The following is a 288,358-nucleotide window of genomic DNA, read 5'->3' on the forward strand; positions in this document are numbered from 1 at the left end:
AAAGTATTGAAAGATGCTACCCACTAAATCCATTACCTCTACAATCTAGTCAGTAAAATGGTATTTTTTCTATAGCTTGATGTCAGGACCTTCTTTATTTTTAAACTTCTCTACAATATCAACACCTAATTCATAACAAAAATGTCCATTTTACAAGAGCCGTAACAGCAGAAGGGCAGGCTTTGGATGAGTGCAGATTTACACAGTGAAAGCAAACAGGTTTCCCCAAAGAAAGCTTGGTCATATGGCCGGCAGCTGTAACGGAGCAGTGTCCGTATGCAATCTGAAAAGTACTAATGACAACCATATCTTGTGCTCCCCATTTCAATGACAAGTAAACGATAGCTTAAGAGAAAAAAAAAAGAAAAAAGAAAAAAGAAAAAAAAATAGAAGGTAATGCTTCTTTTTAAAGATTTTTTTTTTTTTTTAAATGTGGAAATATAGGTGGGAAAAAAGATGAAAAATGAAAGGCATAATATTTCAAGTAGGAAAAAAGAAGCTTTTGTACAGTCATACTTCCCAGATGTGCAGGGCAAATTTCAGTCTAGAATTACTAGAGACAATGAAAAGGAAACAATAACAAATGTGTAGCCCAAAGGAGACATGATCCTCATTCCTTCCATGGTCCCTTTCAGCCTGCAGCTGAAGCAGAGGGCATGAGGAGGTTTGTCCCCTGCAGGCAGGTAAAGCCAGAAAGCACGAGAGAGAAAGGCACCACAGGTTAGCACTTAAGTGAACTCAGTGCAGGCTTTCCCAGCAGAGATTTTGCAGTCTGAACCAACACTACCACATTGAGATATTTCCCCCATCTCCCCTATTGAGACACTCCCAGCTTCAATCATTAAAGAAAAAGCAGCAATCCATCCCAGTCACGCATAGAAGAAAGGATAGAAGTTGTGAGGACTGAACAAATAATTAGAAGCAATAAGGAATGGCTATGAACATCCAGAGATTCCCCTGGAACAAGAAAGAAGTGACAAGAGCTACCAGCTGGAAGAGGAGGCAGAGTGAGTGATGACAGGACCTAAAATGGCTCACAGTTGCTTCTGGGCTGCAGCAGCTACTTTTTGCTATATTTAAAGAGTCAGTGGCCAGCACAGTCTTTGGGGAAAACACTCTTCTCACCGAGACACTCCTGTGTAAGAGGATGTCGCTATTCATCAGGGAAGTAGGCCTTGCGAATGTATTTGAAGAGAAAGGGCTGCTGCTATATAATAATATATCCAGTGATGAACCCCAGCAGATTTAGCTTGTCAAACTTTTTTGAAAAACTTCCTCCAAGCAACACAGTCTGAAGGAACAGCTCCTAAATTCTGGATGCAGAGAGCTACAGAGATTATGTTGTCATGCATCGCCTTGGCACCTCCCATTCCTGTCCTGTGCCAGTCCCAGGAGGTTAATAGCTGTCACTCAACACCTCTCTGTGCCCCACAACACTCTCTGGCAAGGTCCTGATCTCTACCCAGGACCTAAGACTACTACCACTGCCCCAAGGTTGCTCCAAGACAGTACAGATTTTGGCTCTGGAGTCAGTCCCTCCTGGCAGATGCTATCAGAAACACCAAGTGGAACTTCCCAACAGTGCTCAAGGCTGTTTCCTTATTTTCCATGATAAACAAAAGTCACATAATATGTAGATGTGTCTAGGGCACACTCATTTCTGCTGGGGAGATGTGGGACCAAGAAATACAAACATAACAGGGCACCTCTTTGGTTAGGATATGCCCCAACAAGACTTGTTTTTGGTAGTTCCCTATTCCCTCTATTACTTTTGATGGCATTACTATTTCTCCTCCTAACCAACATTTAAGGCCATAACAGCAGGGGAAAAAAATGAGAACTGCAGCCCTCAGATCTCAAGTAGTGATGAGGAAGTGAAGTGCAGGGTGAATGCTGTTTGCTATAATCCTTAGTTGCTCTAAACCCACAGAAGTTCAAAGATTCAGGTTGTGACCTGTTCTGCTCAGATTTTGACTTGGGATGTCATGATGAAGAAGTGTGAAGGGCTTCAGTTTGACAGCAATGAAATTTCAGGAGCATTTCTTATGAAGCTTGTGATCAAGATGGAAAAAACCTCAATATTTTGGCCCTGTTCCCAAGAGGAACTGGATAAATTAAGGCCTGCTTCAGTTGTGGATATAACCCTTCACCAAAACCACAGGATTTGACTCAAAATCTGCCTGCTTGAAATTCAGGCAGCTAGAACTCAAAGACTTTCAAAAGGAAGGTCCAGGCACAACAAAGGAAATCCTAAATTAGTTGAACCCAGGAAAAAAACACCTCAGCCACAAGCTCAGAGCCCATTCTGTGCTGTTAAAGGGCTCTATGCTGCTGACCTCCCGGCGAAAACGTGGAATTGTCCCATTATTGCACAGAACCTGGGTGGGGTGAAAGAAATGATCATGGCAGGCTGCTTACTTTCCAGAGCCCAGGCTGTGGGCAGGTGAAAGGAGCAGTGCAGCGGGATAAGCCTACAGATGCCCAGGCACCAGCAGTAAGCAGCCCTGTGGAGCTCAGAAGCTGACCCACTTCCCAAAGTGGGGTCTGTAGTACAGACAGGACATATCCTCATTACCCTGAACTCCATAAATCAGCTGTGAGTTTGCTCAGAGTCTTGCTCATCAGGCGTGGCTGGGCTTTAAAAAAAAAAAAAAAAAAAAAAAAGCGCTTGCTGCAGCTTTGTTAAAATGTACTTTGGAAGCAGTTTAGGAGAGGGCATGTGGCTGCCCTTATGGCCCCCTCGGGATGCCACGCTTGTGGGAAGTGCAGCAATGCTGGAAGACGTCTGCAGAGCTCTAAATCTGCTGCAAACACCCTGCTGGGTCACGGCCAGGTGAGAGCTAGGACCAAGGTATGGAGTGGGAGGCCTCTCTGGCAGCTGGGCAAGGCATCCCCGCATTTTACCTCAAACAGATAGCCCTTCCACCAAGCACATCCCACCCTCTAATGATAATGCCTAAACCAAACAACTCTCCCCTGCAAGGCTGAAAGTGGGGATCTGTTGTGAGTTGTCATTTTGCCCTGTGGGGCCGTTGCTGGCTGCAATGAGGGATGTGCTGCCCCAGACCTGGTGCCTGCACTTCAAGCACACCCCAGGCTCTCTTTTCAGAGCTGCAGATGCAAGAGGGATGAAAATGAAAGCTCAGCCTGCGTGATTTCATTTGGATTCATTCTGCCTGTTTCCACTTGGAACCATGTCTAATTTTAACTGTATCCATAATAATGTTTAGGGTTTATTTTCTTTTTTAAAATAGCAGGGCTCCTAGCTCCAGCCTTGGCTGTGTTGGAGTTGATGTACAAGTACACCAATGTATTTATGTCTTTGCAGACACGGGTGAAAAGGCCAAATACAGCTGGCTGAAACTCTCACCCAAAGTGAATGCGATGTTTCAGTGACACAATGACTTTGGCAAAGGGAAATCTAACAGCCTGATGCATTTTTTAAAAACTTTTTTTAAAGGCTGTCATCCTACCAAAGTTTGATCAGAGAGGAATATGCAGAGCAACAGCAATTCTTTAAGGGTACACAAAATTTGAGTATGCTGAGATCTCTGCGGCCAGCAGACAGTATCACTAAACAAACAAGCATGAGGGAACATCCCTTCTGGGGAAAGGATTAGGATAGTCCACCCCCACAAAACCCATAAGGCTGCAAACTTGGACCTGCAGCAACTGGCTGGTTATAAAGCCCATCTCCTTGGATTGTGCTAAACACAAATCTGGAGGAGAAACTATTCTAATCCATGTGCACAAGAAAGTACAAAGAGCTCTGCATTCCTCTTAGTGACCTATACGAAGACTTACAGAAACTCTGTTAGTACAACTTCCAGAAATTATATAAAGTGAGTCACAATCCCCAGTAAGAGACACTATCTGTTTCTTCACAAACCACAATTAGCTAAAGATGATTTACTAACATACTAACCATCCACCACACAAATATGGCCTATCTGATTTCCTAAATTTTGTCACATCTGTCACCTCTTGTCTTGTAGGCCCGTGTCTCTAGGACAAGGGACATGTGTCTTCATTCTGTATTTTTGCAGCACTGCATAGTTTGTGTCTGCACCTGGGATGCCTAAGCACTGCAGTATTGTTATTGCATAGTGTTAAAAATATTGTTATTGAACAACATAAGCATAGAGATACTGTGCCATGTCCTCCCTGCACCCACTGCTAAGACAATTTGAAGTCCTCATGCCTTAAACTTGTGTGTTATGATCCAGTGAATGGCTTATAATATTCTACACAAACCAAGAATGGTCTTGGGCTGAGTTCTCATGCCCTTCCACACTTGGAAAATTCAGTCTTGAGATGTGATTCTTCCATATGTACGTGTTGTATAGTGTTTTCTCTTAAGTTTAAGACTTCAGCAACTTTTCTACATGCCATAGGTGCTCCTGCTAGTGTTCAACACACACTCCTTACTGATCCAGGTCTGAGCCAACAGGCATTATCTATCATATGGATTGGCCTGTGCTTATCTATAGCTTATATTATCTGGACAAAAACCAAATGATATACATCATGTATATATAACAGTTTTTTAAAGGAAATAGTAGGAAATCAGTATTTTTAACAGGACCTTCTTCTCTGTCATGCCTGCTGGAGAGCTAGTTATGAACATTGTTTTTCTTGTTTCATTAGAGGACAGCGTGAGGCCATGGTAAGTTATCCACGGCTGGACTGCATTAAGCAGTGGATTTAATCATGTTTCAGATTAAAGTTTTACTGGAAATATGGGCTGTGAGAAGTGCTGAGGATTGACAGTGATCTGCTGATCCAAATGTTTTGGAAATGAAATGGGGCAAAACCAATCTAATGTAAAGAATAGCTGTCCCTTAAGCTAGAACTGTATGCTCTGGTAGGACTGGGGCCACCTTTCCATTTTGTATCTCCATTGTGCCCAATCCACGAAGCTGATCTATGGCTGCTTCTTCAGTGCAATTAACAGGAGTAGCATCAAGCTGATCCAAGTGAATGCACTCAGCACAAAATATTCACAGAAGCATTTATCATGACATGATGTCCTCTTCATTCATATGCGGAATATATGACTGCATGAAACATGAAATTCCAAGCCACCCAATGCATTCAGGTCCTTTTCTGATCCAGACAAAATAAATGGCTTGGGCACAAAATTTGTAGCCAAGGAAAAAGACAAACATCCCTTTAAAAGGGAATTTCATTTCAACAAACCTGGACAAAGGAACTGCACCCTTCCTGCAGGGGAATTACAGAACTTCTACAGTTCCTATGACACCACCGGCTGCATTTGCACCTACTGCTAATACAGGAGCCTGGAGGACCAGAGACCAGCCAGAACTGAATTTAAATTAGCTCTGCAAAATTTTTCCAAACTGATTTTGGAGGATAGGCTCTAACCTTGTTTACACAAGTATTAATTGAGAAACTCTGTATGCTACCTACTTTAGGAGATTGCTGAAAAGAAGAAGTCAGCACAGGAAGGACACTACTCCTACATTGGAGTAGGTATGCACTGCTGATATGGACATGGTCTTGGAGGTATTCCAGGGTGGATGGATATTGCCTGTAGGCAGGAGCAGTGAGCAATGGTACTGAAGACCAAGCTGCAGAGCATGGAGCTGTGTCCCTATGAGCGGTATCAGATGGCCAAGCACACACCAGAAAGCCCCTCCCCATCTGGTATGAGCCTCCCTTTAGAAGATGGATTATTGCGAATTATGGAAAGTTTTCCTAATATGGGCAAGTGGTCAGAAAGAGGATAAATCAGCCTCTCTTCTGCCAATGGCAGAGGCCCTGGTTCAGCACGGTCCCGCGGTACTTGTTAAAGTTCATGGCTGAACAGGGACTGTAGGTAGGTTTTGGGCTAATCTTTGCTGCCCTGAGGCAGATGGCTAAAAACCTTTCTGAATTTCAAAAAGTGAAAGATTAATACACTAAACCCTTCACCCTGCAGTTCTGCTCTACAGAAAACAAGAAAGTACCAGTACTTGCCCAAAGCAAGTTTTGCTGTCTGTAGCTCATTTTCTTAGGCACACAGAAGTACTCCTTGCCGCTCTCCCCATTCATTTCCTAGCTCCCCTTTGAAATCTGAAGAGAATTCACTCACTCCACTGTGCCAAGTTTTTACAGGAAACAGTACAACTAATAAAAAACAAATAATTTGCACTGTTCCTAACATCCCATTAGAGTAGGCTTCTCCCCTCTGCCTTTCTGGTCCAGTAGAGACATCAGAGCACATACCATGGTTAAAAAACAGACAAACAAACAAGCAAAAAGAAAACCACAGAACAAAAAACTTTGCAGACTCACTTGGGTTGTTCCCATTTTCCAGAGGCAATACAGAATAGGTTATGATTTTTTTTCAGGTCGTGCTGTTTATCAGTGTGACAGTGGGGGGAAAAGCCAAAACTGTCACTTCGCTGTTTTCTGTCCCACCACGGCAAACACCAAATCACCCAATAGTTTTTCTGCTTTCACCAGTAACAGAGTCCTTTTTGAAGTATATTGAAAATACTTGCTAGATAAGCTGTTTTCATTAGAGGGTCATGGAATTTTGTAATATTCCATGCATCAGTTGGTATCCCTAACCCAAGGATTTTCTGGCTTTGGCATCACCAGCACTAACTTATTATTTCAGACCTTATTTCTTGATATTTGGAAAAGCTTATTTATGAGACTTGCCTTGAATGTATTGTCTTTATTCTCTACTTGGTTACAGTCCCAGTGAATAGCATTTTCCAGTGCCTACCAAAGCATGAAGGGGCCAATATGACAGTTAATTCAATAAGCTCAAAAATCCCACATATATTCCACTGAAGAGTAAACTCACATAAATTGTATTTGAATTTTCACTGTATTTTGAAATACATATATGTAGATATATTTATTTTATATTAAAAAGTTCTGAGTTGATCAAATTGTTACATATTTCTTTCTGGGTAAGTGGTAGTGAGTAGAGATTTCTGACAGTTGTATATTAGATGCAGGTGGCTCTGTGAATGCTATTCCTGTCTGATACACTACATTAACCATAACCTGCAATTTCTTCCAAAAGAACTGGAATGAATTAAATTGTTTAATAAAACGTTACTTACCTGGATAAACTCATTTCTAGTTTGCATTTAAGTTCCCTTAATGCATCTTTCCAGATTGTTACTCGTAACATAAAAACTACAAGTGCTTACTTAAAAAACCAAACATCAAGTGTAATCCTGGTAATTGTCCAAGATTTTTTTTAACACTGGATGTTCATATATTTCTTGCCTTGTTGTATTCTGAATTCACGTAGCATGAACTGATAACTTCACTCCCACTTTAATGCTAAATTCAAGGCTCAGACACACAATCTTCTGCATAATTTACTGTTCAATGCCCCTCTTTTAAGCCTGCCTGTATATATGGGTTAAATTACTAAAGACATCAAGAGGCTTGAGGGTGGATGTATTTGGGTTTGAGTTTTTTTTCTTGTTGGTGTTGCTCAGTTCAAAGCAAGTCCACGGGGCAAAGTAAAATGCAGCATCAAGAACCTATACCTTAACAAGAGCTCTCATTGAAAGAAAGGTTTTATCACAAAAGCAGTGCAAAGCAGTAAAATTTTATCATCAATACAAATAAAAAAAAAACGTTCTTTCACTTTGTATGATTTTTAATACAATGAACTCAAAAAGCTTTTCTATTTCAAAACTCATTTTAAGTGCCAGAATAAAGCACGCTGGGGAGAAGATAACAGCTTTATCTTGTTTTCACAGTTAAAGCAAACCATAAAGTTCTTTATAACTGAGAGGGGCTGTGATGCAAAATGCAGCCCCATGACTCTGAACATTATTTATATCCATAAGCAGATTAAACATTAAAATCTCTCTCAGTACCACTGACCAGAAGAGCACTGTCATTGTTAGAAAACACATGCACTGGTTACCTTATAATCAAATTTTCACTGCCCTTTCTGACAGGTTTTTAAGTTACTTAAGGGATCTATTTATATGTGGAAGCATCAACATCATGCAGTAAATCCAACCACAACTCAGTCACATATTTTATTAAGTTTAAGTTCAGTGAAAGTGCAGAGTAAACTAGGGCCCTATGTCTCTCAGTTACATCTGATTTGCGGTTGCTATAAAAAGGCCCACATGCCGCTCTTTCAGATGTGTTTTGGATTGAAAATAGGATTAATGTGCTAAAGTGTGATTAGAATGGTTAAACACGATTAATTGGAACAGACTTGTATTGCCAAGGGAGCTCCGCTGTTACTGGCCAGCCTCCAGTTTACCAAGTGAACAAAGCAGGCCAACTGTCCAAGTTTTTCCATGTCTTTGCTTATGTGCCTTTTCCTTTGCATTTTCTCATAGCCAGCTTGTCTCAGAGCAGATTAAATACAGCTGAGAATGTTGGTCTAGGTCTGCAGCGAGCATCCTCGGGGAATAAGCAGGAACCTCAGGCCCAGACTTGGCTTCTCCAGTGCTGGTTGAAAACTGCCATGCACCTAGGGCAAGGGTCCAGGTGGATCGACTGGGGAGTGGGAGTAATTTGGGGTTTTTAAAATGATCTATTAAACCCCTGAACTTTAATCAAGCTGCTACTACACTGACAGCTGTGATTTACTCACACATGGCTGCAAGGGGTAAAGGGGGCAAGGACTAAGGAGTGTAGGCACTTGTCCTGAGCTTTCACATGTGTGTGTCCGCCACATTTGTGCACCAATGTGTTTTTGCAGGAGGCAACTTTGTACGCATCTGTGCTGCAGAAAATCTATTCTTTTTGTTATTAGATATTTGACGTTCTGCACTAGCTACCCTCCCCCGCTTCTTCCAAGTGCAGATTAAGGATTTAAAGCTTAGGTAATCAAAGCTTTAAACTGATCCTGCCTGGAGAAGTCAGAATGGTTTAGTATATTGTTCTAAAAACAGAAATACCTCAGTGGTTTGTTGCACGCAGATATTAAAGTATGCACAAATTAAACTCAGGAGTGCAGACATTTCGAGATAAATTCCTGGCTATAAGCAACTCAAATCTTCGTAGCAATTAAAACCATGTTTGATTTTTTTTTTTTTTAATAACACCAGGCGCAACTCAAATCACAATGGAATTGCCTTTCACAATAACTAAGTCACTGTAGGGCTTGGAGAGTAACGCTGTTCTCTCTGGAAACAGGCTTGGAAAATGCACAAGCAAACATAAGATCTCCAAGGCTGCATGCACATGCACACACAGCAATCTCAGTATTTAGTAGCCTTCTTTAAAAGCTGCCTAACCACTGGGAACAAAAGGGAACCATAGATTTAGCTGCTGAAGCTTTATGTCCTGAGGCAGTTATTACTGTTAGAGAATAAATGGAAGATAAATTTGGGAATGTTTCTTGCTATACCGTAGCTCATTTATGTGATTGTACATAAATTATCCTTTCTCTGAACAATGGGAAGACAAACTGCATGCGCTACCCTTGCTCATAAGTCAAAGATTTGTCGTGGAACCAACAAAGCACCACCTCCCCTTGGGGATGCAGTGACAACCCTTTCACTTGCTTTCTACTAGCTTTGCCTTACCACCTTCTCTGTTCCACATACAACTTCTCAAAACAGTCTTGTGAATCCCGTGTTTACAGACAAGGAACATCTCAGCTCAGACATATTAGCTTCCAGTCAGGCTTTGCTATGAAGCCCATTGTATTGGGTAGATTATAGTGCTTTGGGTGCCTAATGGGCGTCCTGCTTTCCCTCATGAAAGGTGCTTGACACACCACAGTACACCAGAACAAAGGAGAAAGTACACAAGCCAGTCCACAAGCTCTCCAGCTACCCTTCAGGTAGATGCAGCAACCCTCCTGAGAGCTATGAAGGAAGCACTGCTAACAGCAGCTTCTTGTACACTCTGATTTTAAGCATTTTCTGAACAAGTGAAAAATATTAAGACTTTTGAATAGAAAGAAGCTCATTGCCATTACAAATTAGCTCCTGTTCCAGAAGAAAACAATGGCAACTGCTTACATTTGATGCCTTATAAACTCTATAGTCATCTGGGTGCTCTTGAAAACAGTACCTTACTATCTCACAACTTACAAGGAATGACTCACCCATATGAGGATATTCTCAGTGTTTCCAGTAGTTAGTAGTGCTGAAACATTAAAGCCTTCTTGGCAAGCTAGGATACTACTCTTTACTTCTACCACAACATATCTCCATATCCATCACAACTGCTACATATCTTGTGACCCATCTTTTAACATCCATTTTGCCAAATCAGAGCACAGGTGTAGTTGTTTTAGCTGATGAAGACACCATTCAGCTAGCTCCTTTAGTCAACACAGGTTAGCTCAACATATTTTGTAAAGAGAGCTCTGGAAGAGGACTTTTTCTAACTTGTTATCTGCATGCTTCCATTGAAGGGATGACTTAGTACAGATAATGTCATCAGAGTTGTCACACAGAGGGTCCCCCAATGACTGGAGTGGTATGAATGTGTGGATGCTCTACCTCAGTCAGAGAAAATATTTCAAAGCAATACCTAGAGAGCTACTGTATTTTCACTCAACAGAAAACAAAATGGAATGCTAGTGTTTACATCTTTGATGTGGTGCAAAGCAGAAATATTAATTACTTTTTAAACTACTATTGTACCTTGCTAAAATAAGTTTTAAGAGAGGAAATCCCATTGTCAGGTAGGTTGTATGCAATCCTTCATTGTGCTCAAATGTTGAATGTGGCATTTGCAAAGCCATTACACTATAGGAGTATCTATATTGGGTCCAAAGGTCCAGGTAGACCAGTGTTTGTCTTTAACAGCAGTTACATTTTTCATAGCTAAAAATATTAGAAAGTTCCCTTTTTAACTGAAAACTGATGTTTCAGTTTGTCGTGGAATACACAGGGAAAGCATGAGGTACAGCCCTACACCACCACCCCCTATTGGAAGTTGCCAGTGTTGAGAAGGAGAAAGCAGCAGCTGCATGTTCTGTAGTGCCAGGAGAGCACAGCACGACTGCCTGCACATTGTGTGCCTTAATTATGCACTGGGGATCTTGCCTTAAGGGAGGTTTTGATTTTGCTTTTTTGTCAGATATGATCAGTACTTAGTGGATATTCAGGTACACATGAGACCACTTCCAGGTCTATGTAGAACACAACTGTAAATCTATGCGACAGGGCTGTTTACTTTGGTGCTTGTGTATGCCTTACTCAGCCCTTGCCATCCAATCTATCATCTCCTTATCAAATGTGAGGGATGACAGCTGAGAACTTGAAGCTGAAGAGTCAGCTTTTCCTCAGGAGGCACAGAGCAGTGACAAGTAAATGGGATGGAGCTGCAGGAGCATGGATGAGAGAAGAATGGGGCCCAGGCTGTCTATAGCTCAGCAGCATGGCCATTGCATGAGTAGGGCACCTGAGTCTTTGCATGGCCGTGGAGTTTTGTGTGAACAGTGTTGTTGCTTAAATTCACTTAGCTGCATATCTGTAAAGCTGGGGGTATCAGTGTGACTTTGTGTGGTGTGGTGAGAATAAATGCACAGAAGATGTTGAATTATTATTACTGTAGTGCAAGTAGACTGACTGTATCACATTTTTCCTACTAGCAGTTCCCCAAAATAATACCCTGACATTTATAATCCACTTTCCTGAGCTCTTCTTTTACATGAGTGCAGCCCCACAAAATCCTTGCAGCTGAGCTCCATTCCCTGCACTTTTACAAACAGCAAGGGAAAGTGAGAGTTGGAACAGACACATCAAGGCCTGGATCTGACAAGGCACTGAGTGTTCCAGCCCTCTCCCAGAAAAGCACAAGCACTGGCTGTGTTGAAGCCTGTGAGCCCTTCCTTTGATTTCCATACCATGTCTACGTGTTCCCTTGCGCATGGGCCAGAGCGCTCAGCACCTCATGGGGCGGTGCACTGCCTGTGCTGCCCAAACTGTGTGACTGGGCAGAGTTGTGGTACCATGGGAATATGTTCTCCTGATTACTAAACAGGATGGCTGAGAATTTAAAGGGTGAGAGTCTGCTCCAGGTTTTGCACAAAGCCCTGTGCATGCTGGCGGAAAAATTTGGAGAGCTCAGTGACTGCTGCCTAAATACATATTCAGAGCAAAATTTTTTTCTGCATGCACCTGGTTTGCATGAATGCCATGCTTGTGTGTGCAAGGGAGGCATGTGCATGGCTGAAAACAGGCATCTGAATAAAAGTGACCGTTAATTATATATGGCACGGCAGGGGAAAATGTCCAGCTTCACAAGTACAGGTGTAGATAACCTTCTTCAGCTCCAAAGTCGGCCAGATGTAAGACAGTCATGTCTGAATTTGATATCTCCAGTTAACTGCAGCAAACATTTATGAGGCCTTTCAACTCGAGAGCAATGATCATACCCTTAAGCAACGCAGAAGAAATATATTATGCTGATCCTTTAATGTTTCTGCGTGGTCCTTCTCAATAGTCCCATTAAATCCTCCTTGTTTTGGCTGAACTGCACTCAGTGGGTCCTTGACATGTGCAGAGCACAGAGCAGAGCTGAGGAGGAGAGCCAACCCCATACCGACATCGAGCAGGATTGGGCCCTTGAGCAGGGGCCGAGCACAACAAACAGCACTCAGCAGCTTTTTATACATCTTTATCTCCTCTGCCATGAGCTGCAGCACTGTGCACAGATTTATGGGAATTCTTTCCATGTTCACAACTTATAAGTATTAATAGCCAGTCCAAGTTGGAAAATAATACACCATTCCTAACTCTATTAACTGCAGAAAATCTGGCTTTGGTTAAAATAAGATCCCCTTTAGCAATGCCCAATATACAATAAAATATATAAAATAAGCCAGGCTGCATCTTATCTGAGATACAGTAACAGTAATGTTTTTGCCTGAGGCACTGCAAAATTCAGGCTTAAGAACTCAGAATGATAGTACATAGATATCATTGTAAAGTTATCATTTTCACCCTGAGTGTTTACTTTGAAGTCTTCTTTATCTAATACCGATTACAGACAGGCAAATTCAGCGTGCCCACAAATCTACATTGAGACATTAAAGTTACAGAGAACTTATTAAAAAAAAAAAAAGGGTTTTTTAGACTTCTGTTTTTGTCACTGGTCTGTAAGAAAAGAAACATCATTAAGATTTCTTCGACTGTGCTACAAAAGCTGCTCTGAATTTCCCAACCATGCAGCCTCATCCTGTTACCAGAGTTTTTAAAACTGCTTGCCTCTAAGGGAAGACTAAACCCTCCTCTCTTTCCTGTGACAGAACTTCTGTTATGTCCAGAGGAAGGTTTTTGTTGAATTTAGGCTTCTGTGTTCAGACTAAAATCTTCTAAAACATGTAAATTCCAGATGTACCACTTTTCATCAGAAGTCTGGTACCTGAATACCTAGGTCTGGGCCATACAGATACACCAAATATATACCAGGGTGTTAGGATATCCAGTATCTTTCAGGGTTAAATGAAGAAGGAAGTGTTCAGGGGTTAGTCAATGAATCTTTGAGTTGAAAATTCTTTGGATGAGCCCAGCCTCATTGGAGCTTTAACAGTGTGACTGTCATCCTGCCCTGTTCTGGCAGAAGAGGTTGTTGCATATCTGCCATAACATTGGTCATCTACAGTCAGCTGCCATATCTGTGCTGCTGCAGTCTGCTGGAGAATGCAAATCCCTCGCGTTATTTACTGAGAGCAGCCTCTGGCCCTAGTGTTCTGGTTAGCCTGATCTCCTGTTAACTGAGGGTTAGAACAGGCTGTCATCTCAAGTGTCACGTTGATCCCCTTCACCAATTCCTCTTCCTGTTAGCACACTTTAGCCCTTTTTCTTCCCCGAGATCCCTCAGCATGGCTCTTGAGAACAGTGCTGGGGCACTTGTCAGCCAGGAGGTAGATCACAGACCATGTGTAAAATCTTGCTCTTTAGAAGAGCATTAGAGAAGATGCCCATAGAAGCAATGGTTACCCCATCCCTGGAGGCATTCAAGGCCAGGTTGGATGGGGTCCTGAGCCCTGTTCTGGTGGGTTGCAGCCAGTCTGTGGGAGGGGGGTGGGAATTCAGTGGTCTTTGAGGTCCCTTCCAACCTAAGCTATTCTATGATTCTTTGATTAGCCCACTTAACTAAGCATCAAATCAGGGCTGAGAGGGGACATCCATTCCTTGACCCAACACAGGGTCCCAGAGCCAACTGTGGGAAGAGCTGGATGCAGTCAGTGCCCTGGGGTAACCTGGCAAGGGATACATCAGGACCCTGGGTGTTTTTTTTTGGTATTTTTTTTCAACTGATCATCATCCTGAGCATGAGACCTAGGTATTTCCATCTCATCATCTGTAAAATGGAGACCACGAAAAGTAACTGTTTTTCTATGTTGTGTGAGATCTACAGATGAAAAAAACCCCTCTTGTTAGATTGTTCGCAGTGGTACCCAGTAGGAAAATCTGTGAATTAGTTTTATTCCATCATTAACTATAATTACTGTTTTCTCAATTTTTACATCCTTGCAATTCATTCAGTCATTCAAATCTTCACTTTCTTGCATACCTTTTTGGCTTGGTTTACTCTGTAGACTCCATGCCAGTTTAAGGAACTCAGAACTAAGGTTGTCCATAATTTTCTTTTATCTTAGGGTGTGGATGAAACCCTTCACAGAAGAAAACAAGCTAGTAATGATGGACAGCATCTTGTGGGTCCTTCTGCACCTACTAATGTTAGATTCGGTAATGTTAGTTTGGTTACATTTTTGTTAAAGACATTGCAATACTAGCTGGCTCAGTATTGCTATTTTTTTTTCTTCAGTACATTTGTTTGAGCAGAGAGTCAGAAAATTATCTATTTGGCAAGCAAACTCTTTTATTCGTTTATTTACTTATTTGTTTAACATCTCTGTCTGAGTTGCCAATCCTGCAAGCTTACACTAACTGAAAATTAAAGTCAGTGGAAATGTTTCACATGCATACCAGAAAGCAAACTCATGTTCAGAATGAGATTTGGACAAAGTTATCTCACCCTGATCATGACCTCATGAATTTGGCAGCTCCTTTGGCTTCCACCCTTCAGAGTAGCTTGAACTCTTTGGTGGATCAGTGTCTTAATCGCTGATGTGCTCTTTATTGTAATAGAGGGGAAAATCTCAATAATTTTGTAGGATTTTGCAAGCAAGTGTCAAATCATATGCTCATTAAACTGATGAACTCTGCAACTGCTGTTGATTTTTTTTTTCAGCTAGGGTCTGCTCTTTATCTGGTGAGTTTCTGATTTTTGACACTGTAAGTGCAGTGAGTGAGGAATTGCTTAAGATCCCCATGGATTCTGTGAGAAGGACTTTTACCCCAAAAACAATTTCTTTGCCAGATTTAAGAGATCTGAAATGCACAGGATCCACTCTTTTGGTTAAACTAAGTCCATATGAAACACCAGTCATGTCTCTGGCTCTGGAAGGAAGATGTCAGATTTGCACAAGTTTGCACAGGGAAGCAGGAGCTTGGAGTCCCCGCACTGTTCTTCCAGTGATGCTGGGCTTTTCTGCTGGCCCAAAACTTCCAGATTTAATCAGAAGCATGAGACATCCTGGAGTGTGCTCAGACACAGCTCACTTTTCTGATGTGAAGCCTGGAAGAGTGAAAGCCCTTGGGATGCTTGCTTCCTTTCCTATTTTTGTACTTAGTGTATGAGGGCAGATAAATAAACTTAAACTGAAGCTCAAGTTCTGATGGGCAAAATTCCCTTTACATGTTATATTGCTCCAGTTTCTTTGTCTGTCCTTCTTTCCAGGGCTCCTTTCTTTTCTATCCATTCCTTTCAGCCATGGCTGCCTCATACAAGAAGTGGCTTGGAAAACAGAGTGTTTTTCTGCAAGGCAAATGCTAGCTTTCTGGTGAATGCAGTAAGATTTTGGTTGACATTGCCTCACAGACACTCATCAGTCAAAAAAGTCAGGAGAGCCTCTGCCAGTGCTTGCATTGCAAAGGGAGGTAAAATCCCTCTCACCGCCATGCCAGTCTCCAAGCCCTAACAGGGCTGCAGGTGCCACAGTTGCACAGCTCAACACCCAGGGATATAATTTAACCAAGCCAGTGAGAGAACCAACAGAAAGATGGTTCCATTACAAATAGCGATGTGTGGGGAAGCAGGCTGATGCAGAGCTGCTGGCAGTGCTGGGTTTGGATCAGCCCCTTCTGCTCTTGAAGCATTTTGAGACAGAAACAAAAGGCTAAAAAAATGAGAATCCATTTGGGTGGGGGATGTTCTCAGTTTTATTTTCCATTATAGTTTTTGTCTATTAAAGAGGTTTGGCCAAGCTCACTGCTTTCTGAGCAGGAGCAGTCGTGTTGAGGGGAAAGATATTGTGAGAAGTCTGAAAAAAAATGAAAAATACATTCTTTCATAACAAATTAAACTAAACTAAACTAAAGCCCTGAACTAAAGGGCTTGCCCAGGTTTCAAGCACAACTGACAGAAATTTGTAAAATACATGAAAACCAGAAAAAGAAGGAACTTGATTTTATCATCTGCATGGGAGAAAAGAGCTTCTCAGAAGTTTGGATTTCTGACTTATCTTAGGTTTTGAAAAGCTTAAAAGAATCTTTTCACAAAAAGTGCTTAGGTTGGCATTTCCTCCAAACAGCAACAGCCTCTCAACCAAATTAAGTTTTAAAGAGTGTCTTTAATTGTGACTGTTATTGTCGTTATAGAAGTCCAACACATTTCCTATCAAAAATAGCTTTGGTCAATTCAGTTTGAGCCCAGTGACTGTATCTGCAAAGTGCCTGAGGGGCAGATCAGATTTGGGAATGCTCCAGCATAGATTATCCTGAGCTCTGTGCTGCAGGAATGCTGCATGTTCACAGGAAGATGTATTTTGTAGACAACATGTTTTAAAGTTGATTCTTTCACCCTTGTTCAATCTGTTCTTATCTTTACAAGCGCAGATGTTTGCTGCCTTAATTTTAGGGTCCAAATAAACAATACATAACCTGCATGCTAACATTGCTGAGGTGAACCAGAATTATTCTCTTGCATAGGAATTAAATCTCTAGAGAAACTGTAAAAAAAAGTAGTACTAGAAATACCCAATCTCCTTAAGCATGGCTGGTTTTAGTTATTTATTTGCTGTAAATGTAGTTAGCTGATTAAGAGTAAGATTTATTCTGATTAAAGCATTTACCCCAGTATTGGCAGAAAGAAAATGTACTGCGTCAGGAAAATATAAATGTCAAACATGTACTTAGGTATACAAAATGCAGTGGATATAAAAAAGATGATGTTTTCACAGATCATGTGCTTAAAAATCAGGAAGGTTAAAGAGGACTTCGTTGTTATTTTAGAGCTGCCATACCTGGGGAAGAAGTGTGGCTGAGGTGGAAATGTGCTCCTGCGCCTGCAGGAAGAACACCAACCACTGAAAAGGAGCACAGGTATGTAAAAAATAGATGAATTTGGCCCAAGAACCATAAAGAAGAATTTTATATAATATTGCTCTAGTGCCAGAGTTACTGCTTATCTTTTTGGATGCACATTTGCAGTTTACTTAGACAAAGACTGTAACTATGGGCACTCTTCTCTTTGTAGCTTTGCATTAGACTCATTAGACTCACTTTAAAAGCTGCTATGTGTCGCAGGCCCCAATTCTTATCTGGGCTGAATTCCATCCTCCTTGAAGGTAAGGCAGAAGAAGCACTTTACCTGCACAAATGCAGTGGGTGCATTGAAGTGAAATTATAATAACATATAACCTACATCTTCCATCCACATATGCCTGCTGGAACTAAGAGAGTAATGCCAGTGTTTAGCCACAGGTATTTAGTTTCACTGGGACAACTGAGGGCACCTGGGACTTGAGCTCAAGGGCATCAGAAGTGACAGAGGTCCCCGTGTGCCATTACAGAGTGGCAGCTGGAAGCCACCTGCATTCAGGCACCTGAGTGTATCCTGTGAAAACAGAAGATTTAAGCAGAAATTCATTTACAAACCCATGAAGCTCAGGCTTCAGAACAGAAACATGAGGGGGCCTATGACCCCTGGAGTTATATATTCTGAAGACCAGATCCTATACTGTGTGCGCCCAGCAATTTCAGGCCGCGTCCTCAAACAGCCTCAGCCTCTCTGGCTGCGGTCAGCATTGAGGCTGGTCACTCAGCACCTGAAGAAGTGTTGCAGGATGAGGCCATTAGCCTGTATTTACATTACCTGGTAATGCCATCAAATGTTCTACTTGTAGCCATTAGCAATCCATCTGTCCTGCTTTTCCTCTCCCTGAGGAAGCGCTCTACGAAACCCGTCTTAAGAATTTCTGTTTTTTCATTACTGTCATAGTCTCCCCAGTTTATCTTGGTCTTTCATTAAAACGGCAAACCACAGATAGAATTTCAGTCCAGCAGCCTGTTTGCAAGAAACTGACCATTCAGGAACAGGAACACATCCCCTTCATGCTCTTTAAAAATTCATTTAACGTGAGTCATTGCGTTATTCTTTGCTTAAAGCGTGTTTCACCTACACTAATAATTTAACTTTCAGTTATAAATTCAGACACAAAAGTGGTTCAGCTCTCCAAATGCTAATATTCATAAAATATTACATTATCGCTTTCCAAAGGTCAGATTTTTTTCTCCCCCTTAATTAGGATTCAAGACTTCCAACAATAACTTGTCGCAGCAGATGTATAGCTCTTTTATGTTTACTAATTCACATACCTGGTTTTTCACTTTGCAAAGAGGAAAAAGGAAATGGTTTTAAGTGGGATAAGTACATTTCTTTCTAAACAAAATAAAAAAAGGAAGTTCTAACTATGAAGGAAGGAGAAGTAATTGGTGACCTGATTCAGTAAAAATTTATACACAACTGTAAGTCCATTACTTTAAGAAAGCTTATGAGTCAGTTCCTAGACGAGCCCCATTGGAGCGAAAGGATATCAGCACCCATCTTTCATGCCTGGACATGCAGGTAAGAGTTGCTCATTAATAGAGCTCCACTCTCACAGGGGATTTACTCACACCTAAAATGACACTACAGTGTCAATATCATGACCTTCAAGCTATTTTTCATGTTCTAGCAACAGTCACTGTCATTGTGCAACTGAATAAAATAAAGAGCAAGACATTATTATGAAAACGCACCCTACCTGAAAGGAAATAACTATGTCTGGAATAAGAGAAGTGTGTTAAATCAGCCAACCTATCTGAAGGAGCAAAGATAAATACAGTGGGTGGTATTGCCTCCTGTATTTTGCTGCATCCATATACAAAATTCTCGTGTCAGAGAAGCACTATCCTTTGGGTTCCTCAACAAGAACCATTCAAAGAAGGACATGAGCAAAGTTTATAATTATGTTGTTGTGAAAAAATGGTTGTTGAAAAAAAGAATGCTGTAGTATGTAAACAAGGATAAGAGCAAGCAATCCAAAAACAAGGTGATGTCTTACCACGAGGAATTTTCCTTGATGCTATTCCCATTTTTCTGATTTGATGTGTGGGTGTTTCTGGAATTCCCTCTCACCTGTCTGTACAGCATTTTGGTGTGATTACATCCCTGTGGAACTTGGGGAGGGTCTGGGTTGGTCCACCAGCTCTGTCAGAAGCTGCCAGTGTAACCATGAGCACATGGCATCATTCCTCTTGCATCTCACTGAACCATTCAGAGGACAGATGTATTCTCTTGGTGCTGCCTCACTGGAGTGAGGGGTGAAACGCTGCCTGTGAAGCTGTATCAAAACAGGGCACTTTACAGCCCTGTGTAAACCAACCCTGGCCTCAATTTACTTTCATACATCAGCCAAAAATGGGGCCAGTGCTGATGCAAGTCGGAGCTGAGTCACCTCTTCATAAATTCTTAGATATGTGGTTTAGGTGCTTTAATCCTTCCTCATAACTCAGTTCTCCTGGATTACCCATCACTTTGACATCTCCTCCTTGAAGCCATTCCAGTTTATCTAGATACTTTCTGGTAATTGAGAGCCCAGCAATGAATGTAATTTTGTTTCTCAATATATTTTCTAAATCCTAATTCAAAGCATTATGGTTTTATGCGTGCATATATAGTCTATTATGTATTACAATATATCATACTATATATAATGCGAAGAATTTGCCTTCATGTCAGTGATACCAATTTTATTGGGAGAGAAATATTAGCAGGATTTGATTTTGAGTCACCAGCTGTTTTTTCTTTAAGGATATTTCATTCTTATTAGTGTCCCAGTGAACTTAGTTTACATTTTAGCCGTTAAGACTTAACAAAACACTAGGATGATTCATACAAGCATAAAAATATATTAGTCTCTATTTTTCTGAAGTCTTTCCAGAATGGTTTGAATTTACTGGACAGATTTCAGGCTTCTATCACAAAAATCCAAAACTGAACTAAACCTTCTCATAGCTCAGATTTCTCAAAGCTGTCAATGCCCATTTCTCCTATCAAAACCCACTTGCTGCTGAGTTTGGGCAGAGGATGAACACCAATAACAGGCATAGAGCAACCTGAAATATCTAATGCCCATACAAATACTTCCACTTCAGATCCCAGGCAAAGGCAGCCAGTGATATTAACAAGAGATTTTCAATTGATGTCAGTGGGCATTGGCTCTTCTACATACAAGAGTGGTCACACTCAGTCTACTAGTCTGTCCCAAAGTTATTCACCATACTGAATATCTTCCTCACTTCTTCCAAAAGAGAGAGCCACAGGATCTCATCTTTACCTGTTGCAGTGATCCTGATTATGGTTAATGGCATAAATCGACTTCAGTCACTTAGTTTCTGGGATTATTTTTTAGCATTTTATTTGTGATCATTCAAATGGTACAGGGACTGTACTGTCTTTTACCAGGTGAGATGTCAGCAAGTTCCGTTCTCTCATAGTCCATCCTCAGCTGTAGAGCAGGGGCTCTGCACCTCTTAAGATGGGCAAAAAACAGGGGCAAAACCCTGGAGGGCACTTTGGTCACTGAAGCTGAAAGGCAGATACAGTTTCTGGGCTCTGGAGAAAGGGTCAAGAGCCAGAATAGGTCTGGGACCATCTCACCAGAGGGAGCATGCAGCTGGTGACCTGGAGTTGGTACCTGCTGTGCTTTGGGGGTACAGTGTTAGCAAGGAACGAATTGAAACTGTTCACTGCTAAGCAGACCCACAGTTTGGCTGTGTTGTCCAACACAACAAAAACAAGAGCAACTTGTTATACAAACCTGGAAAATGACTTTGGAAAGTTAACGATGTGTTTTATTTTATTTTCCAATTAGCTGGGAAAAAAAATATCTCTGTTGTCCTGTGCTTTGTGAAACAGCCCACCTAGAGGCTGGAAGGTAACACTAGACACTGATTTTGCACTGGTGTAAATGGCTACAGAGAGTAGTAGAAAATCACTGTGTACCAGAAAAGCATAATAGACTTCACTATGCCATTAAATAACCATGGTTGTGGGAGGGGAGTCATAGCACTTCAGAACCCCATGCAGCACTGGATCGGATTAAGTACAATTATCAAGGATGAAAACCTTTATCTCTACCAGAGATAACAGATACTGCTGATAACCTCCAGGAGATGAATCACTGCTGGACATATATTTTGAATGGAGGTTCTAAAAATTCAAGTGATAGCATTGAAAAATGTATTTTTCCTTTGTAAACTACACAGCTAAATACTGTTGCAGCCCACTCTGAAATTATTATGCTAAAGGCATGAAATAGGAAAACATGAGGGCTTTTGAACAGTGAGAATTTGCACAGGGAATCAAAGAGGTTTCAAGTTCACTTAGTGCAGATGTTTCTATAATTGAGACACACTAGAAAAATGCAGTAATGCACAAATCAGTCTTGCCTACAGTTATCTGAACCATAAAAAAATGTCCATAGTCAGGATATAATTCCCTACTAAATCCTACAGGATAGTTTTTTTAAAAGGAAAAAAGAAAAATAACAGGCTTTTTTTTCCTATTAAACTCCCTAGGACTTTTTCAGTAGGGAAATCCACAGGGAGCACAAACAAATGTCAAATCTGCTGACCAATTCACCCCATCACCCCCTTTCATACACTCACCCACAGATATTAAGGACCTGATTTTTAATGAGGCCAGCTAAGTGCAGCTGGTGACCTGAAAGATTTATTTGGGTCCTGATCTTACTCCCATTTAAACCAGTAAGACTTCCTTTGGAATGGCTCAATCTCCCTTTATTGCATGTGCCCACTCAACCACTCACCCCAAGCACAAATTCCTGCATGCAAGGGTAGGAATTGCACCTACGCATACGGTGCTGATCCAAAACGTGCAGCCATTTCACAGGTGGAAGTAAAACAAGAGGTGTATCTGGCTTTTCACTTCTCAAAACTGTAACACTTGAAGCACGGATACCAATGAAAGGAAAGAAAACGTCCAGGATAAGTCTGAAGCAATGTGAAAATAATAATTAAATCCTCACCTTTATAAACATAATTCGCCACTTTTACATACCCACAATATATATAAAGAGAACTGATGTTAACTCCCTATCCAAAATGGACAGAGACCAGCTGTGCCCTGCTGTAACATCCTCCAGGACAGATGCCTTTCCCTGAAGCACCCAGCCAGCCAGCCTTCCACTGCAGGCTGCTGCAGCCTGTTTGCTCCCCAGGAACCCTACAGGCATACAGCCTCTTACTGCTGCATGGAATTTTAACAAGGATCTCCCGACCCCAAATCTAGAGTTTAATTAAGATTGGTTTAATTAAGATTAATCAGATGTCGGCTCCCAGATGTATCCATTTACTGTGCGTTGCTCATCTAAAAAAACAACAAATGCTTTTTTTTTTTTTTTTTTTTTAAGCCTTAAATCTATGATTGCCTTGATGGGTCAAAATAATTATACAAACAAACAAGAAGGAAATTGTGTCGCTCTGTACCTTTATCTCAGCCCAGCAGGAGGAGGATGGATAAGCATGAATAACAAATTATCTAGCACTGGATTCCACTAACCAACCCCAGGTCTGGGCTGGGTTAGCATGAAGCAATTCTAAGCTTTTCACAGTGCTGGTTTAGGGCTCGGACAGAGGACCCTACCCCCTAATTAAGAACCTGAAACAAATTGAAAACAGCTGTGAATAATTAGACAATTTAAGTGCTGTTAAGAAGGAATAATTTTTGTAGCTATTGTAATAAATCTTACGCTGTCTGAACCCATACATTTTATGTGAACTTTTTTCTGCTAGTAGGTTAGTGCATTACTCATAAAAGAAACAGTATCCCTTTTGTTTTGATTGGGTCTGTTTAATAACAAAAGAGCATATCACTATAAGTGGAAGTGTGATGACAAAGAGAATAGCCTTTACTTTCCTTAATTTTCAGTCGTTGTGGTTCAGATCCCATGTCAAATTCCTGGCTCGTGGGCTCGGTGAAAAAAAAAAGAATTCTTGATTTTCACTGTAAATAATACCTACGTCCAAGCTACTTAACATTTTTCAGATTTCTCTGGAAAAATACATGTCAGGAAAATACTTAAAAATTTAACAAGTGACCCTTTAGCCTTATGGTAACAGATAAGTTCTTGATGTATTAACTAAAACTTCAGGAAATCTATTTTTCCCTGAAATTTTTCACTTTTTTTTTAATCTTCCCACTTGTCTGGAGCTCAGTTAGAGTGTTTCACAGAGAATAATTTACAAAAGAAAAACTTTCATTAAGCTCTGCCAGACTATTCAGGGCTTTTTTCAGTAACTCATATCCGGTTCTATTAGAAATTAGCTCCAAAAAACACCTAAATACGTATTTAATTTTCACATTACATATTGTTTTGTTTTGTGTTTTTTTTTTTTTTTTTCTGAAAGCAGTGTGTCTGCTCACACACTTAATGATAACACCATTCTCAAGTCCTTGTAGGATAAGCCCTTTTCTTGGGTAATGGCATTACCTGCAAACAGGATATGGAAAGAAGTCAATTGTTTATAAGCATGCTTTGGCTTCTCTATGCTCTTTTAAATAAAACTACACTCCCTTGTCATTTTGCTGAGGTTAAACCACAGATTCTGACCACCCAACTTTTAGAGGATTCATAAGATGATATTCTGCAATGTTTGCAGCTCAGCTGCAGAAATGCAGCTGCAAGGAAATACCTGCAGATGCACAGTACCTGGTTCTGTGCTAGAGTGGTCTAGATTTAAGTTCAAAAAAAGAAAAACAAACATTGCACAAAATGGGCCTTATGAAAAGGTCTCAGAGGGGTGAGTTTTTCAGTCTTTCTTTCCTCTAGCTCATAAAGCTGCAACTCAGCCTCAGCTGTAGGCCCTATGACACCTCTTGCTGTTCTGCATCCATGCCAGTTGCTCCTGTATCTGCAGCTCTCCTATCCTTGACAATATTTAGCCAAGACCTCATGGTCCATTTCAAGCCTGAATACCCTTTATAAACCTTATCTCCCAGGTACCTAATGTATATGACCACATCAAGACACTGCTATGTTTCAAGAAAGGAAAAGGAAAAAAAAGAAGAGGAAAAAAATGTTTAGTTCCTAATAATGCTTTAAAGATTGGTGGCATAAATGCACGATCCATGTTTTCCACCCTTCATTCATTCATTCATCTTCATATGCATGCCTAAAGTTCTTTTTCTGAGAACATAGGCTCAGTGTCCTCCTTAGGAAAGAAATGCACAGCAATTATACAGAATTTATGAGCAATTCTACCAGAGCACACTGGTGGACATGTTCAGCAGAGAAACTAATTACAGTTCCCAAAAGTTTTAGTATCAATACAAGGGCAAGGTGACAGGAGAGAGATTGTGGATAGTATAGAAATGTTTCTATGGCTTCCTTTAAAAGAAATAGAAATGAAAGCAATCTAATACTTACTGAGGCTTGGTGAGAATATCTCCATTACATAGAAGCCTAGTAGACAAGTGTAGGGACAAGCTGCAGCAGTGGTGATTTGGGACACTGACAGCCAGGAGGCAATTAATATACTGTTCCTCACCAGAAAGAAGCACAAGCGACGTCAGTGGAGGCCCATCTGTCTACTCACATGTAGTTCTCACTTATCCATCAGACTGTTGTCCTCTCTGGAGGACTTGTGCCTAAGGAAAAGTCCCATTTTGGCCTAGAATACAGCTGGAAGATACACTGACCATAATTGTTCAATACTTCAACCTCTCATCCTTTAGCAATCAATTTAGACAGAAGCTGTGCCTTTTGGTTGCAACCATGCCCAGAAGTTGCTGTTATCCACAGGGACAAGTTCTGAGCAGGTCAATGCAAATCCTTAGGGTCCTATGGATAGGTAGAGTTGGAGGCAGATCCAAACCAGCCACTTTGGTTCTCGTTGGTCTTGATGGAGTTGTGTCAGGGGAAAGAGCAGGTTTGTCCACCAAAGGAAATGCCCGTGTGACTGTTCACCAGCAGCCATCACTGCTTCTCAGCTTCTCTTGCCATAACACAAGTGAACAATTCCACTCTCTCTATTTGGCTACAAGTCTCAGTTGGTGAAGTTCTTGTAAGACTTCTAAGACACCTTACCAGCTTTGATTGCAAGCTGCTACAGACTTTGCTAACTACTTTGTTTCAAAATAAAATAAACACATTTTATACAATTGAAAGCCCCCCCAAAACAAACAAACAAAAAAACCAACCCGAAAACAAACAAACAAAAACAAACAAAAAGCCTCACTCTCTCCTCCTCCCCTTGAAGTCAATTTCTCAGTGCTTCTCCTGCATGCATTATGCTGTGCTCCACGCACAAGCTTTTTTTTTTTTTGGTTTTTTTTTTTTTTTTTAAAACTCTGGTGTTTATAATTCCAATTGGTGTAAAATTTCCTGATGGTTAACACATCCCGCTACAGACACTCTTGAATGAATGACTCATTCCCAAATAATTGACTAGCTTTGTAATTTGGGAAGTAAAAATCACATTTATGAGTCCCTGTGGGAAGGGCCTATAATATTGTGCATAAAAAGTAGATAAATCATAAAACCTGTGTTGTTGGGTTTTTTTTTTTTTCTTTTGTAAAAGCTTCCATTAGCCTTTGTGAGCACATTAAAGCAATGCCCTCTAAACGTGTGCAGCTGCTTTAAATCACTGGCGCACTTTAAAATCAAGTCTTTTTATATCTTGATGTTAAAATTACATGTTGGTTACTGTAACTCTGTCTTGTTTTTTGTGGGACATCCTTGGATCAGATCTGCTTCTGGAGAGACCTCTCCCTATACGCAAAGCTTTCTAATCCATGGAAGAACCAGCAGCGGAGATGTTTTTGCTACCAGGCTCAGTGCTGTTTATTATGCCAACAAGGCAGGCAAACAAAAAGGACCAGTCACTGCCAGCACAATCAGGACCCCATCCTCACTTAGCAAATGGGTGCATTTTAGACTGAGGTTTCAAACAAGTGTGCAATGTGATTCTAATGGGATTTGACAAGGGTATTTGATGGCTGCAAGGCAAATCTATTATTATCCACAAAACATCTAGTTACAAATCTAACAACCCCCCCCCTGCAAAGGTGGCACTGAAACTGTGCAATATTGAAACTCACGAATGAAACTCTCTTGTCACCTGCCTTGTCTTTGCAGTATGAAAGTCCCATGTACCTTCATGCCAGCAAGGCCTTTTCCCACAATTTCAGAGTGCTGTAAATTAGTTTAGTATGCTTGAAAGAACCTGTAATTGTAACTGCTCTTGTTGACACATCATCTTGATGCCACACAGAGCACGACTGGGACCATATCCTTTCGTTTTGCAGCTATAGTGCATTTCAAGTGCTTGACAGGTCCAGTGCTAAGATGTTCTGAATTAGATTTGAATTACAACCACTAAATGCCCTTGTCAAAGCTTGTTATGCCTGAAACTAGCCATATACATTTAACTGACTATTCCTATGGAAGGTATACTGCTTAAACAAAGACATACTCCAAAGTTTCATACAGAATTGTCAAAATATAATTGAGTTAAAAAAACAACTAAAAGCATAAGAAGAGCAATCTTTACTGCCTTTTTCTCCCTTCTCCTTCTTTGAAATAAATCCAAAGAACAATTTAGTGGAATCTTAGCATAAAATAAAAAGAGTACATGCAGTTCCCACAGAGACATTGAAATGTATACGAATGCCAGATTCAGCTACGTGAGTTGATCCTAGTGTCAGGAAAGGGCATAGCAAATCTTCATGGATCTTGCCCTCTGAAAAAGGTTTAGTATCACATTGCTTGCATTGGAGAGTATCCGATGCTGCAAGGAATACAGTGAACTAAAGCTAAAGTATCTAAGAGTCATGATCAGGCCCAGAGCCCAAATTTGTGCTTCACCAACAAAGGGAATCATAACACTGATACACACGTGTGTATGCAGATACGTCTATTCCCACTTGCAATATATAAGGCATATATGCAATGATTATACAGTTTAGGCACACAAAACAGAAACTTCTTCCTATCTTGCTAACTTCTTTGAAGAAGCAAGGGATATTTCCGTAACGTGAACCTACAAAAGACTGCACAGTACAGAAGAGGAGGAGCAAGATAACACATCCCTTGAAAAGACAAATATGGGTATACTTTCATATGTGACACTGCACCATGGACTTCTCTTCCCCCAAATGCTTTTGCATGAGTGAAACAAAACATCTTAGGCAAATACCTGCTGCTTAACTACAAATTTCCCAATCAAATTTGAATAGTAACATAATGTTGGAAGTTGTCCAGACTGGAGGACCAGTATACGCTATAGTAAGCCCCTGGGTTTGCATTCCTCATCTGAACATAGAAAACATGGCCCTTGGTGCCTTTCTTCCCTTATGATGGGAATGGTGAGTGCAGGAGATTATAAGAGAGTGTTATGAACCTTCTCTGGTGGGGACACAAACTTGGCAGAGGCATATATTCAGAAGGATGCCATATCTACCCATGTAGCCTCAACATCGGTCCTCAGTTTCCAAAATAAGAATAATGGTGCTTCCTCTGTTTGCCTTGGCTTGTATGCATAGGTGGTAATTTCTCTGGGGGAAGAGACAGTTCCTCCCCGGGAAGGGCACGCAGCACCCAGCATGACAGCTGTTTCATCTGGAGCCTCTAAAATGTACTGTAAGACAAACAGAGAATAATCCTGCCCTACAGATGGACAAACACTAGACAAAGACCAGGGCAGCTGCAGTAGGGCAGTGTTCCCATCTTCAGTGGTGTAGCCATATAAACAGATTGGGAGTGTGCAAGAAAGAGCTCTCCCATCTGAAGCTGCCCTAGGCATTACCTCAAAAGATGAATTCTCCAACAACAACAACAAAAAAAACATTTCTAACCTCATTCCAAGAGCAAAATGTGGCCTGAACCGGTCAAAACCTGCTGACAGCCTTAAACAGCATGAGAAACCTGTTTCATGATGGCAGTTGGTTATTTTAAAACTGAGCTGAAAGATTAATGGTGAGATTTTCAAAAAATGTAGGCTCCCAATGACAGGAACCGACAATTTGCTCATGCAATTTCCCATCGCTATGCGTGCAATAGGGAGAAATGGGTGGGCAAAATGACACATGGCTATTCTGTACTGATGCTTTTTCTGGAAACCTTAGCCCCTAAAAGTCAATAAGCAAATAAGCAGAACATTTAAATGAAAGGCAGAAAGGCTTAGGCTGAAAGATACATTGATATTCTTTGTTAATTTTTTATTCAATTAAGAGGCACACGATGATTATTTTTAGCAGTGTCCCCCTGATACAATTCAGATGTAAATCACATTTCTGTAGTCAGCTGCTGCTGTTTAAGCAGAAATATTTTGACACAATAATTACAGGCTTGAAACTATGCTTTACATTAGTGTATAAAACACTCATTAAATTAAAATTCTTCCATGAAATCATGAAAATAAACAGTCTGTCTGAACTAGCATCAACAAATTCACAGGATGCTTCTGCGTTTTCTCAGGGCTGGCCTTCAAGTGAATGCATTACAAGGCCCTTATTTAACTGTGAAGTGTTAAAGGTTCACATTCTTTTGAAGGTCCTATTCTGCTTATTTTTAAAATTATTGCTTTAATTGTTTTTACAACTTGTAAGATTTTAAAGCTATTAAGCCTCAAAGTTGTGGGAAAAATTTAAATGCTGATTATTACAACTTGCATAAGTTCATGAGATGGTGGTGGCAATGCATTTTTTTTTTTTTTTCCAGAAGTGGGTTAAATAAAAGAGTTCCATTGCACCACATGTGGCATGTCACATTGTTCTGTTATGGCTGAGAAGAAGGGTACACAAAGCATACACGTCGCCTTTTGGGACAGAAAAGGAACTCAGGATGGCAATGGTGTTGGAGACCGTTCTTGCCTTTCCCTTGTTCCCCACCCTCTTGCTGCTTTTCCAGCCTGCTCCCATTCATCACAGCACTGACAGTCATGCAGACGACTGTCTATGCCTGGTGCTGGCAGAAGTTTTCAGCAGGAGAAAAAGACCATCCCGATGAGGTCCACCCATGCCACAAAAGAGGGAGAGAGAACTCTTGCCCTAGTCTTGTCCTGCTAACACAAAGATTCATTTCTCAGGTCTCTTCTGTTTTACTGCATCCCCCAGGGATAAGAAATTCCTCCTGGCTAATATTTCAGGTGCCCCACGCCAATATCTCCACCATCCACAGCCCTACTGGGGGCTTCAACCCTTCCCATTCATACAAGAGGCTGTTGCTTCCAGCCATACATTCTCATTAGAGGGACGCAATGATGTGCAGCAGCAACAACGTTGGTCTCCCACCACCCACCTGAACAAATCCTGCTGCCTGGGACTGTGGCTAAGACTCCTGAGTCTTCCCCTGCATACCCCAGGCTCACAAGTAATTCCATGTGCATCGGCATACTAATTCCTATAAGCTCTCACTGGGTTTTGTTTGTTTTCTTTTCATCTGTACAGTATCAGTGATCTTTACAGGATATCAAGAGAGCATGGCTGTGCCAGACTTGGGAGTGAACGGCGTGGGATTGTCAATATGCAGATGATGTAATCACAGTGGTCTGAAACATTTTTGCTACATCTCTATTCCACTGAAATCCACAATTATGGTTGACTTTTCTTAGACTGAAGACATTCCAGAAAGATAGACTGCAATGGTAATTGCACCGTTTTATCTCAGTACGAATCTTCGGTCTTATGAAATTACAGTCAACATGTTATTTTCTCCATTTGTGCATGAAGCATATATACAACGGCGGTCGCAGCAATGTATATTTAGTCTTAACTTGTCAGAACCATCAGCTAAAAAAAAATATTCAAATCTTCCAACCGTTTTATTAACCAGGATTATGCACAAGAAAGCCTGCTTCAGAGTGTAAGCTTTCATACACATTGTAATTTAATAGTAAAGATTTAATGCTACAGTTGTCTTTCTTCAGCAGCCACATGGATGTTTTTTTGTCCAGTATTACTGGTATTATGGTTCTCTCTCCCACAGGATGAGATTTTCCACATTAGATAGCAATACCCTTCTTTTCAGAGCCTAGGTACTGTAGTCCAGAGAATTCAATTACAGTTCCCCTTGAGGTCAAAGGGAAGAAAAACTTCAATTTTTTATTAATTCACATTAGCATGAAAGCTCTGGGGAATGCTGAATGCAGTTTGTGAAATCCCACTAATAACTGAGTAGATGCTATTCTTTTATTTTTGTTCCAGATCATTCCACAAAGTATTTTTAGTTCTGAAATCAGATAATTGGTAGATAAAGTTCTTACTTAACATGCTTATTCAGACAATTTATTGTGATTCTTTATCAATAGCTTTCATGAGAATTCACTCAGATTTTGAGAAAGTTAAGTACTGAAAAATTTATTGCTGAAATAGGGAAGAAAAGCCAGAAAAAAAGAACCATCTATTTTAGTTAATGTAGGCTTCTATGGGAGGAGAAAGAATTAAAAACAAACAAAAAGAACAAAAAGCCCACAAAATGCCTTTTCTCTAGGAAAAACATTTTTTTCCCCGCACAAAAATATTTCTAATGAGCAATTACAAATACCTAATGCTAATTTTATGGAACATATTATATATCAAAGCCTCTGTTAAGATTAACATCAGGTAGGTGCACGCTCCTAAGAAGTTATAGTTTACTTTCCACTCATATTCTTTAGTATCTGCTTGGCAGTCATTTTTCCTGGAAATATCGCTGTTAGCTAAGCTGCTCTCTGCAGCATTCACAGAAGACAAACACAGCTGAAGTGAACTCAGGACTTGGCTCAGTAAAAATATTTTGCTAGAAGTTATTTTCTGGGTCCATCACTTATTAAAGAGGTTACACATATAATATGTAATTTTGGGACAGGCAAACGGTGACACTTCAGCATAAGGGCAAATGTGAATTCCAAGGGCAGAATGACATAAAACCTTACAGCTAAACCCCATGATGGCAACATATGCAGACTTAGAAAACACTTTCTGTGACCAAAGCCCAAATAAATCAGACGGCTCTGAAGTATGCGTGTTTATACAAATGGATGTTTTGGTGAATTTTAGGCACTTCAGATATGAACCTTACATTTCAGAGCTGCGTGACCTCCCTTCTTTGGGAGAGGATTTAAATAGCTGATCCTACCTCTTCAGGCAGAGGTTCTAAAATAGTTTTGAGTAACAGAAGGCCACAAGGAGACTCTGTACTCTTCATTTTCCACTAGCTGCTCTGCCTTCCATTTTTCTACGCCATGCCTGCAGCAGGTCTTGGGATACTCAGGAAACAAAGAGCTACTTGTGGTTGAAGACAAGTCACTGATCACCAGAAGCTAACATCCAGCCCCATCTCTTTCAAGAAAGGCAGCTTAACACTCATTCTGCATTCAGATTCAGCTACCTTGTGTACCTTCTCCTCACCCAGAAACAACACCATTTCCTGTATCCTACAGTAGGCTGATCTTTTTTGTCCTCTTACCTGATTAACAGTAATGGAAACAACTGAATTCCTCAATGTCCAGAGCCAACAGGTGACCACCACCACCATAGACTTCATGTTCTTGCCCATAAGTACCTCACTTGTAGAAGTATAAGCACTTGTGGCTTCCCCACAGACAAATGGCCCTTCAGGAAGTGTTAAAGCCTCCCCTACTTCCTGCACATCCTTCCACCACCAGAGCATTTACAGGAAGATTTATCTCTGTTATCTTCTCACACAGTAGTTAAAAGAAAGAACAGAACTATTTCTTCCTCATTATAAACATCCTAAATTACTACAGCTGCTACAGAGAAGCAGGTGGGTCATCACTGATAGCTGGTTCTGCTTTGCATCCATCCAGGCAGCCAGCTCAAGAGGCCTATAGCCAAGGTAGACAAAATAGGGAAGTATTACCATTCTTTCAGCAAAACAGTTTTCTGTAGTGAATGGATTCTATGTTTTTGGACTTGAGGAAGTTGCATTTCCTGAACTTCTTGAGGAACTTACTCTGAACTTCAGCACTATGGTCTCCAGCCCTGGAGCTGGTAGAAGCCACAAACAGAAGCAGTCAAGCAGACCACCAGTCTCACCACCAAGGCAAAGACTGAAAATACATAACCTGCTCACTGGTTATTACTTACACAACTTGTATCAGACTTAAGTGTCTCAAATTCCAACATTTTTCCTGAAAACAAGAGGTGCATCTCTGGGAAGCCCCCAGGTCCCCCTCCCACAGAAATGGGATCTGCTGCATGGGTCTCTCAGCAGCTACCTAAAGTTCTTCTCTTCGCCATCTCCCACTCGCACATCCCTCGGCATACTTGAAGCCTCTGATCATGTTATTGTTTCCAGGGGAAAAATGTTACTTGGTCTTTGCACAGCTCTCTGTGCTTTCCCTTACATCTCTTCTCCTCACATTCTCAACTTCTCAGTATGTTAGGAGAACTATATAAGCAGCACTTCAAATGGTTTTGAAGCTTCCTCTAGCAAAACCATAAAATCTGTACAGGCAAAATATGTGTCTATGTCTGCCCCAGATTCCCAATCTGTTTCCTTTAAATCCAATAAAATTTGTATCATAGAGCTTAAGGGCAGAGGGCTTCATACGATTGAAACTGATTCAGTAAATGCAAAACATAAAAATAAAGTATTGGTATTTGATATTCCTATATTTCAATATTGCTTTGATATTCCACTATGAAACTTAAACTGTTGGGGTTTTATGCATTCTTTTTCCCTCACCTCTTTGATTTCTCCCACTTTTTCCTTTGAATTTGGTCTCTTTAATCACTGGACCGTGGATCAGAAATACTTGCAACTTGTTTGTGGAAGGCCAGAGCCTAAAGCAGCAGCTTATTTAGAGAGTTATTTCACCATCTGTTCTCTCTTTTTCTATTACATGACCAGTTTTACAAGAAGATTCATTTTATGAAGCACTCATTCTATCTGCAATGCATCATCTTGTTTTATTCCCGTGCTCATACAAATACTCATCTATTTTTCTCTTTGTGCACCGTACCTATTTGTGCTACAGTACAAGGAGAGAACACATTCCCCAACAGGCAACATTCTCCATTGAATTTTACTCATACCATATGTAATTCAATGCAGCCAGATCAGGATTTTCCAAAATTGTATGGTAGATCCAAAGATCTGATGAATGAAAGGAGTTGTTGTGATCATCTAGCCTGACTTCTGACAAAACAAAGGCCATAATTTAACAAAGAACATGAAATTATTCCCGAACCAAACCAATATCTTCTGAATGGAGAAGTTAACATAGATCTCCAGGTTGGACAGTCCTCTACAGCCTCGGAGAAGGTGTTCCAACAGTCAGATGACTGACTTCTTTTTGTGAAAGAAGATTCCATTTTCGCCACTGATTTTTATACCCTTTGCAGTGAGAAAACTGAGAACTATCTGATATTAAAAATCTCCTCACTGTGATTGATACTGAATATGAAACGGGCCATCCCTTTTTGCAGCATTAAGCTGTTGGAGTGGTTCCTCTGTCACCTGGAACCATGGCCACAGTTTCCATGTGATAAAATACATGGGTTTTATTTCTTTTACTTTTTTACTATAAAACAGGTTTTGAACCTCTTAAACACCCGCACATTGTTTCAGAACACAATCTAGCCATGCTCTTCTATTAGAGTGATAAGAAGTGATGCTGCACTCTCCACACTGTGTTGAGGAGGCTCGTTTAGCTTCAAGGTGAGTCACTTAATTTCAGCCTGTATCACAGTAACATGAGTTCTGTTGTCTGAATACGAGCATAGATGGCAACCTGAATAGATCTCTCACTTCTGATCACAACAAACACCTCCCCTGGCAAAGAGGATGTAGTGTAGATTACATAAAAAAATAAAATAGATCCCACAAAATTGGAGACAGTTGGAATAGTTTATGAGTCTCTTTCCAGCCCTATTTTCCAGAGTTTAAATACATAAAATTCACATGATTAGATAATTAATGCTGATTTACCTGCCATCACCTGCATTCAGTGAGTGAGGCATTCTCCTACTGCTTCCTCAGTCTCTTACTAAAACAGGCATTTTGAGAAAGACCCTTTCTTTTCTGTTCTCCAAAATCTGAGGTTGTATTTATTGCCATCTTATTTCAAGTCAAACCTCTCACATCCCTCATTTATTTAATGTTACCAATTATTGTCAGTGCTGCTAAGAGTACCACCTTGACTATCACTTCCTCTTCTTCGAAGGTGAGAGGATGTATCTCCTTCTTTATCCTGTTTGGTGGATGTCAGAATTTTTCAGAGTTTGATCAGATACACAGTTAATCTCAGAAATTTACTTTCCATGTAAATGCAGACATTGTACAACGGAGGTTTGAAAGGGAATTTGTCCAGAGCATCCTTTTAACAGCCCAATAGCTGACATTTGATTATTTGGAAGATGCTCTGGATAATTCAGCCCATTCTGTGGCCCTGCTGTCATTTTTAAGTCATATCATGCCTGTTTCTTAGCACAAATTGCTTAATATATCCACCCATTTTAAGACAGCAAAAAAAAAAAAAAAAAAAAAAATCAGTCTGACAAGCATTCATTATTCTGAAATCACATATTAAACAGAGCAACATTTGCAAAAGTACCACAACTATTAAGGGAGAAGAACTTACAGGAGGTATAACCTTACTGTGCAGTGGGTAACAGAAGCATTAATAGGCAAAACCTAAGTGGAAACAGTTGACAAAATAAATTAAAGCACAGCTCTCCCCTGAAAAGTGACTAAAAATGGCATCCTGGGGTCCCATGTTTATTATGTGTTACCGACTCCAGATCAGATTTGTTCAGTATACAAATAAGGGGTGAAACTCTAGCTGGGCTGAATTCAACTGGAGTTTTACAGAGAACTTCAGTGGGGCCAGGATTTCATTTTAACAGACTCTTTCTTCCTTTCTGAGCAGCACTGGGGATTTTACTTGGAGGATCACAAGACTGGTTGAAATGTAAAACAGAAAAATCCTAAAAAATTTCAAAATTGCTTCCATTTTGTGGAGTTGAAAATACGCCAGTTTTTCACTTCTGCTTTGTATCACTAAGGATTTTGCATACAACGTTTTCAATCAATGTTCTTATCAGGGATATCACTGACATGTTTATTAGTGTTCTTTTCTGCCATTGGAAAAATGCAAAATAGAAATGGTCTTATTGGCATTGAATTTGATAATTCTCATCATTAAAAATGTTGATAGAAAATAAGAAGACAAATCAGGGAATGTGAAGAAGTCCAGTTTTCTCCAACAGTCTCCAACCTAAGCAGAAGCAAATGATCCACAGAGAGGAAGGGAGAAACTTTCTGTAACAGGGAAGCTGGGCTCCTCTATGGGTGCTCAGGTGACTCCTTGCCCATAGTGTGTGGCTGCAGCTTGGAGTATCCCCAAGGGAAGGACAATGCACTGTGCTTCCCCCCTCCTTGTGCAGATGGGTTGCAGAGTAGGGCTGGGGAAGGAAGTTTGTTTTGCCATTTCCCATGCTGTACTCCTGCAGTTAAAAAGAGACCCCAGACTCCAGAGCTGTCAATCTGGCACTTTTCACTAGCACTTTAAAACAATTTCAAAATCTATTAAAAAAATTAGATCCCAATCCTGCTATATGGGAGCAGACAACAGCAAGAGCTGTATCAGGGGCTTTGATGGAGGCAAGGCTGGCTGCAGAGAGCGAGCATGCTGCAGATATTGCATTTTATTTTTGATAGCACAGGACCTCTGTGCTTCTGTCATGTCTAAGCTGTCTGTTTCCATCAGGGAAAGGCCTTATGAGTACAAAACACATGGGCAGCCTTTCGGCCCTGTTTCAAATTTCTGCAGCACAATAAATCCGTTTGTTTTTATTTCTTCTTTCTGTAAACATTTCTCCATCTAACATAGTAACTGCTGTTTATACAGCGCAGTAAAAACACAGGTCAGAGCACAATAAGATTATGGTCTTACTTCAATATGTCCAATCCATAATAAAATAAAACCTTACAAAATATCTAGAGGAACGGTTTGGGGTCCTCTTCATATTAATGTACGACGTATGGGAGGGTTGTATTGGGGTATAATATTTTCCACAGCTGTCAGGACTTATTTAAAAGGCAATATCCTTTTTCTGGGATTTTATTTAGGTTCTGTTTATACCATGTGTAGGATTGTTAATCCCATGATGTATGACTCAGTGGTGTATGATTACTTGAAGGCAATATGCACAAAATGAGCTAAATTTTTTGGGACAGATCCTGGAGATCTGACATACTGGGCTCACCGTAGCAGAGAGGGTCTGACAAGGAGGAAACAGAAAGTTAGCTGCAAACTGCTTTGCCCAAGGGAGCACATCCTCTCCAGCACATTTCCCACTCCTTGGCTTCAACAGCCTCTCCTGTAGGGACAGAATGGACAGAGGGTTGGATGCTTTGGTCTTGAATTCTCTTTCATGCTTCACCTTGTTACATCTTCCCTTATGGGGCAAGAAAGAACATTTAGCCTTCCACATGGGCTCTGCTCCACTGGGGCATGCCTGGAGAGGCATTTAAAAGATATGAAACATGGGTTCATTTCATGAATCTCATGAATGTGCTGAGATCTGCTTCCATCAGCTGTGAGTCCTCCCATATGGAAAACAGAGGCATACCTAAACTGCAAGAGATGAACTTGTCTCACATGCAACTTCGTCAGGGATGTATTTGGCCCAATATATGTATTCATTTTTGCCAAATATAGGGTTCTTTCCAAGTGAATGGAAATGGAAGAAAACCATGAAAATGTTGTTAAAAAAAGACATCATTCTGTTGTTAAGTCACTATGTTTGGCAACTAGATTCTTCAGTTAAAGAATCTGCAGGGACACTATCAACTTCTGTGCCTACAAACGCTGGGTACTTCTGGAAACAAATCAGGTATGGAAAGATGAAACTTGTTTGGGAAACAACAGGCCAGAGTTCCATATGTATTTAAATACCTGGAGAAGCAGAGAGGCTCCTATAGGTATTTTGAAATGTGCTCCCACATCATGGCAGTGTAAGTGGGAGGGGATGGAAGAGGTCAGTCATAGAAGTAAGCTGCCAGTATATAACAGCTGAGATCTGTTTAATGAGATGTCATTTTAAGGAACAGTATACCAAGTTCTTGAAGGATAGGAAGGAGAGCAAGTTTTTCTTGAAGCACAAGACCTTGAATGCTGAGTGCATCACCAGGAAGCACCAATGTGAAACCATGAAACCTCTGAAACCTTGGCTTGTCCAGTCCCACAGTTAACTTGAACCACATTTTTCAGCCAAGACAAAGAAACAACAGCAAAGGAGGGAGAGAATGAGAGAGAGAGCAGATGCGAAGGACTCATAAACCTTGAGAAATATCAGAGAAGTGTCTTTGTGGGATGGTGTGACCAGGATGCTCAGCTGTGTTACCTCAGCATGGAAAAGTTGGGATGAATGTGTCCTGTTTCAGAGAAGATAGATGGCATGGAGACACCTTTAAATCACATAGATTCAGAGATATTTATGCATTTCTAGATAGAGATAGGAAACCTGACTAGGAGAGAAGATTTGGAAGACATCTGATTCTGCATGGTGGGGGTAGGTTGTAATTTGCACACAGAATGAAAATCAATGTTCAAATTTTGCTCTTATCTACACCAGCCAACTCTGCTCAAGGCTGTAGCAGCCGTATGTGCAGCTTTGGCAACATATAACATAGCTGAGGACAGGAACTGTACAAAGCCAGGGGGTGATGATAACTCACCAGACTGCAGGGCACTAGTCAGTGGCAACTTGGAGGGCATGTGCTGCCTGCAGACATAGGCTATCTTCCTCCTTTATTCCTAGGCATTATGCTGTATTAAAATAAATGTTTTTTAAATGAAACATTACTTTTCCCAGGTCAAAGAATTTGCTGGAAAATCACAGGAAGGCAACGTGCTTCCAAAGTGAGGGCAAAAGGTAATTGGATTCATCTTCCCTGTGAAACAGCAGCACTGTGGCCTCTTTAAATCAAGAGAATGACTTAAAAATTTCCTGCAAGATTGATTTACTTAAAAATGCAGGGCAACTACTGCCTTCTCTCCTGTTCTTCAGTTCTCAATGATTAGCTTACTTCCACTTCTTTCAAGATTTCTTTGTCATTGTGACAGCTAAAACTGTCCATTTCTTAATTCAGAGAGGAAGGAACATTTTTTGTTTAGTTTAGGTTTTTTTTGTTGTTGTTGTTGTTTTTTTCCTGCCCACAAAGTGGGGTATTATGCAATGTACTGAACATCATGATACTTGGTAGTTTCTGGCATAGTGTCTCCATTAATGTACAGCCACAGTTAGGAAAAAATTGAGAAATCTTAGGTTCACCTCATAATCTGACAGACCTATCCCATTTATCATTTCTATGGGCCAAATCTTGGATATTTATTAGCTATGGATACGATCCTTGTTTATTTTTCAGTGCAGATAAAAGACCTTGTCACGGAGCAAGACCTTCTGCTGCATGCTGTACAAACCTTCCTTTAAATTCAGGGAAAAGAACATTTACTTAGTGTTCTCTAAGAAAACCCCAGCTCACTCTGCTCATGCTTAGAGTAAGCTAAAACCAATAGCCTGTAGTAGCACAGTATTTTCTCTATGCTAATCTACTTTTGTAATAACTTTTAGAGCTGCACTAATTTCTGGTCAGTACAAGCCAAAGTAAAGAAACATTGCATTTGTTCAGAGCAAAGTTAAAGTTATTCAGAGAAGCAGCAGCCCAGGAGCATATGAAGGCAAGCTCCACAAGAGGCTGCAGAAACTGCTAATGTAGGTGCAGGGTGCAGGACATTGTGCTGCAGCTTAATCCTTTATGCTTAAAAGAGGCTGAAGCCAGAGAGGTCTCTGGTGAAATTCACAGAAATCAATAGGTGTTTTATCTAATCTTTCTGTAAGCACTATTTGATGGAGGGAAAGTCACAGTACTGTGCAGTGTTTTTTACCGTGAGCACCCACAACACTTGGGAGTTCATCCTGCCTCCTGCAAATCCCATGGCTTCTGCAAAGAAACACTTCTGCTCCACAGCGCCCTTCCCACTCTTCTCTGGAACTGATTTACCTCTGAAGAGGAACTTTCCTGGAGAGCTGGTGGTTGGACACAGCACACAACCACATTTTAGGCCTAAACAGAAGAGATAGTTTTTGATTTTCTTCAATGTGCCTCAAAGAAAAATAATTAAATTCTCATGTTTGCATTTTTTGAGGAAAAGAGGATCTATGGCAAGTGTGGCATGCAAGGCTATGAGCTTTCCTCTAATTCTCATTATTTGTGACAAGCTCTGGTTGCATGTAAATAACTCCTGTGCACCATAACCCTATTATCCAGTAGTGTCTTTTTCTTGCCTTTCTGTATCACTGTCAAGTTTAGTTACATGCTCTCTTGCTCTTTAGTTAACACCCTTCCAGACATACTATCTTCCTTCTCTATAATTATCAAGCCATTGTAAAGCTAAATTGGCAGACACTGTATGGTAATTCTGGCACTTTTAGTCTAATTGGGGATAACCACATTGAGGAAGATGGTCAGTGACAAATGTACATTTTTTTTCCTCTGAAAGATAATAGGTAGCTACTTCAATCACTTTTTTGACAGTTCAACATTTGTCTATATTTTTGAATATACATTTCTATAAGAAAATGCTATTACCAATACACCACACAAGCATCTCCTGTCCATAAATTTATTTCTTTACTATGAGTAAGCTTTACTGTTCAAGACAGTGCAGATAACTTTCTGCATTAATATCAGTAGCACACCCAGCAGGAAATGTGAAGGAGGAATAAGCCCTGCTGTATGGCCCGTGGCTGCCTAGGGACTCACCAAAGAGTGTAAGGGACAAACCAGAAAAACCACGGACAATTTCTGGGATCCGGAGGAACATGCGATATGAACTGTATAAAAAAATCCAGGGCTGCTGCCCTGAGTTTAAAGGGCTTTTTCGAAATATTTGAAAAATATTTCTTCTCACTCATAACATGCTAGTCCTGGAAGCCACATCTTTACATGTGTGTCCATGCCCCCTGGTAGAACCTGGGCAGTACCACCAGGGCAGGCTGCTCCACACAGCCTGCTCACACCACCAGCAGTGAGGCTGCCTTCTCGCTACTTCCTAATTAATTCCCTTAACCAACAATAAAAGCTTTGGGAAGCTTTCATTGGAATCATGGATTCTTTTCTACTGTTTTGGAGTTTCCATGCAAGCCCAGTGCTCGGGGGTGCCAGTGCAGAAATCTAAACTGACCTACTCAGAGCCAAGCCACCAGAGATCTCAATGGGTCTGTCAGAAGAGATTTCAGATCTTCCAGACACTGGCTCTGACAATGAAGACTAACAGCAAGCAAAGGATCTTCTGCACCTCCCAAGGTTCTCTTTTCTTCAGGACAGCTTAGAAACTCTTTTGTACTGTGGCAAGTTTCTACAGGAACCCAAAGTGCTCTTGATGAGCTACTCTTTCATTTCATTGTTGTGTTCATATCTAGGCATGAATAAAAAGACACAAATCTTCTAAGCCGAGGGTTTCATCCACACATTTGTACCTATCTTAAAAATGCTGCTTACTCCACCTCCAAATTTCTGTATAATCCATCCATCCATTACGCCCAATAGCAAATATTTTGCCTTGTCAACTCCTTGTAAATAGAGGGTGTCAAATACGTGGCTAGCTCATTGGACACAGCTAGGGAAATAGTTTAATCTTCCCAGTGGACTAATTAAAGAAATCATCCCAACTAGCTGGTTGACTCCAGCCAGACACCTAATCAGCATGCCTGGAAACGGGACGCTTGCGATGCACAGGGAAGGGAAGGGAATAGAAGGGAAAGGAAGGAGAAGGACAAGCAGGACATGTAGTCATATGTAGAGAATTCATGTCTCTGGCAACTGTGTTCCCAAGGACCCAACTGTGGCACTTGGTCTGTGAAAAGTGGTCCTAAATGCCGGAACGATTTTTAGAAGTTTATAATGGACTCTCCTGGTAAGTGCCTCGGGAAAGGCAAATCCTTCAGTTCAAGTGGGATTAGTGGGACTGCATTCATTTTATGCTCAACTGACAGAATAGCAAATATGTTTGGGGTAGTAAGCTTACAGCTACTGTGTAAAGCCGGGAACCTTGCCTACTCAAATGAGAAAAAAAATGTTATCCATGAAGGCAAGAACTACATTTTGGAAGTATTTTTCTGGTATTGTTCAAGAACTATTTTACTGCATTGTATCCCATGTGCCTGTTACAAACTGAGCAAAAGGGATCTAACAACCCAGAGACTGGAGATTCCTCTTTTACCAATTTTACTGAATTTTTTTTCCCTAATAAGTTTTTCTCACTTTAATCCTCCCTAAAGTAAAATATCTCCAAAGCCAAACCATGTGTTGTGACAATATTTTAATGAGATAACAAGCATGGAATTTAATTAAAAAGTTTGGTTTAGTCCTTCAATGCACAAGCTTGCAGTCCTTGAACATTTCATGAACTAAAAGGCTCTTTAGAAAACCCTGGTAGAGGAAAGAATGAAGATCAGTAAAGCTGAGAAGTACAATGGTACTGCAGTTCTTTTTGCTTTCTGCAGTCCTTTAAATGGAGACAGGATGACTTTAAACAACAGTGAGAGACAATATAATTATTTATAATATAATTATTTATTGTGTCTCTGATGACAAAGCAGATATTTCTATTTTTCTAACGTGCTCTCTTGTAGAGGTTAAGACTTTACAGTGTTTCTGTTATGTGCTTTAATTAAGCCAAAGTAAAAGTCCCAGCATATCCAATATAAACTTTTGGTCTGGAAAAATTATGGCAGCCATCGAAGGAAACAAGAAATTCAGTGCAGTGAAGCACTTGTGCACTAATTAGTGTCCAACAGCTCAAGAAACTGCATCAGAGATCCAACAAAGGTATTGAGCCTACAACTAAAAGGACACAAGAAGTTCTTTTCCTTATGTTCAGCTCCTTGGACGTGTGTTCATGGTGAGACTTGAGAGGCTGAGGTCAATTGGATCAGGGAGTTGGTCTAGCTGAGAACTAATCCTAAGGGAAGGGACAGGAAAGTCCAACACAAGGAGCATGTCTCTGGGATAAGGAGGAGAGGCTGGCTGGTTGTGAAACGACACCTAGGTATATGGAAAATAACATTTTAAACATCTGATCTATGATTATTTAATGCTGTGCACCAGCAGAATATCCTGTTAGCGGAGAATAAATTCACTCCAAAGTTCTCCAGTCTCAGTCCACCAGAAAATTTGTGTTTTTAAGTTCCCAAAGACCTAAACATAAGCATGTTTCTTCAAAGGGTGAAGTCTGCTTGGAATTTATAATATGTGTTCTTGTATTCTGGGTTCTGATATTTATTTTAACTTTCTGGAGAACCAGAAGAAAAAGGTTCATTTATCAAATGATTTGGTGCATTTCAGCAGGAGAAAGCTGCTTCCATAGGGGTGTCTGTCTGCTGCTGTTAGAAGGAGAAGGGCAGCAGGTCTCAAAACCCAGGGAGTTTTCTATTTATACTAGAGGTCTCAATTAGGTCAGTGTACCTCGTTTACTGAAACAGGCTGCAATGAGATTTCCAAGCCGACATTACAAAAACGTTGTAGCAGAAAGAAAAATTATCTGACTTGCGAATTGAAATGAGGCTTTTGATGGCTGCAGAACTAGAATACATCCTATTCATCAGTGACATTCAGATGGGCCACTGTGTAAAACACATGTCAACATCACTGCTTAGACATCTGCCAGAGGAAGGCCAGCAAGCCTCACAGGAGAGGACATTCTTCAATCAGCAGGGCTCATAGCGTTCCCCATGGAAGCTGCTCCATTACAAGCAGCTTTGTTTCCTCTACAAAAAGTGTGGTGGAAACATCTCATTTCTATTTAGCTAATCGGACGACCATTTCTATGCAAACTGGAGTGTGGGATAAAATGCTCAGAACAAGGTCTCTAAGAAGTTGTAAGTTTTCTTGGACAGATTTTAATTTTAGACCTTTGAGACTTGTTACTGTCCAGCCAGAGCTTACTAGCACTTTGGGAGTGCCAGTTTCCTTAGTGTTTGAAGTGACAGCTACATGAACTGTGACATTTTAAAAGCATGATGTCTGCTAGCCGTGTCTCAAAAGTTGTGTGTGTTTGTTAAGTCCATAAATCCTACATGCTCACTTGTTGTGTTACCATTTTAAATTCAGATTCCAACTTTTGCTTCTTTTTGCCAAAAAAGTAAGTATATGTCAGTGTTTAATATTTCACTGTAAATTTATTATAGCTGGAAGAACTCGTGTAGTGTAACACTCTGAGACAGAGGGGGTGTCTATACTACACCCAAATGTGTGACTGAAACTTAAGCAGACAGCTGAGCTAGCTTTCATCTGGCTCGCTCGGTGCTGATAACAGAGCAGTCATGGCAACAGAAGGCTGAACAAGCTCAGCAAGAGCTGTGCAACTTGCCATGGTCTCCAGGTGCTGAGGTAGCTGATTTGGAGTTAGGTTGAAGGGCCTTCATGAACTGCAGATGTAAGCTTCTGTCCAAAATATTTCCAAGCCACAGGTTGGCATAATGTGGGAAGTACATACAGAAAATAAAACAGTGTACAACCTCAGCAGCCAAGACAAGCCAGTCAGAGAGACAGAAAAGTAAGCAAGATGCACTTCTGGGAAGATGCACTTCAATGTGGCCATAGTTTCATTCTTGTGAAAAATGTAGAAATGTTTTTTATTTTTCCAGTGGAAAGAAAGAACCCCTGAGGAGTTCTCCTTGGAGCTGTTCTCCTTAAGCAGTCTCAAAATTATTAAGGAAAGAGATCCCAGGTTCATTGCAGTTTGTCCTCTGAAAGTACCAGTTTTGTGTTTCACAGTGGTACAACAGACAGATGTGATCTTCAAGTTATAACACACCACAGCGCTTGCTGATCCGCTGTGTAAATGTGTGGTGCATCCCTGTTTGCAAATACCCAGTGCTGTTCTGGTTGTCCAGTCTCTACTAGGATATGGTAGATCTGCAAAAGGGAAAGGTAATAAGCATAGTGGAGCACAGTCAAAGCCAAGGATGCATTGAACTTTCGTAGGTGGAGACACTTAGTGGGAAAGTTGCCTTGATTGGAAAGAAATGAAAATGGATGAAAAGTGTGCTAGAGGTAGAGACAGCAAGGAAATATGATAGAAGTGTTTAAATTTACAGGCGCTACAGATAAAAAGCTCAGATCTGTAGCAAGGACAAGGAGAAAAGGAAGCCAAACTTACTGCTTTGAAGACAGTGCAAAACAGAGATAATATTCCCCAGCATCAGTGTTTCTTGCTGAGCCCATAGAGGAAGAGGTGTTTTAAGGTCTTCTTTGGAAGAGGGAAGTAAGGGAGCACCCAAAGGCTTGGAGATGACTTGGGATCTTCTGAGAAGCTGGGAGGAGATCAAAGATTTGAGATGCCCCTTGAGACATACAATTGGTGGGAATGGCTGCTCACTATTGCCCACTTCATTGGAGCTGAGGGAGCAGGTAAATGAAGCTCAGAATAACCAAAAGGAGACATCTTCCCACCCAAGGTGTAATTATGATACTGGAAATCACTGTTACAGCATATAATGAAGGCTACAATCTAAAGAGGGTTCCAAAACAAATTAAACACTTTAGTAGCTATTAAGCCCTGTGGTTGGATGCAGGACTAGGAGTCTACAAGACAGCAAGTACCAGAATCAGATGGTCTGCAAGGAAAGATGACTATGCTTACTCTATTGCTTATATTCCTCCCTCATGCACCTACAGACCATGACAAATCTTGGCCTTTCAGCCAGACCTGTTCTAACAGCTTAATGTCACAACCCTTTATGGTTCACTCCCTGAGCAGTCTGGATTCACTCATATGTATTTTTTCATTTCTAGCAAAAAACTTGCCAGTGAGATGAAGTGACAGTGAACTACTCAAACGATGACAATCTATGAGACTCACAGACCTGGGATGAAACAAGATGTTTTTAAACCAGTTGACCCTGGAACACAGTAGTAACCAGATTAAGTGCGGCTCCATTTGCTCTAGAATACATATGCAATACTGACTATTTAATAGGAAACATCTTTGCCAGGGTGGATCAGACCAGTGCTCTATCCCTGCCTAGAATCATCAGTATCCTAGTATCATCAGCAGCTATTCTTAAAGGCTTCAGTGGAAGGCACAATATATCCTGTAACAGACCACTAGGAAATAATTTATCCAGAAGAAAACCGTCTCCTTAACTCATTTTGGTTAAGATGTCCACCCTACTTTGAAGGCTGATACCTTTTCCACTTTGGACCACTAATTCATATAAATTCCAAACCCTGCAGAGTGGTTGGCCTCAGTAATACTTCCTGGCAGAAAGTTCCACAGGTTAATTATGTGTTAATTATTTCCCAAGTTCCTTTAAAAAAAAAAACAACTGCATTCAACTGAAAGAAAATCCTCACCTCCCATTGGTTTCAGTAGACTCAGGGGCTCTCAAACCTTGGCAGTTGGGGGTGGCATTGACAAGGTGGTAAAGAATCCAGCTACGCATGTAGTTTGTGTTAAATGGAGCATACGCCAGCTGCCCCCATGTTTGATAGCGATCTGAGAGCTGCAGAGATTTAAGGCTCCCCACAGTGATCCATCACAACTCGAGACACAAACAGAGCTGGGATGTGCAGCTCCCCATGGAGCATTCTTCCACAGCAACAAAGAAGCCATTGTTTGGGTGGGTGGGTGAGTATAATGGATGGGGAGAGGGAGAATGGGAGCAAGCCGCAGCACAGAGCCATATCCGTCAGGAGTATTAAGTAAGCTTCTGTCTCACTACCAAAGTAAATTTCTAAATGCTTGCTGTATCTGATGTGAATGTGCTGAGGCCATGTTTTGCTCCGTGCCCGTGCATTGGCTGGGTTTCACTCCATTTCTTTTAACCCAATTATCCTCTCGAGAGCAGCAGCTCTCCATCCACCATCATCCCTTTCTGCTGCATCCTTCGTGCTAGGGCCATATGGCTGCAAAGAGACATCGGCTCAGAGTAATCTGATGTTGGGAGAGGAGCTGCCCTCTGCCATGCTCCCACATGATGGGAGGAACAGGGTGGAAGCACATGGCTGGTTGTCCCACAGCAGCTTACAGTCAGGGGAAGCATAGGTTGGGGTCAGCTGTTACCCCACCTTCAAAGGTCTTGTCTTCACCCACACGCTGATGCTGGTACTCCTTATGCAGTAGGTCAGATGAGGGAACTGATCCAGTGGAAAGCTAATGTGAATGAAAATCAGAAAAATACTCAAATAAATTTTATGGTGGGAATAGTTCTCCCATCTGTTTCAACAGTCTGTGAACACTGCTGCTGGTACCAGGGAAATGCAGGAACATGGTAATAGGGAGCAAAGGGAATAGCAGAAAAACAAGGTTTGGTGTCAATCTACACGGAAGTTATCTTGTAGGAACTGAAAAGTCAAAACTTCTTCCATCTTTTGGTCCATATATTTGGAAAACAAAACATTCTTCCAGCACTGCCTGGGTTTGCACAGGATGTTGTGCACAGATGCCAGTCATTTGACGAGGCTGAGTGCTCCCCCAGCACACTCTGCCTTGCTCCCACACATAATTTCTGGCTGAAGGACAGGATGCAAGGGGGAACGTGAGCCCCAATACTGATAAAGGGAGACTTGCAAAGAAAAGGAAAACAAACAGTACAAGAGTGTTCAGGTACATGAAAGGGTGAGATGAACTAGAAGCAGACCTGTCTTCCAGTGCACACAAGCTTTATCTCCAAAGCTCTGAAACATCATCCATTCGCTATGTTTCTTCCTCAGAGTCAGTAGCCAAAACACATGGTGCCAAAACACAGCACTTTATGGACAAGAGTCACTCACTCTGGTCAGAGCAGCCAGACAGACGCGTTGACCCTGCCAGACAGGATGGACGTTTTTTTGCAGTCTGGAACACCAAAGCTATTAGCAGTGCTTAATGTCACTAGCATTTCAGTCTTATCTTAATGGATAGGAGGGTCCTACTTTTAGAATGAATCAAGAATCTCAGAAGATCAGCTCACACGACAGTTTCCTTGAGCATTCAGATTACACTGCTTTGTTTTTAAATTCAGAGAGCACAATTTCTAAATGAAACCAATGAACAGGTCATTTAGGACATAATTTTCACAGGTCACAGAATGCTTGATGGATGTGACTGAAATGGTGCTAGCATCCAAACTCTTGTCTTCTGACCCAGTAGCCATTTCCTTCCATATTTCCAGATGTAGAGTATTTTTTCCATAGTCTTAGTGCTATGTTAAGAAGGGCAGTTCAAGGACAAGGATATCTGCCTGTACACTTACCAGTTCTACTTTCCTATGGAAAGAAGCAAGGACAAATTGACTCATTCCAACTTCAAAGACAAGGAGACAAAATCTGAAAATCTCTGTACATATGTAAATGTTTTTGGTTGGTTTGGGTTTTTTTTAGAAAACTAAAAAATGGCATCTAAATACTTGGGGGAAACCAGTCATTAAGGACATTATAAGTAAGCACTCCTGTTGCACCTTGGCATTAGTAGTGATATTTTTTCTTTGTATGTTTTTTCTTTAGAATCTTCTGAGTGGTAGAAAAATGGATATAAATAAAGAAATAGAAATTGTACAACATTCAAGCAGACTGTAATAATGTTAAATACCATTTTAAAGTCCCTAAACTACTTTAAAAACAACACAAAATAGGCTGATTTATAACCTACTCTGCACTTGAAGGGTGGAGTCCAGTAGGAGTATTTGCCTTTGGATATGCTAGTAAAATAACAAACCTATATTAATTCAACCTTTAACATAACTTCTAACATTTTGAGTGTATCTGTCTGTTAACAGCATAGCAAAACAGTCAAAAGAGACTTTGTTTTAAAAAGGAATCAAAAGATGAAGGCACTGCTAGGACAGAAGTCAGTTATTCATTATAACGCTTTTTGCAGCAGGTGTTTCATGTCAGTAGCTGTGGAGCTGGTTGTTTGCTTTGCTTTGTCATCAGATGCCATGATATGCAACCCACGGAAGAGGATCCATGCTCAAGATTAAATCAGTAAATCTTTTTACTCTGGGGAAGTGGAATGAAGTATAAATACCCCAGTGATGCAAAAAAGTATGCTTTGGTCTAGATTTGTTGGCACACTGGCAGATCAGCATCATCAACTACATTCCTACTTTGACTTGCTTACCCCATTGTCATCAACTAATGAGGATTAAGCAGGAAAGAAACTATCTTCAAAGCCATTAAAATTAATAAGCATGTTTGCATTGAAAAAACTGCATTGCAAGGAAAAAAATGCATTGCAAGGAACAATCACCACTGGGACAAGGGTGAGGACTTACCTCATGTCAGCAGCTCATGGGTTTTGCTGCCCCTCAGGAAGATGTGGCTTTGGGCTATAGAATGGCCTAGTGAAGTCCCTGCCAAACTCAGCTGATGGAATCACGGTGTAACAGGCTGGCTCAAAATTGCTAACAGCTTGGTGGACTGTTCACAGCCAGCAGACCATTACAAGGGCTGAGCTGAGATGTCTCTTATGGAAAGCATTATAGAGTAAATCACTGGGCCCCATCTTCTCTGTGAACAGAGAATGTTAAATGAACAGAGGTTCCCTTTTTTACAAGAGTGAAGAATGTAGCCCCCCTGCTTTGAACACACAAAATGTGCCAAAACTGTCACCTCTGAGGGCTGAATGATCAAGGCTTGGTCTTTGCATCCAAAATGATTCTTTCTGCAAGTTCTTGAGCACAGGTAAAGTAAAATAAAGTAGTTGAAGCATTCCAATCCATACTTAAAGGAAAATTAAATAATAATAACATAAAAAGACACACTTACATCAAGGAAAAGGATTGCGCTTCATTCTTGGTGCCTAAATCTTCCTCACTGAGAAGTTTGGCTTTTGCCTGTTTGGTATGTAGTTGCAAAGGTATGATGGGACTTCAATCCATAGGGTGGGGGCGGCACCAACACATGCCAGCTTGCACAAGACGTGGAATAGGAGGGAAACACTGCCCTGTGGTGTTCCAGAATCGTGCAGAGCCATAATGCTTGTGGACCCACTGTTTGTACTCATTCATGGGTAGATAACAGCATCCACAGATGTCAATGGGGGCTTTTTATTCTGCATCTTGTTTTACAAACATAAGCGATGAAACCCTCCACTACGTAACTTCAAACACAACAGTCCAAGGGCATACATACATATGAATAAAAAATGAAATTTCATATCATAGCAAAAGGGCTGACTTACATGCCTGTTCTAAAAAGAACTTGTTAAACATTCTTCATTGTCCATGGGCAGAATATTTACATTTAGGGTTGAAAAAGGCTGCTACCACCATGCTTTTGCTTTGCATCATTGTACATAGAAGCAGCTCTCCACCTCACCACCATTCTTTCAGTCAGCTTTCTGCTATTACATCCACATTAAAATCAGGCACCCTAGCTAACTAGCTTGGACATTAGTGACAAAAGTTTCAGGCTGAGGACTTCAAGGAAGTCCATGAACTGTATGCTGTTTTTCCATCCATGGTTCCATAGTTTTTGGAGATTCAGCATTACTGCTGTCCTGGCCCTTCCTTGGGAAGGAGGTGTTTTTTTTCAGTGTGCCCCATGTACACAAAGCTCAGACATAAACCCTAGAAGTGTTATTTTTTCCCATTTGTCATGCTTTTTAATACTATCTTTGGTTTCTTGAAGTGTGACAAGATTTCATATTACAAAGTCTCTCCTCCCTCCTTCTGAATGGTTAGAAAAGGACTCACACACAGTTGAGCAAGGACATCACACTCCAGCCCAGCTGTAGAATCAGATGAGATAGGTAGGCATTCACAATGCCTACCAAAGCTCTGAACTTTCCTGAGAAAAAGTGTACTTTAATAAATGCTTATATCATTTTCTGAATGAAGTGTTGGACAAACTCCAAAATTCTCTCCTTTTAATGAGGAAAGCTTCTAATTATGTGGTAACTCATCTTTGATTTAGGATAACAGTCAGAGCTTTATAAAACTCAACTAGGAAGTTTCAAAGGTACTTTGAGATCTTGAGATAATAGCACACAGAATGTGCATGGATTAATTATTTTAAATTCTTCAGGCCAGTGATTCCTCACCTGGGCACTTCGAAACAGTAGTTTAGGGAGATGGGTTGCAAGTCAAGAGGAAGTGAAACTGCCAAATTAGTGCTCTCAAGAAGAAACCATGATACAAACCCAGAAGTTACACTGGAAGTTAGGTCAAGAACGTGGTAGGGAAACTAGAACACAGGTCCATCATTTTTTCTAGTTCCAGAATGGCTTGAAAAGCACACTTAGTACTGATAAATATGTTTCCACTCATGGCTAAAAATGTACTCCCCCAGACCTGCTTTTCTTTTGAGCTCTCCCTCAAGAACAACAACAGAAAGTTCTGTCTGGGCCAGCAATCTACTCAATTGGATTTTACCTCAACGTGTGTGAAGTGATTGGAGCAAGGTTTTAAAAAAACGTTTCGCCCAAAAAAGCCTAAACAGACTCAAACTTACATTCACCGTGGGTATACATAATCAGAATAATAATAATAAACCTTTGGGACATACCGTGAACTTTGTAATCAGATTGGTTACAAACTTTACTGAGGGGAAAACTTCTCAGCAGGTGGTTGCAATCCTTCTAGAAGGGACTGGGGCTGGATCAGCAGCACCTTGTGGGTTTGTGCCCATCTCTTATTGTATTTGCACTGTGATAACCTAAGCACAAAACCTTTGTTTCTTGATTACTCCATTAAAAAGCCAGATTTCATGTTTAAGATGCCATGCCTAATCAAAGGGCTTTTCCTGTAGTTCATGTTTTCTACTTTTATCAATGGCAAAAGACTGTTGAATTCAAATTTCAATGAAATACTTCCTAGTTCTTCCTGGATGCGGGACTTTTTTCTTTGCCCTAAGAAGTGTGTTCGATTTCTCAGTTACATGTTCTGGAAAAAGTTTTTTATGGGGCAGTTTACAAAATAAAATATCAACTGCCCCCCTTCCCCAAAGGGTTTTCATTTGTCAAATATAATTTATGCCCACATAAGATTCATTCCTAAAAATAAATACTGAAACCTCAGAGAAAGCCCTTGTGCAGGATTCATAAAGGAAAAAAGTGCTGTGTGAATGGGAGCAGCGGCTTGCTCCGGGTCTGGCCCCGCCAGTATCCTCAGCAAGCAGAGGAACAGAGCAGGATTTTTACGGGCCTCTATTGTGTCTGTTGAACTGTTGCTCTGTCTTTAGCAAAATCTCAAGCAACAGAAATCTTCTATTAAAACCACCTGCGTGGCTTTGTCAGCTGAGTGCCGTGCTGTCAAGCAACTGAGCTTCTTAAGCCAATACAAGTCATTAAGGAGAAGGTGAATTAGAGATTTAGACGTTGCCGATAGTAACTATCCATGATCAATTGATATCTTCCTCTGATAAGGCGGTGCTCGGCGGCCGCCCCCTCCTCGGCCTCGTCCTCAGCCCGCGACCACTGGATCTAATTATGGGTGAGGAACACCAGGCCCTCGTCAGCGCTGAAAGGCCATCAGTAGGCCTATCCATTAATAACTCTCCTGTGCGCTGTACATTGTAATTGTCAGACTGCAATTTACAGTAATCCTCCAATGCAAAAACTTAAATAGCTGCAGCTGATTTGAAATTCATACAACCAGTTGAAAGAGAGAAAAACAAGATGCACGGGTTAAAAGGCCAAATTGTGCAAGTGTGTGCGCTGAGTGACAGACATTTTAGTACTAGCCTGGGACCATATTTTAAAAGGTCACTGAAAACTTTTGGCTTGGGCCCTCTGACAAACAATGAACTTTCCATATATTTATTTGCCATCTCTTTGTTTTTACAGCAAGCAGAATAAATGAGTTAAATGACGTTGTGCGGGTCTGCACATTGTCAGCACAGGTTATAAGTCATTATTAAACTCCATCAAATCAGACCAAACCCGGTCTAGGCAATGAGACTAAAAGTTATTTGCATTCCTTCTGTCATAAAAAATCATATCCCCTTACCCAAGACTTTCGTTTCTTTATTAAATGCAGCCACAAGAGTATTTCAGGTCTGGCAATGTGAGCTCAGGAAAACCTACTCTGTATAACTCAGTGTAACAGCTTAGAACCGATTCCACTAAAATGTCCCAGCTGAGTGTATCTGGGCACTCAATCAAGACACACATATTACTTTTAAATAAGATTAGCTTTTATATTTTGCTGCTTAAGTTAAAACTTTTCATGTCATTCTCTCATTTTATGTAAACTCCAACATAATTCTGTTTTAGAGAATACTTCAAATTAAAACGCTCGACTTGAACGTGTCTAGCAAAACCTGCCTAATGGCACAGCAAGCTGCTTGGTGACACTAAAACACTTTTAAACAAGATGAATTTTCCCTGCGTTGCCCTGGCTTTGTAATTACTGCCGCCGAGCAGCATACGCCTTCAGTTACAATGGCAAAAGCAGCGGCTCTCGCTCTGAAACTTATTTGACAAATAACTTACAAGTGACCTGCAACATCTGTTTAAAAAATTGTCCTTCGGTATCTGCCTCAAGTTGAGTTGAGCATTAATTATGAAATGCAAATATATCATCTGGGGCCGAGGGCGGCTTATGCACACACACGAGTCACGACGCGGGGTGTTGGGACCATACTTCTGGCACAAGACAAGCAGGGATGAGATGTGCTGGCCAGTCTCACCTCCTGCTGCTGGGTCAGCACGGATGGGCAGTGATGCCCAACGCCTTCAGCCACCCCAGGTACATCAGCACCATGCATTCAGAGGGTGCCAGCAGCCCGCAGGGAGTTGTGCAAGTCACTGCAAACACCTATGCTAGTGTGTGAGGGGCTCTGCACCCCATGGAGCTCAGTGATAGGCATTAATAAAACTAGTGACAACTGAGTTTACGCTCACAAAATCCTACAGTGATTGAGAAGTTGTGTTCTTCACCCTTGAGGCTTTAAAACTTCCACCTGGCCGCATCTCTTCAGTGCTTGGTGTAAAGTCAGCTTGGGATGAAGTTCAACTCGTAGCACAAAAGCAGATGGAGCAGTGAAATGGAGTGCTTCGCTCTTCCCCAGAAAAGGGGAATGTTTTTTCAAGGTCTTATAAGTCTTTTACGTGCGGGTCGGTAAAAAACAAATAAGAAATTCCAACCCAATGTAATCCCGAATTACATTATTTTGGATCTGATTAAAAAACTATCCAGAAAGGTTTGATTCAAATAGCATGTGCAGTACAGGTCTCCCTTCACATCCATAAATATTAATAGCGTAACTATGGAGTATAAAGTTTTAGAGAACAATTTCATGATTGCACTCAAAATAAACTGCTTTAAGCCTGTATGGAAGCACATGTAAAATATAGTCGGACAATATCAAAACTATTGATTTCTGTTGCTCTAAAAGATATTTGCTTCTAGGAGATCAAAGCCAGATCCAAAAGCTTATTTCTGCATATCTCCTTTCTCTGCACTGCTTTTTCATTTACCTTGTTATGTATGAAAGCAAGCAGCAACTGGGCTCAGCCTCTCAGTGATAGCATTTCTGCAGCTAATTGTAGCATACTGGAGTTCAGCAAGGAATATTATTAAACTGTCCTATAACTCACATTTAGTGTGAAAACCTGGGACTTGAAAAACACCTGCCCAAACAATTCATAAACACACTGCACAGCAAATACCTATGGTAATTCACTGGATTTACAACCGTCATATTATATTAAACATACAGTATCAAAATTTATCACCCATTACGTGGATTCCTGTTTTAATAATATCTCATACTTGTACCGTAGCACCTCTCCCCCAGGATCCTGAAGCACTTTAAAATTGTGCGTACAGGAATTGCTTCATGTGCTGTGGAAGTACAGCTGCCTCTGGAGTAGAGGGGGGGTTAGCAGAAGAGGAATCCTGTGCACACCACTTATAAACACTGACAGCCTAGAGGGATGCTTGGGGATGGGGAGTGGAGAAAATTACACTGGGGCCTCTGGAGCCCAGTATAAAGTCCCAGCAGGTGAGAGGAGTGCAGGCAGTTGGGCCAGGATGTGTGCTGGTGCAGGGCATACTTGTAGTCAGTTACCAGTCCTGAATGCAAGCCCAGCTCTAGCCTGCAGCTCAAAGGAGGCCCCAGCCCTCACCTCGCCTGTACCCTAGGTCTCTGTGATCCACTCTACCCCACCAACTTCCCACTTCCAGTATTGCCGTGCTGAATCCCCCTGTCCTTAGCAGACAACATCAGGTGCACTTCCAGGAAAGCAAGGAGACCTCTGTGGTGGGCAGATAAGTGAAACTGTCCCAAAATAATACATTTTTAGAGAAAAATTAGGTAGATTCATGGATTTCTAGCTAGGCTATTGACCCAATTAGCACATGACCATTGAAGACTGCTGTTACCTACTGTGCTGAAAGATGCTGATGTTCTTCAGTTGATTTTAATCACAGCTTCACACTTGTCATCATTACCAAAGCAATCTCCTGTGACCTGGTCTTAATACAGCTTTTCAGAACCTCTCTTATGATAGCAAGGAACCAACTTCTGAGTGTTGGGTTAGACAAGATGTTCAGTCATCTATTAAAAAACTTAAAGCTGGCACCTGAGCCATCAATATCAGATGTTGTCCTGCCTGTGGACTTCAGCAATACAAGTGAAAACACTGAGCTCCAATAGCTTCTCCATGGTTTGAGATGCACTGTCTCAGTGAGGGCTCAGGGTAGGGAAGTTGTTTCAAAAGAGACAGGTCATGCTGCCTTAGGGGATGAGGAAATGCAGCTTGTGAGGTGAGCAGCAATAAGGTGAAGAACATCAGGGTGGTGAGCCAAGTGGTACAGGCTGTCCAGAGAAGCTATAGGCGCCCTCTCCCTGGGGAAGTTCCAGGTCAGGCTGGATGGGACCCTGGGTAGTCTGATCTGGTGGCTAGTAACACTGCTTACAGCAGGGGGTTGGAACTGGCTGGGCTTTATGGTCCCTTCCAACCTAAGCCATTCTCTGATTTTAAGGTTATACATCTGGCACTAGAAGATAGCAACTAGACTACCTCTAACAGCAAAAGCAGTTTCCCACCCATCAAACATGGCATCCTCTTTGCCTGCTGATGAGTCCCAGCTGGCATTTTAACTGCTACTCAAACTGTGTCTTTTCTGGTAGTATTGCAGACAGACCACAGCTCTCCTCACCAAAGAGCTGATTTGGCTGCAGGATGGTTTTCACTGCTGTAGGTATGATGCATAGTCTGCACAGGGCTAATGTGTAAACCATCACAAGCTCTGAAATGCCCTGAGTGTTCCCTCCTCCTGAACAGGATTTGTTTGGAACCCCAGTGGACTAACTTCAGGGATACTGGAAGCTTAAGGCATCTTAGTAGTGGCCAAGTCTAATCAACTTCTGCGTTGTCTGGTGGCTAAGCTCAACCTCTGCTTCTTGGAAGGCTCTATTTCAGCTGGCCTCCACTTCCCAGTCCCTTCTGTATGTCCCGCTCATGCCTTTAAACTGGATGCTAGAACAAGCAAATATTTGCTCTGCCCATTTCCACTACTGTTCAGCCCTCCTCCACCCCTTCCTGGGAAGCTGATTTATGAGCCAAGCTGCCTAGCTCAGTTCCCTTCCCTCTCTGTATCTAACCTGTTTCTGAACTGTGGCATTTCTCCCGTATTGTCTCCAGCCTACAGCTGTCTCTATTTCTTGATACGTCTTGGGCTTTGCTGCAGGTCCACACCCCTCCTTGTCTCAGTCAGCGCAGTTCCTGGGATCTCCTGACATGCACAAACGTGTCATATCCTATGCAAAAATCAACTGCTTATGCATCTAGTCCAGATTATGTACTGTTTAGTTTAGTTCCTGCAGCTGATGTGCCATGTTGCAATGTGTTTAACTGCTGCACTAAATAAACCTTCACCTTAGCAAAACTGCCCATAAACCAGCATTTCTTGTTAATAAACTGTCTATAGAGATTGCTGGTATCACTATTCTACACTAATTTGGTGACTTGCAACTAAATGTTAAGTAAAGTGAGGGGTACTCTTGTAATGCTTCACTCAGCTCTGCGAGGTGGGCCAGTAAGGTCTGAATTCCCCTTCTCTGCTTTTCTGTACCTGCTAAGGCCTCAGTCCCTTATGAGCACCAAGGATGCCATACTGAAACATTTTTGGCTGATAAATCCCATAGAAACATTTAAAGCCCGGCAAAGGTGTTTGCTTCAGGAAAGAACGGTTAAATGGTTACTCTGCCTTCCAAGTGCAGATACCATCTCCACTACCACAACCTTGAATACTGCTGTTGGAGGCAGAGTCCAGGGAACTTCTGTCCTTGATTTAGGGGAGCTTTTTGCTGGCCCAGCCCCACAGAGCAGCCAGTTGCCCAGACAATGAGTACAGCTGTCCGTGCCACACTCATTTGTATAACGAGGGCTCTTTTTGCCTAGAGCTAAGAGAAAGGTGCTGAGAGTTACTGGCAGGAATGTAATTCCCTGCTATTCCAGCTAGATTCGCCTTGAAGACGGTAATTTCTAAACCAGTGACTCACTGGGTCATGCTACAGCGAGAACAAAGGAGCAGTTGCCATCATATATGGCTGCATTTCTCAATTTTCACTTGAAATTCAGTGTTTCTATTTCTTATACCTGAAGGACTTTTGTGTAAAGTTCAAATACACACAAATTACAGAGCCCAAGTGGATATCTTCCCCGTGACTTCAGTTGAAGTTGGACAGGAACCCAAAACTACAGGAAATTTTCAAGTTAACAGAAGAAAATTACTTCAATTTAAGAGTTAGCATGGGGCTTCCAATAAAATATATAAAAAAGTAAAGTAATTTTGAAAGAAGACTATAAGCCAGGTAAGTGGAAGATGGTTAAGCTGCAAAGTAAATGATACTGTTTTCATAACATATGGAAGCCCCTTGGTTATTTTACTTACCAAAATGAAAGTTATTCACATCCTACGATAAGGAAAGACATAATAATAGTTATGAGAAAAATAAAGCACACTTACATGTCATTACTACCTCTGTCTGCTGACAGAGAGATTTCCTCTATGGAACAGATTCTGCACCTGGACTCCAGCAGAAGGGCTAAGGGAAGCACAGCCAGGCCCCAGAGCTCCTCCTCAGTACTTCTGCGCTCAAAGTTATGATTGGCTTTGTTACTACCTCTTCTTAGGGCAAGCATATTCATAATGTGATTCAGTTTTCAAATTCCCTTTCCTGAATAGTCTTACTTAGGAAAAGTAGCAGTTAACGAAACATGTATCTTAGCTCTAATTATGTAATTATGGAACAGTTATTCCTGTAAGGATTATGAGAAACCAGTATTTGTAAATTCTTCTTCAGGTAATATAGAGGCAATCTCTTTTCCCTTCCTATGGACTAGCCACTGAGTTTTGTCAGGATAAAAAGGGGGTAACTATCCTGAAAATGTATACCTGAATCTTAACACTAATAAAGAAGTTATTCCTTTTATTCATGGCTTTTATATTGCTTTGCAGATCAAGAAAACAGATTTATCACTAAGTCAAGCCTGATGTTCCACCAGGTGGACAGTAGAAGTGGTCCTGGGAGTGTTGGTTGGCGCTTGGCTAAACATGAGGCAGCAGTGTGCTCGGGTGGACAAGAAGGCCAATAGCACTCTGGCTGGATCAGAAATAGTGCTGCCAGCAGGAGCAGGGAAGCGATAACCCCTCTGTACTTAGCAGTGGTGAGATCACACCTCGAGTATTGTGTTCAGTTTTGGACCTCTCACTACAAGAAAGACATTGAGGCCCTGGAGCGTGTCCAGAGAAGGGCAATGAAGCTGGTGAGGGGTCTGGAGCACAAACCTTATGAGGAGCGGCTGAGGGAGCTGGGATTGCTTAGTCTGGAAGGAACTCAGGGAAGACCTTATGGCTCTCTACACCTCCCTGAAAGGAGGTTGTGATGAGGTGGGGGTCAACCTTTTCTCCCACATAACTAGTGACAGGACTAGAGGGAATGGCCTCAAGTTGTGGCAGGGGAAATTCAGGTTGGATTTTATGAAAAATTTATTTTCTGAAAATAACTACTCAGTCAGGCACTGGAGCAGGCTGCCCAGGGAGGTAGCTGAGTAACTGTACCTGGATGTGTTCAAGAAATGTTTAGATGTTGTACTTAGGGAAACGGTTTGGTGTGGAAATATTGATAGTAGGTAGACAGGGGACTGCTCTTGAAGCTCTTTTCCAACCTTGGTACTTCCATGATGAGCATCGCCCTTGGCACCAGTCATCACAGTCATTCTGCATTGATGGATCACTTTCATTGAGATGAGTGTAGATGGTCCCTCCAGCCTTCCTCTCCCACAATGAACAGGAAGACAATGCCATCAGCATTAAAAAAAAAAAAAAGAAAAAAGAAAAAACAAGGCCCATTTTTCTGTCAGATACCTTGGGAAAGTTTTGCAGTTTGACCCAGCTACTGGCACTTAGAGGTGAGGGCTTACATAACTTAGTGGAACTTGAAGGGCCTTACCTATCAATGCTGGGGAATGGGAAAATAGCTGGAAAGCCCTAAGAGGTCCACAGGGTTCCTTAGGATCCTTAGCTGAGAACTGCTTGCTTCATTACAAAAGGTTACCCACTGCCAAACAACACTGGTGCACCTGTCAGAATATTCCAGATTTTTTCCATATACAGGATAAGTGGAATACTTGAAGGAAAAGAAGAAAACAATTTTAATTAATTTTGAGACTATTAGCACAAATGATCACTTCACTCTTAAAACATGCTGAATTGTGCAAGCTTGCATTCTGAAGCCCTATGCTTTGGAGCCTCCTAGCTCCAGCAGCAGTTTTGCAGATATAATCATCAACACAGAGACCAAACAGTAGCACATACACCATCATTTTTAACCTGAGCATCCCTGAAGGGTCTTCACATAGATATGAAGACAGTTCATTCATCAGAGGAAGATGACAGACTTGTATTTAAACAAGGTCAAGAAATAATGTTTTCACTTTTTTTTTTTTTTTTTAATTTTAGATTGAGACAAAAAAAAATTTCTGTTAACTCTAGAAGATTCATGAAAAGATTAAAGGAAGTAAAAACAAAAAGAAAAGACAATACAAGGTGAACAGACCATAACTTTATTGGAGATATACTCAGCTACAATTATTACAAAAAACTATTAAAGGTAATTGTGATCCATAAGGTGCAGATTGCAAATTTCTGCAGCAAGATTACAGTATGAATGAATTACATTTTATGTCCCTTAAAGACAGCTGCAGCATGTGATGGTAAATATTTTATTGTCCATCAAATTATATTTGTTATTCATTCTACTTGATTTTAACCATCTTTTCAGTCAAACTATTTACAATAAAAATGCCTGCAATTCCCAATTATTGTCCACAAACATTTTTCTCTCTAACTTGCTGCTGCAGTATATTCTGAGTGCATCTACAAAGCAATTAAAGTAGTCTGTGGTTGCCATTCAAATAAAAGAGGGAAAAAACCCAAGGAGTTTATTGGATAAAATTTATTTTTAAGAAATGTAGTTAGCTTTGATAAAAGTTAATTTTAACTGCTAGTGGAGTATACTACAATGACCTCTAGATATTTGCTAACATAATTCAGATTGAGTTACAAAGTTACAGCTGATATTTAGATTACATTTCATGGTCACAAACTGTAGTGTTTTTAGTTTTAAACCTAGTAGGAAGGTAAAGAAATCAGCTTCTTGAAAATCAGAGCATTTGGAAAAGGATCAATGTCAGTAAGTACCAAAAATCAAAATCCTTCTCACTTCACTCATATAAAAAATACAGAGATTTCCAAAAGAATGTTTTTGCAGAGAATCCCACCTAAAGCATATAAACCCAGAATACTGTCAGACAGAAGCAAGTGTAGCATCACAGCAGATCTCAACACTATTTATCACTTTCAGATTATGGATGCTGCTGTGACTTGGGAAACAAAGATCTCATTTTCTATACAGATAAATGCATGTAGCATAGTTATCTCATATGCAGTAACATAACCCCCCCATTTTCCAGTTTATAGTTCTGTATTTACTTACAAGGAGAAGAATCCAAACTCTACTATATATATATATATATATATCATACATCATCCCTGGGCCAACACTGTATTTCTCCCCAGCACTGCAACCAGTCTGAATTCTTCCCTAAGTTCTGTACTCTGCAGTCACAACACATTCTACAACGAGACTAAAAATTAACAGGCTTTTTCTGTACGGACTTTAGCAGCATCAAGCTGAACAAACACTTCAGAAGTCGCTACTGGACACTCGATATTCAGACAGAGCAGAGATTTAATTGAGGTTGACCAAATTCTAAGGACCGTCTTCTTGCAGAAACTACGCTATATGCATAATATGTTGGTTTGTTCAGAGATAATTACCGGAGTGTCAGAGGTCATTCTAATTTTAATTACTTCACATAACAGTAAAATGATGTAGTAAAAAAAAAACAATAGCTTTAAAATACAACCAAGAGTTGTCACACTCCTTCGTCGTATTTACCCACATACAGTAAAAATGCCACAGACATTGCAAATGACCTATTTAAGTTGTGCAAGTAAATGACACATTGCAGGCATATAATTATCTTTTTCAAATTCAGTAAATCAGAACAGCAGCAAGGCCAAACCACATTTTTCCTCTCTGTTAAGCATTTTTTCCTTGAAATGAGGTAAAGCATGGTACCAAGTGCAATGCTTATTTGTGCTACATGAACAGAACAGCGCAAAAAAAAAAAAGCCATAAAAATAAAAACGCAGCATAGTTAGGAGGACTGTTTAAAGTACAGTATAACAGGACTTAGATAAAAAACAAAACAAAACAAAAAAACAAGGTTCATGCCAGCTAACCCCCACACTATTTTTAAGATGAGCCTGTGTGGCCGTGTGGTTGCTTTTGAAGATGGGTTGCAACAGTCTGCGTACACTTGTGCTTACAGCATGTCAAGTGATCTCCATCCCAACCTTCAAATGATCAGATTTAGGTCTTTAATAGCATACACTGTCCGATATCAAAATCATATCAACTGAAGGGTAAAACACACAGATGTATAACATGGAAACTACTATGATTTTTCTATCTCAAAGGATATAAAATATTTCAATGAGGTCACACTGGAAAACATTACGGCATTTAAAACTCATTTAAAAACGCATCAGCAGCAGAAACTACTTTATAGTCAGCCACTACACATTTCAGATTTCCAATTCATAGGCTTTGTTTAGTAACAAAGTGATCATTAAACTTTCTGAAATACAGAGCAAACTTGGTTCAGTTTCTTTGCAGAGACACTCTGTACCACATTACTGCTAACAATCACCTGAAACCCCTGAGAATCTATAACCTTGAAACAGTCAGTAAGAAATCGTAAGCATTCAAAGCCTAACCTTAATTCTTTTGTAACTCAGATAAAACTACTTAACGCTTCATAGATGGTCTGATGAATCTGATGAGAAATGCAGAATTGCCAACTTCCACGATCATGTATTTTCTCTAAGAAAATTTACTCCTAGCCTAAAGGAAGAGCTATAACTTAAATTGGTAATCCATTTTCTTCTATAAAAAGGCTACCTCAAAGCAATTCACCTTTGAAAATTTAGACTGCTCCATCTCATTTACATCTTTTTTTTTTTATACACACCAAGACTTGCGGGTCTTGTAATTTCATGTTACATTTTCATTACTGAAGTAACAAAGAAATGCAAGAACTGTTTTGCAAGCTACTATTTTAACTCTCATTCTGCTTCCTATAATAATGTTCTTTTCAAATGTAAGAATATTCCTTCTTGCAGAATTCAGAAAAAAAAAAGACTGAGATAGAAAATACATGAACTTTTGAAAACTGTATTTCAGAAAAGCTTAATGCCTACCCCTTGCCACTAAGGCTTTTTTCTTTTGTTGTTAAGAAAGCAAGAGCTGACAGCTTTTGTTTTGTTTTAGTGTGCATTTTGTGAGGAAAGGAATAGGGTTTAAAAGCAGGAAATACAGTATTTATCTGTAATTTAATACATAAGACACAGCATCAAGTTCAAACTATTGTGCTGGAAAATGTTAAAACACCTTGCTCTGCTTTCTCAAACTTCAAGCATAATTAACAGGGCAAAATTGCAGCAAACCTCTACTGATATTGGTGGGAATACGAGACCCACAGCTTTTTAAAAAGGTAAATTAAGAGGTATTATAGTTACAGTGCAAAAATTAAATTTTCAAGCATAATATATAAACATAGCACCAAAACAGAAAAAACAATGCATGCAAAAAAAGAAGAAAAAAAGAAAAGAAAAAAAGAACTGAGGTATTTAAGTGAAGAGTGCCTACATAAATCTAATTAAAGAAGTATAGGCAAAGCCTAAAAAATAAATGTATGATTTTCCCCCCTCCCCCAGTAGATCAAAACATCAATGAGCTAGTTTCTCTAAATTAAGGACCTAAATCACAGATGTATCAAAAGTACGGCAGTTATCTCAAACATCAACTTTCACGTTATTTAACAGCACAGCTTTGGTAGGTGAAATATGCATGCAACTCTGAAAAGTACAGTAAGAAATTTACGTGGAAACATTTCTAAGTGTAAAGGTGCTCTGTTTGTTAAATATGTAACCAATTGACTATAAAATCTGCAGCATATTTTAGGTGTGATATGTCTAAGGTTATTTTGTTAGAATGACAGCTTGCACTGTACAATTATTCATTACTGTTTCCAGTACTGGAACTATCTAGCTTGCAGGTTTGTGTAAAACTGGAATTTTAGCCAAAGACCATATTTTGCTTATGGTATAAAAAAATCTGTAGACTAACCACCTCCTCAGAATTGTTAAAAATAACCTAATTACATATATATGAATACGATTTCTATTATTATCCTGTAATAACTCACAGCTATAGTAATGAGTTGTACTGTAAATATAGAGCTGTATCATTGTAAAATGCATAATAAAATGACGGGAATGTAAAATAGTTTGTTCCAAAAAAGATCAGAAATTAAAGGTTATTAATGAGGGTTTATTTATTTTTAAGGCAAGAACCTTTTTTTTTTTTTTTTTTTTTTTTTTTTTAATGCAAGACTATGTGGCATAAGGAAATTGAAGTCTCATTCTACCAGTATGCCAGCCATTTCAATTAAAATCTGTCCCTAACAAATAAGTGCAATAATGATTGGGAATGCCATCTTAATGTAAAAAGATGACATGTAGGAGAAAAAAAAACAAACGAGAATACTGGCACACTTATTCTTTCTTATACCCAATCATCCAGTACAGTTTATCAACTGCTTTATGACTGGCACTAGTGCACAGATTGAAGAATTTCAAGATTACTATATATACATCTAGCAACTGCAATAGGCATAAGCTCCCTGGCCTTCTAACACTAAGCAAAGCTGTACTGACAATAAAAGTAAACCAAAAAGACCTGACAACAATTATTCTGAACACTTGCTAAATGTCATCATTAAAGCACTCTTGTGATTAAACAAAGCAGAAGTGAGGAAAGAAGACAAGATTGTGTTTGCGCAAAAAACTATAACTACAATTAGTTCCAAAATTTTATACATGTTAAATGTTTTGTTATCTATTCTGTTATCAAACAAACTTTAAATTCTGTCTTCCAATTTGTTCCTCTCAACATCAACATTTTAAAAAATTTGCTTTATTCATATGCGTTTTTCCCCATTTTATTTATTTTAAGAGGAGTCTCAGCTGTTTGGGACCTGAGGTTGATTTGCTTTGAGGCTTCGTAGTGCTCTTCTTGCAGCTGCAGATTTGGCAATCCTGTAGCTTCTGCCAACACCTTTAAACTTTCCCTTTCCTACAACTTCCACAGTTACTCTGACCTTTCCATCGTAAGTTCTTTCTGCAGGACTGCAAAAATATACACAGTAATTACTTACTTACTGTCTAAGCACGTTAATGTGAAATACAAGATTGATATTCTCTTTTCTACAGCAGTAAAAGCAGTGAAGTTAAACAGAAATCACTACTTTTTTCAGACAACTATACAAAAACGAATACAAAAATAACCTTAACTTTTTGGTGCAAAAGGAATTAAAAATCATTCATGACTTTTAAAAAAAATTCTCTGTAGTTCATAAGTACATCTTCAGAATATTTTAGGATGGTGTGTTCTGAAGAAAGTGTTGTCTTACCTAAATTTGGCCGTCTCTGGCTCCATCTCAAGCAGCTCTCGCACTGGGGAACGGGGCACATTAGCAGAAAATTTTTCTATTAAAAAGTAAAAAATAAAAATAAAAATTGACCTTTGTTCTCTTCAAAGCAGATGGCACTTTATTATTTATTTCAGAATGCTGACTATACCTATTAATGGCCTCATCATTGGATAGTACACTTGCCAAACCATTTCCAAAGACATTCCACTATCCATATAAATGGCACCAGCAAGGGACTCAAATATATCCCCCATGGCCTTTGGTACTTCAATGTCTTCCTCCTTTTCTTCATCTTCTTCAGATCTTCTGAGCTGTTTGCAATTAAAAAAAAAAAAAAACAAAAAAAACAAGGTGGGGGAAAAGAGAGAGGCAGAGGGTGAGAAAAGAGAGACATTTGCTTCTTTTAAAATAAAACAATGATATTCAGAAATGCAAGTTCTGTTATATCCTACCCTGAGCTGCTTCCTTTATGCTTATTTTCATTGACAGCTTTCCACAGTGAAATTATCCTTTTATCCCCCAATGAAACCAAGTTGCTGGATATATCATTTTTCAAATGTGGAAAAAAAAACGTCCCCAAACACCATTGCTTAGAGGACTTAACATGCTTTGTGCATTCCTCCTGTAATAATTCTGTAGCATGTCACCATGGGTCTGTTTTTTCCAATAAGAAACAGACTCGGTTCTATCAATCAATAGTCAAAAGCTACTCATAACAAAGGAAGACTTCATACATTAAAGACCTCCTAGAAGGAGGCTTTAAAATCTCTAAGTCAAGCCTGTGGATGAAAGTCAGATGCACCATTTCTTACTTCGTTTACCCAGAAGACCATGCATAAAAGCAGCATTAGTAAAGTAATCTGCCATTAACTGATAACCATCAACATTAGACTGAGCTAACAGGTATGCTTAGGTATTTTTTAAACATAGCAGGCAGTGGTTTTTTTACTACTGCACTAATTTAAGCCCAAATTATTATTAAAACTAAACTTATGGCTTCTATCTTGCAGATCTTGAGTTAACCCACTCCTTAATTACAAATATTTCAAATATATATAATTTGTATTCACTTTAGTGCAAGTAAAGTAATACAAGACAAAGGAATGTTTTGGAATATTACTGTCCTAATGAGAAATATATTTTTGTCTTTTCCTCAGCAGGCAGCCCCTCTTTCTGGTTTAAGATGCAATTCAGATCTCTTAACAGTCACTACAATGCTTCATAAGCTAGTCCCTTCTAAAACATTTCTCCCTAAAATAAATCAAACAATAAGTCAAACCTGATGCGTACATCCACTGAAATGGAACTATGATGATTAAAAAAAATAATGAACTGTGTTCTGAAGAGTGTATTTCTTATCAAGTTCAAACTAAAACACTTTAGAATTATGCAGTACTTAAATAGTAGAAGGAGAGAGAAATTAAGATCAATAAGGCAAGGAGCAACAGATGTTTCAGGAGTGAGAATTTAAAAAAGCAAAGCAGATGATGTGGAGACACACATGGAAACCAGTATAGCTGGCATGGACTGCAGAAACAAAGACTCTGTGCATTAACTGTGATGAAATAAGAGTTTCAGTAATTCAGTGCCAGACCAAGATAGGGAGCAGGCATGGGGAGAGTGAAACAAGAATTTTATTTGAAACAGCTATCTCACAATTTGGTTGCAACTTGGATCGAAGTTTCTAGACCATCTTTTTGCACACCAGCAAAAACTGAACAAAGCTAAAAATCACTATTATGAACTCTTGATATTCTAATCTCTTTACTCATATTGTGAAGAACATAGATAATTGTTTCTCATCAGAAAGCTAAACTCTTATCTAAATTTCAATGAAAATTTTCTTATTCTTCTCTTACTTTTCTCAGCCTTCCCATAAAACACATGGATTTCACTCTCTAGCAGATGCAAGGGCTATAAACACATAAGTAACTGAAGGCTTTTGATTCCTGAGCTTTAAATTGTCTATCAAAAAGAAGAAATTACTTAAGTCAAGGACAACATGTTTATTTAGAGCTAGAATATTCTCAGAATATTTTCTAAGAAGTTAGTAATTGTTTTTCAGAAGACAAACTAATAGGAAAATCTACTAGATATTATTTTTTAAAAAGGATTACAAGAAAGTCTATCTCTTGAAGGACCCTAGTTAAAATTTCACCCAGGAGGCCCTTGTGCTCATATGTTTTCTGAGATGCTTATCTAAATGAGACAGGTTTAGTCCATTCTTCAGTAAAGAATGTTCATTTACATTTATTTCAAGTATTTATATTTAATTCAAATATTTCATTTACATTCATTACATATCTCAAATATGATTAGTTTGCAAGTCTTCAGCTAAACTCTTTTTCAAGTGGTTTATTTAAATGATGCCTGTGTTTCCTTGTCTAGCAGCTCTAAAGCTTCTAGGAGCATTTCAAATGTTCTTGTGCAGAGTGCAGTGACACCTGCTCCAGCAAAAGTCATCCAGAAAAAAAAACAGTGAACATTTTTTACAGTGTGCTACATTAAATAATCCCAGTATTTTGCCAAGCTAGTACTGTTTTTGGTGTCGTGTGGATAGACTATCTTGAGTCAGCACTGTGTGACTTAATGCTTATTCAGTACAGTAAGCATCCAATCAGAGAAGCAAGTTAGGAAAAGCAAAGGGAAAAAAAAAATGTGAACAAAGGTGAAATACTGAGAGAAATCAACTGTCACTGAAAAAATCTATAGGCAAAACTGGTCTCAATTTATTTTTCTGATGTTTTTACTCACTCTATACTTCCTGAATATTGTATTTTTCTCCACATATTGCATGCTTTACTACTGAGAGCCACCTGCTTCTTTGGCTGCTTTGTGCTTAAGACTAAAACATTACAAAAACGTGCATCATGATAAGAAATCTAACATGCTACATATCAGATACTGAAAACATTTTCTTTCTTTTCTACCACCACTAACCTCGGAATCCATTCCTTGCATTTCATTCTTTTCCATTTGAAACTGCACAAAGTCATCAATAACATGAAACAGTTCAGGAGAGACAGCTTTGAAGTACTTGTGGTAGTCATACTTTACAGCTAGCGATGCAAAAATGGTGTTATTGACTAGAGCAGATCGCAGGTCAGTAAGAACTCCTGGTGAGTGTTGCCGTGGGTCTTCATAAAGGTGCTTGGTTATGAGGTAGTCCAAAATTGCATCTCCCAGGAATTCTAAGCGCTGGTAACAATCTTAAAGCATTGGACATAAAAAGAAGGTACAACAACACAATTAAGTTTAACACACACATTCTTTCCAGGCCTTTCTGGAAAGGAGATTTGGTACACTGCCATATAAATTCCACAAAGTAACCAACGTTCAGAGGGAAGAGCAAGCATGTTTTAAAACAGGTATCTTTGTCCTTAAAAAGATTGCTGGTAAATTATAATAAGAAAAAAACAGTTTTATCTAATAACACACTCTTGAGCCAAATGTTAATTTGTCAAGGCTAGCAAAACACTTGTATATAATCAATTAATGCTTATGTTCAAAGTCATCCTATTCCGCTGAGAAAAGTGTACAAATCTGAAAGGGATGACAACTAATGCTGCAAATATGAATTTAAAAAGCCATTTCGTTAAAAGCAGGGTGAGATACGATGAGCTTTTTTTTCTTCTTTTTTTAATGTAACAAGCCACACAATTCTTGAAACACATTGAACTAAGATTCCCATTCAGAATGAGTTCGCTTACACTGAGAAATGACATCAGCATATCTTTGTTGTATGGATAACTGACAAGGCAGATGGGAAAGGAGAGCTACGGAGATCTATTTTTACAATATAAATAAAACCACCACCACCACAAAAATAATCTTGAAAAGCAAACAGGAACAGGTGGGAAGAGTAGGAAGACAAAACTGCTACAACAGTAACTTGACAGTGAAATGGCTAGAGGGAAGATTGACCTTGCTGTCTAAAATAGCAAGATCTCAACTAATGCCCCTGAAGAAAAATCCAAACACTTAGCTGTTACAGCAACTCTAAATTATCTTATACGGTAAAGAGAAGGGAATCAAAAGTTCCTGCTACAAGCAAAGTAATTTCATCTACTTGCTATGCCTCAACATTTCTCCTTGATAGTGTATAAAAAGGAATAATCTACATTTTATAAGCTTTGTGAAATTTCTATCAAAAGTAAGAATGTACTATCTCAAACAGAAAACTAAAGGAACATTTCAGTGTTTCTTCAGTGTTTCACACTATTTCTCAATGTACTAGCTTTTCAAAATGACTGATTTCTTTAATTAAAAAAATGATTTCTTCTTTCTTGGACTAAGGAACCAATTTGCTATGGGGGAAAAATTTAGACAAAGCAAAAGTAATTGAAGAATACTACAGATTTAGTCTGCTGTTAGACCATGTACAGGAACAGTAAGCAATTGACCTGAAATTAATATTTAGTTGGATTTAGTAAACTACTTCAAACTTTTACATTAAACATTTACTCAATAAAATATCTGAACTTAAATTAAGCCTTCAAAATTCCAACTTAAAACTGAAGTCTCTATAAATGTTGTATAATCTACTTTTAGTCTTAGATATACACTCAAAGAATAGCATGTTTAGGATTAAATTATGTGACAATTTGCTAAAATATTTGCAAAACACGATCAGCACTTTCAGATTTTCTGCAATTACATATGAATTTAACACAGCTGAAAACCTAACATTAGTCACATGCATTAACAACAGAGTCTCAAATATGCATCCTGAATCTCCATCAATTAAAAAACTATGAAAAATCATTAAGATATAGCTTCAACAAGTATCTCCCTTCTAAATCAGGGCAAGATACTGTTTTATAACAATTTTTATCTAGAGACTACTGACTTCTTAAAATAGTACATCAGATGTAAAAAAAAAAAACAACAAAAAAGGAATACAATATATAGGAATACAAAAAACTCTCTCTCATATTTATTATACAAGAAAAAACACTTTTCTTTAAGATAACTTACCAGTAATGGTATTATAATGGTATGAGGCATGAGTAAATGCCTGAAGAAGATACGCCTTGTTCTTAAAACTGTAATTAATTTTCTTCTCAAAGTTTTCAAAACCAGAAATAAGGTGATTCAGGGTTTTTTCAGCATCTGGGTGATCAAACATACACCTTGGTGGGATCTTCAAACAACCATACTCCAGGTCTTTATAAAGAGAAGGCTCTGAATTAAGTATACAAGCAGAAACAGAGTTTGGTGAAAGATTCTTCTGCTCACTGTTACAGTTCTCTCCGGTCGCACACAGAGTGCTTTCCCAATCAGTCTTTTTAATTACAGGGAGCACCTTCAGCCCCAGTGAACACAGGAAAAGCTGAGCAGCTCTTTCACCACAGCTGGTTAGATAGCAGCCCAACAGGGCTTCCACACAGTCTGCAATGCTTTTGTCAGCAATACACTGCTCTGTATGCAAATCATATGAGATAGACTGTTTTCCTGCATCGACACCACAGTTTTCTTCTGATGGATTCCAGAAGCCGACTACAAAATCATCCTCTTCAACAGCCTTGCTAGGATCCAGATAGCACATAGCATCCCAAGAACTATAGTCAAAATCATCAAAATCTGATGAAAACGGAACGTTACCCAGGGATGACTTTTTGGGTGCCTTCCATTCATAATTTGAATCAGTGGTTGAAAAGTGAGAGAGAGAAATTTTCTTCACAAAAGCCCCCGATCCCATTAACATACTATCTATGAATTTGATATGCTCTTGATCGTACTCCAAAAAATCATCTTCAAAGTCTGTTTCTTCCTTGGGCAATCTCCACATTAGGTCTTCATCCTCTTCATCGTCATCATCATAGTCAAGTTTACCATTAGCCAACAAATTCTCCTTTGTCTGTGAAAGAACACAAAAAAACCCAACATGCTACTGAAGAGGAAAATATGATTTTATTCCAGAATTGTCATAAGAATTGGATATGAGCAGTATCTGCTAATAAGCCTGACTTTTTTAGTTAATAGCATATTGTCTACTCAGGTACACAATACAACCTCAATTAACACTAGCATTCTAAGTCTAGAATAATTATCTTGGAATACAGTGCTAAAGGTTAAATAATAAAGGTTTTGTATGTTTTACATACAACACATGCTATGTTTCACAAGAACTCATGCTGATATGTTTATTCATTGCACATGAAACTGATTTAAAAAAACAACACTAAGTGCATTATTTGTATGTTGAAGAAAACTAAAGAACCACTTAGACTTTAGCACTTCAATAGTCATTGCGTGAATCAGCAAAATGTATTTATTTGTGCTCTCAAATACAGTTAAGTTGCAAATAACGTGTAGTCTACTCAGCAAGCTAATTAAAAGTGTAGTCAATCAGCGTAGTTGATTCTTACAGACCAAAAGAGGAGTCTAATAGAAATTGGCAAGAATTAAATGAATGTGTAGGAGACTGTCCTGACTGTCTGTGTTAGGGATTCAGTAAGTGATCTGCTTAGAAGCAGAAGAAAACCAAATTAATAACATGTAATTTTAATACATACGAAACCTCCCCAGCTTCTCAAATGTTTTGCATCACCAAGATTTCAATAGAGAATGTTTAAGAATGGAAAAGCACATAAATGACAGTTATGCAATATAGATTTTTTTTTGATACTGAACAGCAACCTATACATTAAATCATGATGTAGGACAATGATACAATGGGAACCAGTATTAATCCTATCCTTTAGATAGGAACTTTTTTTTTCAGACTATACCCATAACCTTGTCTAATTAAAAGTTGCATTTGTCACCATTTTTAATACATAATTACAATCCACAACAATAAAAGTAATTATGCCTCATATCTTTCCCCTCCTCACATGGAACAAATCGGTGTACACCGAAATAAATTGTAAATTGAACACAGATACGTCCAAGCGATACGATGCTGTACAATTTGCTGTGGCCCCAGTCCAGGAAAGAACATTAACATATTAACTAAACGCATAAGTAGCCGTCCTTATATCAAAAGGACTATTCACAGGCTCAACCCAACATCACTGATGTCAATGGGAATTCTGCCACTGAATTTGATCGGAGCAAGATCAGATTCAAAGTGCTTTTCTGGATTGGGTCTTGAAAGCCAACACTATTTTGAATCAAGTGAAACAGCCTAAATCTGCCCTCAATCTATGTATGGTATGCTGTAGTCTCAGCTATCTAATCTTGCAAATCTGTGAACCAGATGCTAGAACTGGGGACCCCTCTATTTGGGCCAAATGTACAAGTTCTTAGAGCTGTGGATGTGCAGCTGTAGGGTGACCAGAAAGCCCCTGAAACCATCCACTGACCAACTGGATCACGACCTTCTTCCTCAACACAATGTAGCAGCCCCAGGTCTAGGAAAGGTGAAGGAAGGGAGAGGGAATGGCTATAGAAATTCATGGCCCAGCTATATTCTATCAAAAAAATTCTGCTGTTATAATTACCCATTTCACATGCCCAAAGCAGGGATTTCACTAACTTTAATTATTCAGTGAAAATTGCAGAAATTTGTTAAGTATGTATTCTAGAAACTAGTAGCAGCATAAGTTTTCTAACCACCTAGAACTGAGCTGTTTGTTTTTTTTGTTTGTTTGTTTTTTTTAATCAAATATCACTTGTCCCACCTGCCACTAAAATAAAAATGAGAAGCATTCGTTTTTAAGAGTTCAGTGACAGTCCTTGTAAATATTTTAAAAATGATACATTGCATTTTTGCTGTAATTTCATTCACAAATTAAATAACTTGAAGAAACAGGACAGCTAAGTAACCTACCCTAACACTGCCTGCGTATTGCCTCTCACATTACAAAAACAGAAAATGAAAAATTAATTGATGAGTATACTCAGTAGCTAAACGAGTCAGGATATAATTCTGATAGTTATGCTTTTTCATTATTAAAAAGCCTTTCAAAAATAATAAAAAATTAACCCCAGAAGAGAATTTTTTTTCTTAAAGAACATAAAATTAACTTTGAATAAGTCAAGGCCACAAGCTAAATAAAACTACATTTTTTTTTCTTGCTGTTTGGATATCAGCTATTTGATAAAATAACAGATCATTCTGCTACAGGAAAGATCTTAATGCTTGACAACACAATAATGCCAACATTTGATTAGGACATTTCAACAATAACTTGTCATAATGAAATGAGATTTCTAGATCCACAGATAAACAATGAAATTTAAATCTAAGATAACAGAAAATCTAATTCACCACTTGGCATAAAAAAACCTCCTTATTTCGGTCTGAAATTGATAATTTTATTTAAACAAATAGTGAAAGAGGAAGAGGCCACTGAAAAGCTATAGAGAACTGAAAGCTTTTTAAAAGTAATGATTATTACCTATCCCAACTGTACTATTTTGTTTTTAGAAAGGTAAAACAGTAAGTCTCTTTGAAATGAAATCTTGGCACAATACAGAACCACAATAATCAAGTTGTTTTATTCTGCAATAAATATTTATTTGCACAGTACATCTACCTAACAGCCCTCTCATATGCCCTCTGGTGGTTCTTCAATCTGAGTGTGGTCTTTGAATTGGGAAAAAAAAAAAATAAAAAATCCCTACACTTCCTCCTAACCTCCAAATTATTTTCAAGCACCTAAAAATTAAACCACTGTTTGCTGTAATCAGTGGTGTTTCCTAAACATCCACTTCTACTCTTGACATAAAATGAGTTAGATCAGAAAATAATTTACTTCTTCATTAAGATTTGCCATTCTGAAGTTTTTAGCAATAGGCACTAAGAAGTGTCTGCATTTTATTTTTGGATGAAGAGTAATTCTCAGCCATCCTCGCTTTCTAGCTAACAGCAAGCAGTATTGTCTCAAGCCAGCTGTAAACTTCATTCTCCAAACCACTGTGAAAAATAACAACACCTCATATATTCTATAAAGGGAAAAACATTTATTAAAAAGCAGACAAAATTTCTTCTGCATACAAATGTTACAGCAAAACCAATAATGATAATTCAGTTTAAAATTTCCAGGAGAAACTTCAGACCAGGTAAACTCAGGAGAGTACCTTAACTAAAGCAAAAAAGCTTTTTCTTTCCTGCTTTTCTATTAGTACATATTGGATGATGTTCAACAAATTTCCTTAGTTTGGGCTCTATTCGGGATCAGCTTGCTCATTTTCCTTAAATTATGGTTAAGTTTTAGAATGAGAAAAATAAATGGATTTTTTTTCTTTTTTTTTTTTTCCAAAATGTAGCAAAATATGTAAGGGACAGGAGAAGGAAGGAGTTAGAGGATACAGATCACAGTCATTAAAGTATTCTGATAGATGCAGATAATTATTCATCAACACTGTTAAATGAATTCTTACCGTTTCATCTTTCTCCCATTTATCAGTGTTGCTCTTGTCCTGGTTTACTATGTAACCGGGAGGAAGCCAGTTGACAGGGGGATCAAAAATCGATACCACCATTCGACTAGGCAGTCCTTTCTTTTTTCCAAGGCGATACAAGTTACAGTTGCTGACCTTCAGGAAAGATACTTTGATAAATCTCTGGACATGCATTTATAGAAGAAAAGGTTAATACATGAAGGACCAAAACGATTTTATGAGGTCAGGTCAGATTTTCTACCATCGTGCATTTCCTTTAGATCTCTAAAGGGTGTTCGGATTTCTTAACATAGTGCAACCAATTCACAGCATAGCAGAGGTTTATTTATTTAAGTTAAACATATTAGGTGTGACAATTTCAGCTCAATCTCTTAGATTAAGTTCTCTTTGCAAAGCAAAATTACTACTAATTTTAGAATAACAGTAAATATAGCCTGGACAAGTGTCATTAATTACCAGTATTAACAATCAACATTCAAGCTAGATTTGGAATGAAAAATGATTACTATTATGGGTAGATTGACCTAAGCTTTAGCAATAGAAAATGTTAAAACTCTTCCACATAAAAAATCTTAAGTTATAATCCGGATGTTATTCTGATAGACTTGAAAGCTTTTAAAATATTTTAAAACGAAAGGAAAAACACACACAAGCATTAAGAGTTTCTTTTACTTTAGAACTACCAACTTCTGACCTTCATTTCTTATTTTAAACACAATTTCCACGTTCTTTTTCAAGCCTTGAAATCTGAACTCAAATACCAATTGCATTCACAGAATGGCCTGGGTTGAAAAGGACCACAATGATCATCAAGTTTCAACCCCCCTGCTATGTGCAGGGTCGCCAACCACCAGACCAGGCTGCCCAGAGCCACATCCAGCCTGGCCTTGAATGCTCCAGGGACGGGGCATCCACGACTTCCTTGGGCAACCTGTTCCAGTGTGTCGCCACCCTCCAAGTGAAAAACTTCCTCCTACTATCTAACCTAAACCTTCCCTATCTCAGTTTAAAACCATTCCCCCTTGTTCTATCAATATCAACCCATGTAAACAGCTGTTCCCCCTCCTGGTTATGCATTCGCTTCAAGTAGTGGAAGGCCACAATGAGGTCTCCCCAGAGCCTTCTCTTTTCCAAGCTAAACAAGCCCAGTTCCCTCACTCTTTCTTAATAGGAGACGTGCTCCAGCCCTCTGATCATTTTAGTAGCCCTCCTCTGGACCCACTCCAAGATCTCCACATCAAATACTTTTATTTGAAGTTATTTAGCCTTCCTCGTTTTCCAAGACTAGACTACTCAGTTATTTAATCCTCAGTGATGCATTTTATTAGAAGTAGTCAATCAAATTCTCAACATTAAATTTAAGTTATGTTACATGGAAAAAAACAATTATGACTCTAGAATTCTAAAACTGTAACAGCAGAAGTGAAGACTTTGCTCACTAACATTTACATTAACATACTTCTATAATTTTTTTATTTAACAATTATATACAATTTGTTGTTTGTTTCATTTTTAGTATTCCTGTAAGATCATGCAAAAAGCTTTTTTTTTTGTGGAAGGCAACTCATTGTGGAAACAAATAAAAGGCCAGTAAAGCTACAGTCTAATTCTCCGTGCTGCAAACTCTTGAATCAAGTGCTCCCATTAAGAGTTTCTACTCTAAACAACTAAAAAGTTTGGTCCACCAAATATGTTCTCATTAACCCAGAACTTTCAGTTCAGTTTAGCCAAGTCATTAGCTGCTTTAGATTTAGAAACAAACTGTAAAAAAACAATTTCAATTTCAGCTATAGTAGCATAAATTGCCTCATCTTGTGTTTTTATATATGTATATACACACACACACATACATATATGCATATATATATATATACATACACACACGCAATACAACATATGTAACTACATATACATACAATATATGTAATTCATATTTATATAATATGCAATATTATATGTGATAGCATTGGATTGTTACTACTTACTTTTTTACTTCTCATGTATGACAGCCGTCCCTCGTGTGCATCAGGATAAGTGCAAAACAAGTACGTAGTGATGGCATGCTTTAAAAATGAATCACCAAGCATTTCTAGTCGCTCCAGATTAAATCCATCACTAGCATTTGAAAGAGTCAAAGCCTGAAGAATGAGACCAGGATTAGGACCAAGAGTTTTTGAGGAGTACCCACTGGAAGTGTTCTTTTCAGAATCCATTTTGTCTTTTGAAAGATTAAGAGCTGTCGAAGTACTGGTGGTCACTGTCATTTTGGGGCATCCATCTGAGGTAGATCTGTTAGCATTTCCATCAAGGTATTTATTACTCAGTAGAGTACATTCATTGCTGGGCTTGGGCTGGTTCTCACTGCTGTATAAATTCTGAATGGGATATGAGGTAGTTGGTTGTACAGGTATTTCCTGCCTGCAGTAATTCAGCTGATTTCCTTGGCAAAAGTCTCTGTTAACTAAATCACAATTGCCATTGGCAAGATTTTTATTATAAGAAACACCATTAATTGCTGCAAGTTCTGCTGAGACATCAATTTGGAGTTTACTGGGTGACTCATCAAGCAGTGCTCTGTAACTCACAGACATTTGGTCATGTTTTTCTGCAGAAGAGGTTCTATTAGCACCTTGATGTGCAGCATTTTCAGGGACTACAATTGTGCTGTGCTTACAGTAATTTTCATTCTCTACCAAAGAGGAGCTAGGTATAGAGATGAAAGATTTGCTGTCAATAGATTTTTTCCATCCGAAGTCCAGGTTAGGATATCTGTGAAGAGAACATGCTGGCTTTGTTAAGAAGAAAAAAATATGATAGATAACTACATGCACATACTTGTTAAAGTAATATTTTTCTGAAAAAAGTGAATTCAGATGCTGTGCTCACTATTTCCAATCAAGTCTTTAATTATCAGTTTCACTGAAAACATTGATTAGCCTGAGTTAAACAGAGACTATCAATCTCAAATTCTCACAACAACAGTAAGTTTTTCCCTTGCTTTCAATGAAGTCAGATTTTAAACATATTTGAAAAAATACGTACCTGAAATCTGCAGGTAGTGATTTAACCCCTACACCAGCATCAGTGGCTGTTTGAGCTCTTAGTTCCTCTGCTGTCAAAAGGCAGTGCAGGCGATACAGTATGCTGGGGAGGCAAACTGCTTTTCTCCACAAAGATGCTGGAATAGGATGTATAGCACATAGCTCAGGAACCAGTATCTGAGATGGGAAGAATATAATTTTATTTCTAAGGGTAGTCTCCAGGCTACTGTTAATGCAGACGCAACTTGAATTAATACTTGTATTTTACCTGCTTATTCTGCAGGCTTTCCCATTTTGCTTTCCTCTTCTCAGCACTGCTTAGTGGAAGTGCTTTCCCCTTCTGATTCAAATGGCGAGGAGTCAAAAGATTAAGTCTAAAATACATGTGAAAATAGTTTAATATAAGTACATAATGAATAAAACTTATTAGCTTACACTTTCTGAAGCGATGACTTGTTCACAGAATTCACCTGTAATGCATTATGAAATTAAGCAAAGCTACTTCTAGAAAAAAGAAAGAATACAAGGAACAGACTCAAGTTACAGTTGTATAACATATGCAAGGTATCACTCAAGAAAAAAACCAGTATTTTGGAAAGCACAAACCTTCAACTTTATCACACAGAGGAAAAAAAAAAAATGACATTTTGTTGTCATATTTCAGGTATCATACAGAAACATGATTGTTGTTTACCTTGAAGATGTGTGGTCCACATCCAGCAGTGGCTGGTTGAGATTGGTCAGATCAAGATTATATTTTGTTTTATAATATTCAGCAAAAGTTTCATATTCAGGGGAAGGGAATTTACTGAGTGGAGTAAGATCAGTGTATACGTCAGCTACATAGAATCGATGAGGCTGATCAAAATTTCGATACCTAAAAAAAAAGTTTAGCATGTTTTATCCTCAGAGTAAAGCCTGTGATGATTTCTTAATGCTTGAATGTGATTAAGTGATAAACCATTAAATAACTCACTTTGGGGCTTTTATTTTCAAACATTAGTTAAGTAAATGAGTGATCTACAACTTCAAAATCAAATATATTGATAACAGTCTCAAGACTAATTCTGTGAATGCTGATTTCTTAATTCCAAACACCAATTAAACTTGATAACTTAGTTTTTTTAAATCTGGTTTCCTTTTTGTGCTAGAGTCAGTAAAATTCAGAGAATCAGAATTCTCATACAAAAAAATGTATTTTGGCCACACTGGTAAATAAGATTAAAATACAAAAATTCAAATACCTAATGTAGTAAGTTCACCATAGCTTTCCAAAGGCAACATAATTATTTTAATAGAGGTACAATATTAGAAAACTGAAGTCAGGATTGTGAAACACCTTTTTGTGATGCTCACTGGATACTATGTGAAAATCTGAAATTCTTCACTGAAGAATATGTTATATAATTAAGCTTTTACAAAATTCCTTTTTCTTATTTTATTCAAAGCCATGCTTGGTTTGTAGAATGTCCAAATAATAGAAATACTTGCTACTCACCGTGGAATGATAACTGCATCCTGGTAGTCTTCTAACTTGAAAATAAAAGGCATTTCTTTTGTATACTGTGTACTGGGAATGCCTGTACGTGCTTCAGACTTTTCAATGTCTTCCATAAATTTAAAGTCAATGTCCAAAGTGCTGGAGTCATCAACTTCGAAAAGAAAAACATATAACAGTTATTCACAGGAGAGTTTTTCAGGAAGAGATTTTCTGACAAGTTGCAAATTACATTTTTTTTTTTCTTATTCAGTGTGCTTTCTTATTCTGTATTTCTATTGTACTTGTGATACATACATATACACACATAATATGTGTGTGATTATATACCCTAATTGAGTCAGCTGAAATTTGCTGTAAATCAACTCATCACTAAGTTAAAACTTAGAACTGTGAATAAGAAATCAAAACAAAACTGAATAAGATTTCATACTACCACATATAGCATTATTTCAGCAGTTAATCTCTGAAATTTAAAATAAATACTAAAAAATGTTTTGCTTAATTAAAAGAATTAAAAGTGAATATTAAAAAAACACCTCTGTTCTTACCAACGTTAAGAGGTAGAACACAGTAGGCTGAATCAGCTTCCGTGGGTTTGAACTCTAGTGCAGGTTTCTCAAGACGAAGAATATGTGAGAAAATGTACTGGTGGAGTCGTGTTATCAGCTCAAGCATTTGCAAAGACAGAGTAAAACCAGATTTCTTAAGCTCAATAGATATTGTAACCTCTCCAGAGCGAGTATACACAGGAAAGTGAGGAATCTAAATATGGGAAGAGAAACAAACATAATCAAAAGGGAAAGATTCAAAACAGGATTCCTCTACAGAGCACTAGTTGTGTAGTTCAGACATTTCTATGCAAAGACACCTGCTAACACTTTGATACCACAGTGCTAATGACAGAAGGTCTGCCAGCTGTTTGAAACAACACTCACGTCTTTTCCAAGGCTGGGGGCAGACCATACACCAATTGTCTAATATCCCAGCCTCTTTAAAGAGTAAGAAATAACTCCAAAGGTACCCTTCCTACAACAGCCTAAATTGCTTAAGCTGGCATTCTCCCGCGACACATTACTACTTTAGCATTTGCATCAGAGATACTGCCTGTCTCACCTAACAGCAAACCAGATCAAGTGCTATTTAACATCTTTGTAGGCAACAAGTACAGTAGGATTGAGCGCACCCTCAGCAAATTTGCAGATGACAGCAAGCTGAGTGGTGCAGTTGACATGCTAGAGAGAAGGGATGCTATTCAGAGAGACCTGGACAGGCTTGAGAGAGGGGCCATGCCAACCTCATGAAGTTCAACAAGGCCAAGTGCAAGGTCCTGCATTTGGATCAGGGCAATTCCAAGCACAAATGCAGGCTGGGCAGGAACAGAGTGTGCTGTTTTAAGCAGTGGTAGTTATCTTCAGTAATCACTTCTCTATACTTCCTCTAAAAATTCTCATATTTAATAATAGGAATCCCATCCATGCGCTTCCATTAAAAGTGCTATAGATGGATCTACAATGTGGTTTCACTGCCAATTATTCACCGTGAGTTTGGTATTTTTGTCACAAAAGATATTTTTAAGCCAGGATGGAATATGAGAGTACTCACTTCAGGTAAGAGTGCAGTAACTAAATCTTCTCATCTGCACTCTCACCATATAGAACTCCTCTCAGATGTAACTACAATTCACAGCTTTGTGTCAATTTCTTTTAGCACAGCATACTTCTGCTGCAGCAGCAATACTCAGAGGAGTACTGAAAGGGCTTGTTACTGTAGCTTTCCTAAAGATGAGGCAATACTTCAGGCCATCTCCCTAGCTGAAACTCCATTTCTATCATACCTTTGACAAAAAAAAAAAAAAAAAAAAAAAAAAAAAAAGAACATTTGGAGCCACTGCAAAATAATAAAGAATGAAAATTTTTAATTTCAAAGCTTGTTTACAAGAGAACAGCTTGTTCTGTCACTAATGACAGAAAATAAAGTGATGACTGGATTAGATATAATATCACTTATTTTCCAAAGGTAGCTTGATAGAAGCGTACTTATGCAGTACAGACCAGTTGGAAAGGACACAGAAAAGATCACAGAATCACAAGGTTGGAAACAACCTGCAAGATCATCTAGTCCAACCACCCTCCCATTCCTATTACTAAATTCCTATTCCTATTACACTCCCTTTCCTATTACACACATCAAGTCTAACCATCTTTGAGGTCTAACTAAAAGTTAAAACATATTAAAGCTGTTATTCAAATGTCTCTTGCCTTTTATAGTCATTTCCAACTCTTCAGCCTGGAAAATGAGATTGTGAAGCATGTTAGATGAAAGAAAGTAGCTAAATTCATTACCTGAGGTATAGGTTTGGCTGTCAATATGCCAAAACATCTTGTTGTATCCTCAGGAGGATATAGCTTTCGTCTCCTAAAGTTGAGCTCATCAGGCAATGGAGTAGTTAACACCATTCCTATTACATACAGGTAACAGGGCTGATCAGGTTTGGGATAACTATCCCTCAAACATTCTGGAATCTAAAAATCATAAAATGGAAAAACATCAGCACAATTAAATCAGCAAAACTATTCTTTGAACAAGCCTCCCTATGCTTATTTGGTAAGGTACTGCTAAAAACAAGGAATAAGAAAATTTAGACTTAAGTAAGCTCTTTCTTACACAAAAACATCTCATCAGCAACCTGGCCTGGAACTTAGGAACTCATGTCAAAGGAGAACAATGCAGCCAGATCTACCTGTTTGCTAAGGGAAATTAGCTCTACATTACACAACTAACTTTCCGCTGCATCCACTGTGTTAGAAACGGAAATCTAACTGTACAATACAGACATAACTTCACTATTAACACAACTAAACTTTTGATGCCAATTTCTAAATTTAGCCAGTAAATCTGGAGCACTCTATGTCCAGCATCTTTCACTCTTAATACTAGAAGGAAAATAAATAAAGGGAGGAGGGAAGGAGACAGAAGCAACATAAAAACCCCCTTACAATCTAGTAATTCAGCTTTCCTATAAGCTTGGCTGAATTTACATCTTTATTAACACAAATTCTTTTCTCTAGATAAGCAGTTTTAAAACATCACTTTCTTTAAATACAATTTGAATTACAAAAAAAACAACACAAAGTTTTATACACGGCCTGTGTTGCCCAGCATTACATTGTAAAAGTCTTCTATTAAAAGTATTCTATTATTATAGCTTGTAAATTTGAATGTTCTCAACAGCCAGGAGCATTTTTAACTCCGCTGCTCATTTTTATCATAGAGCATCCCTTACTTTTGGTAGGAGTTCATTACTTTTTGGATCTCAGAAAGTTATCCTTCTGCTTATCTAGAAATAAACTGCAATACATGTACGCATGGATTTTAAAGTTAGACTGTACCAAAACTAAGGCCTTGGCTTATTGGAAAATTACTCATAAGTTTAATAACCATATTAAACCCAAGAGGATCTTGTAGACCTTAAACATTTGCCAAAGCTTTTTTTCCAGATGTGAAAAGTTGGGACTGAAGTGAGGGAAAATATTCTCAGATTCTGTATTAAAAAACATAGCTGTGAAAGAATGATGCGTTACTTGACAAATCAGCCCCTCTGAATGAGACAGCATTTCGTCATGCATTTTACAAGTAGCCTTAATTCAGAAAAATCACTAGAGGGAAAGTGACTGAAAAATGCCTTCGTAGTGACAAGAAACACCTTGCAAAGTTTCAAGTGAATAAGTCTTGCAGGAAAAAAAAAAGGTTTCCTAATCTTGTAATTCGCTCTATAATATTCTTTACGATGATGCAGTCTCCTTTACTGACCTTTCATAATAACCAATTATTTAAGCTATTATTGAAATTAGAGTACGTGGAGGAAACCAAGAATGGAGTTCTTGCACAAAAACTACTACTCTGAGACTACATGCTGACGTTCTCGGATGTGACCAAGGGCTATAGGTTTCTTCATGAAATGCAAAGATTGTCAGAAGCAACTACCAGATACTACTGTTTGTTACAATCCTATTCAAAGGACCATAAGGCAAAAATCAACAACTACAGGGTAAGGATGCAGGTTCCTAAGTAGTCATAAGGTACTCTGACAAAACTTTCCTCCATTTTCCTCACAAATACCATAATAGTAATTTCAATCATACAATCTTAAGTAGCTGAAACCTGGTGTAACAAATTTATGCATAAGCTACTTAATGACACAGAACTATCAACTATCTCATGTGTACCTTTTAGTATTTTAGGAGTAATATTTAAAAGTAAAAATATTGTAAGTATATTTGATACTCTAAGGGTTAAACAAAAAAATATGAAAATCTTTGTTAGAGCAATACAGTTACTGAATTAAACCAAATATCTAAAAAACATTAAAAATAGGTAAAGGAGCAATTTCTACACTTGGTTAGTGGCTTGCACATAATTCTGACCTCCAAAAATCTCCATCAATTTTCAATTATTTTCTAGAAAATCCGTAATTCTTCTATTGCTCTACTACATTTACCAGACAACTTAAGTATTTACAGATTATCAACAACAGATAACCCTTCCAGTTATGACAGTTTGTATGGGAACTGTTAGGTCATGGCCTGAACCAGATATTGAGTACCTGGTGAAGGGGTGTACCCAGCCCTGGGAGCACAAGTGGAAGCAACTGACCTGTGTGACCAGGAGTGGACCCAAGGTCTCATCTAATCTCATTCAAGGGCAGGCAGATGCAAGGGAAGAATTTCTACTTGGAGATCATATTTTCTGGGGTGTTTGGCAAGCCCTGGTCTTCAGAAAGGAGTAAGCAACTCCTTCTTTATGACCAGATAGTGACCGCTGCCTTTCTTGGGTTTAAAACAACTATATCTGCTGCCATCCTTACACCATACTAGGAAAAAGTTACCAGGTTTTGAAGAAAGTGTACATTCTTTGAACTACAGGCAAGTTTCTATAACACATGCTCCCATAAGCTAATTTAGATAATAATGCAAGTTTCCATACAATCAAAACTATAGAAGTACAATTGTTCCAAATTGAATTGTCCCAAAACATTCTTATCAGATAAGAATAAACATTAGCACTAAGCAATACTAACAGCTTTAGGGTAGCACTGTCGTCTTTTTGTAGAGCCTGGTCTTCCTGGCACACTGGTTTCTTCTTCATCATGTAAATCAAGCTCTTCCTCATATTTAACCGTTTCTTTTCCAACTGGCATCAAATGATCATCCAGTTCACCTAGGTATTGTGAAAGATTACAAATAAATAGCAATTAAAACAATCACACTCTCGCCTTGTCAAGGTCCATCCACATATGCTCAGGAAAACACCTGATCTGAGTTTTTAAAATTCACTTACTATTTCAAGGCTTCAAAAGTGAAATTTGGGAAAAGAATGATAAAGGTTATTTTTCTTAAGTATTTATTTTAAAATATAAAATATTACAACGAATGTTTTAATATAAAGTTAATAGCAAATGAAAAATTGAATTCTGTTATGAAAATACTCAAGAAAATTCAACTGTCTGACGACAAAAAGCAAGCGGTAACTGAAATACTTGTCTAAAAAACACATTAAGTTATAGCAACAAAGAAGGAACAGATATTCATGTATCATTCTAAAATAGGAAACAATACTGTTAACTATGCACTCAACACGGAGCTGGGCCACAGAAATATTATTCTGGATAAATTCACTGGTATGGATTCAGTCATCAAAAGGTGTAACTCATCAAAGTTTTTATTTAAAAGAAATGTAAATATTTTCGTATTGCATCAGAGCACTGATGACATTCTCTAAAATATTTTGTAGTTAAGAATATGCTCCATTATGCCTATTAGAGACAAGACAGTTGAAATAATCCTGCAACATTATTTCTGGATCATGACTTAAGATGCAGTAAAAAGTACAGTCTGGGACTCTGGATTTTTAATACTTTGTTCAAACTCACTTTTAAAAAACAACAATTTGTTTTCTGCCTGCAGTATCTAAATCCTGATCTACAACCAACACCTTCTAGAGAATGAAATTCTTTTTCCTTCTACACTGAATATATTCAATATTGAAATCTCTTTGGCTTTCATTAAAGTTGCATTTGCTGCTTAAGACAAAATTAAGTTAAATAACAGTATTCTTCTGGAAAATGACTTTAGGTCACATGCTGTAAGCTAAACTATAAACTACATGATATAAAAAACAAACTGAAAGGAAGTAAGAATAGACAGCTTCAGTAGAAATTCATGTATATACATAACATCTAGATCATCTTCAATATTTAATTGTAAAAAAAACTATTTACCAAAGAAATACTGCTTTTCAAATCCTTACCAATTTTGTGCAGTTTTTCACAGCAAATAAGAGCTACAACTCTCTCAGCCAATCTTGCACAACTCATTGGAGGACCCTACAAACATTTAAATATTTCTTGAAGTCTTTAGTTGATTAACAAACAAAAATAAACAAACAGTTTAACAAAAACACTAAGCAAACAAAACTTAATAAAATATTATACTGATGACAGTGTTGTGTAGATATGCTAGTTTACATTGTTTTTCTACAGAAATCAAAGTTACAAGCTTCTGAATTCGAAATATCACTGGTGAAAAACAATTAAGCACATTTGTAAAAAAAAAAAAAAAGCACTGAGATGGATATCTAAATATATCTAAATACTTTTGCCCATGGAAAAGACAGTAATTGTTGCAAAACAGATAACAGAAATAGATTTAAATGGAGTTACAGAGCACAATGTAGGAAGAGAAAGTCATATGACTTTCATTAATATTGAAAAACATCAATTTAAAAAATGGGGCATGCACACATCTATACCAACAAATTCACTTATTCTTATGTTCCTCTGTCCCCAAATACCTACAACAATTGATGCTCGAAGAGGTGAGTTGATTGGCAGGTAGAGAGTAGAGTAGAATGTATGATCAGGTAGTTCTCTGGTTTTACACTTGGGAGCTAGGTGTGTAAATGGATCACTTGGTAATCTAGCACAGTACCTAAATTGACAAGAGATTTTTCAAATAATCAAAACTTGCAAAGTGAAACTTCAAGACATTTTCTATGAACCTTACTGGCACAAACACTACAGGAGACCATTTCACACTACATTTTGCACTGCAAGACTACATTGTTGACTTATGTTCTACTATCTGCCAATTAGGAGACCTCCAAGTCCTTTTTCACAAAAGTAGTTTTTAAGGAGGTAGTTCCAAGGCTGCAATGATGACTACTGTAAAAATGACTATATGTCATGGATTTATGATTTTTGTTATCGGTATTGCACATCATAACATCATGTAAAGTACTGGAGTTAAAAAGCTAATGCTTCAGTTCCATGGACAGCTGATTTTCCAAGTACCCAGTTCTCAGAGAGAAGAACTACATGCCCCAGAGGATTTTGCATTTTCCATTCAGAGGGAAACCTAAAACTGCTCACAACTCACGAGACTGCCCCTTTTTTTGTTTCTTGTCTTGGCAGTGTGTGCTCCCTTGCCATCTCTCTTTCAGCTTTAAGTAAGGCCTTCAGTTTTGGACACTTTCTCACTAATTTTATTTTATTTATAAGCCTCAATTCCAATTATATAGCGTTATCTTGCATCTCGATATTGTATTTAGTAAATTAGCTTTCCTCTTCAGATTGTTGCCGCTATTTTGTTTTTAGGCCCATCACCCATCTATCTACCCTTCCACTTTTTCTCGCTTTCCCTGGGTTCAAGTTTGTGGGTCCTCTTTCCCCATTAGTCACAGAACTGGGCTGAACCAGCCCCGTAAACCTTTGACACTTCCTCCCATGCCTCCCTCTCTTTTTCAGGCTGTCCCCATCATGGACACAGACAGATCCAGAGATAACTCTATGACACTATTCCATCCTATGTACCAGAGTTTCCATTCATCTTTTTCTCTATCTCCAGACCTTTCCTCCATTGTAATCACATTCTCTGCTTCTCAAATACACGTCAAGATCAAACGTGTCAAGGAACTTGTTATGCAATCATGACAGTGACATGCAATGGACCTTCTCATGGCTCAAGAACAATACCACACATAACCACATGCCAGATACACTTTGAGTAGTCTACCATTACACTCCGTCTCAATCTGAGTGCTTTGCTGAATTTCATTTGCCAGGCAACCCATTCAAATGATCTTTATTTATGTAAATTTGTCTGCTGATGTCCTATGGCAATTACATCGAAAGCTTTAGTTAATAGAAGGAAAGTGATCTACTTTCCCCTTATTCACAGAGTCAAGCACATCATCACACATGAAACAACAGGTTCAGACAGGCAAAAGCTGCTCTTAACGAAACTGTTGGAAACACACTCTCCAGTCTAGCAGAATGGTACTATGCTCAGCTTAAAGCATTGTTGTTTTTTTTTTTTCCCAACACAACACATAGACTTTGTAAGAGTGAATTTTACAATTGGAACATTTTACTACAGTTTTAGTAAGCCACTTATTGGTTTTCAAAGTTACCTTATTAAGAGAAAAAACAATCTTGCTACCTGTTTCAAAACTAAATGTTTTCAGGGCAGCTTTTATCTACAGGATGATTTTAATTTAGCAGGAATCTATTATTATGTTCATTACCAGAGTTAGAATTTCTGTAGAATAAAGAGAAAAAAAAGCAAACCATACTTTCGAACTTCCACAACAATTTTCTTTTGAACACCCTGTTAAGATTTCCAAGATGAAATGTGCACAATGCCCAAGTCTATATTCTTCTGTTGCAAAATAGAGTAATGAACTTCTATTCAAAGAAAAGTAGTAAAAGTGAACATCCCCCATACCTATTTATGTGTCCAATAGCTGTGTTGATAGTAACTCTTGGACTGTTCTCATCTGTCCTCAGCACATAGGGTGGAAACACATCATCATCATCAACAATGGGTTCAGTTTCCATTTCGCTGGTATCAACAGATTTCGAGCATTTATTTCTCAGGATCTTAACATTTCAAGAACAGAACACGGTAAAAGATTTTTCCTTTAAAACACATTACAATTAATTTAACAAAAGCAGGCATAGTCCTTTGACCACATACCTTCTCAATTGCTTTATATGTCTTAAGATCTTCTTCAAAACTTTTAATTTTGTCTGTATCTGCTAACATTATGTAATTGGAAATTGGTGCTCTAGCTCTTCCTTTTGACTGCACATAGGAACGGTATTCTGTGGGCAAATCAAAACGCACCACCAAATTGCATTTTGGTATGTCAACACCCTCTTCTACAATACTGGTAGCAATAAGAAGATTGGTCTCATGTGCTCGAAATTTTCTAAGAACCTGTAAAAGTAAGGAAGACAAATTTGAGACAACAACAAATCGAGAGACTGATCTGTCACCATTTGCACTACTCAGTTCATCAATAAGCTATTAGAGCTAAGAGGAATTGATCAGACATTCAAAAAACTTGATTAAGTATGCTGATATAAAGTTACAAGAATTTACAAGACACAGCAAGGCTATTTTATCAGAGTAGTCAGATTTTTAGGAATTACATCTGATACACGGAATTAAGCAACTCTAAGGATCTACTGTCAGGCAACAAAAGCATCACACCTATTTATTTAGATTTTTAAAATACAATATAATAAAGTACTGCCTTCAGGAGAGTGGTTTTTCTTCCTAAAAATTATTTCTGCGGCTGAAACATACTCTTTTGGGATGGAAATAAAAGGTCAACACATTCTAGAGTTGGTACTTCTACTTTTAATATTTCTAACCAATAAGGATTTTATTTTTTTTTTCCTGGAGAATAGGGAAGAAAAAAGGTCAGAAGAAGCATAAAGAATATTTTCAGGAATATTAGGAGCTGTGACAAGTTAGATCTGAAATTCAAGAAAAGAAGTAAATGTCTTAAGAAACCTAAAAAGTTTCTACAGACTACCCCATGATAATACATACAGAGAGGCTCCCATAACACTAAAGACTGTATGTTTTAAATATGTTAAATAATTGATGCCATCAACATTCACGGATTTTAAGTTTTAATATAAGCAGTGTATGATCACTGTAGCTATCCTACATTAGAGGATTCAGCCCGTGGTAGTTTGAAAAGACTTTATATTCTGGATGACAGAAGTGTCTTTTTTGCATCCTTATATTGAAAAAAAGGTGTGATTTTATTAGATATTTATTAGGCTTGATTAACTTAATTACTTTTATAAGACATAACATTTTTTCCTTTAAGTACATTCACTATTAAACTCCTGACCTACTACATTTCAGGAGCTTTATTAGGTTAAAATTTTGGTGTTGCTGCATTACTGTGCATTTTTTTGAAGTCTGACTTCAGCATTACTCTCTCCTCACCATGTAAAAGGCCAAATTGATAAAAGCATACAATGATTTCAAAAAAAGATAATAGATAACAATATCATCACAAAAGTCAGAAAGTTGACAACCCAGCCCAGACAGGAGAAAAACACATTTGATCTCCAAAAATCTTACATGCTCGAACCATGGAGTTTTACATTGATATAGTTTAGAGATTTAACAAATGCTCTTTTAGCAAAAATAAACGAAAGAAACCTAATGACTGTTAAAAATGCTAGGAACTTTAATTTGCTGTATAGTATTACTATACTATTAATGCAATGGGAAAAAAAAAAAAAAAAAAAAAAAGATGGCTAATGACCTGACAAGAAATGAGCATCACTTTAAATAAAGCTTTTACATGAAGTTTTGTTTGTGCAATGTGACATACAATTTATCTAAACATCTGTTATTTTTTATGAAGAACATCTGTACCTCAAATTAGCAATCATATCTATAAAACCACAGGCATTCCCCAAAATTCTAATGACTGTTTCCAGATTCTGCGTGTAAGAAGAGTACTGAAGTTACTGCTAGTTTCAGTTATTTTTCTTGAAGTTACCTCTTCCTGTTTTCTGAATTCTACTTCCATCTGCTTGTTACGAGGCTGATTCTTGCCAATGCCATGTCCAGTTATGAAATTGCTACTGATGTAAGCCAGTTCTGGATCTTGTTTGCCAGCTTCTTTTATCAACCTAAAAATATCATGTGCTTTTTAGAAGTCACACAAGCCAGACAATGGAAGACAATCTTTTGTTTGCAATAGCTTCATTTAAAAATGAATAAAAATGTGGAAGCGCAAAAATTAAACATTGTGCTAAAATATAAGCTAGCCTTAGTTTTCCCTTAAAACACACTAGATTTACTGAAAGCCTTTGCAAGGATAATAAAAGACAGACCATACACAGCATACAAATGTATGTATCATATACATTCTAGAACCATCGTGGTAAAATACATGGCTAAAAACCAGATTTTTTAAAACCAAGCTACTATTCTAAAGCTTCCTGCGAACAAACTCTCTACTCATGTCATTTTAGTTCACTTTCTGTAAGGGACAGACCCTAGCAGAAATACCTTTAATTGCTCCCTCAAATAGTGTGTTTCCTGAATACGTAGTGTTCATTCAGTGTTCTTCTTCTACATCTTTCTTTAGCTTATAGAAAGAAGTAAAAAAGGCTGCGCTTGGCAATGCTTTGGTTTCACAGATGAGAGAAAATTGCTTGCATAAATAAAGCACTGAATCTAGAATAATGTATTTGTGGATTTAAAAGCATGATTAGCTTGCTCAATTAATTGTTAATGCTGTAGCACCCTTAGTTGACCTGTTTTCAGCATGGAGAGAGTATGTAATTTCTCAGCCACACAGCTTTATGACAACAGAACCAATAAAACCAAGGGTTCTTAACAAAATTATATCTCTTGCATATCTCAGTATAGCCATCCCAGTACCAGTTCTTACAGTACATCCCTCATTTTCATTTTCAAGAGGTTTTCCTCCTGTCCAAGGAAAGCCTGCCTCCATATACCTTCAACAGTAATTCCAACCCCTCCCTGTTGCACCTTGACTGAATAGCCAGCTAGCTGCTGCCAATCAAATGGAAAACGGCTATGTTCTCCTTCCTCTCTCTCCCACTGGAGTACATACTACTCAAGTCACTGATTTTAATAGTTTATGTGCACCTAGAAAACTTCCTTCCTTTGTATTGTGTTGAAATTGTAATGGACAGGGAAAATAAGATAATGGAAAACTCACAAATAGCTTGGTATCCTTACAGAAAAAAAAAAACAAGAAGGTTCCTCCTGTACTGAAATTTGCTCTTAATAGCTTGAGGCTGAACAGATTCACTTTTTGTATGCAGCCTAGGCTCTTGCAACAGACATTCTAAGACAGTAGGAGTTACATCTGTAACACTTTTTTTATTTTTTTTTTAATTTTTCTGTGTGGCATTTCTACCAAGCTGTGTAGCTTCAAGAGCAACTACTACTGAACTGAAATGTTCTTTGTGTCCCACTCATTACAGAAATTGAGAGAAATGAAAAGCAACTGAATAAACATGCCACTGTGTAGATATTTGGAAAGCTCGAGAAATGTTTAAGATTTAACCTCATGGCTTAATAGAAAACATAAGTAGTGATAGCTAACAGGCACCATTTTCCAAAGAGATAAAAGAAATTCTACTTTCAGATCGTCCTCTAGGAAAGCTGTGAGGCACTTCAATGAAAATGGATGGATACTGAGCTTTAGGAAGTGATTTCTACTTCCTCTAAGCTCCTTTTCAGAACAGGACTCAATTATACAGACAAAACAAAAGAGCTTCATCAGCTGTGTCGTATTAATAAAAACGTTGGTTTCTGAGGAGAGATTTGTTGGTTTTGTTTCTGTTTGTTAGCCTGTTGTAGTATTTACAACAGTGGCTGTTGCTGCTCTCCAAAGTTCTCCAAAGAAAGATCAGCTCTAATTACTGCTTCAGGGGGCAAGGGCGGGAAACAAAACGACCTATTTCTACAAAGCCCAATGCTTTCCACAAGAGTTGCCCTTCCTTAGATCATGAACTACTACATGACTATAATACTATTTTATGAAGTTTGCTTTACCATAATATAGATTTTTGTTTAAATTGATAGTATTTCAAGTTGGTTCTGATCCATATTGGATCCACTGGAAGCTTGAGAGGTTTTGATACACGAGTTCAAACTCTCATGGCTTCCTCATTCAGAAAACAGTACCTCTTCCTGTACATACATACAGCATCCATACAGCTGCAGTCAGCAGAGGCCCTTCAACTTAAGCATCTCCATAGAAGGCCTACAGGCTTCTGTCAACCAGCTCAAGTCTGCTTATCTTCCAGGAATTCTGAGACTGAGTGTAGGTGTCTGCACTCAATATATACTAATAGCACATAAGTCTGTCTATGAGAACACCTGATGAAAAAAGCTGGAAATTAAAGGATTTATAGTTTAACAGATAGCTGAAATTTAACAATTCTGTTCACTTCTTGTCCAGTAGTGAAACACCCATCTCAACTTTGCAAAAAATTTGTCATAATCTTTCAAAGTTATTTCTTCAGGAGCATTAATTCCACTGAAGTACATGATTTGCATTATATTGCATATTTATACAAACATATTTAATGTAGAAAGGTTAACAAAAAAGGGCACAAAAAACACATAGGCAAGTCTGTAGATCAAAGACTATATTATGCAACTCAAACTACTCAGTCACGTAAAAAATAACAGAAGCATCAGATTCAGAGTTATCCAGAACTCAATAAGCAGACTGCAAAGTACATTTAGCACACTACCAAAAAAGAAAAACCCCTACACCTTCCCTTCCCCCCAAGATATAAATCAGTTTGTGTCAAATGGTGTTTAAGAATTAAGAATGTTGATTATATCTATCACTGATAATACTCAGGAATAGAACTAATAAGGAATGAGATTACTCCAAAGTATATCTTGGCAAAAATTCCAGGATTCCTAGTTTTCTTGGTGAATACTGCAGGAAAGTGCTTAGTGTAGTACTGGTAAACTTTCAGAGGAATTCTGGCAAGCATAAATTTGCTTTTCTGCAGACGTGTATCATGTAATAACATGATTTAGTAAGCTAACAGTAACACTTCCAGAAGTATAGCACTCAGTAAGTTAGAGAAATTTCCAGCATCCATTCCAAATATATAAAGACCAATTAATACAAATAAGTTTACTCTTATTTTACAGTTAAGGTACAATATTTCATCTTCTACACAAATCAAATTGCAAACTCAGGTCCAGAGTGAACCCTTGAGTACAATTTTCAAATACATTTGCTCTCCCCATCCACACACAACCTATTTTTTTTGTTGTTGCTATTCTTTCTTGACACAGCTCTAGTGTAATTTCCTAATGCAACTTTAAATAGAGTTCTGAAAAGAAAAGACAATTCCTTCCATATTCACAATATAAACATCCACGTGCTGGCAGCTGAACATGCCTTTTTTTTGTTTTTAAAGAAGATTTACCTATTCAGAACAACTGCTGTGTATCTTCTTTCCACAAAAATAATTCCACATAAAATATTCGTAAAAGGAGATGGGAAATTAGTCTCTGGCTTCTCTTTCTCCTCAATTTCTTCATCCTCATCATCATCTTCAGAATCACTCCACGATACGTAATTATCCTGATTTCTGTTGTTATACCATTCAACACTTTCAAACTGCTGCCGTTCGTATGGTTTGTATTTGCGCAAAATTTCAAGCAGCTTTATTACTTTTGGAGTTACAAATTTCAGGTCAAGTGAGGCAGGTGAGAAATGCTCTTCACAGAGTGCATGTATTTTCCTTAAGAAAGTGTCTGTAAACAATAAAAATTTCCTGTGCAGCTCCTCTTGCTCATGTTTGATATACTTCTGTAGCTCTCTCACCATCATCCCAGCTACCTTATCTGCACACCAGGGTCCCAGAACAACCAACACAGCTCGACAGTCTGACAATATCTACAACAGATGAATTCAAGTATCAGTTCAAAAGAATACACTCAGAAGTTATTCACGTAAGACAGCTCTGGTTCCTCACATCATAGTGCTTATGAATATTGTGATACGTTCTATATTAAATATCTATTCGATATTTAAGGTTGGCTTTTGTCAGTAAGGCAACCTTGGGAATATTGGTATTTAATGGAGCCATTTTTCCCCCTCCTAAATCGCAGAACCTCAACTTTGAGCTCTGCACATTTCTGAGCCTCAAAAGAGTAGAAGTAGTATTTTGCAATTTGATGAAATTACTATTTGAAATTAGCTTCAGATAATTATGATAAGAAGGGGAATACTTCTTGAGGCAGCTCAATAAGCAAAGCAAAAGTATTACCTGTTATGTTTAACACAAAACTAATAAGATAAATGCTTTACGAGGTACTTCTTACTTCATTCATTAGCAATAATTTTCAAGCTTTCAAAAATACCTAAACATGAAATTGCATAGTTCTGTTAAGTCTTTCAAAGGAAAAAGGTTATGTGTGGGCAGAACAGAAAAAAACAGGAGACTATTTACTACTTGGAAAAAATAACAAAGACACTTGAGTACAAACAGCATTATAGCTTTTTTCAGCATTAAGTTTTTTCTTCCCACAGAATCAAGTGGTCCAGTATTAAACAACTAATGAAAAACACAAATAACATACAAGTATACTCATGAACTACACATATTAATTACAATGGAAGTATCTCAAAACAATCAGAATATCAGTTTTCAGTTGCTGTTCTAGTTTTCCTTCCTTCTTCCATTCTTACAAGAAAACACAGAACAAGTTGCCTTCTTTATACTATATTCCCTGAAGTTTATTATCTGTGAGACTTAAGAGTAAAAATTTCCTAAACAAATTCTAATTAATAGACAGAGGGTTGATTCTACCCACATCAAATGGAAAATGGATTTATTTTTCTTAATATAGGTGCCTCCATCTTCTTGTAGAGCTACTGGATCAGGAAAGCAGCACAGAGGGCAATGTACATTAGAAGCACAGCAGATAATTCGATATTCTGGATTGTGCAAATTCTTGGGATTGGGATTTCAACATTCCTTATGAATTTTTGCCCTACTGCATTTTAAATCTAGAACAAAAGTTACAAGCAGTTGTGATAAACTACAGAGAAGTAGAAAGATAGACTGAATTACTTACTATCCCCCTCTCTGGCCAAAGTAGTCTTTAACTGCCAGAATATTGAGTTTCTAGAAACATTAAACTAAAGTACTTTTAGATGAAAAGAGAAACACATTCTCCAACTTCATCACAGATGGTTATAGAAATAATTTACTTTTAATTTAATACCTGCACAATTGCACTTGAGGATGCAATTCCAAATCTCAGTGGAAAAAAAAAATGGTTTCTGGACTCCACACCCCATGTGCAACAAGTCTCTGTTCAAACCATGCCACCTATATTCTACTCTGCCATCCTGCATAAAAACAAAGGGCAAGCTTGAGGCTAAAGTTTCATTCCACTAGTCACATATTGTTCTCACTAGAATAAACTGTGGAAATTGTAGAGCTAGTTGGATTTTATACCTCAATTCCCACTCAGCATTCTGTAATACAACTGTGCATTGCTTTTCCTAATAACTCCTGTGGCATAATTTCTCTTTTCCTACTGACTTATCCAAAGATGTTAAGACTCTTGCCCTCAGAAATCATGGTGCAGGATGTTTTGTGCCTTAAGCAAATCTGAATACAGGATTCTCAATCCAGATGAGGTTTTGATCTACGTTTGAACACTACATATGAATAGTTGACATTCAAGCCCCATTAATTTATGAAAAGATCTGCAGTGTTAGTAGAACATGAAAATTAGAAGTCTTTTTGCTCAGATATACCAGGCTAACTCAGAAAGTTTCTGTAACATAACATATGCTGCAAAGAAAAATAGTAAGACTTCAATTCCACAGGGTTTTCATACAGCTTACAACCTTACCTGTTTAGAAATTAACGTAGAATCTCTTTCCTTTGAATGTACAGATATGTTGCAGTCATTTAGAAAATGAAGTGCCTCATCCAATTCCCTTAATAGTCTTTCATACAATCCACTTTTGTCAATATATGGTCCACAGTCTACAACAATCTCACATGGCTGAGAAGTATATCTTAATTGAGGGCAAAGATCAGGTTATTTCAGCCTGTTAAAGTTATATGGCAAATAGCAAGGGCAGTATGAAGCATAGTCAAATACATTTCTATCCCCACCATGAACGATTACAAAGTTAAATATATATTTAATAAAAATTCTCCATATATACCACATTGATTCACTATAAAAATATTGATCTCTCTAATGTATTGCCTAAAAATGAGGTTAGTATCACTACCTACACTTCAAATATTGGAATATCCAAGCCAAAGCACACTGAATCCATTTGACCACAACTTTCACTTTAGCTTTTCCTCTTTTTACATGCCAAACAAGTAAAACAGTTGTGATGTAAATTCTATTTATTTCTTCAACAACATAAAATCTGAATATTAGAGTCAAGTAGACTTTCTACTTAACTTTAAGATGTACTTTAACACTGGTTACCCAAAAAGCAATTTTATATGTTCACCTTTCTGTCCTCACCTCACATAGAGCTAATGGTATCACACACACACAACCTTTGCTAAGATTTAAAATAGCAAATGTTTATAACAGTTTGTTCCTTACTAAACAAAAAAGGCAGTCAATTAAATAGCCATAACTGCATAACAACATACCTATCTAAGACCACCAAATCAGTTGCAGTTTCAGCATTGCTCTTTAATATTTTCTCCAGTTTCTTTATCTTCTCTTCTAACTCAGCAGGATCACACTTCCCATTTAAAATAGAAGCAGTTAATCCCAAGATTCGAGGGCAAGATGGGTAATCCTCACAGATCTGTGAAGCAAATCAGAATGAAGTACCTTCAAACAGTTGTTCCCACCATTCTGAAAGCCTACTATCAGACCAGCAGACAAAGTTTCTGTGCTTAGTTGAAAACTGGTATTGAATAGCATATACTGGAAAGGGAATCAAATGTTCAGTAAATACTTCCTTCTATTGCCTGGAAGTAAACCTACAGAACTGAAGAACATTTAACAGCAACCACGTTTCAAGATAAATATTTCCATCTAGAAAATATTTAAAGAAATAAACAATTCGTATTACACAAGATAGCTTTGTCATGCTTACAATAAAACACATATCATAATGCTTATACACCATGAAAAAACTAAAGTCATACCAAAAAAATAAAAGCACACATGATTTGGTTAAACCTAATGACAGATCTGGAAAGACATCTAACAAATACCTCATGAAGCTAACAATATGCCTTCAAAAGCCCTATAAACATTTTTAAAAATCAGTATTTTAAGAAATACAGAAACCAGTTAATACATCTCATTCCCTAACATTTTTAACAATAATTTTGAGAATTCCCTTAATTTGCAAAGTCCAGGTTAACACTAGATTTTTCTTTGATCACTACAAAGTAAATTACATTGCTTTTCTATAATATCTCATTATGAGTTAAGTATTAATTCATTACAGTAAATCCAGCCCAAAGGCATGCTAAACCACGATTCCATTGATGTTATTCTTCAATAGCAAAAACTGACTCGTTTCCTCATTTCAACCCTTCAGCCTCACCCATGCTCTGCAACCAAGTATTGAAACGTTCACACAGTACAAACTAACCTTCATAATTTCACGGTACGGATGGTCCTGGATTGCAAGATGGCACTCATCAAACACCAGTAGATTAATATTTGACAGGGATAAATACTCATTTCTCAAAACAGTCAAAGCAACATGACATGTCATAACCAGAACCTAAGTTAAAAACAAAAAAAAGCATCAATATGAAAAGAGTACAAATTGTCTTAGGCCACAGTAAAATGAAAAAGCTCTTCTGTACATCACACTTGATAGTATTGACAATATTAGCAAATATTAACTCCATCTACTCATCTGTCTAAGTTCTCTAGATATACTTCATTGGCCATCACTAAATGTTTCACTAAAGGTAAAATAAATACAGAAAAAATGGTTCAAGAACAACAGAACTAAAGCTTACTCAAAAAGGCAGAAATAGAAAGTATGTCAAGGAATGACATTTTTAGTGATGTTTGAAGTACAATATGTACACTAAAAATTTCTTACACAGTTATCATCTTTGACCACAAGACAGGGAGACTTGGAAAAAAAAAAAAAAAAAAAAAAAAAAAAGGATGAAAAGGACAGCTTTTTACAACAACCTGAGTACCTCTTATACATGTTTTGCCTCAAAATTAATATACACATATTATGCATAGCATGCTGAATTTGTTAGAAGAGTTTACGTATAACTGAAAATTAGCAGTTCTCATCTAGTATAACTGTAGACTAGGCATTTATACTTAATACATTACCTGATGCTTAGAGAATTCCTGACTCCACTTCTCTTTTGTCCATGATTCAGTCACCTCTAAACTTGAATACTCTCCCACTTTAAGATCTGAATGTGTCCTGACAGCTGATACTTGCTGAGCAACTTGATTTGCTTAAAAATAAAAACAGACAAAAATCCTCAATCTCATGAAGGTGTTTTCATGCATTAATTTTCAAGATGTTTGCCCTATTACTAGCACCATGCTTTATAGTACAATCTTCAGATTAGGCTAATCTTAAACTGGGGTACATGGCAACCTACCTCCATACAAAACTACAGTTAGGAAATAAACTGCCAACTGCACAGCAATTCTGATTTAATGCTTTTATTTTAAATCAGGAAATAAAAGATACCAGAGATAAAGAGATTGTATTGAGTGTACAATCAGCAAAACGGGAAAGGTGTCACATTCTTTGATCAGTTTATTATTCCTGCTGTTAAGGGCTTCAGCCAAAATTTTCTCCCAAATTTGTTTTCACACAACTTCTATTAAGGAGTTGTCCCATGACAACAGAACTAGCATATTCAGCAACTTAGTATATTTTTCTTACCTGAGTTGACCAAGAACACAGTTCTTTTTCCATTTTTGTTGAAATCCCCTCTGATCTGATAGGACAGCTCTTTAGTGAGTAGTACTGCAATAAAAGTCTTCCCTGAGCCAGTGTTTAAACAGACTATTGTATTATGATCCAAAGCTGCTTCAAGCAGTTCAACCTAGGTTTAAGAACAACAACACTCTTATTTGCAGCAAAGTGGATAAAATTTGACAAAAAAATAACAATACAGGTGGTAAACAAACTACAGACAGGTCAACATGACTTGCAGAACTCTTTCCAATGCCAAAGAACCAACACTATTCTTTCATAACAAAGGTACAGTCACCCACCCAAAAAATATGAATGCACACTGTACAGTTTATCTTCTAAAACCAAATTTCTCCTCAAAACTATTTGAAGCTACATGCTAGAGCTTTTCAGTCTAATTCTATGTATTAGTTCAGCCAAATACACAAGTACATTACGCAAGGTGATAGAACCCCTTTTCAGTAATATCAACCAAATTCTAGCTTTCAGGCATCTCTGCAGGGCACACAGAGAACTGAAATTCCAGAATTCAGGAATAGCTTCTGTAACAAAATGAAAATCAGAGTACCCTGACAGAGTTTCTGACATTACTAAGCTACTTTCACCAGTGTGCATATCAAAATCAAGTCTGGAGATGTGTCTGTAAGCGTATGATCAAGTTGCACAACGCCAAGATTTGGGTATTTATCCCTAATAACACCCTGCAAAGAGCAAGAGAATATTCAGCTTAAAATTTTGATTCATAAAAGCAAATTGAGAAGGGACAATAGGAATTATCACAAAAGCAGAACACATCCTAGCTAGTAAAAAAAGGGACAACTATGTCCCAACAGGTTGAGCTGTAAGAAACACATGCCTGGACTATGTACAACTGTAGACTTTTCCCATCTGCTCCGCTTTTTTTTCCTATTAAATTCATATATTTATTTTCACTAATATAGTAATGTTATTAAAAAAAAGTATTATCACTAGTACCTGATATTTTCTTGGCGTGTAAATGTTATCATGAATTGCTTCTTGTTGCCATGGTAGTCCAAAAAATGGACCCATTGGGGAGGAAGCAGGGGTCATGAGCTGCAGTCCCGCCATGCTGAGGGATTGCAAAGCAGGGCTTTTCATTCATTCATCCAGTGTTTCTGTCATTGCGTTTTTGTTCCAGCACAGCCTACTATGGAAGAAAGCAAAACTGTATTAGATACAGTTATAATATGAAGGAAAAAATAAAACAAAAGAATCTAAGGATACATAATTCTACTTTATTTTTACTTCCAGTAAGAGCTACAATCTCATTACTTTCAGCAGAACACTTCAATTTTGCACTTAAAGAACTTTCCCACTTCAAGAGGTGTATTTAACAAAGTTACTACAACAACAAAAAAAAAGCTGCTTTATGGGCAAAGCTGACTTTAGGCACTTGGGACACTTCAGGATAAAGTTCCCCTTGCATTCTAACAAATCTCCTTTTAAAGTTTATTGAATAACAAATTGAAAATATAAAGCTGCTTTAACTTCAGGAAAGAAAAAAGATTTTCAAGATCAGAGGTAACAAGCAAATCTACCACATTTTGCATTTTCAAGTAAGTCTTATAACCAAAGATTTGCATACACATAAACGCACAGAATAGGGACTTCATTCTAACCAAAAGCAAAAAGAACAGGAGCTTCATAAGAACATGTTGTCAATGAAACAGATAACTTTATCAGAATTGGTAGAAGAATAAGCAGAAATTTAATAAATAATTACAGATGATGACCATAAGTGCTAATGGAAAATGGGTCCCTTGCCAGATAAACCACCAGTTTCCAGAAAGATACTCTAAGTCACAGTTTGATGACAATTATGTACTAGAAAACAGCTTCCTATTGGAGGTCTACGATGTTCTCATCACTGGCTATTTTAGAAATGCTTCATATTTTTCAGGAATTATCAACATGTAATCAATTTTTTTCCTATAGAACTGAATGAATTATAACCTTATTGTACAGAAATGTTCCTACTGTTCTATACTATAGGAAAATTAACTTTTGCAGTTGTGCACTGGGAAAGAATTTTGAGACCACTATAAGAAGCTATCACTGTTTTGAAGACAAACATTCAGAAAAATGCTAAGTGAAAGAGGGTAAACTTCACCTTTGGCTCAGCAATCACCACTCTTCCTTCTCTATTAAAAAAAAATTCTTCACCAAAAGGATTGCATTAATATTGCAGGAATATAGTCTTATATTTTAATTTCAGCTACAGAGAAACTGTCAGGGTGAGAAGATACCAGAAAGAAGAAATGTATTCAAAAGTTTAAGAAAAAGCATGTAGTTTCTAAAGGATGTACTAAAGAACGCTTTTGAGATTCTAGCCAATTTCTCCAGTTACTTTTGGAAGAACCTCCAAACATGCAAATTTTACAAGTACTTCTTATTTACTTTCTCAATTCTGGAATTTAAGTTATTGTTTCAGCCTGAGTTCCTTTAGATTCTTTAAATCAAAAGAAAAAAAAAAAAAAAAAAGACAGATATTGCTTTGTTTAGCTGCAAATACAAAACAACACAGGCTATCACATCATAAAATCAGAAATACATCATTTTTCATTTCAGATGTAATATAAGAGTCCTGGAGATTCTAAAATTGCTTTTATACATTTCAAACTGCATACAAGAACACACAGGTTCTGTTCTAACAATCAAACTAGTAACTCTACACACTTTCTAAATCCAGTCAGACCAGAAAATGTTTTGGTTGATTCCTCATTTGGAACAACCAGTCCTACGGCTGTTCTTTCACTGAAGTTTCCATAGCACTATGTCAAGTAAAACAAGTAGTTAAAAAAAAAAAAAGTGCATGTGCTATGTACAGTTGTGTGTAGTAAAGGTGGTAATTCTTGACATTCTGATCTAAGTGTTTGCACATCATATGTACTCACGTTAATCATTATGTAATTAATACAATTATATCAGTCCCACATGAGGACTGCATTGGGATATAATCATTTTCAGCCACTGACAGAAAGCACCTGGGCACTATCAAAGAGTGGTGAGGTACTGGAACAGGCTGCCCAGAGAGGTTGTGGATGCCCCATCCATGGAGGTGTTCAAGGCCAGGTTGGATGGGCCCTGGGCAGCCTGGTCTGGTATTAAATGGAGAGGTTGGTGGCCCTGCCAGTGGCAGGGGAGTTGGAGATTCATGATCCCTGAGGTCCTTTCCAACCCTGTGATTCTGTGAACAGGCTGCTTAAGTGCATGACAGTCAGAGAGACTATTGAAAGTTTCTCTCCCTCACACAAGGTAACAGATAAGGCTCTGCTCTAATATCTCTAGATTCTTTATAATCAAATCAGTGCCATGCTATTTGGAAACACACAGATTCCTTTGGAGAACATAGAAATCTTCCACATGACGACAACATTTCACTGAAATTGCCTCGGCACTTTTCCTACTTATATACAGCAATTCATGTGGAAGGATAGTTTTTGTTATTGTTTATTTTTTTTCCTATTTGACTGTTTTTAAAGGAAACCTGGTCACAGCCATTATAGTTGCTCAAGGCTGGGATGGACCAGGTAAAGTATAATACGTATTATGTTTCTAAGGGTAACCGCCCAATCATTCTTATATTTATGCCCAGTCACTTCAATTTTATAGAGCACTTTGGATCATCACTGCCTTTTCTGTTATTCCACTTAAGTTTTTCTTTTCCACACCATAAACATAACTTCACGAACAAACACAAGCTTATTCTGAGACTATCTCCGTCACAACCAAATGCATGACCTACCATTCACAAAGAAGCTTACATTCTTTTCTACATATGACTCCATGACAATGATAGTAGGCTTAGCTACCTCACCGTAAGGAGCACAGAGATTCACTTACACCCAGGTTCAGCTTGCTTTGGAAGATCCTGTGAAACATCACACATTCTAAGCCACAGATTTGTTTTCTGTCTATCTTCATGAAAGGCCTGCCATCAAGTATTATCATCTCACAGAGTTTAAAAAAAAAAAAGTATACTCAAAGAAAAGTTCGCAATTTTTTTTTTTTTTTGAAGTGTGAAGGAATAAACTTAATAACTTGAAAAATAATGAGAAATAAAACAGCGTTTTGTAGGGCAGTAAGACTATTGTTAACTGTGGAACAAGCTGACAAAAAAAAAAAAAAAACCAATGGCATTTAGCTCTCATGGATTGCACGATGAATTAGCAAAACAACACAACGAGACTCTCATGAGGCAGAGGACAGTTGAAATAGCTTACACTCTCTGTCCATGTATAATGACCGAGGTAAGAAGTCCACCTAACCAAACTTTCAGTGCTACTTCCTGCTGTGCTGAGGAGTCCCCTATTCCTGGCATTCATTTGTATTATTTCTATTGTAAGTATATAAGACTCCACAAGATCAATGTCAACATTATTATGGGAATAAGCCACAATAATGAAGTAATTATATATTTAGTCCATATTTCAATTGCAAGGAAAAATATCAAGTTCTGTTCTGAAACAAAAGAATAGCAGTGCAAGACCATCTAGAAATAAAAAGGGGGCAAAGAAAACACATCTACTTGAAGAACAGGCTTTAAATTGGAAACAGTCGAGATATAAAGTGCATGCTTTCAGAAGTTGTGGACAGAAGTTAACTGAACCCTGTAACTAGCTAAGTGGGAAGCAGAAAAAAAAAAGTAGTCCTGCTCTGCCAGTGTGAATAACAAAGATACCTGCCATGATGTTCAAACCTTTACCCACTGTGTCATTTTGGATATTGATAGTCAGAAAATGAGAACTTGCTGAAAACAAATTTGGAAGGAAAGATATAAGAAACAGAAGTCCTGCTTCCTGTGGCTCTACACTGAGTTACGAGAAAGGGGACAAAGGACTGGCCACAGTACTGGGCCTTATCTGTTCTAATAACATAACTCAAAAAAGTTCAAATTGTAGCCACTGACTTCAAACGTTTAACAGCAAAATGCACATCTTGATGACCTTACTTTAATGCCTGTTCATGTCAACACATATTGAACTGCAAGCTTCAGTTAAACCTAAAGCCTTATTCTATAATTTAAAGTCATATTTCAAAAAGATACAAGGTTGGGATTTAAAATTTAATAGAAGCTTCTTTCAGACTAGAATAATTCTGGAAGAGTGCTGCAGGTTTTTTCAGCCACAGGACCATACTAAGTTAAAATAGGCCTTCGGTGCACAAAAAAATGTCAGGTTTCACCACACTAAGGAACATGAGCCAAACCAAGTAGGTCACTCACCTGAAATAGGACATCCTGGATCTAACCCAGCTCCAAGGGCTGTTAAAAACTTTACTGAATGATACTCTAAAGTAAGCAGAGAAGAGACTAGAGTTCTTGGAACACATCTTTGGGTTTTTAACTGCTACCTGCATGCTTAATAAGTATTGATAGCAAGTTACTGCAAACTATACCTCCTATCAACAACTACAAAAAGTTACCGGCAAATGTAATATATTTCCTCTGCTTTCTTCAAAGTCTCTAACTGTGATGCCTGAGTTTCTGTCTGGTACAGTCTTAATGATACCAGAACTATTTCTCATGCTGCAGGTTCTAATCTTTGCCTAGGAATTTCTATTTTGTTCTCTAAAATCCCTGTTGGCATAAGAAGAGAGAAATTAGCCTCTGAAAAGATGGAAAAATCACTTGAAAGTAAACAAACCATGATCCATTCATGAAAGTAGGAATCAAAAGCTGCTGCTTGAATATTCTCCCACACGAACACCTGAAGAGTCATGCCAACTACAACATGTAATATTAATCTGTTCAAAGAACTAACACAAAATTATTTCCTGGGTAACAGATGTACAAATAAAAAGAAAATTATAAAATATTACATGAACAAAAACAGAGTAGAAGATCAATATAAACGTTATTTAAAGAAAATGGAAAATATTAACTGAGTGTTTCATAGATACTGAAAACTTTTGCAGTAAAGTGACTTCTACATACATTTTAAGCATTCAGTGCCAGGAAATGTATTTTCACCTTCATTTGAGAAAACAAAAACAAAAACAAACAAACAAACAAACAAAAATAACAAAAAAACACAATTCCCATATTTTCTGGTTTGTAAAACAGCATTAGGAGAATATTTTCCTAAGTTTCTGAAGAATATAATTTGGCTCAGAGGTTTAAACTAAGAAAATACCATGAAACAATAGTATTAAAGAGGATGAATCAACTTATTTTTACATCATGCTACCTTTAACATATTTTAATGTACACAGTGCAACTGCACAGAACTCTGTTATCCTTCAAATACCTCCAGCAGATGCACTGTCTTAACAAGTTGTGCTGTCCTACAACAGTCTTCGAAAAGAAATAAATTCAGATCCATTTATTTCAAGTGCTAACAGAATGTATAAATACTTGGAAAGCTTAGTTGCAAGAATTCCTCAAGAACCAGCTTCTCTGGTCTCCCTAGCACAATCAATTAACTGTGAATGTTCATCTTCAATTAGATGCTATTTGTTGAAATTTTATAAATAACCCAACAGTATAACCAGAGCATTGGTCTCTAACAGCACAAGGGAAAGAAGTTGTTTGTTCTTTCCCTTGTGTTTGTTGTTCAGAAAAGTTTAATCAGAGAGCTTACTATGATGAGGATTACACTGAGGCTCTGTGATTCTGTATTAGAAGGAACTGCTTCTGAAGCACTTCTCTGTGCAATATAGAACAGTTAACAGTTGGAATGCTTGCCAGACTCCTCCTAAATTTCTGGCAGTAGAACAGAAATGAAGTATAGAGTCAGATAAATGCACAACCCCTAAAGTCCTCCAAGTGTTCCATCACAGGTATGGACAAACTTGGCTTTGAAGTGAATGTCTAATAAGCAGTTTCTGTTGCTGCAGAGCTAAGCTAACTGCATCAGCAGGACACTGTTCATATCAAAATTATGCTGCCGTACATTGCAAATAACTCTTAAAGCATTTATCAGCATAATATGCTTGGAATATAAGCTATTTGCCAGTGCAGAAATAAAATGAGAAAATGAAAATACATGTTTTCTAGCACATCTGTACTCACATCAGTACACAAGGCATTCAGAATAAACAAATGGAAAGAAGATGCTTATTCTTTGTCAAATACAAACATACAGATAGTGGAACAAACTATTTAATCTTTTACAAAGACATGTATAAAGCCCAGTACAGCAGGTCTAACTATGCAGGTGCTGAACTGCTGAAATGCTGATTCCCTCACTTTCAGCCCCTTAACACAGAGTGCAACAGAAAATAAACTTTAAGTACATGATATCTGAAATGCAAGGGAAGGAGAGGACCGATGAAACTAGATACATGTCTGCCCTCTCTTTGACAAAGCTCTCAATTTTTACTGTACGCAATTTTATCAGGCAGTCCCTTTCCTGTTTTGCTTGACTCATAATTCAAACTGAAGTATATTGCTGAGACTAAGACCGCAACAACTCACCTGCCATTCACTTCAAAACAATAACTTTTTATCTCCTTCTATCTAAAACAAATTCAATTCTAATTCTAACACTACACATCTTCCTACTTCCCACTTCTTAAAAATTGATTTTATTTCATCTATAAAACCACATTTCATTGCAAAATCCACAAGAAATATTTAAACACTACATTCACTTTCTAAAAATGTCAAAAAAATGATATTCAGTTTCACAAGAAATATCAAGGCTTGCATTTCACAGCAAATACCTTTTTTCTTTATGCCACTGCTTTATCTGACCATCTACGGATAAAATAGATTAGCTATTTTCATTATTCTTATTCTTTCCAAAGAAATTCGGGGTAAAACTCTGCAGTCTCACTTACTTTATGGTGACTTGGTGGTCCAGAAGGAGTTTTATGTATTAGATAGAATATAGCAAAATGATACATAAAAATCTGTTTCTCCCATACTACAAAGCATGCACTTACCGTTTTAATCTCTGCAGCCTCTGTGCTTATGCTTTCCAAACTGCATTTTGACATCATGATATCAGCTTGTAGGTTAATCACATAATTTGCAAGCTTCGGCTCTGAAAAGCGAGAAGAAAAAAGACCTCTGAACTATAAAAATTATTTTAAAAGGAAACTATGATATCAAGGTTAATTGTGGAAATTCACTTGCTTATAAACATTTTATGGCATGTCAATACCACACTATAACTGGCTGAGAGAAAACGAAATATAAATCCTCTCTGAACCCATATTATTTTGATTTAGTAGTAGAAACAAAACTACAAGCAATTTAAAAGCTAATTTTTGATAGATTAAATATGCAAGGAATTAATGCATCCCTAATCCTATTCATATTAGTAATTATATGAAATACACTAGTAATGTGTTATGACATTTTTCAAATAAACAATGATTTTTCCATGCACAATTCATTTAAGAGTTAGAATGAATGCTTTTAATGTTTTCTACTGTATCATACTTTCAAATCATAATACAGTAAACTGATCACAAAGAGAAAACATTAGTTTCTAAGCACATCAGCATATGTATATTTTATTAGTAGTACTATTACCATGCAATTCACATTAATTCCTACAAAAACACATTTAACTATTCACGTAAATCTAGCAGTCATTCAAGACAATTTCATATGTTAACAGAACTACAACAAAAACACAAACGTTGTAGATCTACAAAACATCTACAGTATTCTCAAAGCTTGAAAGCATAAAATTAACATGATACATTTATCTCAAGTATTAGTTTTGCTATATCTAAAAAGATTTGAAGTCATTTTTTCTTTTAAATCAATACTGAAAACTTAAATGCAAAATTAATCTTGACAAAAATTTCTTCTCCAATCAATTCCATAAAGTTAATAAGAAGGACACTCCCAAGATTACTTCAGTATGTTCATTTTTACCTCAAATACTGATGCTGAGCTTTTCCAGAGTTTCCAAGCCTGTAATTTTGTTTCACCCTAGGTAACCTAGAAGGCAATATAAAAAGAGAGCATTTTAACATGAACTGCCATAAAAATCAATTGTGCCATGTGGTAGTCTGCTTTCTTGCATTTTAATATTTAGCTCTGTAGCAACAGCACATGGTCCTTCAAAATCTAATTATCATCTGTCCTTTTTTGGCTGGGGATACAGACAGTCAGCATCTGAAAGCCATAAGTGCTCTGGAGATATTTGCATATTTTCTGTTTTATCTGCTGAAGTAATTGCCAACTGAGTACAACTAGATTTACAATTTTCCTCCCCTGTGCTCCCTCCACACAGCTTTCACCTAATGCTATGATGAAGTCTTAAAGAAACTTACCATCCAATACAAAGCCAGAAGAATGGACTTGGTTTGAAAGAGTAAAATAAACTGGTTTTGCTTTAATTTACAACAAAAATGTGTGGGAACTGCATGCAGAAAATCTGGTGAGTACTGTGCTAATGTACAAAATAGACCTACTCAAATCTTACTCCCAGAGCTACTTTTCAAATTCATGTTTGCAATGCACACATGCACCCTTTTTCAGCACAAAACACAGAAAATTACCAGTAAGGTGCAGTGAGTTGAACGAATTTGTAACAGTGGATTCCTGTTACGTACAGGTTAATAGTTTATCTATTGGCTCTACATCATCAACCAGAAGAAAGCAGCCTAGCAAATGAAAGTCTTCTCTTTTGAAGCAGAGGTGCAGAAATATACCACACTCTGTATTATCTCTTTCAGCTTCTCTTGCTATTACAGCATTTAGTCACCCTACCATGTAAAAGACACAAAAAGAAAAAAAAAGGCTCAATTACTTGTCAAGAAAGCTCATCATCCCCTAATGCCTCACACAGCAAATACACGTTATTCCATAATTGTAAGCAGAAAATGGTAAGCAGAAAGCAAACAAATCGGTAGGTTCAGATTTGGGAGAACCGAAAGGAGAACGTAATTCCCCACCAACCCCAACAATTTCCTCTGGCACATCAAAGCTGTAACACAGAAGTCGGCAGCTTCAATCGATCCGCAGACATGAATTACAGTAGCCCTTTTAATGCCGAAGCTAACATATAACCAGACAGGCCACATTCCTGAGATGCAGTCAAGTTCTCCTACAAAACAGCAGCTCCCTCCATTAGCATCTCAATGGCGCTGATGCCCGCACCCAGACAAAGCCCGGTGCGCCGAGGCAGCGGCCCTGTCTGCTGCTGCAGGGCTCCCAGCCCCACTGAGGAAACGCTTCGGGCTTACCAGAGAATTTTAATAAACATCAGGGTCTGATCTGGTAATACTTTACAACAAAAAAAATAAAGTTACATAAATGCTTTATATGCAGATAAACATAGAGAGGTGTCAATCATAAAACTGACAAGAGGTATAATATTTTACTCTACAGTGACTAAAGATCCTGTTTAAAAAAGCAGAGCGACTTATTTTAAAATGACTCTGACATCACTAAGCACACTCCAGAAGTGAAAATCAACAGAACAAATTTTTTTCTTTTAAAAAAAGCTTCCTATTAAGAGCTTAATGTTCACATATTTTATATAATGATGGAAGAGGAGAGTTCCAAGCGTAGTATTTGGATTGTCCAACTAGCCACACTGCAAAAGCCTTAAACACTCAATGAACAAAGCAGCACTGTTCAAACAAACAAATAAAAAACCCAACAGTCAAGTCCTATAAGGACCTCAAGAAAAGCATGCAAGGACAATGTGACTCTGCAGATCTCAGTGCCCCGGCAATCTGCCAGTAACTAACAGGCACCCCTGCAGACCTCAGACAAGATCTTTGAATACTGTGGCTGTTTGCTACTTTGACTTTTGAGAACACCAAAAAATAAGTCTACGAATACATCAGAAAGTATACGAAAGAATACATCAACATGATTTTTATTTTCTTCTCACCATCGTTTCGTAATTTGGTGTTAGGAAATAATCAGGTTAATGCAATAGCTAACCATTGATATTAAGGAAAATAACATGACTGCTGGGAAGAAGTGGGAATGAAGTTGACAGCAGTAGCACACGCACAACCTGTTACTTGGCTTCAGATCACCAAAGTTTTCTCCACCATTTATATTTTAAAATTAAACTATGACTATTCTCCCCATTCTAAAAATGATGTTAATACTTAATTAAACTTCACTCATGAATTGCTAGAAGACTGAAAATGAACTCCTATTTTGCAAGAAGATCTATGCAATTGGACTTTGAACCCACAAGAGTGATGGAGCGAATAATCTTCAAGCAAACAGAATAAATTTTAGTGCAAATCGAAGTCCTGCAGCATCAGAGAATATAAAGTAGAAACAGCCTTCGTGGTGGTGGTTCAGAGAAAGTCCTTCTGGCCCACCATCCTGCCTCTCCCTAATTACAGCTGCTTCAGGATTTTCAAAAGGGCAATTACAAAATGAGACTCACTCTTCCCTTCCACGTGTTATTCCAGCAAGCTTATTCCTAATATTTTTCTTTGGTTATCCTGTGCTACGAACAATAAAACAAGTTTGTACTGTGATTCCTAACTTCATACTACCTCAAGCTCACTCCAAAACAGAATACTCTCAACTTGACAAACCGAAGTCTTCTCCATGGAAGTCAGAGGAAAAAAAAAAATATATTAAGGACATGTCTTTAAATAAAGTCAACTAAAAGCCACAAACATCTAATAGATTTAGCAATTAAAATGAAATTATCCCATGTGATACTCAATTTGTTTTTTTTCGTTTTTTTTTTTTTTTTTTTCCCCAAGCTACTATTTGAAAATAAACCCACAGTTAAGCTTATAGATCCTAATTTATGTAGTTACCTGTATTATTACTACATCTGTACTAACAGAAAGGGTAGCTGAACATATTGATGATTTTTTTTAATCACTTGATCCTTTGATTGGGAAACAAATTGTTTTCTTGTAATTATTTAGTTTATCTAAAGGTTAACTTGAAGAAAGGAAGGCAATTAAGCAGACATTAGGGCAGGGATTTCTCCTTTCCCCCATCCAGAGGGGAACTGTGAGCTAAGTACAGTTCCAAATTACCAATTATTCTTGCTTATGGTAAATAAAAGCAGCAGCTGCCCTCTGAATATAACCCCATGTGGGGCTTTCAAGCTCGTTATTTGCATCAACACAAACCCTTCCTCTCCATGTGGCAAGCCAAGCTCCCACAGACAGAGGTGTTTGACAGTCCTCTGTTCTCCCTGTCACAGAATCCAAAGCCACAGTCCTATGATACAAGAGGTCTTCTCTAAAGGCATTAGTTTTATAAAGTAGCATCTAGTGGTACCTATGGATATCTGGGTTTTACATCATCCTCTAGAATTGTTACCAGTCTAAAATGAGAGTTCAAGTCTCCTAACTTTGCTCACACTATTAATTCATCTATCACTCAGCGCACACAGCAGGATTAATTAAAAAAATATGTATTATTAGTAGTAGTATTTGTAGCACAAATCAACTCATTCTAATACCTAATGTAACACTTGAAATATATAAGTATCATATATTGATTAGCACATCATTTAATTACATTTTGGACTTTGCAGTATTTAGTCCGTTTTCCTAAAAATAAAGGCTTCTCTCTAATCACTTGCATGTCTGTAAGTACTCCTTCCTGGCCACAGACTTGCAGCCACAGTGCTGGAATTTTCTTTTATGTGGAGGTGGGAGAGAAGCAATATTTTAAGCCCATAAATATATGTAATATATAGAGCACCTAATAATGCTCCCAAATTCAAAAGACATTCAAAGCTTCAGATGTCAGGGAACCCAAGCCCCAGTCAGACATTTATATGCCCAATTTCTTTATTTGTTTGGATTAAACAGCCTATGTAATAACATTTAAAGGGGTAGATGAAAATTCTCCATGGAATCTTAGCAGGGTTTCAATGGCCCTCACAAAAAGAACAGACTTTTTCATGTTAAAAGTCATGTCTGTTCATAAAAACAATCTGAATTAATTCCAAAATGGAAAAAAAAAAAAAAAATCATTTGAAAAGGAAATACTTCGTATTTTAACCTACACAGCTGGCTGACTGACTTACTGTGCACAGCATCAGAAAATAAAGGCCTTTATATTGAGCCATTTCTTGCCTGAAGAGCTGAGAATCATCTGGGTTAGCAATACTAATCTGATTAGTAAGAATCAAATCAAGTGCAGTGTGTTTGGCAGCGTTAATGGAATTAACACAAGAAAACTTGGCACAATATGAAGCACTTCTCAAAGAAAATTTAAAATATCTGGAATCTATAAGAATTAAGATAACTTAGCTTAATAACAGTTACTAAAAGCTTTCTGTCTGAGTCGGGTTGAAAAGAACCACAACTCTGAAGGCCAGACTTTAATACCCCTCTTAAGTACCAGGCACTGCCTAGAAACAGCCACTTAGATGACACATACCTAGATGGGTACAATGAACATCTCATTAAAAGATGCAGCATATTACAAGCACTGCTATTCTTTCTATATAAACACATGCATTTAAAAGTAGAACTTGAGCATTCTTTTACATTACTTAAACTAAGATTGTAAGACTTAAGCAAGTTACAATGAATTAGTGATTAGCTATTTTAATGCATCAATCTTCTCTTTTCATTGCTGTTCAGTAAAGTAGAAAAATTTGTGTAGTGCCTAGTGTCCAGAGCTAGTCAGAATTTAAAGTTACATTTTATCATTTTAAAGGTGAAAGTTTCAAACAGTGTTTTCACAACACAGGTTCTTTGTTGCACTGCTGGCTTTCAAATAACTGGCACCAAGATAATGAAAGCGATTCAGATATCTGAAAGAATTTGGGGGAAAAGGTGGCAGCATGAGAGCTAACATCCATATCGAAGTTAAAGTGACAAGATACATATAAGAGCAAGTGACACTTGTCTTGCATATTTTAAGTCCTGAACCAGAGATAATGAAAATCAGAATGGTTTGCAAATATTTGAGGAGCTAACCTTATGTTCTATAACTTCAGATTTCCAATGTAGGAAACAAACACCTTTGCCTTTAACAGATGTCTCCAATGAAGTCTCAGAAGTTTAAGCACTGCCTTATGATTGACCAAGAAATGAAAAATATTTAAGACCCACAAAATACAACTGGAACACATTCTCCACAACATGTGGGATCACAAGTGTCTAATAAGCTTTTTTTAAAACTTAAAGCTCACACCCCCGCCTCCCCTCTCTCCCCCCTCTTTAAATGCCTTTCACTTTTTCCATCAACTATGAAAGACAGTAGAAGGTCAAATAGATAAAGAGCCAGCAGACTTGAGAAATGTCCTGTTCATCATAAGGGTCCCTCATCTCCACTGTTGATGCTGTTAAGCAGCAGTAACACTTTCAGTACAGCAAACAAATCAAAAACCAGACCCATCCCAGAGTCAACCATCTGTGAATCTTCCACAGTAGCAGAACACATACAAGGAGACTGCAAATACAACAGGTATCCTTGAGATATTTGTGTGTCTACTAGGAAGTGTTCTGTCTAATGTAAACCTATGCCTTACAGACAATATCTTCATAATCCAGTGCAACATTAGCCTAATTTTTCACATTAACTCTGCATATAACATATACAGTAACAAACACGCAGTTTATTAAAAAAGTAATAAAAGTTGATTATCCTAGTTAAATAATAAAGGAAACACAAACTGAAATAAGCTGCTTTGCTGTTAACTGTATCCCACATTAAAAAAGAAAAATGGGAAAGATGAGCACAGTCACCATTTTATTTCTCAAAACTGGAATGGAAGCTATTTCTGCATATAAGAAAAAGCATTATCCTGTTACAAAAATAGAAGAATGGTTTCAGACATCAGAACTATGATGGTTTACTGAAAATTGTATCAACTTGTTTAACAATTATTAAGGCAAGTTATAAGGAAAAACAAAAAAAAAACACAACAGAATTTTGCTAAACAATTCCAGTTTTTTTCTACATTCTCATCAAAAGCCATCAGGGCTAAGAAATAATATTCTGAAGCATCTGAATTTCTGTAAATGAGTTAGTTTCGGTTCTGGAAGCAATATAAATTAATATAGTACTCCAACTGCCAAGCCTGACTCAGAATGCATTCACACAGTTCCTTCTGTTCCAGTTCTACTCTGAATAGCCTGGCACTGGAAAGACAGGCATACCCACAGGATCCTGGTCCACATTCATCAGTTGAAGGGAATTCCTCTCTTTTGTAATGCTAAAGTGCAGTCCCACAACTAAATCAGTTGAGAACTGGAGAATTCTGTTTTCAGAACAGAATATAAAGATACTAGCTTCAGTAGAGCTTTGCTGCTAAAAGAATATCATTGTAGATTTTGCTCTACCCAGAATTCCAGCTCCAGAGCACCAGTTATCAAATAAAAGCAGTTTTGAAAAATAAAACAAGTTGAAGTAAAAGAAAAATATCTGTCCTGTTATTACCATATCAGCTGTGGCTTGAATTGAAGTTAACAAATCACTTATAATTATGTTTAGTATCATCTAATTGCCAGCAGCAAATTAGCAAGCACCTCAAAGGTTGTGTGATCCCAGCAACATGGAGCAGTCAGCAGCAGGCAGTTGTCAACAAACAGTTCAGATTTTTTGTGATTTTGTCAGTTCTGAGTTCTCAGAAAGAAGAGCCAAGTTCTGTAATGTCTACCTGGCAGCTCTATTAGCAAAGTCTGTACCACCTCCCTTCTCTACTTATGTCCTAAGCTTCTACTGCAGATACACAAGGACCTACAAAAAAAAAAAAAAAAAAAAGTGGTATTTTAGCAGGTACCTCCACTACAGAAATCTTGGTGATTTATATGAGAAAGAGAGGAGGGAAATTCAAGAGATTCAGGTAAGAACTGGAACACAACTTCACCATTTTGAATCTGGAGGGAAAAAAAACCAGATTTGCACATGATCTTCCGCAGATATCACCATACGATTCCTCCAACCCGGATTAACTTGAGAAAATTCCACGTTTCACATTTTATGACTCATTCGAGGGCAGACACACTGTGGAAACATTCTTTGACACCTTTTTGTTATCTGACCCTTGGGTGGTTCTGCAAATAGTTCAATACTTTCACTGACAATGAACACAATGGGTTAGGAATATTTCCTTGCTTTCGTTTATTCTCACAATGCCCTGCAGATGACCGATTCCAATAGATCAGATTGATGAGTATGTAATTCTCCAGGGGACAATTAAATCCAGACTCTCTAAGAAGATCCATGATGCAGCACGAAGGGGATGGAAGGAACAGCTGTAATGAATACATAACACTATCAGAAGAAACGCTGCCAGCATTTAAATGACAAAGAACAATGAAAACTCAGTCTAGGTAAGAATGAATAAACAGAAATAAACAGGTTTCTAGAAGCAAAAAAAGAAAAATAGGAATGCAAACAGAGCTCTGAAGAGATACTCCTGCTCAAATAAAAATAGGTACCGAAAGTTAAAAGATACAAAATAAGTTGGTTAAAAAGCAGGGGAAAGGAACAGCATTTTAAAGGTGAAGTGATTACTCCACCACAACTTCCCAGTACAGCAGATCTGATTAAATGCAAGGCATTAACGCCCCTTAACTCAATATTGATTTCTATTGGGAAACTTTAAATTATCAGTTAAGGAAACTCATTATGGTTGTTTAGTTTTAATTTTAAGCAATTACTTGATATGAATTACCTGATCTGCCAGTTATGAATATGAGCCTCTGGCATATTAGCAAGGCACTGTTACAACTACTATCGGTTACTTCATTTAGCTTATTTATTAGCATTACTGATAACCATTATATAGAACATCCTGCTTGTCTGGCTGTCGTGTGTGTTATGGTGCATTTAGGACGAATTTAAAACTCGATTAAATGCAAATTAAAATCAATATTTTATTTTTATTTATTAAAATTGATATTATGTAAAACAAATATTTAAATACAATTGTTTTTAGTTTCACTGAGTAATCAATTAATTTTGTTAGCTAAAGCTAACAAGCTAACTTGAGGGATAATTGAGTGCAATGACTTTTAGAAGGATTAACACAGATTAACTGCCTAACTTCTACTGGAGATTTGAAATATTTTCCACTTCTTCCTCAGAATTGCTTCTCAACTATGAAGGAGTAGATAAGTTTTCAACTTCTCTTCAGTTAACAGATTAATTATAACTCCTTTCCTGCATTACACAAATCAAAGGTAATATTATTCAGAAAAAAAATGCATGTATTACTTTTATAGCCTTAAACACTTAATGAGAAAGGCATCCTGGAAGTTAAAATTAAATATTGACTCCAATTCTCTCCTAGCTACATATAATTTATACAATAGATGGTCATTTTCATAGTTTACACTTCAAGCATCTTTCAAACACAAAGTAAAACTGATCAGGAAAAAGAACAGAGTCAAGGCCTTTAGCACACATAATGAAGTATTTTGAAATGAAAATGTGAAGTTACAGTCTTCAAATTGAGGAGAGCTTAGAGAAACTGAGACTAATCAAGTAAGGCAATGAAAAGTGAATTAAACTCGTATGGGCAAGCTGTCACTGCAAAAAGGCCTTGCTACTTGCCTTCTATTAGAATTAAACACAGAGTAAATACAGAAGTTTAACATATCTTAATGTCACAAGAGGTATTTCATTATAGCTCTCAAACATTCTCATAAAGATCTGTATCTATTTGTACAGTCAAAGCGTTCCAGAATAAACGCAGAAGAAACGTTATAGCCCTGTACAGACAAAATACAGAAAAGTCACTTTGAATTTTATCACTCCTCTTCCATTTTCACTCAGCAGTTACATAAAACGTTGACTCGTCTTTTAAAGGTCCCCAGATGACAGAGTAAAATGCATTTTGTAGGGCACTGCCAAACATATGAGCATCACTCTTAGATTCTTCTCTTCAACCCACATGCCACCTGCCACTGTGTCTTACGCTGGCACAACTGCTTCTAGGTAATTTATGGCCAGGTAGGAAGACTAGCCATAACAGTAATAAAAGATGTCACACAGAAGAAAGCTGTTTCTTAGATGAAACAGCTTCCCCAATCCACCACATAACTTCAGACATTCTTACACTCGAAGCTTCAAAGCAAGTACCACTAAGTCAGGGGATGTACAGGTACTTTCTTTCTAGGCAGAAACGTCAGCTAAAATGTACAAATTACCTACAGCCAGAGATAGACCTATGCAACTCAGGTGCCCAACAGGAAAAAGGATTTAACGTTTTGGATATAATATTATCTCTGTGATCGTATAACTCCTAGTTAGAATGCAAACTTTTAAAGAACAGGAGTATTTTTTTCATAAAGGTTTTCTTTTTTATTTATTTTAATTAACATTCTACATGATATCCTAACACCTACTGCAAGTATTGGATAATATTTCATAAGCAAATTATACATACACTAAGTGATATTTTGAGTTATATGTCTGCTACTGAAACCGACAAATATTGTTTATCTCAAATCCAGTGGGACAGAAATGTTAAGACAACACCTTACGAATGGGACTCCATACATCAGAAGTCAGACTGCTCACACTTTTTTTGGATACTGATGTATCTGAATGATACACCATTCAATTACTTAAAAGAACATTAAAAAAAAAAAAAACTTGCAGTCATTATTCATCACAAAACCAAGCACAGGAGTGTTTAAATTGTCAAGCAAAGTCTCCAATTCCTTCCCAGATTTACTCTAAAAGTAAAAGCACAGGGTAGGAAGAAACAGTTCTTTAATCAAATGAGGGAAGAAAAAAAAAAAAAACAACAAACAAATTATGAAGGTGACTTGCCTCTTCCAGCTACTTTAACCTGTTCCTTTTGAACTTCCCACATAATGATTCAAAGACTTATGCTATGGGTAGTGTGAGGTCCTAAAGATCTGATTTCAAATCAGGGATTGCAAGTCTTTATCATGTTGGTGGTAAACATCTGGATTAGATTTTATTATTATTTTAAACAATCAGGACAATGCTTTCCCTTCCCTTACTGAAACCTAACTACTTTGCTTCAAGAAGCTCTTAAGGCTAACCACAGAGATTACAAAAAAAGGGAAAGTAGTAAAACTAGATAAGCGGAAAAAAAAAATAGGCTTTGATTTGTATTTAGCAACACTGCTATCATGGAACACATCAATACATTTGACGAAGAAACAAGATGCTGTGAGAGTAAAACATTTTCATGAATACCTCCCAAACTACAAAGTCAGGATTACAAATTACCACTAAAAAAAAAATGGGAGGCTTTAAACTGGGCATAAGAGGAGATGTGAATTTTCCCAATCTAGCAGCTAGAGCATAAGTACTCTGTCTTGGTTACTGCCCTTTCTGACTGTTATTATCTTTGTTTCAAAGTTACTGAATCCCAGCTTATCTTGATACTCAAAACCCGTAACATTACTACAATAATAAACCTCCTTATAACAACTGTTTAGCAATAAACGAGAAAGTGGGAGGTTGAGAAAAACATGAAACAGTTATTTTAATTAACAAGTGAGAAGAGACATCAGTGTTCACTTTGTACAGAAGACAATCAAGTAGAAAGTATCCACAGTATTTTGGAATTAGATTTCATGAGACTGCCAACCTAGTCCCATGGCAATTTAGTGCTAGATGAAGCAACTCCACTCCTTCTCACTGCTCCTTCCTGTTTCTAAATAGCTTTGACACTTGGTTGACAAGCTGGAAAAAAAAAAAAATTCGGCTCCTAGCGCTTTTCTCCTTTGCCTGAGCAAGCTTCCTGCTGGATCAGCAAGCTGCATCAAGTATGGGAGGTGGAGGGTGCCAGCCGGGTAGTAGAGCTGGTGTGAGGAGATGGCTGTCATCCATTTTGACAGCCATTAGGTGGCTTACCTTACAGGAAACAAGCAAATTGGGTTCAAGAGGCTTCTTACTGTCACTCAAAATCAGACAGCAATTTCTCTGTTGCCAGCTATGGCTGATCTTTGTTACACTGTGACAAGAAACTTTAAGTTCCAGAAACAAAACTTGATACGTAGTACAAAAACAATTAAATGAAAGCTACAGAAGAAAACATTTATTAGCACCAGTATGGGAATGAACCACAAAAGGCTTTAAAAACAGTTAACAGCTGGCAGTCAATATATATATTAATAGCATTATTGGCATGTTGCTCAAAATACTGCCAGAAATCAGCACCTGCTTCATCATTTTGCAAGTCACCACATGCTCTAAAACCATCCAGCAACTCCTTGCAGGCCCTTATTCACTGATGTAAGTGCCAGCCAGCGGACAGCTTTAACAAATCATGGATTGCTTTATTGAAAATTCATCTTCTATTCGATTTAAGTAACACAGAGACTTAAGAAAACCGTTTTCCAGAAAGTTCAGTATTAATCAAGGCAGGTTTTATGTCTCAATCTCTACACAGCAGAACATTAACTATGCAAAGATTACCACAGGGAAAATTACTCATCTCCTGTACGTTGATTGTATGTCTTTGAAAGACCCAGGGAGCTCATAAATGTTTCTGGCACTCTCCCAGTCCTTTTGCATTGAAGTACTTCAAGGTAAAAATGCAGGCCCATGTTGTGCATTACCTTCATAAAACCTACACCTCCTCCTCCAGAGTTCTGTCATGTGCCATATAGCTCAAACCCTTTCCTCTCAAATCCCAGGACAGATATTCTTCACCACACATTCATGGTTACACTTCTTCAGAAGATATCGCTAAATTGTAGTCTGATTAGAGTACAACACTAAAATCAACTGATGCATTCAGCAAATAAACAAACTTGTGAACTTCAGTACCTAGGTATACATTTCTTAATTACAAATAATACAATAAGCTTGGTTTTGAAGTACCAGTTACAGCTTCCTTCGTTTCTTCAACTGAGGAGGCTGATGTTTACTGAGAAAAATATTCTCTAGACAAACTAAGAAAAGAAAAACTTTTCTTTATAAGTAGTAAAGTATTAAAATGAGGTCCATGGGATCGTCTTCAGCTAAGAGGAAATGCAGGCCTTGTTTAGAGTAACTGTAGGAAAAAAAAGAGAGAAGAAAAATAAAAGAATAATCACTAGGCTCAGTAACACAACTGTGTCACTTCCCTCTTGCAATATCCACCATTCAGGCTGACACCGGCTACTTAAGTGCTAGAAACCATTCACTTCCTTGGGTAAATATTCTCCATGCTTAGCCTCACAGAAACAGGAAAGCATGAGTACATCATAATAATTAATAGGTTGAATAAATAAATAAACACATATCCCACAGACTCATAGAACATACGCCAGAAACAGGGCTTCAAATAAAGTCCTATTTTCAAAGCAGTGTACCTTTTCATGCCCATTATCCACCTTCAGTAGTAATTCAGTTTCTGAAGTCTGAGAGATCAATTTGGCAGTATCATGCCAGACAGCAATAGTAACTAAAAATGACCTTCAGTGTTGGGGGAAGGGAGGGGTAGGGAGGAGCATGGAGAAGCATGCCTATCCCCACCTCGAGCCTCCCATAGAGATCATATGACTTTTTGATTAACAACTTCACATAGATTGGCAACATGGGCATTTAACTTCAGCACAAAGGTGTTAAAAGGTCATGGATAAAAAAAAAAAAAATAAATAAAAATAGAGGGATAGAGAAAGAGAGAGAGAGAGAGAGAGAGAGAGAGAGAGAAGTCAAAACACTGTTACATTGTATTCCTCTTATTTTACTTTATGTCCTCTTCCAAAAAAGAAAACCTATTACCACTTAGCACGAAGTTATCAAGGCAGACGCGTTTGCCTATTTGGAAATACAAAACTTAAATGAGGAAGCAGAAGTCTCACTTGAGATGGGTTACACTTGGTCATCTTTAATGGTAACAATATTAGTGCCAGAGGTCGATGAACGTTCCATAAAGCCACAGTTAGTAAATCAGCTTAGATTATCTATCTGTACAAACACCTAGAAACAGTCCCAGTTCTCAGCAGCTGAAAGTAAGAGGTGTGAAAAGAGAGATACCTGAATGAACTTGCCAGAACTCAGAGAAGGGCTTTTTCAACCCGGATATCTAGAGATCAATTCTACCTGTTTTTAAACATTAACTACAAAGTAACTTCACTTTGTTCATTTTCTCAGGAGCAACAATACAGTCAAAGAGATAGCAACAGTTGCAAGAAAGCTGCAAGAACCTTCATCTAAATCACAGACCAGGCAAGACTGATGCAAATAAGGGAGAAACTTGAATTGTGAAGTTAGCCATAGAGCTAAGGCAAATCACTCGAGAGAATAAACTACATTTGCTCCCTATAGAAAGGAAGGTTGTGCTATCAGCAAGCTAGCAGTCCTTCAGACCAGTTGTCACAAAGAAGAAACTATTTTTTAAAATAAATCCTACATTTTTGTATTTCCAAGAAAACTGAAATTTACTGCTACCCAGCTGCTTCTTGGAATCTGCTGAGGAAGCTCTACATGGGCTGACATTCTATCAGGAATCAGACTCTGAGAGAAGAGACAGGCCCTGGGAACCAAGTGCTTTAACTATTAACAGTAAGGACTGTGGGCCTTGGGGATTTCCTATGGTTTTTTTGCATACAAGTGGAAGAGTGAAAAAAAAAAAACAGTGGTAGCTCAAAGTCTCAACCTGCTGCCCTGTTCACAGCAGCCATCCCACTGCAACTCAGACAAACACACACACCTGGTGAACCTATTAAGGAATTGATTGTTCACAGAGATTAATAGAAGATAGAAAACACGAGCAGAAACTGTTAATTGCATATCACATGGCAGCAGCACAAGCATTAAGCCATGGGCACATAGAAGGGGGGGAGAAGGGGAAAGCATGGCAGAATAGGTTTTCTACAAGACTTGTATATTAGCAAGTACTAAGAGAGAGAAAAAAAAAAATAAAATTGCATTTTCTTGGTCGGAAGGGATCCACAGTGCCACACTAAAAAAAAAACCAACCACAGACCAGCAGATTCACAGCTACGTACAAACTTACATAAAAGAGGTACAAAAGTTCCTGGCTCTACGATGCAAGAATTTGGAGCACTGCTCTTCTTTCTTTCCTCACCAAAGAAGGACATTTCACCATTCCTGCATAAAAGATGTGCAACCTTGCAAGTAAATTCCTTGATACAGCTTCACTTCTGAATTTGAGAAGTAGAGAACTTGCAGCAATTTAAAAGTAAAAACATATCCGAAAAATTTTCCTTAACCAATACAAAGCAGAAATCAGCAGCTTAGCATTCAAACTCTTAACATCAGTAGGCAAAGCAAGGCAAAGCAACTACCAAGACCAAGCTTTCAGAGAATAACAAAGCATACTTTAAAATAGTAGGCACAGCTTTGTCCTGTGGATTAAATCTTTCAGAATGGCTCCTTAATGACAATCCTGCAACTGCCCACTCCCTCATACAACTAACAAAGTTTGAACAACCAAACCTTCAAATCCCAACCAAAGAATGCAGTAACTCCAGCTAAAAAATGAACCTTTAGTTATTACTACCTATTAGGTCTCTTGTGGTCTATCACAACCCATATGGAAGTCAGGGAAGGCTAAAGATTAAAGAAAAATCTTGATGGAGTGCAGAAAGTACAATTTTGTCTTTAAACATTCTTAGCCTTCAGAGTGGAATGCTCTAAAAGCACATTTCACATAATTACACAGAGGTTACTGTCCTATACAGTACTAAAATTGTACTTCTACTTTCTTTTTAAATAAAGCCACTTCCTGGGGAAAACAATAAACCAAGTTTGTGTGCTATGAATAGGAAGAAATGAGTACTGAACACATGAAGGTGACGGGACACAGACGGTCAGAGCTTACCCAGCTATACATTACAACACAAGGAAAGAGAACACTGTAACCACATCTCTGCTCTGCCAACTATATCTATCAAGCTCAGTATCCACAGTTTGTACCAACTGTATGAGAGAAAAAGAAAACTGGATTTTCTCACTGAGAATTACGGAATTGTGGCATTCCCCACTATAACTGACGAATGTTTTAATGAGACTAGATCATGCCCTGAAATAAAACTTGTCAGTAATCCCAGCACTTACTATAATGTATTCCTAAAGTATCTTCAATCTTTTCCAAATTCTTCTGTAGACTGTAAATGAGAGTTCAAGCTTATACAGAATATGACAACTCCAAGCTTACTATCCATTTTACTAAGCATCTCCTTGCTCTTCTAAAAAGAGTCTTTTTCACTATTTTTCTTGCCAGCAATTTGCATGCAGTTACAGATCAATTCACATTTGGTCCATTCTCAGTGAAAGAGAACACAGATTAACCAGAGATGCTCTGACTCGTAAGGTGTGCTAGAGCATCTCTGCATCAAGGAAAAAGAATCTTACAGATTTCTGAAATGGGACACATCATATATTTTGTGTACACTGTGTAACAGTTTTTTTGAACTACTGTTCTGCTTATTTTCTTCCCATAATCTACAGACCATCAAGATAACCGTAACTTTTATAAAATATTTGTACAATCTTACGTCAGACAAACTTCCCCCTCCCCAGCTTGTTGGCTTCCTTCTACCAATATCCAATGGAGGACAACTATGAAGGAGTATAACAGCAAGGCCTCCCACTGACCAGTCATCTTGATGTTTACTGAGTTTGCGATACTTTGGCATTCCTAAGATGCTGCTGCACCAGGAATTGTAGTTACACATGATACATAGTTCTATTGCTTTTTTTTTTTTCTTTAATTTGTAAATCACAGGAACCTTTCACGAACAGGTGAAAAAAAGCTATTGCTTCCTATCTACTTTGCTCATGACTTAAACTTCAGTCTCTTTTCCTGCCTCTTGAAACTCTTCCCCTGTGTAAGAAGTCCTAATGAACTTTCTCCCTACCTTTGTTCTTAACCTAATACTATCTTTCTGAGGCAGAAGAGAAAATATAAATAACCAAACTGCATTTAGTATTACATATGTTGGCCCAGCAAGGAGCTACATGCTGGCATACTGATACCTTTTTATTTCCACTTATTGTCAGTCCTAACGCTTTTTACTTTTTGACTGCTGAGTACTGAGCTGCCACTTTCACAGAAACGTTACCACTAAGACGATTCTGTACCTAATTTAGAGCTCAGCACTTCTGAACAAGCATATTTATTTCAATCCTACTGATAAATATATTAAAAAGTAACAATCCTCTGACCATACACCTTTTAGCACCTTCCAGTTGAAAGCATCTAATAATATCTCCAAACCTTGTAGTGTAATCTCCACAACTACAAGTCTTGTAGACACAGACAGTGGGAAAGTTCCTCTCCAGAAGAAAATTTAGGAGAATAGTTATGGCATATAGGGAGTAAATCTCAGTTTGTCTCTATACCAAATTGTGGGGGGGAAAAAAACACAACTTACCGAAGTGATACATGCTCTATGCCTTTCAATACAGCATCAGAAATACTTTATTTTAAAAAGCATAAACAAAAAGTATAAAGCATAACACACCATAATGTTAACCAAGTGCCTGCAGTTAATTCTTTTGATTTTCCAGTTTGGTCTTGTTTCTTTAAAAATGGTTATCACTTTCAAAACCACAGCTTCCACAGCCACAGCACACTGGGTAACTTGGGGTTCAACATCTCATCATTAAGAATACTCATAAGATATCATCTGAAGTGCCAAACCCCTTCCACGTGAAGTCAATAGGAAACTATTTCTGGAAATAATCATTTCCGGGGAACGACAATAAGCAAAAACAAAACAAGCTTTTTTTTTTTTTTTTTTTTTTTCTCCTAGATGTCAACATCGCAGTCCACGTTTTTATTATGATTTTCCCTAACACCTCGGTGTACTGACGTGCCTTTTAACCTTGTGTTCCTTCACAAAGCACCAGGTGTATCTCAACCACTCCGCTACTTCACTCGTCTGTACTGGAACAGGACGGAGCACAGCGAAGAGCTGAGAGTTTCCTACGCCGTCTTTAGCGGTGGGCTTCCAGCAGCGAGAGCTCTCGCTACGCTCCGCTCCTTGCCCTGAGCCCGTCGGGACGGCTAGGCGGGCTCCGATCCCCGAGCTCACACCGGGCCTTCCCCGCGGGCCCAGAGCAGACAAAGCCGAGCGCGGCCCTCACGCCGCCGGGAGCTGCCGAGGCCGACGGCGGGGCTCCGAGCTCAGCCCCGAGACGGGCGAGGCCCCGTAGAGACGGGGACGGCCGCTGGGACAGAGGCGGGGCGCAGCTCACCGGGACCCGGCGGCGAGAGGCGGGGAGGGAGCGGCCGCCGCCATCCCACCCACCGCGGCGGGCGCGGAGCGGGCTCCGCCACGCAGATCCCGGGGCGAGCGGCGGGCGCGCCCGGCCGCCATCTCCTACCTGCTCGGACGGAGCCGGCCCGGCGCTGCGCCCCGCTACAGGCGTCTCATTGTGCCGCCGCCGCCACCGCCATTTCCTCGCTGCCGCCGCCTCGCTCCCCCCAACTGTCAGGTTCCTCCATTCACCTGGGCCCGCGACGGCCTCCTCCTCCTTCTCCTCCCCCCACCTTTCCCCCTGCGCTGCCGGCCCTACGCAAATGGAGCGCCTCCCACCCGTACCAACGGAGGCCGCCCAGCGCCTGCGACGCAAGACCGCTCCGAGAATTCCACCCTGCGCAGCTTACGCTCCGCGTCCCCGCGACATGAAAGGAACCGAACGATTGGCGGCGAGACCCAGATGAAAGGTGAAGGTTCACAAATCAGCCAATGCGGCAAGGCGACACGGCAAGTGCTCGGAAGCTGCCGGGTGGTCCAAGAGCTCACGTGTGTGCGCCTCCCCCTCCAAAGCATGGCGAACCTCGCGGCCTCCAGTTCTACTCCGCTCCTTCCTCGCGCACGCGCCCGGGCGGCAGCGCTGAAGGAAGGGCGGCGACCGCCATCTTGGCGGGGCGGTGGGCAGCAGGGTGAGCGCTGCGGGGCGTGGAGATGGCGAAGAAGCCTGCGGAGCGCTGCTTTTCTCGCTGAGTCGGGAGTGCACCTGGGGAGACAGTAGTATCCAAACGGAAAGAGGATCGTTTTGGAGGCAAACGAGAATGCTTGGTGACTCTGGTTTGAATATGGTAGTGCTTGATCTTCCGTGTTTCTGCCTGGGTTGTTCCACTTGTCCATAGTCATGGTCAGAGTGTTCATTCTACCAAGAGCAAAGTGCTGCTCCTCTGCCTAAGAATGGCATCCACAGCCGAAAAGTGGTGTTGGGCCAGAGTAGAGAGGATGGGAAGACTGCCAGAGGTGGCTGTGCTCCCACACCAGCACCCTTTTGTTGTTGCTTGAGGCTGGGCTGTTGGTCTCACTGGTTTCTTGCCAGCCCTCACTTCAGTGACGTTATGAGATACAACAAAATTTTAACAAAAAGTGTCCAAAAATTTCCTGGATGTAACTTTTCAGCTGATGTAACTTTTCCACCATCAAAATCCTTCAGGTGAAGCATTTAGGAGAGGCAAATGGGTTGTGCATAAACACAGGAGCACAGTTTGTGTTGTACGTCACATGCTACTGTTTTCCAGCTTTTATTTCTATGACACAATTGAAATAAATATTTAAAAATGCTTGGAAAAACTGGGGGAAAACTGCAAAATAGCAAAAAGCCTTGAGTTTACCTAAACTGGGCTGCAGTGCCACTTGACTACTGAATAGCACATGACATTGGATAACGTCTGATTGTAAGCACAAGGTCACCAAGGTAGGGCATAGGATTGAAATGAATCAGTTGAGCAGAACGAACACATTAGGAGCTTACAGTTTATTTTAATTTCAAATACAGGTAGTTTAAAGCCCCCAACTCCCACCTTCCATGGCATCATCTGCCAAAACCATTCTCTTTGTGACTGGTGAGAAGACTGAAGCCTCCTCAGAGAGATGAAACTAATAAGCAAATTTCCAGTCTTGATTACTGCATGACTTAGAGCCATAGATGCAGCCTGAACCAGAGAGATGCCCAGGGCAAACAAGGAGAAGGATAACTCTGGTAGATTCATATTTTGAGTTTAAAAATCTCTCAAGGCTAATGTCAGCTGGGATGGATCATCAAGAAGTTGAAGTGTAGTAATCACATCCTGTTTGTGTCTGGTTCCATCCCCATGTGCATGGCAGTTTGGTGGAGCTACTGATGTCCAGTTATCAATTACAGCAGTGTTGGAGCACAGAATTCCAGCTTTGGTCTTGAACAGCTGTGTCTGGAAGCAACCATGAAAAGCTGCATCTGCCTCAATTCACAAGGCCTTATCTGTTCTTCAACACATTGGTGCTCACCTTTTGCTTACTTGGTCCATGTTCATCAATGTCCACATCAGCTGTTTAGATTATCCATGGATTTAACAGCTCATCCTTTTTATCTTGGTGCCGACTTCATTTATACTCTGAACAAATTAAATTGTTGACCAACAAGAGAAATACTAGTGGCTGTTGGTGATGTTTTTTCTCCTGAGTGTGTTGAAAGGAATTATACTAAAAAATGGAAGCAAGCAACAAAAGTCTTACTGTTGGGGCAACGGTTTTGTGTTTTTTGTTTTTTGTCTCATTTTGCCTGCTAACTTCAAAGTTTAATTTTTCTTCTTAACTTTCCTTCATCCTTTATTCACATATGTCCAAAAGCTTTTAATTTTCCATAGTTTTCTCACTCTTTGTGAAAGAACAAGATGCATATTTTACCATACTTCACAACACTGGTGGGATATTCACACTTAAAGTTCAGAACAAGCTTAATCTATGGTGCTAGGGAGTGGTCAGATGTGTGTACTGCCCATGTAAATCAGCATAAAAATACTGTAAAGATCTATCCACACATGGGCCAAATAATTAAATATATGTACCTGGCTTCATTCTGTCTTCTCCTGACTTCTCCTTTCCACAGTGGATGCATTTAGTTGCGTGCTGCGTTTTGCTGATCCTGTTGCCTTGCTGCAAAGAGCACTGCAAGATATTTCCGGCATGCAGGTATGGCACTAGTCATACTTTTGCTAGTCCGGGTAGGCAAGTTAGGACCATCCTAAGATCACTGTTACTTTCAAAGGGACTGGAGATTGTCCTTGTTGCCTAATAAAGAAGGAAATTTAAATGTAATATAAAGCCACTTCTTGCCAGCCGCTGCCCTTTTAAGTTGTGCTGAATGTGATGCATATGCAGCTGCAGGTCTGTCACTGGAGATCCAGCTTTCTTCATTCCATCTGCATTCCACCTAGGACAGTTTGTGCCTACAAAATCTGTATGAAGAAATAAGGGTAACCAGAGCACCCTGAGGTTAATTTAAACCTGGGTAAAATGATTTCAGATTAAAAGTGATAGGGAAGTCTAGGATGTTACCAAATTAAGTGTTTTCTTTACTTAGCTCAACCTTAGTTGCTATTTAGAGCACATTTCTTTTGTAATGCCCATATTATTGAATATTACCGTATTAGGTATTTTTATAGCATTGAAGGGACACCCTTCTGTTTTTTTATGGTTGGAAGAATAATTATATCCCGTGACAAAACCTTAGGAAGAGGAGCAGCTGCTCAGTCTTATCCAGTGGGAGCTGTCAGAACATATGGGTCTATTTTTTCAATTTAACTGAAGTACTGAAGGAAATTGGCATTCTTGATTATTTCTAACATAAAGTAAAGCAGAAAAAAACCCTCCTTAATCATCTGCAGGCCAGGATTAAATAATGAATTTTATCCAATGCAAGTAGGTTCAAAGAGAAGACAAGCAGAATACTTAAAACATAAAAAACAAAACACACTAATGCCAGAAGAATTCTGGAAGTTATTTTCATATAAAGAAAAGGGTGTCTTTCTCCACAGCTACTTCCTTCTTGAGCCTGCTAGCTGACAGGAGGTTTTGATTTAAAAGCACAGTTGGGATAAAACTTGTACTGTACTGTATTGGCTACCCACTCCTTTGTAAACTATGAATATTTCTTGTCACTAGCTTACATTATAACAGCTAATCTTCAGATTTTTAAGCCCAAATCAAAAATTAAACTCTCAGTTAATTTCACAGATTTCTTACAAATTTTTTTAAAGTAAAAGGAAGTCATCAATACAAAGCTCTAAAAAATTCCATATACTTCACAGTCCTTGGAATTCAATGTTTGTTAAGAAAAAACAAATCAACTCATAACTATTACAACAACAACAACAACATGAATGGGACTTTGGGTGAAAGGAATAGAATAACCCAACTAATTAAAATCCAGAACAGAAAAAATGGTCACCAAATCACAGCTTTCACAATATCTTTGGTGCTGGAAACACTGGTGCTTTATTCTATGCAATAATTGCAGCAAGACTACAGCAGACACAACAACAAACAGAGATATTTATCTCCCCCTTTCTATAAAATCATATCAATAAATGATACTAGTTTCTAGATATTCCTGCTGGGTAGTAGTGAAAAAATGGGTGTGAGTTGGAATGGAGAGAAAATGCAATTTTAAAAAAGTCATAGACAAGTAATTGTCTTTGTTCATGCTACAGAACTCTGAAATTAAGCCACCAGAAACCAGGCGTTGCTTTTGGCTCTACATAACTAATCGGGTTCCAAAATGGATTCTGAAGATATTCCTTCCTGTGAGTCAATGGTGACCTCTGTTGTTCCCTGCTGCTGATACCAGCCACAATGCTGTTTTGTCTTTGCATCACATTATTTCAGTAGTGCACTTTGAAACAAACTGGCACTGAGAAAATAGAGGCCAGCATGTTGTAAGCAAGTTTCTGTAAAGAGTGTGCCTGCTCTTCACCTCACTTCAGAAAACTTAAATTGAGACTTCTCTCTCAAACAGCTCCTATTCTGGCTACAGTTTTTTCTGTTCATCGCTGTGAATCACTGCAGAAAAAAAAAGCAGTTACAAGCACTTCAAGCCATGGCGCTAATTAACAACATCTGCAACATATTATGAGAAAAAGCTGCAGGTATGAATATGAAGGAGGAAGCTGGAAGAAAGGAAGAACCTCTATTGAGCAGAGTCCATTCTTAAAACTGGAGCTGAGAGGTGTCAGGTTGTGCAAACTTTTGGTTTCCCCTCTAGGATACAGGTTAAAAAAAATCTTACAGTGCTTTCAGACTTCATAACTCTAAATAAGGACGTTTCCCCCCTGTGCGAGTAGAATTTAAATGTTTTTAACTGTTGTAGTGTATTTTCTCCTCCCATTTATCGCTGACTTGAAGTTACTTAAAGCAAGTCATGTAATTCCTGCATTTCACATGCAGTTCCTGCACAAAAGATCTATCATTCCATAATTAACAATGGTTCTTACTAACCTTGAAATATACATTTTTATGCTCTTTTGCCTGAGAATCAAGAAATAATACTTTGTAAAATATAAACATACCTAGCGACTACAGTTATGATGATTCTTGCTAACATGCAGAAAATACATATCAACAAAATGATAAATCAGTTCCCCAGGGTACAGATCAGCCATAAAAGTAACGCAAAAAGACAATCAGTTCAAAGTATTTGCAGCAGAGGGTGCTATACATTTTGCTTTGATCATATGTTACATCCCATTCCAACGTAAAGCGTACAGTCTGGGGAGCACAGAGAACTGCCAACGGTACCATCTTACCATGGAACAGACTTATTCACCAGAAAGCACTTCATAAAACACTGAAATTAACTCTAGTGGAAACAATCCTTGTAAATCAGTACAAACAGCAATTCAGTAAAATATTATTGTTATTTCTATCCTGGCTACCTGCTATTATTGTTTAAGAGAATTCACAGCTCAAGTCTAAGATTTTGTTATATCTACCCAGCAGTTTGAAGGTACCCATGCCTCTGCTAGCTCTTACCTACCAGTCAGGTCAAGTAAGCATTGCAGAGAGAGCAACCAGAATCCATACCCTATGACCACACATTTCCCTTAGTAGGACTGGGCTACAACAAAAGCACAATATGCAGACTGGTTCCTTATCTGAAATGACACCCATGCTTGTCTGTATTGCTGTCATAATCCAGATAGGTATGTTTTCTATTCTGCATCGTTTGCATCTTGTTTGAGCTACCAAAACTGTGTTTACACAGAAAGGATAAGGGAGATTATTTTTGTGGTTGCAATCAAGATGATTTATATCCTGTGGTAGCGCAAAAGAAATCAAATCCAACAATTCCTACTCTTGCCATGTTTGCAATTGAACTACGTTTTGGAATCTATATTCTTGTAAAAATGCATACTCCTCCCAAATTGTCAATAACATTATGAATATTCTCTTACTGTCTACAAGCACTAGTGTGGGGGAGGATGGCCAATAAGTACCAGCAACAACAAGAGTTGTGCGAAACACATTGAAAGTGCATGAGGTGATTTGATTTTGTAGCGAGGAATAGAGGAGCATTTACCATTCCTAAAGCATGAAAGCTATTAGCCTTTAAGTTTAGTTAGAAAATAAGCACTTCCACTCCATTCCCCTTACAGTTTCATGATGTTTAGTTCTGTATTTCTGGAGGCAGATTACTTGTCTGATTCTCAACTGTATTTTATCTCTGTTGCACTTTGATTATTCTCCTTTGCTCATACACTGCAAAGGGAATTGAGGTGTAGGGAGAGGAGCATAGTAAATATGAATCAGTTCTGCGCCCAGTAAGTTACTAATTCACTGGTCTAACACTTAGCTTCTTACATAGAAATAGGCCAGATAAATTGAATATTAAGAATAATATATAATTCAGCACAACTGGTTTTGAAAGCTTACCTTTATAATACCAGTTTCCACACATAAGAAATTAAGTAACAAATAACCAATATGAAAATTTTAAATTTACTATTTGTTGACTGGTATAAAAGTTTGGCTTCCCCATCCAAAATTAAAAGTCACTCTTTAGGTAGGTGAGAAAAGAGTGCTCTTTATGAATTTGCTCTGTTTGATGAGATCTTCTCTACCAAAAAGTGGGTACAGTTTCTGGGCACAAAAATGCAAAATAAGAACAAAATGGTAATCTGACAATATGCAGAGAGGAAGGTGTCTGATAATATACAGAGAGGAAAAGGACAAACTCACAGGTAACACTTTATGTACAGGAAGCCTGTCCATTTATTTCAAAACAGGAGATTTTATAAAATAAAGTGGAACTGTTCACTAGTAAATACTAATCTTATCACAGAGTAGCAGTTTCTAAAAACATTTTCTTTGCTATTGTACCAACTATACACAAGAATACATTTCTTTCTCACAAAAATTAGCTTTGAGCAACAAGTGCAAGTGTTCAATACATACCACTGATTGAAAGCATTTAGAAGAAATGTATTTTAAAATACACAAAAATGCATCTCCTTCAGCCTTTTGATACCAAACAAGCCCTCCTTGCATTTGTTCTCATTCAAATAACCTTCACTCCTGACCTCTTGCCAAAGGGTAACGTTTTTTAAATATGACATCCCTCACTTACAAATGTCCCTAATTAACTCCTTAGCAAACTAGAACTTTACAGATTGTTTTAAATGAAGAACTTTAGTAAGAATGGTAAAATTGATCAGGGTAAAACAGGGTTGGTTTTGTTGTGGGTTTTTTTTTTTTTTTTTTGGATTTTTACACAGAAGAATAAAATAGCATGAAGTGGTATGGAAACTAAAACATCCTTCAATACAAAAGCAGAGGTTGAATTCTTTTGGCTGTAATAAAAAGATGTATTTGATTTACAATATTTAATTGTAAGTTATTCAGCACTAAAAAAAAAAAAAAGTTGTTTCTCTACAAAACGAACAGCATGGAAGTTGAAAGTGAATTGAATTAAATTAGGCCAGTCATTTCTAAGTGAACACTGGCGATTATCTGTTATAGTCTAATGACAGCTGTGGATCAGAGCTGCACTGTATGAATGGTTCCTTGGGCACAGAGCAAATGAATTCTGTGAATTAAAGAGATTCCAGGAAGGCCCAATGAAAGTAATGAAACTACTTTGGTAGTAAAATATTACCTGACTTGAACACAGCCTTTCTTGGAATGTTATTTTTTACTATTTCTCACTGAGGTCGAATTAATTATTTTTATTGCCCCTTCTAACCTTTTCATGAGGAAAGAATTGTATTAATCACCCAGGGGCCAATTTTATGTTCCAGAGACATAAACTTAGACATTCCCCTCATGGTGAGAAAATAACACCGTTCTCATTTTCCATTATCAGCAGTAGCAGCTGTCTGAAAAGGAGTCATCAAAAGTGCCACTGAGGTGGAAGTGAGCTTTCCACGTCTCATATTCAGAGGAAGAAAGAAATGCTTTGCTATTCCACAATTTCAGTTAAGATAACCCTGAAACAGACACGGCACTTGAGAATAAAAGGTTAATTTTTGTTGCCTTTTGTGAGCTATAGAGTAGTGTGTCAAGAGACGGACAGAGCAAGCAAGCTTTCCCATTCAGAATATGTCTTTTCCTATATCCCTTAAATGTATGTGCATATAAATCCCGTCCTCTGGCATGCATAGCTCCACCATGGCAGAGTGTGGGGTAGCAGCTTGCACTCGTGCACACCCTGCTTATGTACAAAACTGGATTATAAACACTCATCAGTCAGATGTCTATAAATCAGCATCATCAGTGGCAGGCGGTGGGGAAGAATTTGATGTTATTTACTTCAGAAAAAAAACTGCACAACATGGAAATACAGACACTTATGGATTTTTTTCCTTCTTTCAGGTTTACCATCTACTAGCCCAGTGGAAATTAGGGGGGTGACTTTTGTCAGGTCAGAGCTTTTGGCTGTGGAGGTTTGGGAACTTTCACAGGCACATTCTAACCTGTGACCTTACTCTGCGTTCCAGCCACTTGTTTCCTGCTGCTGTCTTCTTGATCAAAACTGGTAGGGGATGGTAACTTCCTAGAAGAAGTAGGGGATTGGTCCTACATAATTTGTGCAACAAATGTGATGCATTTAAAGGGGTTAACTGAAGTCTGTGGCATTGTTTGTGGACCTAGCCCCAAGGCAATGCGTACGCTTTGGCTACTTCTGGCCTATGTGATGGAAGTTAAGTCCCCTCAAGGCCAGATCCCGTAGGTGTGCTTAGCACACAGATGTGTCACACTGACTTTCACAGAAGTCGAGAACTGAACACATCACTGATGCATTCATTTTTGTGCTTGGTGAGAAGGGACTCCCAAGTACTTAAAGCTACATGTGGGTGATAATGCACTAATTATCTTCTTAGATGGTTGAATATGAGAGCACATACACTGGGCAAATTCCTCTTTTCAAAGCTCTGATTATGTGAGGATGGGTACCAAAAGCTCCGAAAAAAAAAAAAATAATAATAAAAAACCCTGGGCCCCAGTAAATTCATAGCTCACTACTTTGATAAAGAAATCATAGTGACTATCATCAGAAGATGTAAGGGAAATAAGTGAGTTGAACACCAAATATTAGCTTGTTGAAATTTCAGCCTCAGGAAGTTTTAATGGAAGAAAGAAGCCTCATCACTCAGTATAATTTGCAACTTATGAAAGTTAACATCACAAAATGATAAATAGCTATGCAGCTCTAAGATCACGCAGTTGCATTCAAATCATTTCCCACGTCTTTCAAGTCTACTGCTCAGCAAGAGATCTTCCTCTGTTTCCAAATGGATGCTCCAACTGATGCATAGCTCAATGTTCATTCTTGTGAGTCATAATTAATAAATAATCATATCACATACACATAGTTTTACAGGTATTCTTAAAATGGTTTTACAGTTCTATTAAATATATAGATAAAATAATCACCGCTATATAAAAAAACATCTTTTTAAAACAGCTGAACTCTGAAGCTTTGCATAAAATTCTGTAGACACATTCATTATAATCTAGAAACTCAATTAAAATACATTTTAGAGCTCAATCTATCAAAAATATTCACGGCATTGAAAAAGTGATTGTCTTCTTTTCTTTTTCTTTTATAACTGCAATCTGTACTTGCCCTGATCATTTCCTACAACCTGGCAAAGGCTGCATTCATTTCAGTTTGTAGATGAAGTGATTGCTTAACTCATTTCTTCAGCTGCAAGACATCTGCCCCATAACCGTTTAGCAGGCTTTGGTCTTTAATACTAAACCATTTCTCGCACTTTCTATAAAATTGCAATGAAACACTTTGCAGTTAAGTTACACAACAGCAGTACCATTGAAACATCCTGTTACAGCTGTTTTGCAGCCTGTGATGGTACTTCTCTGAACACCAAACACCCTTTTATCCAGTAATCTACAAGCACTTCCCAACACTTACACTTCACAGTACCTTACCATGCATACACTTGCTCATCAAGAGCTGGTTTTATAAATGGTCTTAACAGATCAGTACCCATATATATCTGAATTCTGCTACTAAATCAAAGTATCAAATGAGGTCACTTCAAGCTTAGCACTTAAAAATCCAGGCCTTTTTTCAAGAAAAACCTCCTTATTCAGACTGTGCACATATCTATTGGTGAGATAAAAATGGCCCACCAGCCTTTAAAATCTCAGATGCCTTGAGACAGTCTTCGAGTCAGCACATTAGAAAACCCTTTGCTGCAATGAACGCTTCACAGTCAGGCTTTTACAATGTAAGCTAAGAATGGCACACAAGGACCAAAAAGGAGCAACATTTACAGAACAGAGAGGGCACTTGAGGGATTAGATTCATTTTCAGTGGGGGGAGCTGCTGCTCATGCAGTTGTCCTTTTTTTTTATATTATTTTATTTTTTCTTTTTCAGTTCTAGATAATGGCAGAACTCCTTGAGAGTTCAGTCTGTTTCCATAGTCAGCTGACCACAGCAGTACTATTTGTAACTCTTCTACTCTGGACATTCTTACCCACAGAATGGCTGAATAAGCTAGACTGCTTCTGTTAGAGTAAAAAATCAAACAAACAAACAAACAAAAACAAACCAGGCAAATCCAAATGTGGAAAGCAGCCAAATACCAAGTATCATGGATTTATTTAGTATTATTTTCACCAACTTCAGAAAGTAGAAGCAACCTCCATCTTTTCTCAGGCCAGGCTGGAAAGTATACATTAGCTTAAAGATTGGATGAAGTGATCAAGACAATTGCTGCATGCTCTCTAAGATATAAACTGCTCATTTTGCTGCCTGAGCCACTGACTATTAGCAAGAGGGAAGAAAAAAATGATGAGTTTTCTCCTTCTTGGAAGTTAATAGCCCACTCTTCCATTCTTTATGGATGCCAGTGGCTTAGGTGAGACATCCAAAGATCTCCTTCCAATTCATTTTCTTAGGAGAGAGAAGACAAAATGGAAATGATTCTCCTTGACTGAACTCTGATAGTGGTAAAATTCTCCAAAAAGACTGTAATTGAACTCCAGATAATCTCCATTGATAACTAAGAAATTATTGCAATTGAACTGAATTTGAAGAATTATCTTTCATCCTGTAGTGCACTGGTACCCTTCCTCTGGCTGAAAAACTAAATCAAATACCCTAAAGTGATTGCTGATGTGGCTAAAAGTTAAGAGGTAGAAATGGCTTAACTATGTCTGTGCACAGAAGTCTATCCAGTTAAACTAGAGAGTAAACAAAGGCTGTCAGCATTTATCTATATTGAGTTTTACACTCGTCATTGATTTATACACTTAAAGAATATTTCTAACTCTTTCATAACAATGCACTTGTGCTTCAACAGTAGCCTTAGAAGTTAGACTACCTGTCATATTTTGTATCTTTAAAAGACAAAGTGATCACATGATCTGGTAAATAAAAGCATCAGAAAAAAGGAATCAGATGCTGTCTCACAACAGAGATACTGTCTCACAGTATTAAAAACAAACAAACAAAAACCACCTATCTGTTCCTGATCTTTCTCAAAGATTGCCACCATCAGTAACATACAAAGTGTATTTCTTCAGGTACTCTGTACAGAAATATCTGGATTAAGATTTCTCACATGATCCCCCACTGCTCTACACCCAATTTGTTCCTGCAATTTAAGCATAACAGGTTTTGAGTAAAAATGAATTTACATCCTAAAAAAACAATCTTCCCTCCACAAAAACCCTCCACCTGATTTTGCTGCTCCACTGGATTGCCACTAGGATTATAGTTAAATTCCTGCAGCAAGAATGTCTCAACTCCAACTCGGCTCTACCTCCACCTCTCAAAGAACTCCACGGAAAAAGAGCATTTCAAGCCTTGCTCTTTCAGGAGGGCCAGATTAATGGGCAAGCCAACAACAAGTCTTCCACTGGTGTTGAACCGTTCGCAGGTAAATGAAGCCAGAAGAATAATTTTTGATGATTAGAGCTCTGAATTGTTCATAGTTCTACTGATAATCATCCATTTTTATTTAGCATCTTATAAAGCAAGGCACAAATGTACAAAATTGCAGCTACTGAATCAGGTCATTTTTATATATATTTACACAACTGTCGTATTATAAAATGTGCTTAGACATTGTCATAGCACAACAGTAGAGGAACTGATGAGAACCTGATAGTAAATACAAATACCAGGTCCTATATTTCTGCTTGTGCTTCACCTGAAATAACATACTTATATGTAGATACACAAAGCAATCAAGCTACCGTCTTTTATTTGTACACACCTCACAGAGATCACACTTTGAAGCTAAAAAGCTGTGGAAGGACTAAAAGGCAGTAGACAAGCACCCAGAGGAAAATGATGAAGTAGAATAGCTCTGATTGCTCAATGCTTGGAGTCTGGCAAGGAGGTGCTGCAGTCTCGTGCGTTTCCACTTCCTTTTTCATCCTAAAAATAAGAGAGAATTTGTCAAGAGGCAGGAAAAACTGTAAACATTTACATTAAAGATCAGAGAGCATTCTAATAGACAGCAGTTTGATCAGCTCTTTCAACCTACTTGGTTGCAACCCAAGCTACGCTATAGGATGCATAATGAGCTCTAGCAGGTGTTCCTAAGGACTCTAAAAACTGCAATTAATACTCTGAAGACTTGGACAGGATCTCAGGTGGTTAAAATACATGCAGAAACAGTTCGTTTGACATAAGCTGATTTTCATTGGTCAAAAAGATACTTTTTTATTTTTTAACTTTCAGAGCAATAAACATGGCTTTGAGCAACAATTGTATCACCTTTTATTTATACGTCAAGTATTTTATTTATATGATATAAGTATCAGACTTGACATACTGATTCCAAACCAGCTACTCTTAGAGTTTTTCATGTCAGATACATAGAAGGGTAAACAAGTTGCCCTACACTTCAGGAAACAAACGAACAACTCAGGTTGTTAGTTTGCAGGATAACTCTAGAATTACAACCTCCGTTTTTTTTTTCTGGCTTGGGCGTTCCCCTCTCTCAATTAATGTACTGAATACATACATATGAATATTACACAAAACGTGCTCAATAGCAGCAGTCTGCAAGCAAGCAGTGGTTATAGATTGCTGTGACAGCTATTCACATAGATATTTTAACGGAAGCATTTGCTATTCTGCGTGCTTTTTACAGCTAAAAGCAGCCATCATTTTAACTAGAAATTGAAGGTGGTACTAATTCAGTACCAATCAAGAGGAAAAACGTAATCAAGTGAGGGAGGTAATGCTTATTTCTTAAATAGATATGTAGAAACTCATACTGAAGGGATACACATTTTGAGTTCAGGATCCACCACAGCACTGTAAGCCCAAACTAAACATACACACTCAAGTTGTAGAAGCTCACAGGTGCTCTAGGAGAGGCAAGAGTTCTGTTAAGCACTGCCTTAACAGAACACTTAAGCACTGATGGTGCTAAACACTGTCTTGATAGGCTTCTAAACTTGGAAAGAGCCAGCAATGCCAGAGGCCTCACACAGAAAGTCCTCCCACTCTGTTCTTGGTTTGAAATATCCACTATGTGGGGAAAGAGTTCACAGTCTTGCTTAGACAGATAAGCCTTTCCTCTCAAGTCAAGAAAAGACATTTTTAGTTAAAGAGAGAGATCAAGCAACAAAGAAGTTTTGTGTCTTACACCTATGGGAAATATTGACCCTGAGCTAGTACATAAGATGTACCATTGGTCTATTACTACTGTTAATTTTTATTTCCCTTTGTAACACTGACAAATTACTTAGAAGTTATAGATTCCTTGCACAAGATTCTGTCTGAAGAACTACTCACCCAGTGATCAAGAGATTTTCACCCATTTCTGTCATCTTCTGATCCTTTTTACCAGAGGTTTCCTTAAAGAAACAAGTAACAAAAAATAGATGATATAAAAAGAAAATAAAATTCAGTCTCTCATACACCGGTAGTTGTGCGTGCATTCTTTGCAAAGTACGTCTAATGTTTACTCAAATAAAATGAAAGCGTGCTCCTAAATTTATCCCACACCCATGCATCCCCCATCACAGTCTGGTACATAATCAGAAGCGCCAAGAACTCTCCTCATTCATACAACTTTCTGTGTGAAACATTGGTTTCCCTGAATATTGTCAGCAACTTTTCTTTACAAATCGAAGAAGGCCCACATTTTATTTTGTGCTGAAAAGCCACATTCCTACCCGTGCTTAGCAGACCCGAACTGCTGTTGCTGTCCCTTATGAGTTAAAAAAGAAAAAGAATCCAGAGCTCAGATGTATAGTGTGCTTGCAGGAAATCAATATGAATTACATCTGTGATAGAGGATGCAGTTTCACATTACAATTAAGTGTCCTCAAGGGCTAGCTGCTGTTACTCAGAGAACCTACTACATCACTACTACAAAAGAAGTGGCAAAGAGCCTCTTTGGTAAAAAGTGCATCCAAAAGACACTCCACATGTTTGCAAGGCTCTGACCAGGATGCTCACATGCATACACAAAATGCATAAACTAAAAGAAATCGGATCTGCAGATAAAGGAAGCTTCAAAGAAGTGAAGTGTTTCAGCTATACAGTGATGAGTAAACCTCAAAGTTAGAGAATATTTAGTTGGATTATTAAATAGTACTTTGTGGGCTTTTCCAAGGATCAGTAAGATGTCATTTCATTTATTTGGAAGAGTTAAAGAACAGTTTAAATTGTTATTGAATAAAGCACTAAAATGCTTAGAAAACATTGGGCTTTTGTGTTATCACAGAATATAGAAAGCAGAACCTTTGACAGTATTTGAACTTCTGGAATTCAGGAGAAATCATGAAACAGTGATAGAAAGGTCAATTTCTACAAACTTACCATCTCAGAAGAATCAGGAAACCTTCTTCGGAGAAAGATGCTGGAATCATTGCCACAAGTTCTGGAACATACATAAAAGCAAAGTGTTTTAATTCATGAAGATTTACTTTGAATTCACTGCAATTATGCACACTAGTTTTAGTTACACAAAAATACAAACGGGTCGTGTGTTTTAGAATATGGATTTGAATTTATTGTTAACATTACAAGGAATAACTTTGGAAAACTTTAAATTGTTGTTGTTGCTGTTGTTTTTTAATAAAAAAATCCAAATGCTCAAATTTGAATTTTTTTTTCTTTGAAAACATTATCTAATATATTTTTTGCACCTTTTACATCCCCTAGATTTACGCAAGTCTTATAGCAAGTGAGATTTTATGGTTGTGTAGTTAAAAAAGAATTGATAAGTGACAGGGAACACAAGCCTGACCAAGGAGGCAACGCTTTCATCTAAAGTTAAAATGCATTGGGATTCCAGTTGGTTTTGTGTAGCAAAGTTTGTACAGCAAAGTCAAATCACACCCCACTTGCACCCAATTACTTGATATATTTAAGAGAAACACAGAAAGAAGCCAGTGAGTCCTAGAAGTAGTCCACAAGAAATATTCGATGGTAATGACATACTTTAGAAGTGCAGTGCCCTTTAGAAGTGCATCATTCCTATCAGTTAGATACATTTCAGACAATGTCAATGCAAAATACCTGGTCAATTCCTGGCTATTAGCAATTTCTTCCAGTTCATCATCTAACAGTGTAGTATGCCCAACTTCTGAGATCTGTAAGTCTTCTGCTTCCATCATATTTTCCTTTTTTTCCTGCCCATTACTACTTTCTTCCAGTCTTATTCCCACTGTTGCAAAGTCATCCAGATTGTCTCCTATGGCCTGTTGAAAATAAGAAATGTTTTGCATCAGACAAGATTGGTTCCCCAACCTCTTAAATATCTCAGTGGTGTAACTTACTCAGACGCTACATTACATGCTGTATGAGATTGAGAGTGTTACTAAAGAGAAAAAAAACACAAATTTTGAAAATAATTTCAGATACCTTGAACTGTAAAGTATCATCAATCCAGCTTACATGCAATTAGTTGGTAGTTCTTTAAACATAAGAAAGTATGACATGACTCAGCTCTCTCAAGTAATGCACTATGATTTTCTTTTTTTTTTTAAATCTGTTTCCAATTAGCCTGTTGGAGATAACAGCAATTTGACTTCATTGTCCTAATAAATTAGGACCAAACCAAGTTTAAGCAACAGAGTAATGTTCAAGTACTTAAATGGTTATTCATTCCAGACAACACTGTCACTACTATGCTAGAAAATGTGTAAGGCAATTCAAAATCAGTGTTTCTAAGAAGATATACAATTTTGCCTAAATACAAAACACAGAATTATTACCAGAAATTGCCCTTCTTTCTCCTCCAGTTTAGGTAAGCCTGCACTTTATTCACATGACTTAACCTACTCAAATTGGTTTGTTTTCACAGACAAACTTATCTAGATTTGGAAAAAAAAAAAAATCCTTTACCTTTATCTTTTCTATATCAACAATATTGCTTCTTGTTCATTTCATTAAAACTTATTTTAAACACTCTGTCATAATCTTCTCTGCCTAGGAGCTACAAAGGGTCTTCAAAATATTTTAAAACATGAGTAAAATTCAAATTTCTGCAGTATTATTACTGCTCAGTCTCTCTTGTTAATGCCAGATCTTTTCAGGGAACTGCAATTCCATTCTTTCCAGTAGAGGGCTGTGGCAAACAGCATTAACGAGGCAGAAAACCAAGCACATCTCATCTATTTCTCCAAATGGCAAGCAAAGCGAAAGGAAATCCTTGAGTTCAGGCACTGACCCCCATACATATGTAAAGAAATACAGCAAATAAAAAGTTAAATACCTCAGGATGCTGTAGAATTATGGAATCTTCATTGCCGGTGGCTTTTTGGCTGTCTATTTCAATTTCTATCTCTCCTATTAGTAATGGCAGTTCTTTTTCATAGAAAGAACTGCTATGACTGTTTATATCTACTGTTTCCTCCTCTCCATTCTCAGTACCCATTTCCAATGAAGGGACATCATCATTATTCCCTAAGCCTGGCTCTGGATCATCTTCCTTGTAGCCCTCTTCCGGTATCCTTTTCTCATGTAAAATATCTGTTACTGTTTCAGGAAAAGATTTGTCATTTTGAGTATCGTATCTTTCAAGACAAGGCTCAACATAAGCATCCAAAACCGCTGATATGGGAACGTTATAATGTGGATAATAGAACAGATCATGGGGTATTACAGACACTTTCGAAGAACTGAGTAGCACTTCTGCTGAAGACTCATCTTCATCACAACTGTCTGAGTCTTCTCCATTATTGGGTCCATCTGAGAGAGAGTCATCAGATGTTTCTAGCAGCGTAGATATTTCTTGGCTTTTGAGATTAGAACCATTCAATGAACAATGGTTATTTTCTGTTGTCTCCAGAACAGGCGATTGCTTTGTATGTTCATTTTCTGGCTGTTTCAGCACTTCCTCATTTAGAAGGTGAAGAACATACTTATGTGTATCTTCTTGTTTAGAAGTAACTTCTGGTAAAATAATTGAATTTTGGGAATTGCTCTCTTCTACTCTATTTATAGATTCATCTGTAAGTATACCTGAAGTCCAAGACAATGGACTTAAAGAAGAAGTATTGGCTGAAAGGCTCTTTGTTTCATTGTCGTATTCAGTATAGGTTTCTTTTGTTAATTCTTCAGAATAGTCTTCAAAAGAGTCAACGGAATTTTTCTGATCTGTCAGAACAGCTGGAGAAAGGTCATCACTCTGCTTCAGTGGATCATCAGATATGCCACTATCACCTGGCACCAACTTATCACTAAGAACTTCCCAGGAGGAATTTGATTCATAACTGACAGATCCTGTAATTTTCAGTGAAGTCGGCCTTTGTGGCTCATCTTCAGAGATTTCCTGAGAATCGCCTAACACTTGACTCAATTTGCCATTACATGCTTCAGGAACAGCTTCTGACAGAATTCTCTCAGGGGTATCATGAATATGAACCTTTGGAGGAGCGGGGTGACTCCTTTCATGATTAACAGTGTACATATTTTTGTCACTTTCCCTTAAAATCAAGATTTTGCTTTCCTTTTCTGAAGGCGTGTCTTTGATGTGAACATATGTAGATTCAATTGGAAGCTCCTTCTCAGGATCTGTAAAGTCTTCCTATAAGTAACAATACACCATTAAAAAACAAATCGTGCCTCACAGATCATTTTACTTCTCCCAAGTGATACAGAAACTAAGCCACTGCCCCCTTAATTTGCAAATGGCCAATTAATTACACACGTATTTTAAAAGTAGGCAAATCAATTTGGCAAGTTAAGAGAATTGAACAAAGCCACTTGTACAGGAAGATTAGAATGGAGACAAGCCTACTGCTAGTTCTTAGTATTTTTGTCTCTCCCTGCTGCATTTGTGGAAACAATTGACTTCGGTTTTTTGACTCAATCCCAAAACCTGGCAGTAAAGTAAACCTAACAAGTGCACTAAATCTACCATGAAACATAGTAATCTACTAGATTATTCAGTTCCTGTATTAACACTAATACAGTAACTGTATTAACAATAAATAAATAAATAGGTAGGCTCTTTTTTTGCCATTAAAATGCCCCAAAGTCTTAAGACTGACAAATATTAATGGCAAACTAATTTAATAATCATGATTAGACTATCATAACAATTTTAATTCCGGTGATTTTAGTAATTTCCACCAATTTCATAAGCTATGGAACAAAATAACACTTGGAACTTTCAGTCACTAAATGAGAAGGAATGGCTCTAATGTAGGAATCATGACTTATGTGCATGCAATCAAGCACAAAAAAATTACCTACATACTCAAGGGTCACTAAATTCCTTGGAAACTCTTTCAGATCAAAAAGACTGTGCTAAACCAGGTTTGTCAAGCACCCTTTTTCATCTTAGGCAGGTCTTTTCCCAAGGTCCAAGGACTTCTCATTTCCCCTCCAGTTTAAAGTCTCTTATTGTTTAGCTACATTTTAAATTTATCTTCTTTTTGTCCAAAGGACCTTTGTCAGTCCCTGCCGAGGACTGCTCCTCAATTCTTTGCTTTCGATTTTCGTTAAAGCCCCAGCCCTTAAGCTGTAATGTATATTATGCTTACACATGAGGGCCTTTGACAGCTTTATTGACAAGATTCAGCCTGTAATGTCTTGTATCTGATACAATACCTGCTAAATTCAAATTGATTGCAACCCTCATACTTGAGAAGTTTGAATTCAGAATCAAATTGAAGGTCAAATAATCATAGATGAATGGATAAACTTCACTTTATTCTGAAATAACGATGGCAAAGTAGCAGAGCCTATGTAAATATTTCTGACCTTTGAAAGCTATAATTGGATGTAAAAGTTTAAATGCAGAGTTGTATCTGAAGCAGCTGAGCAATCTGCAGTGAAATCTTACTTGACTGGACTTAACAAGGCCGAGAAAAATTACAACAGAGTTTGTGGCTTATTTTAAACAGCTCAGAAAGAAACCTAGAAGATAAACACAACACCTGTCCTTATTAATTACACCAAAGCAAATTAAAAAAGGGATACGGCATAAGAATAAACACTTACTCCCTCCAGCTCTGGGAAATGTTCAAGGAACTGGGCCACATAGGTCACAATGGACTGCTCATCAGGGGATTCCACCATTATATCTGTGGGGGAAGGCGTACAGCACGTCAGCACACATGGCCTGAAAGCAGTTTCGCAGAGGCACAGGCTGCCAGACAGTTATCTGCCTTTATGACGAGCAGCAACACTTTTCTTTTGCTGACAGATTAGAGATGGTAGAATCCTTTTCACTGTTTACAGTATAAAGAATTCTCAACATCTTGTTCACATTAATTTTTTTTTCCTGTTTCCAAACACATACTGAGCCCTGACCAAGGTCACTTTTCATCCACCTGGAAAGTGTAATTTACAGCATATATATGTTGCTATGACTTGACAGTGATCTTGTTGAGTGACAGCACAGAGATATATTTTTAGCAGAACCTATTCTTCTAACAGGTGACACATAAAGCACAGTTTGGTTGTTTGTGCTTTCAATCATAAACTCAAGGCTTAACACCTGTGTAATAGAGTTCAGCAGAAAGCATGGTAAGAATCAGCTCCACTTGTAAACATATGTTTATCTGTACACATATATATATTTTTGCATACACGTATTTATATATACATACTATATACATGAATTATAGAAGAGTAACTGGGAAATGCAAACACACTTGAATAGGTCTCCATCCATCTTCCTGGTGTGGTGACTCACACAATTCATCCTGAAGTGACATTTTGCCTCCATGGACTGCAGGCATTACGAAATGCTGCTACTGCATTGAGACATCTCTCCACTCAGCAGGACAGTGATTAATGCCCACTAGCAATATTGATGTCATGTAGCATCTAATCACTAACCTGGACCAATGCACATAGCTAAAATTATGGTAAGGTATCTGGACAAGCGTGACTGGAACCACTTGACTACCAGCCAGTGACCAAATCTTTTTTCATATCAATGAGTACCACACACCAATCACATCAATAATCCAATCTCTGGGAGGCTTGCGGCAGGTATGCCAATGCAATATTAATGTACTCATGGTAGTCTGAATGTTACCCAATAATGCTGATGTAAATGTTTTACCTTCTGGCTCTAGAAGCCTAGGAACACCCAGCTTGTTTTGTGCAATGCTAAAAGCATCCTCCAAGTTTTCTCGTGCTGATTTTTCCAATGCATGCTTCATGTCTACCAAAGTGGAGTCTATTGCTTTTATGACAGCTAAGAAGGCAAGGCCGCTCCTCCAGCTGCTGGCAAAGTCCTGAACTGCAACACCGTATCTAAACAGAATCACATACAGTTTACATGGCAGTTGTGTTAAAAATCCAAAGTAAAGCATCACCATTTTCAAAGATTCTTGAAAGTTGCACAAGTCACAGCATCAATCAAAAGGCACAAAATACTTCAATGAAACACAAGAATTCACAGACTGGGTCAGTGCAGTCAAGAACCGATACCAACCTGCTCATAGGAAGCAGCTAGTCAAAGCAAAGCCCTCAAGTACTCAGCAACCACATTTAACATTCACAAAACCAAATGCCTGTGCGATTCCCATGTCTGCTGTGTTCCAGCACTCTCATGCCACAGCTTGGGATGACTGCCAACACCCTAAGTACTTAAAAAACATAAGCATAAATGACTCACTTTCCTGTGTATTTGGCCTTTGATAACAGAAAACTGCACTTTGCCTAATGCAAATAGCACCAGTATACATATAGATCACAGGTGTGTTAGGAAAAAAAAACAAATTTGCAACGAAATGCTGCCCCAGAATAGAAAATCCTGCACAAGTCATTGGTGAAGACAACTATAATGACACTATTACACTTCTAATAGCTCAGTTGCAAGAGCAATTTTCTCCATTAAATGTTTCAATTTGTACTCCTTGACTAGGATAAGAAGTCTAAGACCTTAATTTTTCTCATTCTCTTTGTGCCTCCTCCTTGTTAATGTCATTATCAGCATTACCTTGAGAGTAAAACTGTGCTTCCTATGTGGTCTGCATTAGCAGCAATTAACTACGGATCTCAATGGAGCAAGTTTATCTGCACAACAAGCACAATTACCTCCACTGGAGATAATCAAGGGATGAGGTCCACAGGACCAAACACTTAAAATGTAAATTTCTATCTTCAGCTCTCTATATAGAACATCTATGCTCACATGTAGGTTTGGACAAACAAAGCTATCAACAGACAAAAATGATGAATATACAGCTATCCTACATTTATTAGTAAGTTTGACCCATGCCCTCTTTTCTCTCTGGCAATCATCTTTTCTGATAATATCATATGTAAAATATATGCCAAGCATTTATATGCGCACTGGATATCTTACACTGAAAAACTTGACAGCAATTCTACCTGGCATTAATGATCAAAATGTTTTGGTGAAAGAATTGCTTTCTTATTACAGAGGAGAGAGATATGTTGATCAATGGAACTGGACCCCAAATTTAATGTATTCTCAGGAAACAACCTAAGATTTGACCAGTTTTCATAGGAAAAACAAAGCTTCTAACACAAATTCTATTCTAGGCACTCTACAGCACACAGAGAAACTCTCTCAGGACTGCTGCTTAATTTAAAAGGCTGTTTGTTGTTAAAGTCTTTCACTATGGGTTTTTTCCCCTTCTATATTTCAACCTTTATTTACGCCTACCCTTTAATTAGTAAAAGATATCTAATAGACTGCGCAGAAGTTGCAGGGAGGGGGAAGAGGGAACAATCCTATTTTAAATAGTGCCAAACAGATTAGCGCAAGTTAACATTTAACATCAAGCCACGAAGCAACACAGCCTGCTTCAAGGTCAGATGGTTGCTTTAGACACATGTGCAATGATACGTCTACCTGTAGGTCTCTTATGCCTGCAGACTTTAAAAGCCAGAAGAACCCACTGTCAGGGTGGCACATTAGGAAAGAGAGATGAGTTTCCGCTTGAACTGGAGAGGCAGGACACAGTTTTTTATGATAGCTTGTTTGCTTACTTTCTGGTTTTCCTCTGAACCCAGAATAAAAGGGCTCTGATGGCTTTTCGCTGATCCTTCACTGTGACAGACATGCTTCTTTCTACATTAGGAGTGCTGGGGTATGATGTGTCTGACTCCAGCCCGCTGGGCCCAGAAGAGAGGCTGGACGAGGAGGAGTTCCTGTTGAGGTTGCCTGTCAGCTCTTTAATCTGTAGTAAAAAGTGAAACACACAGAACACTGATTTAATACTGAGTGAATGGAAAACTGAATGTTTGTTTTTAGGCAAACCAGCATACTTTTAAGATAACAGGGCCATTGCTGAACAACTCTCAACTTGTACTGCACAGACGTGACAGCTGCAGCAGGCCAGCTCGCAACCCCAGGAAATGGGAAGGGCATGGAACTGGTTAATGTTGAACAGAACAAATTCACGTTAAACAAAAATCAAAGAACCACATCCTGAAAAAGCAGTTAGCTTAACTGAAATCATTCTCTCTTTTCACAGGGCTCACTGAGTGAAATATTTTATGTTAAGAAACGGTGACCTACAACAACATTCCCATCCTATCATTGGTCAGCATGGATAGCTGAGTCCAAAGTACTCACTACACTGCTTTCATATGCCTCCGTGCCTTCTGTTGCCAAGTCTATCTGGCCAAACAGGTGCTGTGCTGTTTGGTTTGAAGTGCTCAGCCACACAGAGAAACCCCCGTGCTGCTCCAAAATAGAGAGCTGTTTTAGAAATGAGCCCAAGAAAATGAAAGAGCATTAGAGCCTCATAGTCTTACAAGAACTGCAGAAACCTTCCCTAATCTTTCTCTGTTCATTAAAATTTGGTATTGTCTAGAAGGTCATTTTCAAAATACATGTAGACTGAAGCAGTTTGAATCTAAGCCTGGGGCTAAATTAAATTTCAGGTTTAACTCAGTTTTATCAGGACTGAAACTTCAGGCTCTTCAAGATATTTCATTTGGCTCTCTGCATCAGTTGTGAACTTCTGCCATGGTAAGAAAGTCTCCAGAAATCACTGTTTCTGCATGGAATTTGCCACCATATTAGGTTGGATCCAGACAAGGTTACTGAAAATGAACTGTAACCTGGAACCAAACCTGAGACATTGGTGCAGGTCCAGGGAATCTGGAGCAGAGTCCTGAGAAAGAACAGGGGAGAAGGGACAGGAATAATCTGAAGCTAATTCGAGTCCAAGTCAAATCAGGGCTTAAATTGCCTTCTATTCACACCAAAACAGATCCAATAAAATGAAAACAGCTGCAGGTATAAAATTAGCATATCTTAGGAGGGAAAAGGTCATGTTTAGCAAGCTTAATTATGTTTTTTAGGATTAAAAATCAATTTTAAAAGAACAGTACTTGGCTGGAATAGATTGATAACATGAAGGCTGTTGACTTATGATTAAAGTATTCGAGTTTTATTACCTGAAAAAACAATATTATATTCCATATTAGTCCAAGTACCAGAGAGGAATTTCCATCTGCTATTTCTGCTGCATCAATGCTAACAAGCTTTACCTGTAGAAGAGATAATAAATTCAGAGACAAATTCAGATGAAACAACATAAATACAAAAATATATACTGGCTTGGACTGAGACCATTGGATCTATCTGGAACACTTTCATCATTGACCAACCAGCCAACTGTAAGATTAAAATCTCTTTTAATGATAATGTGCCTTGATCACAGCCACTTCGCTCATGGAGCTCTCAGCTCAAGCCTTCCAAACCTCTAGCAAAGTCTGCAGAACAGCAGTGAGCTCATTTGTACATTTAAGATTACAAATATATTTCATCTGTACAAATATGGATAAAGATAGTGTCCTCGCTGGTGGATCTAATTCGTAACAAGCAGAGGGCAGGCATATACCTCCTGCCTTCCTCTTTCTAAATTGTGACAGATTGGCTGGAATGCACATTAAACCTGAGGAAAAGGATAGGACTGAAGCCATTTCTCTTAAAAAAACTGAAATCATAGTAAGAACTGCTCACTTCTGTTTTGCTATGCATCTCCCTTCTCCTTGCTTATATCACTTTACGCTGCTTGTCAAAGAGTTCTGATGAAATCAGGTAGCAGGAGATAGGTTTGCATAATCCAAGCAAACTCTAGCATTTCCTACATTGAAGTTTCTTCCACATAATAACAACAGAATGTTATTCTCTTAGACAAAACAAACTTGTTTTTGGCAAAGCTCATGAAGGAAAGAGGAAGCAAGGAAGCTGTCAGTACTGTACGTGGCACTCAGGGCCCAGCATACAGCCCATTTATCGTTTATTTAGAAATTCCATACATGATGAATCACTTCACAGAGCTTTACCCTGCTGCCCCATTTCCACAGAAGCATACACTGATGGGTTCCACCCGCTCTGGTTTAATATCTAACCCTGAAGGTCTTGGCAGCTGAGGCTTCTTGCCAGCACTTTCATCACTACCTCTCACTAAGTTTGGTTAAACTGAAAAATGGAGAGCAGAATAGCTTTTTATCTAGTGGTTTGCACAACAGTTTTTGATCCCAGCAAGAAGACACCTCTGGCTGCCATATTTCAAGGCTCAGATTTTCTTACCAGCTGCAAAGTAATTGGCACAGAAAAGCTTTAAAAGCATTAAAAGTTTAAAGTTTTAAAAACTTGGTGCATTTTAATAATTGTCCAAAATGAGCATTCATCCTTAGACTGTTCTGTGATGGTCCTGTTCTCTTACTACTGCTTATGTTTGTCACCTGTCCCAGCTGAGCTAATTGCTACAAGCTACCAGCTGCTTACTCTTAAGGAAACAAGAAAAAAATAGAAAAGTAGTTGTTTTGGCAGAGCTAATTCGAAGGCTTTGCCTGCCTGGCCTTGTTCAGTGAAGTTCTGGATTGTCACCTTGTGAGGTCTTGGCAATTAGACCTGCTTCAGCTGCAGCTCTGCAATGTGTTGACATCAACAGAAAGAAAAAACCTCATCTGCTAGCAGGCCTTAGCTGGCTTTGTGTGAAAAGCATAATCTTGCAGACTGTTGAGAAATTTAAGAACATGTAAGATATTTCTTAACAATTCTATAGCAGGCCATGTAGACATACACATTTAGGGCCAGATCAGCCCCCACTGGAGGACTGCAACATCTGGAAGACATAAGACAACTTTCTGACCTTTCACATCCTCTTCTGAGGAACAGGATGAAACCTTCAAAATCTATGAAGCTGAAATATATTCACTAATGTTTCACATCGTACTCATTCCTGCACTGGTGCTCCAGTGACCCTCCAGTCTGATGAGTACTACCACAGGATCTCTGGAGCAAGAATTAAGCACATTAAAAGAAAGCAGCAAGGTGGCATTAGTCACTGATACGGCACTCTCTGTGAGGCAGGGTTTTGTCCCTACACACACACACAAGCCTGCGAAGCTTAACCCTCCTTTATTTATACCCTGGAGTTAATAGGATCATCAGTTACATTTTATCCTAAACAATATCGTAGAGAAGTTGCAGAAGTTTATTTCAGCTATTAGGTGAAAGATCTTTCAGTACAACAAGCAGGCTGTAATTCTTTGTGGGTATGTTCCACTTTTCTCTTCCTTATTTTGAAAGATCTGAGTATACCATATAAATAAGCTGTTATATGGCTGGGGACTTCTCTTGACACCATTACATAGCTTTGCAAGAGCAGAGAGCTTTTAAGACACAGGTCACATTGAGAACGCTTTGGAAGAAAGCTCTAATGGGAAAGATCCAAAAAGGACTGAATCATTCTGAGCTACAGGGTCTGATCTTGCTTGTTTCCTTCCAGCTGTGTCAGTTTTTAGGAAGTGATGTTGCAGTACTACTAAACTAAGAGGAAAGTTATATCCTTATAAGCTTTTGATTCCTGGAATCATGCATTTATCTCATGTTCCCAGATTTAATTTTCTCTTGCCTTTGACTCATGATCAGCTGCTACAGCAATTTACCAGATAAATACATGATTTGTAATACTGCAAGTATTTCTGATAAAAGGAAAGAAAGCCATCTACCTTCAAAGTAATTGAAATAACGCCTCTAATACTCAGTTCTTAAAGACTACTTGCATTTCTTTTAATTTCCTTTTAATATTGGATTCCTGGTCCTTTAATCCTATTGAACCTTTACATTATGAAATGAACAAATAATCCTTGTTTTACACTCTGTAGGTGTTCTCTTTGTGCATTTTTATGTGGCTTTTTAACCTTGCTGCTAAGGTAAATTGCAGTGTGAAAAAAAAAGCAGTACATTCTTATGTATATGCCATGCGTCACTCTAGTTGCAATTACAACAACTACAATTTGTGACATACATCCAGGGAAGAGATTAAGAGCTGCCTTTAGAAATACTCACATTGCTGTCCTCCAGGAACTTAAGTGCTTTGGCTATGTTGTTTAAACGAAAAATGCGATGGGTTGAAGATTTGTATTCATGCATCTAGAAAAAATAAGCCAATAAGTGTTTAAAAATGGTGGAATTATTCACCCCTTCACAAAAAGCATTAAAAAAACAGCAAACACAGAGGCAAATCAAACTGAGGAAGTAAAAGTATTGCCATCTTCTCTGATCAGAAAGTGCTTCAACTATACAATTGGCCCCAGCTGCTGCAAAACACAGTTAGCAACCCATTTTCCTGCTCTCTAGATATTACATTTCTCCTCAACCAGGAGGTTGATTGTTTATGTAATCAACCCCAACCACGTTCAGTAACAGGACCCAATTTACCCCCCAAAAAATCATAACACATACATTTTTTGTCTTAAATTAAATTGTATCATTTTATTTAGGAAGCATGAGCAGTTTTGCTAGCAGGCACAGGCAGGTGGGAGCAACAACCTTCATTCTGGCAGAGATGAAACAGATTTGTTGCATGGCTGCTTCCCTGCAATTTCATGTTGGCACACTGCTTTTATCATGTATGCAGGAAGACCCAGCTGCCAACACAAGTCTGGCCTCCCTCACTGACCTTCCAGCACACAGATCAGTGATTGTCACGATGTGTCTCCCCTCCAATTCCTTTCCATGTTCCTTTCAAAGCTTTCTATGTGAATGCAGACAGAAACAGTGCTGCTTCTGCTACAGCCCAAACTGCATGAATATTAAAAAATAGGTGGTTCTGAACATATGACCACAATGAGCATTCTTTCTCCAGCAAATTTATCTTTCCTTGATAACATGGCTTGAGCAAACTTGAAACAGAGTATGTGAACATTAACATATCCAAGCCTTAAAAAACCTTAAAAAAATCCTTAAAAAAATCCTTAAAAAAAAAGGAACATTTACAATGATTGCACACCACTCATATTTCATGGTTACAGATTTCCTTCATATTTAAATTACAGCTCAGGACACCAGCTTGTAACATAAAGAAATAACAATATAATTGCTGAAATACTTCTTACTGTATGCAAGACATGGGAACAAATCCTCCCTAATTATTTGAATGTCAATATAGTGTTACTTCCAATGTGTGGAGCTCCAAGATAGGTAGGTTTCTCTTCCTTGCATACATACCAGTTTTTGTCCTGACAGGACTTCCAGTAGTGCCATCAAGATTTTCCCATCTTGTATATCCATAAACAAATCTCTCACTTTCAGAGGAGGTTTGCACTGTGAAGTAAAGAAATGAGGTAGCTTTAAAACAGCCCTACTTGGTGAGTCACCATTACTACAGAGAATTGGAAGGAGAATTTTACAAGACAGAGATACTAGAAATAAATCTCAGCCTGTAGGAAGAAACTGATGACTCTTCTTCACATCACTGGCAATTCTGCCTTTAAGAGAAACAAGATAAAACTGAGATCAGACAAGGACTTATCCCAAATCTCATTCCTGTCTCCTCTGTAATGTTTCTGGTGGTGCCATTCTATATCCCACTATTTTCTAAGCACTTTAAATAGCAATGTATTGTGTTTTCTTCTCAGCAAACTCCTCCAAAGAGAGCCATCTCTCCACTTCAGTGAGGTGTCATGCTGTGTGCTGTGAGGCATACAACAAAGTCAGTGCTGCCCTTAGGAGCAGTCTCAGCTGCAGCAGTGATGCTTCATTCAGATGTCACTTGCACCTGTGTCCCTTAAGAACCAAGTTATTTTATTTCTGATTGGGCAATGTTTCATTAAATGCTGCTTCTGGCAAAATGAGGCTGTACGTTTTTATCACTAGTCTTTAATCTAGACAAGAGTACTAAGGTCAATGCTCCATGCTGAAAGGAAGAAAAGTAACATTCATTTCAAGATTTAAAAAGCTTTGGGTTTGAAGCTTTCAGACTTCTCATTTACTCCTAACAAAATCAAGAACCACCAGAACTCGTAGGATGTAGACTGCCCCCAACTATCCCATTACCAGAGCCATCTCCTCTCAAAAGATGACCCAAATGGGATGGCATGCACTAAGAGGACACACACTGTGCCAGAAGTTTCCTAAAAAGGTATACAAGGAGGCCTTCAGTGCTGCCTATAAAAGAAGTTAACCTCTCTGCATACAGAAGTGCCTCTTAGAGGATAAAGGCAGAAGCCATCTCACCTCCCTTAGAAGATGTCCCTATGGAATCATCTGTAATTAGAAATAGCTTTAGCAATGTTCTCATTATTTACATGGATGCGTTTGTTATGCTAGTTTCAGAAAAGAAATAAAATAATAATGTAGCAGTAAACTTTTGCCCTTTCTTCAGAGAAGCACTTTTCTTTATTGAATCAGAGAGGAAAAAAAAATTGTATGCGCTCCAGAGAAAACAATTCACCTACCCACAAAATTTCTAAGACTTCACATGTTTGGCACAGACGAATTAACAGCTCCCTACAGCCATTTCATGATCTAATTCCTTTTGTAAATGAAAGACCTTTTCCACAGTTACATACTTGACAAACCTTTCTGACAACTTCCAAATTTAAAGCTCCAGAGCCTAATTCCCAAAGGAATCACTCACAAAGCATTGTCTTCAAGTTGAGAAACCTTTGGGAGCAATTGATTGTTCAAACATTGCCAGCTGGCTTTATTCTGATTTTCTAGAGAGAGTGAAGATCTTTTTATTCCTTCAGTAACATTCACTGCATAGTAGTGGACTTAAGCAACTCTTTATGTGATGCTTTTCTTCTACAAAACCTTTTTGCTTTACTGTGTTTGAAGCGCAGTCTCTTCACAAGAAGCACACAATCCAGACTGTAGTTTAACTCACAGCCCAAACTTAGTTCCTATCTGCACTTTATGAAATTTAGCCACAGGTACTAAGAGCACGGTGAAGCCCAAACTTCAGTCCAAGTTAGGACTGTTGGTCTCTCTCATTCCATGACTGCACGAAGAACTGCTGCTGCCTCAGGAATTCTAAGATTTTTTTTTTTCTCTTCTCGTTCTCAACAACAGGAAAACCCTTCTCTGGATGTCCAACTGCTCATGAGAATTAGTACTTACCTACTACCAACAGGAACAACAAATTGGCTTCAACAGTCATATTACCATCTGATTAAGAAATAATTATGCTTCAAAAATATGGGATGTCCAAGAATTAGTTCTCTAACGTAATTGGATATGTTAAGATCACAACATGCAGGCTTTTGGAAAGCGAACAGCAAGTAATTAATCTTTCCCATCTGGAGATCTGGGACAAAGCCAGGTTCTGAGGACTGATCTGTCTTTGGCCACTATGCCTCAGATACTCAAACTTCCAGTCGTGGGGAACACACAGCAACCATCCGTTCAGAGCAGCCTAAACCACAACTGATTTTATGCGGCTGTGTGGGGTTCTACAGGAACATGCAGTCAGTAGCAATGAAGACACAAAGGTATCTGAGATGACCTACAGCCAGCCAAGAGTTCATTGAACCTGAAAAGAAATTTTCATTTATACGGAAACATGTTTCCAGCTTCCTCTCATTCTTCTACAAATCTCTCCATATGCACAGAAGTCCTCTGATGACAAATTGTAACTATTTCAAAATATGTTCATGTAGTCTGCTTCCTACTGTGCCCTTGCATCTCAGTATCAAGACAGTCAGTCTTACCTTTCCCAAATGTAGGTTTATCCATCTTGTAAAGGTCCTCTTCTGTACATTTTCCCGTTCCACTACAAATATCAGAAACAAAACACAGCACTTAAGTTTCCAGAACACAGCACACTTATAGGAAACTTCAAAAACTTATGCACAAAAGAAGTCAGAATTCATTGGAGGCCTGCAAACAAAACAAATATATCCCATAACAGGAGACATAAGGTCTTCATCCAGGCATGAGCTATGCACCCGTAGATGCATTCTAAACGACGTAGGAAAAAGGTTCTCTTAGTTTTGCAGTCTTCAATGTAGCTTTTGAGAACTGAGTTTTAACATGCTGTGCACAGCTCTCCAGTGATGTTAGACTCCGAGCCGGTGGCTTGACCCTTCAATTTATGGGATTATTGTCCTGACACCCACATGCAAATTGGGCTGATGTGGATTCCAATGTGCTTAACCTTAACTTACAAGCACAAGGAAACTGGATCATGTTAGTTAACCCAACAATTTGGTCTTCAATCTTATGAATGGAAAAGTTGCCTAAAAACTCATCTTCCCCAATCTTCTATGTAGTGAATTTCAAATTAAAAATAAAAAATCAGAAAATTCTCTACACTGATTAATCATTTTATTTGTATTGCAGTAAGACGAGAAGCACTTGTAACTTGCCAGAAGTGCTGTATGCTGGGAGCTGTACAAATAGCTTTTGTGCCAGCTGAAGAGTTTTTAATCACATGTGCCATTTCCTGAATCCATTTCCATAGCAAACTACAGCAAAAGTGCAAGGGGAATCATATTTCTGATTAATCTTCTAAAATAAAAGAGTTAAGCATAAATTTTAAATAAATGAAGTAGACTGACGAAGTGATATTTCATTTTAGAGACAATTATTCTCAAGTGGTTCTCCAATTTCACTAGAATTAAGGAAATCTGGCAATTTATAAACAAGAAACATTAAAACTAGTTATATGCTGTATTTCAGTCTACACATAGAGCATGTATTCTAAAATCTTTTTGTGTTTCCTCAGCCATGCAAAAATAGCTAACCCGTCTACTGAGAAGTCACATTCTGTAGAAGTCTGGTTTGTTTTTATTGGTCAGCCTAATTATAGGCTAAGTAGCAGCTTCTGTAAATCAAATTTTAATCTTGTTCTTTTTGATCATTTTAACTGAAGGGTCAGCAGCCTCTAATCATACATATAATTGTTTTCCTTATTTTGATGTATTGGAATAGAGCTTTCAGCATGAATTACATCTATAACTGATGGCCACTTGGGCCTTCGAGGTCCTCTTATTCCTGTAAAACCTGATTTTATGTAAGATGGTTTAAAAAAGTCATTACCCTTTAAGTGCTTTAGAAAACATGGAAAATGCCAAACTAATTATTGCTGTTGGCTTTTCTTTTAAAATAACTTAGAAGAATCTGCACAGATTTGAAACAGTTCTCTACAAATTCAACTGTAAATTATATTAGGGTTCTAGAATATCTGTAAAAATACCCACAGCATTTACTACCTACAAATCTCAAAGTACAATAAACCATGAGATGGCTCATGTTCTTCTTGGGCTTCTCTCCCTTCAGCATCTCAATCCCCGAGCTGCCTCTCCATGCACTCACACACACCCACGTCGGTTCAGAAGTGCCACGTGTCATGCGGAGTCAAGGGTGTAACTTCAACAACTGATCTGTTAAAATTAACTTTGGAGGGTCAGCAGATGTTAAAGTTAAGCCAGATCTGTCCCCAGCTATGTTGCTTTTTGTTTAAATACATGTGTTGGTGAAAAGAGGCAGGCAGTGCAGCAGGAAACAGGGCTGCGTTTGGGACTCCTGGGTGTCAGGGAGGTTGCCTTACCAAATGGGATGGCTAGACAGATGTCCAGTGTCCACCAAAATTGAAAAGGAAACACAGAAAGGTACACAGAAGCAAAAAATACGTCTTCTAAAGCATTTTCTAATTTCTACAGAGGCTTGGTTTCAGCCAAGTCCTATTTTCACCAAGCACTTTGACAATTTCTATTTTCAGGGTAAATAAGGATGCAAGTGAGAGCTGTGTTTACCTAGATTGTCCGTACAACAGAGGACACTGTGGCTCCTAATTTTGCTGCAGAATTTCTCCCATCGGTGTAAATTAGAGCTGCAAATATGCCTGAAAGGATGGGCGAGCCAAGCTGGTATTACTGCTTCAGGAAGTTCACACACCAAAAAATAAACCAGGCACACACAGGAGAGCACTTATGTATATTTACAGATTCTAAAACTACTCAGTAAACCTTTCAAAAGCAAACAGGCCGCTTCCAATAAGAACGATGACTCCGGAACAGGCACTGGTTCTGTACTACTTTAAAGGAATAGTAACTGAATGGGGAGGAGGAAAGGGGAGAAAACTTGTTTCTAAAATCTCTAAGGCAGACAAACCCCTAATGCAGGCCATCTGCTTGCCCATGGAGTTAATGGGAAAAGTCCAGTGCAGGTATTTACTGATGTGTTCCTTTAAGTGCTATTCTTCTCCAGCTCTGCAGACCTCCCAGTTCTGATGCAGCCCCTCCTCTCTGTGGCCTTTTCATTTGTGAGGATTGTGGAGACTCTATAAACTTTATATAGTTTCTATAAATTAAATGGGATCATTTTTTCTCCTTCACACCTACTTTTGTATAAAAGTGAAGAAAATCAAGTCTGAAGTTCGTATGCTGTTGTATACAGTCTACTGAAACTGCACTGGGTTTACTGGGCAGCTAGAGAGCAATAACACCATTATAAAAGAATAATTACACACGCCATATGGCTGGTCTGCACGCAAATCCAGTGCATTATGCTGGAAAAGGAGGATGCCTACTGCGAAGGTTGGAGGCAAGGATGTAATGTTAGAAAGCAGTAAAAAGTTAAGAACTGCTATTTCAGTTATACTCTGCTCATATCTTGACATAAGATACATAAGAGTTTGTCATAAGAGACAAACATATGAAGAGGAATTTTGACCACCACACTGAAATTAGGCCTTCCATACTCTTCCAATAAACCCAAATGCAGCACACTTTCACAGTAGAAGCCACGGTTTTGCAGAGGCATGTGATTTTACTGAAGGACAGAGGCTCTGGGACAGATGCAATAAATGAAATTGTCCCACACCCACATCATCAGTAAGCAGTAGCCACTGCAGAGCCATCTCACATCCTTTGTGATTTAAGAGATATCAGTACAACATGCTCACCCCAAAGAGTTTGCAAAAAAATAGACACAAAAATATGTATTCTGGTTTGTCAAACCAAATGGAAAACATTATTAATTTGTCACAGAGCAAAACCAAGCTCTTAAAAGACCTCTTGAGCAAACTCAAGGCTAAGTTGATATGGACAAGAGAATTAGGCTGGTTCCCTTTGTGGCACTATTTCCCACTAGCCTAGGAATTCCTCAGGCATATACTGCTGATGTCATTATGTCATTTCTTCCTTCTTCAAGTCTTCTCAAAGGCCACTGCTGTTGCAATACCTAAAAGAAGCCAATCCCAGTTGCTATGTTCGATAGCAAATTGGAGATAACAAACAATGATTTGCTTTTAAATACTATTTATTATGGTATTATATAACTAGTTAGGAAAAATCCTTAGAGGCACACCACCACAGGGCTGGGCACATGAAGGAACCAAGAAATGTGGAAACTGATTCGAGCGCAACTCTTGTCAGTGTGCAGTTATATAGCTTCAAAAAATTGCTTGATTTGCATGTATGATATTACTCCTAAAGCAAAGCAGCAGGTCATTTAAATTTGTTTTCAAAGCTATTAGCATTTAATTCAGGATATTGTCAGCAGAAGGCATTCAAACCTACATAACAAGCTGGCTTTTAGATTCACTTGCTACTTACCTAGAAGATAACTTGTTAACTACCAGTGTTATAACACGCACAGAAGCCTTTTTTCTCCTTCCTACCGTGAGGTTATAACCACTACAGAAACAAGATCTAGCTGTTATTAATATTAGGCAAGTTTTCAAGAGGGAAATGGTGGTGCTGGTCACGTAACTGCTGGCTGCCCTTGGCTCCAGACACAATAACTTTCTTGGAAAATCATCCCACGTCCGCCTTATCAGCAACCAATGCCTACCGCACAGCCAGCTCTTAGACTTTATGGCTCTGGAGCTAGCAGAGTTATCTGCCAACACCACAGATCAGGAGAAAGTAGCACTTCTCACTACACAACAACAACAAAAACAGCAAAAATACAATATTTAAATACCACACTCCAAAATGAAACACGTGGCTCAGATACTCTCGGCCTAGGGAAATAGAACACCAATTCCTTTCCTTCCACCTTCCCCACCTCCAAAATCCAGCTCACACAGCCAAGCAATCAATAAGCCTCTAAAAAGAACATTTAGAACAATCTACTTTCGAACCACCCAAACTCTAGACCTCCAAATAAAATGAGAGCTGGATTTTAAACAGGGCTGCATGGTGTTCCTACACAGTGACGCAGCCTAGGTACTGCCCATTACTAATCATCATTGAGGTGATTCATGTTTTCATGTATTCATGTTTTCTCTGCAAACATAGTGTTCAAGAAGGAAACCAGACTGACATCTTCAAAAACGCATTTTACCTACAACTTCTCATTTGCTGCCAACAATGTGTGAAACTTTCTTGTACCACTACCCAGCCTTGAACACTGATGAGTGCTTCCAGACACGAAAGCCCGTGTTGTTTTTACACATAATGATAAGGCTGCTAGCAACAGCATTAGCTGAAGAGAATTTCCTGGGTTTTTGTTTCAATTTGGTGCCTTGATCGTTGTGGAGATGCAGACTGATAGCACTGAGTAGCCAGGTTGAACGTCTCCCAAATCACCAAATCCAGTGCGATGTCCAACCAAGATCTGCCTCAGTAAGTTTCTGTACAACAAGCATCTGAGACACATGAATCCTACCTAGCATGGCATTCTACTTTTTGCAAGAAATTTCATGCGTCATAAGGGCTGTGCCATCATTTACAATAAACAGTCAGACACTACATACAGGATGATGATGTTAGATACAGGATGTTGCAGAGCTGCATGATGCAGGGCAGGGAGAAGTGCAATTAGAGTTTCTACCTGTGACTGGTTCATCCAACCTCAGAGTTACAATAAACACACTGAACCACTTAATCTCCATTATGTATTTTTACAAGAGGATGAAAAAAATAGCCCACAATGTGACTTAACACAACATGCAGGAAAAACATTCCTCTTAGGTCTATAAAATGCAGTTACATTGCCCAGTAGTACTCAGTACTTACAAGGAAATCTCCGTATTTGTAGAAGTGCAAATTTTAATGGCACAATCAAAGCATAAGGAATAATTTTATCCAAATTGCCCACAAAGTTCATTTTATAAGCTTCTGAATTCCTGAGAATTGTATATTTTCCTTGCGCTTATGAATCCCCCAAACAGCTTAGAGGATTAATTTTTTTTTCTTTTTGATCTGTATAGGGGTTGAAGGCTTTGTGTGTACCATATGCCAATTTGACGTAATTTGGAGCACATGAAATATTAAATCTTAAAAATTCTAGTTTTCTAAGGGAAACATTAACTATACTATATAACATAAAACTGCTCTCAAGTTACCTCCTATGAAACAGGGCCTCCAAACCTTCCAGATGAAGTTGTTAAGTTAATTGTTTGTTGAAACTGACCCATTTATTAGGATCCTTATTAAATTTCTATGGCAGGCATTGAAAGCTTGAGGCTTTTTCTTCCATCAAAGTTGCAAATTCCCAGCCTTACTGGTTCAAAGTTCTTTAAAACTCAGGTTAGTGCTGCGGAATACAAACCTCACAGGGTCCCAGGCATGACGTTTTCATTAGCTGCAGCTAAAAGGGTTTCTTTTGGAGTTCAATTTCTGATTACAGCAAAATATTTACTACTGCAGTCAGTGTATTAGGATTACATACACCAAAGAAATATTACAGGATGAATAGACCTCTAAAAAACTCTTAGTACTTCAATCCTCCCAGTGTCTGAGACAGATGTTCCTCTTACCAAAGCATTAGGTAGATGAATTTACTTGTAAATTCTACTAGATTCTGGAAGAGAAATCCCACATAAAATATTACTATCAGAGCTGATAAAATGGCTTCCAATGAGAGGGACTTATATTTCCCTCATGAAAAGTAATTTGATGGTGGCAGATGGTAAAGATTCCTCTCCCCCCATCCTTCAGCCACAAAGTAAACATCTTTGTTCTGATGACTTCTCATATGCATGGAAAATGTTATTGAACAGATTACAGAATTTTTCATTTACTTACTAGGAATATTCTCATCAAACAAAATTTGACATTTTTCAAAAAAAAAAAAAAAAAAAAAGGAAAAGATACAGTTTTGTTCTGAACATTCTGAGTGAAATAAACATCAGCATTTACTGGGAATGTTACTGGACCCCACTAAGTAGTAATAAAGCTAAATTCAATGGCTTTGCAATTGATCTAACAAGTGATTTAATCATTGATCAGGCAAAGCGTTCTCAGACTGTGCACACCACCTGTTCTGTTATACTATATGCTGTACAAGGAGCTTAGTACCTCCTTCTGTACATGAAAATAAGCAGGATTTGCTATTACCAGCAATGGCCATAAGGAACAACGCACATTTACAACAGCTTGATTTGAGAGTTTCTTCTGGCTTAGAGTTCACTGTAACCTCCTGCATTGGCTGTACTGGAATCAGGTTTTACAAATATTTCCTGAGACTATTAAAGTTTCTTGGGAGTATTTAGGCTCCCATCTCCACAGCAGGCAGAATCTCCAACCCTCTGCCACTGCCAGCATGCTGAGCTCTGCTTTGAAAGGAAATGGTTTGAAAGGAAGTTAATGGAAATTAACTTCAGTTTCAACCTCTTCTTACAAGATTTCCACCTACTTAAGGATACCAGGTCTGATTCTCTTCCCCTGCTCAAAGAAATATCAGGAGCATCCTCTTGAAAGGGACATCATTGGCACCACTGCACTCAGCCTGGTTGGTACAAGTTAACTTTCTCTTGTTAGGGGAACAACTCTTGAATCAAACTCTTACCAACGTGGTTTTAACAGCATTGGCACAACTGTTTCCCTCCTGCTGACATGGAAAAGATCACTCATTATCCACGTTAGTATCTGCACCGGCAGAGCTAGCAACTAGATAACATGCTAAATCAAAGATCTCAGTGCTCATCCCACAGCGCCTAAGAAAAAAACAACAGCGGCTTCCAGAAACCATCCTATCTCAACCAAGTATGAGCTACTCACAAAGTCCAGTCCTGCTGCATCTCCACTGCTCTGCATTATTTTTTGTGGCAAATCTAGAAAGTCTAGATAGTAAAACATTCCTTATTATTAATGCTTTTTTCCTTTCAGAGAGGAAGAATATCCTTTTGGCTCTTAATTTTGTTGAAACATCAAAAGCAATAAGACATTCTGTTTCACATTAGCTTCAGCAGCAGTGCTAAAGCCTGAATAATTTGAGATGAGCAAAGAAGCCCAACAAAACCCACACTGTGAGTCAGGGTTGCTTGGCATTCAGAGTCAAACTAGCAGCAGAGTGCCCAGATTCTCACCGCTTCCTACACTCATCAGATAGCATTAAAAGGTTGGTGATTAACTACTTGAGTGCATTTGAGAATATAGTATTTGCACTTGTGAGCAGAAGGAACAAACACAGGAGACCAGCAATATATCCAGTTTCAAACAGGAGCCCAGGGCAGCTTCCCAAGGTGCTTCACAGGAGTCAGTCCAACACAGAATTTCAAATCATGCAATTAATGGCCAAGACCTTCAAAGAACTATAGTTTGGAACAGAAGGGCTGAGGAGACAACTGGCAGAGACATCTAATTGTGTCTGAAATTTGCCTGTAACTGTGGGAAATCTGTCCTTAGAAGACAGCAGTTTCATTTTCTAAAATTGAGCAAGAAAACTGCAAACAGAGTTTGACACAGAACAATTTTGGAGATGCCATGAAATCATAAAGAACTGCCTGTTTGGTGCTTGTGACTTCTGGATCTAACTTTTCTGCTTCTCCTGCTGCACCCAAACAATCTGGGGACATTAAGCAGTCAGCATATATCCAAACCAAGAAATGCTCACGATGTCCTTCTCAAAAGGACCCAGCACTAAAAGAGGTTCAAGAAGTCAAACTTAATTACTTACATGCACTACTGCAAAACAGAATTTAAAGCTAGGAAGAGAAATCCACTGCACATGCCACCAAAACATTGCTATCCTCAAGAAAAGGAGAGGCTTTGGATGGATCTCCATAGCAGAAAATGTGAATTAATCACACTGCATCCTGCTTTCCACTTTTTCATCCTGTTGATGTCTGCCATCAAAGCTACTAAGCAACACAGCAGAAACAGAGTGAGGAAAATGGCAGTCAGATGAATATTAGAAACAAACAGAAAAACATGCTGCTCTAAGATCAAAGGCTTGAAGAGATTTATGGAGCTTAATATTAACTAGCACCAAATCCTGTGGCTTTAGAGGAATAAGCAGATGCTTTGTCCATCGTGGGCCAGACATACAATCTGAAGGAGAGGATATGGAACAGCTCTTGGAGAAATGGACAGAAAAATGAAACCAAAAATATCATGTAAGAGATTGGAGGTGCACTGTAATGTGCTGTCTTGCAGAGCAAGCAATGATCACTTAAAAATGAATGAAGGTAGAGTGTGAGCTGCTAAAATTAGATTAAAACGGCTAAAAAGATGAACTACAGAAGAGGTCCTTTTTGAGATGCACTGCAGATTGCAAGAGGTGAGGTATGCTTCAAGAGAAGTACACCTGCATTTCCAGGGAAAGGGTGCTTGCTGCAGAAGTTGGTCAAGGATGCCAAAAATAACATTTGTAATTCTCTATTTTTTCAACTCTTTTTCCAAAATTCAATGACAACACTACAGAAACTATGAAAACTCATACCTTCTTTTTCATGCCCCACAGGAAACATCCACAGAGAAGAAAATGAAAACATTTAAAATAATTTAGCATTAATTTCCAACCATATGTTTATGTTATGTTATATTCACAGACATTTCCAGATGTTTCCAGATTTAGAATTTAACAGACAGGCACTCCGGATGTACAGTATTACTCATTGCAGGACAAACTTGTTACAAACAAAACACGGTCACTACTCTGCTATACTTTCTCTGTTTGCACAGTATCTTCAATCCAAGCTATGATCCTCCTTATCAGAGTTTCACATCCTTGGGGACAAGACATAGCACCATTTCCCATTACTAAGAAGAAAATGAGAGCACAAAGAACTTCAGGGACAAACATTTTTTCCCTAAGGAAGAAATAAATTGAGCAAGACCAGAATGGCCAGGACAGGTCTAGCTTAATTTGCAGGTGTTGAATACCAGAAGGGGGAGGCTCACAGCAGACTGTGATGGAACATGAGCAGGGAACAGGGCACTGTCAGAGGAGTGCCAGTTACTTATCACACATGCATCAAACCTTTCCTTTAATACATCTAGTGGTGCATCACACTTTTCCAAGAGGCAAGGAGAAAAAAAGCTTATGGAAAGAACATGTATTTTGTTGCTTTGAACTGTGTTCAACATGCATAACGTTCCCTCCTGAGATGGATTTAAGCGATATACTTCAAAATGGAAAGTAGGCCATTTTATTTGCTCAGAGGAGAGGTAATTAGACATTACAAATAAAGGCAGGCCTTCAAATATATGTCACACTCTATAGCACAAGAGGATTAAAAATACTTTGAAAAGAGAGAGAGCTTCTGTTAGAGGGCCCACAGAGTTTCTGCAGCCCTTTGAATCATGTCTTCTTTTATTTTCCTTTTAACACCAATTCCAACAATTTACTGCCAGCTTCCTGGTGCTCTCAGCCACTCCCTGAAGCTATCAGTGAATAAGAAGGAACAGTTCAGGCACAGCCTGCTCAGTGCCACTTCACTCCCCAGCTGCATGGTACAGAACTGTTGTTTCACATACCCTTTAATTCAGTTCAGATCAGCACTGCCAATAAGAAGCTTAGCAAACATTTTGGCCAGCACAAGGGAGGGCATCAAAGCAGCTTTCTGGCAGCAGGACTGGCCTACTGTGTACATGAATCCTTCACTTGGGGGCACTTATTGTCTAAACACCATCAGATAAGGTCCCTGTCTCGCTGATACTGCTTCTATACTACCTTGCATTTCTTGCCTCCAGCCAGAACAACAGGATTCTGCTCACTGTATGTTTCTTATACTTCTTATCCATTGCCATCAAACTATGAAGGTTGTGCAATGGGAATAACATAGAGCATGAAGACTGACAACATTCCTATTGCTGTAGGAGGCAGAAGAGCTTGCATCAATATGCATCCATTCTGCCTACTTCTCCTGCTGTAAGTGGCATATCTGCCACTTTCAGCACAGAGGACTGCTGATACCTGCTGGATATGGTTAATACTTAATATAGCCACCTCCTTTAGAATTGCAGCTATGTACAGAACCAGAATGTACATGTTCTCCAATAGAAAAATCACTAATGGACACTCCATTGTCCTTCATCCATGTGATGTGAGATGGGTGGATAAGCAATGGAAGAGGGCAGTGAGTACATCACTGTTTTCAGGTCTAAACCCTTGAGTTCCTTAAGGAAAGATCAACTTAGCTTCGCAATCCAGTAAGAATATGAAAAGACAAGAGCAGCAGCAGGAAGGCTGCCCTGCATGCAGCTTCTGGCAGGAGGGGACAAGTCAGCAGCAGCATCCTCCTATCAACACTAAGATCGGTTGTACTAACATGAGCATGGACAATTAGTTTGGGGTGGCAGAGGATGATAAGATGTCTTCACTAAGGTCATGACTATGTTTGGAGGTAGAGACTTCAAAGCTGCTTTAGTTCTATGATTTATCTACTTGTATAAGACTCTTACTCAAAAAAGCCTTTATCCCCGAATCTCACATAGCAATAGAAGAACTGTATCAGAGACATTTTGCCCTCACATGGTGCTTCAAGTTGAGAAGCTTTTGTAGATAGCAAAGGCTTATGCTTAGCACCCTGTAAGTACTGTACCCTGCTCACATCATTCAGTGACTTCTTAGCTATGAGAGCATAGTCTGATGAGGAGAGGCTTAACTCTTAGGAACAGTTTCTAATCTTCACAGCTATGTGATTAGGTCACAAAATTACCTACAGCAAACCTCACATTTCAGAAATCTGAGACCTGACTCACAGGTTTGAAAGTTTGAGTCCATATATTTTCCAGTGTCTATTTTCCGGGCTCATAGAAAAGACATTATTAAGTATTCCAGGGACTCCATAGGTCTGAGGTGTGCGTGGCAATAAGCTTCATCAAAGCACTCACCAAACACATGGTACAAGTGAAGTCAAATCAGAGAATTGAGTAATCATGAGTAAAACATGATCATATAATCATACACTTCCCTTCAGGATTAGAAACACAATGAAATCTTCACAGAGAAAGAAAAATAACAGGAACATTACTACTTGATTGCAGCCTCTTGCATGGCAACAGAGAAACACTAAGTCTTCAAGCGAAGAAGCTACTTGAAACTGAGGTATCATTATGAAAAATAAAAGGATTCTTAATGCCAAACTGTATTTAGACTGCACTATGACATATTGCTAAGAAGGTCATGTATACAAGAGTGTGAACTCAAAAGATGAGAAGAGCTCAACCAAAGTCTTAAAAGGATGAAGGAATTCCTTTCCATGCTGCCTATATTTATCATCTTCAACACAAGAATCATCCAGGCTATGAAAGGATTTTTAAATGAAACACACACATACTGACTACAAAGGCACTCAGGCATTTCAGTCAGAATAGCCAGGCCCTGATGTGTAGAAAACAAACTACTAGGACAATTCTGGTGATGCATCTACCCACGATTGTCGCAACTACTGATCAGTCAGATTATTTATGCTGTCGAGAAACCTGATAAAAGTCTGTCACTCCTAAATTAGTTTGTTTGCAATTGTTTAATATTCAGTCTCAACATGGTAAAACTGTAAAGACAGCAACACCTTTTAACTATTCACATTATGGTACTGGAAGTAACTGAGGTGTAACTGCACTCCATCACAGCAGCCCCCTCTTCCTTTACTCTCAAACGTTATTTACCATTTATAAGGAAGTCACTGGAAGAGTCAGATGAGATTTTTGTTTCATGTAACTTCACTTGGAAAAAGAGATCTAATTTTTTCATCATTATCTTTTATTTTAATTTTCCATTAATAACAATGGCTGCAACTTAGCTGCAAGAAAGGCATTGAAAATATAACTCCACTGTTTCAATTTATTTCTACAGCTGCAGAATTAAACTGTTTAACTTTTCTTTCTTAAGTGGATTTCCTTTGGCTTTGGCTTCTATTTAATAAAGTGACAAGCTTACTGAAAACAGCCTTTGCAGTTTCAGTGGATTAGAATGGTAAATCCTAACTTGATTGAAAAATAACTTCACTGCATGTTGTTTTACTGCCACTCAGCTCACAATATTGACCACAGCTGTGTCTGGCCACCAGACCAGTTGTTTCACTTTTTGTTTATTTCCAAAGGGTCAGCAATAGCAATACCAATAACATGCACACTCCTCATTTTCATGGTGTGTACAGAGTAGGCAGGAATAGCCTGACTGGAGACAGGTTGTCTGAAAATGGTTTTTCCTGCTTTTCTGGAGATCTGCAAATAATACTGATGATTAAAGGAAAAGCAAAGAAAGTAAGTATGAACCAAAGACAGCAGTATAATTATTTACAAGGAGATATGCCAGATGAAACATGAGGGTAGAATTTAAGTAGGAAAAGCTTGTCAGAAATCCCTAAGCACTTAATTTAATCAGAATTTGATGCAATGACACCATAACATGCTGCACAGCTCTCCTAACGTCTGGAGAACCTCTATCATCCACTCACTTCACATCCCACAGCGCCCTGGGCACAGCTGGATCTCACAGAGGCTCCTTGTGACAATACCCACATCTAAAGATAGGCATCAGCATTTAGCTTTTATTTGTCTGTAAAAGAAGAAGACTTAACCTGTAAGTCAATTTTGTTATGACATAAATAATACCTACTGTGTACTTTCAGCACTGAGAAGGTTTAAATTTAAAGCTGTTTCATGCACATTCACATTAAACCTCACACATAAGCAAACAAAGACTTCAGCATTAATAGATAAGCAGCAAGGAATCTGGGCCTTTCAAATCCTCCAGACAAAGTTTATTAGCCTCCCTCCTACCTAATCCAGAAAACTAAAAATGCTAAATTTCTCAAATACCCCTATTGGCTCATATGCCTGTCCTGGAAAAGCATGCAATTTATTTACTTCTGAGTCCACTGAATATAGGATTCTTATAGCCTAATTATATAATTTTTTTCAACATAATACATTCAGACCACTCTTTCCATTAAAGAAAATTAAACTGATAAAATTTAGTCTAGAAATACAGTTGCATAGCAAGAAGCTTATTTTTGTCACTGGCAATGTGCAACCAAGAAAAAAAAAAAAAGTTTCTAAATAAAATTAAGTTTCTAACTAAGTTGATTACAATTTTCAAAATAATAACAAAAATGGAAGTTCACAGTCTCTGTGAACAGAAATCCCCATTGTAAAGAATGTAGACTTTGCTCATTAACTTGGTGTGATTAGTCTTCTAGCCCACTTGTCTTGTAAGGAAGCTGTCAAGAGTTAAGAGATGAAACTGTGGTTTCTGGAGGCAGGGCTAGTCAAAGGAAACACATTGGGAAGTACAAACTGGCCCTTTCACTCTGGATTTCTATAAGCTTCATAAATCAATCATTGCAATTCTAGAAACAAAAGTAAGAAATAATCATTATATTGAATTTACATACTCTAAGCTACTCTTAATTGATTTATCTAATGATGCACATGAAGCCAAGTCATATCTTGAGTCTTGTTCTTGAAGTCCCACTTTGTATTGTGAATAAGGACATGCTTAGAAGCGCACATTTGAGTGCAGTTGCTATGCAAGTAACAGATCTTTAAACTGCAGCTTGTGTGGGCCCTTTTCCTAATCAAATCCTCTGAGATACTGGACCCCACAGTTAAAATAGGTTTTACCATACAGGCCTGAAACAGATAAATCTGGAGCAGAATGTACTTGCTATAAAAAGTAGGGGGAAAAAAAAGTCTTCAAACTTACATTTGTCCCAAGAGTCATATAAAATTTCATGTCTCAGGGTTGTCTTCTAGAGAAAATAATGTTTCCCTGGAAACATGTTTCTAAATGCAGTTGCTCTACCCATCTCTCCTACTAACAGTTTCTTCTTCAAGTATTCAAGTACAGAGACAAGCTAATCACTGCTGAGTTTGTACCCCAAAACTTGCTTGCTCTAGTCAAATCTCACAATTTCTCAGGACCCATCTATTTTTAATAACTGAGAGAGCAACAACAGTCACTCATGGTCCAAAATAGCCCTTAGGAGGAGCCCTAAGGCATCTTTGTCCTCTAGTACAGGAAAGGAGATGCAGTGCTATTAAACAGCCTTCAAATCTCAGGCAGCTGGTGCTTCAGCCTGCACCACTGGTGCTCCAGGAACAGAACTGCACCCTGACTTTGCACCATCTCTGGCACACTGTAGCATCAATTACTTATTATAGAAGGACTTGGAGCTGCCAGCTGAGCTTTCAAGGAGATCTGAGAAGCTCTTGGGAACTAATAGAGCGCATCTGTAAAGCCACCATGGTACCTGGATTTGGGAGATGGGTTTTCTCTTTCCTCACTAGTGTCTCTTTCCTCACTAGGCACTAGTGTCAGCACTGTCTATCTCTTAGTTTCTTCAAGAAAAAAATAAAAACAAAAACATAAAAAAAAAACCATAAATGCTGATGAATTCTTCACTGTGAGAGCACAAAAAGAAGCTGCAGATTTCGAGCACCGTTTCTGATTAACCTGCATTGAGCTTCTTGCCAATACCCACTACAGGTATGAGGCAGCACTGGTCCTGGCATGTTTCCTAACGTGATTCTCCAAGTTGCAGTGTGTTTGGCAGAGTGTTTGCTATTTCATGTCTTTGTCTAAGAAGAATCAGCTCTGAAAAAAGGTGGGTGGATGATACCAGCCTTTGCCTGTCTTCTCTATGCTTTACCAGAACAAAGGTGCTGGAGGACATCATGCTGATCTCTGTGATTACCTACCTGGCAGATGGATTTTTTCAGTTATAAACAATTCCTATTATACAATATAATTTGATCTGAAGGAAGACAGACTTAGGATTTGACATGCATATTTTTTTCTGCTTATGCAAGGTCAGTGAGATCAGAAATGGCACTGAGAAACTAATTGGTTGTTGTCCCTGCCAGCAAAAGAACTAAGTGGTATGAATTGAGAATATCAGGAGTCAAGTTTGAAAACAAAACTAAGGAAAGACTCGCTTCATGCACAGTACAGTCAATCAGTGGAAGACTTCACAGCCAGTCACTGAGCATTCAACACATTTAATGAGGGCCTAGGTGGAAACAAGCTCACAGAAGGGAAATCCATCCACACTGACATATATATAATATAAATATTTATGAGAAGGCAAGAAGTTTAGGTTTCATTTTCTTCTCTACTGTTGCCCTCTCCCCATTCACAGCAGGACATGCACCCCTAGAGATAGTAAGATGACTGGTCCTGTACAGAGACATCAACTTAATTGTTTTTGAGTATCTAATCCTTAGACAGATAGAAACATTTTAAAAAGTGAAGAGGGAAAGGAGGAGTTGGATGAAACAACACTTTTGGTTACCTACTCGAAGAGTTTTTCACTCACTTTTGATGGTAAAACATAACAGCCCTTGTTAAAGCCAATGACTTTATTAATTTAAAATGATTTAACCCCTTTATAAAACAGACAGCCTTGTTAAAGCACTTGTCTGTTAATAAAACAGCGCCTGAAAAATTTCAGCAATGTATATTTTACAGGGTGTAGCCATCACGGAACCCATGGGTAGGAGAAAAGTACTGGCATCCAAAGGTGGACACACAGTGGAAAAACCCCTACGGTAATCACAAGAACTAAACAAATAGGTCTGCTGTCACACCCTGAAGGTTGCCACCACCCAGCACTTGCCAGGGAAAAGCACATTCCAGATTCAGGGCCCTTCCTTGCTGAGAAAGTACTGCCACAATTACTCCCAGAAACAAGTCTAAGCCATCAGACCAAAGATCTCTCTATATGAAAGCAAAAGCCAGAAAAGAAAAAGTCAGGAAAGTGACAAAAAATTATTCTCAGATAGGTCACCATGGAGAATATTTTTAGACTAAAAACAGTCTGCTTGATGTGAACCACAATTCAAAGAACAGTTACTTTTTCCTAGCCACAGAGTGAGCACTATTTCACTGATGCTAATAATTGCCCCACAGAAATCAGAAAATGCCATATTGGCTCATTTTAGGTCACTGCTTTGCCTTGGGCTGAAGAGAGTGCATGAAGACTCTTCTTCTTCCCCTTCCTTCATCAGAGAGAGACACCTGTACTACAGCGTAGGTTTGCTGAACAGCTAGGGGTAAGGACCATGATGTTTCCTGACATTGTAATTCCTTGACAAGCAAGACCACAGTTATATTTTCTTGCTTTTAAGTGGAAATATATCAACTGAATGTATTCATAGCAATGCAGCAGCTTCCATTATTGTCAGCACTTAATGCCCAACATAACTGCCCATGGTCCATAACAGCATCCTGGAACTCTGGGATAAACTCTGAGCAGTGAAGTTATCAGTTAAATACTGACCTAATAACTCAACACTGATAAATTCTCCCAGTGTGCTGCTATATCAGAGCACTCATTTAATTCAAGGCATCTTATTACTGCTGCTGTTCTTCTCTGGAGAAGAAAAAAAAAAAAAAAAAAAAAAAAAAAGGCACTTCTTAACTGGTAATTTTTAAAGGAATTAAACCTGAAAGGGATCAGGGACTCTAAAAGGGATCTAGGTTCTTACTGAGAAACCAGTTCAGTTCCTATGAGATGTATCTCATGACAGGCACATAAGGTACAAATTCAAGAATTTTTTCCACAAAGCTACCTGTTCTGCACGCTCAAGGACACAGATCTTTCAGTTCATCTGCCACTTGCAGTTTCTTGCCAGGAACTTCTAACTGTGTAGTCCTTAAACCTTTCACGATCTTCACTGCCTGACAACATGCTCATCAGCAGTTTGCCAGGGCTTTTATATTCCTTATCCGCTTTAAACCCAGAAATGAGGAGGCAGAATTGTTCCACACCAAGGAACACAGTCAGCAAAACACAGATTCTGGAGAAGACATTTCTTGAGTAGCTTATAATTTTTCAGATCAATAGGAGTCAATGACCAGTGTGGCATATCTGAATTTTCACCACCAGTGTGGCAGCATTTGCCACAGGGCATCACTTTGGCCTGTTCAGCAATGTGGCCATGGGATGCCCTCTCTCTCAAGGAGGGAATCAACAACTCACACTTTGTTTAGACACCCTTCCAGTGCCTGCTTCAAGTTGTACCAAAATACCCATGAAACCAAGCTAATGTCTGTAGCTATTTATACTCAAGATGATCGTAAGTGTTATCAGGTGGTTTGACCAGCTTTGGTAGCCAGTATGCACTGGCCTGGTTTAATCCAGCAAAACCTTTTGCACCAAATAGAGCTGGCATTAGAAAGGGCATTAGGCATATCAGTCCTTGGAAAGGGATAATTTCTGTCCCCTTTTCAGTAAGTAGTTTTAGATGGGAAAAGAATTTTCTTCCAAACCTTACAGACCACCAAGGTCTAATTCAAACATCCATATATCCCCTAGGTGCCCATTTTTAGACGTATGACCATGTGCTCCATTTCACTATCATCAGTGTCCCAGATCACTGTTCCAGATTTGCATCCTCTTGCTGATTCTCCTCAGTGCTGTAGCCAAACTCACTCCTGACGTAGGTCTGTTGAAGCAGTTCCTCCTCACTGAATCACTCACCTGCACAACTGCAGGAGGCCCCATAGGGACAGCAGGGCAGCAGTGTGCCCCATCAGCAGCCTCAGAAAACCAGTACTGCCCCCAACGGGGATTTCTGTGGGACTGGAACATGTGTAGTGCTGTCCTCCTGCCCTCCCATGCTCCCTTGCCCTGACATGCAATGAGGATTTTTACTTTGAACTTTGTGTGTCATTGTCTAAAGTATGCACTGTGGATAAGATGTTACGTTTTCTCTTTGTTAATCTCTTTGAGCTCCTTTAATTGCAGCCTGGAAGCTTCTTCCACACGAGTGGCTGGTATTATTTTACTCTTTCCCTGAAGAGTTCAACTGCTTTTGCCATTTAAAGGCATTTCTCAAGGGTTGAAGCTGTTCCTATCAGTTTTTCCTGGAATACAAAGTCATGCGTTCCATAAATTATCCCCCACCCATCTCTTCTGTTTCTACAATCAGGTCAGAAGAGATTGTACCAGATTTGCATCCTCCTCTCTGTACTCAGGCTCCATTCTTGCTTCCACATACCCACAAGCATTTTTTGCCCCCAAAGCCCATTTTTCCCATCCATTATGCTGAATATGTGCTCTTTCTACAAATTGTCACTTTGCTTTTCCATTCCTACTCTTAATTTCCTTAACTGACAACTTCAACACTGCAAACCAAGTACCAAAAAAATACCAAGTTTCAGAAAAGATGAGCAAAGCCTAGTTTCACAGAGATCCAGGCTTAGATCTTAGAAGACCAGACTGAGGAAGCATTACAAGGATCAACCGTATCCCACACCAGTAGATCCTCCAAACTCCTCCACTCTGTAATTTGTGTTTCCTCCTCAAAGCTGAATGTAAGTTCAGCACTTGTGTTTTCACACTGACGTAGTACTTCGCTGACTCTTTTTCCAGCTTTGATAATTTGACTTCCATTAAAAACGTTCTTTTACAACATTGTGACAAAAAATCTTTTTTTATTCAAGCTGATGGAAAAAAATGAAAGCCATAAGCATTTAAACTTCTTTTTTTCTACATACGTGTGACAACTGGGTAGAAAAGCAAGCACAGCAGACCAGTCCTGTGAATAAGTCAGGGACATGAAGAGTTTCTGTACAGGAACATCTACAGAAGCAGCATTACATTTTAAACTTTTTAACTAAACATTTCAACAATTGTCAAACTGCTATATCTGCCATTTCATTTTAAAAGATGCACTGTCATCAGTTTTTGCATTGCTCAACTAAATGCTGTCTATTGAGATTTTCAAAAGGTGCGCTGACTCCTGTTGTAAAAATTTGGGTACGACTCCTTAATACCATTATCAGTAGTTCTAACAGTTCAGGAGCTTCTGTCCCCATATGAAGAAAGTATAATTTAATATATTAATTAATTAAATATAATAATTTAATTGCATTAAAGTATGCACTGAAAAGGGCCTTGCAATTGTGAAATGATAGAAAATTACTTTCCATGCCAAGAGGATTCTGGATGGGAAGGAGGGAGAGAGAGGAGGAAGGATCTATTCACATTATTAAATACTAATTAACAATATTAAATATTATCAATTTCTAGATTTTCTCTCCATGTCAGTATCAACAGATATTTTTGTAACTCCAAAGAAGAAATACCCAATCCAACTGAAACATTACATTACTGATCACTGTTTATAGTTACACTTTGTTCAAAACCAGTTTCAAAACTGCAAAGTATACTGCATTTCAATTATAAGAAATGAAGAAGCCTGTTGAATTTTTAACCATTTTATTCTCTCTACCTGTCAGAAGGAACTATTTTTAAATTAAAAGTTAAAAAAAAAAAAAAAAAAAAAAGAAGAAAAGAAAACCAATCCTGCTAGTTGCAAAATATTCTATACTGCAAATAGGATATAAGCCCTCCAGCCATGTTTGCAGACAGAGGCCTTAGACTCCTCTCCCAGTACACAAACAGGAAAAGGAGATAAGAAGCTGCCACAGGGAGAGTTGTGGAGCTCCTGGGACAGGATAGATTCCTAGTGCACCTCCTGAGCCTGGAGCAGAATTTAGAGACTTCGGGGTCACCTACATATTAGGAGCCCAAACAAAATACCTGTAGTTTAAGAAACTGTTGAAATGACTCACTGGATTTTTCTTTAGTGATCTGCCAGAGTTTTCTGTTAGATTTTTTAATCTGATCGTTCCCATCCTCTTTTATCCCTTTGCCAGCTTAGTTTTCATGCCGTACTCTGAAACAGCTGAAGTATTTGATTAATGTTTTCAGATGGAGAAAAAACCACTTCTACACTTACCAAAAACACGCCATGTATTTTGACAATTACTGATGCTTCCAAGACACAAAACAATAAAAGCAATTATGGACAGCATGGTTTTTCTCCACATGCATTCAGTTTCTGTATTTCCCACAGTAATCTTGGTCCAAAATTCTCTCAAACAAACATTCAGACAGGTATCCCTAACATTGAGTTGAATCCCTAGACAGGAGTTTGTCTTCTAAAAGCTTTGCAAAACAAAATAAATTTTCAGTTAATTTTCATTATCTTCAGAGATAAATAGTAACTTAATAGCACAAGCAGCAAATAACAACATTATGTGTAGTACAGTAAATCCATCCTAAAGCTTGAAGAACAAGATCTTTTTCCAAAAGCCACATCATAGAAAACGCTGAACTAGTGTAAATCTATCCTACCAGCTTTATTATTTAAAACAAGTTGCAAATTAACTTTGTATCACCAAGTTTTAGACCACATCAGTTATTGCTAGGTGGCTGGCAAGTGGCACGTAAGGATAAACCAAACATCATCTCCAGATTCCAGTGAATTTATCAAAGAAGTACTGTGAGTCCACATGTGGTATGGGTCACCTCTGTGTTGCTTTATCATACAATAGCAACCTACATTGAATATAAACAGCAATAAGCTAGGTAGGTAGAATTAAAATCCCCCTTAGTTTTAATGGGTTGGGACATCTTGAAATGCCTGCCACATCAGTTATACTATCGCCAATTATTCTGAATACCATGTTCTGACACCAAGCATGAGGGAAAAGCCTAATACAAAGTCTGTTCTTGGTTCATCTTGTATTTTAGCACAGATAGTTGCTACCCAACCCAGAACAGCCTCATACTTGCTTTCATATTTACCACAGGTACCAGAAGGAAGAATAAGAAAAGCAGATTCTGCATGTACTATTTTGCCCAGAATTCCTTGTAGAAAAAGGTCTGGAAGCAAAGCTAAAGCCATGTACATATCCTATCTGGGAAGAGCCTGGAGTAGAGCTTATTCTCACAGAAAGCTGTATCTCAAAGGAAGGTAGTGAGAAAGAGTCATTAAAAGCAAATAACTTGGATCTACAACTTTCAGTAGGAGTATCATACTTGAATAGGTTTCTAACTTAATCACAAGTCATTCAGTATTACCTGGTCTTGTAAACAGTGTACAGAAACTAAAGCACCAAACCATTGCTATGATTTAGAAGCGATTATGTGGGTAAATTCAAATCTTCATCCTGGGAAGCAGTCAAAAGCAGAAACGCATAAATGAAGAACTAACTGCCTACAGCAGACTTCATCAGCCACATAAAATGTATTTCATTTCACAGCTGCAATATCAGCCTGGATCTCTTCAGGAAGAAGAGACCTAACAGAACAACTTGCCTTCTATTTTTGTTCCTTAGTATTATAAGAGTAAACTCGATGCATAGTGCCACATCTGTTTTCTCCTACCTCTATCTCAGATTCACAGTTTACATACCCTACAAGGGCATGCAAATAGTCCTTGCACAAAGATTTGCTTAATGTTCTCCAGTGCAAACTCAAATAGCCTAAGCAAAGTGAGAGATAGGGAAGAGCGGTCTAAACCTGTCTGTGATGCCATGGGAAACCAGGTGCAGGATTTGATCCCAGCTAAAATTAACCCGGTGGACAAAAGGGTTTATTTTAACTCAGTCACTCGATCCAATTCACTGCGCAGTCACACAAACACTTGCGTGTGTATGAGCCAAGGGGGAAAAGGGTGTGCTACAGCTCTGCCTCTCTTGGCAGCAGCACTGGCTTATTTCTATTTAAACTGTATGTAAAACTATGTCTTAATAGCCCTTGAGCCATTTTATTTAGTCTCCTGAGTCACATATTTCACACAGATTTTTGCTGCTGTCCAGACTGGAGACACTCAATAAGCAAAGCATGAGTCTTCACACAAGACTGAAAACTATGATATGTTTAATTAAATATTCAATAGATGTCTCTAATGGTGGTATTTTTAGAAATATTTGTAGTTCAGAAGTAAGAGTTGCCAAGGTATGCCTCAACAGGAGAGAAGCAAACAAGTGAATTTGTCTTTGTGCTCCACTGTCGCTACCTTGCATAAGATCACTTTGTAAGATCTCAGGAGAAGAGCTAACGTTTTGACTGCATGTATACAAAAAAAAATAACTGATTAAATGTTAAGATTCTTGAGATTCTTAAAAGATCTAAGTATGTAACATATAATTGTGATATAAAACAAAGAAGTTTAATGAATGTTAATCTGTGAACTTACAGAGCTGCTAAGAGACACCTGCCAGTATCACAAGAGAAGACTTCATCTAAGAGTTTCTTCATTTTCTCTCTCCATCCTAATTGTTTACCCTTACCTACCCTGTGATTAGACTCCGTATATAGTATACGTATCGTTGATTTAGAACAGTTAAATTACGCAGTTTGTTAGCAGCTCATCCTAGTTATACTCTCAATGAAATACAACCATATTTTTCACAAGTGGCTGAAGACATAAGGATTAAGAGCCACCTTCTTCCTTGTCTTCTTTGCACTCATCTTCTCCACACAGTTTTCCTAGTACTTATTTCCCTATCTAGGCTTTGATCTGGTCTGTAATCTGGGCACACAGTTAATCTGTACCTCTTCCTTTCTTTCCTTCTCCCAGGAGATTAACCAGCACCAACCTGCAGAGGTAATTCCCTTACCAGACAACAAGTTGGAGAGGTAGAGCTACTCATAACACATTCCTGGAGCTGCTCTGAGATAGCTGTGGTTAGAGGAGCATTACATATAGCAAGTCACTCCAGTTGTAATATTTCAGGTCAGGACAAACTGAGCAAAATGCCCCTCAGGCACCCATGCACTGCATGCCCAAAGGCAGCTGATTCATCGTCTCAGGAGGCCAGATAGCAGCATTTAGTCCCTGCTCATGCATTAAATATCAGAGACACAAGGGGCTGCCTTTTAAATCCAGGTAACCGTAAAAGGATCCTCTACATTGGTTATCTCAAATCTTAAGGAATAAATAATTAAAGACACTAGGTATTCTGCACAAGAATTACATCTTTAGTTAGGAACAGAATGGTATTTAACAGATCAAGATTTATGCATATGAAAAAGAGCTTAGAGGAGTCAAAGATCAATCACTCAGACTTATGCAGAGCAGGCTGGCACTGGAGGCCCAACGGACACAATGCACACCTGCTGGTCCCAATACACCTCGACTCTGAGTTGGTATCACGGAGGCACAGAGCTCATAGCCGTCCTGTCTTCTTGATGCCATAACAAGATGAAGATTCTCTCTTTCAGCTTAATTTCACAAGCACTCCAGGAGAAAACTTGCCACACATGGTCAAATGAGAGTGGTGCATAGACTGCAGGATTTGACTTTCATTAATTGCAAGATGCCACACTAGTGGAAAATAATCAATAAACTTAACTATTTTCAGTGTCTTAACGCTGCACAAACAGAAGTTGTGTCTGAATACAGACAGTGCCTGAAAAATTCCTCTCCAGAAGCCTATTGAAAAGCCCTGCACATGTTGAAGATGCCAGGCTAGCTGTTCACAGTGGGCCTGGACAATGGGCTTGATGTTGCCAGTCTCCCCGTGCCCAGCTCAGCTGGGTTCACTGACACTTATGCAGGCAGGACAACAGGTGTAACAAATGCTCCTTTGCTCCAGAAGTCTTTGTTTTACAGCTCAGCAATGAGAAGAAGCTGTGCAGCCCACAAGCACATGCAAGGTGCACAATAGAGCCGGCAGCTGCAGCTCCCTGCTTCCTAGTTTAACAGCTTCCAGGTTCCATGGCATGATCAGAACTCCACTTATTAGTGAGAGGAGAAGGAGTACAAACTTACCTCAGACCTTAGAGGTGAATCTATCATTTGAGGCAGGGACATAAAGAAATCAGAGAAGAGCTTCTGAAGACAAAGCTTCTTTGAATACTCAGTTTACTAAGCTGAACTGAAGACAGACCATGGAAGAGCCTCTGCCTCCCACTTACCAATGAAATCTCACTGCTTTAGGATGCAGCCTTTCAGCATCAGTCACAACCAATACTCTCTAAGGTGAAACTCCAAGACCACACTGCAGTGAGGATTTGCCAGGTATGGGAATGGCAGCCCAGAGGTCAGACAGGGCATGGTGATCATGTGCAGTTCTTTGCCTCTGGAAACAAAATCCTGAGCACTTGCAGCACTGCATTTCTTCAAAACAGGGTGGGCAGAACTGTTACATAAGTAAGATTAGGTGGCATAAAAATCACTTGCATTTCCTCCCCAAGCTCTTTTCAAAAGCTGAGCTATTTTAGACAAAGAAAAGCCATTGTTTTAGCAACTGGTAATTACACAGCAATATTTTTCCTGCCTTAGCTTATTAATATTTTCTCAGGTCTCCTCTGGAACTGTGAAGAATCAGGATTCAAGAGCAGCAATTTGAAAACACAGACTACACAAATGCACATCACATCACTCCTCTCATTCATTCACAGGCACACTAGAGAGAAGAGACCTATGGAAGTCCCTGGCCAAACCTCCTGCTCAGAGCAGGATTATTGCCAACACGAGACTGCAGCTTGCCAAGCCTTCAAGACTTTCAGAGAGTTTTTGCGGCCTCTCTTGAGAGCCATTTCCATGTGGGTCCAGCCTCCTGGTGAGAAAGGTCTTCCCAAAGCTCAGCCAAGCGTCCAGCTTGCTGTGTTGCATTGTCTGGCACTGCTGGGAGGAGCCTGGTTCTCTGTACCTGCACTTCAGATATTAACAAGATTTCTTGAGGTACTCAATTCTTCCATTAGCTCACACTTCCCAGACTAAACAACTTTACACTCCACAGTGTCTTTTCCCAAGATGTGCTCTAGTAACTTTACCATCTTTCTAGTCTTTCACTGGACCTTCTCCATGGCCCTCTTGACCCACAGGCCCCACAGGTGGATACAGCATTCCAGCTGTTGCCTCACCATTACAGCAAGGCACAATGATTTCCTACATTCTGCAGGCCAGGATCCATTGGGAATGTAATGTGGTGGAGGGTTTGTGTTATTTGCAGTCAGGGTGCATTGCTGGGTTGTTTGCAGCTTCTGGATCTACTGTTATCATCTGGCATCCACTCTAACACGCATATCCTTATCAGCAGGATAACATCATCATCATAATATCATCAGGGCTACAGATCAACAAGTCACTTCCCATCCTCTACCAATGCAAGGAGTTATTCTGTACAAGATGCAGAATGTTATGGTTTTTCTTACTGAACTCCGCGAGATTCAACTTTGCCTACTCTCTCTGTTTATTTCTCTGGATTCAGGCTCTCCTACCAGCCATATCACTTTCTTCACTTAATTTGTAGAATGCACATAGTGACTTCACCAGTTTTCCAATGAAAATGTCAAGCAACATGGCACCTCACATCATGCCCTGGGAGCTCTGCTCACTAGCTGATGCCAGATCGTTAAAAATCAACCCTTTGGTCTCCTGGAGTCCAGTCAGAGGTGATCCTGTCAGTTTTCAACCCACGTAGCAACCTACTGATCCAGACTGTGTCGGCAGTATCAAAAAGGTCATTTTCCAGTGGCAGGATTTGACAGCTTTGAATCTTTCCTAGACAGGAAAGGCTTAAAATACTCAGAATGAGAAGCCATGATATCTCTGAATTACATTTTTGAAGCCCCAAACAATTGAGACATAGGAATGCAGGGGTCAGCATTGAACAGTACCATCAACTTATTAACTGAAGACCAGCAGTTCCTTTGTTCTTTAGCTTAGTGAAAAACAATGCCAGCATTCAGATACGAAATCAATATCCAGCAGAATTTCAAGTGCCTATTTAACCACAGATTCCAAGAATTGAGTTATTCCTTATGTGAACAATAGTCGTACTTACTTTAGTCTTACTTCCAAAACTAAACATCTTCTCTTTACTCTGGCCTTGTTAACAAGGTCACTCTTTGAAAAAGATCACAGCACATGTGGGAAAAGATTTCCTACAGCTTTCAGAGAAAGCCCCTAAAATAGTCACTAGCATGCAATTCAAACTTGAATTAAAAATGATGGTAGAAACACATGGAATGACTGCAGCTAGAACTGGGTTTCAGATGAAGAGATCACCATTTTGGGTGTACATACACAAATCAGCAATTAGGAGTAATTGCTTTCAGCTGCATTCTCCTGTTTTTAAAAATTAATGATATATAATTAACGCTAATTTAAGGACAGATGAAACCCAATGTTGGTGCTGAGAAGAGACATGGCTGACACAAAACAGCTAGCTCATATGCAACTTTGGTGGTGACAGCTAGAGTATTTCTACCATATTCCCAAAATTACAAAAGCTTTAATCCTTCCGTCTTCTCAGGCACTTCCTACCCATTAATCTTCCTCTTTGCCCACGGACAGATCCTCAGAAAGGTGTGAGAAGGGAAGAAATTCATTGTGTTACTATTACTAGACACACTGCCAGCCCTCAGCCAGACACCACCCCTTGCTAACTCCACATACCTTCACGTAACGGCACAGACCTGTTGCACTGACATTAATTACATAGGCAGCCTTGGAGTGAAAGCCTGTGAATCAAACCTCACTGTGATGTGTATACTGCTGCACTACCTGAGAACAGATAAATGTACCTAGATCAAGCGTAAAATGACTTTGCTGGAAGATTTCCTGGCAATTTCATGTAATCTACCCTGACAATGTTTCCTGCCTTGAAACAACAGTCACTCAGCTCCGTGAAGCCCTGGCAGCCCTTCCCTACACAAGGCAGCTCCACATAGGCTGCACCAAAGGCAGTAAAGCAGATCAGTGGTGTCTTAGGGGAGCTTCCAGTTACTACAAACAGGCAAAACAGTGAAGTGTTAGGGTGATAAAAAGAAAAACCTCTTTCACATTACAGAAGTGTGACTTTCATGGCTTTCATGAGGTCAGTGAGGAGGTGCACTGGATAAGCCCTCTGCCTGGCCAGCATCTCAACCCTCTCACAAGTACCCTTCCCACAGACTGCAATTCATAATACAGAGTGAAATTATATTATCAGAGTTAACCTCTTTCCACACTCCAGTCTGTGAAAGCACAGGCCTACTAAGTGCATCAGGCTTGTAGACTTATTCTAAACAAACTGGCTCTCAACATTTGGTCAAACCGTAAAGCCCCCATGCAATATGGTTTACCATGTGTTTATCTGGACAGTCAGCAAACTGGACCAGACCTAAATGTTCATCAAACTCAGAATCTTTACTAGTGGGGCTAAGCAGATTTAGGCCCCTGTAGACCAACTGCTTGTATATGATCCATGTGGCTTCCTTAAAGAAGAGTCTTTAATATATCTGGTAATTACTATACTGGGGCTCTAACTAGGCACCTCCATTCCATGAATGACAGAGAAGCTGAGAGGTATCAATCGCTCTCTAATTCCTCCAACTCTTATCTCTAACATCTCAAGTTAAGCAAACTTTATTAATAAAAAGTGTATCATTTAACAATCCCCAATCTTGCAGTGAACTCTCCTTTGCCTCCCTTTACCTGCTATACACAGTGTGTGGCTACCCTGAACAAGGCTTTTTGTTTCCTTGCTCCCTCTCCCCCGACATTTGGAAAAACAATGAAAAGCTCCTCTGATTTGACTACAGCAGGACCCCCAGGAGCAGGAGAAAGCAGAGGAAGGCATCCCCTGCAGCAGCTGAGCAGAGGTGCAGGGAAAGAGGAATTTCCCTTTGGGAATAGGCTGCAGAGAATTAATTACCTGGTTGCTTAGAAACATGAGATTAAAAACAGCTTGGTTTTCCCCCTTCCTTCACACATGCACTTACAGAGGCCATAAATTGGCTGCTTAGGAGACTCGGGATAGACCAACTGCAAAGTGAGACCCAGAGTCACTGCTCCAGCCAAACAGCAGGCAGGGGGAAAGAAGAGTTTTGCGCTCTGCTTTCCCTGTCTGTGTAGCTGCCTTTGATATGCAGTGAGAAGTTTCTCCTTGCTCAGTTTTAGCAGCCAGGAGGAATCTCAAGCGGGCAGCTCTGCAGATGAGTTTTATGTGCCAGCATTTCATCTCTCATGGCAATCAGTTGAGGGAATGCAGTGAAGGTAAAAGAAGCAAGAATGAGCAGCTGATGTTTACAGCAGATGATAAATTCTGTGCCTCTTACTAATGTTTCCTACGTGAGCTGCCACAGCCCTGGTGATCATTATAGATGCCTGCTGCCTGGCTGTGTGTTACCTACTTCAAAGAGTCTGAAAAGAAAGACTGATTTAAAACACAGAAGTCCAACTGCTGCTTTGCTTAACTGCCTTCACGTAACATGAAGTAGGAAATAGCCATCCAGATAAAACAGATTTGGACGTAATCTCATGCAGTTCATGGTCAAACCAGTTTAACATGAAAAAGCACCATCACTAATGCAAACATTACAGCATAGCCACAATGTGTGCTCAAGAGCTTTAATGAAGTCTCTGCAAGGAGAAAGCTCTCTAGGGCTGGTGTAACAGATCAAAATACAGATGAACTGAGATCTGTCTAGAAAGTAACAGAATGTGGAAAAAGATGCTGGAAAGTGCCTCAAAGTTTGACAATTTAACATTCATTCACTTTCACAGACATCAGCTCAAACAGTAATATGGATTTGCTATTGTGTACCTAATAACTTTGTGGATAAGAGCCAATGGTGTGGTTATCATTATGCTGGATAGTTATTACAAGCTGAAGGTTAATTATTAACAGAGCTGAAAATAAAAAGGTGCTTGATCCAGACTGCATAGCTACACACACAGGAAGCCGCTACCCTGAAGCACTTCCAGTCTGCTTCCAGACACGTTCAGCATGGTTCAGACATACAAGGTGGCGTGCCATGCTATGGTAGAGGAAACTGAGAACACAGGCTGTTCTTGAAAACAGCACCTTTGCTGAGTAGGTGTTGTTTGTGTGTTGTTTTTTGTTTGTTTTTGTATTACTACTGAACAGCAGTTTAAAAACTGGTAGTGTCACTAGAATGAAGTTGCTTTTGAGTAATCATTAAGCTCTGTGTAAGTAAATTCTCTCTTTGAGTTGGGAAGGATTTTGTTTCAGAGGAAGGACTAGAGCTGGCTCCTGCTCCAAGCTTTCACGCTTCACTACAAAAACCAATGAGTTCTTCAGGGATAGGTGTGCAGGAGCCATGTGTCTGATTTTGTTAAGAATTTTTTCAGTGATACTTTATGTTTTCAGCCTGGTGAAATGGGGAAGAAAAAAACAAGTGGGAAAAGCTTAAAAAAAAAAAAAAAAAGGGAAAAAAGACCAAAAAAATTAAAGTCAGCTGGCAACTTATTTTTGAATTAAAGAAAACAGATTGATAGAGTTGGTTGATCTTTTCCACAGGAAATTGTTTCCTGGACTTTCTATATGAAGCACCAATGAATCTCTGCCAAAGAAGTCAGAGAATTTTCTCTTGTCCCGGAGATGAACACTCCAGCCATACTCAAGCCTTTTTCACTCAATTGCCCTGCTCTCCTTAGAAAGAAGTTCAGCGTTAACCCAACTGCTTCAACACTAACAAATACAGTTTTACCTGTTCATAAGTGCTTGATATTCAACCTGCATCAGGAAAGTAAACAAGGAACTCAAAAGCAGACAGGCAGGCAGGAATGGCTGAATTCAGAGTAACACAGCAGTGGGTGAGAACCAGCTCTTGCCAGTCACGTCAGCCTGTACCCAGGAGAATGCAAATGGGTAAATCTGGAGGTTTCCAAGGCAGATGCAATGAGCAAGGACCTCATGTGATCAATAGGACCACAATATTCTATAAACACGACAGGAAAAAAAGGAAAGGAGTTTATGCTGGCAAAGTGAAATAAAAATAAATTGCCACAGTGCCTAAACAGGACAGCATTTATTTACAATGAAGGAGGCATAGCAGATAACACTCTGCCCTGTGACTTTCTCTGCCAGTGTGTGTGGTGTAAAATCATGGGCTGATGGGACCATGGTCTCCCCACAAGCAGAGCACCTCTCATTTGGCAGAAAAGGCTTTTAATGTTTGCTGGCTTTTCCAAAAAGAAACCAGAGCAACCTCTGCCTCCCCTCATTCTCAAGATGTAAGGCAATAACACCAGGGGCAGGGAAACTCACTTCTATGTGTGCAAGCCAATTTGCGAAAAAGAAGAGGGCTCCATTTTACAGCCAGCCACCAGGTGAAACAGGTTCTGTGTGACCTGGTATGACAAGGACAAGTGTCCAAGCAGTCAGGCAGCAATGGCAAGCAGGGGACATGGCTCCCACTCATTCTCATTCAGATTGAAAACAACTTTCAACTCAAGGCCCATATTGGTACGATTCTAAAGGACTTGTAACTGGTAACACGGCCAGGAGAATAGCAATAGGTATGCTTTAAAATCTGGTTGGTTTGTTTGTTTTAATGTATCTGCAGAACGATTTTGTCATTAACTGAAGGCAGTGAAAAATTACAGCTCCATAGGAAGTCTAGGTGACTAACCTAGGACGTCCAACTCCTAGACAGCTTGGAATTGAAAGGGAGAAACACTGCCCATTAAGACTATGTTGCAGAGAGCCCTGGAGGTTTCATGAGCCAGGGCAGCTAGCTGCAGAAATCACACCCAGCCACTGGAAAGCACCACAACTCCAAGGTGCTTGCCATGAAAAGTTGCAGTGATTAGAAAAAAAAAAAGCTTAAATGGGTATGAAGATAACACGAGGGACCTTCCAGGCATGTCAGACAAGCAGTTACAGTGACAGCAGATATAAGTAGACTGCATTTACATCAAGGCAACGCTTGCCAAAATAGTTTCCCAGTGAGCTGTCCAAACAGCCCTCCTGCTGTTTACACCGAAGCACTCCCAAATGCGACTCTCTCATTAGTAAATTGAATCTCAATCCAGTCAACTCAGGCACATTTCCACTTTGGCAGCTGGCCTCAGCAGGAGCAGGGAAGGTGAACTCAATGCCATGCTGCTCCTGTCACAAGGACTGCAGCCCGGTGAGGGTGAGGGATGTCCTTACCTCCCCAGCCTCACCACTTCCTTCATGGAATATGTCCAGTTTTGCCCTGCACAGGGAAATCCAGGTAACTGAGCTCCAACAGGACCTTGCCCTGCACAGCCAATTGAGCCAGGAAAACGTTGTTGTGATTTGCAGTATTTACGTTTGAAGCAATGAAACTTCTTGTTTGCATGCATTATATACAGCTGAATGCTAACGAGACTGCAGACTGCATAGGTACATTTTATACGTTGCTTTTTGTCATGAAACACTTCTCTGCAACTTTGCACAGGCACCAGAAAACTTAGCTTACGGCAGCATCAGTACACACCACTCTCCTGTCTATGGTTTAATTTAATCCTTCTGTTTGCTACCTATCAAGGCCAAAAATCTACATTTTGCAATCACACTGGCTTTGCTAGTCAGTGCAGGTCCTGACTGTGATACTCCAACTGCAGTTCTGTCAATTGATGCTGAAATTACATTTATCAGTGGTATCAAAGCCATATTGTGTTTTCCAAAGATTTTCACGTGTAAGTGAAATAACATTTTTCTTCTTCAATTTTAACAAATAGAAGAACAACATATGCAAGGTAACTATACATAATTCAGATTTATACAAATTAAACTTGAATGTATTTGTTTGTTTCATAGTTTGAAGTCTGGAAATGTGAGCAATCCAACAGGCTAACTTCATTGATTCCTATTACACAGATAAGCACACCACAAAAAGAAGTCTGAACTGAGGTAGTAGCTGTTATTAGGTCAACAAGCAGAAGCTGGAAAAACAACAGAGCAACTTATCATTCAGCCTAATAAAAGACATTACCTCTCCCTACAAACCTTGCCTAGCTTATAACACAGCAGCAACATCACTGCTCAAATATTTATCACCCTAACAATTAAATTCTGCATTTTTCAGAAGTCAGAGAGCAGCCTCAGTTTATAATTTACTTTTGTAACTAAACAACGTGCAGTGCAGAGAAGAAAAAAAAAGCAGAGGAACACCAGTACTGGAAACACAGCCGATATAATTTTGCTAGTGTGAGCACTGGATCTGCAAGTTCCTCTACCCACATGCAGAGCCAACATCTGCAGAGAACCCCCAGCAGCAAAGTCATGGGCCCTGGGAGCAAACTACCACACAGCTGATGCTGCCCAAAATTACCATCAGTAGTGTAGGTGGGTCTATGTCACACATGGCTGATGATCTGGGGTGCAAGCAGCTCCTAGTAGATATGGAGGCCTTTGGGTACCCTGTGAGATAGCAGTGAAAGCTGTTTCCTATCCCATGTGTCCTGGTACAACACTGAATCGGGACAGCATTTTTTGTGAGGTTGGAGAAATAATTGTACAGCATAGAACACCAGGCTAACAGGTATGGTATAGCCACAAGGCAGTGTAGGGATACCCAGCAATTTTTAGGAAACAGGAGGTTTCTCTGGAGCATCCCCAAGTCCAGAGAGGACTAACAGATAGCTTCTGGGGAAAAGGTACATTAAGGTAAATCTCACTGCCTTGTCAACTGCACAATAACTACACCCCTACACACAGACATGGCCCTTAATGAGCACTATCATCATTAAGCAGAGCTCAGGCATCCCTCAGTAACTTTCTTGCTGAGACAGAAACACAGGGATATACTCTTCTATTTCTTTCCTAGCCTATGTTTGGAGGAGCCACGTAGCTCCTCTTCACTACCTCAAGGCAATAACAAAAGCAAGAGCCAAGATTACACACACATAGCTTCAGTTCCACCACTGGGGCCTTCCCAGCCACAACGCTTCTCTGCCAGCATCTCCTGGCAACAGCCTCCTGTCCCTGCCTCTAGGGTTCAGCCCAGCTCCAAAGACATGCATCCTGGTACATGCTCAGCTTGATCCCAGGTGACTACCTTGGCCCTTTCCAGCTGGTAATGCTCCAGCTAGTACACTGCTGGCCTCCAGGCAGGGGGATGTCACTGCTTGCCAGGCTTCCACTTCCTCTGCTGTGACTTTGGTTGGCTTTAGATGGGCAATGCCAAATGTTAGGAGCTCATCTCCAGAAAAACATCAATAGAAGTACTCCCCACCTGGGAAAAGCATCCTTTGTTCAGTTTAAATTCAGCCAAAGAAAGCTAAAGCAGAGCTACCTTCATTCTGCAGAGGAACATCATGCTGGCATCCAGAGTGGTTTGGTTTGTCAACTTGCAGGAAAGTTAATTTGGTTTCACTTAGAGTGTACTCTTGTAAGATACACCTTTTATTTTTCATTAACTACATTTTATCATGGGGGTTGTAGCCAGGTTCACTGCTCTGTGGCACAGTAAGTAAATTTAAATCTGTGTTTTAATAGCATCAGGCAGACAGCAGCTGTTACTGCTGACTGCCCAGCTATTATTGCTCTGAAGACTTTCATCAGTGAAGGTACTCAATAGCCTTAAGATATTATGGCCTGGCAACGAATCTTTTCTTTCCTAAACAGCACCTTAAAAATACAGAAGTTGTATGTTGTGGAGAGATGATGAAAAGGCTTTCCCATACCCCTACTCAGAGCACTAGGCTATTAAATTTTTATGTAAAGAGGAAAATAAAACATTATGCAAGCATCTGAAAGAGTGTGTTAGAGAAATGGAAGGCAGGATGCAGAATTAAATGTATAATTCATGACTTGTGAGAGCCTTAAGGCAAGACCTTTTGGACTTGCTAATTGCTCTTCTGAGAAGTAGTTCAAAAGCCATAACAGTGCCTCCTACAAGTAGACAAATGCACACAGAAAGCTGTAGTAACGTCCATCTAGGGGCTTGGCTTCCATTATCAGCCCTGCTGCAGATGTGTTGTTGCCCACCTGACAATATGCCACCCAAGGACATCAGGCTGATCTAAGTGTCTGGACCTAATTTTGGTATGTATTCCTGCATACTGCAGTTTTTGGACTGCAAACAGGTATATATATTTATAAATGATTGCTGTTATATTGTGGCCCATGGAGGACTTACTGTGTGCCCTGAGCCTTTTTATGTCACAAGCTCTGTGCACATGAGATCGGTAGAACAGAGTGGCTCCTCAACTGCAGCAGCCTTATTTAGTTCAACTGAGCTCAGAGGCAAAAAATTCAGTGGGTGCAAGATCAGATCCCAGTTGCAGTCATGGATATAAATGTGACAGAAAGGGAGGACAAAGGCAAGCATAACAGTTTATATAATTACAGTGGCTTGTATACATGCATAATTTGGTGAATATAAGTCATGAACAAACCATCAAGATATTTTCTCATTTCCTGTGCCATAACCACCTCCTTCTCCCTTGTCCCCACTGAACATCCTTGAATATTCTCATCCCAGTAGGCAAAAACTGTAGGCTTTTATCTATCAACAAGTCCCTTCTATTCACATTCTCTAGCTGCAAAATACGCTACTGCAGCCAGTTCTCTGATAACATCCTCGCAAGCACCCCCTACCCACTGTTGCTTCTTCACTATTTGACCCCAGCAGAAGTTAACTTCAAGGACCTAAGGGAGGCTTCTCTATTGGTGTTTCTAATTTGTTACATTATCCAGTCAGAGTTGCTCTCTGAGTCTTAAGAGAGATAAACTTGCCTCTAAAGCAAGCATCTGTTCCCTTTCTGTTCCATCAGCTTCTCACACTCCAGCCCTTTCGGAAACTCTGAAGCAACATTCTTGATAAACTGTTGTAATCTTCCCCTACTGTTTTCTTAAAAGTCTCAGCTGATGTGTTGTGAAAAGGGGTAGAGAGCATCAGAATGAATCTTTTTTTTAAAGCCCTATCCTTGCCTTTTGGTATTATTTACTGATGCATCAAAATTACCTTAAAAACACATTAATAAAATGTAAATCAATATCTTCTGTAAAGCAGCTCATCTCCAATGAGTTTGAGATTTATTTCTGTAAAGCTACTAGAAGAACAAGAAAACAGAATCTGTGCCTTAATTGTACTGTGTCAAATCATACTCCCTTCATGAAGACAGTGAATCAGATTAAATTTTTACTAATTATATACTTATTTTCTTCAAGATGTTCCATTTATTTCTCAGGGTCAAGAAAATGAAAAAGCAAAAGGACTCAACAGATGTGAATAAAACAGAAGGTGGGCAAAGAGTCCTGGTTTAGACATATTTCATCTGGAAACCATCAGTGTTGTCCTGTGAAACTCAGAAGAGTAAATGAAGCTATCAGTTACATTATAGAGAAATAAAGTTTCACAGCAAGTAAAACATCCTTTGAGTACTTCAAATCACATTAAAGAGAGAAACTGCTTTGCAACATCTTCTGTATAAAAATTTTAGCTAATAATCAGTAAATGCAATGGGCCACCAATGAAGGCAGTTTAGTAGTTATCAGAGAAATGCAATGAAGCTGAGGACTCCCCAACTTAAGGCTAGTCTCAAAATGCTAATTCCTAGTTCTGAAAGTAAATAACCAATTAGCTACTTCAGAATTGGAGCAACATGATTCAAACAAAGCTGTAAACTATTCCATGTGCAACTTCCACAATGCCATTTTAGTTCTGGCAATGTTACTGTTCTTTACGAACACACCAATTTAGGTTTTGACATCCACAAGGGGCATACACCCAATTCAGTTTCTCCAAGACCAGGGGTTTACAACCCAAATAAACAAATTAAAGGCAAAATATGGGAAAGGGAAAATGACGGCAACAGAAGAACATTCCTTAATCTTTGAGTTCTACCCTTAATTAACTTTAACAGCTCCCACATAGGAAGTAAGGTAAATAATCACTAAATGTAAGCAGAGTTTTGTGTAGTTTTATTTTCTTCTGTGACCTTCAGTTCAAAAGAGACAAGTTATTAAGAACAGAATGGTTCCATTACAACTGTAACACAAAGGGCAGTCTTTAACTCAGTACAAAGAATGCTAGCACAGATGGTGAATCAACATTTTGCAGGAAAATCCATGTAGCTTCCACATTAATGAGACACAGGTTACAAGAACACAGTATCATATGTTGCCGTCACTATGTCACAAGTGATTTGTTGTTCCAGCTTAGGTATCCAGATGGTATCAAAAATACTCCAAACTTCCTACATGCACAAAGCTTTCATTACAACTTAAAAAATTGTTTCAGAAAACATACTGGTTTCTTCAAGTATTCCCAGTTTGCTCTTAACTGCTGAACATGTTCTGTATTTTGCTTGCAGTGGTTTTACAAGAGCACATACATGCATTAGAAAACCTCAGAATGCAGCAGTGGTGAGTATTAGCAAAGGAGAGGGGAGCTGCATAGAGCCACCATATTCCTAAAGTGCAGAAGAGAAGGAACAGGCTAAGAGTTAATGGTGTTTCCCTGGCTGGTATATCAGTGAGGTCTTCCAAGAGGGCCTGGACTCTGGAAGACATGTCCATAGAGCTGCATATTGGATGGTACCAAAGCAGAACTTAGAAAATCCACATTCACAGAGCTTAAAAATACGTTGAACTAGGAGCAGTGGCTGCTCCTGCTTCATTCAGATCAGTTTTAACCTTCTACCCCCACAGTGGGCATTATGCATTTCAGAGCCAAAGCAACTGGACTTGATGCCAATTCTAAGTCACATTATTAACACAATTTTGTTTCTGATAGGAGCCTCAAAAACCTTTATAAAGAACTCCCAGTTAGATAATTACTTTCCTTTCACTTCACTGTAGCAGACTCCCACAGGTTTGACTGTATTTTCTTTCTTTTAAGTAAATTGTGCAGCCTCTCTTAAAAGGTTCACCTTTTAAAAAAGGTACCTAGAAAATACCAGTCAAAATTTGATGTATTTTCCCTGTTTCAAAGCAGAAGAAGGGTTTTTTTCTGGAAGAAGGTAACATATTTTCTACTCAAGTAGATTGAAAATCTACTGTAGAAAAGGGGAAAGAAAGGGGGGGGTGGGCAAGAGGAAGATAAAGGAATGAACTGCTTGGAGAGTACGTGGGTGGCAGGGTTTGGTTTTTAATCTGAAAGGTATATGCCAGTATTTCTCTACAGACATACCTATCAGGGATTCTGATACTGTACTGTTTTCTAGTGATCTCTCTTATTTTTAGGTTAGTTTCCTACAAATCTTGATGCCCAAAGCACTAACAGGTTAACAAAGCAAAAAAAGCTTCAGCCTTTTTCATCCATGCCTTTGCCTTTCTGAGTACCTCAAACAAATTCCTTTTGAAATTAAAGATTGTTTTGTCACCTATGCAGCAGACAACATGGTACAAAGACAGATTTACACAGTGGTAACTAGGGAGCAAGCAGAGGAGGCGGCTGCTCAGCTGACGGATATAAATAGTAAAATCCTAGTCAACAGGATATTATTGTTCTTTGGGGCTCCCAAAGAAACCTTCAGCAATGGATCAGCTCTCCTACGCACATGCTGATTGCAGTCAGCACTGGTGTGCAGTGGAGGCAGCACAGGAGAAGCCCTGCTCAGGAAGACTTCAGAAGTGGCCAGGTCCCAGAACTTCTCATGCTGCAGTGGGAGGATAGATTGAAAAAGTAGGGGGGAAAGGTCTCAGCAAAACACCTGTCGTTTGTTTGCTTATATATTAATAACTTGTCTCTAATAGTCATGAGACTATAGAGTAATGCTTTCCCCTCTTCTCGCCATGAAGCCAAGCCTAGATGTAGATCACCAGATGAAAATCAAAGAGCCTGTGAAACTGGGAAAAGAAAACAAAGAAGAAAAGAAATCTTCCTGAAGCAGATCAGAGTGGCTTATTTATCAAGCTGCAACTCCACAGGACACCGGCTTCAACTGGCTTCGTGTCAAGGCAGCTTACACTCTCAGGTATCACATTATAAGCCATTATAAACCACATTTCAAGGTGAGGCACTTAATTGTCTCATCCCTCTCTGACCTTTACAGAAAGGAAAAACAATTTTGATTGCTCTCCTATTTCTAATTTTCTGTTAACTCTTTCATTTCTTCCTCTTACAGAACATACACTTGTAATCATCCAGGGCAAACAGACATCTTTTGACAGATCTCTCTCCACAGGCAAGATTAATATCTCATCCATGCCCTAAACAAACTCTCCCTTGGTCTTTCTCTCTACCCATTCCTGTGCTCTTTCAGACCCCAGCACAAGGGAGACACATTTTCCTGCCAGCAGATACAGCACTGTTCTCTGTTAAAATAACATTTGGATACTTCTAAGAACTGAAACTACAAGTACAGTGTGACAGCAAGTTCAGCCTGGGATAAAATTTTATCTGATTCATTTATGCATGCAAGCGGAAAGCTTTTATTAGCATACATTCCTTAAGAAAAAGAAATTATAATTCCTGGAATGTTCACCATGAAGGATATTCTTCTGGCTTATAGTGACAAGTTTCCTTCCTTCCCCAGCTCCACTTTATCTTCTTTCTAGCAACACATTCTCAAAACAAAGCAAACAGAACTCTCCGAATAAACTGAGGGAACTGGAAGTACAGTATGAAGAGGCCAAGGGAACGCAGCTAACTCGGATGTCGACTGAGGTAATTCCAGAGCATTTGGAGGAAAAGTTTACCTGAAGATGATAAAACAGAAACTCAGAAAGATGGTCAACATAACATTACTATAAATACATCTTTCCAGATAGGATGAAGTAGAATAAAGCATGCTGACTCCATTCCACAAGCATTTTGTTCTATTTACATTATAAAAACATGAGCCAAGCCAAAATGATGTCTGCTTGCACTCAGTCCTGACCCTCCAACTGGTGTGCCCTGGAGAGAACACAAGTATGAGCAAACCCAGAAGGAAAGCACCTGCTGCCAGACTGGGCAACACCACATGGTGGGAGGAGAGCTGGGTAAGTAGAATCATGTTAGTGAGTTGCACAATTTCACTAAAGACAATAAGCTGGTTACAATTCAGACATGTATTGCTGTCAGATGGTGAAGGCAAAGACGGTGTGAAAGAAGGAAACTGGTCAGATCATTATAATATGCATCCTGGAGAGAGAAGACCAAGACTCAAAGCCTGCTCCACCAAAGCTTTCCATGTTCATATGCAGAAAAGCATCATTACACTACCTGGATAACTTTTAAATAAGTCCTCTGGCTTTCATATGCCTTTATTCATATATTAAACAGGGAAGCCAATCAGACAAATACATCAAAAACATGAGATACAACTACTAAAGAAATAAAAATAATTCATTGTTAGTATGTATTAAGGACAAATTTCAGTTTTAGTCAAGACAAATACAAAGCAGTAGGGAAAAAAGCCTATAGGCATCAATACCATCTGAGTACAAGAAGTCAAGCTGTGATCCTCTCTGTAAAACCATGACTCCTGAATGCTACTCCCACCTCTGCAACAGCCCTATCCATCTCTAGGAATGCAACGTGCAGGAACACACACACCCAGCAGGACTGCTGAGGCAAAATGAAACAGGCAGCCCTGCGAACCTTTCTGTCACATGGACACCGTGTTAGCACACTATGCTGCGCTTAACCCCACAGGGTTTGGGTTCCAAAACTCATCATTAGTGTAATAAATGAAATGAGCGGAAACCCCTGCTCACAGAGCCCAAACTGCAGCAGCTCTGTTGTCGGTCACTGCCCTAAGTTTTGGTTCACTGCTGAAATGAGAGTATGAGAGGTCAAGTGAACATTTGGTTCATAATTAAAAGCCTGAATGACAAAACTGTCTGCTGGCTTGAGTGACGCAACATGAAGGTCTCATCAGAGCTTGCTGCAGGCATCCAGACCACCTCTGCAGATAGCTTTCATCATTCTTAGCATAAAAACAAAGGACTAAAGATGCATGAAAAAAAATTGCTCTAGAGCCAGCTGTGGGCAATGTTTAGACACCCCCACCAAATTAAAGTTAAGGACTTGAAAGGTACTCAAGAACTGACTGCTTGAAACAAAACCTGAATATAACTGGCTATTAATTACTTTGAAATCAGCCTGAAGAGAGACGCATGAGTACCAGCTCTCCACACCTCAGTGGCTACAGGAGCTCTCTCATCAACTGAAAGCAGCCCCCTGGTCACTCCCAGGACCATGGTGAAGCACACCCTGCCCTTCTCCTGTGATCTCCAGAGGCACCACCATTTCCTGACTTCAGGGATGGCACACTGTTCTGACCTCCAAATTCTTAAATAACCACAAGATGAGTGATACTGTCAACTGCAGCATTATGGGTGAAGTTTTTTATGTAACTGCTTAGTATTAGTGGCCAAAACAAGGTGCTTCCTCTTAAGATTTCTGAAAACAATTAAATATCCTATTCTTTTTTGATCCTTCTAATAAACAGGCAATGTTTTAAAGTTCTGAAAGGCCAACACTGACTACATCAAAAAGACCTACTTTCAAGAGAAGAAATGCAGCTTAAACTATTCCTGTTTTCTTTCAGCCAAGGTCAATAAATACATTAACTTCTGAAAGATGGTTGAGTAGAAGTTGTTTTGTGTTGTTTTTTTTTTTAACTAGTGTTACATCCCTTTGAAACTTTTACTTTGTAATAAGCAGAAATGAAAGAATGTATGAGTCTCTGTAACTTTAAATCATGCCTTGTCCTGTCTCCAGGGAGATCTTTAGAAGAAAAAATAATAAAATTGTGAGCAATGGGAACTAAATGTTGTTCAGTGACATTAATCATCAGGGATGAGAAGTCCCCTACACAACGTGGAACCGGAGAACAAGGACAGGGACCAAAAACATTTCCCCAGTGATTCTGAATGTTAGCTGCTGAAGTCACTTGTAACAAGGCCTACTGAGGGCCTTGTCAAAGAGGCAGAATTGATGGAGCAGAACATGTCTCACAACATAGAAACAACACCTAAAGGACTGACTGTCAAGGTACCTACTGTACTGTTTATTTTAATTTCTTGAAGGAAACAGAAAAAACAGGCTGGAAGAAACAAAGAACAGAAATCATCTGAGCTACTTCAGCACCTGTTGAGGAGAATCAGGGGTGCAAGACCTAAACCTAAGCTTCCCTTATGCACGGCTTAAGCATGGAGAACCTACTCTGCGAGACCCACAGAATGAGACAGGGCACTATGGCATCCACCATGATGAAGGCTAATTGGACACTTGAGATTTGTTTCACAACCAATACAAAGTCTCCAATGCAAATATAAAATATAGAAAAGTCAGGAGTCCAACAGCCCTGAAAATCACAAATTTTCAGTACACACAAGTATGATTTATTGCCATGAGATAAGATTTGTCCCCATGCTTAAAAAGCCTGTGCTGTGATGATCTAGCTGGAGCATTCCTGGTAAAGCATCCCTGACCTGAGAAGGCTTGCTGTGGACTCACGAGTGTCAGTAGCAGCGTTATCAGAGATGCACTGAGAGAGCAGCTCAGTCTGACTCACAGAGCACCAGTCATGGGCCTGGTCATGGGCACTGCCCAAGAGCAGAGACTTTCTGCTGGGGACTTGAAAAAAAAATGTACTCATCACCAGCGCTAATTAGGAGAGGAAGAAAATCCAGTGGGATACACGGCTTAAAAAAAAAAAAAAAAGGCTGGGATATAAATATTTCTATTTGAAATTAGTTCTGTGGAACATTATTTAGTAAGCAATAACTGGAATTATATTTCGAAAACATAAAAACTTGAAAACTGACTGCCATAATGAAGTAAATCAACAACACTGATCAAGAAAGATTTAATCTCTGCCTAAGAACAGTAAAAGATAATAACACACAAAAGGTATAAATAACAAAGTAGCTCATAGTTAATAGACTCACTGGGTCTGAATTACACTGATATATATCAGGAGTAAATTTCAAGATACTGCAGTGCAAAAGATACTTATTTCATATGTCAGAATTAGCGGAAATAATTAACGGAATCCCTCCAAGTAATTTATTATTTTAACAATTCATGAATCATGCTGTCGAATTGAGTAATTGTTACAGAGATGAGGGTTATCTATTAAGTATCCTTGATAACATCTTTTCAGATTCAATGGGATTTCTGGTTTTAGAAATAAATCCATTCTGTTTGCAGGTTACATGTCCACAGGCATTTGTCCTGGAGACACGCAGGCTGTTGCTATCATGAGCCTCCTTAGAAGATACAGATTTCAATTCGTGTTTGTGGCTATGAAGCCTCAAACTGCAGACAAAACATGGCTCAGTTATTTGCACAGAAACATGCAGCAATTACAATGAAGTAAAATCCATCCCACAATCCTCCACCTACAGTCCTTGCACTTAAATGGGTGGGGAGACATAAAAATAGAGCAGTAGGTAAAGATGTTTGTAGAAAAAGATAGTTATTTCTTAAAAAGTGCTGTGATTGCCTTCACCACACCAGCACTGACAGAGATGCAACTCCTTATCTGCTGATTTCTTCCCATGAATAGATCATTTTGAGATTTTTTTTTTTTTTACTTCTGCATGGAAATAGAGGTAAAATTTGGCTCTTCTCCTTTAGACATGCCCTTAGCAATTATTCTGTAAAAACAAGAAGTTTAAACAGTACAGAAGAAAATAGTGCCTTACATGGACAGTGACAAGCTAAAATACCCAAGGTTGTTTTAGTCCAACGGAAAGCAATCTTTCAAACAAAAAAAGGAAACAGTCATTCATTTGAAATATTTCCTAAATAAATGCTATAAACATGTCAGGATACAAGTGACATGACCTTGAAATTAGCTTGGAGAAAGAAAATTGTTTGAATTTCTTTGTCCAAACTTAGTGGACAAAGGAAAAAATAAACAGCAGAAGCTATGAGAAGCATGTAATATTTTTTTAATCAGCATTAATTTGAATACAGTATTTTGAGTACTGCCATGTTAAAACTAATGCCATTCAACCTGTTAGGGTCAGAGATGTGATCAGCTGTCCTGGGTAACACTTTGTGCTGAGCAGCAGCTCACCAAGGCAGGAAAGAGGGAAGAAACGATGTGGTGGTGTGTGAAAGCATCAGCCCCCGGCCTCCAGTCAGGTCTGTGCTTAGAGGCCAAACAAGAACAGTGTCTCTTACGATGAAGTGCTAATGCATGGGTTCGTTTGACTGTAGAGCTATTGGGCATGATTTGAATTTGACGTAACTTCATGCATGCAATGGGACAGAAAACCCAGACCTTTAATTTGTTAGAGAAATTAGGCACTGACCTTGTTAAAACTGCACACTGAAACGTGCAATCTGTGCTTTCTCTTACCTCTCACTGCTCTTTTATTTCACTGCAAGTACTGCCTCATTTAGAGAAGGGAGTCCTCCTGTCATTGCTGACAAACACTGTAAGCCATGAAAGTGCCATTACAGAAGCCATCTCCATCAGAATGATTTTGTTTCCAGCATTTATCTTTAGTTTCTTATGCCTGGATCTGAATCTGCATTTTGGGGCTTTGCATTTATAATTCCCAGGTCTACTGAACTTGTATACAGCATAACATCACTTAGTTGATCTTCCTTCATCTAAGGTTCTCCAGGCAGTTTTATTTCTACAAATGTCACCTCAATCTACAAGGAACTCCAATGAAAGTAACATGCCTACAAGCAGAATTAAATACTGCTGAATATGAGGTCAAGTTACAGAAGAGTTAAAGCAATGAAGAGCTACAACACCTTACTTTTGTCAGAACAAATGGATTCATTTAAAAATAAAACATTTCCTTCCATTTATGAAATTTCTATGGGTTTCAAACTATAGCAAGCAGGTCAAATGCTGCTGATACCTTGTAAGCAAAAACAAAACAAAACAACAACACAACACCCTCTGTAGTTAAGTGTAATGGTCATAATCATTATGCTTCATACAGAAAGAAAAATATATAGAGAAAAATATATTCAAGAATTCCTGACTGTGAGCATTTGCCTTCTGATGTCCATTGGAGGTGCACAAGCCTCCAAAAGCAGAGACAGAGATATGTTCACTCATAAAGAGAGCTACCTGCTGTGAGTTGGGCACCTGTATTAACTCTTTAAAAATAGGCCTTGGAATGGGCTATCTCAAAGGAAGCTGACATCCATTTCAATATCAACTGAAGTTATTATTGTCCAAAGCTTATTAAAAGCCTAGATCTTATGTATCCAAATGGGAAGGCAAGCAAAATCTGGGAGTGCTGTGAGTTTATGACAAAGTAATGCAAGCAAAGTTACAAACCAGGGCAAAGATAGGGAGCGTATGGGTCTGGTATTGCTCATTTCATTTCTTTCAGCCTGTTACCACTTTTTTTGCTTCATTTGACAACACTACAACATGCTCCAGTGTAGCCCTCCAAAAACATTTCAAGGCCACTTAACCATCTCAGCAAGCCTGAGACATGGAAAAGTATTCAAATCCAGGGGAATTCGGGAACATACATCAATGGATTTCTGTGGGATCTGGATCAAATTCTGAGTAATCCCCAAAATGACAAGTAGCAGGACTTAGTGTTCCTTGTCTAGTCCTGACAGACTCTACCATCCCAGACCATGTGCTCTATTACAAATACAAAAAAAAAAAAAAGAGCATTCAAATCACAGTCATTTTTAAATGGTGATAACAGTACTCATATTTCAGAGATGAGAAAAACTTCTGACTATACAAGTATTCACCTCTATATACTTCATTCCAACGAATATAAGGAAAGAAATGTGATTGTATATACATTTGGACTATTGAAAAGTACTGAATTTAGGACCAAAATATCATCTAAAAAAAGAAAATAATTCTTACTGAGGATGTTACCTCTTTCCAGTGAGCACAATTCTCCTTAAGCAAGTATATTTTTGATGATCCTGAATCAAGCTTCCAATAAGGAAGATTTTTAAAATATTCTTGTGTTGCAACAAAATGTTCCCACTGGTGGTGTAATGAAAGAAAGAAAGAAAGAAAAAGCCCATCTCCTGGCAGGAAATTAATTATTGAGCATTCCACTGCTTGATGATGCACTCCTACATTCTGCATAGACTTTCCATTTTTTTCTCTCAGTATATGGAGAAATTCACTATGGAGAATATACAAACAGAACAAAGGAGTAAAGAGCATCAGTTTATTAATTTTTGCATTTAGCAAGCCAAACAGAGCTGGAGTGAGGAGCCCACTTTGCACATCAGCACACCTGGTGCTTATTCCCTCTTTATATTCACCTCTTCTCCATGCGATGGCTACTATGTTCTGTGAAATTACCTCTGTTCAAAATGGAAGAGATGCTCCTGAATTTAGCATCACTTACCTGTGGCAGATCAGAACTACCACTTCCTTCACTGAAAACAAACAGCAAAAAACAAAACAAAACCTGAAAATCTGAGTTCATGATGGAAAAAGACCATCAACATATGCCCATGGCTAAATATCCAGCCGTAACTCCATTTACACAAACAACTTTTTTTTCCCTCTACGTCCCCTCAGTTTAGCAAATTTCGCCACTGTTAATTTTGGCTTTCCTGTGGAAAAAAAAAGCTGAGAAAAACATCCATATTATACTTGCAGCAATCTGTTTTATGCCAAAATATATAGCTCCTGAGCCTACTTGTGCCCCCCTGGACACACACCTAGGACACTCCTGAGTTCAGCAGGATCGTAATGCTGCAAAGCATTCCCACTACAGCACATCCCAGCAACTGACATCCCGAATCCTTCAGCAGCGTTCTGCGGAGCTATCGCATGGAGAGGGAACGTGCAGCAGACTGAAACCACATATGCTGTCTTCAGATAGCATTTCAAATTAGCAGTGCACTACAGCTTAGCTAAGTCATGGTGAAGAATTTTTCAAGAGAAATTAATACTTCTAGCTTTCAAAAAAGGAGACAGAAAGAATATGGTAAACTGCTATGACAGATGGTTGTGTGATGGCTGCAGAAACTTGAATACTGGGTAGGCTCCTGAGGTACTGCTCTCATGCCATTGCCACTGTCACCTTGATTCTTCCATCAGCTACTGGAGAGGATGGCTCAGGCACAGCGGGACAGAAATGTCTCCATCTGCCTTATAGACCTAAAAGAGCCCCTGTTAGGCTAGCTCCTTGCATCAGCAGGAGATGGTCAGAGGTCAGCTTCTATCCCTGCAGCACATGTCTCAGTGTTATCATGTGCTGTTCATATCTGAAAATATCTTGCTGCTGCCTGCCATCCTCCCCTTACAACATCCTCTCTGTGCATCATGGAGGCATCTTGGGTTTACTGACACACCAAGGGGTTCCCAGAGACTGTAAAGCATCTCCACAAATGCAACAGCGTCCACTGAAAGGATGCATTCAGGAATAAGACAAACCATAAGCTCTGGCCATCTCATGCGGCCCCACAGGAGCTCTGCAATGCTGCTGCAAACTGCACCAGCCCCAGCTGGCTTCTCATCCGAAACTCATGACTTTCTAGCACATCAAAACTGTTACTGATTCTGCAGCTGACAATGATACTCGTGGTGATTCAGATCGTAATCTTTTGGGAGTATGCATTTTGAATTACAACGCATGAAAAAGTTTAATTACTACATATGAACATAAAGCATATGCTGCCATTTTACAAGAAAGCATGCTGAAGAGAAGCACCATGCTTTGTCACTGGGCTCCAGCATGACAAAAATCACACTCTTCTGAGTATCAGACTCACCATCTGTAACATTTTCCATTTCTAGAAGTTAATGCGAGAGTTATGTGTTACAAATCATATCTGCTGTAAGTGATATGTATTATCACTTGCTTTGGAGCAGCACCCTAGAACAAATGCCTTTTCTCCCCGGTAATAGCCCACAATAGGCAACTTTTTAAAAATCCTGTTCAGTTTTGCACACAAAGTGTCAACTAAAGTATCTCTGGGAATTCCTCTTATATGGTAAGAGGGGGACAGAAGTTCTTTTCATTAACATAATGTTATTCGAAGCAATTTGCCCTGTAGGATGACATTTCTCCTACAGGACTATAGGAGTTCTAGAGATGGCTGTGTGCATCTGTATAAATGCATTCTAAGTTCCAGAGAGGAAAACGAGTTTAACTCCTTCTTACATAAGTGACTGGAGAGGCAATGGGAAAAACATGGTGGGTTTGATTTTTTTATTATTATTTATTTTAAGAACAGACTTCTATTCACTTTCCAAATTGCCATGAGTTAAGGATTAAACCTATTTTAATCACTAGAGTTGACCGCAAGATATCAAATGCAGGCCATCCATGCTAACATAGAGAATCAAAAGAGACAGAACCATGAGTCAGAAATCTAGGATTATATTACAAGGAAAGACTGTCAAAACCCAAGGGGATTTCAAGCCAAAATTGCCAGCCCCGGCAACTGGAAATCGGTATTTCAGAAGTTATAAAGATGCAGGTCACACTCCATACACACTTAGCTGCAGAGCTGAAAGAATGGCTAATTTGGATCTTTTTTTCCTTTCCCCCCTGATAAATTATACATACTCTAAGTCAAATCCAACCAAAAATTAATTTCCAACTGTACTGCCTCCACCAGAGCTCTAATGTCATTATGCAGAAACAGGAAGAGATAATGACCTATAATTCAAGTCTATTATTTCTATGGGACATGAAGATACACGGCAGCATAATGCCAGCTGTTGACTATGTTTGATGTAACACACCAATCTGAGCGTTCTCCCATGCCTATAAACCAAAGACGCTTTTAATTCTCCCATCAGTTTCTGCTAATCACAAAGAGTTTGCTGTTGAGGGGCAAAGATAACTTTGGAGGGACTGATACCAACAGCATCCAAGCCCGGGTATTTGCATCCTTTCCACTAGCACAGCCTGTGGCAGAACTGGAGAGTATCTCGGAGATGACTTAGAGCTCTTCAGAGCTCTGCCCACGTCTATTCAACAGTACGCCGGGACAGCCGCCGCCTTCCCCTCCGGCTGCGGGGACCCAGGGCCAACAGGGTCCGCGCGGCCCCGGCTGCTTCTCCTCTCTGCCCCCGGCTTTCTTCCCACCCGCGGAAGCCGAAACTCCCGTTAGCGGCGAGGCAGGGCGAGCCCGGCACCGCCTGCTCGGCAGCGAGGGCAGCCGGAGCGCGGAGTCCGTTCCTCGACGGCCCCTCAGGGGCGGTGGGGCCGGGCTCGGCCGCACCCCTTCGAGCCTCCCCGGGCTGCTCCCCTTCACCACGCCGGGCCCCGCACCCCCGCCGCGGGAAACCGCCGGCCCCCTTCTCCTTCCCGGCGGCCGTGGGGTGGGCTACGGATCCCCGAGCACGAGGAAAGACAGGGAGCAAAACGGAGACGAGGAGGAAGAGGAGCGGGGCGGCGTGGGAGGGGTCTCGGGGGCGTTTGTTTACCTTGGAGGTTCTGCACTCGGATGTCGCTGATGTGCCCGATCAGCTCCTCGCGCTGGAACCAATCCCACTCCTGCCCGGCCATGGTGCAGCCGGGCCGGCCCGCTCCGGGCAGGGGGCGGCGGGAGCGGGCGGCACCGCCACCGGCACCGGCACCGTCGGCGGGCGCGGAGCGGAGCGGAGCGGGAGGGCGGGGAGGGGGGGGCGGCTCCTCTCAGCGCTGCGCCCCGCCCCGCGGCACTCCTCCCTCCTTCCCGCCGGCCCCCACCTTCGTTCCCCGGAGCCGCCCCCTGGGGCACGGCAGGGCCACTCCGCCCCCCAACCTCCCCCAGCGGCCCGAACAAAGAGTTTTTTTGCCACAGCTGCTGCGCCTGGGGACGCGAGGAGGATCGTCCCCCGAACACTTGTCCTGCGCCCTCGTCAGAATGGGAAGAAAGAACTCGGAACGGCGGAGGGGTCCGATAGAGAAGGTGAAATAAGCGCCGCTGTCAATTGAAAGCATAGATTTGCTGTTTGTCTATGCCTTTAGCCTGCTACGCTGCCGAATTTCCTTTCAGTTTTCACTCTGAATATCTCCATTCACACCATTCTTCATCCCAAGTGGTAGTTATCAAGACTTCTCAGCATCATTGAGATGCGCTCTATGAACTTCCCAAGCAGCACAAGCACCTCTTTACATACACAGCATTTTGTTACAGCATACAAATGTCTGTAATCTTGTGCCTTTTTCTTCTCAAACCATGAAGATTGTTTAATGTGAACAGAACAACTTGACACAATCCAGTCGGACTGGTATATTACCACCAGTTAGACTACCAAAACACACAGCTGAGATCTACGAAGTTGAATATAAACAAACTAGGAGCTGAGACTGGGGTTCTTTCAAGCTAGAAGTGTTTTTGCGTATCCCCACACAACCATTCGGACACATGGTGCTCTTCCCACAGCCCCATCAGGTGGATTTTCCATCACCCTTCCAAGTAAAGTGGAGATGGTAAACACAAAATCATCCAGAGATAAGGGAACTGTTTATAGCTGCTGTAAGCGGCAGCAGTCATTCATCCCACAGCCCAGCCTACAAGCACTGGGGTGGCCCTCAGCTTTATTACTGTTTACACATCCAAGCCTTAAAGTTTCACACAAATGTAAAAAGGTACGAGTGCCACGCCAAAGAGTTTACAAGCCCAAAAGTGAGGAACAGAGGAAACATTGTGTGAAAGGGAAAGTGCAGCTGTCTCAGACATATTTGCAGTGCCAGGCTATGGCTTTACGTTGCACCAGGACATGCTGGTGTTTCCAGGTTCCCCAGGACTGCTACCAGTGTAGGATGGGTGACCCAGGCTTGGTGTCACTGCATATGGGCACACAGTGGGAGGTGATGTTCCGGGAGCCCTCTGGACAGCCCATTGCAGCCTCCAGGAGCCCCCATATGTTTTCACAGTTTCCATTTAGAGTCATTAAGTTTGCAAAAGACCTCTAAGATCATCTAGTCCAACCATCAGCCCCTCATCGTCATGCCCACTAAGACATGTTCCACTTACAGCAGGCAGTGTGGGCAGCTGCAGAAATGCAGCTGGTGTGGAGGTAAATGGATGAGGAGAAATGGAAAGGTCAAAAACATCTGGTAGTGAAAAGCCCACATGGAGGTGCAGCAGATGGAGTAAAGGGCAAGATGAAGCACTAAAGCACACATTCACTGCCAGCTCTGCCCGGTGTGTGATGTCATGGCTCTGATTTACTGCTCTCCACACCTTTTTCTGGGTCTGCTTGACACACTGCTGCCTTCAGCCCGCTCTGCAGGATGGCTGATGACAATCCCAGTGCACTGCCATCCTCAGGCCAGTTAGCAGCTGGCTATGACTTGCACAGGTCTCAGGGTCAGGTTTTGTTTAAGGTGTTGTAAATGACTAACAACATGGCACAAGGAAGTTTAAATTCCTGGTGAGGGGGGAGAGAAAGGCTATTAAAACATTTTTTTACGCAGGAAAGCACCTGCTCTGTGCACTGTTGTCCTCTGACAGAGAAAAACACAACCAAATGGCAGCAGTTAGAGTTGTCTGGCAGGTAGCACTGCCTGGGCTCCCCACTCATCAGCACATTCATATGAGCTGCATCAACTCCATCTTACATGAGTTCGAGACACTGAATTTGAAAAGTCGCACCCAGCAGAGTGCAGCTCTGTTTGGGAAGGCAGCAGCCTGACTTTGCCCATCCCACCCTGCCAGACAGCTCCCCAGCACTTTCCCCAGACCAGCTTGAAACCTTCACTGATAGAACCTCCACTGAGATGGCTGTAAAAAAAAAAAGCAGTATTTGCAGAACCAAGTACTCCAAAATGAAAAACTAACCTCTGAAATTGTAAGGATGTTGTACTATGTTTTTTCTTTAAGCTTTTTTTTTTTTTTTTTTTTTAAGTTCTTCCCTGTTAACATGTGCTCTGTGAATCAGCTCCGGAAGAAAGTATGAAATCTGAGATTCTCACATAAAGATAGATCTCCAAACATTATGTTACTCATGCTACTTGTCCTAAAATCTGTAAATGCTTGTGGGAAATTATCTGTGAAAACATTATCCGCCTACTAAAAAGTAACTGATTATATACAGTGAGGAGTAAAGAACTTCTCTTAAACAAAAAGTTATCTCAGATTCTGTTATTAAAGTTTGCCTGCCTTTTGATGTTTAAGGACCATCCTATAACTGAAAAAGCAGGTTACATTTAATTAAGTCCCCTGGCTCAGACTCGTTACTCAGAGCAACACTGTAAACACTTGGCAGGGACCAAACTATAAGAACAGGTTTATTAAAACAAGATCTTGGTCACATATGAGAAGGCAGGGAATATACAGGAAGTTCATGGGCAACTTATCGCTCTTCTACATCACTTCCATTTTTTTTATTTTTAGTGTATGCAGAAGGAAAATATTAAAAAACTTTGTTTACCATCTGCATTTGGTTCCTTTGCATATGTTACTTGTGAGTGATTTAATGAGCTGAATTCTCGGTTTGAGAGGAAAAATTATACTTGATGATTGTCTGATAGTAGCAACAAAAAACCTCCAAATCCTACAGCTAGGTTTTGTGCCTGTCCAGAACAAGAGTGCTTTGTGGCTCCTGCTAAAATGGCAAGTGAAGGTGTCTCCACAAAGGGAACTACAGATATATTTAAGTGATTGTAGCTAAATTGCCTTGGTTTATAAACAGAGTTCCTATATGAAAACTCAGTTCTTGAATGGATTATTTTCTGGCTCTGTGTAAACCTGTTCCAGGCCAACGATAACCAGAAAAAGATGTCTTTCTTGAAAAAGGCACTTCCATCTGTGGATATATACTTACCCCAGGCCTCAGAGGAGCATAACTTTCTACACAAGCATGCCCTAGCTATCATTCACTGCCCTTGTCAAATAGCTAAAGAGTAGTATGTCCATAACTATCCCTGCTAGACCTCCCTCTGGCCACACTCCCCAGTGTCCTTGTTGTACTCTGCAGGCCTGCAAGGAGCTCCTCTGCTTGAGACAAATATGGTGTGGGAACACAGTGGACATTTGGGTCCCATTGGCACAGCCCTGGAGTCTTTGCACGCCCTTATAGCTCCTTAGCAGGGCTGCAGAGAAGGTGAGGATCTCGCTCAGTCCTTAATCTATTAAGCTTTTCCAAAGTCTTCCTGGACAAAGAGTAAACCCAGAGGTTTTCTTACCCTATTGCTCAATGAGGAAAAGACAGGAAAGTTAGAGCCTGAAGCCTTCAACCAAAAGCAATCCAAACTACAATTTAACTCTCACATTTTACAACCTGACCTGAATGGTGACTCCATTTCAAAGCGATAAGTATGCCATCATAGATCTCATCAACACTTCATTTTTCTTGTTTAGCCCGTATCTGAAACACCAAGGAGTGCCAACCATGAGAAAAGATTCATTAACTGTTCCAGATGAATTGCTAAGCAAAGATTTTGCTTTTATTACCCTGTCCAACAGTAACCCTCAGCCTGGCTCTGCTACCCACACACATGTAAACACTGGGAGGGGTACCATGTAAAGTAGACTTTCAAAGCAAACACAAGAAAAGTTTGGAGAAAAAAGACAGTCAAATTTAACAAAGTAGGTAGAAGACACTCAAGAAAGGGTGCAAAAGGAATGAGAGGAACTGTATTAAGAAGATTAAGCAAATGGAGGAAGTGAGGTTATGCACAAAAAAAGAAAAAGCTATAAAATGTAAGCGCTTTAGGAGTCTTTGAAGGTAAGAAAGGCTGCAGTAAAATGTGTGTTGTACTCCTCCAACAAAGTTTGGTAGCAAACAATGAATTCATTAGCAAAATTGATATAATCAATAAAATGAATACCAGCTTTGAAAGATGAGTGCAGTGACCCACTAAACCAGTGCCAATCTTGATGCCTTTCACTGCTAACAGAGGACGAGGTGCGGTGACTGTTGGCTCTGTCTCAATGCTGCTGAGAATGTGAACAAACTCTGGTGTGTCTCCTCTTTTCTCGACTTCTAGAAATCCCTTAGGCAACACTGATGAGCCACACTGGTTCACATAAACAGCTGCAACCTAATGGTAATAAGTAGATTACAAGATCTTCTAAAAGGTCTCTATGTGCTGTAAATAAGTTTTGCTACACACTGTTAACTCGCATGGGTTCAGCTGAATTTATATTATTTGCTTGCTGCAAAGGCAAGGTTTGTATGTACCAATCTAGGAGTAAAATGCACTTTCCAGCAAGCAGTATTATCTCAAGGCTGGGTCTTTTGGAGCGGTGGTGTCCTATCAGGGAGACCACACTGTGGAGCTGTGGAGGTGAGGTTCTTGTTATTCTACACAGGAGTAGGTAGTGTTGTAGAACTGGGGTTGTATGGGTCACTCCTTCCTCTTCTGCTGCTTTTTTTCTTTTTCCTTGGTGAATGTGGTCTATTTTAAGGCAGGATTTATTGAGAACATGCATCTCTACTTGATGGAGGCAAGAGCAGAGGTCCTTCCCTGGCCTGCAGGCTAGTTTTCTTACAGTCAGTTTGGTTTTCTGCCATTCTTTCAGGCAGTCTGAAGGCTGGAAGAAAAGGAGGGTAGTTATGTAAAACTCATTTGAAAATTATGCACTTGCGGAACTGATTTGTTTCTGTTGCCATGGCCCTTTTGTTCAAAATCTTCCCTTTCACTAGGACAAAACCCTCCCTTGATTCAGAAAGTACTTGACAGCAAAAGCTCCATATAGTCTTTGGAAACTTGTTCCTTATTTTTCATTTTTTTTCTCTTCCTATTATTTTTCCTGTTTCTGGTGGATGCAGGAGGCAGTTGATCTCATCCCTGTGATAGTACAGTGTAATTCTTCCTCTTTGGGATTCATTTGCTCTCAGCTCTGTATGTGATCAACTGATCTCATGACCTTGAGATTTCCTTCAGTATGTTCCAGCATGTTATGAAGTTTTGTTGCCCCAGCAGGTAATGAATAAAGATTGCAATGTGTAGCCATCAAAGAGACGAGTTTTCCAGGTAAAGATGTTGTTTATCACATTAAAGACCACAAAAAAGACCCACGAAATAAAACTTTCATCTTCAGAGCCCCTGAGTGTGTCCTAGGAGTTTCCAACTCCCATAAAATCAGTTTCATCATTTCTGATTTCAGTGAAAAAGGCAGCGATGTCAGCTTGGTGTTAGCAATGGCTTAAAAATGACCCAAGAAATGGAAAAGTCAACGCCATGCCAGCGCTTACTGTATTTTGAGATGATGAATATTTCTAACCAGTTGGCCAGGTTACTTTCTTTTGCCTGAATTACTTTGATTAGATAAATTTGAGGTACTTTTACTGTATACACAATAAATGGAAGTCAAGGGCTCTAAAACAATATTCACTAGCAAATACTGTTTCTTGACATAACAATAAGCATTTAATATGGTGTAAACAATAAATCAGCTGCCTCGAATACTGACCAGAAATGAATGCTTCAAGTGGAAAATGGAGATTGCACAGTCTATTTTTTACCTTATGTATACCAGCATTGGAAACAGGGCAGCAGGTAGTCATTACAGTGCTTAAGTACTGTAGCTGGAGATGTAAAAAATGATGGCAACGTTGCTGGTTTTTATACACAGCTTTCCATCTGTAGATCTCAAATCTTTTGTATATTGCAATTTTGTGCAATTTCCTGACTTAACCTGCCCTAACAAAATCGACAAACTCTGAAATAATATTTTACTTTATAGAAAATAACCTGCATATTTTTGCAATAAAATGTTTGCAGAAGAATTAATTATGTGTGATCTATTCTGCTTACTTCATCATAATAACAAAACAAATTATTTTCTTATAAGCAAGCAAGCAAGAATGCTCCTTTTAAACTGCCTGACCTCTTTCACAGCATTGAAGATATCAAATATTCTCCAAATGCAACATTCAGCTAAACTGCCTGTCAATGCAGCTCCCTTCAGAAGTAATTCAGCCTTCCTTCTACTTGTTCCTGTTCGAAGAAATGGTTTCTATTGTACAACCAGTGTCAACTCAACTTGACTGTGAAAGAGATGTGAGACAAGACTCTTTTGCTGTCCTCCCTAGATCACATTAGCTTGACAAGTAATAGAAACTGAGCAGTAGTTCCCTGTAGCTGATGAATAAGCTGATCATTTTTTTGAGTTAAAAGGTGCATGACTCTGAATGCCTCCTCTTCCAGGATGAGATTTTTGCATTGTAAGATGCACTAATGGTTCCAAGCTCTTCAGGAGCAGTAATTTTCAAACCTTACTTGTATTTCACTGAATATTTAATGTAACAGTTCTGCCAGAAGTCTCTGAAAATAGGGAGAGTTAAAACCCAGCAGCTGTTTCTCAGCAGAAAGGAGGTTGATGATTTTAAAAGAGTTCCTTTACCGTATTTCAAAGCATGACCTTGAGGAATGCTGTCAGATATGTCCTTGCGGTTGCTGTAGATGATGGTTTAGAAGTCATGGCCAGTGATACCTCAGCAATGTTGCAATAATCCATCAGAAATTACAGTCCTCTTTACCAACCTGAATCCTAGATGATAGTCAAAGGGCTAAGAAATTGATTATTTGTATGTATTTATGCTTTTTTAACCCCTGTTTAGTAAGTTCTTTGCAAACATGAACAGAAGTTAATGAAGAAGACAAGAATGTGAGGCACCATCACTTGGCAAATGTTCTCAGCTCAGCTTTGATGGAAATGTTTGTCACTCTGCTTCTGAGAAAGACCCAAGAATGCATACATTTACGCTCTAACTCCACTGATTTGAGCTGGAAGATGAAGTCATAGTGCAAAATGCAATTGGTGTTGAATTTGGGGGAAAACTGGGAACGGGAAACACCCTGTAACTCTACCCTTTGAAGAACTGTTTTGTACATACGTACAATATTTTGTAAATACGTTCTGTACATCTCCTTCCTGCCCAAATCAACCCAGTAGAGATGAATTTGAATAGTTGTCCCCTCCAGCAGTAACTGTTTCCAAGACCGTAGAAGTGTCAGGGTAAAAATTTGCCAAAGGGATGTTTTCAGATTTGGGAAGATCTGACAGGCTGCCCAATTGCACAGAGCTTTAAAATTCAGTAATTTAATTTTTCACGTCTCTTGTGTTTTTAAACAAACCAATGGACTATCACATTAAATTCAAATAAACCTTTGTAAGAGGTCTTTGAGATTTCAAGATGAGGTAAAAGCATGACCACATGCCATCACACTGGAGAGTTTTGCTTTTTATCTTCAGTGCTTTTTACCTGCTTTTACACAACCCACAGCATTTTATTGCACAGTTGATTACAAAAATATTTATCCGTCCAAGAGCTCTTTCTGAAATACCATCGAAGCATTTAATATAGAGGCAAAAGTGATCAAGGCTCTTCACACATGTGGTTCATTTTCTTTTTAAGAGGAAAACACCGGACATCAAGGGTTTTTAAATGCAGTGGGCACAAGAAATCCAGAAACCAACAACTGAAAGCTAAAGCCAAGACAAATCCAAATGAGGAGATTGTAATAGCGAGTCAGTCATGCAGAGACAAGATGATTTGCCAGCTCTTGGTATCTTTAGAGAGAGCGTGGGCCTTTCTAGAAAATGTGCCCTAGTAAAACGCAGCACAGTTTATGCAAAATTGGGTTTATTGTGCAAAGTGTAATGGTCTGTAATATAAAAGCCAGATCAGAGGATGTGCCTAATGGTCCTTTGCCTTCAGTTTAGTGAGGTTTATGTCAAATGGGTATTTCTTTTTCTTTTCATATTTTTTTTTTTAGCTCTTACACAGGCTAGGTCCAAGAGTTTGAATTCCACTCCTTACAGATTTCTACCTTGGGAAATGAAGCCAATGAGTAAAGAAAAAGTAGCAACACCAACTGAGAAGTGATAACTGTGTGCAGTTAGTGCTCAGCCACTGGGAACTAATGCACTCATTCACAAACTGCAAAGCTGCCGTCAGGCGAAATTTTTTTGTCACTATCAAACAGATTGTGCTTAGATCCATTGACAAAGGTGAATGGTTTGATAGTCATAATTTAATCCTCTGTTACCAATACAGTAAGACAGTTGCTGAAACACACAGTTCATTTTTTTCAAGGTTATCTTGCAGTTAAAAACAAAAGCATCGGCACAACATTTGAAAACACATGTTGCTAGACATTTGTTACAGCACATTTCCTACCTCTGTATGTCTATAGTGCATATATCCTCTCTGTTGTGAGTGTGTATTAAACTATATGCATATGTACATTTGCATGCACTTATATATGGAATTAACGAAGATAAGAATAAATAGAACATGAATGTGTGCACACATCTGCATTCAGGAATATCCATGTCCAAGAAGCCACTGCCTTGTGGCTCCCCTCATGCAGACTCATCACCTTAGCATATCTGCAGAAAAAAAACATAGAAAAGCAAATAGAGCGTGCCCTGCTACTAGATAACACCTTTAGAAAGCTCATTTTCCCCATTGGTTATGAGAGGAAAAACGCAATAGCTATACAGACCTTCAGGTTATGACAGTTATTCACTAAATTCAGAGCACCTGAATTTGGAAGACCTGGACATTAGTTTTCCTTTGGATCATTACATTATCATGTATAAATTATTCCTCTGAATCCATACTTACGTACAGACTGATGCTATTGCTGACCAAGCCCAGCTTCTCCTAGCTCTCACATATTCACGTCTTCACATAGGAGGAAATTTCAGAAAAGCCATGTGGGTTGATTATTACCTCTGTAAATAGAAACTAATGGATCTGTTTTGACTTATGAAAGCAGAGACAGCAATCAGAAGTTTTTCTTCATGCACATTTTAAAGTAGAGTATCGCACACATCCCTATTCAACTCCTAGTTTCTTTATTAAAGCAACCCAGATGGTACTGCATGTTCTTAACCCTCACCAGGAATGGTTAAAAAGATCCTACAACATAGAGCCATTATTTCAGGGAATGGGGTAACCTCTGCAGCATCAGAAAGTCTTCATTTTCTTCTTGCTGCTGTTGTAAATGCTGCCTTCTTAAATGTCCAGTTCCTGCCAGGAAAAGAGTTCCAAATGTATTCAATTTTGGGGGGTGGGAAAAATGAAAAGGAAAAGGAAAAAAGAGGGGAAAGGCAAAAGGAAGAGGAAAAGAAAGTAAAAAAGAAAATGGAAAAGGAAAAGGATGTAATGCTTACTGTTAAAAATATCTGAGCTGATTTCAATGTTTTCTGAGAAGCTGCAGATATGCCTATGTTCTGTCCTCCCTGCACAGCTGAGCAAAGTCAGTTCTCAGCTGATGGGGAAAGGATACAATCTGTTTAACAGTACACATCATTTCTAAACAAAAAACCTAGGGTGCACAGCCAGCTTCCTAATGCTGGAGAGGAACACCCTGCAGCCATTAATTATCTGAAGGAATATGATGTTGTGTGTGCTGATTACAGCTTGTAGTCATGGCCGTGTATCCCACAGCCAGGGTCAAGTCTCACCTGTCCATTTTATGTTCTGTGAAAGCAACGGCTTTATTCAGGCCCTGGCACTCAGCTTCTGGCAGCTCAGTCTTTTTTCAAGGAGTTGGGCAGCAGCTGACAGAGCACAACACAACACAGCTTATATTGTTTCTACCCACAAAACAGCCACTGAGCATTGATTAGGAGCCACTAGCATCCAATGTAAATTCTAGAAGAACTCATTGTTTTTACAAAGATCACATGTAATTTGTTGCCAAGCAGCCCACACAAATATTTGAAGCCTGCCTCTTTCTGCATACAATTTAAAAAAAAAAAAAAAAAAAAACAACAAACAAAAAAACAACAATAAACCAAAATAACAAGAGCTTTAACTTTGTGCCACTGAAGTTGGGAAGGAATTAACCCTGTCCTGTACAGAACAAGGATGATGGGATCACTGTGATGCACATTTACTTCACGGGGACAGTGCTGGAGAGGATTTGATTTGGAGGATGGCTACGTATTTAGTGCCTTGGGTTAGGCAGTCTCAGACCATCACACTTTTTGCCAATGCCTTGTGGGTGTTTCAAATTCTCTCTCCTCCAGAGAAGTGGTCTTTTCTGGCTAATCCTCATGCAATTACCGGGTTTCTAATTGCCACCATCATGAGACTCTTCCAATGTTTTGGCCCATTTAGAAAGATCTTACTTTTGAATATGTTTTTCTTCCTCATTCCCTGCTATCATTCATATCTGAGAACATGCATAGCTGCCGTGCTGAATCGTCAGACAGGAACAATGTCCAGCCTGATAAATGAGACAAGTGTGCCAGCTCTAGATTTTTTGAGTATAAAGCTGGAAACAGAGACAGTTTTAAAAATACTAGTAATCATTTTTATTCCTAGTAGATTTCAGTTTCACCGGTATGAATGATCATGCTAGGTTTTTGTGTCTCTGGAAACAGTCTCCAGGCACAGGGCTGTCCAATCATTCAAGAATTATCATCAGTATCACAGAGGATAGACCTTTTAGGAAAAATAGACTAAGCATAAATATAAACAATGGCTCAAATCCCAGCTGCATTTTTTTTCATAGAAGCAAGCCTTCATATCATGTGTACCTCTGTGTTTGCAACTGCAGTACTCAGAAGGAGTTATTTCACAGCCAAATGATGGGCTGATGCCCTGGACCAGTGACCCCAGGGTCTGATTGCAAGGAGACATTTATGATCTGTGAGAAAGGAGGATTATGAAGGTAATGAGGATGGCCCTGAGAACTGCCTTGAAAGTTCACCATTTGTATCCTCTGCATATGTCAAGTAAATCGCTAGAAAGACTGTTTTCAGGACATTTTCTAACTGTCACTTTCATATTTGATTTCTTAGGTTCAGTTATTATTCTGCTTTTTGAAACTAAATATTCATGCTCAGAGCAGTCACATAAATATGACCAGAGTTCCCAGAGACTGTACTTTATATGATACATCTCATACTAGTTTCAAATCTGTTCCCTCAAACTTATTTCAGAACCACTTGGAACCAGACTGCAAATGCCATTTTGGGTGGCTTGAGCTACATTTGCCAAACAAGTGTTAAAAGCTGTTGGAAAGCATCCTCATTTTAGCAGTGAAACTGTTATTTATAACCAGGTCTTGATCCTATAGTATCTATTAGTTAAGATAATTTCCATCAAAATATCATTCATCCACACATTTATAAGGATATAATATCCTTCAGCTTGCACAGTGCAGGTAGAACTGAAATATCTTCTGTTTCTATTCAATTACCTACAGCAGATGTGCCATGATGTGATTATCATGGTGGTAATGACCAGGATCAAGATATTAGTGAGTAAAAACTATATTTATTAGCTGTGATTTTGTTGTTTTGTTTTGTTTTGTTTTTTCCTTCTTCAGTAAGTGAAGGAAGGATGGGCTAATAGGTTCTTCTTTTGTTTGCACTGTTTCTCCTGTGGTTCTTGCGCTTATGACATCTGCAGTGCAGCAAAATGAAAGGGATTACCTAAACTCACAAAAAAGCAGCTGAAAGAAACAACAAACACTGTTCTAAGAAAGCATACATGGCAGCTTTTTTCCCTGAGGAAAATGGGAGGTTGGAGTCTTTCAGATTGGGTTCATCAAGAAGGCACATTGTCCAGCATCCTCTCCTGGAGCTCAGATCAGCACCAGGAGAATCAAAAGGCCCATAAACGTCTTGCTAAACTGATGTGTTTAAGTCTGACCCTGTGCTGGACGCCTTCCTGGCTTGTTACACAGAGTTGGTGTAGAAGCTGATGCATGATCTCGAAGCGATGCGTAGGCACAGGCGGCTCGGGGAGGTGGTGGAGTCACTGCCCCTGGTGGCGTTCAAGAAATGTGGAGATGTGGCACTGAGGGACGTGATTAGTGGGCATGGCGGTGGTGGGTTGGTGGCTGGACTGATGATCGCAGTGGTCTTTCCAAACCTTTTGCAAATCCTCCCGCCGCCATTTGGGGCCCGGCCCGGCTGCGCCCAGCGCCGTGCGGCCGTGGCGGCGCTGCCCTCTGCTGGCGGCGCCGCGAACTGCGCTCCGGCTGCGGCCCGCGTGGGTACAACGGGGCCGAATGAAAGCGGCCCACGGGGGTACTCGAGGCTCACAGCTACCTGGGGCCCCCACCTCCTCCCTGCGGGTGCAGCCCGGACGTGCCGTGGCACCCGGAGCCTTCCTCCCCTCTCTGAGGAGCTCGCTTAATGGGAGAGCTCTGTCATTAGTCAGAACTTCTAATTTGGGGATGATGTAAAGCGTTCTCTCATTTCTATACTGAACCCGAAAGCCCTGAGACATGCACTGCCAGTCTCGGCAGAAAACTAATCGTGTGCTGCGCGCTGCAGTGCTCTGCTGAGACCCTGGGGAGAACGGTCAGCCCGGGAGCGAGTTGGCACACACGGGGCCTTGTTCCTGCACCGAGCAGCAGCTGTGAGGCCGTGACGCAGCACGGAGCTCTGCTGCCGTCTGTACGAGCGGTGGGGAACTTGCCGGCACGGCGCCGGACCCCTCCGCTTCAGCTTCTGAAGCAGAGTTCTGGTTTTAACCATGTCCTGCTTTCAGGGGGCTCGTGAGGATGTGGGAATGTCACATATCCACAAAAAGCCGGACAAGTTCAGTTTTTCAGCCACGTCCATCCTCACGGCTCCTGCCCAGGGCAGCTTTACCTTCCAAAGTGGAGAATAAAACATGGAGAAAGGAAAATCATCTTCACAGCGCTCTGGGGGAAGTGGGACTGCAGGTACAGTGCATCAGGTGGAGAAAATCCCTGAGCGTGGCACGCTGCTCCGTGAGAGCATCCCGCAGCCCTGACAGATTGAATGGCGAAATAAATGTTCACCTTTCTCTGTGTTTTTGTTCTCCTTCACGTGGCTGGAGGAGGAAAAGAAAAATAGCCTTCTTAGGTACGATTCCAGGGCTTTAATTTCTGTTTCAAAGAATCCAATTTATTAGGCAGCAATACCTGAGATTACCCTCACCGAGCGAACTCTCAAAGGAAACCTCACCATCTAGGTGTATTTTTCATTATACAATAAACTCTGAACTCCACCAAAGGTGTTTTCTCGTAACGTTAAACTCAGTGCCTGACAATTATTGTCCAGCTCCATTTGGTGCCAGAAGTGCATTCAGTGGAGAAGTAATAAATCCTTTCATGCTGTTTAATAAAACAAGAAAATGTGTTGCTCACACTTGGATGCTAGACTTTATTACACAAACACAGCTAAAAAAATAAATGGAGTATTTCCTGTTTAGAAGTGCCTACAAGTCACATGATGTTGATTTTCTCCAGGTGTTGCCATTCTAAATGAAATTTTCACTTGGGTTTTTCTGAAAGAAGTAAGTGAGTTGTTTCAAAATGCAATAATCAACATGTTGTTAAAGGTGCAAAACCATTGTAAAAAAAAAAAAAAAAAAAAAAAAAGGCATTAAGCATTCAGTGTACAGCAGTGAAATTAGATGTGGAACGTAGTGGTTGCCAAAATATACAAGATATTTGTGAGACACTTTGCCACTCACTTGGGTGCTTTTCTGAGTTTCCACCCAGGAAAGAAAAAAAAAAAAAAAGTCCTACAAGGTCTTAGAAACCCTTTCAATTGATTTTATCTCTTTGTAGGGAGGTGGAATTATTTTCAACTCGGGTGGCCTGGTCTTGGTTAAAGGTGTCACCCCTATTGTAAAATAAATGCCTGATAAAACTAGATGTCTTCAGTGAGGTCCTCAACACTAAGTGGAAACAGGACCTCAGGCAGGATTATCTGTTGCTCCATTTCCACTAGCTTAAATGAATGAGAAAGTCAACCAGTCATTTAGTCCCTTAATAGATAAACATTCTGGATTTGGGTCTGTCCTGCACTACTTGCGCTTGCACCATCTCTGTGAACCTCATCCACTGATGCTTCATTCCTCCTCTCATCTGCTTTTCATTGGCAGACTTGCGTGTACTGCAGCCACCCCTTTGGGGAATATGTGAGGCATTTCAAGTTGCCCAATAGTCTGTAATTCTGTGGGAGACAGCAAGGTAAAAACGTGTCCCTTACATTTGGAGCAAGAAGCATTAGGAAGGGCCTTACATCATCCTGGAGTTTCTCCCAGAGTTCCTGGACGATCACCAGTGTTGGGACTTCTGCCCAGAGCAGCACTACCTGCACACTAAAAACTCTATTTGGCTGAAATGGACGGCTCTCACCCCAAAACTACAGAGATGTCTTAGTGAGCTCTGGGCCCCAACCATCTCTTCTATACATTGTAATTTTCAGATATACATCATATGAACTTGGTACCATCTCTTTCGGAATCAACAGCTGAAGATCAATCTCTCCTCTGTTAACTTCTTGTCTTTTTCCAGTTTGCAGTGGTTGAGCACAATTATACTAGTGGATTTGATGGTTCCTGTTGATTTTTTTTCTTGGGAAAAGTTAGGAGATCTCTACCATCAAGTGGCTCACATCTTTTGTGCAGAGACTAACTGTAGCTTACATAGCCATAGGGAAGCACTGATGCAGTGAATCTTGAAGAACACCATCTCCTCAAATATTCTCCAGAAATTTTCCTCTACCTGAAAGAATGACTCAAAGATCCATAATTTCATATACAATGCATCACATCAGAAATGACTGTTGGGGTGAGAAACCTTTCCAGTGAGTTGAACTTTGTAACAGGACATCAGGGCCTCCTTAGCAGCTTGACTGACTGAAAGCTGTGCGATCACTGGAAGTGAGAACACTCCTATCTCCACACCCCTCTCTGTCTTATGCATGGCTGTATATTTATACAAATCGGAGAAACACATCCATTTGAAAACCATCAGCTTATTTTTGTAGGATTATTTTTCATCCAGATCTGTTTGCTGATTTGGTTGGTGCAACAGCGAAGTGACTGTTGTGTTGGGAAAGCATGGCAGGGGCAAGGGGTGCAAGGTGCCTTTTGAATAACTGCGCAGTCATCAGATGGCTGAAAGTGCTTGTGAAACCTGCTCAGAGGGTTCTGCAAGCCTAGAACTGTGTGCATCTCCCTGCATACTTTTTTCCCCGAGGTCTCACTTCAGCATGGCATTTAAATGACTGAATTTTGAGCTCATACTTTCCAGGGTAATTCATATTTAATTTGAATTTAATTATGTTTTTTACTTCATTTAATGATAAGCATAGATTTACTTGCATGTGCAGGGTTAGGTATGTGTTCACGTTCTTTGCTGAAATGAGAATATTTCTCATGAGGAATATCATAATTGCATGTATGGAAAGGAATTGATTTTTCCTAATGGGTGAGTGGATAAGAATGCAGCTTCCAGTTATGAATTTATTTGTCTTATTAGTTGAGAGGTGATTTATTAGTCCTTTCTCATTACTGACAGTAGCAGGTTTCCTCCCACCTGGATGTAACCCCAGGACTCAGATCTCTCCAGCTAACTCAGACTGCAGATTTAGCGAAACCCTTCCTTATCAGAGTTGGTTTTACAAAGAGATTGATGTGCTTAAAATGTTTGAAATTCAGCAGACTCAGATTTAGACTCTGTCTTTGAGATCCTTTGGTCTCTTCCAACTCAAACGATTCTATGATTCTGATACATTTCAGGGATGAGATCCTCACATTACTTCCAGTGAGACAGAAAAAAGTGAAGTCACACAACTGTGAGGTGCAGAAAGACACAAGCACATCTCTCGACGTGTCTTCCTCTCCATTGAGCAACAGGGTTTCAGCATGACACAGAGAACGTGCCTCTGTCCTGGAAGGGTTTGATGAGCACAAGTGACACGGGCAGTGGTGATAATAATAGAAAAAGAAAGGTGAAAAGACTTGAGATTTAAGAGGGATTTCAAAGACACTCCAGGAATACTAAATATTGGGTATTACACAATTAAGTGAAACCTTCTGCTGGTATAAAGTATATTAAAAAAAATAGGTCTGTCTTGAGTAGAAGTGTGATGCCATGCTGCTTCCATTATATATGAATAGTAATTGGAAACAGGACATCTGCAGAAATTAACCATTAACTGTTGAGCACTAAAATCTTTAATTGAGTTTGTAAGCCCTTAATGGCACAGTTAACCTTAAACATAGCTCAGTGCACGCACTACCTGGTTAACACTGGTTAATAACTCTAACAGCTGATAATATTTCACACCCATGAGAGCTCCAGATTAGCAAGAGACTCAGTGGAATGAGCTCAGCTCACCACTCTTTTGGACCACAGACATAACAGCTTAACCTTTTTGCTGTAATGGGTCTTTTCAGGTTTTCCTCTTCCCAGAACTGCACGTGATGAGAGCACCCCTACATGCCTGGCTTTGCAAACTGCAGACACCATGTCCTCAGAGCACTTTGTGGCATAGCAGCAGATGGAAACTGTGTGGGCAGTGATGGATGAATACGCATCAGCTGGTGTGACAGCTGGAAGAGGTGGCTGGAAGTTGCAGTTTCCTTGGCAAAGAGTGATGCTGTGAATAACTAGAGGAGAGCAGATCTACCCCAAGATATCAAAGGGAGTTGGAGGGATCTAGGCTACAAGGAACAGCCTGCTGGGCTAAAGAATAACTCAGAAATCTTAAAAACACCATTCTTGACCATTGAGCTGTATGCCAAGCAAATTCCAGGACTGTTGCAGCCTAGGAAGTCTGGTTCAGGACATCAGATTTCAGGAATGTAGGCTGTTTAGACAGACTGGTGCAAGAAATGGAGCTAAGAAACAGGTGGTAGCAGAGCTGCTGAAAAAACACATCTTTGCCAGCAGTTCCAAGTAAAACATGACAAGGGGTATCAGAGGCATCTCTCAGTGGTATCAGAGCTATGTTTCCTAGTTAAGAGACTTGTAAAACCAGCTTTGTTGATAGTGACTTCTAACATGTTTCTAAGGTAGTTAAATGAGTTTATTCCAGAAGTATAAATAATTAAAAAAAAAACTCTTTGCATAAGTAGAATGATATTTTTGATGAGACTCAAAATCTCAGTGCATTAAGAAATATTTTTCACCATCTAAATAATCAGTGTTGTGACTGACTTCAGCTAGTTTCTGGAGGCTACCGCTGTTATTCTGTGCAGGGAGTTCTCTGAGATGCCCACAGCTGTTAGGACATGCTGCTGAGATGCCAGCATGGACTTCTCATTCCTTTACACTCCTCCTGGCAGCACTTTGCCTTTCCCATGCACAGCGTACAGCCTGAGGATTCACCTCATGATGGGTAACTGTGCTTCTGTGGCCATGACCTACAGCACACAACGACAGAAAGTGAAAACCACCTTCCTTCTCAACTTGCTTGTTTTCCTTAACGCTGTACCAAAAAAAAAAAAAAAAAAGTGTATTTCTGTGAATTCCTACTTGTCATTTTCGTCACCAGTTCTGAACATCACAATAAATGTGACATTAAATAATTGCCCATTTTTCTGTCTGCTCTTACAGTTCACAAAATCTCGTAGTATGCTGGTACAGGTCAAATCCTAGGAGCCAGCAGATGTCTCCGAAACTACTTTTCTTGTCTTCATACCCTAGGAATCCTCTAACCAATTTTGGCATCTCCTGAGATATTTTGCTGACCACAATAAATAAAGCACAGATTGCTGCTCGGTGCAAGGTGTGGGTTTGCATTTAATGCAAACCTCTCTCTGACGTGGAGATTGAGTCCCTCCGAGTCCTCTGTTTTGTCACCTTTTACAGATTCGTCTCCTAGGCACCCTCAATCTTTACTGCCTCTGACTTTGCTTCCTGTGGGCTTGCAGTACCTGCCAGCATCAATTGCTTTGCAGCCATTATTCCTTTCTTATTTTCCCATGTGTTTTTATGGCAATTTGTGCTGATTTTCTAGACTAGCTGGGGTATCTGGGGCTGCTTTGTGCCTTTGTTGGATGTTTTGTTTTTCTTTCTTTTTCCCTAATGGCAATGACTTTATTACATCCCAGCCTGTGTCTCCAGGCCTTATGCTCTGGGATTCTTGTTTGGTTTTCTCATGGAGCAGCCCTTTTCCCTTACCATTTCCCTGTTGCCTTGTATTGCGTTTTTATTACAGCAGAGGCTGTGCCTACAGGTCCTTCAGGCTATTTGTTCTGAGACTTTTATTGGATTCTCAATATATATGTTTGCCATTGGGGGTCCTTAGCTGGTTTCCTTACCTATTTTATTGAAGCTGTGGTTCCAGACAAAACGTTAACCAGCTATTTCAACAGCAATCTGGTTTCTCTTCTGAGCCCTTGCACGGTTTCTTACATGTTTGCATTGGCTGAGTTACACCTCCTGCTTTTTTTGATGTTTCCCTCACCTTCAGGACCTTTTGTGGAGTCAGTCTGGGTGCTTTTCTTCATCTGTCTCCATTTGGCTTGGTAGCACAACCAAACCTTTGTGGCAAGTGGCAGGCGGAATAGAAAAGGCTCAGGATCCTCTGCAAAATGAAAAAATCCATGGTTTTAGCTAGAAAGAGAAATGCAGATCATGTGCCTGTAAAAAGTTGTTTCTCAGTAAATTGTTTTTTTACTTGGGATTGGCCATGCTCCACTGGGATCCACGGGGAATGAAGAGAGATGGACTCAGTGTCTCACAGACTGATGAGATTGTCATCCTGGGGAGAGTTAGCTGGGGAAGCCATGGTGTGATGTTACAGGTGCATCAGCTGATGAACTGATGCTTCAGGTTTGCAGTTCCTTTTTCCTCCCCAAATACAACACTTGCACCTATGAACAAGTCTTCATACAACAGGGTGATGGTTGAATGCCTTGGTGCCCACTCCCACTGCTGAGCCAGTGCGCTGCCCTGTGGGCATGCAGAGGACAGTCAGCAAGAAGCTGATGCTTAATGCTTCAGATGAGAACAAGCCTGTCTCCAGCCTAATCCTGATCTTTTAAAGTCATTTTGGATATTTCATTGGTTTTCTATTTTTATCTTGGATAAAAAGGCTTATGGGATCACATGTGTTTCTGTGTGCGTTTGCATGTCAGTCTGCTCTTCCCTTTGGAACAAATGGACTGGTTTCAATCAAATCTGATGGAGGAATGAGAATCACAACAATCAAATCTCCTACAACTTCTGTGTTAAAGAAGCAGACAGGTAGAGGAGAGAGATGCTATTAACAGCCCAGGAAGGGAAATCACACAGCATGAGGTCAACTATGTAAGACATCAGAGAATCCACACAGGAAGGAGACACTCTAAAATCGTTGGCTACAGGAAAAGTTTAGATCATGGTTAATGCTTTATTAGACATAAAAATCCACCCATCATTCAAATTGTCTTTCCTAAATGAAGTACATATCCTGTGTGCAATAAAAGGTAATTCCGATGGAACGTTTTCTGGGCTAAGGGCATTCATAAAGCTCTCTCTCACCTCTCAGAAATGCATACTGCAGCTTCAGTCTAACTCAGTTAAGAAGAAAAAAAAAAAAAAAGGCAACAAAACCAATGTCAGTACAGATACACCTGAAAGAATAAAGGAAGGATCTGCCAGGAGTTTCCAGGTGATCTGACTGAGCCTTACCCAAAAGCAAGACTCAAAGGGTCACACAGGAATCACAGCCTCTAGACAAAACTACTGGCTCCCGTGTGCCTTTTTCCCTTTAGCTTGAGCTGCACATCTCCCCAGGGCAAGGCAGGTTCAAGAATGATTTTCTGGGCCCAAGAATATCTCTCCCATCCCCACAGCTGAATTTTTCATGAAGGACCCATCATGCCATCTTAGTTATCACAAGGCTCTGAGCTGCTGGGTAATTCCAGGCAAGGCACAAGATCACTCTTTGCAACTCTGTGAGGTAGATTAACCTTGAAGGAGATCTTCTCTTATTTATTTCTTATTTCCTGCATCACAGTGAGCTAGGTATAGGTCACCTCAGTTCTTGTAAAATAATTACCTGGTGTTATCTGCAACCAGAAGATAAAGGGACCTTGATCGTGCCAAAGCCAAAGTATTTGCTGTTGAAGTGGACAACCTTCATTTGTCTAGTCTCTTGAGCAACAGCTTGGAATTCTTTTAAAGAATGCTCAGATGCTGCCCTTATCTATGTGCCACGAGGATGGGTGGGAGAAAAGATCCATGAACATCAGCTTGGTGACATTGGGCTTCTTTCTTAGGCGAACAAAATCTGAAATATCTAAAGTCAGTACATGGAGGACAGTAGAGTTTGGGAAAAACACAAAGTGACAAGGATAATGTGCCTTCCTTCAGATTGCAAAGTCCATTAATACTCCTGGTGTGAATGTGGGATACTGAATATATTAGCACAGCTGGGAAGGTTATCCTAACTGACAGGCTCTAACAAGAAACATATTTCTGAAAATATCAAAACTACTTTCTGTATTTCTGAGACTTCTTGTTGGAAACCCTTTTTCTCCCTCATTCTTTTGCTGCAAACACGCAGTTGAAAGTTGTATCACACATCGATGGTTTTTCATCCGCTAAGGGACTGAAATTTCTGAATGCTTTACAATAAGAATAACCATCACCACTACCACCCCCTGTGTTATTATCTTTGACTAAAATGTGGGACAAAATAACAATAGCAGTTTTAATTTATCTTAAATGAAAGCAGGTGGCTATATTCTTAAGGGCACAACTCCCACTTATGAGTTTTGACTAAACAAAAGGCTCACTCTCTATGCCAGAAATAGTGGATATTTTTTTCTGCTCTTAACAAAATTATAATCCTTTCTTACTGTGGTACCTATTGTATTTGAAAGCAAAGCACTCAAATCCAGGTTTAGGTATCAGAGACCAGTGTACATATCTGGACCTGGGATTCTAAACTGTGTCTACAGCACTTCTTTCTGCAGCACCCATTCCTGCTGCTTGGTTGTCCATTTGAGGAGACTGTTGGGATGGCCCACAGTCTGGGTGCTGAGTAACACAGCCCCAGGCAACTGCTAGGAACAGCTCAGGAGAGAGGGCTAGCCAGGAATGACCCCACAGGCACTGAGTTGCAGCCACCTGGTTTCACACTAGGTCATGGCATTCCTCTCAGTTCTAGGGATTTGTTTTGCAGACATTTAATTTACTTGTACAGACATAGTCAAAATGCTGAGCATGTTCAACTTTGAAATACAAGCATAAGTCCTTTTGGGAATGATGGCTTCTGGTGTTTGTTTCCATTGTTGTTTATCAAGAACTATCTTTACATGACTTAAGTCTAAACTTACTCCCTGTCAGATACCAAGGTTTTGTGATATATAGGTAATGCAGTGATACAGCCATCTATTTGACTACTTTAAAATTCTTCAGGCCCACTTTGATAACTACTTCCAACTTTTTGTTTTTCCCAAAGTCTGATTTTCTTTTAACTCCTGATTTCTTGAAAAAGACACTTCAGGTGGTGTGAATTAGCCTAGCTCTGGAGAGGGTTGGTCTCAAGATGTATTATTTTGTGCCTTTGTGACCTGCATGAAATCTATGGCAAACCTCAGATGTATTTTAGTGGGAGAAGTAGCAAGTCCAACACTTCCATCCCTGGGGAACAGGAAGGCGATGCTGAAAGAACCCAAAGTATTGCTTACTGAAATACATTTGACATGAACTACTGAATAGGCAGAGTCCCATGACTAAAGGCATCCTGAAATGTGATAAGGCAGTCAGAAGAGAACTTACTGCTTTTCAAAAGAGAACACTGGAACTATACAAGCACAAAATGTATTACTTGATAATGGATATGTTTTTGGCAGCAGTATCATGTGCGTCTACAAGGTCATTTATGTCCTGCAATAGTTGCTTTATAATGAAAGGCAAAAAAACGCCCACAGTAATTAGATCCCCCTGCATCAGGAAGGCAACAGATCCCTCTTTACTTGACAGATTTCAGTTTCCTTTATCCTCCTGTGAGTCTCCAAAATCCTCACATTTCTGTTATCTTAAGATTCTTCTCATCCCTTCCTCCTTTATTCCTACATGGAAAGTGCACATCAAACCTTTATGTCTTTTTATTTGAGCCAAGCATCTTGATTTCACTCTTCTGCAGCACCACAGCTGTGTGTGATACTGCGTGGCTTTGGAGTGCATGGAAAATGAGGAGTCCATCCCACAGATTATCTGTGACACTCTCAAGAATTTAAGTAAATGCTGCTATTTCAAACAAGAGATGAAGTAGCAGCTGGTTTTGGCTGGCTGAATCAGCAGAGGTTTTACAGGATGTGATGGAATTTAAACACAAGTGTCACAGGCCTCGGTAAAGGAGCAGTGGAAGTGGAGCCTGTCCTGTTCTCTGGGGGAGCATGCACGACCTTGTATGTACCCACACATGTGCCCTAAAGAGCTCCCTGTAGCAATGGTACAAGCTAGAGGTACAAAAAGGGAGCCTGACTACATGCAAAGTCAGCATGTGGGCCCCTCCAAGGAGGTCTGACCAGCTAAAGCCTCAAAAAAATAAATAAAGCAATGGTGTCTGTGGCATTATGCTGGCTGGGACACAGCCTGACCACCCTCTGGTGAAGAATCTTTTCCTAACACCCAACCTGACCCTCCTCTAGCACAGCTCCATGCCATTCCCTCAGACTCTGTCGCTGTCAACAGAGAACAGATACAAACCATGATCTGTCATCAGAGGTTTTGCCAGCGTTGCATAATCTTGACCTAAAACTCACAATAGGCACTATGATGCTGTTGGAGGTATTTTGTCTGCTATGTGCGTGAAGGCATAAGAGAAATGCAATCTGTAGCCACATCGTCCTTAATGGGCTGCTATGCTTGTGCTGAAGGTAGCTGTGCAGTGGTAGTAGTGGCATTAGGCAATGTCAGCCTCAGCAGCCTCTGGGCCTCTCTGTATGTTGATGGAGAGCACAGGATCCCCTCAGGAGCTGTGGACTGGGCTGCTGGACTTGTTCTTGGCATTCCCACCCCACTTCCCAGCTGATGCCCCTTGCGCTTCATGAGCGAGATGCAGCAAGTAGGCTTACAGCCTTTGGAAGAGGAGAAAGAAGGAGGAAGTGGTTATGCTGACTTGAGAGAAAGATATTTTTTGAAGAACCCCATTGCCTGGTGCAAAGCATGAAGCTTTTCAGTGGGTGCCAACAATATGGTCAATACACACAGGCAGGGTCTACTAGTCCTGATTGCCAGAACCTCTCCACGTGCACAGGGCCCAGCTTCCCCTTCTCTTCCAGCTTATCTCCAGCAGCATTTCTTCCAAGCTAAACAAAATCAGGGGCTTTTAGGAACTTAGAAATGTCTGTTTAGCTTCAGCTTCGATAAGCTCCTGCTTCAACTCATTCTTAATGTATCAAAATTAAATGTTTAAACATATTTATCTGGTTGCTATGGTTTTGCCTGATGCGTCAGACAGTTTATCCATCAACTATGACAATTGAATAATATTTTTATTTTTAGATATGGATCGCAGATCCATCTCTACATATTGGTTCCGTCCTCCCCTCGGACTCAGGTTTTGAACTCACTGGAAAATCTGTTCCATAATACAGTCGGTAAATGAATTACAGTCACAGATGGCCCCTGGAGATTTCATATATGCTGCAATTCATTTGTCAGGAATGGAAAAAAAAAGACCCTGTCTTGTGAGGGTATTATCAGAGACAGCAGATCAGACGCCGTAATGCTGCCTTGCACTCTGGATTCTCCCCATTTCCTAAGCTTTTATGACTCTGCATTTGCTATTCCTGGATTTGAAATTTTTTAAATGGAAAGTCAAACTCCAGAATGAAAATGATTGAATGCAAGGAACTGCAGCATTTATAAATTAGGATTTGTTTTTACAGGCCTGAGAGAAACTATTGTGCGCTATTGCAGAGAGATGCTCAAGAACAGCAATGTTCTGTTTGGGCAAAAGTAATTATCAGAAGGGACTTAATTCACAGAGGACTGTTGGGAATTAGTCAGACTCTCAGACCACCTCAAGTGGAAGAAAATGCTAGAAAAATAACAAAAAAAATACAGTATATAATTTTACTGCTTGTGTACATTGTTCAGTGTAGCCATGAAGCCTCCTTGCAAGCCAGCACAGGGGTCAGTAATCACTTTGCCTCTGAATGGAGGAAGGAATGGAATGTCTGATGTATCAGGCAATGGGGAAACCTTCCTTCTGCAACCACCACAGAGCATTCAGCTCCCGAGTGAATATGACAAACCTCTTTTTGTTTGTGCAGTGATATATAAATTAATATGGAGTAGAATGTAGTGTGTTTATTTAACTGTCCACACTGACACAGTGTCACCCTCTTGCACAGCCTGATTGAGAGAGGCAATACTTCTTCTGAACAGCCTTTTCGGAGTGACTTTTCCTACCTTACATTGCATCCTACTATTTGGCCTCATGGACAGCACAGTCTGATGGACAGCTGTGGGAAATTGAGCGAAGAAGGTGTTTTTCCCGATCTCATACACAGCAGCTGATGCTGAGAAGCAGCTGAGAGGCCCCACTCCGTGATGGGGCTCATTTTGGAATCCAAAGAAAAGCACCTGAAGCTTTTAGCTCACATTTCTATAAGTGGCTGTGACCCCAGGGAGGGTTCTGCCCCCCTGCAGACCCTGTGCCAGGGCTGAATGCGGCAGCATGGGCACACATTACTCACACGTTGCTCACAATTAGTCCTGCAGCTTGAGGTTACGATGCTCTGGTAACCCTCACATAAAGCTGAGTGAGTTAAGCCTGTGGCCGTGCAGCTCAGCGCATCACTCCGGATATGTGCATGGCGACCTGGGCAGGGTGCTGTGGAAGGGCAGGGGCGCAGATTGCTGCTGTGCTTTCAGCAGCCCCATCATTGTGCAGCTGACAGCAGTCAGCGTCTGCTCCCTGTCTCTGTTTGCACTTCATCGAGTTATCTCCTTGCAAGCGAAGAACTCCCAGCTGATTGAACAGCGCGTTCATCATCTGGATTGCCCCAGTATCTCTTTAAGCATTAATGGTGCCATAAAAAGCCCACCAAAAAAGCAGAGGGAGATCTGCTCTATTTTCCACTAAAAGCTTTTGCAGAGCCAGATTAAGATCCAAAGTGAAAAAAAAAAAAAACCACCAACACAGAACGCATCAAAATACACAGAACTCCAACTTTTTTTCCCCATTCAAACACTGATCAAGGAACATTAAACGAACAGATTAGTTCTGCTCTTATTTGTTTGCAAAACAAAAAGCATGAAATATTTAGCAGCATTGTAATGCAAACCAGATGGGAATAATGCGGGCTTTCAAGGCTGCCTATAGCCGCCCCTTTCATGCTGCTGCAGCGGCGGATGGTGCAGGCAGCCCATTAGGACAATTTATGAACAGGACCGCCACAGAGGGAGTTCTAGCGAGAGGTCCGCAGCTCATACAGAGCAACCCCGATAACATCTGTTAGGGTTATTCATTGAAGAGGATTATATTACAATCCTTCTTAATACCACGAGTGCTACAGTAAAACCGGATGAAACTTCAGTTTCATTTGCTCCAGCAACGCGCGTTTATCGGGGAGTTCTTCTGCAGTTGGAAGCAGAGGCTGCGTTCATGGTATGTCAGGGAATGAAACTTAGAAAGACTGAAATATTAACCTGGGAAACCCCTGCACTGCTTTTAATCTCTCATGGCCACAAAGCTTGGCTTCGGCACGCCATCAGCCCTTGTCCATGGAAAGCCACTCTCTGTTAGCTCTCCAGGGCTGAGATTGATTTTATTTAAATAGTTCTCATTCGGTAACCTTGCTCCATCCTCCTTTATTTAAGTCTTTGTTAATGATGTACTTTTTCCCTTAATTTACCTAATCTCATAATGAATGCTCACATCCAACATGACCTCATTACTCTGGCAAAGACTTTTGTGTGCGTACAATTTAGGGCACAGGCGTACAGCAGAGGAGAGCTCTCTAAATGAAGAGGTTTTAAGCATTCGCTAAGATTCTCACTGACTAAAAGCCAGATTCTTACTCCTGCATATTGATTTATTTCCAACAGTTTCAATGCAGCTGGGCTGATTTACTCCACTTTAAGGTCTTTCCTAATATTGTTATTTATTGAACTTGCCACTGTTTGCTGCTGCAACCTAAACAGATATTTCCATCCTCTGAGTAGCGTTGCTGCCTGAAACAGGTAACCCAGTAATTATGACTTACGTGTTTTAAACCTGCTCAAGAGCATTGTGGTGTTCTGAAATGTTTATAGTAATTCTCATTGGCTGTACTGGTCCCACTGAGTTGTTTGCAGAGTTGTCTGCAGACTACACTTGATCAACAAAATGCCCATCCACCAGAAAAATGTGAGCTGTCTAATCTACTTCTAGGCCTGTTTCTTTGTTTGAGACAAAACTGAGTAATCCCAAATTTCCTCGCTTGTTCCAGAGGACCTGGCCTCTGGCTGCACAAAAAAAGAAACTACAAGAGGAAAATATGTTTTTCAAAAGTAAAATAAAATAAAATAGATTTATTTCATGCACTGGCTGCAGCCCTCAGAGCAGTGCATCTGCCTCCCTTCATAGCTTTCACTTGTTTTACACTTCTGGGAGGGATTTGAGCTGCTGTTCTGATCTTGACACAGCTATGGTCAGCCAAAATATTTGCATTTGTGCTTCTGGGGCCTTAGCAGGAGACAGCTTATGGGCAGGCACAGAGCCACATCACACGCATCTTGAGAAAAGTCACAAAGGCCTGGCTAAAGATCAGCGTGTTCATAAACCCAACCTATGGGTTAACCTAAAATCACAGTGGTTTCCCACTCCTCCAGAAGGAACTGCCTTTATGCCAGAGACCTTGGCAGGCTGTGTCTCATAAGAACTCAGGAAAGAAAACAGCAGTGACTTGGCTGCTAATGAGAGCTGTGCATCCCCACATGTGTGCTGTGATCATCAGTCTTTAGAGATGCCAGCAGCAGCTACAGCAGCAAACTGCTCACTTACTGCACGGGGCTGAAGGCAACCTCAGGTCTGAGGATCTGACAAAATCCGCATTTGTCCCAGTAGGTTTAGGACTGAGGGAAGCAACAGAAAGAGGTGTGTTAGAGCCTAACCACAATAAATGATATTGAATTGTAATGTGATTTAGCAAATGCACATTTTCTTTGTGTTTCAAAGAATTCTATTCAAATAGTGGCACGGTGTTACAGAAAAGCTGGCATTTTCTTTTGAACCTCACAGGGTCAGAATGGAGCATTCTGCAAAACCTTCCTCCAGCAGCAGCAATTTTATCTTTGCTTCACTTGCTCCGGGTGTTTCCAGGTCAGCCCAAATGCTCTGATGATGAGAAATAAACACAGTGAAAATGTGAATCACCCCCCAGAACAATTTAAAAGTCTTTAAAAAGAAATACTTATGTGTTTATTTATTGCATTATAACTGCAACACCAAATACATATTTTTTTCATTACAGAGAAGGGTACATGCAGTGAAATACTCTGACTTTATAACTTGAGGCAACACAGTTCATTGGTAAGAGTGAAGCATCAGCACAGTCACAAGGCTGGGGCTAAGGGTTAGGAACTTCCAGTCTCTTTATCCTGCTTGCCAACAGCAAAGCCACATCATATTTCATTTGTCATTAAAGGATAAACTTTCAGAACAATGTGGCCTGATCACAGAACAACCCACTGCCCTTTACTCCTGGAAAAGTCATACAGAATCAGATTTTTTTACTTGAGAAAATACACTTTTGGCAATGCTGATGAACAAGCAGTAATTTTGCAGGCAGACAGTAGAATTTCTGCCATGCTCCACCATGACCACAGCACACACTGTGGGTCTCCACTACACAGGTGCCCCCACTGCTGCTCTGAAGAATGAAATCAGGCCATTTTCCACAAGATTGCACTGCAGGTATCTATTGCATTGGGTGCTTAATCCACTATTTCAGCTGCAGAAGGAGCAGGTTCGCAGTACAAAAGGGAATGAAAATGCTGTCCTGAGGCACTGAGAATATAACTTCTTCCCCAGCTAAAAAGTCTCATTCTTTATTATAAAAGGGCCCGAGTCTGGCACTGCTATTCATCTATCAGAGGCTCTTATTTGTAATCTGTCCTGTGAAATTTCACGGGACTGTGTGAAATAAGTTCCTAAACAGTGTGAATAAATTCCAGAATCAGGCCCCAAGCTGGCACCATTTCCAGCATAAACTCTCTTGATTTTCAGTCAAGACTTTTTAGTAAGTGCTACATAACACAGCCCAGACTTGCAAAAAAATGACCTGATTTCTTTCCGCACATCTTGTGTAAAATAACACTAAGGACAACTTAACTTTGGCAATTTAAATGAAAAATAAAGTCAGTCTTTCTATGCAGTTCTATTTTTACATGATTTCATAGAGACATTGTACAGAAGCTTACAGCTCCTGGAGATAATTCTAGCAAACAGGAGGACATATACGAAAACAAAGATCTTCAAAACTACATGGAAATCTGTAGAATAAAATATATATTTATATATTATTTTCCAACAGGCAATAGGCAGTTTAGAAAAATATGAGTGTTACAGTCCTTCTGAATCAATAGTCATACAAAGAAAGGTTTTAAAAAATAAGTTTATCTTTTCAAAAAGCCACTTTTATAAGAAAATAGACTGGTCCACATTTCCCTGAATAAGCCAGAAAGGTTAAGGAAAGGTCTGGGCAAGACAAGAAGTCTGCCTTGGACTTGATATCAGCTGTGATAACATGCACATGTACAGAGGCAGCTGCCTGGCTCTGGTATTGTTTACCTTAGGAATGAGCCTAATTTATCACAAACGTATTTTAAAATCATAAATAACATGACAAAAGCGGCACTGGTCCCTATAATGCAAATAATTATTCATACAAGCAAAAAGTGACATCAATCCAGTTATTGTGACACTTGAAAAGTATTTTGTACCCAGTGGTCACATTGAACAGCACATGTATAAACACTGATTATTATTACAGACTCTCCTATCAGCTACTATACACAAACAAGAAGAGATGTTCACACTGTAATTGCTCCTAACATTTCTGTTCTACTTTAGTATTAGCACTCAGGAGAAGCTGGGCTGATGGAGGGGGGGCGCTGAGCTCAAGGCAGGATTTCAACATGCAGAGGGTATGGGGTTCTGCTCCTCCCCACTGCCAGCCCTGACCCCTCAGAGGAGCTCTAAAGAATTAAAACTGTTCACAATGTGTGCTCCCGTTGTGAACAGCCCTAGGATTACTTGGTGCCCAGAAGCAGGTGATCTAACATGGGGCACACAGGTGGAACTGAGATCCATATCAATAAACTCTAATTCAGGAGAGTTCTCATTTTCATTCAATGCAACTTATAAAAGAATACCTTGATATTTGCTAACTTTCATATTAAAAGTAGAGAGTGGATTGATTACAGAAAACTTCGCCTTGGTTTGTTCTTGACAACCTTTAAATACATTATTTAGAAGCTCTTATTGATTTTGTTCAAAACAGGAGTAGATTCCTTCTATTCTTTTTGTGAACCATATGAGATATCTATGCATCCTAGAAGGGAGTTTCAGCACATTTCTTTACATTTTCTTCTTGCTTAAAACTAAACAAAAGCACAAAAATAGGTGGAAGTAAGATTGATGGCGTGCTGGTGAGGGGACCCAAGGCAGTTTATAATCCAGCCTTGTTCATTAACTTGGGCCCGAGACAGCCAGCTGTTTTGAGAAGTGAGGACAAGTCCTCTGCAGAAGCACTGCAAGTCAGTTATATTGCTAGCAAGCAATAATGCAATTTCAGGGTCTCCTGCTACATTTAACATCAGTGCAGCGTTACGTATTACAACAGACAATGACAGAAAATTGTGACACCAGTGGTATTTCTCATAAAGTTGTTTCACAGCGGTCCAGCATGCTGCAAGAGATGAGAAAAAGGTAAGAGGGCAGCCTGGAGGCTGGGCAGGTGGAGGACACTCTCCTGGAATCAGTGATAAACTGGGTTAACACAAATTAGAAGAAAAAAATGGAAATAATGACAGTGATCAAGAGCAATGCATTCACTGAGACAAAACCAGTGAGGGTTTCAAAGAAGCATTGCTGACTTCCAGTCAACCAAATGTACGGAGCAGAAACTGCTGTTTGAGAATGGACACATGCTGAAAACATGCAGCACCCAAATACCTTCAGAAATAGCTGGTGCTCAGCCTGTGCTTCCCAGGTTAAACTCTTACAGGATCTGATCTAGGAAGGTAATGGGAAATAATCCTGGATGCTTTTCAACCTCAGAGGCCAAAGCCCTGACTCAAAGTTAAAGCTCATTAAACACATACCTCTAAACATTCTCAGCTTCCTTTTAAGACATAATTTCTTCTAAAAGCTGCACTTGAAAGTTACATTGAAGTGGAATGTCCTCTTTTTTTAAGTAGAACAATAATTACACACCCCATTACATGTACGAAGGTTGCTCCAAAAGTAATGCCTCCTATTTCTTTCCATGGAAACAATCACAGACGCAAAAGGCATAATAACAGTATTTGATGGAGCAAATTTTCAGCTACAAAATGCTATTTTTCAACATAGTCACCACCATTAGCTATGTATTTTTGCCAGCAATGAATAAGAGCCTGCGTGCTGCGCTAGTAAAAACCTACATCAGTGGAGGTGACCCACTGTTGCTGTCACCATTGCTGAAATGCACCACCCACTGCCTCACTGTGCACACATTCACCACTTGGTCTCCCAGGACATCCTCCAAGAATCAATGGATGTCAGTGGGTACCATTTTTTTCCACATGGAGGAATTCAATGACAAGATTTTGCTTCATCCGTGCTTCCATGTCAGATGTCAGTTTGTCAGAGTGCCCGTCTTCTGTCATCTGTCACAGAGCAACAAAACGGAACAGAATATTGGTGGGAAGGTTCAGCCCCTACTACCATACCACCAACATCTGCCTCTGACATCATGGGCCAACATAATAACACAGGAGGCATTAATTTCAGAGCAGTGCCCATATATATAGACACATATATCTTTCTTAGCCCTGGAAGGTACCATACAGAAGTATTGATATCTGTAGTGAAACCAAGCTTGTGGTGTTCAATGCTTATTCTTGACAACAACAACAAAAAAAAGCAAACAAAAAAAATCTGGTTTTGAAAGCAGGGGCATTTAGGAGCAGTAACAGCTCCAGGCCCTGACTGAAGGCCTCATGCAAAGCATGGGAGTCAGCCGGCAGGCTGCAGCCTTTCTTTGGTTTTCAGCTGCCCCAAACTCCCCTTTCTTTTTAACATATATCTTTAGATCAATTCAAATTGATAAAATAGTTTGTTAGGGAGCTTAATGAAACTACCTTGATAAAATTGATAACTTTTTTTCCTAACGAAACAGAAAATAAACAAAGAGATCCTGGCTTATGATGATGTGTAACAGGACATTCAGCCATTCCAGGCAGCTCACGGGCACAGTGCAGCGAGGAGACAGTCCAGCTCAGAGGCACATGATAGCATTTATGTAGGCAGTAACAGCCAAGGGTAGTAAGAGCTGAAACTGAAACTCTGCCCCTCCTTGCCAAATAATGGGCAATTTTTTTTGTGCAAAGATTGGATTAGCAATCAAAACCTGCTTAGAGAGAAGAGAAAAAGCACCTAGGCAGGCTATGAACAATACTAATGATAGGGCTTTCATCAACAGTAATGGTTTGTTAGCAGTTCTTTGGACGCCAAGGTGCAGATGTGAATATTGAGGACAGTCTCCGAGCTCAGAAGGCGGATAGGGCAGAAGGCAGATGGGGGCAAGACCTGGTCAAGAGGCAGAGGAGAGATGGTGGCAGGGACCAGAGCCCTTTGGATGGCTTCAAAGACTGTTCTGGTACAGGTGGAAATAGGAAAAGGCAGAGCATCTGCAGGAGGAACTGCAAGTGGGGGAGAAGACAGGGCAGGCCACCAGACTTGGATTAGGATGTTCAGTTGGGAGAGAACACAGGAGACAGGACTGGGTGTGGGCAAGGAATGGGATTAGCAGGGATTTGTTTTGCAACTCTGTTGAGAAAAGGCCACAGTACAAATTTAAAGGGTGGGCTAATCTGCGCTGTGTAAGAGAATGGTGACAGAAATGGTCAAGTGCATGGCTGACTTTCAACATAATAAATGGCAGAGAAGACTGGGTTCACTTTAATAAGGAAACAAAGTAGACAAGATGTGATAAAAGAAAGAGGATAAACGATCTGGAGAGGGTAACACTGGTCTTCCTGTTTCCTTGCATTCAACACTCAGGGGCCAGAAGAAGAAAGTCAAACAATTCCCACCAATGCAAAGTCAGCTCATTGGAATCCCTTTTTCACACAGCTTGTAGGGAGGACGTGGAACTCATTGCTTAGGAGTCAGAAAGCCACTAGCATATAATAAGGTACCAAATAAGCTCACTCCCCTAAATCCAGGAGACTGAAGGCCACATTTAGCATTTACTTGGAAATGAATTCCTATTTCAGTTCCATAATGAACCTCTAATTCCTATCGATTGAACAGAGACCTCTATGATTATCTTTCTATCTACAATAGCATTTCCTGTACCTTTTCCTGGAGCATCAGCGCCTACCACCTACAATTAATCTGTCACTGAGCTGTTTGAATCAGCAGTTTATTCTGCATTTATTAAGAGAAAAAAATCCTTGAAGCTCAAATTTCACCTACAGTGAAACTGCCTAAGGAAACCTCTTTCCACAGTCAGCAAGGTGAACCTGGACGATGTCGATGGCCATGGTGAAAATTTTGTCAGGCAGACAAGAAGGCCAAAGCTTGTTCTTGTGTCATTAGTTCTGGGTTGCTCTTGTTAAGTCAATCCTACATGTTCATCTCTGGCATCGAGATACCAGGTTGCCTTTTGATGTCTCCTGCCAGTGAGATGTTGTATCTTCAGTGGTGCAGTTTCATCTCCTACATAGTTTAATAGGAAGGCGGATGGCTCACTGATGCTACTACCTAACATCTGGCAATTCCTGAGGTAAGTTAGGTAACAGGTGTCATTCAGGCTACTGCTTGATTCGGTATATTTATAACATTTATTTCTTTGTTTTCCATATCTACTGATAACTCTCTGGTAGACACATTCATATTTTAAATTCCATAGATAAGAAAATATATTTTTTTAAACGCTATATTCATGCATCTTTGCTTTGTTTTACCTTTGAGCAAGTGCAAAATAAACCAGTAATTCTTAGACATATTTGTGCCAGTCAAAAAGTGACAAAAACATGCCACACAGTTTCCCAACACCTATGACTAATTTGATTTTAACCCACTATAACCTATTGTATAATTATGTTTAAATATGGCAAAAATAGTACAATTGCTTTCTGAATGAATCATGATGTCTGCACCAACAATGTTATCCTTAGCATTTTAATAAACTGGCTTCTGAGAGCCAGTTTTTATTTATTTTTTTCTTGAGGAAAGAAGACAATGCACCTTCCTGTCAATACAAGTTAAAGGAATTCCCATATATGAAATCTTCAAACCTTCTTAGTGTTAATGAGATGTGTATGCACACACATCAAAGTAAAACATTTCCTACTTGATTCTGGAGAAGAGATCAGACAGGGCAAACTCCTGAGGCCGTGGAGTAGTTTAACAGAACATAACACTGACATGTTAGAGACTACCATATGACTATCTTGTGATGGCATTTTTCTTGGAGACATTTGTTATTTCTGAGGCCTTTGATTATTCTAATGGAAATGGAAAGTCATTATAAAGCTCTGCAAATTATCCAGCAAATATCAGCTGTTTCCATTAGGTTATTGTCTCAGTCCAGACAAATAAGCCAGTATTTTGGAATAAATGATTATCACTCTGGAAATCCATTCTGTGCTAACAGGGGAATATGATGTTTTTAATGCATGTGAAGAACTGAACAAGTTTTTCATAAAAAGATTTTTTGAGAGTGCAATCTAAATTGCTAGTAGGAATTAGAGAAAGGGCCACGTGGCACAATAACAATTTTCTACCTCACAATATTGCAGTCATGGAAAATTCAGTTGAAAGCGTCTGGCTACAAAATCAATTACAATTTATAAAGTAGGTTTGCTTTCACTCCAAAGGCTGGGTTTGAACCATGCCCTTGGGGCTGTGCAGAAGTCTTGCTTTAATGCATTGGCACCAGAGTATAGGATTTTGCCTTCAACACTGAAGAGTCATTAATGTGGTCAGTCAACTACCGGATCCAATAGGGCAGACAAGAGAGCTTGGACAGAAACATGAGAAATCTGCTCTGTGAAAGGGCTGGGTGTCTACACACAGAGTGGGCTATGTGGCCTGAGCCAGATGCACAAGCAGTCTATAAGTTTGAACATAATCTATCTTATAGGGCTTTGGCAGCCTGACTGGCTAGATCTGTGTTAAAGTAGTGGAAGCATTCAGGTATGGATGCTTATCTGTTTTGTACATCCCAGATTTTGGAAAGGGATGTTTTAAGACAGGGACCCCAATCTGAAGCTGAGTTACAAAACATCTCAGTTATGTACAGATGTCAGAGATCCATGAGCTGAGGGTTTTATAGGCACAAAAGCAAGGCTATAATCCCCAAATAACCTGTGAGCAAAGATTAAGACGTTAAGAACAGCGCTCAAGATTTCAAGGATGGATTTGGAAATAATGTGAGTTAGTTTGTGCTTTTGGGAATCTGAACTTAGCTTAGTTTCCTGGAAGTTGAAGTGCCTTTTGTTTTCATAGTTTTTTCTATTGATGTGATTAATATTTATGCACACTTCCAGCTATCAGTACCTTTAACTTTTCAGAAAAAAAAAGGGGAATAAAAAAGAAGACAAACTTGGATTTACATCTCAAGTTTACTTTTGTGATATCTAGAATTTCTTCTTAGAAAAACAAAGGGCTTAATTTTCATCTCACACCCACATTGGAAAGTGAGGCCAATGGCATTATAAAGATGTGAATTTATTATAAGTGCTATGAAAATCAAAGTCCTGTGCTTTGATTAGCTTCCATTGCAAAGATGTAGAAAGATTCATCACTTATGTGAGATTACTCAAGTTAATGAGAATAGATTTACTGAGATTTAAAGTAAAAATTCCAAGATTATAGACAGAGGATTTACAGAATGCAAAACCAGCAGCAACAGTGCTTTTGTCACATTTTTTTTTCCCCAACTGTCACAATACTGAAACATCAAGGTTCTTGTTCTGTTGTGGTCCTTTCTTCAAAACATTTTTACCCAGTGGCATACTCCTGGGGTATCAGATTCATTTGTCAACCTATAAAAGTCATCCAGATCAGAAAGGCAGGGCGAAAAGAAGTCTGATGTGAGAGTTTGTGGAAAACTTGTGCATCTCCCTGCTGATTTCCCCTGTAGCCATACTTTTCCTCATTATTTTTGATTTCTTTTTCATCACTTTTACTTTCCTCACATGGAAAGGCAAAAAAATAAGAAAAAATAAAAGGGAAGGCAATGTGGCTATGCCAGAGAACAGCGCACACATACACAGAACCACATAGCGCATCTTCTGTTACTGCCCCTCTTCTCCCACACTTCTCTTTTGTCAGAGCATTTCATTTGAAATGGAGATGTGGATGATGATTAGCTCCTCGCTGTGGAGCTACAGGGTTCTTCCCCTGGGGCTGGCAGCAATTTTTAGAGAAGCACTGCGGGAACGTGCATGATTCTTGAACAGCTAATGAGGGGAGAGAAGGAGGCATGACCTCCGCCTCCAGAAGGAACATTTGCAAAGAAGGAATTCGTTCACTCCACTCTCTGATGACTTATAGCTCTCCATCTGGCTTCTCCTTGGCCGAAATCACAGACTCTGCCTTTCCTCACTCTCTGCTTAGATAGGAATGCATTTAGTTATTGCTCAGCATTGCTCCTCACCTCCCTGTTTCCGTCCACACTCTGCATCTCTCCTGCTGCCTCCTGACACTTGCACCAGTTCAGATCCAGTGAAGACATTCCCCCTGTACTCTACCCAAATATCTTCCTTGCTATCTTTTCTCTTTGCTATATACTCATTTACTCTCTTGGCAGAAATTTGACATTTTTATGCAACTCTAGAAAAAGTGCAGTTGGAAGCATTATGGGGAAGCAGAGAAAGAGAGCTGATGGCAGAAGAGTCTCCCCAGGACACTGAGGAAAGGCCCTGTTGAAAACTCTTACTGAAGAAAAGGTGTTTAACATGTGATAGCTTCAGTACTTTTGCAGGGAGAGGGAATAAAAAACATTCAGAAACCTTTCCTGCTTAGAGCCTTATTATTTTTCAAGAGACTTTCTAGACTTCATAAATTCCTCCTTCTCTGTCTTTATCTATTTTTCACATCTGCTTTTTCTCAACTCCCTTCTTAGCCCCCCAGCTACTAAATATTTTACCTGTTCAAGATTTAATATTATTTGGAAGCTTATTTGGAAAACATCAAATACCACCTGCTGGTACTGACAAGACAAGCTCCTCCTACAAGAAAGCCAGGGTGGGAAAAAATAAGTGTTTCTTCTGTTAAATTTTTCTCTTTTCCTTCAGTTTGTTTTCCTCCTGGCTCAAATGCAAGGAAATTAAGATGTAGCTCTCAGAAATGGTAAAAAAAATTGAGAAATTTAAAATTCCCTCTTCTCTCAGGAATCAATGAACCAATGAGGTAAAACACCATCAAGAATGGTTTCATCACAGTAAAGCTGAGGTTTGCTTTTCCATTAAAGCCCCATGTTAAAATGTACATTTAAAATTTTTATAAATCAGGCATGAAGCTAGAAAATAAATGGCAAATTGTCATCATCTCAAGCCTTTAGAATGTAGATAAATCTATGTTTTGATACATTAAGTTTACACAGTTTAACAAACCATTATGTAAAAACACCCTAGAAATGAATCTTGTTTCCAGGATGGTGTTATTAAAGTACTTCTGACTTTTGTAAAGCTGACATTGAAGCAGGCTGTATCACACTGTTCAGGCTTTATGATCCATTCCCGAATGCCTCTGCGTAAAGTAAAAAACCAAAACAAACCAAAACAAACAAAACAAAACAAAACTCCACTGCTTTTTGGAGACAAAATCACTGATACAACTTCCATTCAGTGCTCAGGAATTTGTTCAGAAAATTATGGCCTTATTTTAAAGGTTCTCTGCAGAGATGTATCATAAAAAGTCATTTTTTTTCCAGCTTTCCTCCCACTGTATTCTACCTCTCCTGATTCAGGTGGGTTGGAGAACACAGTAATTGGTAAAAAACGAGAACAAGAGAAGGCCCACCCCCACTCCTATTGAACTCAGCGGAAAAATTTCCATTACCTTCTGCAATACCTGCATCTGAATACTGAAAAAACAGATCAAGATTTTAAATAGAATTGTCCCATTTTTCCTCGGCTAAATGTCAGCCTCAGTAAATCGTTCATTCTCTTATTTGCATTCTGGTGCATGCCCAGATCTTTGCGTACATGCTGACTTTTTTGTAAATAACAAAAAGCTGATTTTAAGTAACACCCAAAATAACAACAGCAAAACCATCATTCAGTGGTCCTTGTTGAAACACAGTAAAAAGAGAAACACTGCAGGATTGCCTTCAAACAGTGGATGAGTGGATGGTGAATGTTTGCATGGCCACAGTTGTGCATTTATATATATATTTATATGTATATATATATACATATATATATATATACACTCATACACAATCTCTATATACACATTATAAACATAATAACAAAACACTGTAAAAATATTAATTTTGCTCATATGCTTGAACAATGTGGACTATTTTTATGATGCATTTTTGTGATATATCCCGTTGATAAAAACAGCCTTGTTAGAAGCTCTAAATCTACAATACTTGCAATTATTAAAAAAATGAGTCTGTACTTTTGTGAGTCACCTCTTGCCATGACAAGCAGTTAGGTTGGAGGTGGGCCCTCGTATCTCAGCATCAGGTTGAAGGACCGGGCAAAGTTGTTGGCCAGTGAGCAGCTGTGCGTCTTCTCTGCCAGGGGCAGGAGGAAGGCCAGGAGCAGGAGGAACAAGAGGAGCAGTTGCAACGGTAGCGATGCCCAGCATACTCGATGCAAGAAGGAGCACATGCCTCCAGAGCGCCTCTGAAAGACACAAATCAAAGAGCTACTCAGAAAAATAAAGAACTGAGGAGGTACATGTCAAGTATATCAAACTGCAAGGCAGAGGGGCAGAACAACCCACACTGCCCACAGCAAAACGGATCTTAGTGTCCAGCTGACTGACACTGGTGCTTCAACCATTTCTTTTAGTGACTATGTCACTATTTTAAAGAGTTCACTGCTGAAAATTTTGTTCTAGCATGAAAACACTGCTGACTTTCTAAGAGAGGAAAATGATTGCCTCTAAGTCCTTTTCCAAATCAGAAAGTGTCAGTAAAATACAGGTGTTGGTGCCTAGAAGAGGGGACCCAGCCTTCTGCTCTCTGACAGCAGATGGAGCCTCATTTGCAGCATGTGCAGCTGGTTACCCTCTCTCCAGCTGCCATGTGCTCCTTGAATCTTGACTTGGGGGTGTAAGAAGCTGGTGGCAAGAGAAATGGCCCTGTACTGCTGTCTGCCTCAGTTCCTCTTACACTTTCATCAGATGTGAAAGAATGACAGACAACAATACACTGACCCTGGGAAGGACATTAAGGTCACATTTATTGCTGAGTAGCCACCAAAGAGGCACACAGAAGTCATGATATTTCTCCTGATGCAAACTCAGAGCGGCTCTCTTAACTTCTTGAATTCAATCTGGATGAACACAACCATGAGAGAACATATTTAGAGCTAAAAAAAAAATCAGGAAAAATTAATTAAGAAGTGAGATTTTCACCGGCAGCATTCTTGCATATTTCCTGCCAACGGACTGAACTGTGCAAGCTTCATTAAATATCAGCAACCTGTAAGGGCCTCCAGAAAAACAGGGCTCAGTAATCCACTTTTAATTTCATCAAATATGGATTTATAGTCAGAAAGTAGAATTAATGTTTCATGCTGCTCCAGTAGTAGGTATCAACCTACATCATGAATATCCACTCAGAATATCCACTGAAGTGAGATCCATGTTTTTCACAGAAGGAAGTTAATTCAGATGAGCTTGGGTTGTGTTCAACCCACGGGGAATGTCAGTACTACAATAAAATGAGGACTTCTGGCTGGATATATGGTTTAATGGGCAGCTGACAGCTTCCATTTTCACTGACCATTATTTGTTTTTTAATTCTCCATTACATCCATGATATGCAGCAATATCATGTATATTTATTATAGTACGCCATCTATGAGGAAAAAGGCCTTTATCAGGTTCCAGAAGACATGGGTAGGTTTATTTATTAACTAGTGATTTATTAATCACTAGTTCTAGTGATGGAAGAGAGATGGAGTTACCTCTGCACTGGGACAATTCAAACCATGCTCCTTCTACCACTGAGATGTGATAGGATTTAATGCTGATGTTATTAAAGGCAAGGATCCTGACATGCAATTAACTGCTCAACAGTTCATTATGGCTGAGAGTCACAAGATGTTCCTTACAAATTCCAGATGGGAATTCGAAGTCCATCTGTCTTTGACACTCGGCTGTGGCAAGGACTGCCAGACTTTGTAGCACCACCTAAAACATGATTTATAGCTATTCATCTTTCAGTGTTTAATTTGAGAGCTACCTAAATCAGCTGCAACACCCATCCTCCTGCCTATGAGCTGGTAGGAAATAGTGGGCTTTTTCAGTTGTGCCTCATCCCTGCTCCTGTTACAACCCAGGAAGCAGGTGCCCTTTGGTCACTCAGTTTGTCTTTGATTTCCTATTATGACCCCACTGCCAACGTCAAACACACATTGTTCCTACCCCAAATCAATAGTGATTCAACATTTCATTCAGAGCAGATCACTGACTCTAAAGCAAAGACTATTAATGCAGCTCTAAGAAATAAGATGAAATTCAAACGCTGTTCATCAAGTGCATTGTTTTTAGATCTACAGGAAGGAGCTGTAAAAGGGTACTACCTTTTAAAGCAAATTGACCAGAAAGAATTAATTAGAAATGGCCTTATCAACAAGCTACCGTTTTTGCTTCTTGGAGCTTTCTGTAGGGTGAGATGCTGAAGCTAACCGCAGAAGTTCCTAGCATTAGAATAATCTGTTGAGGAAATTTTGCATGGGGGTAGAATTTCAGAGAAGGATAAATATTTTGTTTTTATCTGCTGCTTCTCTCCTGCTGTCTTGCTAGGGTTATAGGCATTTGTGTTTGATGAACTTCTGTCTTTGCTGCCTAGCTTTTCTGTTTTGTTTGACCACACAGCAAGGTCAGAATCTTACATTTTTGAATCCATTTGTTGCCATGGAAATGACTCTCCTCTCACAACCACAGCATTATGATATCTCTGCAGGATGGAAGATGAGGCACACAAGAGCTGTGAGAGTTTGGTGCTTTCAGCAAATTTGCAATGATAAGTTCTCATTATATGAGGGCCCCAACCTGCACACACTGAAATCCATGGGAGATTTACCAATAACTACAGTGTTTGCAGCAGGATTATGCAGAGATACAACTAAATAGAGTCTGTATAGAGAAATACTTATTCATGGAGTTCAACTGATACCCTTACAAATGAATTCATTACTTAGATGTAGTGCTGGTAGTCCTGTGTACATAAATCCTACATTAATTTTGTTGTTTTGAGCTGTCTGGAACAATTTGTGACAGGATTTTGTGTGTGCATGTGCTAGCACTGCTAGAGGTGCAACAGTTTAAGGGTAGAAAATAGGTGAGTTACACAGCTGAAAAAGCGTGGAAGTCTTGGGACAAGTATGAACAAAGAAGCACGTCAGTTTCACTAAGGATACATCAAGATATTTTTTCTGTACTGCAAGAGAGATACTTTCACAGGCTGCAGTCACCTGTGAATACAGACTGACTGTAAGGGAATTCCTGAGGCCAAGGTTAAAACCTCTGCTGCGCTGGGCTAGGGGTGATCAAGGCTGTACAAGTGTACTGGGATTCAGGACCACACTCCCAACAATTTAGCACATCATTCTGGGTTAGAAAAGGACAGTCTGACGTGGTTCCACCTTTGCAAAAGACAGTTTGTACATTCCATTTCCATGTGAGATCAAAGGTGGGAACCACAAACCTCACTATACGGTGGAATTCCTTTTTTCCAATCACTGCAGCTACTGGCACCAGTACAGCTACTACCCATCACCCACAGTGTCTGCAGTGTGTGTCAGATCCAGGCTTCACAAAATACTCTGAAACCAGATCCCTCTCTGAGAAAAACTGGCAATGCTCCACCGAAGTCAACAGAACTTTAATTTCCACCATCTTAGAATAACAGTTGGAATACTTGGGTATTGAGCCAAAGTGTCAGAGACATTTTTGAAACACACACGGAAAAGGAATAGGTTGATATTTAAAATGAAAATATACATTTAAAGTTCACCATCAAGGATAAATGCCTGTTCCCTCTTTTTCCCTCAAACTTTGTCCCTCAAAGTATCAGGAGAAGCACGGATTGTCAAGAGGTAGACAGCTGTGTTTCGTGTAATGCTAAATGCAGGCTTGTTACCAAATGAATTGTATTGGCTGTGAACATTCATATTTGCACTTGATTCATGTTAGGGAGTTTGAATGACAAGCATTGGTTTAGACCTAGAAGTCCTTGGTTACTTAAATCTGTTTGCAGTTAATAACTCCTTACCCAATGCACTGTGAAAATCACTTGGACAGGGAACAGCAGAAAAGCACTTTAGAACTCACTACCTAATATTCCTGTATATTTTGTTGAAGTGCTTTCTAAAAATCACTGCACCCCCTGGTTTGCTGCTGACCACATTTCTGGATGTGTGAAAAATTGTTAATCTAACTATATGAGGAAGCAGAGGAGTATAGCATCTAATATCATTCTCATTAATGGTTTTTTTTGATGTTTTTGTATGTCACCAACATGTCTGATAGAAGTCACACCTGTACCACTGAATCAATAATTCAGTGGAGAAAAAAGATCGCATCTGGATTAATTCATTTTATCTTAGAGCATTTCACTGACAGACTATCCCAGGAAGAACACTGCTGTCTTAAAACTCCTGTTCTTCCCATGCATAAGAGGAACTACTCCTTAATATTCTCAGCCTGCAGTTGCTTTCAGCTCTGAGTATGTCCTCAATCTGCTGCAGCTTGTCTATCTAGTTAACACTCAATGAATCTTTCCTCTTTGTACTTATCCAGTTTCCCCTTGAATCTACACAAACCTCAGTCTATGCATAAGCCCTCAATATCATTTAACAAGGAGTTCTACAGGTCAAGTAACGGTGGCATGAAGAAGAAAACTCCTTGTGTTAGCCTTGAACCTAACCCCCAGTTCTTGTGGAAAATCTATCCTTAACTGTACTCTGCACTATTCATGAAAACTCTTGAGTTAAATGCTTAGACAGGATGAATCCTGGCTTGTATCTCCTCAGTGGGCAAATCATAACATAATGGGCTTAAACTACAGCAAGAGAGAGGAAAAACATTTGGAAGGGACCTTGGAAGGGATCACCTACATGGGTGTGAATTTTACTACTTCATTATTCCTCTGAGAATAAACAGAGCTGCCAAGAAGGCAGTAACAGTAGTTTATCATTCTTCTAAATAGAAGTATGCCACTGTCATGTACCATAACCTTTTTTATGGTCAGACAGTTGCCTTTATCAGTAATATTTTGCCTCTGAGAGGCCCTAGGTTTCTGCCACTTGAAATGCCACTAGAAACTAATTCAGCTGCTGCTTATAGAGGCCAGTACTGACAATTGGCTAAGACCAGCAGAGATTGCTCTCACAAAACGAAGTGAGTTGGACTTCTATCCCTATGTGAGACTAGTTGGAACTCCTCAGTAGTTCCCAGGAAGGAGTCATGAGTATCCCTCTCAGATGCACAACATATTGCAAATCACAGTTGGCATTTTCAAGAGTGAAGGAATTTTTTACTTGCTGATGTCCTAATTGAGGAGCTGGTTGCCACTGACTCCACAGAGCTGAGCAAGCAGCATGCTCTGGGACAAAGCAGTGGCTCATTCCCATACACCACAGCAGAAACTAAGAATTGGTTTTCTGGCCTCTGCAAAAGGAAAATGAGCCACTTGGTTCAGAACCATACTTGCCTAAATGCAAACACTGCACAGGTTAGGTAGCCAGCAGTGAGGAAGAAGTGAACATGGCTAAGTCCTGCACTTATCTTTCTGTATCTCATAGAGGGCTACAAGAATCTATGTGCTGAAAGGAGGTTAACTGAGGTCTCACAAGCAATTTTAGCTCTGACATTTTCTATCTTCAGATTGCTTGACTTTGTAACCTTAATGTTCTTTTAAATTTTAAAAAGAATAAATGTATATACATAAATAAGTAAGTGTACAGGCAAATCGCAAGCTTTGTTTTCTCCCTTAGGGAGATCCTGGAGTACTTCAACAGAGCCAGATGATGAACTAGAATCTTTGATGAAGGGTTGATTTAAAAGAAATGGAAAACATGGAAAAGCCAGCAGTTTGCATCTGAGGTTACAGCAGCCACATATGGCGGATATTTCAGATATTCTGCTGCAAAGTCTCTTAAAACTAAGTACTGTGCCATATGCTACTGTGACACAAACGGATTTATAAAGGTTAGCTTCTGCGTGCATAAACAACATGACATGCTTTCAGGATAAGTGTGCCACAGGACAAGAGCTACAGCCTGATCCTTTAAAGCAGCACTCATTTCTGTAATTTTCCAGGAAAACACAAAAAGTCCCATTTTTTCCCACCTTCTGCACATGAATTGAAGTGGAAACTGATTTCTCTTTATCCATAAAGTGCTTGATGTGGGATAAAAGTTAGAAAGCACTGTGGAACACTGGTAAGGCAGAATGTAGGATGGGTTGCTAAAACGTTCTTAATTTGATGTTATAAGAATAAGGAAGGGCAAACTGCCAGAAGGGTAATTTTGAAGGATTTCTTCACACACAACAGCAATGGAGTGAGTTACGTTTTCCCCCTTAAACATCATAAATGAAGTATTTGGAAAAGTTTCAGAACAGAGTAAGAAGTTTTTAAATCAGTACTATTCAAATATGTAATCTGGAAATCCAGTCAGTATCAAAGGATAGCAGTTCTTTGATTTCAATCCCTGATAAAAATATACTATAGAACAATGATATTTAAAGGATATTTAAATAAAGACTTTTAGTTTGCTATTAAAAATCTCAGCTAAGGTAACTTTTTAAAATCAGCTAACAAGACACTTCAGGTACTCAACGTAAAGTTTTTCACAGAATCACAGAATTGTAGGGGTTGGAAGGGACCTCCAGGGATCATCGAGTCCAACCCCCCTGCCAAAGCAGGTTCCCTACACCAGGTCACACAGGTAGGCATCCAGGCAGGTCTTGAACATCTCCAGAGAAGGAGACTCCACCACCTCCCTGGGCAGCCTGTTCCAGTGCTCCGTCACCTCACTGTAAAGAAGTTCTTGCGCACATTTGTGCAGAACTTCCTATGCTGCAGTTTCCAGCCGTTTCCCCTTGTCCTGTCTCCACTCACCACTGAGAACAGTCCGTCCTCGCCATTCTGCCCCCCACACCTTAGATATTTGTAGACCTGGATCAGGTCCCCACTCAGTCTTCTTTTCTCAAGGCTGAACAGACCCAGTTCGCTCAGCCCTTCTCCATAGCAGAGATGCTCCAGGCCCTTCACCATCTTCATGGCCCTCTGCTGGACTCTTTCCAAGAGACCCTTGTCTTTTTGTACTGGGGAGCCTAGAACTGGACGCAGTACTCCAGATGAGGTCTTACCAGGGCAGAGTAGAGGGGGAGGATCACCTCCCTCGACCTGCTGGCCACGCTCTTTTTAATGCACCCCAGGATGCCATTGGCCTTTTTGGCCACAAGGGCACACTGCTGGTTCATGGCCAACCTGTCATCCACCAGGACACCCAGGTCCCTCTCTGCAGAGCTCCCCTCCAGCAGCTCATCCCCCAACCTGTACTGGTACATGGAATTATTCCTCCCCAGATGCAAGACTCTACACTTGCTTTTGTTAAACCTCATCCGTTTTTTTTTTTGCCCAGCTCTCCAGCCTATCCAGGTCTTGCTGAATGGCAACACAGCCTTCAGGCGTGTCAGCCAAATTTTTTTTATGGCAAGTCACTCCTATTTTGGTAAATAACACTGATTCTTAGTGATTACTTACCTATATGATAAATTTATTGGCAACGAAATGTGTCTACGTAATACTTATATACAGTCAAAGAGTTTTAATTTTGACATATAAAGATGTATCAAAATGGTGGTTCAATAGAAGAAGTTGAATAAATGATTTGTGTCAAAGAAATAATGAAGGGAAATATGAACAAATGAAAACAGAGACGTCACTAGTTTTAAATACACTTGTAAGAAATATATCCAAGCACACTTTGTATTTAAACTCAATGCTCTACCACTTCACCCAGAAGAGCCACTGGAAGCTAGTAAACCAGATGCCTTTAGTCAGTATATGAGATGTTAACAGCACGTAAGGACAATGTGTCCTGACAAGCAAGATATCTTCTCCATCTTGCAACAGCACTGCTTTAGAGGGAGAGCACCAGCAAAACACAGAAGTGGCAGAACCAGGTAAGAGACACATGAAGAGTCCCTGTGTGATACACCAGCAGGATTTCAGGAAAATAAATGGGACACACATTTCAGCATAAATGCACCTCTAACACAAATATGTTGTGCATTCTGTAATACAGTTTTCTGACTTGAAGAATTCTTGTCCCCTCTGTGCTTGGACAAAGCAGAACTGCTTTCTTCCTGGCAAGCTGTGGCAACTCCTGCTCTACAGAGCTTCCTGAATGGCTGCTGTAATGTGATTGACTCCAGATCAATTATGTTTCTAAATAAGATTAAGTTACACGCTCCTTCTGTCTCCATGTTACAGGAGATTATTCTTTGCAGAATCTCAAAAGAAGCAATTAGCTGACCACTGATGTAATGAATGCTAATTATTTTGTTTGTACAAACGATAAAGCCAGAATCATTTGTATAGCAAGGAAGTGTAATTGCTCTGAGCACTTGAGAAAATAAACCAAACAGTGCTACTCAGACTATAAATAATGACCTTCCGACTTCCTATTTATGCTAAGAATGCTCATGGAGTATTATAGTTAGCTGAGAACCAGGTTTTGAATGTAACTTTTATCATATTTATTACTGAGCTTTTGCTCAAGTGCATCCTTGCATGTGCTAGGTGCCCTGCAGAAATATCCATCAACGTTGCCCCGTCACTGGCACCTGTTAAAAATTCACTGTAGCCAGTGCAATTTCCTGCAACTGTTTTCTGTTAATCAACAAGAAGCTGCTCACTTCAGAATCATTAGCCCCATAATGTTCCTAACGGCACCAATGGCTTAAGGCATGTTCTCAGTGAAGGACTAATCAGAATAAAGCATATTAATAAATGTGGAGTAGGTTCTATTCTGGCCAACACTGCAAAATGCAGACAAGTAATGGAATAATAACAGAATGCAATAGATTGAGACTGCCTGCAGCTGTGTTCTCCCATTTGCCAGGTTGATCTGCAATATATTTATGACTCAAACATGAGAGAAAGCAGAGCCACTAGGGATCTCATGTTGCAGAAGCAGAGATCAGACCAAAATGCCTAAAAATTTACCACCTCTGCAGATTCTGTGCGACCCAGAAACACGGGGGAGCTGAGAAGTTACAGGTAACCTGATCCCTAAGCAGGGATCCACAAACCTCCCACTGCATGCAAACCACTGGATGTAGCAAGCACAGCAACGCTGCCCCAACCATGGATAGTTTCTGCAGGAATGAACTCCCAGGATCAGCCATTCTGAGTGGTATTTTTCACCATGGTTTTGAAATGATATTCAAAACATACAAAAATATTTTGTCTAATCTTTCTTTCATTTCTAGGCACACATTGTTGAATCTGAATTTAAAATAAACTTCACAGATTCTAATTCTATAGTTGGTTTGCTTTTCCTCTCAGCCTGAATAGCAGTGCACCCAAACTGGGTCAACATTGTTTTCCATTTCAAGTGGTGCTCAATCAAATTATGCTCACATCCTGATAAAAGCCTCAGCATGAATGAAAAAAAAGACACCTCACTTATGTTACTTGAATTCCAACTATAGACATGGTATACAGAGACTGAAAATTCTCAAGTAGGCAGAATCTCACTTCAGTGAGCAAGGTTAGGTTTGGACATTTGTACTGGCTTGTGAGGAAACTACAAATAACTTGTTGATGGAATGGAAACCATTTCCTTTCTTCATAAGAAGTATTTCAGTTCTTCCCACACCAAATTGTTCTCTTTGCTTGTGTTCAGTAGCTATCAAAAGCACAGAGAATGCTTTTTTGTCCTTTTGCTATGGGCCCAATTGACAAATGTTTGCTGCCCGCCACTACATTATTGCAGTTTCCTCAAAGATTAACAGAAGACTTCAGTCTCTTTTGGAGAAGTTGAGGAATAAATGCCACGTATCCTGAGTCATGAGAAACAGATGAATTAAAAATTGATATCTAATTGCTCAGTGAAGATGTCTCAAGGTGATGCTTCAAGATTGTACATACATATATATATATATATATACACACACACATACACACACACATTTTTTTCATGTTTTTTTCCCCACTCTACAGAAAAAAACTCTATCCAACTGAATTCCACAGTCAGTCTTCTGAACTGCCTCCTCTAGCAGAAAGCAGCTCTGCTATACTTTTGGCTGCCACTGCACCAAGTATTAAAATGTTGGATTTTTTCCAACCAGATAAATTCTACTACTCTTTTCATCTTACCAACACTGAACAATTCACGCTGAGTCAGAAAGGCAAGAATGGAAACTCTTTGAGCCAAATGTGGCCAAAACTATGCAGGAGGTGTGTGATCTACCATGGATAGATCAGTACTTTACTGGGGAAAAATATGGGAGATGCTACACCATTTGAGCACCAGAGAAATATCTCATCCTGAAAGGGGAAGTCTTAACTTCTGACCATACTAGAAGTATGGTCACTGTATTTTACCCTTCAAATATTGGTCTCATTCTAAAGAGATATTTTTTGCAACTAAAGAAATCAAGAGCTTGGTTTATCTTAAGATGACTTATGTGATCATGTTATCATGTTCATGCAAAATGCTGCTTATCCAATTTATGTTCTGTTGAGCAAATAGAGCCTTCTTTCCTTGTGAAAATGGGAGGAAAGGGAAATAATAGTGAAAGTAGAAGCTAACTGCCTGTAAACAAAGTAAGCCCTGACTTTATGAAAAAGGCATCATTAAAGCTTCTTGGATTAAATAAGAAGCTGGCAGTATTTTGTTTTCTTTAAGCTTGTCCTTATCTTTTAGGCTACTGCTTCTGTTTCTTATGTCATCATTTCCAGAAGAAACTCCTTCACAGGAGAAATTCTGCTTCTTATAGCAAGGATTTAGTCTAATAACATTAAGTAAATCTCTACTTTCTCTGTTTTTCTGCATTAGTAAGAGAATGGGCTGAATGATCCAAAGCAATTTTCCAGAAGTTTCAAAAGGAATCAGAAGGCATTTTTCAAGGTTATTTTAATAGGAACTTGGTCTCTAAATTCTTTTGAGAGAGACTTCAACCCTTCCTTAGTTTCCTTAGAAAAACTGAATTAAGTTCACATAGCATAGCATATGGATATTCATCTTTTAGGGATATAGCTCAAGAGCAAAAACTTCTAAAAATAATAAAGGAGAAAAGAAAGGATCTTAATGATAGAATGATCTCAAGAATCCTAAAAAATTCTAATTCCGAATAATTATCTGTGAAATGTTGGATAAAATATTTTTTAGCTTAATGACAGGAAAATTTCATACCTTTCTAAATCTGTCTGTTTTTTCTGAAGATCCAGTAATCTGTTAAAGAAAAAAAAAAAAAAAAAAAAGGTGAAAAAAGCATGAATTTAAGATCCCCGTGGAACCTATCAGTATTCACCTCATAAGGGATGTTTCTTTAAATTCATGGTCATCTGGATAGAGTGAACTAGCAGGTGATATATTTTTAATGAGCTTTTTAACACACATCAGACAGAAATTTAAAATGTTTTCAGGCTCTCAGCTATTTGAATCAGATGAAGAATTTTAGCAATAGCCTTGATTTTACTGACACCTATCGACTACATTTATGCTTACACAAGGTTTTGATGAAACATTACAATCAGTGGAAAACAAAACTTAACAATATGCTCTTTATTAGCAGAAATTATGCTTACCTTCTGAACCCTTTGAGGAATTTGTGTTTTAAGTAAGCTTTGGTTTTGATGGCTTCCTAAAGCAGAAAATTTTCTAGGGCTTCAAACTTTAGGTGCTCAATTTCTGATTCCTTAATTCTATATAGAAAGTGCCAAATGCATAACTGCAAAGTCTAGTCCTACAGTTAACGTATCTTGAACAGTTAACATAAGTACTTGAAAATTTTTTAGTAATAATCACATAAGTTTATGCTAAGAACACAGAAATATCTTTAGCATGGCCTGGAATATTTCGTACATGCAGGTGAATTCTGCCATCCTTAGTATATCATTAGACAAATTCTTTATTCATTCGGTTCACACCTTAAAATACCCTGCAGAGAAATACTCTGAACATTGTTTATAAAGGGAAAAAATAGCTCATATCTTTTATTTTAATACAAGGAGGTTTGTGCTTATATTCATAAAGATATAGTTTCATTTCCTCTGTTTTTCATTTTGTTTACTAAGGGAGGTTTCAATTAAGCACATATAAATGTATCGCTGAATTGAGACTAGCAATTTGAAGCAACTTAAAAGAGCAGTGGCAGAGATCAGCAACTGCAAATTGAGTGCTGTCACCTACCGGTGAACTCGTGGATTCTTTCAGTTTAGATTTGTAAAGCATCCAGCGGTAACGCAGGTCTTCCAGATCTTCAGAATTTCCAATGACAGGATGAAAACGAAGAAGGTCTTCAAAGCGACGCTGACCGTCAGGCACACGAGCCTGCAGCTCCTGCAGCCAAAGCAAGGTCACTAACAACTTGGAATTCAGGAGGGTTTCATTTTTTTAAAAGCTACCACTTAAATGAACAGTTGTATTAAATAAAACTACTGGATATTCAGGGTTAGTTGCTCTTTTGGCCTGAAATGGTCCACTCATCTGTAGAATCCCTGTGGCTTTGGATATTTTTGTTTGCTTCATTTCTTACAGCATCCATTGTTATGGCATTCAAATGAAACCAAAGGAGTAATTCTAAATAGCAAGTAGATATTTTAATCACCTTAACAAATATATTTGATACAGTATGCTGAAACTGTCCAGTCCAGCACCTACAGGACATGCTTCTCTTTTCACTTCTACCACTTTGGCTCTGGCAGATCTTCCTAGGAGTGAAATACTCGTCTTAATTTCCTAAGCTTACTAGCTCCTCTTTAGCTCTGGAGTCTCCTAACACAGAGAATATAAGAGTTTTTTTTGCCTTTGTTTTTTGATTCTGAAAGAATCTGCGCTTATTGCAATCTTTGTCTCTCTCTTCACCTCTGGAAAACTAACCTCCAATTCTTTGTGGCGTGTCTTGATTTCCTCTATGGAAGACAAACTCACAGCAAGAATTTTGGAGAGTTTGGTGTTTTCTCCTTGTAACCACTCTTCAAAGTCAAGCAGGAGCTTAATGTGGTTGCTTGTCCTTTGCCCTTCTGCTGTCTTCTCCTAGATTACAGGACAACAGCAACAAATAACAAGCTGTTACTGTTAAGTCAGACATTTCTTCTGAAGGCCTGACTGTGAGATCTTTATCTTCAAGCATACAACTCATAATATCAAATGAAGCCAATAAAATTGTTCTTGTGAAGCTGATGATAAAGGCAGACTCAAAGTTCCTCTCTCACCTGCTTATGGTTGAGATCTAAACAATGGAAGACTGGTCCAGACATGTGTCTGCTATCTTCAAATGCTATTTTCTTCTTATCAGCCATTTGTCTGTTTAACTGCCACCTTTTGAGAAGACTGTAAAACACAAAACCAGACATCAGAACGGTGAGACACCTGATGGTGAGATGCCCACATTTTGATCAAGACTACGCGGGACACCTCTGCTGGTGAAATACCACTATTGTCACTTATTACTATTATTATTAATTCCAATATCTTTTTAACTAAAATTAAAAAAAAAAAAAAAAAAAAAGGCAGGACTTCTTCAAAGCAGCACTGTTCTCTAGTCGTAATATTTCTATTTCTAATATTTTCATTGAAGTTTTTTTTGTTGTTGTTTGTTTATGTTTGTTTTTTCTTTTTTTTTCCATTACTGGGTAGAGTGAGCATAGAAAAAAGACATGTACGAACACTTACCCAGTTGCCATTTCTTTCAGTGATCTCCAAGACTCCTTCAGCTGATCCAGCTCTGCCTGAACATGGGCAGTCTCCTCTGGGGAAGAATTCTCCATGACCAGCTGGCCATGAGCTTCCACAAGGTGCAGCTGGATCTCCTTATCTGGAAACTCAGCTAGCCATCTCTGAAACGTACAGTCCTTACAGTTACTTCTAGGTATCCTGGGTAAAGCAGAGGCTATGTCAGACTGAAGGCCATGTTCAGTCCAGGCTATGCTGCTTCTGTTGGCACTAGCTAGAAAATACCTAGCGAGAAAAAAAATATGCTGTGGATTCTTGCAAAGAGCCAACATATATCAAAGAGTAGATGGCAAATCTTAAAGGCCCTAAGCTGTCGGTGCATCTCTTCTGTGGCATTCCTTAGAGATACCTTGGTTTCCCATATGAAAGCAAAAGCTGCCAGCTGAAATGACCTACCAGAGTGAATCTAGCCTGCAAAATACTACTGCATAGGAAAAAGCCAGAAGCTCTGGTAGTGCTTACTTCAAATACAGTATAAGGCTAGCTAAAACAGGGTAATGTTCAATGTGCTTGTATGTATGCAGGAATAAAAAGAGTTTATCATTTTAAAACTTGTGATAACACTTTCTCATTTCAACAGTTTTTAGCTCTTTTCTCACTTTTTTTTTTTTACCTAGTTCCATTTACCACAGCATGGGGCAAAGCAGGAAGGCAGCAGCAAACAAAAGTTGTCTCAGGAGGAACAAACCTTTACCGTTCTTCTCAGTCTGGAGCCCCTTGCTATAAAACCGTTTTTCTTAAGGTCTAAATGCTGCAAAATGAATAATTAACATATTGCATTAAGATGTTATTCTCACCTCAAGGTCTGCCACCCTGCTCTCATTGCTCTGCTTCACATCAACGCCCTGGTAGGAGCCAATCTTCTCAGTGGTTGCAGTGATCCACTGCTGGAGGTCAGACAGTTTGTCATTAAATGCCCAGTGCTTCTGAACATGCTCTTCAGACTGCTGTATCATAATCTACAAATGATAAAAATGTCAGCAACCAAAAACAGAGAAGCACTTTAATTACTGAATCTTACACTGTGACTACTGACTCAAAATCTCATGTGTAGAAAATAAAAATGCAGCTGCTAATGAGATACAAAAAGCTTTATCTTTTAGCGTCCATGGCATAGAAGACACCTAGAGACTCTTGCAGGCCGGAATTTAACCACATGAGGGGGCATTAAGCATGAGAATAGCTACCTTCTGTTTCAGCTGAAACAAAAAAAAGGGCATGATTTTTTCACATCCCTGTAAATATTAAAGACATCCTATACTCACTGAATCAGAAGTCGGTGTGACAATTTTATTTTTTTGCAAAATTCCAGTTCAGTGATGAATAAGATTATTGAGATTGAAACAAGAATTCCACAGAGTCAATTAGAGTAACATTTTATTACATGTAACCCCATGGTGACCTGCAAAACTAAGGTCATCTTATAAGCTCTTCCTGTGAGTCTGTTTTGGAAGGTCATTTTATAGTTATATTTACAAGCTACAGAAAGTCTCAGGTCAAAACTAATACTTATAAAATTGCAACACTTTTCTGCTGTTAACTAGAATCACAAAGCTATACAAGAACAAACCTGTTCTTTTGATTGTTGGTTTGGTACTATTGCACAGTCCAGGAATCTGTGAACAAGTCTAAGGTACTGTGTAATCATGTAACTATGCAGTCTTTTCCTCAGAAATAACAGGTCCACTCCATAAATAATCCATACAGCTAAAAACAAACAAACAAAACCACCCAATAACCTGTGTGGAGGGACACCCATCTCGAAGGGATAGCGTACTACAGATAACCAGAGAATCCTGGAAGAGCTACCAAAATTATAAGAATCACAGAATCACAGGACTGTAGGGGTTGGAAAGACCTCTAGAGATCATGGTGTCCAACTCCTTAGTTCAGTACCTTCTTCACCTGAAATGAAAGTATCTGTCGTTCATAGCATATAATCTCCTATGCTCAGATAATTATTTTACATTACTTTCAGATAGTAATAACTGGTAACTCATCAGGCAACTAAGAACTCTTATGTTACCTCCAGTGATCTCTTCAGGGCCTGAATGTCAGACAGAAGTTGGTTCATTTCATGTCTATGTGTTGCATTTGACTGAACAAGCTTCTCTACCTCTTCCATTTGAATTGCAAGCTCTGCCAAGTCATCTTGGATCATCTGCAGTGGAAATAACAGAATGCATATGGGTAGTATCCAAGACATGGCAAGGCCCTTTATAAGACTTTCACTAAAGGCATTTCCAGTTGAGAGTGTGAGGGCATTATTAAAAAAGAACAACCACTGTCATTAAGAATATTAATGGCTCGATGTCTAGAAAGCAATGGCAGGATGTTGATGTTCTTACATGTCATTAGTTGATAACAAAGAAAACAAGCTGCTAGAAGGTGCTAGAGGAGACACAATACAATCAGGTAAATACTGACATCTTTGCACCAATGGTGAAATGGTTTAACATACCTGAATCACACCAACTCATCACAGCCACAAGAAAGAGTTATATCCTCTCTCTTCCTGTTTTGCTCTTCTCTCCCTTTTTCCCAGCTGTCTAGGTTCACTTCATGACTTAAGCAGGCTCTAATGCATATTGAACCCTTTGCTGAAGCAATGCAATATCATGGTCAACCACTATTGTAATGTACCTGGAATCTCTGGAGTTGTGTCTTTTTACCCAAAAGGTTAGGCTGTGGTTCATTCTCCAAGTCTAATTTGGATTTGATGGCAAACAATTTCTTCTGCAAAGGTGCAAAAGCAGCATCAAAATCCTTATGCTGCAGTATCAAATTCTAGGTAGGGAAACAAGAAAAAAAGCACTCAACATATACTCCCTTGACCTTATTTTTAGTCTATCCAGTACTCAGAGCAAATACTAAGCCAATCACACAACAGGCCATAAATTTATATGCGCATTTGATCAGCCCAGGAAAACAAATTGAGCACAACTGGTTAATGCTAAATTTGATTCTATGAAACTGGCTTAGAAAAAGATTAACTGTCATCTTTGTTACAGTTTAAGTCTGCATACAGGCTTTGAAGCTCACCTGGAGTTTGCTTTTTCTTTGCAGTAGACTTTTGTGTAGAATTTCTCTCTCCTTTGAAGCTTCAGCTACTTCCTCCAGGAAGGATTTTGCTTTTTCCTCTCCAAGGATATTGTTCAGCAAATCTTTCTTCAGCTGTAATGTCATCAGCTTCTCTTTGAACTGTGAACTTTCAGCTAGAGCAGCCTAAAGGAAAAAAAATATTCTTCCTGTAAAATCATAACCAAGTAATAATAATAACCACATAACTGTATTATTCTCACACAAGTCACACGACCAAAGCAGTATGACAAACTCAGGTAAGAACAGCATGCTGGGCTGACAAGGGGTAACGAAAGGTACCTGGACAGTGCCCAGTTAAAGGAAAAGTCTTCCTGACAATGTTAGAAGCATCAGGGCTGCATCCATTTTGTGAACAGAAATAGAGGAAAGCTGTACTATGGAAAGAGTTGTCTGTGCAGAGGCCTAAACAACCAACAGAAAGGACAGCTTGAATGCTCATCCCAAGGACAAACTCCATCCCTGTTCACAGACACATTTATTCTGGAGATTAAAAGGGTGACAAACTAACAAATGCCTTCCTGGACACATGCAGAAATCACTCCACAACTATATTTCTACAGTCTTATTAACAGAATCCACAGAATTTCCATCAAAGGGAATTTGAGCCACAGATAAACAGCATTATCACCACTGTTAAAGGCATATAGCTCATTCAGACTATTCAGTTGACAACTCCAGTTAACAAAAGGAAGGGCACAAAATAAGACGTTCTGCTACAGCTAGAGTTGAACTCTGTGCAGTGGAGTTTCATATCATATGGGAAAGGGCCTTCTAGCTGTTGCTTTTGGCAGCTGTATGCAGTCAGTCACTGGTGTTGCTTGGACAAATGCAAACCAAGTATCAGTTTCTGAGCTTAGGAACAGGTTTGCTACCTCAATCTGATCCAACGCTGGCTCTGGAGTCTCCAGGAGCATCTGGACAGTTAGCTTCCATTGTTCAAAACTTTGCAGGGGATTTTGGAAAAGTCTGCTCAGTTGAGTTTCTGTATCAGTGCTCATTTTAGATGTCTTTCCTTTAACACTGCAAGGATAAAGTGGCAGCTGAGAAAAGAATTACAAGGAAAACCAACTCCAAATATCCTATTCATCAGGCCATGAGTTAACATAATACTAGTGTGTAAACCACATCCAACACAAAAGCCTCAGTCTTTTACTGTCAGAGACTGCTCTTGCATACTCACAGCTGTTCAGTCTGTCAGAGATGTCTGACAAAAGTTTGTTTAGGCGCCCTAAGACACATTTTTCTCTTGTGCAACCATGTATCAGGAGCTTCGCTGTTTTTAGCAGGAAGCCATTTCCTCTCCTGTGTCATTTTTCTTGGCTGCTGTCACCAGCATGATTTACAAATAGTATTATCAGAGCAGTCTCATTCAGTTTTAGGAAAAACAAGGCAAGGTTGTACAGAATTTAACCATGGTTATCTGTAGTATTTTATATAAAGAAAAAAAAAAGTATATTTGATCACACTAAGTTACCTATAAAAGAAAAGGAAAAAAAAAAATTTTCTCCTCAGATCTAGGTCTTTAAATTTTTTTGCCAAATTATATTTGCTGAATTTCTTGTATTTATATACGTTTTTATATATAATGTGTGTGTATGATTCTGAAAAACAATCATTTATGTATATTTATGCACATAACTATGTGAGTGTATACCTACATAAATATAGATCAGCACACATTCATTAAGTATCCAGGCATCTCTTCTAAAGGCTTATCCAAAACACAGCTGAGAAACAAGGCCCACTAGGGACACACCCTAAGCAGCTGTCTCCTGTCTTTCTGAGCTTTCCTGACTTCCCAGTTTGCTGAAATAGATATGGCAGAGTGTAGCCCAAATTGTGTATCTGTATGGGAACAGCCTCCTGAAAATTCACAGGATAAGCAGGCAAGAGCAATGCCACAGACTTCCAAGGTAAACATGATTAGTTCTGTCTTTCTATAAAAGCAGCAAGAATAATCTTACCTGAGTCACTGGGGACATTACCTAGCTAAGCAAAGACAAGCTTGCAGCTCCACAAATGTAAAGTACTGACGGCACATGTCCTTTGCCATTTGCTCTGCTGCCCCTGCTAGGCTCAGTGTGACACTGCCAGACTTTGCGAAGAAAGTCTGCGGAGAAGCTGGCAAAAGAGCAGCTGCCATTTTCTACTCAGAGGCAAGTTCTCCTGCTTTCTCTGCTTCTCTTACAACACCGTCTACTCACTAGTTTTTAAACTGAAATCCTTTTCCATAATGACCCATAACCCTCCCATTTCGGCAGCATACTGTGCACTGGATAGAGAAAAGTAAGCTTCGATATAATAAAAAGAACTAACCTTTCTTTTTCCTCTAAAAAATGATCCTTTCTTCTAATTTGCAAAATTTGCTGCCAGCTCCTTTACTTCCTGATTCCAGACAGCCTGGAAACGGAAACACTGAAGTCTAGGGAGAGGCTAAACTCTCAGAGTTTCCAAACTAAGGCAAGTTGAAAACAGGAATCATGCATGCATGCAGTCAGGAGAGAGGAATAAGTTCTGCGAAGTAATTGCTAAGGTTGATGAGTCATCACAGCAGACTCAATAAGGAAGGGGCATAATTCTTCCGAACCATTTACTACTTCAGCTTCTGCCCTGATTTTCTAGCTGCTGTCATGAAAAGCAAAAGGGTACATAAATTATTATTATATAAGGCTAAGAAAATCAAATTAGCTGCCAACAATCTAATTTTCTTAAAACCATGCACAACATTAATGATGCATGATTACTGCATGAAAATGGCCAGCAACCTACAACTCCTAGCAAACAGCTAACATCAGAGGTTTATTGAATTGCGAAGGTGGACGTCATAAAAGAAAAAACACTTTTTTTCTACCTGCCACCTAGAATCAAATGGCTTATTGCTTTCTTCTTAGGTGTCTGTCAATCCACTCAGAGTCTAAGATATTTCCACCCCACCCCAGCCCCCTTATAGACTTCCCACTACCTTTGATATTCCCGTATTGCAGAGATGACACTGTCAGCGTGTGGCTGCACATCCTGGGAAAACCGCAGCAGTTCCTTTAGCTGAGCCTTCAGCCTCTCAACCTTCGACTCTTCTGCAGCCAGAACTGCTCTTGTTGCCTTAATCATAAAAAGAACAAACAGGTCACACCATGTGTAGTGTCTGGCACATGAAATGATGTGCTAAGGCCATCTCAAGGTATTCACACTGCCAACTCCAAGTCCCCTTTCTGATGCCTTTTTGCCTGGCTAAATATGGATTTTGATAAGGTAGAATATATTCTCAGGAACTGTTCTCTTCATGCAAGTGCTCTCTGCTCTTCTCACACTGCCTACCCTCTGCATCTGATCTGTGGGGTTTACAGTTTGAGTGAATCACAGCTAGTCCCAGTTTCAGTTCAGTGGTTGCAGTGTATAATGAGATTCATGTCTTAACCACTTTTGTATGCAGGAACAAATCTTCTGAAACACCTATGTACGGAATGTTGATTCAATGCTGATGTAAGGTAACAAAACAAGCAAAAACCATTCTGAAGTTACACAATTGAATCAGTCTGTATTTTGTGGATTTTTTTGCACCTAATTTTGCCAGCTAGTCTTGCTGAGTTCCAAACATACAAACAGCAATGAAAAATATTTTGAATAGCGATAATAAATGCAAAGACAACACTCAGGAGGAAATGGGTGGTAAAGACTCTTACCTACTTTACGTGTGAAAAACTTTCCAGCAGATTGATTTTACTGTAAATACTGGATTATTACAAACTTAGGAATTCTTTTGTAAGTACAAATATGTCTTTGATGGTAGGAGAAGGAGGCTGTAATGTAGATATACTCTCAAAGTATGTGTCTTTCTATGAACGCAATTGTATGTAGATGAATATATGTTTGTACATACACTAAGACATTGTTTTTCCTGCTCCACCATAAGTGCAGAAAATTATGTTGTTTGCTCTGTACTGTTCTCTTACTGAATATCGTTCCTCTGAACCTAAGACAAACTCCAAATCATCCTCTAGCCACCTCCTTACTGTGCAGAACAAGATAAGCTTAGAAATAGTTGACTTCGTTGTTGCTATTTACATTTCTGTTTCATATACATGACTACTACTCTTTCCTTTTCACCTTTAAACAATGGGCCAGGCATCTGCTAAATGTGGCTATGTGTGTTCAATCTGTGACTACACTTAACTTTTTTTTTTCTTTTTCTTTCTTTTTTTTTTTTAGGCATATGAAGTGCAACAACTTACATTGCATTTTCTCCACTGAGCTACAAACTCATCTTCAGTCTTTTCCCTTTCTCCAGGGTCCAAATCATTTTCTAGTTTCTGTAGACCTTTTCTGAATTCCTGGATATCTGCTTCTAATTGTCTGGCTTGGGACTTGTAGGCACTTTCTGACTGCTGAATCTTGAGCAATCTCTGTTCCTCCTCATTGCTCAGCAGTTTCAACTTCTCCAAGGCTTTTCGCAGCTCATAGAGTTCATCCTTCAATCTCTCAGCTCCCAGTGGGCAGGTATTTTGAATCACATCTGCACACTGATTTTCAAGGTGCTTCAATTTCTTTGCACCGCTCCTAATATTCTTGGCAATTTCCTGCAGAAAGAAGTTACATAAATATTAGTTGTGGGAATGGGAAACTGGGGAAAAGGTGAAAGCAGACAGAAAAGAAGACCATCTCTCCTAGTTGTACATATATTCTTTTTACTTTTTGAAGTTTGATATGCTTTTTTTCCAAATGACCAGAAGCCAGAGTCACTTGACAGCCATCTGTATAATACTAACTGCTATGATTTTGAAAATATTGGCTCAGAAATAGTTATCACCTGAGGTCCCTGGTGAAGAAAAGAGGAGCTTCAGGCAGTGAAAAGTACCAATAAACAGATCTATGAGATTTAAAGCTGAACAGCTTAAGGCATGGTACCACAATATTATAAACTGTTCAAAAACAGTTTAGGTGTTTAGATATTGTTACTGAAAGACATGGTTTAGAGGAAAATATTAGTTATAGGTGGGCAGTTGGACTGGATGATCTTAGAGATCTTTTCCAACCTTTGTGATTCTATGATTCTGTGATTTAAAACTGATATTTTGATCACTCATTCTAAGTGCTCAATGTTTGTGAGCCTGCAGGCTCTATTTGGATCATATTTACCAAATGTCATTCCTTTAGAAAGTTTAAAAGGGCAAGATGCTTAAAGAATCATGATCAGGCTTTAAGAAGGGAAAAAAGTACAAAAAAAATCAATCAAAACCAAAACTGAAAGTAGGCTATCCTGCAACCCCTGGTAAAACTGAGAAAGCTTTGTATGCTACTGATTTTCAGACCTGTGATGACTCTTTATCCATAACCCACGTTACAACAACCATCACCTTACTTTGTTTGCAATAATTCTTTTCTCAAGCACACCCTTGTGTGGTTTGAGAAATGCATACAGGCATGGAAAACACATAATCCTGCTTCTTTGCCAAAATTGTATCAATTAAGGACCTTCAGTGCCATTAGTCTGTCCTCCACTGAAGACTTGGTTGTTTCTCCAATGCAGCAGTTTAATCTTTCCGTCACACCATTCAGCCACGATTGAAACTGGTTGATGTTAGTGCTGTATTTCTTGTGCTCTTCAGTTATCTTTTCAAGCAATTTCACTCTGCTCTGTAACAGGAGAGATCAGAAGCAATGAGGACTGTGCTTATCTGGCTCTTTCTCCTTTATAACATAACCCAGAATGTACAAACAGGAATCCCTTTCCTTGAGCTCCAACAGCTCTTTGCTTACACGAGAAGCAGCACAAAAGATTGCATAAGCACTTGTGCCTGTTGAGCTGCAGGGTCTCAGTGGGAAGTTTAGTTCCCAGAGAGACAAACTTCAGGGTCCTATCAGGCAAATTTCTAGCCTCTCCTCTCCAAAATTTCTCAATCTCTCATTAGAAAAGGATAAGAGACAGAAGTCCATTTCTGGTTTGGACTTCACAGGATAAACAGATCAGAAATGATCCTCGTGAGGGTTAAAAATAAAGATGAGCACACCACAGATTTACTTTACTTAGATGTAACAATGAAAAAAGGAGAAACTGTGCCACAGGCACTTATTGTTTCCATGGTTATTATTTAAACAGCCGGTAAAGAAAATAACTGTCATCTTCATAATGTAACTGAAAAGTTTTTCAATTTGCAGATCACAAAGCACGTTCTGGTGCTAGTTCAGAGCTTGGGAGCAAATTTAAATCTACGTGATGCATGCTTGATTTTCTCTGTGCATCCAGAAAACGATAATGCCTGTACTTATGTGGGCCTGCACTTGGTGAATTGCTCCTTGCAGATCCAGTCTGGAACCACTCGAGATGAAATCATTCTGCTCAGTCTACCCTTATTTGTCACCTGAAGTTCAGTCCTTGCTGAAGGATGTGAATCACAAGGAATTCTGTTCTGTTGTTTCATTAGTATAACACCCAACCAAATGCTATTTCCTACAAATCAGGCTGATTTTTTCTTGCCCTTCACCAGTTGGCATGGAAAGCAATTGAGTTACACTATGGTTACCTTAGGAAAAAAAGCCTGCCCCTTGTGGAATGCTCTTAGTGCATGCAGCACCCTTGAAAGGCTGTGCTGTAACTAAAACAGATTGAGTTTGTTCTGTGTGAGTGAGCCTAGGATCTCCCTTGTGCTGCAGCTGGGACTTTGCCCTTCACCCTGGGACAGGTTATCCCTGTGGTGCAAAACAAACCCACCATCCTCCAGTGGCACCATGCCAGCCTTTTTCCACATTGACATTCTTATCTCTGCTCAGTTGTGCAAACCAAAAGTAGAGGTATGATTGGAGCTCTCTGTGGCCAACCAAGATTTATCCAACAAAAACCACTTAACTCATCTGCTATGCCCCCTTGCCTTGATTCTCAAATCTGCAAAGGTTAAAAATAATTTGCACTTTGACCTCGAGTTAGGTATTTGGGGAATGCAACCTTTATAGTGGTGTAAACAGTCCAAGCACTGAACTAAAACAATCAGTCCAAGTTTATTTGATTCCAGAAATTAGGCTAATTGATTGCACTTATAGAAGCTCCAAAGGGAGCAAACAAGAATAACAAAACAGAGTTATTATTAAACACGAAGGTTTTATGATAATATATAGAGCATTAAAAAGGAAGTAGAAATGATCCACCCTTGCATAGTCTATTGAGTCAAAACAAAGCATCATGCAGCTTGAATAGTCCTGCCTGATCCATTATGTCAGGGGAGAGATTAGATGTAAACAGACAGGCTGCAATAGCTGTAAAGCATAAGGCCAGCAAGAACCTGAGTGCCCCCACCAAGAGGTTAGGCAGTGAAATTTTCTTAATGTTGGGAAAAACGATATTGATTGCTTCTGCTAGGATAGCTGTTTGGGGAACAGAACATTGTTAAACTCCATCTCCACGTGCACTGGGTTAATGTGAGGAAATTCAGCAAGGTTGTGGCCCTAAAAGAAGAAGAATTGGTTCAGTATGGGCTGCAGAGGAAGAAATGTGTCTGGGCAGGATCTGCCCAGCCCTAGGTAGTCACAGAGGTAGATGGAGGCATAGCAAACACTCTCTCTTAAAGTTCACTTAGAGTCAGCAGAGGCAAATCAGCCTCATCTGGAAGGCAATTTAAAGCACATCAAGGAAGTTCCTGCTTTAAATCCTTCTGTGGCATCTCAGACAGAGTGCAGAAAGCTCCCATAGCCTCTCCTGGTGCTTTCAGACATGGCACAAGAGGCTTGGCTTTATGAATATCTAGGCTTGAATTAACAGAGACAACTCGGATTAAAATAAATGTGCTCAGGCATATTTGATAAATTTGATTAACAATCAACATACAATATACCGTAACTTTTCTTACCATCACCAGTCATAATTTATGCTTTAACACACAACCATCTGCATATTGCTATTTTGCCTCTGCTATTTGCTATCAGATGAGGGAAAGCATTTGTGAAATACCACCACATATAAAAATACCCCTGCTGATGTAATTAACAGAAATCGACATTTCTTTAAAACTTGGAAATGATAAGGGCACATGTGAATACTACAAGGAATGAAAAAAAGTTTGTTCATACCACAGAAGCAATGTCAAAACAAACAAACAAACAACCAAAAACATTTCAGAATCTGCATCCAAAAGTTTGCCCTTCTGACAGAGATGGACAACTGCACAGTCTCTAAAAATGCTCTTCAACACAAGTGTAATCTACAAACACCAGGAACCCACCCCAGCAGGCAGCTCAGGCATTCAGCTGGCATCTGCAATTCAGATTTCGTTTAGGCTCTTATCACTCATGGGGCCAAAGCAAACCTCCTGCAACTCCTGCGTCTCTTTCATTCATTCCTCTCTGCCATTGGAAGAGGTGGAAGGGATTTTTTTTAACTACTACTGTGCCTTCCAATATGAGTCCTACGGTGCCTGTAGCCTTTGCATTACCTAATGAGTTTCACATTTACTTCAGCTGCAAAAGCCAAGGCTTCTCAATCCCCCTTCTTTATTCCATACCTCCTGAAAGAGATTTCTAAACTGGATTCTCTCACCTCATCTTTCTGTGAAATGTGGTATTTGTAGCCCGTGCCAAAGGAAAGCTTTCCTGGCACCTCAGTTGGCTGGAGATATAAAGACATATTTTACCTAAGTACTATGAGACACTTCCTGATCTCATTTACACCAGCACATATCCAACTCAGCCAGAGAAATCACACCGCATAAAACCAGTCTCAGAGAGGTCACATTCAGACCCCAACTATTTAAATTACTTGTTTGAAAGAACTGCCTTATTAAAATGTCTAATGACTGTCTCCTGCTTCAAAACCAAAAATAAACATTGGTTAGAAGGGACTGAATGAAAATTTGAAATTGCAATCTAGATACAGAACACTTAAATTCCAAGGACTATTATTATTTATAAAACCAGTTGCTTAATCGTGAAGAAAACCTTTAAGAATAAAAAAATCAACGTTGAGTTGCTGGTCTGTTGGTGGCTCTACAGCCTATCTGCTACAATTCTGCAATTTCTGCAGCACTTCTGTTTCTGAATTTCTCTGTTTTTTGAAGATACTTATCATTAGTAGTTTTAACTTTCTTTTTACTAAAAAATATCTGAATGCCATGTTCACCAAAGCTGATAGCTGTTTTTTGTTGTTGTTTTGTGGAGTTTGTTTTGCTTCGAATTCTTTGAACAGAAAAAGTATTGGCAGAGCAAGCATAGCAGTGACACGAGTATCCCAAAGTTGCTCTCTCAGTGTGACCTGAAGTTAGCTATTGTTACAACAGTGCTCAGGGAGGGATAGCACATGTTGTTTCAGCTCTGGGCTAAGATGTAACATGGGAACAAATGTAAGGCAATATTAATAGAGAGACAGAGAGCAGAGCCAGCGTAATGAAAATTGTTTGTATTTGTATAGGTAATTCCAGCATACACAATTCTTGGAAGTCACTACGAGACACATATTAGATTTTAAGAACCTCTATATGCTGTGTGTATCTACATATATCTTGAATATTTGAGTACTCTTCTTGAGTACTTTGTGTATTTCTACTGATACGGGCTAATAAGAAACTGAATTCTTCTCCCCATATGCGAATCTCTGCCCTTTAGCCATGACACAGAGTTCAATCTTATTTTTTCCTGAGTTTCTTTACCTGGGAGCAGGGAGGCTCAAAGGAAATCACTGACACTGAAAGATAAACTAGAATGTCTTATATGAGCCTATCTAACAGCTGGCTAGACTGGAAGATTAGCAGCAAGCATGAGTTAGTATCTGTGTCCAGGGGCAATCCCTCAGATTCTGGAACCAGCCAGCTGACTTCAGTGTTGGACTGCACCTGACTTATCTCAGTGTTTCCCAGTTCTGTAGCTCTGGATCTGAACTAATGTGACATCCTCCAACTACTGTGCAAGCTTGGCCATGTGAATAGATACTTTGCACCTGACTACACAAAGATCACTGATGCACCAAAAGATGACAAATGATTCACACTAGATCATATCAAGTAGCTTGCAGTCACTTTACAACATACTATAAAGTACAGTATGAGAGCATCCCAATTAACAGCTTGAGACACAAAGACTTGCAAACAGTCTGCTGGCTGAAAGAACAGAGGTCTCTTGGCTCTGTTTCTTTTTGCAGTCCTACCAGGGAACCCCCATCACTCAAGAAACACGGAGAGTAAACAATACTGTGTGCTAATGAAATCTAAACACCTCCCATTATTACCTGGGCTTCTTCCCTGATGCTTTCATATTCTGCCTTCATTTTCTTCTGAGCGTCCTCATCAACGCTGGGGTCACCTATCCTGTTGAACAAGGAAGAAGCCTCCTCTAGCAGTGTTTCCAGAAGGACCGACTGATTTAAGACATCATTCAACAGAACCTGAGCGTGGCTCAGCTGCCACTGCTTCTCCTTTAAGCCAAGCTGCAACTCAATGTCAGGCTCCAAGGTCACCCTCATGTTGTGAATCCATATGTAAAACTCATCTTGAGCTTTCAGGTACTCACTCCAGTGCAGCCAGACCCACTCAATACGGCTGTGAGGGAGAGCAAGAGAGATGAGTTAGGTGAAATCATGATGGGATCAGTGCAGATTGACAAGCTCAAAAGGCATTCAAGGAAAAGGACAAAGTTCAACATTTTTAAGTTGCACTGATTATAGAAAGTCACATTTCACATCTCAGGTCCTGCCTGCTCTGAGGAGGAAATATTCTGTAAAAGGTATTTTTGCCTAGAAAAACTCATCATTCAAGCCCATGAGATGGACTTGGTTGGACTAGATGATCTCAGTGGTCTTTTCCAGCCTTAGTGACTCTACCATTATATAGACGGGCTGGCTATGAAGGGGGAGTGAGATGAGGTCCCATCATCTTTCCCAGTTCTACTCCATTTCCCTAACATCGCCCATACTGCCAGGCAGAAAACACTTCATGAAATCACTAAAGAGACAAATACTTCAAAGAGCAGTGTTGTGCTTGTCTTACCTGTGACAGTGAGTAATGTAAATGGCTGTCTCTTCCCACAAGGCTTTAATGTGTCTCAGCTTAGACAGTACTTCGTGTTTCTTATCCTCACTGATACAGTGAAGAGCAGCATCTGCCTTTGCGAGAATCAAGTCCATTTTCAACGTGCCTTCTGGTTCCAGATCACGTATTTTCTGTGAAAAAAGATTAAATGAGAATGAAAACTTGAAAAAGAAGCAAGCGTAACTGATGAAATTTTATCTTAGTTTTTTCCAGGAATTCTTAAGCCCCTGCTGCAAAGCTTCACCTGAGTGGAAAATAAGAACTTTCCCTTAACCATCTAGACTTTGTTCTTTATCATTAAACATTTTAACCATTAAACCTTATTTTTAACCATCCTACAGTGTTGAATTGAACTGAAAACCATATAGCAGTTGAAAAACATTTTCTTAGCTAAAAAAAAAAAAAAAAAAGCCATCTCCACATCTCCATTTCAAAGTCATGAAACATATTTAAAGATCTCCTATTGCAAATAAAAGTTGCCACAGAAAACAAGCCAAGAAAAACTAATTAGTGGAATTTTGTCTGCTACCACATTTTACTCTGACCCTAAATTGTTAAATTATGAATTAGAGAAAACATGTATCTTGAACTAATCAGAAAGCCAAGAACCTCAGTTAAGCTATGTTATCTGAAGCAAACTTTCTTTCTTTAGCCAAAGACAGAAAATTAGCACAATTTCTGTAAAATATTACAGAATAACTATGTCCAGATTTGGGTGTAGCTTTCAGCATCACTTTATGCAAGCTTCTGATCTAATAAGATTGTTTTTTCTTGCTGTTCTTCCACAAATTCCTGGCTTGCTGCAGCCCCTCCAGTTGCAAGAAAAGTCTTCTATAATGAAAACATGGAGAAGTTTAAAACTAGCAGCTACTTACAGAAATATCAGGCCCACAGGATGTGTGTCAAGAAAATAAAATAAAACTGAAAAAGTCAAGTGGTTGTACAAGCATTCTACTTCTTCAGATCTGCTTAAATGATTGCTATCACTGGTGGACATTTTCATCAATGAATTAACAGAAAATAAATCACAGGAAGGAAGCATGAAAAACAAAACAAAACAAAAAAAAAAACCCAACCTGCAAGCCAGATGCAGAAAAAAGAAACTGAAAATTATGACTGGATTTAAAAACAGCCAATAGATAAGGTGGTGAGCACACCATGAGGGAAGGAGAAGTCTGACAAAGAAGTCAGGACAAGGGAACAGGAGGTGGGTAAGGTAAAACAGAAAGAGAAAACAGACACTTGTTTCTCTTTAGAATCATGAATTTCTAAAGTCTAAAATGAAGATCTCTCTATCATGATTTTTGGTGTGTTACAGATATCTTCCAAAGCCCACAAAATTCAAAATACTTCAGTTCAGCTATATGAAATCACCACAGATCTTTAAAACTTGTACCTCTGCCATGGCTGCACTCCCTTTGCCAAACAACCACTCTCCTTATTCAAGTTCCTGGACTTTCTGACTGTCTTTGGAAACTGCATATATCAGTTCCCCAGACAAAAAGAAAAGATGAAAATTAGGTAAGTGCAGAAATAAATCCATAGTCCATGAGGAAATACTTTAGGTTCAAGCCACTCCATGAACACACTTTATATTAGGCCAGAAGCCAGTCACAGCTATGGAAGAAAAAAAGACATTGCTGCACCATTATGTAAAGCACCTTGCTTTCCATGTCAACCTGCATTTTTTTCTCAGAGCTGTTAAACTTTTTCAGAAGAAGCAGGCCAAACTTCAGTAGACACAAAACTACATACTGTAAATTTACTGGGTAAATTACAACAGAAAATGTATGTTTGATTGATTTAAAGAACAGATTAGTTAGAATTGATGGTAATACAAGTATAAAAAATAGTTTCAGTGTTCATCACAGAAACATAACCACTCCCTGTAATCACGAATGGTATAGGTTGGAGAAAACGAAGCGTATCATTTTCTGAGATAATAAGAGCAAGATAACATCTAATGAAACTGAAGTTAATAAATGCAACATCACAGTAAGACAGCATGATCTGCAATGGGATCTCTGCGAGAGAGTTATACAAGAGATTAAGTCAGAACAACAAAAAATGAAAATATTCACCTTTTAATTAGGTGGATTAGAAAGGGGAGCTGTAAATCTTCTTATCACGTCTTATGAAAAAGGACAAGTGGATTACTCTAGACCAGCCATTACTAGGACACTTGAAATCTTTCTCTCTCAGTGCCAGCCCTCAAAGGGACAGAACACTGAAGTCCAACTCTCTCATGTAATATACTGGACTTTGGCAAATCAGTATCTGGTAATTACAAATTGCAACTCAGTCTCTTTCAGGTTTGAGCATGCTCATAGGAGCATGAAAACATTTTAACCTGCCAAACCTGCTACTCATCTTCCAAATCAATGAGAATATCTTGGAAGCCAGTAGTCAAATTTTTCTCCTCTTTTTTTCTGCTGCACAATTTTGCAGACAGAAAACTTAGAAATAAGAATGAGGCAATCCCATCCACACAGGACCAATATTGCAGCAGCCATGTGTAGTTGGTAGCTTCTTAACAGAAAACTCCAGAGCTCACAGCAATAAGTGCAACTGTTGGCAGTGACAGCCACTTTTGAACAACCACATCATTCTTCCCTTACCTCTGTCTCTCTCAGCCTGGCTTCTAGGGCAGATCGTGGTCCCTTGGTGTTGTCATTGATGCTCAGTCTCTCTTGGATGGCCTTCATCCAAGCTTCTGCATTCTCCACGCTGCTGTCAAATTCATCCTGTAGCTGCTGAGTCATTGCATTCAAAGAAACTGAAAGGATAAGAAGAAAAGTAAGCTTTTAGGTCAAAACTTAAACAGGAATGCATTCAAGGAAAGCTAAAGGAGTATGCACAGGGGGATAACGATGTGGCTTTCCTTCTTAATGACAATACAAAAAGCTTCACCCATATAGCACTTAGCAGAGCACAGAGAAGACGCCTGCACTGCAGCTTTCCCAAATGAAAATCTACAAGGAAACAAAAAGAAGGTAGGGAGCAGTGGGAGGCTTCAGCACAATAAACAGATTTAATTCAGTTTCCAGATGAGATTAATTTGGAGTCTGCTGTGTATTCCAGATTGGCTACATAAATCACAAACATATTCTGTCTCTGCCCAAAGTCTAGTCAGGACAAAACACTCCTTGTGCCCTTCCAAACTCATGTACAGAACGTGACACCAGACTTGCACAACAATTGGCATATGCTTAACTTGGAGTTCTATAAGCCCTTTAAAGCTGGTGAGATCAGCATCAGATTGCTTAGGCCCTCAGTTAACTTGTTCTGCTGAGACCATGGAGAGGTCTGAAGGCACGTGCAGTGAATTTGGGAGAAACTGATGCAGTGAGAACTGGCCAGCAGCTGCCCAGACAAAGCACTAGAAAATATCACATAGGAATATCAGCACTTCTACATTTCTTCTTTTGATATTTCTTTTATTTCGTGCCAGGCTCTTGTGTGCTACACCGAGCTTTTCATTTTTCCCTCCCTCTCTCATTCTCTTTCCCACATAGTGAGTGAATGTGGCGGCTGTTTGCTCTGTTAATATGTTCTTGTGTCTTCTCTAGTCAGGCTGCAGACCCTCTGCTGCCCAGATGGTAACAGTGACCCTGCTACAGGGGAGAGGCATCCTCTGTCAGCCAACAGGCTGAACTTGACTAATCAGGGTTAATCATAGTGAAGCCCCTGAACATCAGCTCTACTGAAGTGAACAGAAAGCCACCAACATTAAATGGTTTTGGATCACATCCTACAGCTACTGGCAGCCAAGCAGCTAATGTTCCCTGTAAATTCAAATATTCTTACTCTTTGTTATTCATAATGGAAATATTTTCTCAGCACAAAGCGTAACGACTAATTATTGAGCCTGAGTTTGTTGCACAGAATTCCACGCTGTAGCAGAACCCTCCATTTCCATGGGACAATTCACATGGGTGAAGCTGCTCAGTGCACAAGGCAGAACATGGCTTTTAGTGAAGCTGGACTGAGGGGGTTTTGTAGCCATTTTAACTGTCAGCAACTTCATCTTTATACAAGGAACAGCCATCCTGTGCCTGCCCAGCGGCAGAAAGCTTCTCGCCATCCTGACAGTGCTCTTGTCAGTGACACACAAGGATTCATGCCATATAGGATGTTCCTCCCTCTACTCCTGGTGCATTTTGTTCCATGTCAGCTCAGGAGGAACACCACATTTGTGTACACAATACTTGCAATAAAAACAGTCTAAGTTGTTGCTCCTCAGGCTTCAGCAGGCTTGATGCTCAACAGCCCCATTCCAGAGAGAAAACGGCATCTACAGATCAGCAGTTATCCTGCCCCCAAGGATAGGTCCACCCTCATTGTGCAGGCACAGGGAGCTGCGTTTGCACAGAGGGGAGTGGGAGATGGCAGACGAGGTAAAACTCAAAGCTCCAACTGTCAGAACAAGAGGTTAATTTTGAAGAAGAGTGACTTCACCCTGAAGAAATTAAAGAATAGAACAGAATATAGTGGATTTAGTAAGGGTGATGTGGTATGGAGTGGCTACCAGACATACAATAGGATATATCATTAAAGCTAAAATGACTTGAATTAGAAGAATCCTGAGGATGAAGCCAGTTCAAGGAGTAAAGTTACTTTCAGGTAACTGTGTCCTTCAGTAACTGGTGCAGAACTGCCATTTCCTGGCTATAATAATCGAAGTTGTAGAGAACACACAGCTCTGCAGCTGACTGATGGGCTCCATTTCACATTAACATTACAGGTAGCCATACAGTCTGTCCCCTAACTCCTTGCACACTGCATATGTACATTTCTGGGCAAATGGTATCTGAAAGCATGAGTGTAAGCCGATTCCAGTTATGCTCTCGTGAAATTAAAACTCACAGTACATTTGCCGGATAGACTCAGATGAGGAGTGACATTCATTTCCTAGGAGAGGTTTCTATTCCTGGTAACATCCATATCATATTTAAAATTGGCTTTAGAACTCTAGTTATGAACTAGATCATAGAGACCATTGTGTTATTTCAGTCTCACTTCTTATAGAAAGCACAGGACAATCAAATAGGGCTAAGAAACACAGGAAAACCTACTTCCATCTTTCATAGAGAAACCCCACTTATGCTGCTGTCCTCTGAGAGTGAGGATTTTCTGCCTTAAAACTAGAGGCAGGATCCCCCATGCCACACACAAGCATTCCCTGCAGGCAGCCAACAGGAAGCATGAAAATGTTATTCCAATGTTAAGATCACCAGTTTGCCAGAAAAGCTTACCAGAAGAAAAAGAAACACCTTGTTACTCCAACTGCCCGCATAACATCATTTACTGATTTTTATTAAGTAATTAAAGCAATCTAGCATCATAAAGATGCTTAAATGTAACACGAACTCTGACCCAGCCCCAGGCAGATTCCTGGGCTGCAAGCTGCAATAGGTGGCAGCTGGCTCTGCCTGGTGGGGCTGTCCTCCCTCTTTCCCAGCATCGGGCAATCAGATCCCAGCAAAGCTCTTAGCAATAGAGTCCTCAGGTCTTCTATTTTCGAAGACCTCACAAGCCTTAAAGGCACAGTTTGGGGTTTTTATGACTTTCTGCCTGCTTGGGAAGAATAGCTGTCAAAACTACTTGAAATTTGACAGTAGATGTAATACAGTTTTTTTGTTTGTTTGTTTGCTTGTTTTTTTTTTTGCAAGCAATCCTAAGGCTAGGATAAATGATGACTGGATAAGCATTATGAATCAAGAGTATTTACCAAATTCCTGCTGCATCATTGGGACTAAATGATTGAGCAGTACTGGAGACGAAATGCAGGGCTCTGATCAGTACAGAAAATACAAAGCAGATATGACAGCCCCTGAAGCAGGCCAGAGCTGTTGTGTGGTGCAGAAGCAGCACTCACGGACCAACCTGCAACAGGAGCAGGCCACTGGGACCACCTGCACCACAGTGCTCCTGTCCCAGAGCATGGGCACTAGGACCTGCTATGCCAGGGGAAGGCTTCCCCTTCAAGACAGGTGCAATCCTCTGAGCAGTTTGTACCAAATTATTTTTATCACACTCATTTTCAGATAGCACGTAGGTACTTGAAACAACATTTCATTTTAATGCCACTTGAATGGTGTATTAGTTCATGCTGCGAAAGGCTTATTTATACTGCACGAAGCATTTAACATCTCTATACGTATGTTACTAAATGAGGGTAATAACCAACCATAAAAAATTCTGGCATAGATAACAGGACACTCAGCATAACCCAGTGTTATTTCTCCAAGTGAAATAATGCAGTCACTTAGTGCAGATAAGGAGGAAGCATAATTCAAGGGGCTAAGCATAACTGGCCCAGGAGAACTCCTGCAGCATACATAGATGTTATAAAAAGTATGCTTACATTTCACAAGCAGGAAAAATACAAGGCACAGATCAGCTCCAGAACTTTTGAGCTGAACATCACCCACAGTACTGGGCTTTCCATTTACTCTGATTCATCTCCTCTGACCCCAAAACACTTCTGGAAGCACACTGCAGAAGGCACAATGGCTCAGCCCAGGGATCCCAAGGCAACAGCATGATGCAGATCAGCTCAGTCCCTCATGCAATTCAGCCAGCATTCCTGGGGCCGCATTTCTGAGCACTTCCCAGTTAAGTGTATCTACTCCAGCATTCTCCCTAGTGCATCTAACAGCTCTCACTGGAGTATCATGAAATGTAATATTTGTAACACAGTACTGGGAGCTTGTAAAGTTATTTTGCAAGTGCGGTGTCTTTTTGGTAGGATTATCCTATTATTTTTGCAATGTTTCCTAATGTACTTTTTTCCTCTCTGCCAAGTCACACAGCTTTTTTTTTTTTTTTTTTCCTTGAACTTCTTAAGACATTTCTTGCAATCACTCCAACTTTAAACACTCTTTTCAAACTGACACCTATAAAACACAGGCTTTTACATAGTTTCAGTATGTTTTGGCTTCCTGTATTCATGTACTACTTGACTAGTTTCCAGAACCAAGTTCTTACAAAAATAAAAGTACAAAAATACTGCAGGAAATTCAAATCACTCACAATGAGGGAGGCTGTTTTTCAATTATTGAAATACTTCAAACTTTAACCCTTTCCATTTGGTTTTGGGATTGCACATGAAAATGATTCACAAAAACCCTACTGGAGCGTGCCAAGTTTTACACAAATGCATGAATTCGGAAGCAATTGTGATTCTGGGAATTGTTTGGTTCCCGGAATAATTTAATAACTCTTCAGTTTCCCTGGATGCCGTAAAAGAAGCCGAGCAAAGACACAGAGCTGGGAGCTCCAAATGCTGCAGGCTGGAGAGGAGGAGTGCTCATGGAGGGAATTGTTCATGGTCAGCTCCATGAGAACCGCGTTTCCAGCAGCAGATGCTTTGTCATCACGGGACTGAAAGCCTCCAGCAAAGCCTCAGCCAGGCACAGCAGAATTAAACTGGCTGAGTAGGTGCAGAAGAGCTTAAGGTTGCAAATTTAAGATGTAATTATTTCCAGTATGTTTTAGAGGTTCAAAACATTAGTCCCATTACCTTGCCCATTGCCCAACACGGCCTTTTCCTGTGTTATTTGCTGTTATTTGTTGCTTATGACAGTTAGTAATTGCTTGCCCTAATGAATGAGATAGAGAGTAAATAAGATGTTTCTTTGTTGTATTTATTTAAATAAACACATCCATAACCAAGTTACAAGCATCCCTTTCAATTGAGGAATGCTAACATCACGAGTACTGCAGCAGTCACACCATAACCACCTCCTTTCCCCTACAAAAGAATCTATGGAAGCCTACAGCTAATCAAGACATTCAGTTACAACATGATCACACCAGATACCTTTCTATCAATTTGATACAAAAACACCACAAAAACTGTTTGTCAGCCATATTCTGTGCCAGGCTAACTTAAAAATCCTGACTTTTTCAACTGATTTTTTAAAGATTAATTTCAGACTTTATTGAAAGGCAGCACAAATGAGATACTGTTTTGTTTTATATCACTCATCTGCAAATAACAAAATTCCCAGGTCTAGTAAGTCACTTCCTAAAAGGAATAGACTTTAAAAGAGATTCAAAATATTAAACTAGTTCAATTTCTGAATGGAATCATCATGTGCAAGCAAGGCAGAGACAGGTTCTGGGGTTGTTCTCTCTGTCAGAAACAAGCAGATCAAAACTAAAAGTTCAAATTAAATTGGTATTTTAGATGTTAGGCCAGTGGTGTAAACACTGCAGGGAGTGATTTTAACCTTTTATAATACGTACTCCAGAAGTTCCCCAATAAACGTGCAGACATCTGTCTGATGATTTCAAAGATACTAACAACAGGCTTGCTTTCCTAGTCACTTTTCATAGACTCTTTAGTCTGGGAAATCACAGGTTAAGCACCTCTGCTCTAAAACCACAGCAGAGATTTTTCATATCTAGGGTGTCTGCTTCTGAAATTTCCTCTCAAGGGAACCTGCTGCCTACCAGCAATCTCCACTTGGTGAACTCCTCCCCAGCTGCTGGAATAGGCTTGGTTTCAGCTTTGCTCAGCACCCAAAGAGTTTTACCATCAGTCAGCAAAAGAAAAAGCATTACAAGTCAACAGTATTAATCTCACGATCTCTGAAGGCTGGAATTTATGTTTTTAATTATTTCCCACTTGTTCTCTACAGCCTGCGTGATCCCACAGCACTGGGTGCCAGTCACACCACTGATATATTGACTAATAAACTCCTATGCCACCTGAATCTTGGCTGGAGATCAGTGAACAATTCAGAACAAGTAATACATCTAATAAACTGCTCCACTTTTGTTGTTCATATATTGTGTACTGACAATACAGTTTCCTCAGAGGGAGAGTTATTCTTTACCATTTGCCAAACAAATTGTGCAAATTAGGTTGTTACATAAACTATACCCAAATAACTCTTGCAGGAGATTCTTCATATCCCATTTCTGGTTCCCCATCAGTACCCAATAAAAGCATTGTCTGCCTTCCCTGTCTGGCTAGCAGTGCCCCATCTCTTCTACACACAGTCTACCACATCGTAACTCTCAGGGGCAGGGCCGCTTTCATCATCGTGACCAACCCCAGCATGGTGGCCACATACAAACTGTGCTCTTCCACAGCACCCTGCAGTAGCCAGAAGTGCTCCTTAGGGTAACACCTGTTCTGAGATTACAGACTGTGTGTTAGAAAAGTTTCAGCGGTGAAAATAGAGCATCAGCAATTACTTAGGGACACAGAGCATTGGACAGAAAAAGGGACAATTGGAGATTACCACTGCATTTCCCATCCTCCATGCAAGCTCCTGTGGTGCTGCCCATGTCCTCAGCCCACCCCTTAGAGCAAGAGGCACTCAGAGATCCTCCTTCTGACCCTGAAGGCACTAGTGAGAGGACTCAGACAGTGGCCTCACAGCAGAAAGGACTCATTGCACCAAGCCTCAGCCCATCTGTGGGACACTTAAAACCAGTGTGAGAAAGGAGCACCTCCAAGCAGGGATCCAGGCAGTGGTGGGACAACTTTCTTCTGCAGCAACCCCCATGGCCTGACGAAGCCTTTAGTCATGATGAGGGTGCTCAGAGCAATGGGATGTCAGCCTGCCTCCAAGTCTGTCTCTTTTTTCTTCTGCATCTTTCCTTCTTGCACATAACTGTCTCCACATTTGTTTCTAGGGGTTTTATGACTATAATTCCACCCCACATCCCACTTCACAAAAAAAAAAACAGTCTTAAATCTTAATTGACCATCAGTCAACTACCTTCACCTCTGAGGGACCAGCTGTGTCCAACCTGGGAGCACTAAGCACACAGCCTTTCAACTAAATACTTGCTGTACAAGGTTGGTTATCAGCAATATTTGTTATAAAGTCATTTGTAAATACTAAAGTACATTCTAAGGATACAGTGCCTTTTTTTTCCCTTCAGAAGAACAGACTAACTCTGCAAAACTCCAAATTTTTCACGTCTATCTTTCAAATCATTCTTATTAGGATAATGCTATTGGGACATAAACATGGAAAATAGGGAACTGTGTAGCCTGGAGAAGATCTTGTCACTCTCTACAGCTCCTTGAAAGGAGGCTGTGCTGAGGTGGGGGTTGGCTTCTTCTCTCAGGTAAGAGCAATAGGTTGAGAGGGAATAGCCTCAAGTTGCACCGGGGAGGTTCCGGTTAGATATTAGAAAAAAATTATTCTCAGAAGGAGAAAGCCATTGGCACAGGCTGCCCAGGAATTCAAGGAATTCAAGGAATTCAAGGAATGTGGAAATGTGGCACAGAGGGACGTGATTAGCGGGCATGGCAGTGATGGATTGATGGTTGGACTAAATCATCTTAGTAGTCTTTTCCAACCTCATGGTTGTTCTCTATGATTCTATGAAAAAGTGAGACTCATTGGAGTTATAACAAAAAAGTAGCTTAAGTAGTTAGGACGTTCATAATTTTAAATATTGAAGTTGTTGATTAAAGTAAATGTGTGATTTCCACAGGATCAAAACCAATAACAATGGAGAAATCTGCTGAACCTGTACCAAACAGTAAGATCTGTTCAAATGAAGAAAGAGAAAAATGATCACTGCTAAAGTTAAACCACTGAAATGCTGTCAAAAGGATACATCAGGGTAAGCAAAGTCAGATCCAGCCAGCCAGCATTTGGACATAATTTAAAGTAACATTTGTACTAAGCTGATAATGCCAGGCTGTATACTGCAAAAAGGCAGTGGTTTGTGTTCAGACAAAGCTAGGCTGTGGAGCAAACAAGGCCTTCTTATGTCCTAAACAATACATTTTTGGAGCTGCCAGCAACCTTATCCCCCAAAAATCTCAACTCAGAAACAAAGCAGACCGCTGCAAAATTGCGGCTCTAAATTAATTTTGAGTGGTTTGAGAACATTTCTGGAACTGACTAAAGGAGGCTGTTTTCCTGTGACTCATTTTTGCCTGAACTCTTGCAGTTTCCACATCTTCATCACCCTCCCCCCTACGCTCGTTCGCCAGGCTCTGTGGGTTAAGGACCAGGAATGCATCTCTGTCTACAGCTGCAGAGTTTGCTCCCAGCAGTACGGGAGCTTGCTTCTGCAGTGAGAGCAACAACTCAGCAACACATACAGCCCAGTACTGCACAACAGGTCTTGTGGATGAAGCAGCACTGTCTTTTTAGTCATCACTTTAGCCTGAATGTGGACTGGATCTTCATGGTTTATAAAGCTAAAGTGCAATTCAACCTCCTCCTCCTGAGGTTAATTAAAAACACAGTTGAGCATAAAGCTGTGACAGCACTCAGCTGCAAGTTGTGTTTGTCAGCAGTCCACATCTAGCAAGAGGGACCTAAGAGTTATTTAAGGCTGTGATTGCAGGTAATTACCTTGCCAAGCAGCCAGAGAAAAGCTGATGCTTATTATTCTCACTCTTGCATCATCCAATCTTAATCACCTTTTTAAAAAATGAGTATTGTAAGAAACCAAGGCTCTTCTCTCCCCTCCCCCCCCCCCCCTCCCCCTGTGAACTGCTGAAAAGATTCGGCAGCTCTGCTCTATTTAGGTTCCCTTGGGAACATAGGGCATACTTCCTCAGAGCAACTGTAAAAATCCCACCCAAAGTGTGACAAAGCACATCCCAAGGGCCACCAGCTGCCAAAGGGCTAACGCAGATACATGCCCAGGGCAAATGATCACCATCGGCAGTGGATCTGCATGCATACACTGGTGCATTTGACAAACATTTCCTGAGTGACGTGTCATTGCACTGGTGGTTCTCAGACATTAAGATCAGGAAGAAGCAGAAAGGTAGATATTTTTATAATGCAAGTAATATGTAATTCTTCTACAAGGAGTAGCATACATCACGGCACAAACTTAAATAATCTTAAAATAATCTTTTCTCAGTGATCTCCACAGCCATCTTTTAAAGGTGTTATATTTTAAATGCATTTCATGTCAGTTGAATCCTCCTACTGTAGTTCCCCTTTGAATTCATAGTTCAGGGCTCAGTGGAAATCTTGCTAAAGGCTGATTCAGAGAACAAAGGAATCAGGTTATCACCTTTCCAAAGGAAAGAGAATCCTTGTGATGTGTGCTACACTGCAGCCCAACCGAGCTCCAACAGCTGGACAGTTTTCACAGAAGCCACAACAAGCACATCATGCATGACAAAGTGAGATGCAATTTATGCTCCCCTCTTAAAATCTAATGTGGAATTTCTTTTATCTCGTCTTCATTTATTGCAAATATCCAAGTTATGTTTCAACTGTGGTATATGGGAAGTTAAAACTACACTATTAGAGAAATTTCAGGAAAATAATTCCAGTAGTCCCAGTTTGGCTGGAGGCTGTGAAAGCTGATATGCCCTCCAAACTCTAACAGACACTGTTAACCTCACTGGCTGCCCCTTATCTCCAGCCACAGCCTTGTGGTGAACACTATGGCTAGGATAGCTTCACTACATTTTCCCATCTTACATGAAGGTGTTCTCCATTCTGGCCTTACACATTCTGCTGCTCAAAGAACAGTTTATCTGCCCTTATTTCATCACATAATGCCCTCGGCCTCTGCTCTTACCCTTCTAATGAGCAGATGATGCATGGGCTTTCCCCAGAGAGAAGCAAGCAAACAGACAGGCAGCACCCACTTGCTTGTTTATAACACACATAGGCTGCCTGCTCCGCTAGCAGAGCGCTTATTTCTGTCTCCTTTCCAATGTAATCCAAATTTATGACACTTCAAGGAACTTAATGTCCTCAAGGTTTTTATCTCTCCAGTAATTTAAATGGGAAATTGGAAAAAGTTCAAGAAGTTATCAGGAGCTGAAAGAAAAACACAGGCAGCATGGTCTCGACTATCTCACTTCCTTATGAAAGAAAAGGAGTAAATCCCAGAGAAACCTTACCAAAACCCTGGGAGTTCTGGAAGAATGACTGCTAAAAGCCTGCAGGGATCTGCCTGGTGTTCCCCTTGGGTGTGCAGCACCACAAGGCTATGGGGATCTGGATGCTAGAGTGCAGCTCAGCGGGATTGGCATCAGCAGCATGCGGTGTGAAGAGAAACCTAGGGCTTCCTCCTCACCAGTGCCAAGGCAGTGCAGGATTTCCTCTCTGCTGCTTGCTGCATGGTAGCAGGGAGGCAGGGAGATAGAAGTGTAAAGATATGGGAGACCAGAAAAATAAAAATAACAAAGAAATCTATCAGTGTGCTGCCTCTGTTTGAAAGGAAAGATTTAAATAGAAATAATCCCCAGAAACTACCAAGAGTTCAGGTCATCAACTAACAAGCAGGTTAATTCCTAAGGATTAATGCTTGAAATTATCACTCCTGACAAATGTTTGCTGAACAGGAACGAGTCCAGAATACTCAGCATGAAAGCAAGTGAGAAGTAGTAGTGCAGACAGATACATGTCAGAGATGAGAATTTTAAAAATTGTCAGCTCAACTGCTACCATAATTATAATTTCCTCTCTACCCACTTTATCTTCTCCTTTTTCATTTCCAGATCTTCAGCAGGAGATTCCCTTTGCAGGCTGACACACTAATCTAGATTCTACCCTCACTAAAAGCTGTGCCATGCAAAGTGGAGGTCAGCTGGTATTTGCAGGCAAAATAACTGTAGGCCCTGTTTGGCTGACTGGAATACATTTTGCATCCATTAACCATCTCCCACGATGGAAAGCGTGATTAACTCTATTCCTGATTCCCTGAAACTGCTGGAAAATATCAAGCAGCATTTTCCCTCAGTTAATGATAATTCCTTTGAGTACTCCTGCTGTTAGACATTCTATGAATTAAAATCCACTGGTTTGGTCAACCCATTCATTGCCATTGGAACCATCCTAACAGTGTAAATCCAGTTAATGTATTCCAGGGCCAAACTATATTGCACACTCACTCAAGCTAGTGTACATCCCAAGTGAATCCAAGTGGACAACAAACATTTCTAGTTTTACAGTTGGTGTGCATCAGATTTGTGCTACATGAGCAACATCCATAAGAGTACAATGAACGTAAGGAAGAAAGGTGGAGAAAACAGGGAAAAGGAAATATGGAAGAAAAAAGTTGGTTCAGATTCCACTTCCAAATTAGAAGTTAAACAGGGAGAAAACAATGTCCTGTCTTTAAATTTCAGCAAGCAGAACCAAGCAGTACATGCAAACAAGCATGGGAAAAGATGAAGAGAGGAGAAGGGATGGAAGGAAGATCTAAATGGAAGATCAACAATGGGATAGAAACTATATTGGGCTAACACTGTGGAGTTTCTAGTTTAACTGAAGACCAGCAGTTCAAGATCAGCTGCAAACCCTATTTGAGACAGGGACCCCAACAGAGCCAACTGAGCACGGAAATTTGTACCACCAGTAGTGAAAAATGACAACAAGCAGAAAAGGAGTTAGTCATGGTGTCAGGGCACTTCAGGGAAGGAACTGATAAACCATCTATTTTCCAACTATCTTGTTAGGCTTTTGCTAACCTGAATAATCCTCAGAAATGATGCAAAGTACATCAGCTGGCAGGCTAACAATGAAAGCAAAGAAGCCCAGCAGCTACCCCAGTGACTTCAAATAGCCACAGCCCAAAGGCAGAAATGGATTAATCTAGCAATCAGGAATGCAGCATTCCCCATAAAACTTTCTGTCATTTAGATCAAAGCAAAACATATTTTAAAAGGAAACTGTAGTTTCAGAAAATCATGGCAGATGTTCCTACCACAGCTAACCTGCCATCTCCTTACTTCTCTATGAAGAATACTACTGACAGTTTATCAAGGAATTCAAGTATTTTTCTCACCCCTCAGACCTTCTACTGTTTCTTTTGTGTTAGGAGACAGCATTTCAGTGGCATGTTCTTTAGCCAGACCTGTGTTAAAAAACAGATTCAATGATTCTGTAAGAAAACCAGCTGGATGACTTCAGATTCCCTGACAGTCTGTAGCAATGCAAGGTAAACACTCTTGCAAACACAGGAACCAACACCTACACCAAATATTCAAGTTGTCCCAAGTATTGGGCCTGGATGTACTGGCAGTGGTACAGCTAGGTGTCAGGCTTTTTGTCTTTCTGGTACAGCTGCACTCTGCAAACAATGAATCATTAGGTACAGCCTAATGATTTAGGTATATCAACTCCAAGCTGAGCACCTGTAAAACGAGGCTAAGGCAGGCAGTCATTATGCTCTGCCCCACTTGAGAAGAAAAAAAGTATTTTGACTTTACTTCTTGGCATTGAAACAAACAAACAAACAGAAAACAAACAAAAAAACCCACACAAATCCAAACACTGATAAATGTTAAATCTGGTTTGAGGGAGATATCGATTAGCTTTTAGTATTGTTGCTTAACTGAAAAATCATCTTACAAATCCCCAAACTAAGGTGAAGCTTGCAAGAGCTTCACAAATACCACGGTGATAGACAACATAGGAAAAGGCCACTACGAAAAATAATTACCTGTGGAGCACTGAAGCATGTTATTAATGTTTGGGTAAATTCCAAAGTACTGACTAACTACAAATTTTCAACACTAGCAAGGCTTAAATTAAAAAAAAAAAACAAAAAACTGTGACATCTAAAGTATTGGGATTAAGTGATTAAATGTGTCCACGTAATTACTCACAAGAATGTTTTTAAAGCACCTTCAGCTCTTTTATCAGGCAACAAGGGCTACTTTGCTTGGCTGTGGAAAAAAACAAACACAAACAGCTCTCCTTCATAATTAAGTATTCTCACTACACTCCACAGGTAGACAGGTAAGCAGCTGAGGCAAGAAACAAAATACTGATGAAAGCAAGACCTTTGGGGTTGCTGATAGACCCCATCCCAGGCAGCCTTAGGTAAGTGCCACTGGATGGTTGAGGCTTACAAGCACAACCAGGGGTGCCTGTAGGGGGAATATTTGGAGAAGTATTTTGCAAAAGGACAGGTGTTTTTACTTTTTTTCTTTGGTATTGGAGTTGGTACCTGGTGCTGCAAGCAGTACGGGGACACGAGCAGCAAAGTCTGTGCTGATAGAAAGGTTGCAAAAGCTGACCACGCGAGGGCAGCCAGAGAAGGCATAGCTGTGGTTGCACTACAAAATCTTGCAGGTGACCACAGCTTGCCAGGCATTGCCTGCAACATACTCCTGCTCCCGGCCCCCCTTGGAATAACTCCTCTTTGTCACTTCACAGAATCACAACAGCACAGAATATTCCAAAGTAGAAGGAAACCAGGACAATCACCAAGTCCAACTCCTGGCTCCATACAGCACCACCCAAAATTCAAATCCTCTGAGAGTGTTGTCCAAACACTGCTTGAACTCCAGCAGTTGAGACCTGCACCAACTGCCCTGGGGAGCCTGTTCCTTTGCCCACCACCCTCTGGTGAAGAACCTTTTCCTAATTACCCAGCCTGACTCTGTGCTGTCACAGCTCCATGCCATTCCCTCAGGTCCAATCACCATTAACAGAGTCTACATCTCCATTATTCTCTTTATTTCTTCTTCTTTGTCTCCCTTACCATTTATTTACTGATTCTACATAAATACATGAACTCCTCCTCAGACAGTGAAACATCATCCTGGGGACCTCCAACACGGGACCACCTGTCTGACAAGGACCTGCAGTGCAGTTATCATGAGTTTGGATCCAGTGGATTTTCTCACTGAAATCCTTCAGAGGAGAAGCTGTTATGCCTGGAATCAGATTTGAAAAGCCAGACATACTGAGTAAAAAAATTATTTCTATACTAAAAGTGTCTTAAAAAGAATAAAGCAATAACTAAGGTCCAAGGACACGAGAAGAGAGGTAAAGATTCTACAACAATTTTAAGCTTATACACGTAAGGAAAAAAAAAGAACCAGAAAGGCTCAAACTTCTTTTCCCTTCTGTTAAGTTGAAGGTATTCTCTGTGGATTTGGGTCTCACACCGGTATGCACCCCCTGCCAAAACAGCTAATTTAGGAATAGGTCTATAATTTGAGAATACAAGGGAAAATCCAAATCTCTGCCAAAGCCAATGGCAACATTGCCACAAAGCCAAGATTTTCCTATGGACTTAAATGACAAGGCAGTGAGAATTTTTTCCTTGGGTGCTTTCTCTATCTGGAGATCTAAATTAACAAAAGTTCTTCTCTTATTGAGCTATCATTATTAGATATGTACATTACAAAGAGCATGTGCCTAGATTGCTCATTTCCACCACTGTGGCTATAGAGCGTTTCTACTGACTTAAATATGGAACATCACCTGTATTTGTCAAACACTGTCATCTACCATTCACATAACAGCTATTGCATTCCCATAGGGCCACAGCAGTGCTCGTGCAAGGAAACGAACTCGAAGAAAAATCAGCCATTTAAGTTACAGGAAATATATAGTTTGGGGAAGAACCAGCAGCTTCAAAGATTGGTTTCTCCTCATTACTGACATGATCTCCTCACACAACACCACCTCTCCATCTGAATAACTTGAAAACATGGTGGGTACATCAGCATCTGTTCACCTTCCATCTTCAGTGTCCCTGAACTTCTGCAGGCTGCACTGAAAATGGAGTTCAGCATCTGGGTAATGATCAGATCCATCTCTTAAATTATTCCTTAATCAGAGGCAATATATATTTTTAGGATTGCCTAATTATAACGATTAGAAAACAAAAGACAAGGATGAAATACTTGAAATCATATCACACTGCTGCTTAAGGTGAAGAGGAGACAGCTAAAGTAACCCTAACATTTTTTTCATAGTCTTATTCATCACTGTTGCATCAGTCCAATTGAATGAACAGGTGAGATAAATCAGTGCAAGAATCTTGCTCTAATCTTGGTTTGTAAATAAGTCCAAGTACCTAGACACAGTATGGTTGCTTACTGTATCACAGCATGACACCTTGACATAGCATCAACTATCATCATCCATAAAGTGAGATGTTAGCATCTCCTTTTACAGATGGAGATACGATGTTCTCATAGTCTGCCTTTCAGAAGCAGCCTCTGATAGATGGTGCCAGAGCCAACAACATTTTCTGCACTCAGTTCCTCTGGTCCCACTCCAAACCTCAGCTGTACATGCTCACCAACACCACAGAGCAAACCTGCAGCACAGAACATGGCTCCTCTAAATCACTCTACTACATTAAGAGAAGGAGGATGGCCAATACTCAGCAATAGCCCATTCATACATTGTTTGGGAGTCATTAACTAGGGCCTTCATGTCTGCACGTTTCACTAAGCAGAACTATGCAAACACTTCCAGGAGAATCCAGATCTCAAACTGTGTATGCTAGCCTGGATCAAAACAATATTTACAGGTACACTTGATCTTGAAAATCGAATATTTTCAAGGAGTTTTGAAGAACTTCTCTCACTCAATCAAAAACAACCTCCTGTTATTTAGCCCCACAAGGCGCAACACTGAAGGGGATTGCAAACTGCTGTCACTCCCCAGTAGCAGGGGCAATGTGTCTGGAAGAGGAAGCCAGCAGACTGGGCAGGCAACACAGCGTCACAGAATCATAGAATGGCTTGTGTTGGAAGGGACCTCAAGGATCATCAAGTTCCAAACCCCCCGCAACAGGCAGGGCCACCAACCACCATATCTAGTACTAGACCAGGCTGCCCAGGGCCCCATCCAACCAAGCTTTGAACACCACCAGAGACAGGACATCCACAACTTCTCTGGGCAGCCTCTTCCAGCACCTCACCACTCTTTTGGTAAGGAACTTCCCCCTGACATCCAACCTAAATCTTCCACCCTTCCACTTCAAACCATTTCCCCTTGTCCTGCTATTATCTACCCTTACGAAGAGTTGGCTCCTCTCCTGTTTGTAGGCTCCCTTTAGGTACTGGAAGGCTGCAATGAGGTCACCCTGCAGCTTTCTCTTATCCAGGCTGAACAGCTCCCTCAGCCTGTCTTCTTGTCATGCTTCAGTTTGCAAAGCTATCCCACAGATACAACGCTACTCACCTGCCTGAAAGGAGCCCAAAGATTTGTGGGTCTGACTGCTCTTCTACTAAAGCCAGTGGTTCTTTTTAATGACTATTAACTGCAGAGGTAGAAGCATACGTGAGTCTAGGATTCACTGGTGACAGCCACTGTATCTGAACAACAGATACTAGTGCTAAGTATAACAAGAAATCTCCTGGCACATGCCATTCCACATGGGCCTCTCACTCATCCTGCGCTCCCAAGTATTACTGCCATAGTTACGAGAAGGCTTTCAGCATAGCACATCAGTAAAAATGGCTATTCTATCTTTTTAATACAAATAAACAAGCACCAATTAAGAATAAAACAAGCAACCTGAAACTTGGTATCTGATTTCCAAGCAAACTACAACATCATGGATGTAATTTCTTCTTGTGATTTCCCTCACTGTCCACTAGTACATTACTTCATGCATTTGTTCCATGAGATTTCAAGGCTGAGGTGGCAACTTAATCCTCATCATACTACAGCCAAAACATGAATTCCCATGAAATCCCTTGCTATGAAGAGCTTCCTGTCAGGCCCAAGTCTTCTGGTAGGCATAACATAAATAACATCCTTGTATTCACACACATGACAAGTCAGTCCTGCCAAAAGGAAACTAACAGGCCCAGATCATATTAAAAATAACCCTAATCTTCCTCAGAATACAAGCACTGTATTAGAGATCAGAACAGTCTAAGCTTTCTGTTCAGACAGATAGAGACATTGAAGATTGCTTATTAACCTTATATAAAGTGTCAATGAAAATGCCCTTCTCTGTCAAACAAGTTTACTACCTTATTTTGACATTGAGGTGTGGCGATTTCAGATAGTATGAATGGCCAGAGTTCACAACTCTATGAGTTATTCAGTTGTAAGTCAGCATGCTGCTGAGTCATCAATTTTCATAGAAGGATATCATCTACTTATAACACGTGTGTATACAAATATTACTATATAATTAGGCACTGACACAGCTGCCCAGAGAAGCTGTGAATGCCCCACCCCTGGAGGCATTCA

At 39.5% G+C, this 288,358-nt stretch overlaps 3 protein-coding genes across 11 annotated transcripts in view; all 3 read right to left on the minus strand.

Annotated features, from left to right (window-relative positions):
• Positions 1–59,315: 59,315 nt before the first annotated feature.
• Positions 59,316–124,702, minus strand: DICER1 (dicer 1, ribonuclease III). Of its 5 annotated transcripts, none has more exons than XM_042813491.1 (29): positions 124,541–124,702; positions 106,951–107,016; positions 106,005–106,105; positions 99,072–99,264; positions 98,064–98,226; positions 97,493–97,623; positions 96,780–96,914; positions 95,818–95,978; positions 95,045–95,213; positions 92,599–93,071; positions 89,160–89,292; positions 87,323–87,565; positions 87,071–87,225; positions 85,144–85,276; positions 84,597–84,672; positions 83,368–83,507; positions 80,633–80,812; positions 78,839–79,052; positions 78,288–78,441; positions 77,484–77,666; positions 77,058–77,163; positions 76,791–76,966; positions 75,734–76,517; positions 73,728–73,883; positions 69,372–70,254; positions 67,335–67,603; positions 64,543–64,705; positions 64,374–64,449; positions 59,316–64,089 (listed from the first exon to the last, which is right to left on the minus strand). In XM_042813491.1, exons 4-29 carry the CDS (start codon positions 99,213–99,215, stop codon positions 63,924–63,926), a joined length of 5,766 nt encoding a protein of 1,921 aa, XP_042669425.1. In that variant the 5' UTR covers positions 99,216–99,264; positions 106,005–106,105; positions 106,951–107,016; positions 124,541–124,702; the 3' UTR covers positions 59,316–63,923. The 5 variants fall into 5 exon arrangements, with proteins under 5 accessions (XP_042669425.1, XP_042669424.1, XP_042669426.1 ...); XM_042813490.1 differs by having other exon boundaries at positions 124,476–124,702; XM_042813492.1 differs by lacking the exon at positions 124,541–124,702 and adding an exon at positions 124,258–124,369 and having other exon boundaries at positions 99,072–99,261.
• An 8,542-nt stretch (positions 124,703–133,244) lies between these two features.
• Positions 133,245–202,890, minus strand: CLMN (calmin). Its single transcript, XM_042814056.1, has 13 exons — positions 202,764–202,890; positions 154,548–154,609; positions 152,065–152,160; positions 150,904–150,987; positions 147,996–148,088; positions 146,577–146,767; positions 144,676–144,869; positions 143,604–143,686; positions 140,869–142,182; positions 139,671–139,852; positions 138,969–139,029; positions 137,937–137,998; positions 133,245–136,565 (listed from the first exon to the last, which is right to left on the minus strand). The coding sequence occupies exons 1-13, from the start codon at positions 202,843–202,845 to the stop codon at positions 136,412–136,414; spliced, it is 2,658 nt and encodes an 885-aa protein (XP_042669990.1). The 5' UTR covers positions 202,846–202,890; the 3' UTR covers positions 133,245–136,411.
• Positions 202,891–230,155: 27,265 nt separating this feature from the next.
• The window catches only part of SYNE3 (spectrin repeat containing nuclear envelope family member 3), a 60,154-nt gene continuing 1,951 nt past the window's right edge, over positions 230,156–288,358 (minus strand). For 2 of the 5 annotated variants that reach the window (XM_042813269.1, XM_042813272.1), the window contains exons 2-19: positions 271,055–271,212; positions 268,395–268,567; positions 267,638–267,947; positions 262,906–263,067; positions 261,666–262,010; positions 260,399–260,535; positions 258,309–258,456; positions 257,377–257,559; positions 256,978–257,121; positions 256,361–256,495; positions 255,132–255,293; positions 254,275–254,438; positions 253,815–253,932; positions 253,480–253,635; positions 252,790–252,939; positions 251,791–251,829; positions 240,813–241,029; positions 230,349–233,823 (exon numbers count right to left, since the gene is read on the minus strand). In XM_042813269.1, the coding sequence (XP_042669203.1) occupies positions 240,832–241,029; positions 251,791–251,829; positions 252,790–252,939; positions 253,480–253,635; positions 253,815–253,932; positions 254,275–254,438; positions 255,132–255,293; positions 256,361–256,495; positions 256,978–257,121; positions 257,377–257,559; positions 258,309–258,456; positions 260,399–260,535; positions 261,666–262,010; positions 262,906–263,067; positions 267,638–267,947; positions 268,395–268,567; positions 271,055–271,198 (2,868 nt within the window). In that variant the 5' untranslated portion in view covers positions 271,199–271,212 and the 3' untranslated portion in view covers positions 230,349–233,823; positions 240,813–240,831. The other 3 variants (XM_042813270.1, XM_042813271.1, XM_042813273.1) reach the window with 3 other exon arrangements.

This window comes from Centrocercus urophasianus, unplaced genomic scaffold (assembly GCF_019232065.1).
Source record: "Centrocercus urophasianus isolate 14NV4802_14NV808 unplaced genomic scaffold, USGS_Curo_1.0 seq_14, whole genome shotgun sequence".
Classification (NCBI taxonomy): Eukaryota; Metazoa; Chordata; class Aves; order Galliformes; family Phasianidae; genus Centrocercus; species Centrocercus urophasianus.

Bases quoted from the DNA above. Each gene is read 5' to 3' on its own strand.
- DICER1 (XM_042813491.1), bottom strand. From the start codon at position 99,215: ATGAAAAGCCCTGCTTTGCAATCCCTCAGCATGGCGGGACTGCAGCTC. The intron at 96,915-97,492 runs GTAATGTATTAA...TTTTTAACTTAG, and splicing joins AGGAATTCTCTAAGCATCAG to GTTCTGGTTATGACATGTCA. The intron at 64,706-67,334 runs GTTAGTGGTGGT...AATTGCAAACAG, and splicing joins TGCAAGGAATGGATTCCGAG to CTCAGAAGATCTGAAGAAGA.
- CLMN (XM_042814056.1), bottom strand. From the start codon at position 202,845: ATGGCCGGGCAGGAGTGGGATTGGTTCCAGCGCGAGGAGCTGATCGGG. The intron at 152,161-154,547 runs GTAAGACTGACT...TTTACTTCACAG, and splicing joins TAAACCTACATTTGGGAAAG to TGCAAACCTCCTCTGAAAGT. The intron at 136,566-137,936 runs GTGAGTAGTTCT...TCTTATTTTTAG, and splicing joins GAAAATCTCTTGATCACTGG to GATGAAAAAGGAAGTGGAAA.